The 231,653-nt window shown below is 42.7% G+C and overlaps 1 protein-coding gene across 14 annotated transcripts; it reads right to left on the bottom strand.

The window, feature by feature from the left end:
• Nucleotides 1-52,587: 52,587 nt before the first annotated feature.
• Nucleotides 52,588-227,900, bottom strand: ADRB2 (adrenoceptor beta 2). 14 transcript variants are annotated; one of them, XR_007516140.1, is made up of 4 exons: nt 226,484-227,900; nt 60,551-60,726; nt 56,776-57,479; nt 52,730-55,681 (listed from the first exon to the last, which is right to left on the bottom strand). XR_007516140.1 is itself a non-coding variant. In XM_049874023.1 (2 exons), exons 1-2 carry the CDS (start codon nt 227,670-227,672, stop codon nt 57,442-57,444), a joined length of 1,227 nt encoding a protein of 408 aa, XP_049729980.1. In that variant the 5' UTR covers nt 227,673-227,900; the 3' UTR covers nt 52,718-57,441. The 14 variants fall into 14 exon arrangements, 4 of the variants coding, with proteins under 4 accessions (XP_049729980.1, XP_049729978.1, XP_049729977.1 ...); XR_007516139.1 differs by having other exon boundaries at nt 52,588-57,479; XR_007516146.1 differs by lacking the exons at nt 52,730-55,681; nt 56,776-57,479 and adding an exon at nt 79,315-79,870 and having other exon boundaries at nt 60,679-60,726; nt 225,803-227,900.
• Nucleotides 227,901-231,653: the final 3,753 nt, after the last annotated feature.

The following is a 231,653-nucleotide window of genomic DNA, read 5'->3' as shown; positions in this document are numbered from 1 at the left end:
AGCAAATTGAAGCAAAAAAAGTCATTTTCTTCAGTCACACAATTAGTGGCTAAGGCAGTGGTACCCTGTGTCTCATGACTCAAGGACTTAGATGTTCCAGTGACAAGGTTTCTGTCATTCAGGGGCTACCTTCAGCATTGTATTATGTGTGTATGTATGCACGTATGCATGTATGTATCAAATACTGTGTGCACCACCTGTACAGTCATTTACCGAACTGTTTTTCTAAGTTGGTTTCCTTCCTTTACTCATTTAAGTTTATTTTATGAAAGGTGACTGGTCTATGTATGAGAAAACTTGTATCACTTTCCATCAGTTGAGTTCCATAAATATTAACAAATACAATGAAAACCAGTGCACTAAATTCAAGCTAGATCCTGTTGCTGACTGAAAGCACCCAGCCTGGGCCTGGTTTCTTATTGTTTGATTAATAAGCAGTAGGAGTGTGAAGATAGACCAGCACCAAACACTATCTGCTTGAGCAACTGGAGACGTGGAGAGAGCAGTCAGAAGGACTGGCCTGCTCACAATGAGTCAGTCATGTTCAATGCCCCCTCCGGGCATGGGCCTCTCACTTCAGGGAAGTGGGGCTCAGTTCTGGGAGAGAAAAAGGGAAAACAATCGAATATGTAATATAATTCAGGGTAAGAAGCGTTGTAATGGGAATTAATTACAGGATGTTATGGGGATGCAGGGTTTGGGGCCTTAACCCAGACATGTGAGGAAGTGACGTCTAAGTTGAGTCCTCAAAGAGAGATTCACTGAGTTCTAACTGCAGCCCAGTGGGTGTGGTGTTGATGGACAGCGCATGTGTTCAGCTAAGGGCCACAGGTTGGAGAGCGCATGACATTGCTGGGAACTGTAGCAAGTTCATCAAGGCTGGAGCAGAGCTGGGGAGGTAGGGAGATGTGACGATAGAAGAGTCTGGAGCGGGGTGCTCAAGACAGACCCTGAAGGGGTTTGGAGCCACGGGAGGGCTATAAGCAGGAAGGAACGTTAGATTTGTGCTCGGAAAGATGATTCTGGGAGCAGCATGTGAATAGATTGCAGGCCAGCAAGAGAGATGGCTAGTGCAACAATACCGGGAGAGATGGTATGAAGGCATGGTTGAGGACAAGGGGCCCAGTGGAAGCAACATTTTGAAGGGAGGTCCTATAATCAGGCCTTGGATGTGGAGGCCAGAGGGAAAGAAAGGTATCAAGGAAAACATCATGTTTTGTTTTTCTATTTTTCCAGCTTGCAGTTTACCACATTTCCTTTTTTTTTTTTCCCGTTAGTAACCTTTTTATTTTGGAGTAATTTTAGGTTTATAGAAAAGTTGCAAAGGCAGTACAGATAATTCCCATATACCCCTCACCCATTTTCTACTATTGTTAATATCTTACATCACTGAAAGTGGTACATTTGTCAAGAGTAAGAAACCATTATTGGCTCATTTCCGCTAACTAAACTTCACACTTCACTTGGATTTCACCAGTTCTCCGCTAATGTCCTTTTTCTTTTCCAGGATCCAGTCCAGGTTACCACATTGCATTTTGTTGTCATGTCTCCTTAGTCAGCTCTGCTCTGTGACAGTGTCTCAGTCTTTCTTTGTTTCTCATGACCTTGACAGCTTTGACCTCCTTTCCTTGTGATAGTTCCTCCCACTGAGAGGTATGGACAAGGAGTAAGGAAGAGAGAAGAAATGTAAAGGTGTCAATAGAACAGAGCTGATGGCCTGGAATGGACCATGTAGTCACCCAGGGTTTCAGTTCCAGGTAGGGTAAGCGTTTGGGGTTTAGAGTCAGGCATACCTGCATTAGAATCTGCTTTTATCACTTACTAGCTCTGTGACCTTCAGAAAATTAATTAACTTTCTGAACCCAGTGTTGTCAGAATTATATCAGATAGCACGTGTAAAGTACTGAGCACGCACAGTACCTAGCACATAGCATAAATGCTTGTTCATTTGATAGAGACTTGTTTACCTTCTGTACTTCATAGACAAGGAAATGGCCAAAGCAAATATATCTCTAGGGACAGGACTTTACCCAAGAAAGAGAGAAGTCTAACTCAAAACAAACGAAAATATTTTTGAATGGAATTAATAAAATGGTTTGTGCTCTGAAAAAAAAAAAAAAAAAAAAAACCCATTAGTTTATTTATTTTAAAGTCAAGATTTAAATTTTTTTCATACCAGGTTTTGTCTGCCACTTTGCAATTCAATTGCGTTTTGTTTGTTTCTGGATATGAGCCTTGAAGTTATGCAGTGCAAGTCCAGAGCAATGGCTGGGACTCTGGCCCTGTGCTCAGGGACTCATGTGCCTGAATCTGACCTTTGTCTCTCCCTCACTCAGTTACTTTTCCTCCAGAAACCTCTGAATTCCCTTCTGCTTGGGATTTTAATTGAGATAGCAATGTAACTGTACGTGGTACAAGCACTCACTTCGTGATAGCTGTCGTAATGAAGAATAAGTAGATACTTAGTAAGCACGTCTGGTTCTGGGCTTCAGATCTACAGATGGGTGTATGTGTGTTTGCTTTTGTTGTTGTTGGGTGCCGTCGAGTCAATTCCGACTCATAGTGACCCCATGTGACAGAGTGGAACTGCCCTATAGAGGTAGCGAGTGGTTAAAGCCACCAACTGCTAACCAAAACGGTGGTTCGAAACCACCACGAGTCTGAGGGAGAAAAATGTGGCAGTCTGCTTCCGTAGAGATTTACGGCCTTGGAAACCCTATGGGGTTGCTATGAGCTGGAATCCAGTGGATGGCAGTAGGTGGCTTTGGAATCTTTACCAGACCAGGTTTTTCTCCTATGGAGCTGCTGGGTAGGTTCCAACTGCCAGCCTTTAAATTAGTGCTTAACGGTTAGGCCAGCAGAGTGTGTGTGTTAAGGATGCTGTTTTCTCTGGGGCCCTCCCCTCAGGTAGTTTTACTGCTTAGGTGGAATAGCCTCTCTTTCCTGGCGTGAACCTCCCTGCCCCAGCCTTAGTTAGTTATTTCAGAATTCAAGGGATTAGAGGATGGAAGCTGCCAGAGGTCCTGGCTCTGAGAACAAGCAGTTGGTTCACATTCCTTGGAGGGGTGTATTCTCCCCAGAGAAGACAGGTGGCTGCTGAGGGGGCAGGGAGACCCTGCCCAGCTGTGATGGGGTAGGGTGGGACCAAGAATAACATGTGTGGCTGAGATTCAGTAAGCCGGCAGCTCAGCTGGTTTCCCAGGAGAGGCTGTGGGAGGCAGTTGGGAGGGAGACCAATGTGCTTTCAAAATTATTTTAGAGGTGGGAGCTCCAGCTCTCTCTTCTAGTTCTGCCTTTGACTCATCGTCCAGGGCATCGGATTAGCTCAAAGTATGATTCCCCACTACATGGGCTTCCCAACAGGGTACGGGGAGGATGACTGAGGTCACATGGGTAATGAGAAGAAAAAAATCCCCAAACCAAACCCATTGCTGTGGCATTGATTCCGACTTATGGAGACGCCCTTGCTGCAGAGTAGATCTGCTCCATAGCGTTTTCTTAGCTGTAATCTTTGCGGAAACTAATGTCCTGGCCTTTATTCTGAGGGGCTGCTGGGCGGGTTCCAATGGCCAATGTTTCAGTTAGGAGCCGAGAGCAAACCATTTGCACCACCCAGGGATGGGTAATGAGGAGAAAGGCTTCTGCGAATCTTTACTTGGACGCTGGGTTGTCACCCTCGGCAAGAAAACGAGATGTCCAGTAGGGGGCAGTAACATCTTTCCAAAATAGTACATCATCCTCAAGGAAAGTATTTTGTAGTTTAGGGAAACCCTGGTGGCATAGTGGTTAAGTGCTACAGCGCTAACCAAAAGGTTCAGCAGTTCAAATCCGCCAGGTGCTCCTTGGAAACTCTATGGGGCAGTTCCACTCTGTCCTATAGGGTCGCTATGAGTCGGAATCGACTTGACGGCAGTGGGTGGGTATCAGTTTAGAGCTGTGGCTTTCAAACCTTTTTTTTTTTAAATTTTTGCTGTGACCCGCAGTATCCCAGTGAGCATATGCATAAACACATGTATAAATTTATGTCTGAGAAAACACCATCTTATTTCTTGGAACATGGGATGTACTTGTACTCTGATACATTCTATTTTCTTTTTTCATATTATATTATACTTAAGAAAAAATGCAGCCCATGACCCACTAAATTGATTTCCTAATTCGGTAACCCGCAGTTTGAAAAGCAATGGCCTGGAGGGAGGTCTCTATAAAAGAGTGTAGGAGGGTTCTGGCCTTTGTTTCTTCCTTTGTATCATTTTACAGACAACTTTGTTGAGACCAGAGAACAGCTAACACATTCATATCAAAATAAAAGTCACCGTTGACATTGCTGAATGTGTACTATGTCCTAGCCCTATACAAAGACTTTATGAGGATGATCTCATGCAATTCAACAACAGTTTGAGGAAGAGACTATTAAGTCCACAGTTAATAAGTGGTTGAAGTGAGATTTGAGCCCATGTTTCCATGATGTTGGAGCTGGAGTGCTAAACCATCACATTATACTGTAATCTACGTCAGGTGGCACAACTCTGGGAGCAACACTATCACGAATGTGATCATGAATAGACGCAAGGTTAAAACTTGGTTCATCAGGCTGGGATATTGGGCTGAAATCAACATAGTAATTCTGGTGAGTCCCAACATTGATTACTCAAGTACAGGGTTGGGGAGGTCTGATTTTCCAGGAGATCTTGAAAAAGGAAACCGGAAGGGATTGTAGTTAACCATAGTCAGGTACCTTTGCCTAGAAGAAATAATAGAGCATCTTTCTCAAATGGAAAATGGGAGGAGGAACAGAAAGGTACAGTGACACTGGGGCTTTAGGTCAAAAACAAATTATAAATTAGCCAGATTTTAAAGACGATGCCAGGTGGAGAATGGGGTTGGTGAGGGTAACTTGCAAGAGACGCCACAGCCAATAATAGATAACTACAGACACCTGAGCCAAGGAGGCAGCCAAGTGGAGCCTTGAATGGTGGTGGCAGAAAGGAGATCACAGGTATGAGACAATTACCTACTTTTGTTGTGGGAAAGTTGTTAAGGACACCCTCTCCTTTAAACTTGTCTTATGAAACAAATAGCCTGGAAGAAGCTGACACTCATGTTCCTTCAGAACACTGATCACAGTTTATAGATAAACCTTCTGTGTGACTGGTTTCACAATAATCCCTGTGCACCATCTAGATTGGAAGCTCTGTGAGAGCAAGACTGGGTCACTCACCTCTTTATTTCCAGATACTTTACTTCTTATGCATAAACAGTGGTAGCAAGATGTTTTCACTTATTCATAGTCTGGGAATCTTAATTATTGCTTCTCTTAACCTTCCATTTTATTTTTATTTGGGGTTGCATATTTTTACCATGCAAAATATCTGTGGGCAAGATTTTTAAAATAGGTGATCTCTACTGTTTTTGGTTTTAACCTTTTAGATTTAGAGTACGATATTTAAATATGATTTATAGGACTCTCAACTGTTTTACCTTTCTTGTGTGGGCCGAATATTATGTACAAAGGTGTCTTAGTCATCTAGTGCTGCTATAACAGAAATACCACAAGTGGATGGCTTTAACAAAGAGAAGTTTATTTCCTCACAGAGAAGTTTATTTCCTCACTGTAAAGTAGGTTAAAAGTCCTAATTCAGGGTGTCAGCTCCAGGGGAAGGCTTTCTCTGTGTGTCGGCCTTCTCATCAATCTTCCCCCAGACTAGAAGCTTCTCTGAGCAGGGACCCTTGGGTCCAAAGGGAGTGCTCTGCTCCTGGCACTGCTTTCTTGGTGGTATGAGGTCCCCCTGTCTCTCTGCTCACTTCTGTCTTTTGTATCTCAAGAGATTGCCTCAAAACACAATCCAACCTTGTAGATTGAGTCCTGCCTCACTAACACAGCTGCCGCCCATCCTCCCTCATTAACATCATAGAGGCAGGATTTACAACATATAGGAAAATCACACAATACTGGGAATCATGGCCCAGCCAAATTGATGCACACATATTTTGGGGGACATAATTCAATCCATGACAAAAAGTGCCTTTTTTGTTCTTGATCTTTCTTGTAAATTGAGAACTTCTGCTGTTCTTTCATCTGGGCCTACATTGGACATCTGCTCCACAGAGGTTCTCGTAGGCATTCGGCTGAATGCTCTGAACATTGTACCAGATGGCAGCAACACTAGCTACATCTGCTTTCCTCCCCCCAGGGAACTGGCACGGGCCAGGCTGGAGTAACAGCTGCATGGTAATCCTGGTGACCACTCAGCTACATATTCATGAAACAAAACAAAACTGACTTTTGTCTGTCCTAGACCATGTAGCTTTGGGACCCTAGCGGGTGGAGAAAAGGATGCGTGGACAGAGAGGTGACTAGGGGGATTTACATTTCAGTTGTTTTAAAGTTCTAAGAGTTTATATGGAATGATAATCTCACCCTCTTCTAAGTCCTGTGGTATTCCTTTCTTTCCTTTCTAGTTATATAGTCTTTCTCTCTCTGCTCATGTCCTTAGATTAGGTTCTTTCCTGTTGTATGCACTCACAGATGCTCATACTTCAGAATACGTGTCACAGTTTATAGTTATACCTGTTACATAACTTTTCTTTTTCTTTCCCCCCAGTGGTAGCTAAGATATATTTTGCAGTGGCTGGAAAGGAACTGGTATTCTTAGAGGAATACAGGAAATTATCTTGGAGCTTTGAAGGCACATAGAAAGCTAATGATACTTCAGAGGAATAGCATTCGCAGGTTTTAGATGCCATAGATGCCTAGATGCCAGTGACACTAGAGCCAGGATATAAAACCTTTCTTTCTTTTTTTTTTTTTTTAAATTGTGCTTTAGGTGAAAGTTTACTGAGCAAATTAGTTTCTCATCAAACAATTAATATACGTATTGTTTTGTGACATTAGTTGCCAACTCCACGATGTGTCAACACTCTCCCCTTCTCGACGTTGGGGTCCCCATTTCCATTCATCCAGCTTTCCTGTCCCCTCCTGCCTTCTCATTCTTGCCCCTGGGCTGGTGTGCCCATTTAGTCTTGTATACATGTGTCATAGATTGAATTGTGTCCCTCCCCAAAATATATGTCAACTTGGTTAGGCCATGATTTCCGGTATTGTGTGGTTGTCCTCCCATTTTGTGATTGTAAATTTACGTTAAACAGGATTAAAGTGGGATTGCCTTACCTGGGTCACATCCCTGATCCAGTGTAAAGGGGGTTTCCATGGGGTGTGGCCTGCACCACCTTTTATCTATCAAGAGATAAAAAGGAAAGGGAAGCCAGCAGAGGGGGGACCTCATACCACCAAGAAAGCAATACCAGGAGCAGTGAGAGTCCTTTGGTCCCAAGGTTCCTATGCAGAGAAGCTCCTAGTCCAGGGAAAGATTGATGAGAAGGTTAACAGAGGGAGAAAGGCCTCCTCCAGAGCTGATGCCCTGAATTTGGACTTTTAGCTTACTTTACTATGAAGAAACACGTTTCTCTCTGTTAGAGCCCTCCACCGTGGTATTTCTGTGACAGCAGCTCTAGGTAACTAAGACAACATGGCTGAACTATGTGTGTTATTGTTTGCCTTATAGGCCTGTATGTCTTGTTTTTAAATAATCTCTGTGCAGCCACCTAGATGGGAAGCTTCATGAGAACAAGACTTTTTCTGGGTCACTCATCTCTGTATTTCCAGAGCCTAGCCCCGTGTCTGACACATGGATAGACTTTCAATAAAGATGGTTGAATGGGTAAATTAAAAAAAAAAAAAATGAATGAGTGAAATTTGCATTCAGGTGTGACCTCTTCTTAGTGTGTGTGAGAGGAAGAAAGTATTAAAACCATAATCTACCTGCTTATTGATTACTGGGGATCGGTTGGGAGGGCGGCTTATATCCACAGCAGATGTTCAATAAAAGTTTATTGAGAATAACAAGCATAATTTTTATTTGTTCAGGATGAGTGGCTATAAATCACTGCTCCCTTTTCCTAATTTTACAAAATAGGCAGCCGTTATGAGCAGGGTTGATCACTGTCTTTTACTGAGGACCTGCCCTGTATCAGGCACTGTGCTAAGTAATTCGCCTACATTAGAGGGTTGAAACTCCAAATGACTCTACATAGTAGGTTTTATTATTCCCACTTTCTAGTTGAAAAAAAATCGAGGCTCAAAGTGGCTAAGACACTCACAGACCTGCAAAACACATTTCTGCTGAAGGAAACACCGGCGCTTTCTATTACTTTGTAACCTGGTTACGTATTTTCTGTTTTAGAACTTAAGGTCCTGAAGAGAAATATTTCTCATGTCAACACTTGATATATTTCCTCTTTGTCTTTGGATGGAGGGATGACCAGAAAACTTAGAGGTAGGAATCTTGGTTTGTAGAAGCATTATTGCACAGGAAATCCTTCAGTGCCAAAGGCTCCATGGAATAAAGGGATCAGGGGACAGGTGACACCTTTAGGTTATTTTGGGGTCTAAGTGGTCAGAATATTGTTTCTGAATCCCAAGGCTCCTTCCTTGGGGAAGCACAAGTTAGTTTGTGTATGGGCGGTGGTGGTGTGCAACCCAGGACAAAAGATCTGGTACTGCCCTTAGTACCCATCAGTCTGCTTGGAGGAGATTAGATGCTCATGTGAGAAGCAGGGGGAGGAAGAGATTGAATCATGGGTAGTTCTTGCAGGACAGAGGAGCCAGAGCCAACCCTCTTCCCTCCCTCCATTCGTTCATTTATTCATTCAATCAACCAATATCCAACACCTCTAATGGGCCAGCCTCACACTGCAGTAAGCAAGATAATCATGGTCCTTGACCTCATAGAGTTTATGGTCTCCTGGGTAGGCCAGGGTCTTCTGGTGAGCTTCCTCATCATTCTTACCATCACAGCTAAGATTTGAGCACTTAAACTCCAGACTCTGTGTCAAGTGCTGCACTTGAATTCTGTCATTGGCTTTTCATAATAGCTCCCCCCATGAAGTAATTATCTAGTATAATTGTTTGTTATGGATTGAATTATGTCCCCCCAAAATATGTGTTGTAAATCCTAACCTCCATGCCTGTGATTATAATCCCATTTGGGAATGAGTTGTCTTTGTTATATTAATGAGGCAGGATTAGTGTAGGGTATATATTTTGAGATATAAAAAGAAAGTCAATGACTGAACAGAAATGGAAGATAGATACCCAGACACATGGAGATCTCCAAGGTTCCAGGAAGGAGAAGCTGAAGAGACAAAGACCTTCCTCCAGAGCTGACAGAGAGACAAAAACTTCCCCTAGAGCTGGTGCTCTGAATTCCGACTTCTAGCCTCCTGCAGTGTGAGGCTATACCACCCACTTGTGGTATTTCTGTTACAGCAGCACTAGACAACTAAGACATTGTTCATATTGTACATAAGAAGAAACAAACTCAGAGAGGTTAAGGAAGGAATTAATCCTCAGGTAGTCCCATAGGTAGAAAGTGGCAGAGTTGGGATACCAATCCAGGCCTTGTCCGTATTTCAAGTATTTCATATAACTTGAACTAGACTTCTGCTACATTTCATGAAAGAACAGCTAGATGGGCCTTGTTCACCTGAACATCCTGCCTAAGAAAGCCAAGAAAATGGTGGGACCACTGGCTGACTCCACTGCTTACCTGATCGATGTGTGACCTTAGACAAATTATTTAAGCTCTTGATGCCTTACTTTCAGCATCAGTAAGGTGAGGATGATACTTATCTCATGAGGTAGTTATGAGGAGTACAGTATTTTCATGAAAATAATGTACACGTTATATCTTTTTTTGCAAACCACGCAACACCCTCTGGTGTTGGTTTCCTATGTGTGTTATATGTGAAAAAACACGGTAAATGAGTTAAAATACATGAAGTGCTTAGGCATATGTTTAGTAGCCCTGGTGGTGTAGTGGTTAAGAGCTCGGCTGCTACCCAAAATGTTGGCAGTTCAAATCCACCAGCCACTCCTTAGAAACCCTATAGGGCAGTTCTACTCTGTCCTATAGGGTCACCATGAGTCGGAATGGACTCGACAGCAACAGGTTTGGTTTTCTTTGGTGTAGGCATATAAGTGGTAGCTATTATTGTTATTTTTGTTGTTAATGTGTTGGAAGACATTTCAGAAGAGTTCTGGGGAAAAAGATGATGAATTCAGCTGGGAACACAAGTAGGCATTTATGGTTTACATTTAAATGGATGTGAAAGCAGATTAATGTCCATATTGTCCACTCAACTTTGTATGCCATGAGATCAGAGATTGTCTGTCTTATCACTGCATCCAGAGCACTTAGAACAGCATCTGACCAATCCATCACACCAGTACCCAGTTGCTGTCAAGTCGACTCCGACGCATGGCGAGCCCATGTATATTAGAGTAGAACTGTGCTCTATAGGGTTTTCAATGGCTGTGATATTTTCAGAAGTAGATTGCCAGGCCTTTCTTTGGAGGCACCTCTGGGTAGACTAAAACTTCTGACCTTTTGTGTAGCAGCCAAATGCTTTCACTCTTTGTACCACCCAGGGACCCCTGACCTATTGTAGGAGTTAAATATTTATTTCTTGGATTAAATGACTAAACAAAAAATGAATGGACAATAGACATTATTGGCATTTAGGGTATAAATTATACATGGTTCAAAACATTAAATAAATAAGCGCTTTGTAGGACATCAGCACGACCTAAAATAAAGAGGTGCATGCGTGAGTATGGGCTTTCTGCAGAAACTCGGCAGGACGCGGGGCTTTCGGGAAGAAGTTGGAGATCTTCCCCTTTCTAGTCTGTTTCCAACATGACCTGCCATCCAGGGCTCCAGGCTGTCCCAGGCCAGCCTTCACGGTATCCTGAAGTTCTCCTCCAGCCAAACTATGTGGCCAATCCCCATGTAAGAAAAAGACCTTTCATCCTGTTCTTTGACTTCAAAATGGGGTCAAAGGCCTTAGGTTAGTATGAAAATAAATAAAGACCCTAAACAGACAAAGGCCATTTTGGAGCCAGCCCTCACTGTAAACACAGGCCTTCCTCTCTTCTGGCCCAAGGCTTCCAGGCGCTTTTCTGGGATCACCATGACCTCGTTTAGCCTAGATACCTGGTGGCTGTGGAAGGTCTTGGTAGTCTTGTGGGAAGAGACCAAGAGGCTTCTGAGGGAAGTCAGAGGTAATCAGTGTTTAACAACTGGGTCTCTGAAAAGATATGTGTGCATATACGTGTGTAAAACTTAAGTTTATTATACATTTTACTTTTATAAAGAGCATGTAACACACAATTTACAAATAACAATAAAGGATAAATACTCTTTAGTGTTGATTCCACACAGCCAATTGATTCTTGGACGTTGCTTTCATTGATTTATGCTGAACTCTAGTTCAGCATAAGCATAAAGGTGTCATCTGTCCCCTGGTCCTTTTATTCCATGGAGACTTTGGCACTGAGGGATTTCCTCTGTAATAATGCTTCTATTAATGCTGAACTCTAGCTATTGAAGATGTCAAGGATTTCATTTTACCTGAATCCACAATCAACGACCATGAAATCAAAGAAGTCAAGAAATCAAAACAACGTGTTGCATTGGGCAAATCTGCTGCAAAAGACCTCTTTCAAGTGTTAAAAAGCAAAGAAGTTGGTTGAGGACTGAGGTGCACCTGACCCCAGCTATGCTATTTCCAATCACCTCATATGCCAAAGGTGGAGAATGAATAGGGAAGACCAAAGAAGAATTGATGCCTTTGATTTATGGTGTTGGCGAAGAAAATTGAATATACCATGGACTGCCAGAAGACCAATCAAATCTGTCTTGGAAGAAGTGCAGCCAGAGTGCTCTTTATAAGTGAGGACATGTTAACAGCATGGACCAGTCCCCGGAGAAGGACATCCACTTGGTCAAGTAGAGGATCAGCAAAAAAGAGGAAGACTCTCAGTGTGATGGATTGACACAGTGGCTATAACAATAGGCTCAAACATAGCAATGATTGTGAAGATGGTGCAGGACAGAGCAGTGTTTCGTACTATTGTGTATGGAGTTGCTATGAGTAAGAACTGACTCAATGGCATGTAACAACTAACTTGTCTCCATAGTCAAGTATGTTTGCAGTTGAATAACAAGTATAGTTTTGACATGAATTTTGGTTGATGTTTTTGTTAACAAGATGAAAGTAAAACAAAGATGTTAGAAAATCATCTCTCAATGACATGAGTGATTTTTTTCTGAATCAGAAAGAATATTGCCTCAGTTTTTTGTGCCAGCCACAGTGCAACAGCTACAGATTTGGCATGCTTTTGAGTATAATTTGCATTGCTACCGTCACTTTCTCAAGTCTAGACAATCAACAAAACCATAATCAAGCCATGATGTGTAGTGTTTGCCGATTTCTGTGGTGTAAATATTCCAGCCATGGTTATTGCAAGCTGCCAATGTGATGTCACTGAACGTGGAGTTGGGAAAAACGCACAGGAGCACCCCATTATAGAGTATTCCCACCATACAGATCGAATAGGTATAAATAACCTCAAGAGCATAGATAACTGCAAAATGTAGTAAAATAATTAAGAAGGGATGAGTTTTTAATATTTATTACCTATTTTAAAAACATAACTTATCTAATTATAAGTTTATACTATTTATATAGTTTAATTTTAAATAAAGACTATGTTTAACATCCAGCTTGCAAAATTCCTGAGAATTTAATAATTGGTTCCCAGGAGTGGGTACAAACTGGTTCCAGCACACCACTGGCCCCAGCCCAGTTGGCGAAGATGAGGTTGGGAGAATGAGTGGGCATGAGGCCGAGAGGCCTGGTGGATGAGCCAGTGCCTTATGCTGATGATAACATAGGGCAAAGTCATTCCTGGGACCCACCAAAAATGGAAGGTGAAAGGAGACCATCGCTGTTCAGGAAGAAAAGGAAATTCTCCAGGAACCCTTCTGGAGGTTCGGGACATTCTTCACTCACTACCCATAACATTTACTTTTTGGTGTTTCACTTCATTGAACTTGTAGGGTTTAGGAAGCCTAGAAGAACATAGTCAGGGCTAGTTGCTTGGCTGTTCAAGTGAGCTTTGCAAGGACAGTGATGATTTCAGTTTGCTTCCCTTGTCAGAAGATCGTTTGCAAATGTTTGTTGTTGTGTGCTGTAGAGTTGATTCTGATTCATAGCCAACCTATACGACAGTAGAAACGCCCCATAAGGTTTCCTAGGGAATTATCTTTATGGAAGCAGATCACCAGGTCCTTTCTTCCACGGAGTGGCTAGGCAGGTTTGAACTGCTGGCCTTTTGGTTAACAGTTGAATGCTTAACCATTGTGTCAGCAGGACTCCTTGTTGCAAATGATTGTATCCATCTCTTTCCAAGCACAGGTAGAGGAAATTTTGACCACCTTAATTTGGTGATAAGATCCCTAGGTGGTGCATATGGTCTGCTCTTGACTGCTAACTAAAAAGTTGGTGATTCAAATCTATCTGGTGGTACCAAGGAAGAAAAGGCCTGGCGATCTGCTTCCATTAAGATTGCAGCCAAGAAAACCCTATGGAGCAGTTCTACTCTGTAACACATGGGGTCGCCATGAGTTGAAATCAATTTGAAGGCAACTACTAATTTGGTGCTGTCATTTTGACCCCACTATTTGATCTGGAGACATTTTGACCACCCTGATTTGATCTTAAAGATGGCTTGGTTCCATGCTCATAACTTTAAAGAGTTACAGGACCAACATGGCTGCATTTTTTTGAAGAAAGTATTTTTCTTAATTTATCCTCATTCAGCCGTTTTAAAGAGTCCCTGGCTCGCACAAATGGTGAAGTGCTCCATTACTAGCCAAAAGATATGAGGTTTAAATCCTCCCAGAGGCGCCTCAGAAAACAGGCTTGGCCATCTGCTCCTGAAAGGTCACAGCCTTGAAAACTCTGGAGCAGTTGTGCACTATAACAAGCGGGGGTCACCATGAGGCAAAGTCAACTTGACAACAATAATAATAACAACAACAACAAGCCATTTTAATGCCAAGGTTAATGTTCAAAATTGTGCAGTTAAGCCAGTTTTACTTTTTGCCATTTTCCTTTTTGTTTCATCAAGATTATTTTTATAGAGATTAATTCCTTTGTATGTGAATTAAAAAATTTTTTTCATTGTGCTTTAAGTGAAGTTTACAAATCAAGTCAGTCTCTCACACAAAAATTTATATACACCTTGATATATACTCCTAATTGCTCTCCCCCTAATGAGACAGCACACTCCTTCCCTCCACTCTCTATTTTCGTGTCCATTTCACCAGCTTCTGACCCCCTCTGCTCTCTCATCTCCCCTCCAGACAGGAGATGCCAACATAGTCTCATGTGTCTAGTTGATCCAAGAAGCTCATTCTTCACCAGTATCATTTTCTATCCCATAGTCCAATCCAATCTCCGTCTGAAGAGTTGGCTTTGGGAATGGTTCTTGTCCTGGGCTAACAGAAGGTCTGGGGACCATGACCTCCAGGGTCCTTCTAGCCTCAGTCAGACCATTAAGTCTGGTCTTTTTACAAGAATTTGGGGTCTGCATCCCACTGCTCTCCTGCTCCCTCAAGGGTTCTCTGTTGTGTTCCCTGTCAGGGCAGTCATTGGTTGTAGCCAGGCACCATCTAGTTCTTCTGGTCTCGGGCTGATGTGGTCTCTGGTTTATGTGGTCCTTTCTGTCTCTCGGGCTCATAATTACCCTGTGTCTTTGGCGTTCTTCATTCTCCTTTGCTCCAGGTGGGTTGAGACCAATTGATGCATCTTAGATGGCCGCTTGCTAGCGTTTAAGACCCCAGATGCCACTCTCCAAAGTGGGATGCAGAATGTTTTCTTAATAGATTTTATTACGCCAATTGACTTATATGTCCCCTGAAACCATGGTCCCCAAACCCCCTCCTCTGCTACGCTAGCTTTCAAAGCATTCAGCTTATTCAGGAAACTTCTTTGGTTTTCGTTTACACCAGTTGTGCTGACCTCTCCTGTATTGTGTGTTCTCTTTCCATTCACCTAAGATAATTCTTATCTACTATCTAATTAGTGAGAACCCATCTCTCTCCCTTCCTCCCTTGCTCCCCCCTCTCGTAACCATCAAAGAATATTTTCTTCTCTGTTTAAACTATTTCTCCAAATATTGTAATAATATTATAATTGATTCCGACTCATAGCGACCCTATAGGACAGGGTAGAACTGCCCCACAGAGTTTCCAAGGAATGCCTGGTGGATTCGAACTGCCGACCCTCTGGTTAGCAGCCGTAGCACTTAACCACTACGCCACCAGGGTTTCCAGTTATCATAATAGTGGTTTTATATTTGTCCTTTTGCAACTGACTAATTTCACTCAGCATAATGCCTTCCAGATTCCTCCATGTTATGAAATGTTTCACAGATTCATCATTGTTCTTTATTGATGCGTAGTATTCCATTATGTGAATACGCTGTAATTTATTTATCCATTCATCCATTGATGGGCAGCTCAGTTGCTTCCATCTTTTTGCTATTGTAAACAGTGCTGCAATGAACATGGGTGTGCATATATCTGTTCGTGTAAAGGCTCTTAATTCTCTAGGATATATTCCAATGAGTGGGATTGCTGGATCATATGGTAATTCTATTTCTAGTTTTCTAAGGAAGTGCCAAATTGATTTCCAAAGTGGTTGTACCATTTCATATTCCCATCAACAGTGTATAACTGTTCTAGTCTCTCCACAACCTCTCCAACATTTATTATTTTGTGTCTTTTGAATTAATGCCAGCCTTGTTGGAATGAGATGGAATCTCATTGTAGTTTTGATTTGCATTTCTCTAATGGCTAATGATCCTGAACACTTCCTCATCTATCTGTTAGCTACCTGCATGTCTTCTTTAATGAAGTGCCTGTTCATATCCTTTGCCCATTTTTTAATTGGGTTATTTGACTTTTTGTTGTTGAGTTTTTACAGTATCATGTTGATTTTAGAGATCAGATGCTAATTGGAAATGTCATAGCTGAAAACTTTTTCCCAGTCCATAGGTAATGTTTTTACTCTTTTGGTGAAGTTTTTGGATGAGCATAAGTGTTTAATTTTTAGGAGATCCCAGTTATCTAGTTTTTCTTCTGCGTTGTTAGTAATGTTATGTATACTGTTTATGCCATGTATTAGGGCTCCTAGCATTGTCCCTATTTTTTCTCCTGTGATCCTTATTGTTTTAGATTTTATATTTAGGTCTTTGATTCATTTTGAGTTAATTTTTGTGCATGGTATGAAGTATGGGTCTTATTTCATTTTTTTTTTTGCAGATGGATATACAGTTATGCCAGCACCATTTGTTAAACAGATGGTCTTTTCCCCATTTAACTGACTTTGGGCCTTTGTGAAATATCAGCTGCTCATATGTGGATGGATTTGTGTCTGGAATCTCAATTCTGTTCCATTGGTCTATGTATCTGTTGTACCAGTACCAGGCTGTTTTGACTACTGTGGCGGTATAATAAGTTCTGAAATCAGGTAGAGTGAAGCTTCCAACTTTGTTCTTCTTTTTCCAGCTTTATTTATCTGGGGCCTCTTTCCTTTCCATATGAATGAAGTTGGTGATTTGTTTCTCCATCTCATTAAAAAATGTCATTGGAATTTGAATATGAATTGCATTGTATCTATAGATGGCTTTTGGTAGGATAGACATTTTTACAACGTTAAGTCTTCCTACCCATGAGCAAGGAAAGTTTTTCCACTTATGTAGATCTCTTTTGGTTTCTTGCAGTAGTGTCTTGTAGTTTTCTTCGTATAGGCTTTTTACATCTCTGGTAAGATTTATTCTTAAGTATTTTATCTTCTTGGGGACTACTGTAAATTGTATTGATTTGGTGATTTCCTCCTGGATGTTCTTTTTGTTGGTGTAGAGGAGTCCAACTGATTTTTGTGTGTTTATCTTGTATCCTGATACTCTGCTAAACTCTTAGTTTCAGTAGTTTTCTTGAGGATTCTTTAGGGTTTTCTGTGTGTAAGACCATGTCATCTGCAAATAGAGATACTTTTACTTCTTCCTTACTGATCTGGACGCCCTTTATTTCTTTATCTAGCCTGATTGCTCTGGCTAGAACCTCCAGCACAATGCTGAATAACAGTGGTGATAAAGGGCATCTTTGTCTGGTTTCGGATCTCAAGGGGAAGGCTTTCAGGCTCTCTCCATTTAGGATGACGTTGGCTGTTGGCTTTCCAAAAATGCCCTTTATTATGTTGAGGAATTTTCCTTCTATTCCTATTTTGCTTAGAGTTTTTATCATGAATGGGTGTTGAACGTCATCAAATGCCTTTCTGCATGAATTGATAAAATCATGTGGTTCTTGTCTTTTGTTTTATTTTTTATGATGGATTACATTAATTGTTTTTCTAATGTTGAACCATCCCTGCATACCTGGTATGAATCCCACTTGATCATGGTGAATTTTTTTTTTTTTTGATACGTTGTTGAATTCTATTGGCTAGAATTTCGTTGAGAATTTTTGCATCTGTGTTCATGAGGGAGATAGGTCTGTAATTTTCTTTTTTTAATGGAGCCTGTACCTGGTTTTTGTATCAGGGATATGCTGGCTTTATAGAATGAGTTTGGGAGCATTCTGACCTTTTCTATGCTCTGAAATACCGTTAGTGGTAGTGGTGTTAGCTCTTCTCTGAAAGCTTGGTAGAACTCTGTAGTGAAGCTGTGTGGGCCAGGGCTTTTTTTGTTGTTGTTGTTGGGAGTTTTTAAATTACCTTTTCAACCTCTTCTTTTGTTATGGGCCTATTTAGTTGTTTTACCTCTGTTTGTGTTAATTTAGGTAGGTAGTATGTTTCTAGGAAACCCTGGTGGCGTAGTAGCTAAATGCTATGGTTGTTAATCAAAGGGTCGGCAGTTCGAATCTGCCAGGCGCTCCTTGGAAACTTTATGGGCCAGTTCTACTCTGTCCTATAGTGTTGCTATGAGTCGGAATCAACTCGACGGCAACGGGTTTAGTGTGTTTCTAGGAATTCATCCATTTCTTCTAGGTTTTCAAATTTGTTACAGTACCATTATTCTTTGTAGTAATCTGATATGATTCTTTCAATTTCAGTTCAGTCTGTTGTAATATCGTCCATCTCATTCCTTATTCGGGTTGTTTCCTCTCCTGTTTTTCTTTTGTCAGTTTGGCCAATGGTTTATCAATTTCGTTAATTTTTTTCAAGGAACCAGGCTTTGGTCTTGTTAACTCTTTCAATTGTTTTTCTGTTTTCTATTTCATTTAGTTCTGCTCTAATTTTTATTATTTGCTTTCTTCTGGTGGCTGAGGGTTTCTTTTGCTCCTCTCTTTCTGTCTGTTCAAGTTGTAGGGATAATTGTTTGATTTTATTCTTCTTTCTGTATGTATGCATTTATTGATATAAACTGACCTCTGAGCACTGTTTTTGCTCTGTCCCAAAGGTTCTGATAGGAAGTGTTTTCATTCTCATTGGATTCTGTGAATTTCTTTATTCCCTCCTTAACGTCTTCTATAACCCAGTCTTTGTTGAGCATGGTATTGTTCAGTTTCCAAGTGTTTGATTTATTTTCCCTGCTTTTTCTGTTATTGATTTCTACTTCTATGGCATTATAGTCAGAGAAGATGCTTTGTAATATTTTGATGTTTCGGATTCTGCTAAGGCTTGCTTTATAACCTAATATGTGGTCTATTCTAGAGAATGTTCCATGTGCATTGGAAAAGAAAGTATACTTGGCTGCTGTTGGGTGGAGTGTTCTGTATATGTCTATGAGGTCAAATTGGTGGATTGTGGCATTTAGATCATCCTTGCCTTTATTGAGCTTCTTTCTGGATGTCCTGCCCTTCACTGAAAGTGGTGTGTTGAAGTCTCTTACTATTATTGTGGAGCTGTCTATCTCACTTTTCAATGCTGATAGAGTTTGTTTTATGTATCTTGCAGCCCTGTCATTGGGTGCATAAATATTTAATATGGTTATATCTTCTTGGTATATTGTCCCTTTAATCATTATATAGTATCCTTCCTTGTCCTTTGTGGTGGATTTAACTTTAAAGTCTATTTTGTCGCAAATTAATACTGCTACTCCTGCTCTTTTTTGATTGCTGTTTGCTTGATATATTTTTTTCCATCCTATGAGTTCTAGTTTGTTTGTGTCTCTAAGTCTAAGGTGTGTCTCTTGTAGGCAGCATATAGATGGATCTTTTTTTTTTTTTTAATCCATTCTGGCACTTTCTGTCTCTTTATTTGTGCATTTAGTCCATTTACATTCAGCATAATTATAGACAGGTATGAGTTTAGTGCTGTCATTTTGATGTCTTTTTTTTGTGTGTTGTTGACTGTTTCTTTTTCCCACTTAATTTTTTGTGCTGAGTAGTTTATATATTGTCTTTTCCTCTTATCTGTTGTTGTTGATTTTGTTTCTGCTGAGTCTCTATTTTTTTCTTGTATTGTATTTTGATGAGTAGGATAGTTAGTCTCCTTTGTGGGTACCTTAATATCTAATCCGTTTTTTCTAAGGTTAAACCTAACTTTTATTTCTTTATATCGCCTTGTCTTCCTTTCCATATGAAAGATCTATGGCTACATTTCTTAGTCCCTCTTTATTGTTTTATGTGGTCTTTCATAACATCTCTGTTTCCCTGTTTTGAGAGTTTTTTTATCTTGACTTATTTTTGCAACTTCCCTGTCTGGATTGACATCTGATTGCTCTGTCCAGTGTTCTAGTCTTGGGTTGATACCTGATATTATTGATCTTCTCACCAGAGTACTCCCTTTAGTATTTCTTGTAGTTTTGGTTTGGTTTTTACAAATTCCTTCAACTTCCGTTTATCTGGAAATGTCCTAATTTCACCTTCATAATTGAGAGTTTTGCTGGATATATGATTCTTGGCTGGCATTTTTTTTCCTTCAATGCTTTAAATAGTCATCCCATTGCCTTCTTGCCTGAATGGTTTCTGCCGAGTAGTCTGAGCTTATTCTTATTGACTCTCCTTTGTAGGTGACTTTTTGTTTATCCCTAAAAAAAAAACAAAAAAAACCCTAGCTGCTCTTAAAAGCCTCTCTTTATCTTTGGTTTTGGCAAGTTTGATTATAATATGTCTTGGTAACTTTCTTTTAACATGTACCTTATGTGGAGTTCGATGTGCATCTTGGGTAGATATCTTCTCATCTTTCATGGTATCAGGGATGTTTTCTGCCAACAAATCTTCAACAATTCGCTCTGTATTTTCTGTTATCCCTCCCTGTTCTAGTATTCCAATCACTCATAGGTTATTTCTCTTGATAGAGTCCCACATGATTCTTAAGGTTTCTTCATTTTTTTTAATTCTTTTATCTGATTTTTTTTTCAAATATATTGGTGCCAACTGCTTTATCTTCAGGGTCACCAATTCTGCCTTTCAATTGCTCAATTCTGCTCCTCTGACTTTCTATTGTCTACTTCTGTAATTTTATTGTTAATCTTCTGAATTTCTGATTGCTGTTTCTCTATGGATTCTTGCAGTTTATTAAATTTTTCGTTATGTTCTTGAATAACCTTTTTAATTTCTTCAATTACTTTACCTGTGTGTTCCTTGGCTTGTTCTTCATATTGCCTGATCTTCCTAATCTTGTTCCTGATGTCTTGAAGAGTTCTGTATATTAATCTTGTAAATTCTGCCCCCGGAAATTCCAGGAAGGCACCTTCATCCAGAAGATCCACTGATTCTTTGTTTTGAGAGCTTGTTGAGTTGATCATGGTCTGTTTCTTTATGTGACTTGATATTGACTGTTGTCTCCGAGTCATCTATAAGTTATTGTATTAATTTATTTTATGTTCGCTTACTCTATCCTAACTTATTGCTTTGTTTTCTTTTGATATGCCCAAATGGGTTGCTCAAGTGAGCTAGCTTGATTATTTTTGCCTTTGAAGCTCTGATGCCCTGTCACCAGTTTGCTAGAGAGCTGTTATCAGGTATATTAGTCTAGGTGTCCGTTCACTCTTCTTGCATGAATTCAGGTCAGTTTTACAGGTAGCTGATCACCAAGTGTGTGGTATAGGCTCTGTCCTACAGTCTTAAAGGGGCAGGGGTGATTGCTGTAAATAAAGTATCTGGTTGCAGCAGGGGGGTCATGCTCTGAACAAGGCAGTGGGCTGAGAACCATCCCCTGAGTGTCTGTGAGGAAAGCACATCCCTGTTCCCCAGAGCATACAGGTCAGTGGGTTTGGCAGATGGAACATGGGCACTGAATGCTTTTGGTTGTAAGGACTGGGAGGTACCATTTATCCTTGGACCCCTGTCGTGGGTGGCTGGGTGACCTGAGTGGAGCCACCAGTCCTTATGCCCCTGATGTGGGTTGGTGAGGACCCTGATTAATAGGCAAAGCTGTGTCAAATATCAAACACCCACCTCTTCACCGCAGAGCTGAATTGGTTGCAGTCTGCCAAGAAGGGCCTGTTCTTCTGAAATAGGCCCACACAGGTCCATGCAGCAGGGGGAAAGGTATTCAAAGTCCAGAGACCATTTATGCCTGGATAGGGGCTGCTTCTGTCCCGAGCTCCCCTGGTTAGTGGAGCTGGTTAGTTATCTTTTCCCTCAATTTTGAATTTATTCCTATTCCATGGCCCAGAGGATGGGTTAGGGTACTCAACAGGGCCTATCTCAGGCCCAGGGAAATCAACAGCCACTGAAGCTGGCTTGGGGGCTGGGGAAACAGTAAAATATACGCAAGTACTTAGCTTTTCCTAAGAATGCTGTTCTTCTCTGGTTCCAGAGGTGTGAGTAGGCTATGCAGCTGGATGCTTCTCCCTGAGGAAACTGCTGCCAAACGCTACTACCAGCCCACCACAGCCACTCCCGGGAATGGTGGCTGAGGGTTCCCGGGATTCAGGTCCAGTAACTCCTCTCCATTTCTGAAACATGTCTCCCTCCCCCTGCTGCTCAGTCCGTTTTCTAACTCTGCCTATGATGTTCAGGACTCCTAGCTTGTCATCGATATAATTGTTTTGCATGTTTCTTCGGGTCTTTGTTGTAAGAGGGATTGCAGGAAGCATCTGGGTATTCCGCCACCTTGGCCCCACCTAGTATGTGAATTTTTATAAGGATGGCGTGATAGTCAAGGTGTATGTCAACTTGGCTAGGCCTTGATTCTCAGTGGTTTGGCAGTTATGTAGTTTGGCAGCTATGTAATGATGTAATCACTTCCATAATGAGATCCGATAAAATGTTATCACCTCTAAGACGAGATCTGCTATGAGCAGCCAATTAATTCAAAGGGAACTTCCTTGGGGGTGTGGCCTACATCCAGTATATGTGGACTTTCTGGCAAAACTTGCTAACTCTTGCTCGTTCTGGATCCAAAGCTGGCTCCTATTCATCTGATCTCCAGTTTTTGGGACTTGAGCTAGCAGCTTACTTGCTGATCTTGGGATTCATTGACCTCCACAGCCATGAGCTAGAGGTCTGCTCTCTGACCTGCCTATATTGGGTTCACCAGCCCTTGCAGCTACGTGAATCAGTAGAAGTCTCCAGCCTGACCCACGGACTTGGGACTTTCCAGCCTCTACAACCATGTGAGCCATTTTCTGGATCTCTCTCTCTATTTCTCCCTCTCTCTCTCTGCTTCACTGGTTTTGCTTCTCTAGAGAACCAAGCCTAAGACAAATGGGGTTTAATTTATTGATTGTGATTTATCTGTATCAAATTTTAGCTTCTAGCATTGTAAAATTTCTATTGTGGCTTTCTTTTTATTAAGTCCAGTTTTTCTGGTTTGAATTTGGTTGATCTATACAGAGAGGTTTATTTCAAGGAAATGGCTCACACAGTTATGGAGGCTGGCAAGTTCCAAATCCATGGGGCAGGTGTTGGGCTGGAGGGTTCTCCTGACTCACATGGTCGTAGGGGCTAACAAACCCAAAATTGGCAGGTCAGATGGTAGACTGCTGGCTGACGGGGCTGTGGGAGGTGGTGATTTTGAAAATCTGCAGGTCAATTGGTAGGCTGCTGGTTAAAGTCCAAGAACTGGAGGTCAGATGATGACAAGTCTGATGCAGGATCAAGATAACTTTGCCAGAATACCCACATTACAGGATGTAGGCCACACACCCAAGGAGACTCCCCTTATATCAGATTACAAAATGGAGGATAATCATGTAATACTCAGAATCGTGGCCTAGCCAAGTTGACACATAACATTAACCACCACAAACCCTTTAAAGCACACCCAAGGATGACGAGTTAAGAACACACAGCCTAGGTGATCTGTCAGGACCTGTCCTGGAATGACATGCTAGGACTTAAAAAAAATGACTTAGGTAGGTGATATATGCATATATCCTCCAGGTGATGCCTGAGAGCTGACACACATACCGTTAATGGGTAAAAACAGAGATATCCAGAAAAGAAGGATCTGGAACCTTACATTATAGGGTTGGTTCATTAATGTTATTAGTGGTTAAGCCCAAAGACCTTGGGGTCACCCTATTGTTGGTAGCTGCTATCAAGCCAAACCTCAACTCATGACGGCCCCATGCAGTGGGATTGGACTGCGTGATCCATAGGGTTTTCATTGACTGATTTTCAGAAGTAGATTTCCAGGCTTTTCTTCCTAGTTTATCAACTCCACTGAAACACGTTCAGTATCAGAGCAACACACAAGCCTCCACTGACGGATGAGCGGTGGCTGCACTTGAGGTGCATTGGCTGGGAATCAGCTTGGGTTTCTACATAGAAGATGAGAATTCTGCTGCTGAGCCAACACTGAACCTGTTGCCATTGAGTCTATTCTGACATGGGTTAAAACCCTAGCTCTGCACATGATCTTAGGCAAAACCTTTAACCTTTCTGAGCCTCAATTTATGCATCTCTGCAATAGAAATATTAATAATACCAATTTCATAGGGCTGTTTCATGAAGATGGCTAAATATTCCGTACAGTTACCTCTCTTACTATTTGTTAAAATGAACAAATGCTCAGAGAATTTTATATCATAAAGAGTGGTAACTGTTACAGGCAGGGGGCTTTAGAGACCATCTAGTTCAGCCCTTTTATTTTACAAAGGGAGAATCAGAAAAGGGAAGAAAGAGACTTACCCAAGACCACTCCACTCTTGTATGTCAGGGTTACTCTCTGACACTCGCCTTAGACACCAAGAAAATTTGGTAACAGATATGATGTCATTGGCATACCACTTTCCAATGCAAGAGGCAGCCTGCTTCCATGTACCAGGTCACATGAGATTATTTGCCTTATTTGTAGAGTTCTCTGACACCAGCTGTTTCTGCTTGTGAGTACAGAGTGATTCAGGTTAGGTTGGACAACAGTGGGTATGATTTCTACAAAAACAACTTGCAAGAGCCTCTGAATACACCTAGATATTAGTCACCCTAATTCCAACTACAAGGCTGTTATGACCCTGGCTGACTGGCAGCTCCTCTCAGAGTAGGCTTTGCAATTATCCAGCTGCAATGTCTGGGGACTGCTTAATGTCACACCTCTAAATGAGTTGGAGCCTCTGGGGAAGGCTTTTGGATATAATACCTTATCGTCTGACTCAAAGAAGAAGCTAAAGTGGAAGCTGCTTGAGAAACTTCTGAAGACTCCAAGGCCCTGGGAAATATCAGATGATGGCATACAGCTGGAATTCGCTCTGTTGTTGAGCTGTCTGTGGATTTCGTAACTGATGACATATTTATGTTGCCACTATTTAAAAATAAATGGACTCCCATCCCCAGAGCCTAGTAGGGGGTGCACAGTACCCACCTGTAAGCACCTTCACTGCCCTGCTGGTTCCAGCTGCAGACACGTGGTCATGGAAAGAACACTGGGCCCACGGCCAGCCCTGTGGGGCCCTGAGCAAGTCTCCCAGCCTCCCTGAGCTTTGGTATTCTTGTGTCTGTGATATAACTATTTTGAGAATTGAATATTAAAAATAATTACAGATAATATTATTTGAATACTTAGTAATTTCCATATTGTTAATATCAGTATTTATTGTGGGCATTCTATGTGTCTTACACTGTGCCCTGAACTTCACAGGGATGACTTCATTTAATCCTCAGAACAACTTTGGAGGAAGTGTCTTACTCAAGGTTTTCTAAAGAAACGGAAACAGATATATCTATATCCGTATCTATGGTCCCTGGGTGGCTCAAGTGGTTTGTACTCGACTACTAACCAAAAGGTTTGTAGTTCGAAACGACCCAGGAGCACTGTGAGAGAAAGGCCTGACAATCTGCTTTCATAAATATTATAGCTAAGAAAATTCTATGGAGCTCAATTCCACTCTGTAACTCATAGGATTTCCATGAGTTGGAATTGACTTGATAGCAACAGGTTTGATTTTTGGTATATCCATACCTATATCCATCTATCTATTCATCTTTCTCACTCTCTCTCTCTATCTACCGAGAGATTTACTTCAAGGAATTGGCTGATGCAATTACGGGGAGTTGGCAAGTCCAAAAATTCGCAACCCAGATGATAGGTAGAGCAAAGAGTGAGGGAGTTCTGGAAAAATGTCTATAGTCTGGAGGCAGACTATACCACAGAAAAACTCCCTTTTTGCTCTTAAGTTCTTCAACTGATTGGTTCAAGTCCCCCTACAGTATGGAAGCTAATCTGCTTTACTTGAGGCTAATCACATGTAACTGCTTTATAAGAGCAAGTAGACTAGTGTTTGACCAAACAACTGGGCACCATAGCCTAGCCATGCTGACACATAAAAGTAACATCAGAGGAAAGATGTGCCTTATTCCCAATATAGATGAGGAAGAGAGGTTAAATAACATTTCCACAGCTAATGACGGGCAGACATGGGGCTTGAGAACAGAATTGTTTGTCTACAAAATTTGAGCATATGATCATCATACTCTCCTATTGGCTTCCTTACACTCTGCTTTGTTCACTCTGCATTAGATCTTGTTAGCATCTTATAAGCACTTACAATATGTTCATCCTCACATCAATTGTAGTGGTATATGTAAAAAGCTCATGGAGAAGAAAATCCCCCTACATATGTGATTTTTACTCCCTGTGGAATTACTGGTCTTTTACAGGGGATGCTACAGGTATTTTATAGGGCTAAATTAAAGATTTTGGAGGCTCAGAGGGTTTGGGGGCCTGGAAGACCTGTGGAAAGCATCTATAGATATTCAATAAGTAACTAATCCTGAGTTTGGGGAAATTAAGCACAGTCATGTACTGCATAAAGTCCACTCAGGCAACATCCAACTGCATATACATCTATGGTCCCAGTCCCCATAAAGCCTATTATATTAAAAATTCTAGGTACGTACAGTTGTTCATAATAAAAAATGGGTGCTACTTTGCAACGTGCATCAAAACATTATTATTATTACTGTATTATTATGTTAAAGATGGTTTAGTGTATCTGGAAGTATTTAATATTTTTTATGCATAGAAAGGTACACTGTATACTAAGACAAACATTTGACTAACTGACGATAGATGTGAACCATAACTAACTGTTCTGACTTATGTACAAATTTGACTTAAAGACAGATTTAGGAACGGCACTTGTTCATAATCCAGGGACTGCCTGTATGTAACGTGGTGTTCACACAAGTCCAAATCACATAACGTCCTATTTCACAGAATGTATTGTGGACATTAAACAATGCATAACTATTTGTGTGAGGAGTTGGTTAGTACTCCAGGTCTTGGAGTGAGGCCGACTTAATGCTGACCAGCTTTGGGACCTACAGGACATGAATTAACCTCTCTAGGCCTCAGTTTTCTCACCTATGAAAATCGGATATTGTAGTATGCACTTTATATGGTTACTCTGAAGATTACCCCACATACTCTATAATAAATAAAAACAGCTAATATTTACTGAGTGCTTGATGTGTGTCAGGCTTTGGGTTAAGCACTTTGCATGCATGCCCTTATTTCATGCTTTCAGCAACCCTAGGGGTAGGTACTATTAACATGCCCATTTTATAGATAGAGAAATTGGGGCTAAATCTTGCAGCTTGTGAGCAACAGGGGCAGGGTTTCGGCTCAGGTGGTCTGGCTTGAGGGCCTCCTCACCACCTAGCTGATCTCCTTTTGCTGCTGCCTTGGCTTCTTCCATCTATTGTCTCCAAGTGAACCTGACCATTTACTCAAATCCCCGCTAGTCAACAGCATAACCTTGTATGCGTGTGCGTGTGTGTGTTGACAAAGGAAATCCACTTATGAGAAATATTTTGGCCTACATATTTACGTTTCCAAAAAGGAACTGTCGATCACCTCAATGTGAATAATTTTAAATGGTGAGTGTCCTAGAGGGAGAAAGGGATGGCAGAGGCAACCAGAGACAGGCATAAGTCAGAGAAAGAATAAACAGAACAACCGACCCCATCCAAGAGCATACCACCATGAAATCCCCTTTTGAGGCTTTCAGCTTGCCCAGAATGGTTCTCCAATGACAGAATGCAGGGAAAATTGGCTTGAGGAGGAAATAGATTTAGCGAGAGAAAAGGTTATTTGAAAACGGTGAGTGGAGAAGTAGCCCCTACCGTATCCAATACACGCATGCATGTACACACACACACACACACACACCCCTCTCAAGAGCCCATTCTTTTCTGTTATGCATCTCATACTCTTCTCGGTGCACATGGATCAATCCGTAGTGACTTTCCTAAATGCCCCCGGTTGCTACTTAGTTCTTTCATCCCAGCCCATTCCAGCTGCCTCTGAGTTCTCGGTTGTTGAGGATTTTGGGACTCTGTGACTCTCCTCTGGGCCCCTTGAGTGGATAATACCAGCATTCATGCACTAGAAGGATGGCACAGAATCTTATCAGACAGGGGAAACCACCAGTGGAATCTGGGCAAGACAGAGTTGTGCCAACGACTGCACCAATGTCGACAATCAGTCTGAATATGTCAGCACTTTCCAGTTTCCAAAACTCAGATCAAGTACCCCAAGGATGCTCAGTTCTGCTGGCCGAGCTATGGCTCCTGCCCAATGATTAGCAAACGTAGCGTGATTTCTGGATGTGTATGAGTTCAGAGACATTCCTTAGCTATGTCAATGCTGCTTGAGAGTTAGATCTTGGTTCAGATCTCAATTCCAGGAACTTGGTATCCGTGAGGTGTTAACAAATCTTTTCATCATTCTGAGCAATGATTCTTTCAATGATAAAATAAGGTAATAAATATCTACTTTGCCAGGCTGTTGTAAAATTAATGAGTGAATGTGTCTAAAGCATTTAGCACAGTGTTTGGAGTATTTTTTTGTTAGGTGCCATCGAGTGTATTTCGACTCATAGCGACCCCGTGTGGCAGAGTAGAATTTCCCCATAGAGTTTTCTAGGCTGTAATCTTTACGGGAGTAGATTGTCAGGTCTTTCTCCTGTGGAGCCTCTGGGTGGGTTTGAACCGCCAACCTTTTGGTTAGCAGCCGAGTCCTTAACTGTTTTGCCACCAAGGCTCCTTGCTTAGAATATAAACCAAAACCAAACTGTTGCCACTGAGTTGATTCAGACTCATAGTGACCCTTTAGGACAGAGCAGAACTGCCCGCACGGGGTTTCCAAGGAGCAGCTGGTGGATTCAAACTTCCAACCTTTTGTTTAGCAGCTGAGCTCTTAACTACTGTGCCACCAGCTGCTCGCTGGAAACTCAATGTGCAGTTCCACTCTGTCCTATAGGGTCGCTATGAGTCAAAATCGACTCAATGGCAATGGGTTTGGTTTCTACTTAGAATATACCAAAAAACAAACCCAGTGCGGTCGAGTCGATTCAGACTCATAGCGACCCTATAGAACAGAGTAGAACTGCCTCATAGGGTTTCCAAGGAGCGCTGGCGGATTTGAACTGCCAACCCTTTGGTTAGCAGCTGTAGCACTTAACCACTGCACCACCAGGGTTTCCACTTGGAATATAGTAGGTATTTAATACATCATGGTTATTTTTAAGCCTGGGACTTTATCTGGAACAAAGATTGACATAAGGAAATATTCAATAACTTCCAAAGGAACCCAGAGGAATACGAAGACAAAATAAGCTATAAAACAACAATAAAAAGCAAATTTTTCCACAACCTGAAGACATTGTTTTGTGTGCCCTGTGTGTGTTTATATGAGTGTGTGCTTAGTTGTCGTTTTCATTTTCCTCATTTTGGGCTAAGTAGGGCACAGCTAGACCAGATAAATCAGCATCGTGAATAAAAAAAACAAAGCAAAATCGTGACCCTTGAACATTAGAGCTATGGGGATCATATTTTTTGAACCATAAGATGAAAGAAGTGACCTGACCTAAGATTTTTTGTGTTCTTCATTGATATCAGAAGCAGCCTGGGAGATGCAGTTTGGATGCACAAATGTAACTTTCAAAAAAATCCCGTGGTTTATAGGAAAGTTTATTTGAAATTGGGATAATTTTGCAAAACATAAGAAACATGATCACAAGAGCTATAGATCAATGGCCAGGGGTATGTATTTAGAGCCCACAACTAGTTTTTATAACATATTTTTACAAACTCAACTTCATTGTTTCCCACCCAGTACAAATCTTTCCAAATTCAATAGGAAAAATTTCTAACTTCAAAATTTAAGTCTGAGGTGTTTAAAACAAAAACAGCTATTTGTGAGTCTTTTGCTAAGAAAGGACAATGTCTTACATAAGTGGGTATAAATGACTTGTGAGAGTCACTCAGGGTCATAGAAACATATAAGGAGTTTGAGGCAGTGTTCCAGTTGTTTGTTGGTGCATTACAAACCACCCTAAAACTTCCTGGCTTAAAATAGCAACTATCTATTGTTTCTCGTGGTTCTGTGGGTTGACTGGACTCATCTGGGCAGTTCTTGCTTGGGGTATCTCGTACGGTTACAGTCAGATGGTGACTGGGGCTGGAGTTATGTGGGGGTTCGACTGGAATGGGCATCCAAGATGGCTTCCTCATGGGGCTGGCAGTTGATGCTGGCTATTGGCTGGGAGCTCAGCTGGGGCTGTTGTCTACTAGAATGCTGAGACATGACTATTTCATGTAGTTTGGGCTTCTTATAACATCATGGGTGGGATTACTCCAAGAATAAATATTTGAAGAGACTAAGGTAGACCCTGTAAGACTTCTTATGACCTAGCCTGAGAAGTCACACAATTTCACTGGTTGACAGGGCCATCTTTGGAGACTAGATACCCAAGGGGTTTTAAAAGACCAGATAGCACTCCTATCCAAATCTGGGGTAGAAGTTTTGAAAATGTCCATTTCCATATGAAAAAGAGTGAAGTTGCTTCACTGTGTACTTTTCATAAAATCCAGCTTGTTCTCTTGAACCATAGAACTCCTAGCATGCATGCACAGAATTTTTATTACCCAGTGAGGCCAGAAGAACCAGCGTTGTCCTTAAGAGATGCAGAAAGGACATTAGGCAGTTCATCTCTCTCTGTCTCCAAGAGGACAGGCATGATTCTCTGTCTTTGGCCAGAGGCAGGTGCAACAGCATTTCAGTCCTTTCTTGTGGGCATCCAGAAGAGTGGTGGAAGTGAAGATGGGCTCACGTTTGGGCACATTCTGGGCCATAGAGTTGAGAATTTTAAATGAGAAAACCTGTGACCTAAAGAACTCCCTCAGGTTTTGAAGGAGGCCTAGAATGAGGGTGTGACTTGGGGAGGCTTACGCAGGTAGGCTAGTGGTGTGGGAGTGATCAGAACTTTGTTCTTAATCTCCATGTGATGATTCTCACCGAATTACGCTACCTCCCTCATTATAAGATTTCCTCTTGTTTCTCTAGTGGTTCCTGGCACCTAGTTTTTTCAGTGCTTTACATAATGAAACTCTTAAAAAGCACTTTTGCCTGTGTAGGAAACCTAGTCAAATACATGGGATCACATGGAATGTGCCTGAGACCATGGATGTGAAGGTCGCATAGATCTGCTATGGGACTGCACTGTGAACTGGAGGTCCAGCCTGATCTCTCCATGATGGGAAGTCATGGAAAAGCTTCAACCCCTTATTTCCCTAAGTTTATTTATATACTCAGCAAATAGTTATTGGGTTCCTTTTATCTGTCTTACACTGCCCCAGGCTTTAGAAATAGGGCAGTGAACAAAACTCCTGAAGTCCCTGCCCTCCTGGAGTGTACAACCCAGTGAAAATATTCTTGAGCATTCCTAATGGTGGCAAATGGAATCAATAGTTATTCAAACCAAAGTGATTGGTAATTATGTGCTTCTTCTTCCACATAGATGGATTACAATGGTTAAAACTTAATTTAAATTAAATTTAGAAACTTTTGCTTTTATACACTCCTTCTAAAAAGTGACTAATGAGATGGATGTGGAATGGATCTAAAACAAAGAATTCCAAATTAGAAAATCAAGCACAATGAATTACCATGAAAGAGATTAGTTACTGAGTTAATTCACTTTTCAAAAATCATTTCAGAAACAATAGGTCCCTGGCATTGAACTAGAGTCTTTGAAAACTTGGCCTCTCCTTGGAATTCCTGATATGACCTCATATTATTGCATTGTTAAATAATCTCAACCCTTTTGGGTGTAACTGATTTAACAAGTTAACACTTGATGCTGTTTTTACAACATGTCCCTTAGAGGAGCAAGACAGAGCAAGACTGGGAGATTACAGCATGGGAATGGGGTTTAGGCTCCTTGCATTCGGTTGCCTGAGCAATTCTAGTGCTTCTATTTCGCCTGTTACGCTTGCGAGTCACCCTAAACAAGTAGCTTAAAAAGTTTCCATAGAAGCTATTTGTCATTAGCCAAGCCTGCTGTAAGCATGCATATAATTTGATTAATGTCTATTTTTCTAATCATCAGTCAATATTTATTGAGGAGCTATTATGTGCCAGGTAATAGAGACAAGAGAGGTCCATCCCTACCCTGGCAGAGCTTAACTGCTAATAGGGCAGAGAGATAGTGAAGGTGGTGCTAGTACTCTAAAGAAAGGAAGATGGGAATGTGATAGGGAGTGATTGGGGGCTACTTTAAATGGCTGTGTAGTTATTACATTGTGGTGGGGAATGGCCCGGTGTAATTATTTAAAATTGGTTGTGTCTTATGGCTGGGCAGAGTATTAGAATTTCTGATTTTTGTCATTAGCTTTGTAGATAGTAACTTTGTGTGACCTTGGTCTTTCTCAGACAACCATTACCATACTATGTCTTGACTATGGTAGTGGTTATGCAAATGAATGTATTGGTCAAAACTCATAGAACTGTGAGACTAAAAACGATGGATTTTACTGTATATGAATTATGTCTCCATAACATGCATTACCACCCCCAAGTAGTAATGTATGTGTGTATTCTGATTTTAAAATGTTTTGAGCGAATAGCTTTTTGTCAAAAAAGCATCCTATTCTTATTCAGCATCTATTTTCTGAGGGTGTAAAATAGGGTCAGAGCCAATAAATTTCCTTCAAGAAGAATGAAGGTCTCAGTTAATCAAATTGGCTTCCCCAAGTCAGGGGAACTATGAAAACCAGGTAAGAAGTAACCAATGAGTAGCCTTCCGTTACTTCAGTCCCTATAATTCACTTCCCATCCTTTGTTTTGTAAAATTTTAAAATTGTACCTCTATAATTCTTTATGTTTTCAGCATCATCACGATTTTGTCGGTCCACAGCTTGCAAACTGAAGTCAGAAAAGTAGAGCACCAAGCACACAGTCACTCAGAAATCAGACGTTTCCTTCAGAGTGTAAGTTCTTTAAGGACAGGCACTAGGAGCAAATTTACTATGGCACCAAGCACAGCTCTATGAGGGCAGGATCACCAATTAAACCTCTAAACAAGTGTGGACATTTTCCCTGCTAGAAGAAGGGTGAGTGCTGATAAATTCCTTCCCATATCCCAACCACAAAGACCCACCCTTGGAAAAACATGAAACACCGCCTAGTCCAAAGTGAGGCAGGAGACTGAATCAGGAGTTTCATCTTTGCCAAAGGGGTGCACTATTTTATACATATTCTCCTTTGTTCTCTCCTGGCACCCTTCTCATGAGTCATGAACTCAGGTAAGACCCCAGATTTTTTGTCAATACAGTTCTCCAGGCAGCTGCTATCAGTCAACTGGAGTTGGTATTTATGTTCAGGTCTTTTTTTTTTGTTGTTGTTCCTTCCAAAATTAGTTCCATTGGAATATACATATATAGATCATCCTTTTAATCAAATACATAGATATTTGCTTTTATCCAGGGTACAAAATCTAAGATGCAAAACTTAACTTCTACATCCATTTTTTTCGAGGACAACAGCCACAACAAAAAGCACAGTTGCCTAACCATAGACTAGAATATGGAATGTCAGAGCAACAGAGGACCTATGAACTCCTCTTCATTCACCTTCATAATCCTATAGATGGGGACACTCAGACCCAGGGAAGGGAATGACTTCCCCAAAGTCAATATCAGCACAATATCCAAGTTGAAGGTGGGTCTAGGATGCACATTTTTCTGATTCCTGGTCTAGTCTGTTTCCAAATGTGATGCTGCTGCTGCTTCAGCCTCCTATAATTTTTTTTCACAGGTCCCCATAGGTCCAAATTGTTTACTTTCATTTTAAAAAGTAGTTTTTAGCGGTCTATAAACCAAACCCGACCCATTGCCATCAAGTCAATATGAACAGATAATGCATTTACATGGTTCCCAAGTTAAAACAGGGAGTGGCATGAAAAGCCTCCCTCCCTTCTCTGCCCCCATTTCCCTTCTCTGTAGGCAATACTTCTTATTAGTTTCTTGTCTAGTCTTCCAGGAGTATCTTTATATACAGACACTTCAATCATATATTCTTTTCTGATTTAAAAAAAAAAATTAAGACTTTATTTTTTAGAAAAGTTTTTAATTTACAGAAAAAATGACCAGAAAGCCCAGAGAGTTCCCATATACTGTTCCCCTCTCCCAGTTTCCCCTGTTATTAACATCTTGCATTGGTGTGGTACACTCATATAGTCAACAAACCAAAATATGGTTTAGCCAATCCATATATTGGTTTAAGAAGGGAAACCCTCATGAGGTGGATTAACACAATAGCCACCAATCGTGGACTCAAACATGAAGATGGTATAAGACCAAGCAACATTTGGTTCTGTTATATATAAGGTCACCAAGAGTTAGATCCTACTCAATGGCAACTAACAACTGTTAAAACAAAAACAATATTAAGCCAATTATAGACATTGATTGAAGTTTATTTAACATACAATTTTTAAATCAGGGTAACATTTCTCACTAGAAGTAAATGACTGTATAGTAAGATTATGTTTCACTTTGTAAAAAGCTGCCATACTGTCTTCCAAAGTGACTGTACCACTGGACATTCCCACGAGCATTAAATGGCAGTCCCTGTTGCTCCATATCTTCATCGGCATTTGGCTTTTCTGATAGGTACGTAGGGGCACTTCAGTATTGTTCTAATGTGCAAGTCCCTAATGACATCTGATGCTGAGCATCTTCCAATATGCTTGTTTTCATCTGTATATCTTCTTTGGTGAAGTTCCACATCTTTTGCCACTTTGTAATTGGGTTGTTTGTTTTCTTATTGTTGAGTTTTAAGAGTTCTTTGTATATTTTGGATCATATATGTGTTTTATAAATATTTTATCACAGTCTGTGGCTTGTCTTCTCATTCTCTTAACTCCCCCCAATTTTTGAGCACAAATTAAAGCATGCTACACACTTTGCTTTGTACATTTTTTTCCCCCACTCAGATATTTATCTTGGAAAACTTTCTGTATGAACATATAAAGAGTATCCTCATTCATTGTTACAGTTCCAAAATTTTCCATTGTATGATTAGAACAAAATTTACTTAGTGGGTCCTCTAGTGGAGCCCTGGTGGCAAAGCGGTTAAGAGCTTGGCTGTTAACCAAAAAGTTGGCAGTTCGAATCCATCAGCTGCTCCTTGGAAACTCTATGGGGCAGTTCTACTCCGTTCTATAGGGTCCTTATGAGCCAGAGTTGAGTCGACGGCAACAGGCTTGGTTTTTGGGTTTGGTCCTCTAGTGATGGCGATTTAGATGGCTTTCACAGTTTTGCTATTATCAACAATACTTCAATAAATAACTTTATACTTATGTCATTTCAAGTGTTTTCTATTATATGTGTAGAATAAATTCCACACAAGGGAAACAGCAGAACCGTAAGGGCATGTGCAATAAAAAAAAAAAAACCCATTGACATTAAGTTGATTCCGACTCATAGTGACCCTATAGGACAGAGCAGAACTGGCCCATAGAGTTTCCAAGGAGTGCCTGGTGGATTCGAACTGCTGACTTTTTGGTTAGCAGCCATAGCTTTTAACCACTACACCACCAGGGTTTCAATAAACCCTGTGCTGTCAAGTCAATTCCGACCCATAGCAACTGTATAGGACAGAGTAGAACTGCCCCATAGAGTTTCCAAGGGGCACCTGGCAGATTCAAACTGCTGACCCTTTGGTTAGCAGCCATAGCACTTAACCACTATGCCACCAGGGTTTTGCTAAATTTCCCTCCACGACAGTTTTACCGATCAGTATTCCTACAATATTTGAGGGTACCTATTTCTCCATGTCCTTCCCAATACAGTCTCTTATCAAATTGTGTCTTTCCATATTTGATAGAAAACTGATACCTCAATGTATTTTTTTTACTTTAAACTTCATTAAAAAAAAAAATTAATCATTAATATCCCTTCCTCATCTTCTGAATCCAGTTTCCAGGATAACTTCTATTATCACTTTGATAATAGTGATATCATCAGGTATATTTGCATCCTTTTTTTCACTCAAAATACATCGTTGAGAACATACACATCTGCCTCATTCATTCATTTAACAGATGTTTCCTAACATTTATCAGGTTTTAAGCCTTGGAGATAAAACAGTAAACAAGACAATTTCCCTGTTCATGGGCCTTATGTTCTAGTTGGGATGATGGTTAAAGGTACATAAACAAATGTCATTGTTGTTTTTATGTGCTGTCAAGTCAATTCAGACCCATAGAGACCCTTCATGACAGAGTAGGACCGCCCCATCGGGTATCCTAGGCTCTATTCTTTACGGCAACAGGCCGCCAGGTCTTTTCTCCCTCAGAGCCACTGGCTGGGTTCCAACCACCAGCCTTTTGGTTAGCAGCCAAACACTTTAACCATTGCGTCTCCAGAGCTCCTTATAAACAAACGCTATCATTTCAGAAAGTTTTAAGGGCCTTGAAGAATAACTCAGGGTGACTTGGCGGAGGGGACTGAAGTGGGGGAAATTGATCTGCTCCTCCTCCCTCCTCCACAAGATCCTAAGGAGCAAATAAGACTACGTGTAAAAACAGCACAGCGCTCACACAAGCTTACTATTAATAGGAGTAATTTTTTAGTTATTATTTTTGGACTGAGCTGACCTGTTCCTTTGGTATTATGTAGATGGAACTTTAAGATCACTGCTAAGACTCCTCAGGAGCTGCTCAGTGAGCTACAGAAAAGGCCATTCCAGTTCCCCTAATGGGCTGGTACTAAAAACACAAATGTCAGCCTAATTCCTGAGAACATGAGCCAGAATTCAGTTAAGGGGAAATTATCTACTCCCTTTCACCAAGCACTCAATAAACAACTCATTGTCTGCTGCAAGTTTTGAATTTCCCCTTTTGGATTTGGCATGTAGCCCAGTTTGCATCACATGGATTAGGTAGTGGAAAGATCACTGCTCAGAGAATCAGGTAAAGGGAGTTCTGTTTTCTGATTCTGCCTCTTGCTGTCTGTGTGGCTTTGGACAAGTCTCAGTGGGAGACTTCAAGACTTCTGGATGGGCAGCTTGATTAGAAGAATAAGTCAGTTAGCTGCAGTTCTGACTCTGACCTTGACCGTGGGTCATGGTTCCCTTTCCAGGAACCAACCAGGCCCCTACTTTAGACCTCAGTTTTGATATAAGTCTTGTCTCTTTGTGTTTAAGTCCCAGCTTCTCCAAGACTGGGACCTCATTTCACTCCCACGTATCTCTTTCCAGAGCTTGGGTCTCTAAACCCTTGCTAGTATCTGCTGGTCCTGTTACCTGCTCCCAGATCTCCTAGAAACTTCCTCCTGCCTACCTGGGACTCTGCCTACTGCCAGGCACCAGACATGCAGTTCCCAAGTTCTATCATCCATGTCCCCAAGACGTGGGGATTGCCTTTCTCCGTCTCATCTTGCTCTCTCTCTGGCTAACATCTATTTCTGCACTTCCTCCAGCACCACTGTCTGTCTCTGACAGTGTCCTTCCACCACATACAGCTGGCCAGCTTGGAGGCACGCCTAGTTTCTATCTTTCCCTCATGTGGACCACACCATGGCTGGAGTGAGGGTGGACTAGGCCAGTGGCTTCCAACTCTTTCTTAGCAGGGGACCTTAGTTTACACATAAATTTTTAATTGAAACTCCAAAAAAAAAAAAAAAAGTCTACTTAGGCTGTTTAACTCTTCCTTAAGAGAAATGCACCAGTGTTTGCTGAACCCATGAAATACCACAGAACCCTAGATTTCTTCAAAATTTGGTTCAAAGCTATGAGCTAGTTTACCTGGTCTACCTCTTCTGTTTTCTAGGCAGCAAGAGAAGTTAAATGGTTTGCAGTGATCTAGTGGCATTTTTTTTTTTAGTGGCAGAATCCAGTATCTAGAATGTTTTGCCCCCAAATAGAACATAACTCCTTGAGAAGATAGGGACCTTCCCTGTCATGTGTCACTTCTGTATCCTCATGCATAGTGTACCTCCCAGCACATAGTAGGTGCTTGAACAATAGTGGTGAATGAATAAATGTCTTCTGAACCTAATAAAAAACTGAAAAACCAAACCCATTGCCGTCAGGTAAATTCTGACTCATAGTGACCCTATAGGATAGGGTAGAACTGCCCCACAGAGTTTCCAAGGGGCGTGTGGTGGATTTGAGCTGCTGACCTTTTGGTTAGCAACTGTAGCACTTACCACTATGCCACCTGGGTTTCCTTCGGAACCTAATAACAGTCAGCAAATGTTTGTTGAGAAACTGCTGTGTCAGGCTCCCTGTCCTAGGCTCTGGGATTGAGCAGAGAATAAGGCTGACTGACATATTTCCATTCCTTGTGAAGCTTAGAGATAAATGGGGAAGCTGACCTAAAACAAATGATCACAGAAGATTAATGAGCTAATTCCAATGTGCAAAGCCCCGTTAAGTGGGAATGTAGGAGCACCTAGGAGGGCCCGAAAGGTTTTCTTGACAATGTGACTGTTAAATGAGGCAATGAGTCCGAGTTACCCAGCATTAGTTACCATGGCACCAACTGGAAAGGAGGGAGTGGCTTTTCAGAGGGCAGGAAGCAGGAAGCACAGGTGTGAAGTACCATAGGTGAGAGACAGAGTACCACACACTTGAAGAAGCTTAAAGCCGCTAGAGTGCCTAAGGTGGAAACAATCAAGAGGACAGTGAGATGAGGTTGGAGAGGTGAGAAGGGCCCAGGCCATGTCTCAGAAGTGGCAGGAGTCCAATAGACTAAACCAGGGCAAACTCTGGCCCACAGGCCAAATCTGTCCTACCACCTGTTTTTGTAAATAGATATTTATTGGAACATCTATTTGCTTATGTGTTGTCTATGGCTGCTTTGGAGCCCTGGTGGCATAGTGGTTAAGAGCTCGGCTGCTCATCAAAAGGTTGGCAGTTTGAATCCACCAGCCGCTCCTTGGAAACCATTATGGGCAGCTCATCTCTGTCCTAAAGGGTCACTGTGAGTTGGAATCCACTCGATGGCAAAGGGTTTTATGGCTGCTTGTGTGATACAATGGCAGAGTTGAGTCATTGCAACAGAGACCCTCTGGCCAACAAGGCTAAGATATATATTATCTGGCCTTTTACAAAAAAAGTTTTATGACCCCTGGACTAAAAGAATCATGGTGATTCTCTGAGCCACCCATTTGGGTGAGGCAGGAAGTGGAGTGGAGGTGGGTCCTGACCCCGCAGGCCCACCTGTCTCCTAATGTCTTGCCTCCTCAGAGGGCTGGGCTCCTCATTTTGGCTAAGGGTGTGACTGAGGCCTGCCTGAGGGAAGGCAGTGACCTCAGCTGCTCAGCTGCAGGAGCTGCCAGGCTCTGTCACACCTACAGAGAGAGCTGTCTCTGCCTGGAGCCATGGGTAGGGCAGGGCGGGCCTGGTACTGAGTCCCCACCCGTCAGCTGCCTCTGTTCAGTTTCCTAAGTGCTCCCCACACTTACCAGCCTCTGCACCTCTGCTCAAGCTGTTCTTTCTGCCTGGAGTGGAGCTTCCACCTTTAAAGGTGAAGCTTAAATACCACCTCCTTCAAGGAGAGTGCCTTGATTTCCACCCCCATCTCCTCATCCAGGAGAGAGTAATTGCTCCCTCTTCAGGCCTCAGAGAGTGCTTGGTCTCTCTTGTTGCAGCTACAGAAGCAAATTATGGGTTCCTTGGGTGGGGGTGTTAGCTCTCTGGGTGGCACAAACTGAGCTTACTACTAACATAAAGGTTGGAACCTACCCAGTGGCACCGCAAAAGAAAGGCCTAGTGGTCTGCTTCTGTAATGATCACGGCCAAGAAAACCCTACGAAGCATTTCTACTCTGTAACACACGTGGTCATCGTGAGTTGGAATTGACTCAATGACAATGGGTTTGGTTTTTAGTTTTTTGGGTGTGTCATCCATCCATTCATCTCACAAATTTTTATTGACTACCTACTATGCACCAGGGATTATAGACAAGGTCCTTGCTTTCATATGTTTATATTCTGAAAGAAGGATTGAAAAACAAACAAAAAAAACCAGGCAAATATATAAATGAAATATTTTTAGGTCAATAAGGGGTAAGGAAAAAATAAGATGCATGATAGTTTTGGGGTGGGGTATGGATCTACCGGCTTGGACAGGCCAGTCAGGGATGGCCTTGCTGAGGAGTTGAAATTGGAGCTGAGTTATGAATGACAAGAAGGAGCCAGCTAAGGGAAGAGCTGGAGGAAGGGCATTCCAGGTCAAGGGAAGAGCAGGTGCCAAGACCCTGAGGCAGGAAAAAGTTTGGTGTGTGTGAGAATCAGGAAGAAGACCAGCACAGTGGGAATGCATTGGGTGAGGGCGTGGTAATGAGGGGTATGGAAGGCAGGTAGGGCAAGTCAGATAGGCTTGGCGGGCCCAGGTGAGCAGTGCAGGGTTGCGTATAGGATAGGATAGCAGTGTTGAACAGGGTCTGATGAGAATAGATGGACATTCTTTTATTCACTTAATGATGGCACTCACCTCTGTTGTGCGAGACACTGAAATGGGTGCTGAGAACATGAGGAGCAGAGATGGCTGTTGCTCTCTGGACATTTGTGCACTAGCCCAGGCCTTCCCTCGAATGACTTAAGGCATCCCAAATGCAAGGTTCTGTTCGCTACTTTGCAGATTCAGATATTTGATCCTTCAGTTTCCTTTTGCCTCTTGTTACTGAGAGTGTGGGCCAGGGACCCTGGCAGCACCACCTGGGAGCGTGTTTGAAATGCAGACTCCCAGAGCCCACCCCAGATCTACTGAGTCAGAATCTGCATTTTAACAAAATCTCCAACTGATTTTATTTATATTGAAGTTTTAGAAAGACTGGCCTAAACCACTAGAAGTAGTCAAATGCCAGAGAAAAAGACTCACCGACCAAACTGAGAAGATAGCAATGAGGCAGGGACCAACCCAATTTATTCTTGTTGCCATCGAGTCATTTCTAACTCATGGCGACCCCATGTATGTCAGAGGAGAGCTGTGCTCTCAGTGACTGATATATACATATTTTATATTTTAATTTATAGTACTTTAGATGAAGGTTTACAGAACAAACTAGCTTCTCATTAAACAGTTAGTACACGTATTGTTTTATGACATTGGTTAAAAACCTCATGACATCTCAGCACTCTCCCTTCTCGACCTTGGGTTTCCTGTTACCAGCTTTCCAGTCCCCTCCTGCCTTCTAGTCCTTGCCCCTGGGCTTGTGTGCCCCTTTATTCTTGTTTTATTTTATGGGCCTCTCTGATCTTTGGATGAGGAGTGAACAGCAAGAGTGACTTGACTTCATTACTGAGCTAAAAGTGTGTCCAGGGGCCATACTCTTGGGGTTTCTCCAGTCTCCATCAGGCCAGTAAGTCTGGTCTTTTTTTGTGAGTTAGAATTTTGTTTTACATTTCTCTCTAGCTCTGTCCAGGACCCTCTATTATGATGCCCGTCAGATCAATGGCTGATATTTTTCAGAAATAAATCACCAGACCTTTGTTCTGAGATGCCTCTGGATGGACTCGAACCTCCAACCTTTCAGTTAACAGCCCAGTGTGTTAACCTTTTGCATTACCCAAGGACTCCCAACAATTTATGTTGTTATTGTTGTTCCCAAAAAACCAAACTCACTGCCGTCAAGTCGATTCTGACTCATAGCGACCCTATAGGACAGAGTAGAACTGCCCCACAGGGTTCCCAAGGAGCAGCTGATAGAGATAAACTGCTGACCATTTAGTTAGCAGCTGATGCTTAGCCACTGCACCGCCAGGGCCCCTTCACATCAGTGTCCCTACAAACTTCAAAGTGAATACACATCAGGTGGGGATGCCAATTCTGATTCAATAGGTTTGCAGTGGGGCCCCAAATTCTGCATTTCTAACATGATTCAAGGTAATGTTGATGCAACTGGTCCTGGGAGCAAAGCCTTACATGACGTTCACCTGCATTAGCCCACTTGATTTGCGTGAAAACCCCGTTGTGAGATGTTCACATTGTGTGGGTCAGGACACTGAGACTTAGAGGTTAAAACTTGAGCTGCGTTACCTTGGTCAGGCATCTAGACTCATTTTGCTCATCTGTAAAATGAGGGTGGTGATACCACTACTGCCTGCATTAGAGGACTGCTCGGGAGAGCAAATGGAACAAAGCATGTCACGTACTTGGCTTAGTGCCTGGCACACTGCAAAGACTCTGATAGCATTTTAATTTTCTGGAACTCCAGGCCAGGTTTTCTGACTCCAAAGCTGGGACTCTATCCATCAGGCTAGGGGAAATCAGGAGTCTGCTCAGCTAGAAGATGAGGCTAGGAATGAAAATATTTAGCAATCATCAAATATGGGCAGAGTCGGCTGGTGGCATTCCCATGAGGATATTTATACACTTGGTCCCAGTTATCCATCAGAGCCTCCCCTTCATCAGACCATGCAAGTGACACATGGATACGGCTTTTGGTCACCCTTTTCCCCTCTAGGCCACATGCTCACATAACTCGTCCTGACAACAGCCATGATCTCTGACCTGTGATCTTGGCAGTTCAATCATAAAGATCATAGCACCCTGTCCATTCCGGGCATGGTGTCTAGAGGAGATGCCCTGATCCCCAGTTGGTCTCGGGTGCCACATTGGTGGTGACTGAATTTGGAAGTCTCTGTGGCCATCTGCATTGAACAAACAGGCCATCTCTGAGTGCAGGTCATGCCAGCATTTCCCCACCCCTTGACTTCAGTTTTAGGTACTGATCTTTCCGAACGTGCTCCAGATTCTGGGGATATACGTCAGTCGGTTGCTACTTAATAAAAATAGTCTGTACAGCACTTAATCATTTATAAAGCACTTAATTTTATTTCCCGGCCTTGAAAAGGAAATAGGAACAGATGTTATCCAGTTTGCAAATGAGGAAATTAAAGAGGTTAAACAACACACCCTCTATCACTCATTTAGTAACTGCTTGTCAAGTTTTTTTTTTTTGTCAAGTTTAAGTTCATTTATTCGAGTAGTATTTATTGAGCCACTGGTAAAAACAGGCACGGTGCTGGGCCCTGGGAATACCATACTGAGCAAAAGTAGATAGTCATGCCTTCATGGAACTCACATTCTGGCGAGGAAGGCTGATATTAAACAATTGTACAGATAGAAGCAACTCTGCCACTGTAATAAGAGCTATGAAAGAGAGGTACGTCTTGCTGCAAGAGCCTAGTAGAGGGGGATGTGACATAAAAGGGAAGGCTTCCCTGGAGATGTGACCACTAAGCTGAGATTTGAAGCATGACTAGGCAGGCACCTGAGTAGGACCTTTGTCTTTACCCTAAGACTATTGTCTAGCCACTGAAGGGATTAAGGAGGAGGTGTCTCCATCAGAAGTGTGTTTTGTATTGAAGCTCCCTTGGCACTAATCCTGTTGTTGTTGTGTGCTGTTGAGTTGACTCCAGCTCATAGAGATCCTATATGACAGAGTAGGACTATGTACCCCATAGGGCTTCCTAGGCTGTAATCTTTGTGGGAGTAGACTGCCAGGTCTTTTCTCTTGTGGAGTGGCTGGTGGGTTCAAACCGCCAAGCTTTTGGCTAGCAGCCAAGGACTTAACTGTTATACCACCAGAGCTCCTTGCTCTCCCTTTTTGTCCTTGTCTTTCTCTCCTACTTCCCTGGGATAGCCTGGAAAATAGACATCAGATATTTCATGGAGTGAGAGCCAAAGAGATTAAATTTAAACTGGAAGACTAGTCAAGATCATGGCCACCCATGCCATCCTAGTGAATGCCTGCAGAATGTAGACAGAGGGGAACTCAGAGCAAAATGCCAACCTTCTGAACAGGCAGGATAGTGGATGACTTCTATTCTGGAAAACTGAGCCTAAGCTTGAAAATGAGGACAGCAAAGAATCTGGAACTCTCAGTCTTGACCCCTCTTTAGTGCAAAGCCAGGAAGAAAGTCCTCTCCAGTGTCAGGGAATGGAAGGCAGTATGGCACAGGCTCTGACATCAGACTGCCTGGGTTCAAAACACAGGTCTGCCACTTAGCACGCTCTAGGCACATCACTTCTCCTTTTTCGTCTAGATTTCTTCATCTGCAAAGTGGGGAAGATAAAATCTCTCCTAAGGTTATTGTGAGGATTAAACAAGATGGTACCTGTGAAGTGCTTAGCCTGGTGTCTGACACATGGTTAGTATTTAGTATGTGGCAGTATTATTAAGAAGGGTGCTGGCATAAAGCCTGGGCAACTTCACAGCATGAACTGAACCCCAATTCCCTGACTTGCTGCCTTCTTCAGGTTTAGTTGATGAGTGACGTTGTCATTGCTGTAGAAGATATATAAAAAAAAGAACTCCTGGAGCTTGGTAGCCAAAGATTATCACCATGGGGGCCTTGTCTATTTTTTAAGCCTCCATTTAGATCTCACCAACCTGAGCTTCACTACCCGCTCACATTCATTCCTCTAACACTGTGCACCTTTGTATGGGACATGCTCACCTGTATAACTGTTCACTCGGGAACCCCCTAAGGTCATATCCTCCTGAAGCCTTTTCTGACTTCCCCTTGTAGAATATTCATTCATTCAATCATCAAGTATTTATTGTTGGCACATCTAATATGTGCCAAGCCTGTCCTGGGCACTGAGGATGCAGTGATGAAACGTAATATGTAACACGCAAATAAATAAACAGGATCATGTCAAATGGGTCCCTGGGTAGCGCAGACGGGTAAGCACTTGACCATTAACCAAAAGGTTGGTGGTTCAAACCCACTGGCAATCATTTCAGAAGACAGGTCTGTCTATCTGCTTCTGAAAAGTCACAGCCTAAAAAACCCTACGAAGCAATTCTACTCCGTACATATGGAGTCACCATGAGTTGGAATTGACTTGATGGTGACTAATAACAACAACAATGTCAAACAGTGGGCAATGTTTCCAGGGATAAAAAAGGAATGTGCTAGAGATGTTGGGGTGTATTGGGGTGTGTTGGGGAGGCTACAGGAGGTAATAGGGTGGTCAAAGAAGACCTTGCTGAGGAAGGCGTACAAGCAGAAGGCTGGCTGATGAGAAGGAGCTTGTCAAGTGAAGAGACCAGGAAAGGTCATTCCAAGCAGAGGGAATAGAAGAGCAAACAGGGACAGTGAAGGGCAGTGAAGCCAAAGCAGAGTGGAGAGAAAAGAATGTTGTGAGCCCAGCTGGAGATGCAAGTTGGGGGTAGAGAGTGGGGAGGAGGGAGGTGGGCTAGACATGCCTGCCTCTCTCTGTGGTTCTCACAGGGCTTTGATAATAACTCTGTTGAACTCCCTTCCATGTTAGATTGCAACTGGGGGATCAGGAATTGGTCGTTTTTGTGTCTGTGGCCCCAGTATAGTGCCTGGTTCATAGTTAGGACTCAGTAAACAGTGGTTGAATGGGGACAAATTTGAGATAAGGATAGAGTTTGGGGATGGAGTCTGGGTGATGCAACACGTCTCAGGCAGTCTTTGCTGAGTCAGCACCCTCAATATACTTCTCTCCAACTAATTCTGGTTGTTACTGGGCATATGCCCAAAATTTCAAAAACAGTCTCAGAAGAATCCCTTCCTCTGGTGGAGATAAACATAAATCACCATTTCTCCCAGATGGAGGCCAGGCCAGACAGGAGGTGTTCTGGAAACGAGCATGAGAGGCTGATCAAGACCTGATCAATTTCAAAATAGAAATTGGAGCTGAGGGCAAATAACTTAAGAGGAAGGACAGAGGTGTGGCCTCCTCAGAAATGGAATTGGTTGGCAGGACAATAAATATTGGTAAAGAGGGCCCTGGAAGAGAGAATCTGACAGCTAAGCATGATAACTGGAAAAAAGTCAGATCCATCAGGATGAGTGAGCGTCCAGGAGTGAGGGTCTGAGTCACCACTAATGACACATCAAGCCACACTCAGCTTTTCCTGCCTGCCTAGTGAAAACAGTTTGCTCAAATTCTGTTCTATTTTGGGAAACGCCAGCTGTATCATAGGAAGTCCTGCTCTTTCCACATTAGGGACAAGAGTCATTTCTCTTTGCTTTTGGGTGCTCACACAGCACTAACCCTGGAAGGCACACGGTTATTTTGGGGCTCAAATAAAGTCGATTGGTACAGTGTAACCTGGGGGGTTTGGGCTTCCTTCCCTCAGGAGAGGAAGAAGCTGAGTTTGAGAATTGTCTCTATAGAGCATGCCTTTCAGTCCCTCTGGAGTCCCTGGGTGGTGCGAACGGCTGACGTGCTTGGCTGCTAACTGAAAGGCTGGAAGTTCGAGTTCACACAGAGGTGCCTCAGAAGAAAGTCTTGCGATCTACTTCTGAAAAATCAGACACTGAAAATCCCGTGAAGCACAATTCTACTGTGACACACGTGGGTCACCATGAGTCAGGATTGACTCTGCGCAACTGTTTATTTATTTTTTTGTTTTTTAGTCTCTGTGAGGAGCCTTAAAATGTTCCCTTGGTAGCTCCAAAGGAAAGGGGAAGAATGGGCCAGATTTCATTGACTGTCACATCCCCTTTCCCTCCCTCCTGTCCTTGGAGAGGAACAGTGAAGCCCTGGCCTCACCTTCCCAGAGAAGCAGCATGAGCAAGGATGCGGGAATGTGCCCTCCTTTAAAGCCTGACGGCTCCTGTGTGCTCTGACATCCAGTTCTTGCCCTGAACCACTGTTGAGAGGTGCTCTCTCTCGTAATTGGGGGCCCAAATTGCAGGTGCTCTTCTCTGTGGGTGAGAGATTTCCCTTAGCCCATCTCCTGGGCCTGATTTAAAGTGTTACAGGCAATATGTAGTGAGGGTCCCAAAGTATAGGATGCGCAAGCTGAGGATTTTATAGGACAAAGAGCTCTTATGGGGGGAGGATGGGTGTTTTTGCTCCCTGAAGTCCATACACAGCAGGTTATATAACGATCCTGTTTAACCTTTGGGATGTTCCAACAGTCTCCACAAGCGTTCTAGTTTTATTTGGAAACTCTGAATATTTCTGTTATTTGACCTTCTATACTAGAGGGAAAGTGAGTGGATAGAGAAAGCAAGAGAAAAAAAAAATTCCATCTTGGCTAATGAGAGGGAACTCCACATGTAGTTTGAGATAGATTTTGGTTTCTTCCCATCCAAAAGTAAAGTGGATCAAACTAGTTTTCAGTAGTGGTAAAGAGCGAATAAAAGAACCTGCTTAGAAGTTAATTTGGTGATCTGCAGTCCACTACAGTAGAACATGCTGGCCTGGGTAGAGCCCAGAGACATGGGCTTTGGTATTGGTTCTGCCGTTCACTTGCCATGTGCCTGTCTTAGTTTTTTAGTGCTGCCGTAACAAGTGGGTGGCTTTAATGAACAGAAATTTATTTTCTCAGTTTAGGAGGCTGGAAGTCTGAATTCAGGGCACTGGCTACAGGGGAAGGCTTTTTGCCTCTGTTGGCTCTGGGGGAAGGTCCTTGCCTCTTTTCAGCTTCTGTTCCTTGGTGATCTTCATGTGGCCTGGTATCCATCTTCCCCCATCTGTGCTTTCTTGCTTCTGTGCCTAATCTGACCCTTTTATATCTCAAGACACACCCTACACTGATATGGCCTCATTGACAAATCACTGAGTACTCTATTCCCAAATGGGATTACATTCATAGGTACAGGGGTTAGGATTTATAACACGTATTTTTTGGGGACACAATTCAATCCATAACAGTGTCCTTGGTCCAGTCACATCCTCCTCCAGAAATGAGAAGGTTGGATTAGGCCCTGATTTCCTGAATCCCTTGACTGGTTATCACAACATTAAAAACAATTAAATCACATTGTAGAAAGTTGTGCGTATTTTAATTCTCCTTTAGTCTCTCTTATTAAGGAAAGGAGAAAGTCTCAGTCAAGTGGTAATGTATCTTTAACATCTTTCTAACATCTGCTGATCTCACTTTTTAACAAAGTAAGAGCAGGCTTCAGGCTCAAAGTCCTCCTTGGATGACAACTACCTACCTAGATGAGAATTTAATCTCATTGTTTTGTTCTTGTAGTTATTTTTATGGTTACTTTTTATTTTATGATAAATAATACTGGCTTTCCATTTAAGGCAGTTAGGTAGAGTCTTCTTTTAAAATAATTGTGTTTATGGAGATGAGAACATTTAAACAAATATATACATGTGGTATTAGCACATGACAAAAACTGGGAAGTCGGTACATGAATGGCCAGACTTTGGACAGCCCTGACCTAGATGGCCTCTACGTGCCTTTCTGGCTCTGAGGGCCTGTGACTGGGAACGCCCTGGTTTTAGCAGAGATCACAGGTTGCTGGGCCCCCAGCTGTCTTCAATATAAGCTTCATGTACAAAGCCGCTGTATGTGGCTTTTTGGTCACTCTTTCTGCCACACCTGGTTCAGCCTGTGACACACGATTAGACTTCAGTAAATGATTTTGAAGGAATGGATGTATGGCTGAGGTTAAAATAGTACGTGACACCCTTTTCTGTTTGTGAACAAAAGAGAAGGATACCCCTAAATTTTAGACCCTGTGGAGTAATGCCTAAACAGGCATAGGTGGACACACACACACACACACACACACACACACACACACACACACACCCCAAGTAGAAAAGGACTCAGGGTAGTCCTTGTGCTTCCGCCATTAATATGTGTGACCTTTGGAAATGACATCCTTTCTGAGCTTCAGCTGCCCTCTGTGTTAAATCGGAGGGCTCGGATTGTACTGTTCATTTGGTTCATTCCAGCACTAACACACTATGATTACACATACACACCTCACATACACATAAACACACTTTGTGTTTGAATGTTAACCCAAGCTGCATTTTTGTGATGTCATTGAAATTTACAGAACATATGTAATACTGTTTTTTAAAAATAATAATTTGGCTCTGGACTCCTTTGATCATCTCTGGAAAAAGGCAAGGTTTAAATAAATGAATGATTGAATAAATAAATATATTTACCTTTCATTTTCAGTTTTCCTTGTTTTTTTAAATTTCATTGGCTCTCTGCTTGGTGTATTTTTAAATTGACTGGCTGTTTGGTTCAAATTATGTTTTTAAAAGCTGTTGGTGCTGCCTCCAGAGCTGGTGTCTTTGCTGGTTTGGAGTTTGGGCGTGCCACCAAACTGTCTTGGCTGGGTGACGGTTTACACACAGCCAAACAGCTGGCTCTGCCGGGAGGGTCACTGGTGGGAAGATCCCACAGAAACAGTGCTCTGTCCCAAGCACCCCTGCCCCTGAGGGGAGACCTGGGGGACCAGATGGTCTCCTCAGGTCCAAGGGAGATATCTGGATTCAGGAGAGCCATTGCCGCCTCCTCCGGATCTCCTTTTTTCTATTTCCCTCTCCCTGGGGCTGTAGTTGGCTCTGACTTCCAGCAGTAGTTGGCAACTGCGGCTTCCAGCACAGAAGTTGGTGGAACAAAGAGACAGAGATTGGCCTTTCTCATTAGCCTCACCTCCTATTTCAGGATGAAGGCTTGTCCCTGGACTGGGGAAGGAGAGGGGGTTTGAGGCCATCTTTCAGACAGGGCCATTCCTGTCTCTTCTCCCAACTCTAGCCATTTGGATTCATTTATTATTCTGTTCTCAGGGCAAGGAAATGTCAAGGGCAAGTTAAATGGATGCAGAATTTATGCCATGTAAGGAAAAACTTTCCAGTTATTTGGGTGATATAATTATTTTAAAAAGGGAATATTCTTCCCAGGGCTCTTGTGATGACTTGGGGCAGGGTGGATAAAGTCTATAGGCACAGTGTCCAACCCATAGGGGGCACTCCATACATAATAACCCACCTGTCAAGTCAATTCTGATTCATAGCCACCCTATGGGGTTTCCAAGGCTGTAAATCTCTATGGAAGCAGACTGCCACATCTTTCTTCCATGGAGCCACTGATGGTTTTGAACTGCCAACCGAAAGGTTGGCAGTTATTATTATTACCACTACCTGTCTGTCAGTTTGTTGTACTGTGATGGCTTGTGTGTTGCTGTGATGTTGGAAGCTATGCCACCGATTTTTCAAATACCAGTAAGGTCACCCATTGTGATCAAGTTTCAGTAGAGCTTTCAGATTAAGATAGACTAGAGAAAAAGCCTGATGATCTACTTCTGAAAATTAGCCAATGAAAACCTTGTGAATCACAAACGAACATTGTCTGATATAGTGCTGGAAGAAGAGCCCTCTAGGTTGGAAGGCACTCAAAATACACAGTGGTTGCAACAATGGGCTCAAGCATAGCAACAATTGTGAGAATGATGCAGGACCAGACAATGTTTCATTCTGTTGTATATGGGGTTACCATGAGCTAGAGCCAACTCAGTGGCAGCTAACAACAAAAACAACTATTATTTAACTCCTTCAGTGACTGGAGCCCTGGTGGCACAGTGGTTAAGAGCTTGGCTGGTAACCAAAGGGTCAGCAGTTTGAATCCACCAGCCTCTCCTTGGAAACCCTCTGGGGCAGTTCTACTCTGTCCTATAGGGTTTCTATGAGTTGGACTCTACTCGACAGCAACAGGCAGGCTTGGATTTGTAGTGACTGGCTGCTAGCAGGTTCTCAGTATATGTTTGTTGAATGAACAAACAATGGACCTGGCTGCCTTAGACGGAGAAAGCTAGATGTATCCAAGCTGAAGATGAATGTTATTGAGTTACAGTACTAGCATTTACATCAAAATGGAAAGACGAAAGAACTTAAAGACAAAACTTAAAATGTGCTACCCATCAGCCCAGCTGTCCTGTCCTTCAAGGCAGGGTGATTTTGACTAGTCAGACGATTGCAGAATGACTTTCCTCGGACACTTCCCTTTCTGAATAATTAATTTGAAGTTAGAATATGCCTCGCATTAAGCAAACATACCTTCCCTCAGACCCCAGATTCTTGCCACAGCCCCTTAATAGGGCAGTTGGTGGGAGCAGTACAGCAGGGGGCATCCTCCCATCCGGCATGAGGGTCCAAGAAGCCTGTTTCTGACCTAGTGGAGTATTAAGGGTGAGATAAGGTCTCAAAGGCTGCATCTTCTGACAAGGTTTTCCCTTTCTTTTCCTCTGACTTAAATATCTGGGTGAAGCTAAGCTGCCAGAACCCAAACTTTACCTAGAGTGATTGGATTAGGTGAGGGACAGCACTTAGGACATTATTGGAATAGTGAAGAAAATAGAATCCATGTGAAAGTCTCTTTCTGGATCAGACTTGGTCTCAGATGTTGTTTGACTACCAATGGCATGGGCTGTACATATGGCTAGTAAAATCTCCTCAAGTTCTCTAGCCACATGGTCTCTGTCTTCATTTAAGTTACCCTAAGGGTCAGTATTACAAAATGAAACAGGGTTCAGTTAGAGGTCATTCCTCTGACAGGCATGCTGTAGAGGGATCTAGCTCTAGACAGGGAGTTCTGTTGTAATTGAAGGCACTGATGTTTATGGAGGACTTACTATGTGCCAAGTACTGTTAACGCACTAAGCTGCTAACCAAAAGGTTGGTGATTTGAGTCTACCCAGAGGTGCCTAGAAGAAAGGCATGGTGATCTACTGCTGAAAAATCAGCCATTGAAAATCCAGTGTGGCCCAGTTTTCTTCCAACACACATGGGGTCACCATGAGTTGGAACTGACTCATTGGCAACTGGTTAGCTGATTACTCTGTCCCGGGCCCTGTGCTCACTAAGACCTTTCTATGGACTGTCTCTGTTAGTTTCTGTATAACCTTGCGATTATTCTTGGGACATGTTGATTTCAGCCTGTTTCCCAAGCTTAATGGCCTGGGAAACTCCTGCTGCCTGGAAGTTGGTTCTAAGCCTTTCCTTCCCTCTCACGAGTTCCCCATGCTCTTCAATAAATTGCCTTTCATTCAGAGTCTTTGAGTGGTCCTGAGTTCTGGTTTGTATGACTCCAAAGCTTATGAACTTAATTATTATGCAATATTAGAGCCTCTCTGTTCCCTCCTTGGCCAGAGGTTCTGAGAGGCTATGATTCTGAAAGTCTGAGAATGTATGATTCTAAAATGATATGATTAATTTCTCTTCTATTCTTTCAGAGCTGGTCAGTTTTCATACCTGAAAATCGCCCTCCCAAATTAGCTGTCTGCTTGAGCTGTCGGCTGAGTCAGAGGCAGGGTGAGCCAGGGCTTTTAGACTTGAGCTAATAGGATACAGCACACACCTTTACTCATGCCCGGCCTCTCCCCTGCAGGCTCTGCCTCGTACAGCCCTAGCCAGCGCAGTCTGCTCGCTTGCCCATAAGCCTGTCGGGGATTCTGATACCACAGGAGAAATCTGCAGACACCAGGGCTCCGTTAGAGGGCATGAGCTTGAGCAGTGAAGTGAAGAAAGCAAGAACTGGGACGCCTTCCTATGGGGTTTTCCCCTGTTGACAATCCTCTGGGTGGCCCTTGAGGAGCTACCAACTGGGCACGTGTTGAGCAGAGCCTCATGATAGTTTTGAGAAACACTTTACACTCTAATTTCAGAATGAAAGATTATAAATATTCCTTCATATAGCCACTTGGTAAATATTTGTTGTTGTTAGTTGCCATCAGGTTAGCTCAGGGCAGCCTCGCATACAACAGGATAAAATGTTGCCCGGTCCTGCGCCATCTTCTTGATTGTTGGTATGGTAGGTTCATTGTTGCGGCCACTGGTATTTTGAGTGCCTTCCAACCTAGGAGGCTTATCTTTCATCACTCTTTCAGACAAGATTCTGTTGCGATCCACAGGGTTTTTACTGGCTGATTTTTGGAAGTAGATTGCCAGCCTTTTTTCCAAGTCTTAGTCCGAAAGCTCTACTGAAATCTGTCCACTCTGGGTGACCCTTCTGGTATTTGAAATACTGGTGGCATAGCTTCCAGCATCATAGCCACACACAAGCCACCACAGTACAACAAACTGACAGGTGGGTAGTGGGATAAATATTAACAGATATTAACAGTGGCTGAAAAGTTTTACTTATTTCTTCTGTCATTCTTCTATTCAACAAAGTAGATAATTTATACCGTGTGAACATTTTTTTCTCATATGCAAAAATAGAGCTCTTTTTACTTTGAACAAAGTAAATTTAGCCCATTTTTTCCTGAATTCCCCCTTTTGCCAAAAATACTGCTATCTTAAGCTATCCTATTGGCTTCTTCAGCGAAGCTGGCCTTCCTTGGACTTTACCTAGTCACAACAACTAGCACAGTAGTTTTCAAACTTTTTTTTATTTTTAGCAACAAAATCATTAAAAAAAATAGTTTTATGAGGTGTCATATACACAAAACAAATAAAAGTGGATCTTCTCTGTTGAAGTCTCCTCTAGCCTGTGGCATTTCCCTTAATCCTCCTAGTTGAGTACCTGAAGTAGCCCTGAAGAATCACAGCATCTGAGGAACCATAGGAAAAATATTGGCCCAGAGCCTGGTAGAACTGATAAATGCCTTTTGAACTAATTTGAAACTGAATTGGATTCAGTGGATATGAGGATGAAAAACACCTGAGCTAGAAAGTTTACATTGTTCTCTCTCTTTGTCCCTTTCTCGACTTTATCCCCACTACCTCCCAAGATCTGGTGGAAGGAATCAAGAAGATGGTTTACAGTGATTTTCAGGGGCTAGGTGAGCAGTACTCTATGAGCAAATTAGGTGGTACCTAGGTGTCTTCACCAGCCAGTTTTAGATGTGGGCTTAGGGTCTTTGATGGGAGGAGCAGGAGCCAATCTAGGTAGTGAACATGAAGCCATGCATGGGGAGGTCCTGATAGAGCCAGAGGTCTGAAAGTGGAGCATATCCAGAGAGACCAGATAAGGCAGGTCAGTAAAGCTGAGGCTCTGGGCAGTAGCAGGGCAGAAGGCGGAAAGTTGGAGAGCTGAGCGGAGCATGGTGAGCTCTAGGCAAACAGTCAAGGCCTGGAGGGCAGGACGGAAGTCAGCGCACAGGTGAGGACATCAGCTAAAAGACTGCCAAGGACAGGGTGTCACAGGCTGAGCAGTTGGCAGCCTGGGGCATTTAGGTGGTTCCTGGGTCTCTTCAGAGCAGCACAGCTTGTGGGTCTTTGTACCAGGAAGACATCTGGTGACTTGTCATTTTGTTTTGTGTCTGTCCTGCTTGCCATGTTGCTGAGGTTTCTTGACCCTGCCCTTAAGAATATACTCATTATTGGAGCCTCCAAGTTAGTGTTTGGGGCTAGGGAAGCCAGGGATCACTCAAGCTGATGTATACATGGTTTTATGGTTTGCAAAATACCTTTACACACATGATCTCATTGCCCCTCTGAGGTATGTCAGGAAGGTCTGCATGATGAATATTGCACAGCTCCTGATGTCAGAGAAAACAGATGATACCCCATTGTTTATAGAAAGCAGTGCATTGATAAGGATGGAAGAGAAATACAGAACAGGCTTGGTGTGGCTGTGTACATTTGATACTAATTGCAGCCTCTCCACCACTGGCCACCGGGCAGGACGGTAGCCGTTATGCATTCCATTAGCAATAGGTCAGACTGGCTTTGTGCTAAGTTTCCTGGATCGTGCCATCCAAATGTGTCATGTGTACTTGGTTGTCATAGCATGTTGCTCAGGAAGGATGATTACTCTCGGTCAGAGGTCATAAACTGGCTGCCCCCAGGTTGTGCTGATCTCCAGATGCTTTTTATTTAGTGTAAAAATTTTGAATTGGATGTCTATATTTATAATTTAGGAAATGTCACATAAATCATTGCATTTCTGGGTTTTCTTGAAAAATTGGAGAATATGTCTATTGGGTGTTTGTGTTCCGGGGCCGGGTGGCGACTACCCCCGTCTATGAATCATGTGTTCTCTACATTGCCAGATCCCCACCCAGCCTGCTTCAGTCCTTTACATTACCTGTCTAACCTCATGGGCATTTGAATTTGAGAACCCTTGACCTAGATTCTTGTCTTATGTAACTTGCTGTCTCAGTTATCTAGTGCTGCTATAACAGAAATATCACAATGAATGGCTTTAACAAAAAGAAATTTATTCTCTTAGTCCAGGATGCTAGAAGTCCAAATTCAGGATGCCAGCTCCACGGGAGGTCTTTCTTTCTCAGTCAGTTCTGGGAGAAGGTCCTTGTCATCAATCTTTCCCTGATCTAAGAACTTCTCAGCACTGGGACCCCGGGTCCAAAGAACATGCTCCACTCCTGATGCTTCTTCATGAGGTCCCTCTCCTCTCTGCTCAATTCTGCCTTTTATATCTCAAAAGAGATTGACTCAAGATACAACGTAATCCTGTAGATTGAGTCCTGCCTCATTAACATAACTGCCTCTAATCCTGCCTCATTAACATCATCCCTGTTCCCCATTGCTGTTGGGTCGATTCGGACTCATAGAGACCCTATAGGACAGAGGAGAACTGCCCCACAGGGTTTCTAAGGAGGAGCTGGTGAATTCGAACTGCTGACCTCATGGTAGCAGCCAAGTTTACAACAAATAGAAAAATCACATCAGATCACAGAATAGTGGATAACCACACAATACTGGGAATCATGGCCTAGCCAAGTTGACACACATTTTTGGGGGGCATGATTCACTCCACGACACTTGCCATCTAGACCAGGGGTTGGCAAACTATGGCCCATGTTGTTGTTGTTGTTGTTGTTAGGTGCCATCAAGTTGGCTCCGACTCATAGCAACCTTATGCACAACAGAACGAAACACCTTCCGGTCCTGCGCCATCCTTACAATCATTGTTATGCTTGAGCCCATTGCTGCAGCCACAGTGTCAATCCATCTCGTTGAGGGTCTTCCTCTTTTCCGCTGACTCTGTACTTTGCCAAGCATAATGTCCTTCTCCAGAGACTGATCCCTCCTGACAACACGTCCAAAATATGTAAGACGCAGTCTCGCCATCCTTGCTTCTAAGGAGCATTCTGGTTGTACTTCTTCCAAGACAGATTTATTTGTTCTTCTGGCAGTCCATGGTATATTCAATATTCTTCGCCAACACCACAATTCGAAGGCAGAAATTCTTCTTCGGACTTCCTTATTCATTGTCCAGCTTTCACATGCATATGATGCGATTGAAAATACCGTGGTCAGGCACACCTTCGTCTTCAGGGTGACATCTTTGCTCTTCAACACTTTAAAGAGGTCCTTTGCAGCAGAATTGATGAAGTACAAGAACTGAACAGAAGATTTCAAAGGGTGTCTGAAGAAGACAAAGTAAAGTATCATAATGACACGTGCAAAGAGCTGGAGATGGGAAACCAAAAGGGAAGAACATGCTCGGTGTTTCTCAAGCAGAAAGAACTGAAGAAAAAATTGAAGCCTCGAGTTGAAATAGTGAAGGATTCTACGGGGAAAATATTAAATGATGCAGGAAGCATCAAAAGAAGATGGAAGGAATACACAGAGTCATTATACCAAAAAGAATTAGTCAATGTTCAACCATTTCAAGAGGTAGCGTATGATCAGGAACCAATGGTACTGAAGGAAGAAGTCCCAAGCTGCTCTGAAGGTACTGGCGAAAAACAAGGCTCCAGGAATTGATGGAATATCAATTGACATGTTTCAACAAATGGGTGCAGTGCTGGAGGTGCTCACTCGTCTATGCCAAGAAATATGGCAGACAGCTTCCTGGCCAACTGACTGGAAGAGATCCATTTTTATGCCTATTCCCAAGAAAGGTGATCCAACCAAATGTGGAAATTATATGGCCCATGGAACAAATACAACCCTCTGTCTGTTGTATAAATAAAGTTTTATTGGAACACAACCACACCCATTTGTTGACATATTAACTATGGCTGCTTTCCCACTATTAAAGTAGTTGTGACAGAGATCATATTCTCTGTAATGCCTAATATATTTACTACATGGCACCTTACAAAAAAAGTTTGCTGTACCCTGATTTAGATCATGGCCAGAGAGCTGACATTTAACTACAAAATAACCCATCAAGGGATTTTCTAAACAAAAGTTTTCTCTTCTCAGAGGAATCCTACCACTGTTTTTAAGCTAATTTTTTCCTTCTCCAGGCTTTATAATCTACCAAACTGATAGGGGAAGTTGGTGACCAATTGTTCTCAGGCCTGGGTTATTTGAGGTCACACATGTCAGTGTTAGTGGCCAGGGCCTTTAAGCATTCTGCTTCTGTTCATTTTTTCCTTGCCTTCCATATCCATGGGGAAAGAACACAGCTGCCTAGAATTATTGGCAATCTACATTTCTGCAGAATTTGCCTCTACCTTACAAGGATTAGCCTTAGTATTGTTATTATTATTCATGAGAACAATATCTTACCTGGTTAACTCCTTCTACCTTCTCTCTTATTTCCTTCTCAAGACTATCCTGCAAGGCAAGTTGATTGCCCACCCAATAGCCATTCTTCCTCGCCACAGAACCAAGCTCTAGTTGTTGTTGTTATTGTTAGATGCTGTCGAGTCAGTTCCAACTTATAATGGCCCTGTGTACAACAGAATAAAACATTGCCAGGCCCTGCACCATCTTCACAATCATTGCTATGTTTGAGCCCATTGTTGCAGCCATTGTGTTAATCCATCTCATTGAAGGTCTTCCTCTTTTTTATTAACCCCCTACTTTACCAAGCATAATATTCTTCTCTAGGGACTGGTTTCTCCTGATAATATTCCCAAAGTAAGGGAGACAAAGTCTCGCCATCCTTGTTTCTAAGGAGCATTCTGGTCGTACTTCTTCCAAAACAGATTTGTTCATTCTTCTGGCAGTCCATGGTATATTCAATATTCTTTGTCAACACCATAATTCAAATTCATTGATGCTTCTGTCTTCTTTGGTCTGTCAGTTTTGGTCTGAGTAATCACCATTTGTCTGTCAGCTTGTTGTACTGTGGCGGTTTACGTGTTGCTGTGATGCTGGAAGCTATGCCATTGGTATTTCAAATACCAGCAGGGGCACATATGGTGGGGAGGCTTTGGCGCAGCTTCCAGACTAAGACAGACTAGGAAGAAGGACCTGGTAATCTAATTCTGAAAAAAGAAAAAAAAAAAAAAGAAAATTAGCTGTTGAAAACCTTATGGATAACAGCAGAACAGCTTTAGGTAATGACTGATAATGCCAAGAACAGTGTTTTTCTTGCTTTCTGCAGGAGCTGGTGGTAGTCACATGAACCTTTTCTAGCCAATGATAGATAAGGAAAGTGTTTTGGGAGGCTTCTGGGAAATATTTTCCTCCCTAACAAGACAGCAATATATGTAAGAGAAGGAACCTTGGTGGTGCAATGGTTAAGCACTCAGCTACTAACTGAAAGGTTGGTGGTTCTGACCCACCCAGTGGCTTCATGGGAGAAAAACCTGGTGATCTGCTCCCATAAGGATGACAGCCTAGAATATCCTATAAAGCAGCTCTACTGAGGTCACATTATATTGTTATCAGTCAAAAATAGACTCAATGGCACCCAACAACAACAACATATGTAAGAGAAACTCCCCCGCCCCTTCCCTTCTGCTTTTGGGTATCATCTAGTGAGGGTGAGATGCCACTATTTTATGACATGATAGGAGACATCAGTGATGCACTGGGGATGGTGAGAGCAAGGACATAGGGATATCCTTGAGCCTGGAAGCATCTCTGTTCACACAGTTCTCTTTATGGGAGACAAGAAAGCCTTCTTTTTGAAGCCACTCTGGGTCACACATTCTGTTACTTCATAGCCATAAGCACCTAAGCTTTTAGTTTACATACTTTTTAAAAATATTAGGCTAAAGTGTATATAGTTTTTAATGTATGTTAGATCAAGAAATAAAACAGTGTATTGCACTGGGCAAATCTGTGGCAAAAGACCTCTTTAAAGTCTTAAAAAACCAAAAGATCACTTTGATGACCGATGTGCACCTGATCCAAGCCATGGTATTTTCAGTCACCTCTTATGTACATAAATCTGTGTGCCTGTACATAGACCAAGAGGCAGTCATTCGAACAGAACAAGGGGATACTGATTGGTTTAAAGTCAGGAAAGGTGTGCATCAGTGTTGTATCCTTCCCCCTTCCTATTCCATATGTATGCTGAGCAAATAATCAGAGAAGCTGGACTATATGAAGAAGAACGGGGCATCATGATTGGAGGAAGACTCATTAACACCCTGCGTTATGCAGATGAAACAACCTTGCTTGCTGAAAGTGAAGAAGACTTGAAGCACTTACTGATAGAGATCAAAGACCACAGTCTTCAGTATGGATTACACCTCAAAGAAAACAAAAAATCATCACAAATGGCCCAATAAACAACATCACGATAAACAGGGAAAAGGTTGAAGTTGTCCAGGGTTTCATTTTACTCGGATCCACAACCAACAGCCATGGAAGCAGCAGTCAAGAAATCAAAAATTCGCATTGGGCAAATCTGCTGCAAAAGACCTCTTTAAAGTGTTGAAAAGCAAAGATGTCACCTTGAAGACTAAGGTGCACCTGACCCAAGCCATGGTGTTTTCAATAGCATCATATGCATGTGAAAGCTGGATGATGAATAAGGAAGACCGAAGAAGAATTGACATCTTTGAATTGTGATGTTGGAGAAGAATATTGAATATACCACAGTCTGCCAAAAGAATGAACAAATCTGTCTTGAAAGAAGTACAACCAGAATGCTCCTTAGAAGGAAGAATGGTGAGACCACGTCTCACATACTTTGGACATGTTGTCAGGAGGGATCAATCTCTGGGGAAGGACATCATGCTTGGTAAACTAGAGGGTCAGAGAAAAAGAGGAAGACCCTCAATGAGATGGATTGATACAGTGGCTGCAGCAATGGCCTTAAGCATAGCAATGATTGTGAGGATGGCATAGAACCAGGCAGTGTTTTGTTCTGTTGTACCTAGTGTCTCTATGAGTCAGAACCTGCTTGATGGCATCTAACAACAGCAACAGCAACAGCAACAGCAACAGCAACAGCAACAGCATACGTTTGTGAAATTTGCGCAATGAAAAAAGAACACCAAAGAAGAATTGATGCATTCGAATTGTGGTATTGGTGAAGAATATTGAATATACCATGGACTGCCAGAATAACAAACAAATCAGAAGAAATGCTCATTAGAAGAGAACATGGTGAGACTTTGTCTCACTTACTTTGGATGTGCCATCAGGAGGGACCAATTGCTAAAGAGGGGCTCATGCTTGGTAAAAGAGATGGTCAGTGACAAAGAGGGAGACTTTCAATGAGATGGATTGACACAGTACCTGCAACAAGGGCCTTAAATATAGCAATGATTGTGAGAATGGCACAGGACTGGCAACATTTTGTTCTGTTTTACCTAAGGAGCCAAACCAATGGCACCGAAAAACAACAACAACCTGTTAGGTACTGTTCTGAGTGCTTTTCAAATATTAACTCATTTAGTTCTCATAATGACACAATGAAACAGTATTATCCCCGTTTTACAGATGTGGAAACTAACACCCAATAGATGCTAGATACTGCAGAAGGTCACATACCTGGTTAGAGGCAGAGCTAGGATTTAACCCCAGGCAGTCTGGCTCCAGAGGCCTTGGCTTAATTACTATACCTTGCTACCTCTGTGAACAAATGAACAACAACAAAAAACCCCCAAATCCATTGCCATTGATTGGATTTGATTCAGACTCATAGTGACCCTGTAGGACAGAGTAGAACTGTGCCATAGGGTTTCCAAGGCCATAAATCTTTATGCAAGCAGACTGCCACATCTTTCTCCCACAGAGTGTCTGGTGGGTTTGAACCACTGAACTTTCAGTTAGCAGCTGGGCAATTAACCACTGCACCACAGAGCCCCTGGTGGCAAATGATTTGCCTCCTATCACATGACACAATGTGCTTTTGCAGCACCTGGTACTACCCTTACCTGGGATGGGCACTGGGACTGTCTGTATGCTTGACCATCTCCTCACCAGACAGCGAGCTATCCATCACCATTCATCCTCATCACCCCTGAGCTTGCTGCAGTCCCGGCTGAGGGACTGTGAGTGGGTGTTCAATCCTGGGACTAGATATGAAGCCTCTTTCTTGCCCACTTGCTGCTCTTTCTTCCCCCATCCCAGCTGCTGCCATCAAACCGTTGCCTACCTGGGTGAGCTCAGGAGGAGGACGTGGGAGGACTGGTCTCCTGTGTCCTATATCCGGCTAAGGAGGAGATTGCATGGTGACCACATGTACTGAGTTTGGAGTCAGATAGACAGCTGTGTTACACAGAAAATCCTCTTCCTTTCTCTGAGCCTCAGTGTCTTCTCCTGTAAAATGGGCTAATAAACACCTTATTTTCAGCATTAAATGCAATAATGCATATAAAGTGCTTGATGTAGACCTGGCACTGAGTAATCATCCAATAAATGAAAGATCGTGTTATTAGTGGTGGTGTTTTCTTTATTGCATTTGAAGTGGTTTGTGGGCTGAAATGTCTTAAGAAACCACTGCTCTGTCTGAGATGGACCTGAAACCTCGGGGCATTTACGAAGGCTCACTGTGAGAAGTGCTGACCTAGGAATCAGGAGAGAAGTGTCTCACTCTGGCTTTAAGACCTTAATTCTCTTTCTCTCTCTGAGCTTCTGCTTCCCCATCTGCAAAATGCATGTGTCGGCTGTGAAGGGCCTTTCCCAGCTGGGATAGGCCATGCTGTGAGACGCACCAAGCATCTGGGCTCTGCACAGCCCAGGAATACTTACCATCCTTGGAGGCCTTGATTTGGTTGTCTCTCCCAAATCTGCCAAGGCTGTCCATGGGTATCCATGCCTTCAGCCACCAGCATGCCCAGTGCCTGGCCCATGGTGGACAGTCAATAATTCCGAGTGAAATGAATGAAAGAGCTCCATTGAGTGAGTGGCACCCGTGACCTCTGAAGGTTGGGCAGGTTTAGTTTCTTGTAGTATAAATATTTAGAATATGACCACGATTATAGTTTTTGGCAAGGGTGAATCACTTACTCATGATCGTGGCCTTGAACCTAACCAAACCGTGAGCCAGCACCAGAATAAACTGCACTGAACTGCCGGCTGCGAAGCCAAAAGGAAACTGACTTTCCATTGACCCATGAGCCAGGTCTGGTGTTCTTTTTCACTTTTTTTTTTAAATTTTGAAAACAATCCAATGTCTAGTAAACCTGGTCAAACCAGATGCTTCCTTACAGACTTTTCTAACAACCCAAACTGGAACAAAATTGGACTCTAAACATTATGTTGGGAATCAAAATAACCCTTGCTTATAATATTGCACACTATATACAAATAGTAATAGCATTAGCTAACGTTTGCGGGGCCACACTTGGTTCTAAGTGCGTTATCTTGTTTATTCCTCAAACAAACCTGTGAAGTAGGTATTATTATTCTTATTTTAGTTGGAAGTAAAGGTAGACATGGTTCCTGGGTGGCACGAATGGTTTGTACTTGACTACTAACCTAAGCTTGGTGATTTGAACCTACCCCATGGTGCTGCAGAAGAAAGGCCTGGTGGTCTGCTGTCATGATTACAGCCAAGAAAACCTATGGGGTAGTTACACTCTGTAACACATAGGGTTGTCATGAGTCAAAATCAACTTGACAGCAATGGGCTTTTTTTTTTTTGGTTAAAGAGACATAGTGACTTATTAAGTCACTTTGGCCAAAGTCACAGCCATTAGGAGGCAGTGTGGGTGTTTGAACCCCGGTCCGTCTGATTCCCAAGCTGGTGCTTTTTAACTCCCCGCTCCTCTGTGTTCTCTGCATTAATGACTGCAACGATTTATGGAGCACTTGATTTGAGGCGGTCACTGGGCTGAGCCTTTTACACGCATGATCTCATTTAATCCCCAGGACAGCCAGACCAGGAGTGCACTATGATTAGCTCCATTTTAGAGATAAGGAAAGAGAGCTTTAGAGAGATTATGTAAGCTACCGGCAGTTGTGAGAAGGAGCCAAGCTATTCACGTGGAATGACGGACCTCAGGAAGCTCTAGAGGGCAACAAAGCAGGGGGGCTTTGCCAAGGTCACCCGTTGAACAGGAGCTGAACTGGGACAGGGCTTCATTGAAGATTTCTGTTTACTGCTGGGAGGTGTTGTTGCAGTAACAGTGGGAGGGGGACCTGCCACATGGCCAAGCTACTGTGTCCCTTGCCCCAGTGATAAGAAAGAAAGCTCAGTGGATTTGCGCATGTGCTGTGAATCGGAAATGACTCAAGGGCAATTGGTTTGGAGTCAAATAGAGCTATATTCAAATAACAGCTCCGGAATTAACTTGCTAGGTGAACTCAGGAAAATCCATTCCTCTTCCTGAGCCTCTGTTTCCTCATCTGCAAAATGGAACAACAATCATGCCTACCCCCGGGCTTGCTGGAGAAGTAAATGAGACAGCACACATAAAATGTCTGGCACAATGACTGCCACACAGTAAACACTGAGTGGCTGTTGTTACTATTATTATTATTGAAATGATCCATGAACCAAAAGTGGTTTGAGAGGCCCTGATACCTGCTTCACAATGACTGACTTATTATGGTGCGAAGGAGACCAAGTGGCTCCAGAGTTTGTGGTTCTATAAGACACGCACGTGCACTTAGGACATGTACACATACACACGTGCACTTGCACATTCTCACATACACACTCACAGTATCTATGTCTGCACATGCAAACGTGCACATGCGCCCATGCATACATACACACAGGCACACAGATATAAGAGCACATGCAATACACATGTGAGGATATGCGTGCTCACATACGTGCACCCACACATACTCCCACAAGTCTTTGCACTTACTGAGTGTGCTCCCTCCCCTTCTTATCTAGTTACCACCTACTTATCCTTCAGTTCTCAGCCCCAAAATCATTGCCTCAGGGCAGCCACCTTGGCTTCCCAGGTGAGGCCCAGCCACCCAGGCTGTGCCCTCTCAGCACCTTGAACTTTTTCCTCCTCAGGTTTCACCTGAGTCGTCATTGAAAAATTGTATGATCAGTTGCTTCATTCTGCATTTCCTGCTAGAATGTCAGCACTGTGCAGGCAGGGACAGTGGCTGAGTATTCTCTGCTGTATCAAAAGCACCTAACACCACCTGACACACAGAGACCCTCAATAGATATGTCACTGGTGGAATAGGAGGAAACGAGACAGAAATAATCCTCCACCTCCGAGGACTCAACTCTAGTTGGAGAGACAGACCAGGAAATAGCACAGTGTCATCTGTGCTCCTGTGGGCAAATTCAGACAAGGGACACCTGGGGAGCATCGCAATGGCTTTTTAGAGGACAGGATTCTAAGTTGAGGCCTGAAGGATGAGTTGGAGTTAGCCAGGTATGGAGAAGGGCAAAACAGTTGTCTGAGGGAAGAGAACAATTTATGGGCAGGTCCCAAAGGGAGCTAAGAGACATGGCAGGAATTCAATATGGCAGCAGTGGGATTGGAGGCAGGTGGAGGACAGAGTCTAATGGAAACCTGAAGCCCCCCGGGGTGGTGGCAGATGGATTCTGGGACTGATGTACTCGTAGTCTGTTGAGCTGGGGCTCTGTATGAAGCTGGGGGAGCTGGATGAGAGCATTCCTGGGAGAAGTGAGGAGGACCTAACTCCTCCAGACCCTGGAAGATGTGGAATGGTGGAGAAGGAGCTTTGCCACTCACTGGATACATGACCTTCCCTTCTCGGGTCCTCAGTTTTCTCATCTGTTGAAGGGACAGGGAGGCCTAGGTGACCTTACAAGTATCTTCCAGCAGTCGCCCTCTGCATTCTTGTCAGGCAGAATTAGCTGTGTACTTCCCCCTCTCCCCCAGGCCACTCTGCAGCTCCTCCCCTCCCCTCGGCCCCTTCTTTCCTGCAGTATACACTCTGGCCACCCTGGGCCTCGTTTTCTCTATCACCACCCAGAAGCTTCGTCACTATGAACAACTTATGTCACATCTCTGAGCCTCACCTTCCACATCAATGGGCAACTGATGGAGAAATAATATCACTGACTTTTTCAGCCTTATCGTGTACTTCTCTCTGCCGCAGACACTGCAGCCACTCTGGCTGCTCTCACTTCCTCAAGCTCACAGATCTCTCTGGCCTAGAGTTCTCTGCCTCTTCCTTCCTCCTCACCCTACTCCCCAATTTTGCCTTGTTCATTCTTCCTTATCTTTCAAACCAAACTTAAGCACCATTTCTTCAGAGAAGACTTACTGATGAGGTTTTGTCGCTTGTTATGTTCTGGATTCACGGTGGTAATGAGTTGTGAACTATGGTTGTATGATTACTGAGTGGCTCACTCCCTCTTCAGGATGTAAGCATCATGGGGTTGGGGGTGGGGTACATAGCTGACACACTCATTGCCGTATTCATTCACCTGACGGTATTCTTGGGCACATACTAGGTACTGGGTGGATGTTAAGGATCCTTGGTGGCATAGTGGCTCAGTAATTGACTGCTAATCGAAAGTTTGGTTGTTTGAACTCACCCAGTGGCTCCATAGGAGAGAGACCTGGAGATCTGCTTCCATAAAGATTACAGTACAGGAAGTGCTATGGGGGAGTTCTACTCTGCCACACAGGGTGACTACAAGTTGGAATTGACTTGATGGCACACAACAACAACAAGGTAAATATTGTTAAATGAATAGATTAATGATCTTAATACACTTCATACATATGCAAGTTATTAATTATACTAAAGCCAGGCTGATAAACTTATTTAAATTTAGTTTTTCCAAGAACATCACCAACTATAGCGACACATCCTGGCCACTAGAGGGTGATCTGAAACCATAAAGGTGGGTGGCCTCAGCGACCCCCCCCCCCACTCCAGCCCCTTTTTGAGAGGTGAAAGTCTAATATTCAGTCACTTACTATTATTCTATTCATACCCTACACTTATCAAATAAAATTTGGAACTATAGATGGGTACAAATTAGAAGGCCTGCAAGTGTTCTTTTAGCCAGTCCTGGACACTGAGGCCAGAGGGGGAGGGCCTTTTGCCTTCACTGCCTTCATGGCAGACTAGTTCCTAAACAAAACAAACAAACAAAAAGACTAGTTCCTGGCTTTGGCAGATTCCTCTCATTTTCAATATTCCTATTATCTGTTATGAGTTGGAATGGACTCGACGGCAGTGGGTGTTTTTTTTTTGGTATTATCTGTTACGCAAGTGAGACCATTGTGATCTCTGTCTGTCCTTCCTATCCGTCCATCTATTCAATAAATATTTATAGACTTTCTACTCTGTGCCAGGCACTGTGTTAGGTACTAGGAATTCAGGTATACAAAGCAGATCCATGTCTCATTGAGTCCATTGTCTAGCTGGGAAGAACATCAAAAAATAATGTACAGTTACCAACTGTGATTAGTGCAACTGTGATTAGTGCAAAGGGGAAAGGCAGAGCCTGGTGAAAGGATCGAATGGGCACCTGATTCATTCTTCAGCTTATTCTCAGCGGAAGGGCTATTTAGCAAAGACCTAGAGGTTGAGAAGCAATTGGCAGAGGGATCAGAAGACCCTTCTGCCCCAAGCGTGCATCTGCTTGCCACGTGCTTTTGGACAGGTCCTTTCCCCTCTTGTACACACATTTCAAGACTGAGTTTTTGAACAGAATGGCTTGTACGTTAGGTATCTGAGGCTGCTGTTGCACGGGGTGTGCAGTTTGTGTCACAGGAGCCTGGGGTCCAACTCTTGGCTGAAAAGTTTCTCCCAGGCTGATGGCCTTGCATGAACAATGGAACAGGTGCTAAACCTCCAAGATTTCCGAAGCTGTGGGGAAGCTTTGTTCCAGTAGGAACGCTCCAGGTTTAAAACCTAGCACAGGGCTTTCCAATGTGTGGCTCACGAACTGCCTACATCCAATCACCTGGTGCTTTTGTTAAATATACAGGTTACTGGGCCCCCCTCCAGAAGTAATAATAAGGTAGATCTGGAGGAAAAGCCCAGGAGTCTGCATTTTTAACGAGCTCTCTAGGAAATTCTGATGCACATTAAGACCTGGAAACCATTGCCCTGGGTCTTTCTCTAGAAAGGATTTACCACTCTCAAGTTTAGAATTGGCCTTCATTTATGCTTTATGTATATTTTGGAAAGGTGGAGGCCAAGCTGTTTTTTTGTAATTCCAATCATATCCTAATTACACTTAGGGATTCACTTTTAAGAGTTCCCATTTGTAATATGAGTTCCCACAGGGCGTGCCTAATTACTTGTCCTTAAAAACACTGAGAATCCAGCTTTGTGGAAGATCTGCAGCCTTAATTTCCAGGGGGTGGGGAGATTGTGAAGTATCGCAGCATGGGGCACAAAGAATTAAATTTCAAATCCCAGAGTTAAGCTCCTCCAGGTTAAAGCATTTATTTATTGTCAGATTTATAATCTCTACCCACCTGGGACAGGTGAGCCCTGCCTGGCCCAGTGTCCCCTGAATGCAGCTAAAAATCCAAACCATACTGATGCCCTTGAGTTTGCTATTGCCTCACTCAGCCTAGGCAACGATAATCATCCATCAAGTTAAATAATAAGCCCATGATAATCACTTCTGGGCTAGAAAACACTCCAATCCCCCTCATTCTGAGCTGAAATGAGGGGGCTCTTTTCAGATGATGCAGGCAGAGATGGCTTGCATCATGGAAATGTCTTGGCTTTAACAAAGAATATTTCATTCAGAACTCTTATCTCCATTCTTCTGGCCTGTCATGGGGCAGTCACAGCAGGTGGCCAGGCTGGCCGGAAGCAGACCTGAGGGCAGTCGTCTTCAGAGCTGTGGCCATCTTCAAGTGGCAGTCCTGTTAGAGAGCTTATGAGCAGAGAGTACTAAAAATGTAAATGCTGACACATTCAGCTTCCACCTATCCCAGGATGGCCAGAGATCAGAGATGGGGAAGAGACAGGGTTAAGAGGTTAAGAAGACCATCTCTTAAGATAAGACAAAGTAAATAAGCACAAAGGAGACAGGTTTCTTTCCCACTGGTGGCTACTCTAAGTAATGCCAAATCAGTGTCCAAGCCGTTGGATCAGGAAGGATGATGGACTTAATCTAGGTCCTAAAGGCTTCCTATAACTTGTGTTGGTAGAGAGGGAGAAGGTGGCATTTGAAGGGGAAGGGCTGAGAAGAAAATGAAAAAGGTAAGGACAGGAGGTAAGCGTTAATAGGAGTGAGGACTTGTGGAAGGGAAGAGGGGAGAGGAGGTTATATGTGCTAGAGAGAGGCACTGCTTTTAATAACCTTTCATATGTTCACATGAGGCTTCTCTTCTTACTGTGTATATATGTAACAAAACATTTGCCATTTTAACCATTTTCAAGTGTGCAATGTAGTGACATTGCTTACATTCATCATATTGGTGCACATTGGTTTTGTTGACCTGTGCACCTCATGTACAGGTCATATGTGTTCATGAGTATTTTTCACTGTGTCTCCTTTGAACCTACCAACAAAACTGTAAGGCAGGGAGTTATCATTTCCTTATTACCAATGAGGAGGCTGAAGCCCAGAGACAGCTATGTAGTAGCATGATCAAGAGAAAGCTTGAGTCTCTGGACTTTATGTCAAATGCTATTGCGTTAGAAAATTTTAAAAATTTAGCCCTTGTCAAATGAAATCTTATGCAGGAAACAATTATATAATAAACATGAAAACAGACCCACCTTCTCAGCATTGCTCTTTCCTTGAGGTGAAACAATAGAACTCATTTTAAAAATCAGTATGTTTGCATTTATGAAAAGCCCACAATTAACGTCATACTCACTCAAGAAAGACTGAAAGCTTTCTGTCTAAGATCAGGAACAAGACAAGGATGCCTGCTTTTACCACTGCTATTCAACACTGTATTGAAGGTTCTAGCCAGGGAAATTAAGTAAGAAAAAGAAATAAAAGGCATCCAAATTAGAAAGGAGGTAGTAAAACTATCTATTCACAGATGACATAATCCTAAATATAGAAAATCCCAAAGGATCCACACATTAAAACAAACAAACAAAAACTAGAGCTAATTAAATGAATTTCAGCAAAGTTGCAAGGTACATGATCAACACAAAAATATCAGTTGGGTTTCTATATACCAGCAATGAACAATCAAAAAGGAAATTAAGAAAAAAATTCCATTTACAACAGCATTTAAAAGAATAAAATACTTAAGAACAAATTTAACCAAAAAGGTGAAAATGTGAAAGACGTGTAAACTGAAAGCTACAAAATATTGCTGAAAGAAATTAACAGCCTAAAAAATGGAAAGATACCCTGTTTATGAATTGGAAGACTTAATATTATTAAGATGGAAATACTACCCAAGTTATCTTTGGGTAGTATTTATAATGCAATTTTTATCAAAATTCCAACATTCCCTTTTGCAGAAATGAATAAACTGATCATTACATTCATATGGAATACCCAAACCAATCTTGATAAAGAAAAACAAAGTCAGAGGACTCACACTTCCCAATTTGAAAAGTGTGGTATTAGCATAAACTCAGGAATATACATGGATGGAATAAAATTGAGAGTCCAGACATAAACCCATATTTCTATGGTCAACTGATTTTCACAAGGGTGCTGTCATGGATTGAATTGTGTCCCCCAAAATATGTGTCTACTTGGCTAGGCCATAATTCCCAGTATTGTGTGGTTGTCCTCCATTTTGTGGCCTGATGTAATTATCCTCCATTTTGTGATGTGCTGTAAATCCTAACCTCTATATGTTAATTGAGACAGGATTAGTATGAGGTATATCTTGAGTCACAGCCTTACAAGATGGTGTGATTCAGGTCACACCCTTACTTAAGTCAGAACCATGCTCAAGTCACACTTTTGCTTGAGTCACACCTTTTATCTTAAACCACTGGCCCACTGCTGTCGAGTCGATTCTGACTTATAGTGACCCTATAGGACCGAGTAGAACTGTCTGGTAGAATTTCCAAGGAGCGCCTGGAGGATTCAAACTGCCGACCTTTGGTTACCAGTGGTAGCACTTAACCACTACGACACCAGGGCTTCCCAAAAGGAGAGAGAAGTGAGCAGAGAGGGAAGGGACCTCACTACCACCAAGAAAGAGGCAGAAATGGTGTTCTTTGGACCTGGGGTCCCTGTGCTAAGAACCTCCTCGTCCACAAAGAAGATTGATGCCAAGACACATGGAGATCTCAAAGGAATGCCTGGTCCATAGATGCTGACAGGAGACAAGGATCTTCCTCCAGAGCCAACAGAGAGAGAAAGCCTTCCCCAGAGCTGGTTCCCTGAGTTTGGACTTCCAGCCTCCAAAACTGTGAGCAAATAAGTTTCTGTTTGTTAAAGCCATCCACTTGTTGTATTTCTGTTATAAAAGGACTAGATAACCACGACTGGTGTCAAGACCATTCAAATGGAGAAAGGATAGTCTCTTTACCAAGAGGTGTGGGACAACTAGATATCCACATACAAAAGTATGAAGTTGGACCCCTACCTCACATTGCATTAAAAAATTAACTCAAAATGGATCAACAACCTAAATAGAAGAGCTAAAACTATAACAGTCTTAGAAGAAAACATAGGGATAAATTTTCATAATCCTGAGTTAGGCAATGTATTCTTAGATATGATGCCAAAAGCAAGAGTGACAAAAGAAAAAATAGATAAATTGGACTTCGTCAAAATTAAAAGCTTTTGTGCATCGAAAAACATTATCGTGAAAGTGAAAAGACAAACTACCGAACGGGAGAAAATATTTGCAAATCAAACATCTGATAAGGGTCTAATATCCAGAATATATAAAGAACTCTTACAACTCAACAACAAAAAGGCAACCTAATTGAAAAATGGGCAAAGAACTTCAGTAGACATTTCTTCAAAGAAGATAGGCAAACAGCCAACAAGCACAGGAAAAGATGCTGAACATCATTAGTTATTAGGCAAATGCAAATCAAAATGACCACAAGATACGATTTGACACCCACTAGGATGGAAATAACTGAAATGCCCATCAGTAGATAAATGGATAAACAAAACGTGGTGTATATTGAAATATTACTCAGCCATAAGAAAGCATGAAGTACTGATACATGCTACAACATAGATGAACTTGAAAACATCATGCTAAATGAAAGAGATCAGACACAAAAAGCCACATACTGTATAATTGCATTTATATAAAATATCCAGGATAGCTAAATTCATAGAAAGAGAAAGCAGATTGGTGGTTGCCAGGGGGTAGGGGGAGGAGGGAATGGGAAGTGATTGCTTAATGGATATGAGATTTTCTTTTGGGATGATAGAAATGTATTAGAACTAGGTAGAGGTGACGGTTGCATGACAAGTTGAATGTACTAAGATGTCACTGGATGGTACATTTCAAAACGGTTACTTTTATGTTAAATAAATTTATCTCAATAATAATAATACTAATAAATTAAGTAAAAAAAAAAAAGCTACGAAGTTTGCTGGTGCTTTATAACAGGTCACACAGTTTGCTGGTGCTGTGTGACCTGTTATAAAGCACCAGCAAACTTGGTAGCTTTTTTTTCACACAGAACCACTACCACTCCTTGGCAGGGGAAGGGGTACTGGCTTCTTACAACACGGTAAAGGCTGTGCTCTGGGTACATTAATCTGATGATGAGGCAGGAAGGATGGGAAAGTAAAAGACGGGAGGAGGAAGACTCAAAATGAGTTGGTGGTTGCAAAAGAGATAAGGCCTGTGCTACAAATATCTTATCAGGAATCATATTCAGTTGGTCATGGGACAAGCAACAGAAACGACGGAGGAGACTAATGGGCGGTCAGGTCTGGCCTGGAGGAGTAGTGATCTCAGCTACTGTAGCCATGTTACCTTGTCCAGGAACGCCCTGCCGTTGGGGATAAAAGTGTGGGTCCTGGAGTCAGACAGACTTGAGTCCAAGTCCCTGCTGTGCCGCTTTCTAGTTGTGTCCTTGGCTGAAACATGTAATCTCATTGAACCTTAATTTCTTTCTTTGTAAGGTGGGGATAATAATGATTGTGAAGATGAAATGAAATCATGCCTATAGAGCACTTAACACAATGAAACCAAACCAAACCCACTGCTGTCGAGTCAATTCTGACTCATAGTGGCCCTGTAGGACAAAGTAGAATTGCCGCATGTGGAAAAAAAAAAAAAAAAAATTTTTTTTTTTTTTTTTTAATCTTTATGGAAGCAGACTGCCACATCTTTCTACCTTGAAGTGGCTCGTGGATTTGAACTGCTGACCTTTAGGTTAGCAGCTGAGCACTTAACCACTGTGCCACCAGGGCTCCATACTTAACACAATACCAAAAATAAATATTAAGTATCACTTGTGGTGATTATAATTATATTGAATACCATGAGTGGAATGGCTTTCCTTTTGCTTTTAAACATGCTTCTATCTCTTCCAATTGAAAAATTCTTCCTTTGAACCCATCTGGGCCACCATTTTGTGTCTCTTTAGCCTTTCCCACCAGAAATACTTTTTGACTTTTTTTTTCAGATTCTATTCACTAGAAAAGTTAACTCCATTTTGTGACTAAAGAAATTGTCTCAGAGATATGAAATAACTTTTTAAAGTAATTTCACCAAGCTTATACTCCTAGCCTATGCCAGTTTTGGAACCTCGATGGTCTGAAACATGAGCCAATACTCTCAGCCACTGCTTTCTAGCAGGGAAGATAGACTGTACTATGATTACACAGTAGCATAGTAAATGCCTCAATAGGGGATATTGGGAAAGAACCAGTCTAATGTAACCAACCAGTTGCCATCTCATTGATTCTGACTCAAGGTGACCCCATTTGTGTCAGAGTAGAACTATGCTCCATAGGGTTTTTGATGGCTGATTTTTCAGAAGTAGATCCTCAGGCACCTCTGGGAAGACTTGAACCGCCAACCTTTAGGTCAACAGCCGAATGTGTTAACTGTTTGCACCACCTACAACTCCCAGTCTAATGTAGGGAATCAGAAAGGCTTCCTCAAGAGTTAGCTATGAGGGATCAGGCTTTTTCATGGCAGAATGCCAGAGTTAGGGATCATCTAGGCCGGTGTTTCCCAAAGATAGTATGAGAAATGATCTTAGGAGCCAGTATGTGAGAATTTTTTTATCTTAATAATTATGTATTTGTTATATATTTTGAATGCAAGAGGCTCTGTTTCTACATTTATGGAGTGATAAAGAACTTCCTTTCTCAATGCATTTATTTTCACAAAAAATAAATACACATAAAGAACAACATTAGGCAAACAATAGTAGCAGTGGTGCTTACGTATGGCAAAAATCATGGCTGCAGAAGCCCAATGGCTGAAGTTGGGGAAACTCTGATATCACACAACACCATGATTTTTATAGAAGAGAAAACTGAACCTGGAGGTATTAAATGACTTGCTATTGCCACAGAATGAGTTAGTGGCGGAGTTGAGTCATATGAAAATATATTTCATTTCCCCTGAATTCTATAATGGGAAAAGCGATACATCAAGATGGAGTAGCAGACATTTGATAAATGACTTGTTGTTCTGCTGGCAGCCCAATTCTCTGATTAGAATCTTGCTGACGCTTTCCCTATTCATCCAAATTCATTTCTCTTTCCAGTCTTCTGTCTCCCAGATCTCCCAACCTAGTGAAGGGACCTGGCTCGTTGGGAAGATTGGTGACTGATGTCATTTTGCTCTTCTGGCCCTGGAGGTGGGAAAAGACAGATGCTGGATTTTAAGTCCATATGGGGTTTGAGCCCAGCTCTGCCTTTTCCTTGTTATGTGACTATAAGTAACCCCTTCCTCCCTGTGCTGCCTGCCTCACAAGGCCACTGTTATTGTTGTTGTCAGCTGCCATTGAGTCAGCTCCCGACTCATGCTGACTCCATGCACAACGGAACAAAACACTGCCCGATCCTGTGCCATCCCATGGTCAGTTGTGGATCAGACCACTGTGATCTATAGGGTTTTCATTGGCTGATTTTCAGAAGTAGATTCCCAAGCCTTTCTCCATAGCCGTCTTAGACTGGAAACTCTGCTGAAACTTGTTCAGCATCATAGCAACATATAAGCCTCCAGTGACAGACAGGTGGCGGCTATACAGGAGGTGCATTGGCTGAAGATAGAACCAGGGTCTCCAGCATGGAAGGTGGGAATTCTACCATTGAACCACGAATTCTTAGCACACGTCCTTAGGAAGTTACAATGAGACCTAGTGCTTTAGATGCTGGAAAGACTCTGTCACTGAAAAAAAAAAGTCACTGAAGTGCTTGTTATTCTCAGATTAATGTCCTTGTGGTCAGTAGTGACGAGGCATGTGAACAGTGACCACACACCATCCTGACCTAGTCCAGGGGGCTACCCAGGCTGCCCTCCTCTGACACTGAGCTCAGAAATCGGGTATACTTAACTCAAGAGCCTGGACAGCTCATTCTCAGGGTAAAAAGCTGCCACTCATAAAGTAATATCCCACATGGGACTTCATTTTGATCTTTACAATAACCCCTGGAGTAATTATCATAATTACTATTTTAGTAAGGAGGAACCAAAGTCCAGACTAGTGAAAGGGAATTGCCCAGGTCACCCAGCTGGTAAGTGGGGATGCTGGGACTATCTTGTGGGATTTCAGGTTCCCACAGAAGTGCTCTTTTTCTCAGCACCTTCACTGCCGTCTCTCACCACGTGCTAAGCTAAGTAGACGGTAAAGAGGAAGTCGGCGCACTTCCTCATTCATTTCTCTTGTCCGGTGGTTCTCATTTTATGTATAGGGAAACATACCTGGAAGGAGAAGAGAATGAACAGAACTAGGACTAGAACTTGAGTCTTCTAACCAAATTCGGAAAATCATCTCTTTTTATAAATGTAGAGATGTTTAGGACAGTCACTGGCTGTATCCTTCAGTGGAAGCTGGATTTCTAGAATTCAGGAAGTTTGCATTCTTTTCCTCTAGTATAGATTTCTGTCTGCTTTTATCTGCTCTTGCGATTACAGTTATTATTATTATAAATATATATTTAGGAGTCTCTGAGTGATGCAAATGGTTAGCGCACTCAACTGCTAAATGAAAGGTTAGGGCTTTGAGTTCACCTACAGGGGCCTTAGAAGTCTGGGGATCTGCTTCTGAAAAATCAGCCTGAAAACCCTATGGAGCACAGTCCTACTCCGACACACATGGGGTCACCACGAACTGATTTTCATCATTTGTCTGTCAGTAGTACTGTGGGGGCTTGTGTGGTCCTATGATGCTGGAAGCTATGCCACTGATATTTCAAATACCAGCAGGGTCACCATAGTGGACAGGTTTCAGCGGAGCTTCCAGACTAAGACAGGCAAAAAAGAAAGGGCCAGCAAACTACTTCTCCAAATCAGCCAGTGAGAACCTTATAGATCACAACAAAACATTGTCCGATATAGTGGGACGTGGGACCAGGTAACATTTTGTTGTTGTATATAAAGTCATCAGGAGCTGGAGCCAACGCTACAGCAACGAACAACAACAGTTATGTATATATATGTGTGTACATGTATATATGTATGTATATATGTTTTATATATGTATAACATAATACGTAGAACAAGAAAACCACTATTTACTGAGCATTCATTATGGGCCAGGCATCATTACCTCATTGAATAATTCCTCACAATGATTATAGTGCAAGAGCTGACACAAAGAAAACATGTAGAAATACTTTGTGGTGTTAAATTTAGACGGCAATTCAGGGTAGAGGTAAAGAAGTTGGGGGGGTGGGGGTTGACATTAAGTACATCTGAGTTTAAGTCCTGAGGTTTGTCAATTTCTTACCTGGACGTAGGTCTCTTTTCCCCTATCTGTAAAATGGAGTTGAAAGTAGTATTTACCTCATCAACATAGTGGGGGCTGGGTAAATATTTATTGACCAAAAGTATGTTGAAGGAAACTTAAGGGTTGCTATGAGAACTGAAGGGGAGAATTGATCTAATGTTTCCCGGTACATGGTAAGGACATGATGAATGTTAAAACTAAACAAACCAACAACAAAAACAAACAAACCAACAACAACAACAACAAACAAACAAAGAACAAACAAACAAAAACACAAACCCACTGTCCTAAAGTTGATTCCAACTTATGGTGACCCCATGTGTTACAGGGTAGAACTGAACTCCTTAGGGTTTTCTTGGCTGTAATCTTTATGGAAGCAGGTTGCCAGGTCTTCCTTCTGTGGTGCTGCTAGGTCAGTTCGAACTACCAACCTTCAGGTTAGTAGTTTAGAGCACATTGCTTGTACCATCCGGGGACCTTGATGAATGTTCACTATCTTTAATTATATTACGGTTATTTTCCCTCCTGACATTTGCATACCCAGAATTACAACTCCCCAGCTTTGGGATTCACCTAACAGGGATTCAGGGTAAGGTGTGGTTTCCAGGAAGGTCTTGCCTCTAAAGGCCTGGACTGATCAGAAATCTCCTTTCCTGACCCAGGGAATGTTTTCTCTGACTTCCTTGGCAGCATCCTCGGGCCAGCCAATTCTTTGCTGCTCCCAGAATTCCATTCTCAGAGCTGTGGCTGTGACTGGGCTTGGCAGGGAGTGTTCTCTCAAGAACCAGATAATGTTGTCTGGAGCTGGGGTGAGTTTCCCACATCTCTGCCAGCATACTCTGCCCCTCATTTGCAACCCTGCCATCAGTCCAATTGCACAAAACCTGATTTACTGCCTCTCAGTAGAAAATAGCTGCCTTCTCCTCCTAACGGCTATGACCTCTTCACAGATACTCTGTCAATTAGGCTAATTGTTCTCATGCCTTCTAAAACAAAATGCACTGTTTGTGGGATTGCTTGAAGTGTGAGGACATCAGGAATGCCACACAAACCAGCATTGTGTTAATTCCTCATTCAATAACTAGAGCCCTCGTGGCACAGCGGTTAAGAGCTCGGCTGCTAACTAAAAGGTTGGCAGTTCAGATTCACCAGCCTCTCCTTGAAAACCCCATGGGGCAGTTCTACTCTGTCCTGTATGGTTGCTATGAGTAGGAATCGACTTGGCAACAATAGTTTTTTTTTTTTTAGTTTTTTTGTGGGCGATGGGTTGAGTTCCAGCTTTGATACTAGCTAAATGACCTTGGTCAAGTTTCTTAATCTCTCTTATGCCTTAGTTTCTTCATCTCTCTTATGCCTTAGTTTCTTCATCTGTAAAATGAGGATAATATTAATGCCCACCTGAAAGGGTTATTCTACCACGTCTGTCAGTTTGTCGTACTGTGATGACTTGCACGTTGCTCTGATGCTGGAAGACGCGCCACTAATATTTAGATACCAGTAGAGTCAATCATGGTAGACAGGTTTCAGTGGAGCTTCCAGGCTAAGACAGACTAGGAAGAAATGCCTGAGCTCTACTTCTAAAAATTAGCCAATGAAAACCCTATGGATCACAAAAGAATATTGTCTGATATAGTGCTGAAAGATTAATTCCCTAGGCTGGAAGACACTCAAAATACATAGTGGCCTTAACAATGGACTCGAGCATATCAACAATCATGAAGACGTAGCAGGACCAGGCAATGTTTTTCCTTTATTGTGTATGGAATCACCATGAGTTGGAGATGACTCAATGACCACTAACAACAAAAACAACAACAAAATTGTTATTAAGAAGCTTCAATGAATTAATAGATGTAAAGGGCTTAAAAACATTCCTGAGAGGGCTGTGGGGAACATGGTCTTAGGGAACATCTATCTCAATCAGCATAACATAGTTTATAAATGTTTATACATTCTACTTTGATGAGTAGTGTCTGGGATCTTAAAAGTCTGTGAACGGCCACCTAAAATACTCCACTGGTCTCATCGCGTCGGGAGCAAGGAAGAATGAAGAAAACTAAAGACACAAGAGAAAGATTAGTCCAAAGGACTAATAGACTACAACCACTACGGCCTCCACCAGACGGAGCCCAGTACAACTAGATGGTGGCCAGCTACCACCACTGACTGCTCTGACAGGTATCACAATAGAGGATCCCAGACAGAGCTGGAGAAAAATGTAGAACAAAATTCTCACTCATGAAAAAAAGACCAAACTTACTAGCCTGACAGAGACTGGAGAAACCTCAAGAGTATGGCCCCCAGACACCCTTTTGGCTCAGTAATGAAGTCACTCTTGAGGTTTATCCCTCATCCAAAGAGTAGACAGTCCCGTAAAACAAAATGAGACTAAAGGGACACACCAACTCAGGGGCAAGGACTAGAAGGCAGGAGGGGACAGGAAAACTGGTAATAGGAAACCCAACGTTGAGAAGGGGAGAGTGTTGGCATGTCATGGGATTGTTAACCAATGTTATAAAACAATATGTCTACTAAATGTTTAATGAGAAGCTAGTTTGTTCTGTAAACGTGCATCTAAAGTAAAATAAAATGGATTAATTAAAAAAATTCCTGGCACCTAGTAAGTGCTCAATAAATACTAGTGTCTACTGGTATTATTACAAGACTGCTACTCCTACCTCTGCTTTTTGCCACGAACTCCATTGGGCATTGGGGAGTAGCGAACCCAAACAAATTCTGTCTGTGGAAATTACCTACTTGAGGGCAGGAAAGACAAATAATGAACAGGTAAATCGATTTCAAATTGTGACAAGTGTTCTGAAGAAAGCCAACAATATGCTTTGACAGAGAAACACACAGTGGGCCAGGAGCTACTTAGAGTGGGTGGGGAGGGGGTGCTCAGGGAAGGCCTCCCTGAGCTGGTCATATTAAGTTAAATTCTGAAGGATGAGAGAGGGAAGAAAGGCATAATAGGGATAGGGAATAGCACATATAAAAACATCCAGGCCCAAAAGAGCTTGCCATGTTCGTGGGACTGGCAAAAGGTCGGTATGATTACAGTGGAGTGAGTGAGGGCAATCACAGCAGTTGCTAAACCTTACAAAGTACTCGCTCTGTGCTAGACACTTCTGGGCATTTAGTAATGTTTACTTACCCAGTTATCACACAACACCCTAGGAGGAGGCATGATCACAGCCTAGACTGGGTCACATCATGACTATTGACACATCTTCATTGACTCCTTGCTGTGTAGGGAATTAAGCACAAACTTTTCTTTTCTTAAATTATTGTGGTAAAAATGCATATAACAAAATAGTCTTCATTTTAACATTTTTTTACATGTACAATTCCGAAGCACAAACTCTTAGCTTGGCATTTCAGATGCTTCAAAATATAGTTCTAACATAACTTTCCAATTCTATTTTTTTTTGTTTTGTTTTGCTGTCCACTTTAAAAATTAATGTTTACTTACACAAGTAATACATAAATATATTTTTCTTGTAAAAATTTGAAACGATACAGATAAATTGAAGTTCTTTTTTACCACGCCCTCCTATTGCCCCACCGCCATCTCAGGTGCTTCCTCAGAAGTCGATTTTCTGTGACTCCTTCTAGACATTTCTATATATTTGTAAATTATATAAAACTATAGAAAATATATAGAATTACTTGTGTTGCTTAAAAAAAAAAAATCAAACCCTACGGTATATATTGTTCTATGACTTCATTTTTCCATCAACAATATGTCTTCCTTGTTGATATGCATAGATTCCTATCTTTTTTTAAAACTATTGCTTAGTATTCTGTTCTATATCCCTAATGATGAACATTTAAGATATTTCTAATTTTTTGCTGTCACAAATAACGTTGTAACAAACACTGTTTTCAGTGAGGGTCCAGTCAGGGAAATGGAAAACTCTGGGTATTTCAAACAGAGAAGACTCAATCCAGGGAATTGGTCACACAGCTGATGGGAGACCTGAGATGCCGAGCAGGAAGGTGAGGCAAACCCGAGACAGAACAGCAGGAAGATGCTACCATCCCAGTTCTGGGGGACACAAGAGGAGGTGGCATTATCAGACCATGGAAGCTGGGTCCTGGGCTGGGAGCTAAAACTATGGTGGGGGAGCTCCGATAGCAACTGGAAGAGAAGGGGAGAAACACCTTGGCTTTTCCTACCTTCTTGTGCTTCGATTTCCCACCAGTGCCTCCTATTGGCCAGATGTTCCCAGAAGTCAGCTGGTAAGGTACTCTAGAAAGTGTTGTCTTAGTAGTTGCTGTTGAGTTGGCTCTGACTCATGGTGACCCCATGTATAACAAACAGAAAGAAACATTGCCCTCTTCTGTGACATCTTCGTGGTCATTGCTCTGTTTGAGTCCATTTGCAGCCATTGTGTCAATGCATCTTACTGAAGTTTTCCCTCATTTTTGCTGGCCCTTCACTTTACCAAATATAATATCTTTCTCCAGCAATCAGTCCCTCCTGGTGATGCGTCCAAAGTGAGTTGAAGTCTCAGACAATATTCTGTGACCCATAGGGCTTTCACTGGCTAATTTTCAGAAGCAGATGACATGGCTTTTTTCCTAGTCTGTCTTAGTCTGGAAGCTTCCCTGAAACCTGTCCACCATGGTGACTGTGCTGATATTTGAAATACATATGATGCTTTCAGCATCATAGCAACATGCAAGCCACCACAGTACAACAAATTGACAGACGGGTAGGAAGTATAGTCTCCTGCAAGAGAGCAGAGCAGGGAATTCATTTGAGAGCAAACCGGCAGTAGATAACCATTGTGAGTGCCTCCACGTAAAATTGTTTGTATTTCTTTTTAGCACAGATATCAAGAAGTGGGATTGCTGAATCATCAGGTTCACACACACACACACACACACACACACACACAGACATTTAATAGATGCTACCAAATTTCTCTTCGAAGGGATTGTACAAATGTATATTCCCATACCATTATATGAGTGAACCCATTTGCAACACCCTTGCCAAAACTCAATATTAATAAATGCTTTCATTCTGCCAATATGAGTGGCAACTACATCTCCATTTATTTCACCATAGCCAATAATCTAGGCAGGCCAAGGCCCTGGGGGTGCTCACACTTCTCTATTTGCAGTCCCAGGAAAGTAGCTAAAACAGGACTTTAGAAGCTTCCCTTTAAAAACCCAACTCTGGGGGGCTCAGGAACTTCCTCCCAACCCTCTGGCTCAGGCTGTCTTTGTCCTCAGAGGATTTGTGAATTAAGAAATCTGTTTATTTTCGTTATGGCCTGAGGCCCTTGGAGGAGGTGAGTACCATGTATTGTTGGTGCTTCTCATGACTTGAGCCACTTTCTCCTAAGTCCTCCTTGTTATGTGGCATTTCTCCCTTCTAGGACCTGATCACAACAGATTTTCAGTCGCTTCCACAGGGTCTGGGGTTCCAGAGGGTAGAGGAAGGTATAAAGAGGGCAAAGGTGGTCATTATAGTCAGAAATTTTCAGCCAAAAAATGTGGGCTGTCCTCCAGCTTTTGTTATTAGCTCACTACATGACTTTTGGCGGCCCCTTGTCTTGGGTTATATGTGCTCCTTAGGGGCATGGAGAGGGCCTCCTACTACCTAGGGAACTTTTTCTGCCAGAGTTGTAATCTTTTGGACCAACTCTCTCATTTTACAAAAGGGAAACCTGAGGCCCAGAGAGGGTAATGGACCTGCCCGTGAGCTCAGCCAGAGTGGGTGATAGAGTTTGAACTAGAATCTCTATGGTGGGCTGAAAAATGCACCTTCCCCCCAAGATATCTGTATCTTAATCCCTAGAAGTTATAAATGTTACCTTATTCAGAAGAAAGGATCTTTGCAGATACCATTAAGTCAAAGATTTTGAGATGAGGAAATTTTCCCAGATTATCTGGGTGCCTTAAATTATTTTAAGCCACCAAATTTGTGGTAATTTGTTACAGCAACCACAGGAAATGAATAGTCTCTCTGTCTCCTGGTTCCTCATTCACCATACTAGCTTCGTCTTCATGTTTTCCTTAGCTCCCACTGGCCTCTGCACAAAGGGAGTCAGAGTGGGCCTTGAAGTTCATTCATTTGCTATTGGCTCCCCTCACCTCAGGCTCCAGGCAAGACCCTTCTTCTCAGCCACACACCGCATTTCACACCCATCGTCCAGGTCTGTACAGGAAGATCAGGAGCTGAATTGGGGATGTATCTTCTCTGGCTATTGAAGGGTCGAAGGTTGTTGGGTGCTGTGAAGAGGAGTGGCAGGACTAGGGATTGTAGGAGGCTGGGGTTCTAGTCTCAGCTCTGTGTCTAACTTGCTGTGTGACCTTGGGCAAGGACATTCACATTCCTGGGCCACAGCCTTCCACATGTACAAAACAAAGTTGATTAGATCAGTGTCTCCCAAAGGGGGATCGCATACCACCTGCAGTATCTGAGGTGATTGCTTGTAGTGAAATAGCAAATCATTAAAAAGCACTGAATTGTACAGGGAGAATGTTACTCTCTTTTCAATTCTGAGTCAGTTCTTCCTCAAGAGAAAAGTCCCAGTTTGACGCTAATATATTTTTTAAATCTCTCTTTAAAACTTACTAACCTCTCCTTTTCAAAATTAACTCTGTGGCAACTAATAACAACGACAACACCCACATCCCTTTTTAACAGACTTGTAGCAGACCTCAGGCTAAAAGCCTTTAGCAGGTAATAACACTTCACCAAAATTTAATAAGATTTTTTTCTTACATTTATGTTTTACAGTTATTTTCTATTTTTGGCAAGGGGCATTTATTTTCCATTTATGGTAGCTTATCAGTCAGGATAAGGTAGGTTATGTTGTGGTTACAAACACCCCAAATATTTCAATGACAATACAACAAGTTTATTTCCTGCTCGTGCAAAGTCAACTGTGGGTCTAGGTGACTCTATGGGCTCTAGAGAGTTTAGGTCAATGATTTTCAAACATTAGCACTCATCAGAATCCTCTGGAGGTCTTGTCCAAACTCAGGTTGCTGGACCCCACCAGCAAATTTTTTTGATTCAGTAGGTGGGGCGTGGGGAGGGGAGAGAATGTGCATTTTTAACAACTTCTCCGATGATGCCGATGTTGCTAGTCTGGGAACCACACTCTGAGAAACACAGTTCTATGCCAACTGTTCTCATCTGGTGACTTAGCTATCCAGGCTGACTGTATCCTTGAGCATCTCTACCTGGAACAGAGAGCCTCCATGTTAGAGGAAGAAGCATTGGAAAGACTCCCAGGAGTGATTAATGCTCTGGCCCAAGGTGGCACATCACACAGTCCATTGGCCAGAACCACTCATGTTGCTCCAGCCCACTGCAAGGCAGTGTGTGTGGTGGGGAGTGGGAGGCCAGGGAATTATAATTCCCTCATGTGCCTGGAAAGAGAGGAGGACTGAAAAAGGTGAGCACTAGAAGTCTCTAGCACAGGTAGGGATAAAAAATGTTCTTTAAAAAAGGAATTTCTTCAAGGAACCAGTAGACTCATTTCATTAATGGAAAGAATGAATATGACAAAAATAGAGAAGGTGGTATAAGGATGGACTTTCTAGCTTGAAAGGCCTGTCATCCTGTGCTCCTAATGAGTGGCCAGGTTGAGGGACAAAAGCTATAGGACTTTTGCTGCTGAGCTACTGCTGCTGCTGCTAGGCTCTCCCACCCTAGGTTTCCAGGAGGTCCAGCCTGGAAGGATGCTCACCTCATGTCCCCTCAATTTCTCTACTCAGAAACCTCAGTTGTCATCCCTCTTTGTAGCCCTCTTCTAGCTGTCCGTCTTAAAATTTTGGAGAAAGAACAAAGGATGAGTAAATACTCCTTGTTCTCCCCCCACCAGGAAACGCCTGGAGACCTTGACCCCAGGTAATGCCCTCAAACTAGTCACCAGCAGCTTCCACACCTGGTTGACTCCTTGCCACCTGTCTCCTGTAGCTCCTGAAAATATGCCACGGGACGTTGCTTTGGACTGAAGAGACTCATGTGTTGATTTGGCGGGGTTCTGTTTCAAGAAGTTTTGGAATGCAGCCAGAATGTGAAGCAGCTACAGGAGGAGAGATAGACAGATAGGTAGGTAGAGAAAGAAACCCTGTCTCTTGCTCTCAGTCCTTCATGTTTCTTCCCATTTTGCATATTTTAAAATAAATGGCTAATTTGAATCAATGTCTGACCAGCAACACGAACAAGGCAGTTTTGCAAGGACTGAAGTTATCAGGCTCCAAGTTCTACCAGCCTGGCTCTGGCTCCAGACTCACTGAGCCTCCCTCAGTCTGAGGAGAGGAATCTGCAGAAGGTGTCTGCTTGCTGGGGAGTGGAGGATATCGGAGGAGGCAGTTTTGTTTGGTGAGGGTAAGCGTGATTCTGGCTTTGGGCTGGTTCCCTATTTATATTCCAGGGACAAGTGACTTCTTGTCATTTATTTATACATTCCTTCCCATGCTTTAGAAGGAGCTATTTATTAGTCCAGAGTACAGATTCAAAGGATATCATAGGTGGAAAAGACCTTGGAAATCAGCTTTAGGCCCAACCCATCTATTTTACAAACATGGGCACGGTGTATTAGCTTTCTATTGTTGCTGTAACAAATTACCACAAACTTAATGGGTTGAAAGAAACAAACAAAAAATTTGTTATCTTATAGCTCTGGGCCTTAGAAGGCCAACGCACACCTCATTGGCCTAAAATCAAGAAGCAAGCTGTGTTCCTTTCTAGAGGCTGTCCATATTCCTTGGCTCACGGCTCTTTTTCACCTTCAAAGTCAGCAAAGGCAGGTTGACTTCTCACATTGTATCACTCTGACTTTCTGCTCCCATCTTCCACTTTTAAGAACTCTTGTGATTACATTGGGGCCACCCAGATAACCCAGGACAATCTCCCTATTTTAAGGTCAGCTAATTGGTAAACATAATAGTCTCTGCAACCTTAATTCCCCCTTTGCCATGTATGGTACCAGATTAATAGATTCTGGGGATTAGGATGTGGACATCTTTGGGAGCCATTATGCTGTTTACTACACATGGGGTCCCAAAAAGAGTCAATGACTCATAAGGCAGAAGTTGGAATCCATCTAACGCTTTGTTTTCTTTCCATTCTACCACACTGTTTTCAGTATATATGAGACACACAGCAGAGTGGTGAAAAGCATTGAATCAGATAGATCTGGGATCCGGGTTCAAGGTCTAGCTCTGCCCTTACTAGCTGTATGAATCTAGGAAAATTACTTAAACTCTCTGTACCTCAATTTCCTCATCTGTTAAATGGGGATGGTTAATAATAGTATCAAACCCATAGGTAAAAAATTAAGGGTTAAAATACATGAGCAGTGTTTGATATTACTTCTAGCACATACCCACCGCTGTCTAGTCTATTTCAACTCATAGCAAACCTGTAGGACAGAGTAGAAGAGTAGAACTTTCCCATCGCATTTCCAAGGAGTGGCTGATGGACTTGAACTGCTGAACTTTTGGTTAACCACTAATAATATCCATTGCTATATTTTATAATAAAGCACACTACTTGATTTTCATAAGATCCCTTGTGAGGACAGTAAATCAGATATTATCGTAGCCATTTTATTAGATATTATCAGCATATCAGATATTATCATAGCACATTTCTACTGGTGGAAACTGAAGCTGAGAGAGTTAAAATAACTGGAATGGGGTCATTTAGCCAGTCAATGGTGGTGAATATGATCAGAAACCAGGTCTGTGGACTTCCATTCCAATGTTCTTCAAGCCTGACTCCTCATCACTTTAACTGCCAGTAAATAGCCAAGAAAGATGCCCATCTGATTTTTTTTTTTAACCTACATGAGAGGAAGAGACTCTTTAATCTCTTTAAAAGGTGCTTCAGTATCCTGCAGTGCTCAAACTCAAAACATTCAGCTAAATTCTTAAAGCAAAATACTCTGAGGTTAAGTTTATTGTCTTCTTCCTAATTTAAATATGCTTGTGGTTCACCACCAAGGCAGTATTCTTTCATGGAGTTTAAGGCAGTTGTTATATCACTCTGAGGCTTCTGTCCATCATTCCTGTTGAGCGTGAGTGGAGGCTTCCACAGAATTATATAGCCATAATTCCTGTTGGCAGGAGTACATCTTTTGGATAGAGCAATGTGCATTTATTTCACCATTTATTTATTTGACAAGAGTTACTAGTATTCTTTGAGTACTGAAAGATGAAAGCATCAGGTGATTTTAAGTTGCTGGACTGTAAATATTGGGATTTTTACAGGGCTCAAAAATAATATCCCTCTTCCCTGCCCAAATTCAAAACTAGTTGAGAGTCAGAGAGAAGTCAGATAGATGAAGGTCAAAATTTCAGCATTATTATTGATTAAAGCTAGATTGGAGGCTGTTGCTTAGCTATGAAGCTAACTGAACTTGCAGTCACTTCTCACCCAGTCCCTGGAAGGGCAGACCCACCACAGGCTCCCCCGCACCAAGCTTCCTGCTTGCCCCGAGCACAGAGCAGACAGTGGCCTCCCATGAGGAGGGTTGTCAGAAGAAAGATGCTAGGAGAATTTTCTAGATGAAGTTCTTCCATATGGAAACATAAACAAGTTCAGTTGCCGTCGAACTGACTCTGACTCATGGTGGCCCCTATGTGTCAGAGTAGAACTGTGCTCCATAGGGCTTTCAATGGCTGATTTTTTTTTTTTTTTTTAAGTAGATCTCTAGGCCTTTCTTCTGAGATGCCTCAGGGTGGACTTGAACCACCAACCTTTTTTGCACTACCAGGAACTCCACGTGGAAATATGGAGGAGGAGAGATAAGATTTTTCCTCTAACAGTGAGAAAGGAGTGAATGAATAGATTACTCTTTACAGTCAGCTTTCTGGGAATTGTTCACAGTCCCTGGGCTAGGTAGCTTATATATATGAGATACGTTAGAATTTGGGTGAACCAACATCTGGGAATCTCTGCGTGACAAAGGAAAAATGATTGAACGCTGCCTCTAGTTTGGCATCCAAGGCAGTCTCAGGTTAGGTTCTCTGGACACAGATGCTAAGATGGAGTTTGTAGTGTAAGACATTTATAAGGGACCAATGGGAAGACCAATCACTAGAAAAGGACATCATGTTTTATAAGGAGCCAACAAAAGCGAGGGATAGCCTCCATGGGATGGATTGACATAATAGCTGAAACAGCGGACTGAAACATACCAAGAATCATGAAGATGGCACAGGACCGGGCAATGTTTTCCTCTGTTATACATAAGGTCTCCATGAGTAGGAAGTAACTTGATGACAACTCAACAACAATAACAATAAGGAATTAACATGTTATGGGAGGGGAGGATGCAGGATTGGGAAAGGAAGAAGTAGAAAAGGGTCTGACAAAACCTCAGACTAATCTGTGGGGAGCTCTGGAGCAAGTATTGCCCATTGCCTCATTCCACAGTAGGCCAAGTGGTCCTGACTTCAAAAGCCTACCTCCCTCAGCCACTGGAGGCAACTTAAGCCAGTGGCTCTCTGCAGCTGCAGCAGACCCTGAAGGAGTGGCAACTGGGTAGCTCATCTCGATGTCTGCGACTTAGGCCTTTCATGACCCAGCCCCTGACTACATCTGCTGTCTCATCATTGCCTCTTCCTACCTTTTCCTTTACATTTTAGTCCTGTTGAATGAATTGCCTGTAGCTCCCAGCACATCTCATGCCTTTTCATGATTCTAGTCATTGCCTAGAATGTCCTTTCTGCTAACTTAAGCTCATTTTTCATGACTCAGCTCAGGTATCATCTCCTGTTAGAGGGTGTCCCTGAACCCCAGGCTGGGCTAAATACTTCCCCTTTGTACACAGAACAGTCTCTTCCACTTACCAAATGGTACTAAATTTTCTGTGAACAGACCTGTCTCCACTATGTCCAAGCCTGTCTACAGGATTGTATTTTGTTCATCTTTGTACCTAGAGTGCCTAACATGATCCTGGCATATGGTAGGTGTTCAATAGATGTCTGTCCTCTCACGTCCTCGGTTAGAGCTACGTCCTTATTCAACAAACATTTCTGGAGTACTTTAGTGCAGGTACCACCATGAACTGAGAGAAGTGGACCTTGTTTGTGTTTGCATTCACTACAGCACCCACAACAGAATGTTATACACTATAGTTTCTTGGGAAATGCTGTTTTTAATCAGGCCCTTTCTTCTCATGCCAAAGTTGCTTCAATCTTGGACCTGGAAGCAGTGAGGGACTTGAGCAGGTATCTGCTGAGATAACATGTTTGCCAGGCACAAGGTCTTGGAGGGTATTTGAAATAACTTCTTAGGAGGAAACTGCTAAGGTAGATGCCCTTTTGATTTACTTTTATTTGTCCTATGGAGGAGTTACTCCAGGTTCTAGAAAGATAAAGGAATCATAGGCTATTAGCTCTGTAAGGAGTTTTGGGGGGGTGGGCAGAGGGTGCCCAGGATCACACATTCCCAAGAGGCACAAAGGAGCTGGAGACCATTTGGCACTCACTCTTCTGTAGCCCAGATCTGTGTGATGGGCACTAGTCCCGTGAAATGCTTGGAAGAACCAAAGAGGCAAACAATGCTCACTTGCTCACCCCAGAAATCTGAAAGCAAACTCCTCCACTGCTGGCTGAGCCACCAAGGCCGCATAGAGGTGAGATCTGACGCGCGTAAAAGAGTATCAGGGGCTTCAAATAAGCCAAACGGGAAAAGGAAAGGCCCCTTCAATTGTTTAAGGGAGAAGAGGAAGACCAAAGGCAATATTATCTTTCATCAGCCACTCCCTGTGGGGGAATGAGTTTTCAGAAAAGTACGGCCTTCTCTTAGCCAGCAGGGGAAGAGCCTCCTTTTTCTTCAGTAAAAACGCCTAATTCTAATCAGATGTGGAATCAAGGAGGGACTGGGGCTACCTGGGTTCAAATCAAAGCCACAGCCACTAACTTGCACTAATTGCCTTCTCCATCCTGTCTGTGCGTGGGGCCTTCTTGGGTTTGTGCTGCAGAGATTCACCAGGGTTGTAATGAGTCCTGGCTTCTTTGCTGTGAACTGGGGATAAAGCTGTGCTTATAAGCCAATTCCTATCCCCAAAAGAACAGAGGTCACTTGGAGAGACAAAACAGGTAATAATAATGGTATCAGCAATCATCACTATGTTATTGAGGGCTGACTATATGGCCCAGCTGTTGCACTAAGCACTTCAGCTATCTTAGCTCATATATCCCTGATAACAACAATATGGAATGGTACTGATAATGTCCCATTTGATCCAGGAGGAAACTGACATTCAGGGAGGATAGTTACCTACTCAAAGTCACAGAGCAAGTAAATATAGAGGTGAGACTGAAACCCAGATCTGTGCAACCACAAAGCTCGTATTCTAAGCCAGCAGTTCGCAGTCAAGGGTGGTCTTACTCTCCCCCTCACCCCAGGACTCATTTGGCCATGTCTTGGTGACATTTTTTTTTTAATTGTGTAAGGTATATATATTACGAAAGTTGCCATTTTAGCCATTTTTAAGTGTACAGTTCAGTGGCATTAATTACTTTCACAACGTGGTGCAACCATCAACACTATTTCCGAAATGTTTTATCACCCCAAATGGAAACTTCATACCTCCAGAGTAATCATTAAGCATTAACTTCCCATATTCCTCTTCGCTCAGCCCTTGGTAACCATTAACCTATTTTTGTCTCTATGCGTTTGCCCTATTCTAAATATTTCATGTAAGAGGGATCATACAGTATTTGTACTTTTGTGTCTGGCTTATTTCACTTACCACAATGCTTTCAAGGTTCATCCATGTAGTAGAATGTATCTGAACTTCATTTTTCTTTATGGCTGAATATTGTATGTATATACCACATTTTATTTATCCATTTATCTGTTGATAAACACTTGGATTGTTTCCTCTTTTTGGCTATTGTGAATAGTGCTGCAATGAACATTGGTATATAAGTATCTGTTTGAGCCCTTGCTTTCCGTTATTTTGGGTATATACCTGGGAGTGGAATTGCTGGGTCATAATGTTTTTTTTTTTAATGGTAGTTACTAGTTTAACTTTTTGAGAAGCTGCAAGTTGTTTTTCCACAGCAGCTGCAACATTGTGCATTCCCATCAGCAATGCATGAGGGTTCCAGTTTCTCCACAACCTCCCTTGGTGACATTTTTGATAGTTAACAACTGAGGAAGAGGCACTACCGATGTCTGGTAGGTAGAGACCAGGGATACTCCTAAACATCATGCAATACACAGGGCATCCGGTTCCCCCACAAAAAAGGAAATAGACGGCCTGAAATGTCAGTGGTGCTGAGGTTGAGAAATCCTGCTCTAAGTCATTTCTGTTGACTATGTTAGAATAGTTCTCCCTACCTTCCTCTGGAAACCCTGGTGGCATAGTAGTTAAGTGCTACAGCTGCTAACCAAAAAGTTGACAGTTCAAATCCACCAGGTGCTCTTTGGAAACTCTATGGGGCAGTTCTACTCTGTCCTATAGGGTCCCTATGAGTCGGAATCGCCTCGACGGCAACGGATTGTTGTAACAGGTTACCTTCCCTTACTCTGTTATTGTTTAGTTTAGCTCCTTAATGCTTCATTCATAGCACGCATCAAAATTTATTATTTTTCATTTTTTGCTATGATTTCTAAATCACTCGAGGACACATGATTCCAAATTCCAACTAGGAAAGACATAAAGGACTGAAGGAGGAGGATGGGAAGAACCTCAGGGCCCAGCTGAGAGTCCTGGAGCTTGCAGATTGAGAGACGACTTAGTGGAGAGTTTCCCAGATATTAAAAGAACAACTTAAAATGGTCGGAATCAATCTTTCCCCCCTTTTAGCAAAGAAGGACAATACATTTATCTTCTCCCAGTCCCTAGGAATTTTGGGCCTCTTCTAGTTCCAAAAATAATGGCTAGTTGCTGTACAGATGCATATTCAAGTCCTAGAAGTACCCTAAAGTCAAGTCCCAGGTTGGCTCCTTTTGGCAAACCCTGGGCCTGGCAGCAGTTGAGTCCTGCCCTGGGCCTACGTCTGCCTTTGCAGTCTGCCAACGGGAGCTTTTGGGAGCCAGCGTAGAGTGAACTCCCATGACTCATGCCTGGGAGCTGTCAGGGTGAGGGGAGGTAGGGGCCAAGGCAGATGAGGGCAAGGGCAGAGAAAGAGTTGAAGGCAGAAGGAAAGGGGGAATGAGAGAGAAGGAGGAGAGGAAGGTTAGTGAGAGAATAGATAAGAAGGAAACAAGAGAGGGAGGGAATGGAAAGGAAAGAAGAAAGAAAGGGAGGGAGGGAGGAATGAAAGAAGGCAGGCAGGAAGGAAGGAAGGAAGAAGGAACAAAGAAAGGAAGGAAGGAAAGAAGGATGCAAGAAAGGAAATATGGGGTAATGGTAACAATACTGAATACTTTCTGAGCATTTACAAGTGCCTCAAATTGTACAAAGTTCTTAAAATGCGTTATTGTTGCTAGTTGCCGTCAAGTTGATTCCAGCTCGGGGAGACCCCACGTGTGCAGAGTAGAATTGCACGCCATAGGGTTTTCAATGCTGTGACTTTTCAGAAGCAGAATACCAGGCCTATCTTCCAAGGCACCTTTGGGTGGATTCGAACCACCAGCCTTTCAGCTAATAGTCAAGTGCTTAACTCTTTGCACCACCCAGGGACTTCTTAAAAACACAGAATTACCTTTAATCCTGAAAACAATCCTATGGGATAGGGACTTTTATTATGGCCCTTTTTATCGATGAAACTGAGGCACAGAAATCTTAACCAACCTGAGGATACACAGGAAATAAGTGATAGACCCAGATGTGAAAAAAGGGAGAAAAGAGCTGGCATGGTACGTATGTGTGGTAGGGGAAGGTGAAGAAGGAGGGAACAATGGGCAGAAAGACAGAGCTGGGGTCTAAAGGAATAAATCCAAAAATACCCAGGTTTGTGGGGACAGACAGTAGGGTTCTGGAGGCTGGACTCTGCCTCAGAGTGACTCTCTTTAAGAAGGGGCATTTTGAGAAGGCTCTTTGTTTAAATGGACTTCACTGACACATTGTATTGGGGATTCGCTGCTGACCACTGAGAGCCCCAAGAGAACTGTAAAGACGTTGTTAGGTATCTATCCTTCCTTCTTAAAACAAAACAAACGATAATAATAATAAAAAAAAGCCTATCATTTCATTATGCTTTTGGGGCAAGGAAAACACAGAAACAAAGAGGGAAGTTGTTAAATACAAATGGCTTCTGTATGCTTCAATGTCACTTTCATATCCATTATCTCATGAGATAGTCCCGTTTTGTGATAGATGACACTCTCTCCATTTTACCAGAGAGGAAACGGGTTCACAGAGAGGAAGCTCACGCATTCAGTACGCACCTAGGATTAAACTCAAGACTTCTGATTGCAAAATGTCTAGCTCTTTGCTGTACATCATTGAAGGTCATGCTCAACCTCCCCTAAATGAAATTAATTTTCTTTAAATAACTTGCCAGAATGGAAAGTTCTGTGAAACAAGACTCAGACCTATTAATCATGAAGAGAAGATTAATGCCAGGATCAGTTTAAAATCATATTGCTTATGTCATATGTCCCTTCAATAATTGTTTATAAAAGAGCTTATTAAAAAAAAAAAAAAAGTTGGTTCCCTAAAAAGTAGTATGTGTCCTCCTAGGAGCAAATTAATAGAAGCAAACAGCAGTGTCCTTGGAAATCCCTTGGATAAATAATTTTGTACACACTGTTCCCTTTAGAGCCTCCTCACCTGGGGTTACACCTTTGTTCTCTTGAATCCAATTCTGTGGAAGTCTTATATTCTCTGTGCTGTGGTCATCCTTCCTTCCCACACTCCTAGCTCCCATGGATTTTTCTTTCCGCGTAATTCCAGTAGCCCTTCCTATTAACATCCCTTAGAAGGCAAACACCATAGGACTAACCCATTGCCGTAGATTCTATTCCAACACATAAAACACAAAAAACCAAACCTGTTGCCGGTGAGTCAATTCCAACTCATAGTGACGCTACACGACAGAGTAGAACTGCCCCATTGGGTTTCCTAGGAGCACCTGGTAGATTCAAACTGCTGAACCTTTTAGTTAGCAGCTGTAGCTCTTAACCACTACACCACCTGGGTTTCTTCTGACTCATAGGGCCTAGTTTTTCTTGATTGCTGCTGCATCCTCAGCATACTGCCTGGCTCATAGTAGGTGCACATTCAGTGTCTGTTAGATAATGACAATATAGGTCGCCAGCCAGTAAACATAGACCAGCTGGCATTGCTACTGTGAGTCCTCTCTTCCTACTTGTGAATCTTCATTTTCTTTTTTATGCCCAGCACCAACCCTGGCACACAGAATGGAAACTCTGTAAATGTTTGTCAAATGAAGCAAGGAATGAAAGAAATATCAAAATACTATTTTTTACAAAACATGTGTTTTCAGTAGAAACAGAACTTACCCATCTTGTGAAATAGCATCTCATCTCTGACTGTGTCCACCAAGACAAGGAGGTGGGATGGTGGGCGGTAGAGGTAATTTACAATCTCTACACATCTGCTCACTTTTACCCTGCCTCTGCCATGGCTGTGGATTCATAATGCTTCCGGTACGGTGATGACAGTAATGTCCAACAGTTACTGAGCACGTACTTCAGGCCAGACACTGTGACGTTGCTGTTGTTGTTAGGTGCTGTAGAGTAGATTTCAACTCACAGCCACCCCATGTGATAAAGTAGAACTGCCACAAAGGGTTTTCTAGGCTATAGTCTTTATGGGAGCAGATCATCAGGTCTTCTTCCTCAGAGCCTCTAAAAAAACTAGGTGGGCTCAAACTGTCAACCTTTTGGTTAACAGCTGAGTGCTTAAACATTAACTCATTTGATTCTTGTAACCAATCTTGTGAGGTAGGAATAGCTATTATCCTCACTCAACAGATGAAGAAACTGAAGCAGAGATAGATTAAGTAAGCAGAATTCTGCAAAGCCTTATGGGTATGTGTGGTGCTTCTCGATTGCTCTGGGGGTGAGGGGAAGGTGGAGGGCCAAATGAAGGTGAGGAAGGCTGAGCAGGCAAGAGTCTGTCCTCCCTCTCCAATATACGGACTAGTTATTCTGTTAAATATTTTATATATTGGGCTTCTGCAAAAGATTTCTTAGAGGGAAAAGGTTTTATTTAGTTATAAGAAAAACTTGCAAATAAAATATAGATGTTTTTGTTTTATAGCTAGAAAGACCAAGATTTCAGGAATGTTAAATCCTTTGGCAATTGTTATCATCAGCAAAAACGGGCCTAAAAATCCAGACTCCAAATAGCCCCAGCATCTATTTTTTATGCCACACTGCCCAGATGCCCGGGTGTCTGCACAATGGCCTTTGGATTCGGTGCGCTCATTGACCAAGGAACTTCTTGGCCCAGAACTCTTGTTTCCAGAGGTATGATCTGAACAAGACAAAATAAGGTATAAGATAAATTTAGAAATATTGTCTCACAGAGTGTTAAGAGAGGGAGAAACATGAAGAATCAGGCAAAGGTTAGAAAAGATAGGAAGTGGAAAGAACTCAGAGAATTTGGAGAGGACCAGTGTGTGTGTGTGTGTGTGGTGTGTGTGGTGTGTGTGGTGTGTGTGTGTGTGGTGTGTATGTGTGTGTGTGTGTGTGTGTTGGAGAAGGGGCTATGCCAAGGTAGGCAGGCTTCTGGTCCTGGAATAATAATGACAATAACAACACACTATCGTTTATAGAATGCTTAACATGTGATACGTACATAATGCTTCATGTGCATCATCACTTTTAACATCGAGGTCGGTCATGCACTCCTGTTTTCTAGAAGAGGAAACAGGCTTACAGAGCTAGTAAATGGAAATGGCAGAAAGAAGCTCAGCTGAAGCCTGTCTGCCATCGAAGTGCATGCTCTGTACCCCTTAGCAACACTAGAACTTGAAAGTCCCAGGGCCCACAGGGAGCCAGGCTTGCTTTCACCCAGCAGCAGCTCTTGGACAAGGTCTGGCTGAGATCCGTCTTTACTGAAGCTGAGCCAGTCAAGGCGATTTAACCGCCTGCTTCTCTGATGCCTGAGATTCCTTTATTTGCATATCAAGCCTTCCATTCCTCAGTTACACATAAAATGCTGATTCTCTAGGTGGCTACCTGAGTAACCCTTGTTGTTGCGTCGAGTTGGTTCTGACTTATAGCAACCCTACAGAACAGAGTAGAACTACCCTATGGGGTTTCCATGGAGCAGTTGGTGAATTTGAACTGCCGAGCTCTTAACCACTATACCACCAGGGCTCCGTGAGGGGTGAGTTTTAGTCAGTGAACAAGTCAGAAACAATGGCCAAAAATAATTCTTACATTTGTATGGTCCTTTATAGTCTTCAAAATGTTTCTCCCTCTGGGTCTTAAAAACCTGTGAGCGGCTATCTAGGATACTCCACTGGTCTCACCCCTTCGGGAGCAAGAAGAGTAAAGAAAACTAAAGATACAAGGGAAAGATTAGTCTAAAGGACTAAAGGACCACATCTACCACAGTCTCCACCAGACTGAGCCCAGTACAACCAGATAGTGCCCAGCTACCACCACTGACTACTCTGACAGAGGTCACAATAGAGGGTCCCAGAAAGAGCTGGAGAAAAATATAGGACAAAATTCTAACTCAAAAAGAAAGACCAGACTTGCTGGTCTCACGGAGTCTGGAGAAACCCTGAGAGTATGGCCCCCAGACACCCTTTCAGCTCAGTAATGAAGTCACTCCTGAGGCTCAACCTTCAGCCCAAGAGTGGACAGGCCCATAAAACTAAACCAGACTAAGGGGGCACACCAGCCCTGGGACAAGGACTAGAAGGCAGGAGGGGACAGGAAAGCTGGTAATAGGGAACCCAAGGTTGAGAATGGAGAGTTTTGACATGTTGTGGGTTGTTAACCAATGTCATAAAACAATACGTGTACTAACTGTTTAGTGAGAAATTAGTTTGTTCTATAAACCTTCATCTAAAGTACAATTAAAAAAAGAAAAAAAATGTTTCCCCTTCTGTGTTTTTTTAAAGAGTATTAAACCATTTGTTGTGGAGTTGATTCCAACTCATGGAGACCCTGTGTGTACAGAGTAGAACTGTACACCATAGAGTTTTCGTGGCTGTGACCTTTCGGAAGTAGATTGACAGGCTTTTCTTCCTAGGCACCTCTGGGTGGGTTTGAACCACCAACCTTTCGGTTAGTAGCTGAGTGCTTAACAATTTGTGCCATCTAGGGACTCTCAAAGACATTAGAGCAGATATCATAAGCTTAATGTGATGTAGTCAAAAACTCAGGCTCAGAAGGAAGGACAAATTAGTGAAGGGTTATACATATCTCAGGAGTGGCTATTTAGCACAAGTGGTTAAGTGCTTGACAATAAGCTGACAAATTGGTGGTTTAAATCCATCCAGAGTTGCTTCAGGCAGGCCTAACAAACAATTTGCTTCTAAAAGGTCTCAGCCTTGAAAACCCTACGGAGCAGTTCTACTCTGCACACATGGGGTCACCACGAGTCAGAATCAATTCGACGGCACCAGTCTTAGTCACCTAATACTGCCATAACAGAATACCACAATTAGATGGCTTTAACATGGAGAAGTTTATTCTCTCACAGTCCAGCAGGCTAGAAGTTCTAATTCAGGGTGCCAGCTCCAGAGGAACACTTTCTCTCTGTGTCAGCTCTGGAGGAATGTCCTTGTGATGCATCAGTCTTCCCTTGGTCTGGGAGCATCTCAGCACAGGAACCTCAGGTCCAAAGGACACGCTCTGCTCCCGGCACTGCTTTCTTGGTGATATGAGGTCCCCCATCTCTCTGCTCGCTTCTCTCTTTTATATCTTAAAAGAGATTAGTTTAAGGCACTATCTAATTTCTAGACCTCATCAATATAACTGCTGCTGATCATGTCGTTAACATCATAATGATAGGATTTACCACACAGCGAAATCACATCAGATGACAAAATGGTAGACAATCATACGATACTGGGAATCAGGACCTAGCCAAGCTGACATATTTTTGGGGGACACAATTCAATCCATGACAGCAACTAACACCACCACACACAACTCAAAAGTAGCTGAACTAGAACTCAATCTTTTGTCTTTTCAGGTGATTTCTTCTGTTTAAGGCACTAGATTGAGTTCTAGATTAGCCCTGGTGGTGCGGTGGTTAAGTGCTCGGATGCTAACTGAAAGGTCGGTGGTTTGAACGCAACAGCTCCTCCATGGGAGAAAGGTGTGGCAGTCTGCTTCTGTAAAGATTTACAGCTTTGAAACCCTGTGGGGCAGTTATACTCTGTTCTACAGGGTTGCTTTGAGTTGCAATCCACTCGATAGCAATGAGAGGGCACTAGGTTATAGCCTAGGGGCAGAACCCAGGGGCCGTTCTACTCCATCACATTGGGTCGCTAAGAGTTGGAATCTACTCGATGACACTAACAACAACAACAGACACTAGAAAACTAGAAGGGACTAGTTGTTGTTGAATGCGTCAGGTCAATTTTGACTGACAGAGAACTCACATAACAGAGTAGAAACTGCCCTATAGGCTTTTTTTTTTTTTTGGTCTGTGATCTTTATGGAAACAGATCTCCAGGTCTTTCTCCTGTGAAACTTCTGGGTGGGTTGGAGCTGCCAACCCAAGAGAAATTTGGCAACTGACTCCTCCGAGGTCACCGTGTGCTCAGCTGGGTGCTGGCTGGCCCTGGTTCTCTAAGGTTGGGTAAGGGCCCAGATGAGCTGTGCCTGGGGATATTTTTGTCTTGTTGCTTCAACCCAGGTGGCTCCACTCAGAATGATTTATGATGATTTCTTGGGTTTGTTTGTAAGCATAGCTCATATCATGGGAGAGAGTTACATTCCCAGGGTCTTCCTTAATGGAGGTATTGCACTTCAGGCTGAAGCTACAGACCAAGTTTTTCAAGATGTTGAACCTAGAACATTAAAAATGGTGAGAGACCTGGATGGTTATTCAGCTGTTCTGGTTTATTTTATAGTTGGTGAAATTGAGGTCTAGAGTTTGGGAGGGAGTTGCCTGAGACCCACAGCTAACGAGAGACGGAACCTAGGCTAGACCACCTACATCATCCTCAGAGATTTCTTCCATCATTACTCTAGCTCTGGGTAGAGAATGGTAAGGATGGCTGACGCTCTGTTCCTGGAGCTTAGACTCTGGCAGAGAAGATTGACTTTAGACAAATAATTAAAATTGTGCAATGAAGGAGTAGAGGTGCTTTGACAGCTTTTAACAAGGGGGTGTAACTGGGCGAAGACTGAGGGATGGCTTCCTTGGGAGTGTGAGGTTTAGGCAGAGGCTTGATGGAGGAGTAAGAGTTGGACCATGGGATAGTAAGAGAGAGTGTGTTCTAGTCAGAGGGACCAGCTGCACCTGAGGCAGCCTTGGGGGCCGAGGGGGTTGAGGCTCTGAAATTTGGTCAGTGTAGGGACCAGGGGACAAGAGAGGCTGGACAAAAAGGTGAGCAGGAACCAGGTCTGCAGGGCGTGGTGGAAGTTTAGGTGTATTCTAAACACAGGAAAGAGCCCGGAGAGTTTCAAGCAGAATTGGATAGTGGTGACATTCTACTTGCTTTTTAAATAAGATGGCTCCAGCTGCACTGAAGAGAGTCTGGAAAACACAGGTGTCCTGAATATAGAGACTGCCTCTTTACCCTAGCCAATGTGACCTCCATGACTGAGTGTCCCCTGTTAGCATATAACACTTGAAATATTGGATTCTAGCTTTGATTTCTTTTAGGGTAGGGGTCAAACAGAAAGCTGGGCACAAGACACATACCCTGTAAAGCCCTTGTGGCCAGAATTGGAGCATAAGCTAGACAATGGTGTCCTTGCTAGTGTTTAAGGGACACAGTGGTAGCTGACAGGGCCTGGAAAAGATGTCTGGGTTGGAGGTCGAGATGCCAAGGAGCCAGGATACCACCTGATGGACTTTGTGACTGGGTCTCTTGACTTGGATGGGGCAAAACTGGGCTTGCCAAACTGAAGTAGAGAAAGAGGTGAGTATCTTCATGTGCCTGTGAAGGCACAGAGCATCCACGTTATGAAAACTCAACCCCAAATCAGTCTCTGCACACCAAGTGACACCAAGTGACATCAGCATCTGGACTTTTACCCCGAGTCCTGGTTTAGAAGGCCTGGGCATGGCTGGTCTGGAGAGGGCCCTTCTTCCCCACGGGGCACAATATTCCTTTAACAGAAGGCCTTACAGTTCACAGAGTTATTTTACATGCTCTCTTTCCTGTCTTCTTGTCTGTCTTTTGCTCTGCCTCCCTGTCTGTCTTTTCTTTTTTTTCCTTGGGAGGTAGTATGACACAGTTAAAAGCATGGGGCTTTAGAGATAGGCAGGTCTGGGTTTGAATCATGGCTATTCCACTTTGGGCACATTTCCTAACTTTGGATTCTCAGCTTTCTCATCTGTAAAATGGGCATATTAATACTTTAATCATGGAGTTGTAAGGATTGAATAATATGTGTAATGCACTTAGCTTCCTGAGTGGTGCAAACAGTTACATGGTTGGCTGTAAACTGAAAGGTTGGTGGATGAAGTTGACCCAGAGCTGCCTCCGAAGAAAGGCCTGAGCATCTACTTTAAAAAAAAAAAACAAATCAGCCACGGAAACTCTATAGAACATAGTCCTACTTGGACACACAAGGGGCCTCCGTTAGTCAGAATCCACCTGATAGCAACCAATTTGGTATTACGGTTTTGGCAATGCGCTTAAGAAGCTGGGACATAGTAGGTACACAATGAGCTACTATTGTTCATTTATTTATTCAATGTTTATCTTGTAACTACAGTGGGCCAGGCCCTGGACGAGGCACTGTGTCATAATGGTGATCCCAAGACATTCATTTCAAGACTTGGGTAGAGATCAGAGTTCCCACACCCCAGCTGTAGTATGTGGGGACAATGGGTCTTCCCAACAGATCCAAAGCCTCATCTAAGCCATGCCGTCAAGGGCCAAGGCTCTCACCTTTTGCCATATTTTCCTCTTGCAATTTCCTTATTCAGTTTAATTCAAATAATCATGCTATGCCAACACTGTACTGGAAGTGATGTGTCAGGCCGAGGGTGAGTAACTTGGGGGACTTGCCCAGTCTGATAATGCTGATAGGACAGTGACCAAGATGGCATTGGGACAAAACCTGCCCTGTGAGCAATGTCTGCAGGAGCCAGTCTATTCAGCTTGGAGGTAACACATTCAGTGAGTCTTCTAATTTCTGGAGGCTTGGCATAGTGGTTAAGAGCTTGGCTGCTAACCAAAAGGTCGGCAGTTTGAATCTACCAGCTGCTCCTTAGAAACTCATTGGGGCAGTTCTAGCCTGTCCTATAGGGTTGCAATGAGTCGGAATCAAATCAGTGGGTTACAGGTCATAGGGAAGAAGCTGGAATCAGAACCAGGATTTACGGTAGAAATCACCCCAAGGCATATTTTGTCTTCTTAAAGGAACAAAGCTTTCTAATCTGCTTGGGTGTCCAGCAATAGAACAGTATGTCTGAGAAGCAAAGGAAGCTTCTTCTTTGGGCATGCTCAGGCCAAGGCTGGATAAACACCCACCAGGGTGTTATAGAGGGAGTGCCTGCTTTTGGTGGTAAACTTGATGGGATGACCTCTAGATTTTCTAGTAACTTGGAGTCTCTAGGATTCTAAGTTTCCATTGTTCGGCTCACACCACCTTTCCCTGGATGCCTGCCAGCTTCCTCCCTCTGGGGCTCACCCTGCAGCTTACCTCACTCCTTCCTGAACCCAGCTCTGGATCCTTGACGTGGCAGCTTACCAGCCCTGGACCAGCATGTCAGGTGGCTAGGGCATGCGTGAAATAGATTCCAGTTCTCCTCCTGGCTGGACAATTTAGTTTTCTTATTGCATCAGCCCCTTTTAGAAATCTTCCCTCTTTAGGGATTTGTATTTTCTGTCTTAGATTTGTATTTCATGTACATTTCATATCTTCAAATGGTACACATGCCAGCATCTGGTACTAAACTTTTAAGGTTGGTATTTTGGAAAACTAACAGCATAGTGGCTTTGGAGTCAGACTACAGGATGCAAATCCCAGTCCCACCACTTACTATAAATGTTGCCCTGGACAAGCCACTTAATCTCTCTAAACTGCAGTATCTTTATTTATAAAACAAGATAATAATAACAACTACCTCATAGGGCTGTTGTTAAGACTAAATGAGATAATGCATGTAAAGAGCATAGAACAATGGCACATTATTATGTTTCTAATAAATGTTAATAATTATTTTGTCCACAATCCTTCATTTAATTTTTGTATTATTAATTTTTATTTAGAACTATTTCTTGCATTCTTTTGAAATCAGAAAAATATTGGCATCGAAAGCGTTCTAGAAACAAACCCTTTGACATCAAGTCAATTCTGACTCATGGTGAACCCATGTGTTACAGGGTAGAATTGCTCCCTAGGGTTCTCTTGGCTATAATCTTTACAGAAGTAGATCACCAGGTCTTTCTTCTGTGGTGTCATCGGGTAGGTTCAAACTACCAACTTTTGGGTTAGTAGTTGAGTGCAAACCATTTGCGTCACGCAGGGACCTCAAAGATTCTGTCATTGTTAGGTGCTGTTGAGTTGATGTTGACTCATAGCAACACCATGTTTGCAGAGTAGAACCGCCCCATAGGGTTGTCTAGGCTGAAGTCTTTACAGGTGCAGGTTGCCAAGTCTTTCTCCCATGGAACTGCTGGGTGGGTTCCAGCAGTTAGCAGCTGAAAATTTAACCATTGCACCATCAGGGTTCTAAACCAAAAACCAAACCTGTTGCCATCAAGTCAATTCTAAGTCTTAGAGATCCTATAGGACAGAACAGAACTGCTCTGTAGGGTTTCCAAGGCTGTAAATCTTTATGGAGGCAGACTGCCGCATCTTTCTCCTGAGGAGCAGCTGGCGGGTTTGAACTGTCAGCCTTTCAGTTAGCAGCCAAGCAATTAACCACTGTGCCACCAGGGATCCTTACCAGGGCTCTAAAAAATCACACAAAACTCGTTGCCATCAAGTTGATTTCAACTCATAGCATCTGCCCCATAGAGTTTCCAAGGAGCAGTTCATGGATTCGAACTGTTGACCTTTTGGTTAGCAGCCTTAGCTCTTAACCACTGTACCACCAGGGATCCTTACCAGGGTTCTAGAGGTTACCACACCCAACTCATATTTCTACTGCTAAGGAAAGTGAGGCTCAGAGAGGTGAGGTGCCTTAGTCATCTATTAGTAGAGCTGAGAGGAAGATCCAGGAGCCTTTTTTCTTGCCTGATGCCCTTTCATTCATCAGGATTTTCCTGATGAGTATTAAGAGTTACCTTATTTTTCCTGGTAAGTTGCTTTAAAAAAAAAAAAAAACAACAACAGATTATAAGCATGCAATTAAATACAATTTATCCTCTTTCAATGACATTTATTGTTAAAATAATGGAAAACTGGAAAACGGGATTTTCTAATCTCTGTGTTGTGGAGGACTTTGGTTATTGGGTCTAGGGGTCCAGTAGCTCCATATCCCTCCCCACTCGGACCTCTATCCTTCTTGAGAATCAAGGGTGATTCTGAGATGATCTCATAGTAATACCTCTTCTCAACTGGCCTCCTAGTTGACTTCCTGAAGTACCAATTCCAGGGCCAGTGCTCTCAACCTGTGTGGTTTAAATCATTTACAGATGTGCTGCCAATGGGTGAAAAATTTATTTTTGCTTCCACTGCAGATAACACAATTGCAATCAATGATGCCTATTGGACAGAACTCTGACCTGAGTGGATTGTATGACATTGTGCAGGGTGGGATCAACTTACAGCAAAGAAGAGCTGTGTAACATTGAGGCATGATCAAGGAAGAGGAGATTTTTTCTGAAATATGTGGCTACTTGGTTTGGGGAGTTTATAAAAATGTATGTTCAGGGCAGAGCTAAGTTCAATTCAACATTCAACTCAGGACTGCAGGGCACTGAGTAAATTCTGCAGTTCTGATTGTCCCATTGAGTGACCTGGTTAAAAAGCAGTAGACCCAAGTGCACTGTATGTACTGCTGGATCTAATCACACTGCACATAGTGCTGATTTCAAGTGTGCTGCCCAGATTCCAGAATTTTAAAGTATACTGTGAACCAAAACATCTGAGAGCCATTGTGCTAAATGTTACATGGAACTAAGTGTTCCTTGGTGACATAATTTTGTGAAATACTGAGTTAAACAAAGTTCAACCTGTCTCCTCACTGCAGAATTTCTCAGGGCCTTTAAGGTGCTAACATATGTGGTGACTCCCCCACAAGGGGTTTAGAATGTACACTTACCTATCTTTCTTGGCCACAAAGCTCTTTTTTTTCATTCCAAAAACATACCTGGGGGCTAGTGTTCTGAAGAAATGCTTTGGCAAATACTATTCTACAAGAATTTTGCCACATCTTTCTTTGTCTGAGGAAAGTTCTGAGGCTGTTAGAAAAAAAAAAAAATTTTTTTTTTTTTTTTTTTTTTAATTCAAGGTTCACCATTCCTTGTCCCTGATACACAGCTCAGCTATTCAGTCTGACACCTAACCTTATTTAAGGTGCTTTCTGAACAGGTCTGAGAAGACTCAAAGGGCCATTTACTCCCCTTGGGGAAACAATGAGAGCACTTTTCAGTGCAAAAAGGAAAGATAGTAATCATATATTCTACTTTGGGAGTAGAGCATCTTTTGGGGACTTGGCTTCCTTAGCTTACAAGAGTATTTCCCAATGTAGCTGGCAGGCTGCCCCTGCACAGGAAACGCCGCATATTAGAACTGATTTCTCTCCTTTTCACAGTGAACTATGGAAAGTCTTCATGTTTTGGCCTGAAGACTGCAGGCTCGAGCTAAACCTTTGGGCAGTGTATTGTAAGCCTCAACAGTTTAGTAGCTTGGGATGTCTCTTCCCATCTTTGGACTCATTTTTTTCTCTTTGGTGAAATGAGGGGTCAAACTTGACTCAACAAACATAAAAACATTTACTGAACCTTCCCTGCGGTAGATGCTGTGCTCAGCATTGGCAATTCAACAATGGATAAAATGTGTTTTTTTTGTGATAGATGCCTGACAATAAATTATAACACAGCATGCTAAGTACAAAAGGTACTACATAGACAGGGAGGAGGGAGTGATGAATTCCACCCAGACCATCTGTAAGATTCTTCCAGCTATGTCATTCTTAAATATTAAGCTCTCAATGCTTTCTTCTTGTTGTGGTTGTCCAGAGCCCTCTGATTCTCAGACCAGCAATAGACAGAGTCCAGCATTGCTGTCATTGGGTGCTAGATGACTGTCAGCTAATGTCCTCTTGACTGGCCTTCATCTGTCGTAGGACTCCTCTTTGTCCAGCCCAGCAGGGTTATCCTGTCCTAACCCCCCAATAGGAGTAGATGCTCCTCCTAAATACAAACCTACCTTAGAAGTTCCAACTAGAGTGGCATAGAAGTGTGTATATGTCAGTCAGCTTCCTGAGCCATGCCCCAAGGATGAAAGGAAGCAAATAGGTGCCTCCGGCAATAGAAGTCTTGGACTCCTACCACTTCTCATAGCCCTTCAGAGTCTAAAGAAAATAATTGAAGTTCTTCATTTAGTGTCCCAAGTTTTCCACTTTGGCTCCAGGGAGCACATTCTGCTTCCTCACCTACTCCCTTCACCTCCTAAGATTCAGACACTAGTACCGTCTCCTTTCCTGTTCTCATTTACTCTCCCCCTCTTCTTCCTCCTCCTTCTTCCTTCCAAGTACCATTTGTTGAGGATGATTTCAGTAGCAATGAAATCATCATTACTAATGAGTTGCTGGAGCCCTGGTGGCACAGTGGTTAAGAGCTCAGCTGCTAACCAAAAGTTCAGGAGTTGGAATCCAGCAGCTGTACCTTGAAAACTCTATGGGGCAGTTCTACTCTGTCCTGTAGGGTTGCTGTGAGTTGGCAGCAACTGGACAGTAATTTTTTTTTTTTTAAATGAGTTCCTGGTTATAATTTCAGACAGAAAAATCAAGACACATGGTCTGATAATCTCCAGCTAACCCAGGATGTGAGGAAAGACTTTGGCTCTAAGGACAGTCAGGTTCTCCAGAGAACCTTGCCCATTGTCCCACCCTTAAAAAAAAAAAAAAAAAAATCCTATTCCACCAGGGACAAAATGCACGGAAGTAGCATTGTGAGTAGCTGCAACAACAGACCATCCACCCTCACACCCTTCCTCACCTTCACATCCCCAGGGGTGCTATAGAAAACAAAGGATTATGGTTGGAGACAGCCAAGTGTGGGCTGGTACAAGGAAGCCTGGAAACCTGGAGTGGGAAGTATAGGAATGGGAGGGCCTGCTTGCTCTGCAAGCTGGAAGAGCCTTAGCTGGGGGTTAATAAATTGGAGGAACTCCTCCCAGCCTTTCTGAGTACAATCAGAAATCAGGCTTTCTAATCTCCTCTAGCCTCCAACCCAAGCTCACCACCACCCACTCCACCTTACTTAATCTCAGGAATCCACCTCCTGCCTACTTTCCTAAGTCTGAGGCCACCCACCGTTTTCTCAGAGCTCTCAGGATTGTCAGCCACGCAGGATCTTCCCTCCCTCCCTCCTTCCTTCCTTCCTTATTTCCTCCTTCCCTCCCTCCCTCTCTCCTTCCTTCCTTATTTCCTTCCTCCTTCCCTCCTTCATTATTTCCTTCCCTGCTTCATTATTTCCTTTCTTCCTTCCCCCTTCCCCCTCCCTCCCTCCCTCCCTCCCTCCCTCCCTCCCTTCCTCCCTTCCTCCCTTCCTCCCTTCCTTCCTTCCTTCCTTCCTTCCTTCATTTTCCTTCTTTTCCCCACCAAATGTGTCTCTTCTACTGGACCAATCCTATTCTTCCCTTATCCCTGCCTGGATCTTCCTTTAGGGTATCCCTGGAACCCCCAGTCTTCTCTGGCTCCTTCTCCTCCAAGGAACAAGCAGGCAAAGGAAAGCTTCCCCTTGCTGACTGCTCTTTTCACTTCACCCCTTTGCTTATTTTCTCTGAGCCACCCAAACCGCTTCCATATAGGTAACCAAGGCCTCCTAATAGCCTCCTCGTTTTTCATCCTATTCAACTTCTTCAGGGCATTAACATTTAGTAAAAATGTTACTATAAAAATAATACCAAAAAATACTTCTTCTTATAAATAAGGAAACCCTGGTGGAGTAGAGGTTAAGAGTTACATCTACTAGCCAAAAGGTCAGCAGTTTGAATCTACCAGGTGCTCGTTGGAAACCCTGTGAGGCAGTTCTACTCTATCCTATAGAATCACTATGAGTTGGAATTGACTTGATGCAATGGGTTTTTTTTCTTTTTTTTAATTATAAGTAATTCATACATCAAGGAAGTATATAGAGTAAAAAGTGAAACATGCCCCTGTCCCAAATCCACTCCCTAGAGGTAACTTTTATAAACATTTTGGTGAAAATTCCTCTATACTGTTGCTTTGAATTTACAAATCTAGAATAATTTTAACATACCCTTTTGCAATTGACTTTTTTATTGTTGCAGATGTCTTTTCATGTAAGTGCATATAGATCTGCTTCGTTATTTAAAAAATGTTCAAACCCTATTCCATAGTTTATTTAGCCAGTCTCCTTTGGATAAATACTGAGGTTGTTTCTATTATTTATTTATTTACTCAATTGTTCGTTGGTTCTTTTGTTCATTTATCCATTCATTTCCACTACAAACAATGCTGCAGTGAATTCATTGTATGTATGTTTTTGCATACCTCTGCTCAGGACTACTAGACTCTATTAATCACTCTTCTTTTTGACACTTCTTTCATCTCCAGCTTCTGCAATCCGGCCTGTCTTGGTTCTTCTCTGCCATAGCAATGCACACTTGTTCCTGACCACAGATGCAATGAACTTTCACCCCTTCTTGCTTCTGTCCAAAGTCTCTCCTCCTGAAATGCCCTCTCAGCCTCCCCACGCAAGTCTTGTGTAAAGCCATCCCTGACTCCCCAGACAGGTCTTCCCTAATGGTTTCCATTTGCTATGTTCTAGATCAGGAACCCTGGTGACGTAACAGTTAAGTGCCTGGCTATTAACCAAAAAGTTAGTAGTTCGAACATACCCAGTGGCTCCGCAGAAGAAAGAACTGTCAATCTGCTCCTATAAAGATTACAACCTAGAAAACTCTATGGGGCAGTTCTACTCTATCACATGAGGTCGCTATGAGTCAGAATTGACTTGGTGGCACCATGTGCTAGTCCAGGTACTGCAGCTCCCCTGGAAATATCCTTCTGAGAGTGGAGTGGGGTGTGGACTATATTGCTATCAGCACTGATAAAAACTGAAGCTCAGAAAGTTACCCATCTAGTTAAATGGAGGAGCCAGGATTCAGTCTCAGGCCTCTCTTACCATATAATAATGAACATAAATAACCACCCTGTAACACTGTCCCTTCTGCTTCAGTTCTTATAGGACCTTGAACATGCCTCTACTGTGGCACCTGTTAAGTAGAACATTGTGTTCTTGTTGCTGTGTGCTGTCCAGTCAATTCAGACTCAGCAGAAAGTCCCTGCAGGACAGAGTAGAACTGCCCTATAAGGTTCTAAGCTGTAATTGCTGCTGGAGCTGATTGCCACGTCTTTTCTCCTGTGGAGCACTGGTGGGTTTGAACCAACAACCTTTCAGTTAGCTGCTGAACACTTAACCACTGCGCCACCACGGCTATAGTGGTGACACGTTAACAAGTCTGTTTCCCTCTGCTATGGACAGACCCTGTGTCTTTTCTTTCCACATCCCCTATATTTAGCCAAGATTCTGGCATATTGTAGGTGCCAATATGGATTTGAATAAATGAATCTATGTTAAATGAAGAATCCAACACTCCCTGAACTAGATCAAGAGCCAGACCTCTCATCACTCAGTAACACATGCTGGGCTCATAGTTTATTTCCTGCTAATTCTTGAAAAAACAAAACAAAAACAAAAAACCTTCTCCCAGGGTCCTAATTAACTAAATTACAAGAGACTGTTTAGATTGCCAGGCAGTAGAACAAACATAATGGCTGAAGAAACACAGGCTCACAAGTCAGATGGCCTAAATTCTGATCCCAGCTCTGCCACTTATTGGGCAAGTCATTCAATTTCCATAATCCTTAGTTACCCCACCAGTAAAAAGATGCTAATGACAGTTACTAGCTCATAGGGTTATTGTGAGAATTCAACGAGGTAGTCATTATGAAGTACCTAGCATAGTGCCTGGCACAAAGAAGGCACTCCGTCAATAACTGTTAGTTGAATCATTATCGGTAGGGTCAGTATTAGCCACTTTGTTCCAAGCAAATTTAGATTAGGCATTCATTTCCCTTACTGCTCTCCAAAACTTTGACTAGAATGATTTTTTAGTTCCAATGTCCACAAAAAGTTCTCTTTAACGGTCTTATTTATAAGACAAACATTTATTGAATGCCTTCTGTGTACCAGGCCCTTTCCTGTCAGTACCCGGCTGGTCTCTCACCTGTGAGGAAGAGTCTACAAGAGGGAGAACAGCATTGCCAGGCTAGCAGCCCAGGGGAGGATAAAATTTTCTTACCTTTTGCAATTTAGAACATTACTTGATTCTGTGGGAAAATGTACCTCTCTTTTTCTTTTTAAACTTCAAGGATTTCTTTTAAAACATTTTCCCATGAGAGTCTGGAGGTTTTGCCTGAAGGAACAGCTGGGTAGATTCTAGAGTCTGATTCATAGAAGTGCCTGTCAGATTGCACTATCTTTGTCCTTTGAGACAAAAAGCTTTCCTCTATCAGTAGCTCCTGGAGGTTATGGGAGGAAATAACATTTGTTTTGTTATTCGGTGCATGGGTCTTACCCACATCTAACTTGGTGGTGTTTCTTGTTGTCTTGTGGAGTCCCTGGATGGTGCAAGTGGTTAAGTGCTTGGCTGCTAAACAAAAGGTTGGAGGTTCAAGTCCACCCAGAGGCACCTTGGAGGAAAGGCTTGGAGATCTACTTCCAAAAAATCAATCATTGAAAACCCTGTGGAGCATAGCTCTACCCTGACACATGCGGGGTTGCCTTGAGTCAGAATTGATTGGAAGGCAACTGGTTTTATTGTTGCTATTTTGTTTTTGCTGAACAGGTTCCTTCCAAGGACTATAGTAGGGTAGGACCCTACCCCTGAGAGCCAAAAGCAAAACAAACAAGTAAAAAAAAATCCCCCAACCCCAAACTCAAATCCTCACAAAAGTAAATCACTTAGTACAAGCAAGCTTTCAGGACTGAATCTATAGATTATTCAATTCCTGCTCTCAGAGAAGGAGCCCTGGTGGCACAGCAGTAAAGCACTCAGCTGCCAACTGAAAGGTTGGAGGTTTGAACCCACCTAGCAGTTCCACAGGAGGAAGACCTGGTGATCTTCTTCCATAAAGATTTTAGCCTAGAAAACCCTTTGGAGCACTTCTACTCTGTCATACAAGGTCGCTATGAATCATAATCAACTTGACAGGACCCAACAACAAAACAACAACGTGTTCTCAGAAAGAACTATGCTTACCTCAGAGAACTGTGTCTACCATTTTTATTGTTGTTGTTGTTAGGTAACCGCCCAGTTGGTCCAGACTCATAGAGACCCTATGTACAAGAGATCGAAACACTGCCCAGTCTTGTACCGTCCTCACAATTGTTGTTATGCTTAAGCCCATTGTTGCAGCCACTGTGTCAATCCATCTCGTTGAGATTCTTCCCATTTTTCGCTGACCCTCTACTTTACCAAGCATGATGTCCTTCTCCAGGGACTGATCCATCCTGATAACACATCCAAACTTTGTGAGACCAAGTCTCGCCGTTCTTGCTTCTAAGGAGCATTCTGGCTATACTTCTTCCAAGACAGACTTGTTTGTTCTTCTGGAGTCCATGGTATATTCGATATTCTTTGCCAACGCCATAATTTAAAGGCATCAATTCTTTTTCAGTCTTCCTTATTCATCGCCTAGCTTTCACATGCGTATGAGGCGATTGAAAACACCATGGCTTGGGTCAGGTGTTTTTATTAAATTACCTCAAAAGAGGAAGTTCTTTAGTATGCCTCTCAGCTGTAAACTTTGGGATTGTCTTTTCTTGCATCTGACTTATGTCTGTTATTGCAGTTTAAGCTGTTCTTTCTTCAGCTGTCATACTTGTTCAGGAAATCTAGCTTCAGGGATGTTGGGCGATATGAGGGAGAGAAAGGCTCGTGTTTCCTTTTGTTAAGTGTGCCTCTGAAATAGGCATGGCTTCATGTTGTACAAATACCTGGCTACATGCTCTAGGGTTGTTGATGTTAGCTGCTGTTGAGTTAGCCTCCGATTCTTGGTGAACCCAAGAATCAAATAAAATAAAATGCTGCCCAGCCCTGTGCCATATTCTGATTGGTTGTGGAATGGACTGTAGTGATCCATAGGGTTTTCACTGGCTGATTTTTGGAAGTAGACGTTCAGGTATTTCTTCCTAGTCTCTCTTAGTCTGGACACACTGCTGAAACCTGCTCAGCACCAAAGCAACATGAAAACCTCCGCTGACAGATGGGTGGTGGCTATGTATGAGGTCATTGACTAGAAATTGAACCTGGGTCTCCTGCATGGAAGACAAGAATTCTACCACTGAACCACCATTGCATATGCACCAACATGAGGCAATGGAGGCTTCTGGGTTGCCAAGTGCTCCTAGAAGCTCGGTCACGAGGTGTCTGCTGAGTGCTGCTACTTCTCTCTCCTGGCTGCCCTAGAACCCTGGCTTCTTTGTTAGATGCTCTGTTGTCTGAACTGTTCAGGCCATAGCTCTAAAATCAAAGGAAGTTGAGAGCAAAACAGTCAAAAGTCTCGCCCTGAGCCTACACTATGATGCTGGACAAGTCCCTTCCCTTCCCGGGACTCAGGCTCCTCAGCAGAGAAATGAGAAGTTTCACAAGAGCATTCCTGAGCCACCACCCAGTTCTCACATTTTGGGGTTACAGAATCCATTGCTCAGCCAGGTCAGTGACCCAGTTGTGAAGGACAGTGAGAACAGAGTCATTTGGAACCCATGGGTGGGATACCACCTAATAAGCTTGATTGAGAATTGGAGCAACCTGTTTCTCCAAACCTCTGCTGAGGGCTGATTGAGGCCTGCCACCCCCTTGGCATTGCCGAAGAGGCATTTGAAATGCACTTATCAGGGAGAATCAGGCTCATAAGCTTGACATTTCCACCATCTGAATACCAAAAAAGATAAAAGTTGCACAAGAGGTGGAGCCTGGTTTATCAGCTCATCAAGTCAGGCTTTCAACTCTGTTGCTCTTAGAAGCTCCTGTTTGAGGGAACACCCTCCTCTGCCATTTCAAAAGACTTTTTAATACATTTTTTCTCCGTGAGTGATATTTGTCCTCAAGAGGAACTGTGGGAGGGACACAGGCAGATTATAAAAGCTTAGTGCTGGACTAATTCTGTCAAAATCACCTTGACTGCAGTGGGTTTGGTTTGGTTTTAATGATTTTGAAAGCCTGTAATTAGTGAGGTGGTGGCAGAGAGCCTGGCCTAGAAACCTGGAGACTTGGGTTCCAGTCCTGGCTTGGCCACTGTCTAGCTGTGCTGCCTTGAGCATGTTGCTTCATCTCTCTGGGCCTCAGTGTTCTCATAAGGCAGCATTTCTCTAAGGTCTCTTCCTGCCCTGGCACTCCATGACTTTAAGCCCTGAAGATAGAAATGTTCCATCTAGTTGTAGAATGGGTCAGATCCACCCACATTTTTTTTTTGTTGTTGTTAGTCCACTTCCTTCCTCATGTGGAGGCATGACTCTGGTATGGTGGTTACGTTCCTTTCCTGAGTTCCTCCTCTTTGAAGGCCTTTGTGGTATATCCAAGAAAGAAGGTGAGTGCGTTGCCATGGGTTGAATTATGTCCCCCCAAAAGATACGTTGAAGTCCTAACCCCAATATCTGTGACCGTAACCTTGTTTGGAAACAGAGTTTTTCTCTCATCAGTTAAGTTAAAAAAGGTCATACCAGTGTAGGCTGGGTCCTAATCCTAATCCCTTCTGAGTGGCAGTTTTGTAAAGGGGAGGACAGACATGGAAACAGTCACACACAGGGGTTAAAAAACAACAACAACAAAAAACCCAAACCAGTTGCCATCTAGTCAATTCCAACTCATAGTAACCCTATCGGACAGAGTAGAACTGCCCCATAGAGTTTCCAAGGAGTGCCTGGTGGATTTGAACAGCTGACCTTTAGGTTAGCAGGTGTAGCACTTAACCATTACGCCACCAGGGTTTCCCACGGGGGTAAGGTGCCATGTAAAAATGTATCTACAAGCAACAATGGAATGCCAAGGAGTGCCGGCAACCAGTAGAAGTCAGGAGAAAGCATGGAGTAGTTCCTCCCTCGGAACCCTTAGAAGGAATTGACATGGACAATACCCTTACTCGGACTTCTAGGCTCCAGGCCTGGGAAACAATAAATGCATTTCTGGTCTTTAAAGCCACCTACATTGGGTATTTTGCAATGGCAGCCCTCGGAGACTAAGACAGGCATAAATACTTGGGGCTTGGAATGAACTCTGAGGAGAGCCATCCAGGTATTTCAAGAGCCTCTTATCTCATTCGTCTAATGGGAGTGTTAGGCATGTCTGGGAGCCAATATTTTACAAATAGGTAAGAGCTCTGGCTTTGGAGTTAGTCAGATATTCATTTATATTCCAGCACCAACAGTCATTTCATTGATTTATTCAGCAAATATTTATCAAGTGTCTATTTCGTACCAGGCCCTGAAGTAAGCCTTTACATACATTGTCATATTGAATCCTTACAGTCCTATGAAGCGGGTACTAATTTTGTCCCCATTTCACAGATGAGAAAACTGAAACTCAAGGAGGTGATGTGACTTATCCAAGACCACATAACCACATAAGTGACAAACCTGGGGCTTGAATTCAGGTCTACCTGACTCCAAAGCTTCTGTTCTCAGCTACTACACTCTACCACCTCCTGTCTCCTCATTCAAATACCGGCAATGCAGGCATTAGTATCCTTATTTTATAAGTAGACACTGAGGCTCTGAGAGTTTATGCAGTATCTGTTGATGAAGGTCATCGATGGTAAAGCTAGATTTCAAACCGTTTGCCCAGCCTGGACGTCTGTGTCACTGACAACTCTATCGCAATGCCTCCATCTTGGCTTCTCAGAAAATCTGAGTATTTGTCAGGCCATGTTATGAGTGAACGAGCATATCCACTTCTGAAGGAGAAATGGAATAGACAGACATTGTATGGTATCGTGGGAAAAGCACTGAAGTATGCTTCCAACAATTTGGCATCTAGTCCTCCCTGTCCCTCACCAGTCACATGACCTCGGGTATTTCTACTCTGAATATTATTAGCCTTGCTTTCCTCAAAAGGATTTTGTAAGAATCAGTTGAGAGTATGGCCATAAAAGGACTTTATATATTACAAAGTGGTGAAAGGAGGATGATTATTACTGGGTTCTTGTACTAGTTGCCGTCAACTCCATTCTGAGTCATGGTGACTCCATATGTGTCTGAGAAGCACTATGCTCCTTTGGGTTTTCCTTGGCTGATTTTTTCACATGCAAATCTCCAGGCCTTTCTTCTGAGGTGCCTCTGGGTGGACTGGAACTTCCAAACTTTGGTTAGCAAACCAGCACTTAAATATTTGCAGCACCCAGGGACTCCATTGCAGTCCTACTTCTCTGTTTTTGTCATTGACTAAACTGGGCATTAAATTGCATGTTGCTTTCAAGGATCTTGAAATATACCACCTAATGTTCCGAGTCCTATGATCCAATGATGAAGCAGTATGAGGCTGGTTTGGCTATTTAATACCCAGCTCTCCTACCTGACTTGTCCTGAGATGTCACCTTCCTAGATGTGCGATATTACAACGGCTGCCACCCTGACATGTGGTGGTCCCATAGAGGCTGGAACGTGACATTCCTAAACAGATTCAGACATGAGAAGAGAAAAACAGAACATGTGCAAACAGCTAACCTAGGCCTTAGGAGAGGCGGGAAAAGGTGTTGCTCATTTTCTGTAAGGAGATGTAGCTATCTGTTTATCACCCCTATCTTATCGTCCCTCAGGAGGCTCACATTTCCACATGCGTGCAGACTACCTCACTCACTTGGTCCTCTAAGGAATAAGAAGATATAAAAAGCTAAGGTGCCAACTTCAGGGGGATGGAGGCGCTCTGTATGATTTGTCACTGAATTTCCCCACTTGAGCATTTGTCCTCTCCCCTCTTGCCCAGTCCTTCTAAGGATACACAGGAAGGCGATTTATTCCTCATGTGACTTTGTTTGGAGTCATTGAGTGGTGTAAACAGTTGGCTGCTAACTGAAAACCTGGAGGGTTGAGTCCATCCAGAGGCATCTCAGAAGAAAGGCCTGGCAATTTGTTTCTGAAAAATCAGTCATTGAAAATTCCATGGAGTACAGTTCTACTCTGACATGCATGGGGTCACCATGAGTTGGAGTTGACTTGATGGCAACTGGTGGTGGATGATGGTGATGATGGAACTTTTTGGGGGCTCAATGGGAAGAGAAAGGAGTAAACCCATAGGCCCAGGTTTGGGATGGGAGTACACCCACTCCTCACTTATCAACTGTCTTGTTATCCATCATTTTGGATTTATGACAATAGTAAAAAATCTACTATCCGACTATTTTGCTCATTGACAATGTATGTCTGGCAGTAACGAATGCGAGGTATGAGGTGAGAGTAATATTGGTTGTGATAGTTAAGTTTATGTGTCAACTTGGCTGGACCATGATTCTTAGCTGTTTGGAAGTCATGTAATAATGTAATTTGGCAGTTATGTAATGACGTAGTCATCCTCCATTTTGCAATCTGATGTAAGCAGCCAGTCAATTGAAAAGGGAGTTTCCTCAGGGGTGTGGCTTGCACCTTAATTTTCATGTAACTCTGATTTTTGCATAATGACCTTGTCTTTGGAACCTAACCATGTCGGTAAATGAGGACTGGGTGTATTTCTTTACCTAAACAGACCACAAAGGCTGCTAAAGAGCAAATCAAAATGAGTTTCCAGAGGCACTGGAGGCACTGAGTCTTGGGCTGGGCAGAAGGGACCATTGTGCAAATTAAGGCTCCCTTAGAGGTCTCCTCACCTTGACTCTTCTCCCGCCCATGCAAACCCAACTGTGTGGACATTGACATCTTACATATCTAACAACTAGCAGTTAATTACTGTTGGAGAATCCCCTGTTTAGAGTGGTACCAAATAAGTAGCCATAGTCATAGAAAGGAGCCCCTGGGTGGTACAAACAATTAATGCACTCTATTGCTAACTTCACAAAAGATTGGAGGTTTGAATCCACCCAGAGCTACCTTGGAAGACAGGTCTGATGATCTACTTATGAAAAATCAGCCATTGAAAACCCTATGGAGGACAGTTCTACTCAGACACACCTGGGGTTGCCATGAGTTGGGTCAACGTGATGGCAACAGGTACTGGTACTAGTAGTCATAGAAACTAGGGCGGCACAGGTCCAGCGGACATGGAAAGAAAAGGCCATCAGGAGAAGCTCCACTCTGCAACACATGGGGCTGTGTCTTGGCCATCTAGTGCTGCTATAACAGAAATACCACAAGTGGATGGCTTTAACAAAGAGAAGTTTATTCTCTCACAGTCAAGTAGGCTACAAGTCGGAATTCAGGCACCAGCTCCAGGGGAAGGCTTTCTCTGTAGGCTCTGGAGGAAGGTCCTTGTCATCAGTCTTCCCTTGGTCTGGGAGCACCTCACACAGGAACCTCAGGTCCAAAAGACATATTCTGCTTCCAGCGCTGCTTTCTTGGTGGTGTGAAGTTCCCAACTCTCTGCTTACTTCCCTTTCCTTTTATCTCTTGAGAGATAAAAAGTGGTGCAGGCCACACACCAGGGAAACTCCCTTTATATCAGATTAGGGATATGACCTGGTAAGGGTATTACAATCCTACCCTAATCCTCTTCAACATAAAATTACAATTGCAAAATGGAGGACAACCACGGAATACTGGAAATCATGGCCTGACCAAGTTAATATACGCATTTTTTGGGGGGATATAATTCAGTCCATGACAGGCTGCCATGAGTCAGAATTATTTCATTTTAGTATGGCAAGGGACCAACCCGTCAGAACAGACAGGACCATACACCTAAGACTGGGCAGGCTGACTACCCCCCATCCCAGGTGTGCAGAACCCCATATCAGAACTGGGCTTTTAGTCTCCAGGTGTCTGATTGTTCCACTTTTGTCTGTAGTAAGGCCAGTGACTTAATAAGCACCAGTAGATCTGAAGGATTATCTAGTATTATGGGTTGAATTGAGTCCCCCCAAAAGTTTTATGAAACTCCTAACCCCTATACCTGTGAACGTGACCCTATTTGGAAATAGGAGTTTTCTTTTATACAAGGCCATACCAGTGTAGGGTGGGTGCTAAATCTAATCACTCCTGAGTGGTGTCTTGTGAAAAGAGCAAAATAGACACAGACTCACACATCACATGAGGATCCATCTACAAGCAAAAGAATGCCAAGAATTGTCGGCAAACATCAGAATTTAGGAGAGAGGCCCACAAAAGGAATTGGCATGGCCTAAACCCTTAATGGGGCCCTGGTGTTGCAGTGGTTAAGTATTGCTTGCTAACCAAAAGGTTGGCGGTTTGAATCCACTAGCGTCTCCTTGGAAACCCTATGGGCCAGATCTACTCTGTCCTGTAGGGTTGCTATGAGTCAGAATCGACTCGACAGCAGCTAAAGACTCTTACTGGAGTCCTGGTGGTGCAGTGGTTAAGAGCTATGGCTGCTAACCAAAAGGTCAGCAGTTCTGATTTGTACTTTTAGCCTCCAAAACAGTAAGAAAATAAATTTCTATTCTTTAAGGACACCCACTTGTGGTATTTTTTTGTTACAACTGTACTAGGTTACTAAGACATCCAGCTTTTCCTCTGATTCGTGTTCTCACACCAAAGATGGTAACTCCTCAGTTCACTGGTCAGATCCAGCCTCCATCCAGCTTCCTACAGCCTTTAAGGTGTGACTGCTCTGTGCCCTGGTGATTAAACTGGGAGAATAATTTCTGCCATATAGGCTACCAATTATTATTATTATTTTGCATTCAGAGATAGAAAGAAAAATAGATAGATAGCTGCTGTTGAGTTGATTCTGACTCATGGCAACCATATGTACAACAGAACAAAATGTTGCCCAGTCCTGTATCATCTTCATGATCACCAGCATTTTCCAGTCCATCATTGTGCATATTGTAGCAATCCATCTCACCGAGGGTCTCCATTGTCCTCACTGGCCCACTACTTTACCACACATGCTCTCCTCTACCAACTGATCCCTCCTGATGACTGCAAAAGCAAGCTAGATGGATGATGTTCTGTTGAGATCTGTAAGGTTTTCATTCTCTAATTTTCAGCAGAAGATCACCAGACCTTTCTTCTCAGTCTGTGTTAGTCTGGAAGCTCCGATGAAACCTGTCCACCTTGGGTGATACTGCAGACATTTGAAATATTCACAGAAGGGCCCCTAAAATGCTTGGAATTGAAGGTATTTAAAAGTTTCAAATAATGATTAACCAATACATGTATCAAAGGGCAGAGGAAAGCAAAGCTCCTATGACCTCTGGGTCTCCTTTACTTCAACACCTGTCAAGCCCATTTCACATGAATTCTCTGCCTATCTCTGTTCCTCCAGCATGCTCTCTCCTAGTTTGTTTATGTTGCTTCCTGAGCACGGTGACCTGCATCAGGTTGGTGAAATAGAAATTGGGTACACCTGTACAGGACCCTGCAGTGTGGCAGGGCAGACCAACAAAAGCACGGCTGTCCTAGGATGGGCCTTGTGTGCTGTGACACATTTGGAGTGCCATGGCTGCATAAAGCAGTGGTGAATCATTCTGCCTGGGGTGACTTCTGGGCTGGGCTAGAAGGTGAGGAGGAGCTGCAGGTGGAGTATAGGTGGGAGGAAGCAAGTGTGCCAGGCACGGGAAATGGCACATACAAAGGCATGTGCTTTCTCCCGCCCCCTCTCTTTGTCTCCCTCCGTCACCTACTATGGGAGGTGCTGTGGGTGGCAGTGGGTCAGAGATTGCTGGGCAAGATCCAGGGCAGGTACAGTCAGCCCTCAGGAGGCTGCCAGGTGGAGGTACACGGACACACCCAAGAGCCTGCTTCCTACCTCCCAGAGCAGTTGGAGGCCCCAGACAGGAGCTTCCTCCCCATTCCTCCTGTTGCTCAGGCTACCTGTACCTCCCATCTCAAAGGATCAACTCTCACCTGTCCTCCTCCTTCAGTCCTCCCCTCCAATCCATCAGCAGTCATTGTTGAGCCTTCCCTTTCTGTCCTCTGGCCTCCACTGCCTCTTTTCCATTTCCACAGCTACTGCCATTGTTCAAATCCCTGTTATCTCTCCCACCTGTTTGGTTGCAACAGCCTCCTCACCCATCTGCGTGATACGGGTCTCTTCGTTCCTCACCATCCTGTGCATGCTGCCAGGTGAATCTTTCCAAAACAGTGTCCTGATGACTTTGTGCAACTGTTCAGAAATCTTTATGAGCGCATTTCCTCAGACCTTACTGTTCACTGTATACAAACGGGGCCACATTTGTAGTCATAACCACATGTCTTTGCCTCTATCTGCTTACACAAGACAGGACCTCAGTTTCTTCCAAAGTGCAACCCCAAGTAGTTCCGGGAATCCTTTAGGTCAGTGCTGCTCAAAGTGTGCTATGTGCACCAGTGCCAACCCATAAGCATTTGCTAACAGTCTGCAATGAGGCAGTCTCCACCAGTTGTGTTTGAGTTGACCCCGTGTATGTCAGAATAAAAATGTGCTCCATAGAGTTTTCAGTGTCTGATTTTTTTTGAAAATAGATCTCCAGGTCTTTCTTCCAAGGCTCCTCTGTGTGGACTCAAACCTCCAACCTTTTGGTTAGCAGCGGACTGTGTTAACCCTTTGCACCACCCAGGGACCCCCCTGTGACTTCTAGCATGTGTGATTTTTTTTTTTAAAGAAAACAATCACAGCCACAACAGCAAGCACCCGGTCCTTCACCAATATCATTTGAGAACCACTGCCCTGGGGGATCTCTCATGCAAAGTCACAACTAAGTCTGGCCCCTCCATGCACAGCCTACTGGCTTCCTGGTCTCTACTGGCTGCCCTTGGGTTGGTTTTCCAGGAAATCAAGCCCTGCTGCTTCTCATCCTGGAGCACAGCTACCTAGAGTGCCCTTGTTAGAAGCCGCTATCTTTAAAAACTTTCCTGAAGTTCATAACACCTGCCCTTTGACATCAAATTTGGCACTTATTATTTGAAATTACTATTTGTGTTCTTTCTCTAAATTATTTTTTACTTCCTGTTTTGCATGGTAATTTCTTTTAACTCTTAAAATCCACTTTATTGAAGTGTAAATGAGATTGTTTTTTAAATGAGATTTTTTTTTTTAATGAGATAACACATAAATGCACTCATTTTCAGTGTATAGGTCGATGAATTTGAGCATTTGCTAAATCACGACCACAGCTAAGATATAGAACAACTCTATCACCCTAGAGTGTTTCTTTGTGCCCCTTTGTAGTCAATCCCCACCTCTATCTGCAGCCTCAGGCAAAAACTGCTCTGTGTTCTGTTACCATACATTAGTTGGTAACAGATATAAATATGATATAAACGGGATCATCCAATATGTAGTATGTACTCTTTTGTGCCTGGCTACTTTTACTCACCATAATGTTTTTGAGATTCATCAATGATGTATGTATTAATAGTTGAATCTTTTTAATTGCTAAGAAGCACTCCACTGTATTGTTAAAAAAAAAAAAAAAGACATCTTACATTGATTTCAAAGGTTTCCTTTTACCCACAGGCCTAAAATTAAGAGTAAAAGCCTGACCCAAACCGCAAAACTATTGGCTTGTTTCCTTTTTAACCAGGAAATGATAACTACTCAAGCAACATTATCAATTTGCCTTTTTCAGTTCAAAAAGGGTAGTCAATAACAAACCTATTACTTCGTGATTTAATGAGAAAGACTGTGTGTTTTCATAATTTTAATTTCTAGAGGGCTCATAGCTTCAAATATTTAAAAGGCCAAATTTTCAAAAAAAAGTCTTTTTTAATGCTAACTCAATAACCATGAAATACTTTGTCACCATGGAAACTTAAATACTATTCTTTAAGCTTCTGTGAAATCTCCAATCCTCAAGAGTACTTTTTCTTCCTTCAGGGAAACACGCAACCCCCAAACTGCAAATTATTTAGTCAATCAGAGCAATAAAATACTGTTATTGTTTTGAGCTAATACAAAGGTTTTTTTTTTTTTTTGGACAATTGTAACTAGCCTACTCCGAGCCACTTGTTTTTAGAAACAAAAGGATCTTGCTTATAGATTAACTGATCAATATAAACCCTAGGTTTTAATTTCTTTGTGTTTTAATTAATTTTAACAGCATGTACCACGATTTAGTTATCTGTTCTCCTGTTGATAGGCCTCTAGGCTGTTTCTAGTTTGGGGGGCTGCTTGATTAAAGCTTCTCTGCATGTTCAGGTACAAGTCTACACAAACATTCTCATTTTCTGTGAGCAGATATCTAGGAGTGGAATTGCTGGGTCATATGGTGAAGATTATGCTTAACTTTATAAGAATCTGACATTAATCCACAGACCTTGTCTCATTTTGATGGGAATCACATAATTTCTAACTGGACCCCACTTCTGGCTGCTCTGGAGAATGACAGTTTGCCCCAGCTCCAGGGACGGACCAAAGTGAACTTCATGTGGAGAGAGGTGTAGTGAGGAGGGTCTTAGAGGGGAGCATTTACCTCTGGATGAGAGTCCAAGGGGGTTTCAGATGAGGCTGGCCGGTGAATAACACACTCCTCCTCATCTACAAGCCAGTGGGGGAGGAACAAACTTAGAGACAGCCTCTGGGTGCTCGCTACCCTTCCCACACCTCTCGTGAAGTTTTCTACCTTAATGTCATAACACAAATAATGTGTTATATTCTGTTGTGAGTTGTGTTACAAGTAACCTGTGATAATTAATATTTAAAAGTACTGATGTTTGTGAATAGAACATTTATTTTTGCCTTAACTTTTGTATGTATAGTCTCTGGGTGATACAAATTGTTCATGCGCTTGGCTGCTAACTGAAAGATCGGGGGGTTGAGTCCATCTAGAGGCACCTCAGAAGAAAGTCCTAGTGACCTACTTTTGATAACTCAGCCATTGAAAAATGACTAAACAGCAACTCTCACCTGCATACAAATGGGTTCAAGGTTATCTTTATAATATGCACATTCTCCTTCGCTTGCATTTTGATAGGCTTATCTTATCTATTGCCACAGCGTGTAGTAAATGTCTGTATTAGTTAGCATCTAGCTTTTACTGAACTGACCAAGGGGACCCAAGTAAAAGTAGTAAATACTGAACGATGCAGGAAGCATCAAAAGGAGATGGAAAGAATACACAAAGTCACTATACCAAAAAGAATTGGTTAATGTTCAATCATTTCAGGAGGTAGCATACGATCAAGAACCGATGGTGTTGAAGGAAGAAGTCCAAGCTGCGCTGAAGGGAATGGTGAAAAACAAGATTCCAGGAATTGATGGAATACCAGTTGAGATACTTCAACAAACAGATTCAGTGCTGGAAGTACTCAGTCGTCTATGTCAAGAAATTTGAAAGCTACCTGGGCAACTGACTAGGAGAAATCTATATTTAGGCCTATTCCAAAGACAGGTGATTCAACTGAATGTGGAAATTATCCAACAATATCATTAATATCACAGACAAGTAAAATTTTGCTGAAGATCATTCAAAAGAACTACCAGAAATTTAAGCCGAATTCAAAAGAGGACATGGAACAAGGGATGTTACGATGTCAGATGGATCGTGGCTGAAAGCAGAGAATAACAGAAAGATGTTTACCTGTGTTTTATTGACTATGTAAAGGCATTTGACTGTGTGGATCATGACAAATTATAGAAAATATTGTGAAGAATGAGAACTCCAGAACACTTAATTGTGCTCACGAAGAACCTGTACATAGATCAAAAGGCAGTTGTTCAAACAGAACAAGCAGATACTGCATGGTTTAAGACAGGAAAGGTGTGCATCAGGGTTGTATCCTTTCACCATACTTATTCAATCTGTATACTGAGCAAATAATCCGAGATCCTGGACTATAGAAGAACATGGCATCATTATTGGAGGAAGACTCATTAACAACCTGCGTTATGCAGATGACACAACCTGAAAGTGAAGAGGACTTGGAACACTTACTGAAAAAGATAAAGACTATAGCCCTCAGTATAGATCACACCTCATAGTAAAGAAAAGGGAAATCCTTACAATTGAACCAATAAGTAACAGCATGATAAATGAAAAAAAGATTGAGGTTGTCAAGGATTTTATCTCACTTGGATCCACAATCAATGCCCGTGGAAGCAGCAGTCAAGAAATCAAAAGACACATTCCACTGGGCAAATGTGCTGTAAGACCTCTTCAAAGTGTTAAAAAGCAAAGATGTCACTTTAAGGACTAAGGTGCACCTGACCCATGCCATGGTATTCCCAGTTACCTCATATGCATGCGAAAGCTGGACAATGAATAAGGAAGACTGAAGAATTGATGCCTTTGAATTATGGTCTTGGCAAAGAATGTTGAATATACCATGAATTATCAGAAGAATGAACAAATTCATCTTGGAAGAAGTACAGCCAGGGTGCCCCTTAGAAGCCAGGTTGGTGAGACTTCATCTCACATACTTTGTACATATTATCAGGTGGGATCAGTCCCTGAAGAACATCGTGCTTGGCAAAGTACAGGGTCAGAGAAAAAGAGGAAGACCCTCAATGAGATGGATTGACACAATGACTGCAACAATGGGTTCAAGCATAACAAGGATCATGAGGATGGCACAGGACTGGGCAGCGTTTTGTTCTGTTGTACGTAGGGTTGCTGAGTTGGAACTGACTTGACCTAACAACAACACCACCTAACAACAACACTTTACTGTGTATAACAAAGACTCAAAAAAAGAGTGGTTTAAACAAGAGAGAAGTCTATTTCTCCATCATAGGGGCAGTTTATGGTTGGTGTAGAGCCGTCATGGTCATCTGGGACCCAGGCTTCTTCCAGGATTTTGCCCATCATCCCTAAGAGTTGTCCCTATCTTCACAATCCCAGATGATCGACCATCATATCCAAAATCTAGACAGCGTGGTGGAGGGAGAGGGGAAGAAAGGACACACTCTCTCCCTTTAAGGACCCATCCCAGAACTTGACTTTACTACTTTTACTTAGATCCCATTGGCCCGTATCTAGCTATAAGGAATCCTGGAAAAAGATGTCATGTTCCTACCTAAAATGTAGCAATCTGATTACAGAGAAAGAAGTGGAGAATGGGTCTTGGGGAACGGAAGTGATTTCTGTCATATTAGCTATGATTGAATTGCTATCAATAGTTGTCTTGTTCACAATTATTGTAGTTTCTTACCCCTTACAACATTTTGGTAAGTAATAGTGAAAGCCTGGGTGTGCCAGGAGGAGTGTGTCGTGCATGGACACAGTCTTACATGTAGCAGTGAAAATATGTTGGAAAATAGTCTCAACTCCTTACTCTGACATTCACGGTCCTCTACAATGTGGCCACAGCCTAAGTTTTCGAACATTTCACCCTCTGCTTCCATACTTGAGGAGTCTATTTAGGCCAAAGGATGCCTTAAACAAACCTGGACTCTCTCCCCTCCACATCTTGCTTATGTTTCTCTTCTCCCTTAGGATACTTTTGTTAGGCTCCTTGGACATGCAGCTTCCTCTCTCTGGGATGCACTTTTACCAGGCAACTTTTCATGCAGCCCTGTCCTTTCTATCATTCAGATCTCAGAGAGGCCTTCCCTGATCTTTTCCAGTACTCCCTCTTCCTCACCTCCCTACGCCTTTTTCTATTCCATTACCTTGTTTTATTTTCTTTGTAGCATTGCTTACTATCTGAAGTTACCTCATGCCTTGTTTATGTGTCTTCCATGCCTTCCCAGTATAACGTTCTAGGGAAGCTGAGATGCTGTTGGTTCGCTGTTGCAGCCCTAACTCCATAGCTCGTGGTTAAATGCTCAGTACCGTCCTGATTAAATTAATCAGTGACTGACCACCCTTCTCTCTGTCTCTAAACACCTGCTCATACTTTAACGCCCAACCCAGACTTGCCACTTGGAGTATGTCTGACCCTTTCCCTCTATTCACACCATTCTGCCCTCTTATCTTTCAAGTTGAAGCTTAAGTGCCCCTTCCCTGGAAAAGCCTCCCTGCTCACTCCAGCTCTAGCAGTTGCCCCAATACTTTAGAGAAAATCCAGTTCGTTCCCTTCAGGGTGCTTCTCACACCTTATAATTCTGTGTGTACTTATATGCACACTTACTTGTTGTCTTTCTCTTCCTACTAGAAGTTAAGCTCTGGGACTGTAGGGGTTATGCCTGGCTTGCTTACCAATTTGCCCCCAGGGCCCAGCATGGTGTCTGGCATGCTGTGTGCACTTAGAAACTTGTGGATAAACAGTGAGCATCCTACACGTTCTGTCTCTACCACTTACCTGGAGAGTAATGATCCTCTTCCATTACCTTCCAACTGTTTTTAAATCTTGTATCTAAGATTTATTCTTAAATGCTTACTTAAGAATAAATTTATTTATTCTTCTATCTTTATTAAGCAAAAATACTGCATGTAGGCAAGGTTTACCCCCCTAGTTTGTAAGCTCCTTGACAATAGGGACCACTTACCCCTTTATGCTCTCCACCCAACAGGGTGTGTTTCTTTAAGTTAGTTTTTCTCTAACTCTCTAATGAACCTCGTGGAGCCCTGGTGGCACAGTGGTTAAGAACTGAGATGCTAACCAAAATGTCAGCCATTCAAATCCACCAGCCACTCCTTGGAAACCATATAGGGCAGTTCTACACTGTCCTACAGGGTCACTACGAGTTGAAATTGTCTTGATGGCAGCATGTCTGTTTTTTAATGCACCTCCTATGCAGCCACTGCCCACCTGTCAGTAGAGGCTTGTGACTTTACTTAGATCCCGTTGGTCAGTATGTAATCACATGACGAAGCCTAGCTATAAGGAATCCTGGAAAATGATGTCATGTTCCTACCTAAAATGTAGCAATCTGATTATAGAGAAAGAAGTGGAGAATGGGTCTTGGGGAACAGAAGTGATTTCTGTCATATTAGCTATGATTGAATTGCTATCAATAGTTGTCTTGTTCACAATTATTGTAGTTTCTTACCTCCTACAACATTTTGGTGAGTAATAGTGAAAGTCTGGGTGTGCCAAATAGGCTTCAGCAGAGCTTCGAGACTAAGGCAGACTAGGAAGAAAGGTCTGGCAATCTACCTCTGAAAATCAGCCCACGAAAACCCTATGGATCACAAGGATCTGATCTGCACCCAATCATGGGGATGGCATGGAACTGGGAAGTATTTTGTTCCATTGTGCACATGATCACCATGAGTCAGGGGCTGACTCAACAGCAGCTAACAAGAAGTGTATTCTATGGATGTTAATAAATATCGTGAGAAAACTGGATTACATGATCAAAAAGTTTGGATAGGACTAGGTTAAACGAATAGTTTTTTAAATTACAAAACTTTACAAGGAATTTACTATGTTATTGTAGACTATAAATCTCCCAGAGGAAAGATGAAGTAGTCAACGTTGCTCAAATTTGTTTGGGCATCGAACCTTCTATTCTTCCTATTCAAGGACTCATTTTGTGTAGGCAGCATTCCATGGTGCATGCTCTCTTGCCCTTTAGTTTTTCCTTTCTCACTCTTCTACCTCCATACTTCCTTGCCTCCATTTTCTCCATCAGTCTCCCTTCTTTACAATTCCCCTGTAAGTGGCCTGGATGCCGCACCCTCATTTGCAGAGCTCAGAGCTCAGAAGCCATCACTCAGCCTCACTCGTCAGGAGTGTGCGGCTCAGGCCTGTGAACTTCAGACTCTGGCGGGCTCAACCTCACAGAAGCCCACCTGCCTCTGGGGTCTACTCGTATGGTTTAGGAAGCTGAACAATAAACAGTGACCTTCCTGATGAGGATTTGAGGGAATGCCATTGAAATCTCAGACTATCTGAGGTAGATGGAAGGAAGCATCTCGTTTGGAAGATGAAACTCACAACTAGTCAGGAGGCCCAAGCAGAATGTTAAACCTGCTCTCTGACCTCAGGGTAGAACGATGGGCTCATATCACTCTGTGAGCCTTCCTCAGCATTGGGCTTATGGTGGCTTATTGTCTGCATGTAGTATTGAGTGCAATGGTGGTCGCAGGATAAGCAAACAAAACAAAACAAACAAACAAGCAAACAAAAACCCCTCAAATCTACCAGCGAAAGCCCCACACAGCTTTGGGAAGACCTGCTCTACATAACAGAATTGCAGAATAGCACAGCCCGTAAGAACTTAGAGACTCCATTGTGCAGATGGCAAAACTGAGGTCACGTTGAGGAGCGGCCTACCCCAGGCCACGTGATTGAGACTGTGACAGAGCAGGGACCGGGGTCAGGCTTCCTGATTTTTAAATTGGTGCCCTTTGCAAGTCACCAAGCTGCCTCAATAAAGGATATTTTTAGTATGTTATAGTTATTAAATAAAGCTTTATGTTCTCTGACCATGTTTCAAAAGCTTGCCAGCCGAATATTTTATATTCCTGTAAAAAAACCCCATTGCTGTAGAGTCTATTCCGACTCACAGTGACACGTTAGGACACAGTAGAACTGCTCCGTAGGGTTTCCAAGAAGCAGCTGGTGAATTCAAACTGCCAACCCTCAGGCTTTGTTTTGAGCCTATAGCAGGGACCACCTTCAAAGCTCTCAGAGAATCCTAGAATGTTAGAGTCGGAGGGTTAATGGAGAACAACCTCATTTCGTAGATAAGGAAACTGAGGCCCAGAAACGGGCAGGACATTCTCAGGTCTCATTATGAGTTAGTTGCAGAGGCAGGTATAAAACTAGGGTTTTGTGTCTTCCAGAGGGTTGCCCTACCCAAAACCAAAAAACCAAACCCATTGCCATCGAGTCGACTCCAACTCATAGCGACCCTACATCCACCATTTTAAAGTTTTGGGCCTGGAAGCATGGAGTTTATTCTAAATTTCTTTTGGCCACTATGGGACCAAACACAGATGAAATAAAATCCTGTAGTGGTTAAGGAATGTCGTGCTTGGAGCCAGTGGTTGTGCTTTGAAGTCATTAGGCCTCTCCCTAGCAAAGACGGGGTCCATAGGCCCAGAGAACTGAGGCCTTATTTATTTGGGACTTGGCTCCAGGCGTCACCCCAAACCTCCTTCTCGCAAGCTCCCTGTGGCTGGAGAGTGAAGTTTGCATTTCTTCAGAATATTCTTGCAAGTTACCAGCAAGTCTTATAGCTGTTGCTGACAGCAGACCCACAGAGAGAGGCTGGCAACCGGCAGCTGGGTTTGCCCATGCTGCCAACACAGCATAGTGGCACAGGGTACTGGGTTTTCTCATCCTTGCTTCAAGGGCCTAGCTGATACCTGTGCAGGAGCACAGAAAGGAAAGCTGCAAGGGCCTTTCAGCAGCTAGCCCAATGCCCTCTCTTTACAGACACGAGAAACTGACCCAGGAAAGGGAGGTGACACTCTTGTTGGCGGTTATCCCAGGGGTGATGACAGAACTGGGAGTAGTCCCAGGGCTCTGTACTCCTAGTTCTGTGCTCAAATAAAAAAAAAAAAATCTATGAGTGCCTACTCTGCACCACCAGTCTGTAGGTGGAGGCTTGCATGTTGCTCTGATGCTGAACAGGTTTCAGCAGAGCTTGCAGACTAAGACAGACTAGGAAGAAAGGCCTGGCAATCTACTTCCAAAAATCAGCCAATGAAAGCCCTATGGATCACAATGATCTGATCTGCAACTGGTCATGGGAGTGATGCAGGACTGAACAGCACTTCATTCCCTTGTGCAAGGTATCACCATGAGTTGGGGCTGGTTTGACAGCAGCTAACAGCAACAATGACGTGACAAATGCTGTGCTAAGTGCTTCAAATTTCATTCATTCACGTTTATTAAGGACCCTGTCAGGCTCTATGCCTACGATGAACAATACAGGCGGTGATTCCTGCCTACACATATAGACCAACAGGCGATTGGACAGTTACAACCCAGAGTGGTAATTGTCAGGATGGGGGAGATAAAGGGTGCTGTTGAAAACATAGGAGAAGCATTTAATCTAAATTGGGGTCAAGGGAATCACAAAAAGCTTGCCCCCAAAAATAGCATTCAAGCCAGGACCAAAGATGAAACAGGAATTATGAGAGGCAGCGATGTGTGGGAAAGCAGAGTTCTGGATGGAAACATGGCATGCACAAGGACTTGGAGACAAGAAAGAACCTGGCACAACAAGGACCTGGATGAGATTTTGTTTTAGCTGGAATGAGGAGTCTGAGGAGTCTAAGGAGTGAGGAGAGATGAGGCTGGAGAGATAGGCAGGACCAGATGAGGAACAGCCACAGGAGCTGTGGAAGGGGTTTGGACACTCGAGGACAAGTCTTCTGGAAAGGTGTTAAGCAAGGGCATCTCCTCTAATTTAGGAGGCACTTACTTGCCCTAGAAGCCCTGGTGTCACAGTGGTTAAGAGCTCAGGCTGTTAATCCAATGGTGAGTAGTTTGAATCCACCAGCCACTCAGAGATTCTATGGGGCAGTTCTACTCTGCCCTATAGGGCTGCTATGAGTCGGAATCTACCGGCAGCAAAGGGTTTGGTTTTGGTACTTGCCCTATAATCCCTGGGTGGTGCAAACAGATAAGAGCTGGGCTGCTAACTGAAAGGCTGGCAGTTCGAGTCTACCCAGAGGTGCCTCAGAAGAAATGCCTGGTGATCTACTTCCAAAAAATCAGCCATTGAAAACCCTATGGAGCACAGTTCTATTCTGACACACATGGGGTCGCTATGAGTGAGAATTGACTCCATGACAACTAGTTTTTGGTTTTACTTGTCTTCTAACTAGTAGGTGGCATCTAGGAAAAAGAAAAATGGGCTGCCTCATATATTGGTGAGCTGTCTAGCCCAAGGGTACTCCAGGCAAGGCTGTATGATCACTTCTTGAATGAGTTATAAAGATTTGAATGTCGGGTGTAAATGAACTAGAAGAAATTACGGCAGGGCAGCTCATGTCAGCCAGGTAGGAGGAAGTAAGCCCTCAAAGCTCTTGTCTCCCTCAGTGGCTCCTGGTTCATGTCCATGAAGTCCTAAGATTCTCTTTTTGAACACTAATTTGAGAACCACTGCTCAAGGTAACTCATGGCCTGATGACCAGGGCTCCAATCCAATACTGGAGGGCAGAGGAGAAAACTGGGATTTGGAGCCTTTTGGGAACCTGGGCTAAGTTTTCTTTTTCTCCTACCAGGAGCGGATATCCTTGCCAAAGCAGAGATATTGATGGGATGTATTTACGGGACAGAGAGAGTCCTTTCTGTTATTGAACTTTTCAATTCTAGAATATACTTTTGATTTCATTTTGTAGATCCCATTTCACCAGTGAAATTTATCTTGTCTTCTATTTTTTTGAGCATATTAATTACAGATATGTGAATGTCTGTGTCTGATAACTCCAAATATCTGGCTCACCTGTGGGTTGGTTTCTGTTTTGTGTGTATATATATATATTTTTTTTTTTAGTAATATTTTACTATGTTTTTGGTGAAAGCTTACAGAGCAAATTAGGTTCCTGTTTAACAATTGCTACACAAATTGAAGAGGAATGGCAGTGCATTCATTGTCAAAAAGAACATTTCAAGATCTGTCCTGAAGCATGCCACTGTCAGTGATAGATAATATCCATACACCTATGAGGAAGACCAGTTAATATAAATATTATTCAAATTTACACACCAACCACTGATGTCGAAGATGAAGAAACTGCAGATTTTTACCAAGTTCTGCAGTCTGAAATCGATCAAACATGCAATCAAGATGCATTGATAATTAATGACGATTGGAATGCAAAAGCTGGAAACAAAGAAGGATCAGTAGTTGGAAAATATGACTTTGGTGATAGAAATGGCGCCAGAGATCGTATGACAGAATTTTGCAAGATCAATGACCTATTCATTGGAAATACCTTTTTTAAACAGCATAAATGGCAACTATACACATGAACCTTGCCAGATGGAACACACAGGAATAAAATCGACTACATTTGTGGAAAGTTACAATGGAGAAGCTTAATATCATCAATCAGAAAAAGGCCAGTGGCTGACTTCGGAAAAGACCATCAATTACTCATATGCAAGTTCAAATTGAAGCAGAAGAAAATTAAACTGAGCCAAAGTACCACCTTGAGTATATGCTAGCTGAATTTAGAGACCACCTGAAGAATAGATTTGACACAATGAACACTAATGACTGAAGACCAGAGGAGTTGTGGGATGACATCAAGGGCATTATACATGAAGAAAGAAAAAGATCATTAAAAAGACAGGAAAGAAAGAAAACACCAAAATGGATGTGAGAAGAGACTGTGAAACTTTCTCTTGAACATAGAGTAGCTAAAGAAAACAGGAGAAATGATGAAGTAAAAGAACTGAATGCAAGATTTCAAAGAGCAGCTCAAGAAGACAAAATTAAGTATTATAATGAAATGTGCAAATAACTGGAATTAGAAAACCAAAAAGGGAGACCACACTTGGCATTTTTCAAGCTGAAAGAACTGAAGGAAAAATTCAAGCTTCAAGTTGCAATATTGAAGCATTCTACAGGGAAAATATTAAACGAGTTAAGGAGCATCAAAAGAAGATGGAAGGAATGCACAGAGTCACTGTACCAAAAATAATTGGTCAATATTCAGCCATTTAAGGAGGTCACATATGGTCAGGAACCAATGGTACTGATGGAAGAGGTCCAAACAGCACTGAAGGCATTGATGGAAAAACAAGGCTACAGGAGTCGATGGAATACCAACATAGATGTTTCAATAAATGGATCCAATGCTGGAAGTGCTCACTCATTTATGCCAAGAAATTTGGAAAAGTGGTACGTGACTAACTGACTGGAAGAGATCCATATTTGTGCCCATTCCAAAGAAAGGTGATCCAACAGAGTGCAGAAATTGTTGAACAGTATCATTAATATCATACACAAGTAAAATTTTGCTGAAGATCATTCAAAAGCAGCTGCAGCAGTACATCAACTGGGAACTGCCAGAAATTTAAGCCAGATTCAGAAGAGGAACCAGGAATATGGTTGCTGATATCAGATGGATCTTGGCCGAAAGCAGAGAATACCAGAAAGATGTTTACCTGTGTTTTATTGACTATGAAAAGGCATTCGACTGTGTGGATCATAACAAACTATGGATAACATTGTGAAGAATGGGAATTCCAGTACACTTAATTGTGCTCATGGGGAACCTGTACTTAGACCAAGAAGCAGTTGTTTGAACAGCATAAGGGGATACTGCATGGTTTACAGTCAGGAAAGGTGTGTGTCAGGGTTGTATCTTTTCACCATACATAATCAATCTGTATGCTGAGCAAATAATCTGAGATGCTGGTCTTTATGAAGAAGAACATGGCATCAGGACTGGAGGAAGGCTCATTAACAACCTCCGATATGCAGGTGACACAACCTTGTTTGCTGAAAGTGAAGAGGATTTGAAGCACTTACTGATGAAGATCAAAGACCACACAGCCTTCAGTATGGATTACACCTCAGCATAAAGAAAATAAAAATCCTCACAACTAGACCAGTAAGCAGCATCATGATAAATGGAGACAATATTAAAGTTGTCAAAGATTTTGTTTTTCTTGAATCTACAATCAATGCCCATGGAAGCAGCAATCAAGAAATCAAATGATGTATCACATTGAACAAATCTGCTGCAAAAGACCTCTTTAAGGTGTTGAGAAGCAAAGAGGTCACTTTGAGCACTAAGCTGCACCTGACCCAAACCATGGTATTTTCAGTCACCTCATATGCATGCGAAAGCTGGACAATGAATAAGGAAGTCCAGAGTAGAATTGATGCCTTTGAATGATGGTGTTGGCAAAGAACACTGAATATACCATGGACTGCCAGAAGAATGAACAAATTTATCTTGGAAGAGGTACAGCCAGAGGTCTTGGGGAACATCCAGTTCAGTTGCCATAACATAGTTTATAAAGAAAATGTTTTACCTCATACTTTGGTGAGTAGCATCTGGCGTCTTAAAAGCTTGTGAGTGGCCATCTAAGATACTCCACTGATCCTATCCCTTTGGGGGCAAGGGAGATTGGAGAAAACCAAAGACACAAGGAAAAGATTAGTCCAAAGGACTAATGGACCACAAGCACCACAGCCTTCACCATGCTGAGTCCAGCACACCTAGATGGTGCCTGGCTACTATCACAGACTGCTCTGACAGGGATCAAAATAGAGGGTCCCAGACAGAGCTAGAGAAAAACATAGAACAAAATTCAAACTCAGGAAAAAAAAAAAAAACAGACTTACTGGTCTGATAGGGGCTTGGGAAACCCCAAGAATATGGGCCCCAGATGCCCTTTTAACTCAGTACTAAGTCACTCCTGAGGTTCACCCTTCAGCCAAAGATTAGACAGGCCTATAAACAAAACGAGACTAAATGGGCATACCAGCCTTGGGGCAAGGACAAAGACAGGAAGGCAGGAGGAGACAGGAAAGATGTTAATAGGCAGCCCAAGGTTTAGAAAGGGGGAGTGTTGACATGTTGTGGGGTTGGCAACCAATGTCACAAAACAATATGTGTATTAATTGTTTAATGAGAAGATAATTTGCTCTGTAAACCTTCATCTAAGAGTACAATTAAAAAAAAAAAAAAAAAGAGATACAGCCAGAAAGCACCTTAGAAAAAAGCAACAACAGTACTCACGGGTGATACTCTTTATTTTATGAGCCAGTTTCTTATTTAGCTAAAAGGTGACCTCAGGGGATAGTTTTGGTGGATTTATTTCTTTTGTTTGTTTTTCCTCTTGATCCCGTTTCTTTATATACAGGTCACTGTGCATGAAATATTATAGATTCACTCTATTTTCTGGCAGTCAGCGTGAGGAAGAGTAGATGAACTCAATCCAGTTAGGGACTCAGCTGACTCGAGTCTGGATTTCAGCCCTTGTTAGGTCTGCTTTACCTCTGCCTCACCTCTGTTCCTGGGACATGGCCTTCCAGGTGGTCTACCTGAGGGCTCGAGATGTTCATCAGGACCATTTCTGTCTTGGCTGCTCCTGGACTCCAATTTTTGTTTTCCTAGCACCTTGAAACTGCTGAAGTATCTGTTCAGCTTTTCAAACACTTCCTGTTTGGCTTTTTATCCTATTTCTCTAACAATTTAAGACTCAGCAAATGTCTTAAGGCATAAAAAAGAAGGTGGTTATCTGTTCTTTCTAGGATCTTGGCTTCTCAATTCCTAGGTGTCTATTAACTCTTTGATGCCTTCAGACAGATTTTTTTTTTTGTATTTTTTTTTTTTTAGATCTGTAGTTGTTCTCGTAGAAGCTATGAGCTACTCCATCATAGACAGAAGCAGAGCAATGGCCCTTAAAATCGTAAAAACTGGTGGCAGTGGGAGAAGGCTGTGGCTACTCCAACTGGAAAGTTCTAACAGTTCTCAGGTAGCCTTCAGAGTAGTTTAACTACCGAGCTTTGCTGGCTGCTGGTTCTAATGCTAAGTTCCCCAAGCCTTGCTGCATCACCCTCCCCCAGACTCCTTGGTTCCTTCCTCAGTTTAAGAGCCTTATATTTTACCCTGAGACTTGGATCCTTAGTGTCAGGGATGAGCAGGGAAGAGACATCAGGCCGGAAATCGTTAGTTGGTTCTCAATGGAGAGTTATTGTGACCCACCACAGGGTGTTTGAAAATGTGGAACGATTTTTTAATTTTTTTTAATTGCCACAATGACTAGGGAAACTACCAGGGCCATGGATGCTTGGGACAGTCTGGTGTAATGTAAAGTTTTCTTACCCAAAACTTTATTTTTCCATTGAGGAAAACTGAGCCCCTTCTACTTTCACTCTGGATTCCAAGGAGGTGGTTCTCAAAATTATCCTCTCTCCCTTCTGCATCTCCATTTTTTTCTGCTTAAGTGGCTCAATCTCATAAGTATAAAAGGAAGCTCAAGTGTCTGCAATTAAAAACAATACAAAACAGAAATACAAACTTCCTTGATTTTACGTCTTCCTCTAGCTAAACACCTGATTGCTCTCTTCCAAAGAAAAATCTCTTGAAAGGGTCATCTGTAGTCTCTCTGTAATTTCCCATCTCACATTCTTTCTTCCACCCATGCAGTAAAGCTTCTGTCCCCACGTTCCACTGACCGTGCTCTTGCCAAGGTCACCAATGCCTTCCAAATCACTTCTCTCTTCTCATCTTACTGGACTCAGTATTTCTTATGGTTCATTAAGCCCATCTTCTGGAGAACCTTTCTTCTCTTAGTTGCTATGAAATCATGCTCTACTTGTTCCCTTCTCTTTCTCAGGCCATTCCTTCTTAGGCTCCTCTCCTGGCTCCTTACCTATTTTTTTTCTCTCCATGTTTGAATGCCACACATCTCTGCCCAGCCCCCCTTCTCTTTTCTATCGCCTCCCTTAGTCCAGGTGGCCTCATCTGTTCCCATAACTTTAATGCTCATCCATATGTTCACAATTCCTAAAATTAATCCCAGCCTAACCTCTCCCCTGAATGCCAGACACTTATATTAAATTGAACCCTTGGGACTTCTCCTCCTGGATGTTCAATGGTCATCATACATTGGACCTGCTATTTCCCCACCCCAAACGTGCTTCTTCCTAGTGTTCCAAATACCCTAGTTGTTCAGGTCAAAATCTTGGAATCATCATGGGATTCCCTTTCTCTTATCCTTCCATATCTGATCTACAAGAAAATCCTGTCAATTCTTGCTCCTTCCAAGTTATATTTTGAGTATGCCCAGTTTTTCCACATCTACCACTGCTACCATGGTTTGCGCCACTGTTATCTCTTGCCTGAATTTAGGCAATAGTTTTTTAACAGGTCTTTTTGCTTCGATGCTTGCTCTGCTATCTGGGATGGATTACCCAATAAGCAAGATGTGCACAGGCTTACTTGTGCTTATTTACTAATCTGCAGTGCACTATTTCACCTGTTTTTCACCACTGTCAAAGATGTGATGAAACCCATGTGAAATTGTTCACTACAGATGCACATGTTTACAGTAAGTAAGTACAATTTAAGCTTGTGTGTGCCTTGCTTACAGGTTAATCCACCCCTGTCTGCTATAATCCGTTCTCTTCAATAGCCACCAGGGTGATCTCAAAACATAATCAGGTCATGTCACCATTTGTCTTAGTCCTCTAGTGCTGCTATAACAGAAATACCACAAGTGGATGGCTTTAACAAAGAGAAATTTATTTCTTCACAGTAAAGTAGGCTAAAAGTGCAAATTCAGGGTGTCAGCTCCAGAGGAAGGCTTTCTCTCTCTGTTGGTCTTCTCATCAGTCTTCCCCTGGGACCAGGAGTATCTCTAAGCAGGGACCCTGGGTCCAAAGGATGCACTCTGCTCCCGGCACTGCTTTCTTGGTGGTATGAGGTCCCCATGTTTCTCTGCTAGCTTCTCTCTTTTATATCTCAAAAAAGATTGGCTTAAGACACTATCTAATCTTGTAGACCTCATCAATATAACTGCCACTAATCCATCTTATTAAACCATAGTGATAGGATTTACAACACACAGGGAAATCACAATCATACAAGGGAATCATGACCTAGCCACTTGACAGATATTTTTGGGGACACAATTCAATCCATGACACCATTCCACCTGCTTAAAATCCTCTAATGGCTTTCCTACTCATATTAGAAGAAAAAATCCATGCTTCTTCCCCCAGCTTAGAAAGCTGTACATGTTCTGACTCATGTCTACCACTATGACTTCAATACATACCAATCTGCCGCCTAGCCCACTCTGCTCCACTCCATTGACCACATGCTGTTCCTCAAACGTAACAAGTTCTTCTCACCTTAGGACCTTGGAGCTTCTTTCCTTCTGCCTGGAATACCTCCTATATTTTACATGGCTGGCCACTTCTTGTGTCAGCTTAAAGGTCATCTGTACAGAGAAGCCTTTTCTGACTACCCAACCTGAAATAGCCACCCAGTCATGCATTATCCATCAACCTATCTAAATTCTCTACATATCTCTTATCACTGATACTTTTTTCATCCATTCATTCATGAATGAATGTTTGTCCATTTAATGTCAGTGTCTTCTAATTAGAATATAGGCATAGGACTTATCTGTGTGGCCTGCTGTTGTATCCTTAGTGTCTAGAAGAGCGCCTGGCAATAGTAGGTTTTCAATAAATACTTCTTGAGTAAATTAGATATTTGTAAAAATGCTCTAAGAGATGAAAGTTTTGAATTCCACTTGGCTATAAATCAGATGCCAAGTCATTTCCTTTATCTAGACCTTAACTTTCTTACTTTTAAAATGAGTAGTGGTCCCAAAGCTAACCTCTCTTATGTCCTCTATCACCATAGATTGATTTTGTCTGTTTCTGATTGCTGTAAATGAAAACAAACGTTAGCTACTCTTCTATATTTAGCTTTTTTACTCAATGTTACGTCTGTGAAGTTTATATCATTTCGTGTAGCAATAGTACATTTTATTTTTTTATGTACTACTATTGTTGGAATCTGTCAAAATAATCAGAGAAATTGGACTATATGAAGAAGAATGGGGAATCAGGGTTGGAGGAAGACTCATTAACAACACTTGATATGCATATGTCGCAACCTTGCTTGCCAAAAGTGAAGAGGACTTGAAGCATTTACTGATGAAGATCAAAGACTACAGCCTTCAGTATGGGTTACACCTCAACATAAAGAAGACAAAAATCCTTACAACTGAACCAATAAGTAACATCACGATAAGTGGAGAAAAGATTGATGTAAAAGATTTCATTTTACTTGGATCCACAATCAATGCCCATAGAAGGCAGCAGTCAAGAGATCAAACAATACATTGCATTGGGCAAATCTGCTGCAAAAGATCTCTTTAAAGTGTTAAAAAGCAAATATATCACTTTAAGGACTGAGGTGCACCTGACCCAAGCCATGGTGTCTTCAGTTGCCTCATATGCATGTAAAACCTGGACAATGACTAAGGAAGACTGAAGGATAATTGATGCCTTTGAATAATGATGTTGGCAAAAAATATTGAATATGCCATAGACTGCCAGAAGAATGAACAAATCTGTCTTGGAAGAAGTACAGCCAGAATGCTCCTTAGAAGCAAGGATGATGAGACTACATCTCATATACCTTGGACATGTTACCAGGAGGGAACAGTCCCTGGGGAAGGACATCGTGCTTGGTAAAATAGAGGGTCGGTGAAAAAGAGGAAGACCCTAATGAGATGGATTGACACAGTGACTGCAACAATGGGCTGAAGCACAGCAATGGTTGTCAGGATGGCCCAGGATGGGACAGTTTTTCGTTCTGTTATACATAGGGTCACTATGAGTCAGAACCAACTCAATAGCACCTAACAACAATAACGACATTTTCAAAAAAATAAATAGATCATGAGGGGTGGTAGTGGTGATAGGCCAGTGGCTTACAAACTATGTTCCGTAGAAGCATCCCCTGACCAGAGGGTAGCCTGGATGAGGGGCCAGGAGAGTGAGGCTTTAGTCACCTTTCCTCTTGCCATCCCCCTCCACCCAGACTAGATTCTGGTTTTGTCTGTTTTCATAGGCTGGCATCTAGGCATCCAGGTACTGGGTCAGACCGCAATTGGAAAAAATGTTTCTGCTGTTTAAAAAAATATTCTTAAACCCAATTTTGATTTCAGATGTCAGTTTTGAGCTCCACTATCTTTCAGCTATGTGACTTAGGTTAAGTGATTAATCATCTGTCCCTCTATTTCCTCAGGTATATAAATGTGATAAAAATAATATTAGGTTAGGTTATGTGAGCTAATGAATGTAAATAGTTATCACAGTGCCTAGCATGCAGTCAAGATTCCATAAGCATTGTAGCTACTGCTACTATTATTTTCTTTGTCATCATCTTAACTTCATCGTCCTTGCTGAGAGTTCATTCAGCTCTGATGACCTATGTTTGCTCTAGGCTCTGTTCCAGTCACTCCGCCTGAGCTCAGTGGGAGCCTGAACACTTCCTAATTCTACTCTTAGCAGCAGGATATGGCATCCTCCTAGTTGGGTGTTCTGCTCTGTCCCATCCTCAGCACCAGAAATAAATCAGCCCAAGCCTGAATGCCTGGTGCTCCAACCCTAGCCAGGCCACATTCCTCAAAGACAGGAGGGAAGGAAAAGAGAAGACTCTGTCTCTGCTAAACTCCTCAAGCACTTCATGAATCTGATGCCCCTGAGGCTTCCAAGTCATGTTCTGAACTCATTGGGGTCCTCCCGACATGCCAGTAGACAGACAGCAAGCTTGAGTTCCATTTTGAGTTCTATCACTGGGTGACCTTGGCCAAGCTCCTGTTCCATCATCACAGGAACTCTGGACTCACTAAAGTCCTCTTCCCCTCTTAAGAATTTCCTGGGTAGAGTAATGCATATTTGCCAATAGGCATTTGGGACATGGGGAAGCTGTGTCTTGTTTTGTGTAGCTCCTGGGGGACTGGGAGCCCAGCGGGTCTAAGGGCACAGAAAAAAAAAAAAAAAAAAAAAGTGCGTTAGGACATGGAGAGTGATGACCCAGGACCTGCTGCGGGGCCACTGGAGAAGCAGGTTGACAGAGCCCACTTTCAGCTGCCCTGGTGCTTGGTTGGCTGCCAGCCTTGGAAGATCTCTTCCCCCTCCCTGTCTTCTTTCATTTGCTGGCTTCAAATAAACAGTTCGGTGAGGAGGTGCCATCAGAAGGCAAGGCTCCCTGGTTTCCTGTGCTTTTCGTTTGAGACTTTTAAACAGTGATGTGCTGGCTGTCTGATGACTTTGGGCCCCTTGCCATGATGGAAGTGGTGGCGGGGGCAGCGGCGGTGAAGCATTGTGCTTTGTTTATAAGAACACTTTCTCGTTGGTACTGGGAGGCATGAACATCCTTCAGAAATGCAGGATCCCAGAGGCATCATGTTTCATTTGCCCCAGGCTGGGAGGGCTATTACAGGGTTTGGACTAGACAGTAGAACAATGTGTCACTTGTCTCTAAGTGGAGAACAATACTGTTGTATAGCCCTCCTAATAAACTACAAAGTTTACATTGAATTCAGACCTACCTTTGACTTCACCCTGCTTATTCTGGGAGACCGTGCATGGGTTACGATTGAATCCCAGCTCCATCACTTGGAGCTCTGTGACTGTGAGGAAATTGTTTCACCTTAGTTTCCTTATTATAAATCAGGGATAATAGTACCTATCTCCTAGAGTTGTTATGCGTACTAAGTGAGATAACGCAGTAAAATGCTTAGCACAGTGCCTGACACAGAGCATGCACTCAGTGAGGGTGAACTATTACTGCTGCCTCTACTAGTAATTGGGAAACAGGAATAGGAAAAATGGGGAGGGGGGAATTGACTGTGGCATGAAATCCAGTCAGAGAAATGTCACTAAACTATAAAACATGCACCCTGCCATTTGGCTGGCAGACCACACTGCCTTCCTTGCTCAAGTGCTGGAATACACACACACATGTAGACATATGTTTATATATCATTTTGGAGTCCTGGTGGTGCAGTGGTTAAAAGCTTGGCTGCTAACCAAAAGGTCAGCATTTCGAATCTACCAGCCACTCCTTGGAAACCCTGTGGGGCAGTTCTATTCTCTCCTATAGGATCATGAGTTATGAGTTGAAATTGACTCAATGGCAACGAGTTTGTTTTATATATATAGGTATACACACACACACACACACACAGTAGTATACTATTAAACCTGTTGGTATTGAGTCAGTTCCCACTCGTGGCAACCCCATGTATTACAGAGTAGAACTGCTTTATGGGGTTTTCTTGGCTATAATCTTTACAGATGTAGATTGCCAGGCCTTTCTTCTGTGGTAGAGCTGGATGGGTTCAAACTGCCAACTTTTACGTTATTAGTCGAGTGCAAACTCTTAGTGCCGTCCAGTGACCTGTTGTTATTAGTTGCTGTTGAGTTGATTCTGACGCCTGGTGACCTCATATTGTCAGAGCTGAACAGTACTCCAGAGGGTTTTCAAGGCTATGGTCTTTTGGATGCAGCTCACCAGACCTGTCTTTCAAGGAGCCTTTGTGTGGCTTTGAACTGCCAACCTTTTGGCTAGTAGTTGAGCGCTTAACCGTTTGTGCCACCCGGGGACTCCTACTATACTGTATAAAACATAAAATACAAATTTTAAAAAGCTGAGACAAGAATAAGAGTACTCTAATATCTCCTCCTTATTTTAAAGACTTCTATGCTGCTTTGTGGATAGGGCTGGGGCTTGACAGAGTCCATTTTACCAGAATCCATGGTTGCAAGGATTAAATGAGATAGCAACCTTCATAGACCAGTTATAGGATTTGAGTCATACTTATCATTGCTGTTGGTTTTATCATGTATACACATAAAGGATAATAATGATAAGAAAGTCTCCTGAAAGTTATGGTTCAATGATAATACATGGGGCTCTATTTTGAAGGTTCTATTCATCAAAACTTTATTGAGAACCTACCAAATGCCATGGTTAAAAATTGGGGATAGAGATGAATAAGGTACAATCGCAGTTCACTGAACAACAGAACTTTTAATTGGGAAGGCACAAATATGTGAAAAAGTTTAGAACCATGCAACATACACAATGAAAGAAAGTACAAAATCAGAACAAAAAGAAGGAATGTGGGGCTCTCAGGGAAGGCTTCCCAGGAGAAGTGATGCCTGGGTAAGGTTTTAGAAGAGAAATAGGCATTCAACAGCTGGACAAGGAAGGAAGGGTGTTTGGGTAAAAAGGCACAGAGGGTGAACAGGCATCGACGTGCAGCCCCTACAAGTTGTCAGGGATGTTTGGCATGGCTGGTATGGCTGAAATGTGAGGAGGGCTAGGAGACTAGAGATAAGATTGGGCAAGGCGGTCAGGTGCCAGGGGCACTGCGGCCTCATGCTCCTTAATGAAGTTTGGACTAAAACTCAAGACAGGGACCAATGTACAGGAATGTTCATAGCAGCTCTATTTGTAATAGCCACCATCTGGAGATTACCGAAATCCCCTTTAACCATAGTCAAGGTAATAAGCAGGTGAGAAAGTCCTTAGATGGCACAAATGGTTTACAGTCAGCTAGTAACTGAAAGATTGGCAGTTCAAACCCACCCAGCAGTACCGTGGAAGAAAAGGCCTGATGGTCTGCTTCTATAAAGATTACAGCCAAGAAAATGCTATGGAACCGTTTTACTCTGTAACACATGGGGTTGCCATGAATCAGATCGACTCGATGGCAGAAGACAACAACAGGCAGGAGAATGACATGGTCAGGTTTACACATTAGAAAGATCCCTCTGACTGCTCTGTGGAAAGAAAGGTGTTATGCATGAGGCTGGGAGGCTGGTTGGGAACTATCGTGGGACTGTAGGAGAGAGCTGAAGTGAGCTTGAACTGACACTAGAAGGGCTGAAAAGGATCCTAAGAAATTGGATCTTTGAAATCCATCCTTGGAATATGAATGGCCCTCTCAGTTTACCTCAGTCTATTCAATTCTATGGGAGATTAAGGGAATTTCCTTGCTCTTGAGAGGCACTGGGTTTTTTCTGGGACAGGCAGTGAGAACATGACTCGAAAGCTTCCAACCCCCAGGTCTGAAGGCTGTAATGCCTCTCTGTCTTTTTCCCAGTAAGACTCTTCTAAGTTCACTGAAGAAATCAGCAAAAGGCAATCTCAAATCCTAACAGGGTTCCTAGCCTATCAGATCATCAAGGATGAAGTGACATCACAGGTGCTCCTAAATTTCCCAACTATACGATAAAGTTCTGACCTCAGAGATGGCAGAGGGCAGCTCCTTTGGATTGGTCTTGCTTTACCTAATCAAGGAAAACTCAGCTTTGAGCTCCCAACTCCCAGGACTGGTAGCTCTTGATAAGTGAAGGCCATCCCTTTGTAGGTCAGTTTGGACCTTCCACTTTCTGGGATTCTAAGATTTGGCTTGGGTCAGGCGCACCTTAGTCCTTAAAGTGACATCTTTGCTTTTTGACACTTTAAAGAGGTCTTTTGCAGCAGGTTTGCCCAAGGCAGTGCGTCATTTGATTTCTTGACTGCTGCTTCCATGGGTGTTGATTGTGGATCCAAGTTAAAAGGAATCCTTGACAACTTCAATCTTTTCTCTATTTATCATGATATTGCTTATTGGTCCAGTTGAGAGGATTTTTGTTTTCTTTATGTTGAGGTATAATCCATACTGAAGGCTGTGGTCTTTGATCTTCATCAGTAAGTGCTTCAAGCCCTCTTTGCTTTCAGCAAGCAAAGTTGTGTCATTTGCATATGGCAGGTTGTTAATGAGTCTTCCTCCAATCCTGATGCCACATTCTTCTTCATATAGTCCAGCTTCTTGGATTATTTGCTCAGCATACAGATTAAATAAGTGTGGTGAAGGGATACAACCCTGAGGCATACCTTTCTTGACTTTAAACCACACAGTATCCACTTGTTCCATTGGAATCACTGACTCTTGGTCTATGTATAGGTTTCTCATTAGCACAACTAAGTGTTCTGGAATTCTTATTCTTTGCAGTTTCATCCGTAATTTATTATGATTCACACAGTTGAATGCCTTTGCATAGTCAATAAAACACAGGTAAACATCCTTCTGGTGTTCTCTGCTTTCAGCCAGGATCCATCTGGCATCAGCAATGATATCCCTTGTTCCATGTCCTCTTCTGAATCTGCCTTGAATTTCTGGAAATTCCCTGTCAACGTACTGCTGCTACCACTTTTGAATGATCTTTGGCAAAATTTTACTTGCATGATATTAATGGTTTTTGTTCAATAATTTCCACATTCTGTTGGATTGCCTTTCTTAGGAATGGGTACAAATATGGATCTCTTCTAGTTGGTTTACCAGGCTGCTGTCTTCCAAATTTCTTGGCATAGATGAGTGAGCACTTCCAACATTGCATCCATTTGTTGAAACAGCTCAACTGGTTTTCTGTAAATTCCTGGAGCATTATTTTTCGCCAAAGCCTTCAATGCAGCTTGCAGTTCTTCCTTCAATTCCACTGGTTCTTGATCATATGCTACCTCCTGAAATGGTTGAATGTCGACCACTTCTTTTTGGAATAATGACTCTATGTATTCCTTCCATTTTCTTTTGATGCTTCCTGCTTCATTCAGTATTTTGCCCATGAAATCCTTCAATATTGCAACTCGAGTCACGAATTTTCTGTTCAGCTCTTTCAGCTTAAGAAATGCCAAGCATGTTCTTCACTTTAGTTTTTTTTTTTTTTATTGTGTCATTTTTTTTTTTCCACCAATGCCTTCAGTGCAGCTTGGGCCTCTTCATGTCTGTCAGTTTGTTGTACTGTGGTGGCTTGAGTGTTGCTGTGATACTGGAAACTTTGCCACAGGTATTTCAAATACCAACAGGGTCCCCCTTGGTGGACAGATTTCAGCGGATCTTTCAGATTAAGACAGTTTACTTCTGAAAAAACTGGCCAGTGAAAACCTTATGAATAGCAGTGGAATTTCTTCTATTACCCAGTTTTTTTTTTTCAGCAAAGTATTATTCAGCCTCCATGTATTTGATTTTTTCACTGCTGTTCTTCCTCTTATTGATTTCTAGTTTTATAGCATTGTGATCAGAGAAGATGGTTTTTATTATTTTGATCTTTTTGGATTTATTGAGGCTTGCTTTGTGGCCTAAAATATGGTCTGTTCTGGAGAATGATCCATGTACGTTGGAGAAGAATGTGTACTGTGCTACTGTTGGGTGGAATGTTTGGTATATGTCTACGTGGTCAAGTTTGTTTCTTGTGTTATTTAGGTCTTCTATGTCTTTGTTTAGTTTCTTTCTATTTATTGTGTTATTTAGGTCTTCTATGTCTTTGTTTAGTTTCTTTCTATTTCTTGTGTTATTTAGGTCTTCTATGTCTTTGTTTAGTTTCTTTCTACTTGTTCTGTCCTTCACCAAAAGTGGTGGTTAAAACCTCCTACTATTATTATGGAACTGTGAATTTCTCTTTTTAATACCGTTAGAGTTTATTTTAGGTATTTTGGAGCTCTGTCATTGTATGCATAGGTATTTGTTATGGTTATGTCTTCTTGGTGAATTGTCCCTTTAATCATTGTACAGTGCCCCTCCTTGTCCCTTAAGATGGACTTTGATTTAAAGTCTGTTTTATCAGAGATTAATATTGCCACTCCTGCTCTTTTTTGTTACTGTTTGCATGATATGTATTTTTTCCATCCTTTTGTGTTTAACCTATTTATGTCTTTGTGTCTAAGGTGTGTCTTTTGTAGGCAACATATTGATGGATCATGTTTTTTTAATCCATTGTGCCACTTTCTGTCTCTTGACTGGTACATTGAAACCATTTACGTTCAGTGTGATTATTGATAGGTATGATTTACTGTTGTCATTTTATTATGCTTTTTGTTGTGATATTGCTCTTTTCTTCATTCCACTTAACTTTCTGTGCTGAGTTCCTTTTGTTTATGTATTTTCTTTACTGTAGTTGATTTTGTGTTCACTGAGTCTTCATGGTTTTCTTCTTCTTTATTTTGGTGAGTAGGTTTAACTTTCTTTGTAGTTAGTCCAACGTTTACCTTCATCTTCCTAAGTCTTGATATCACAATGACTTCTTCTCCAAATGAAAATTCTATGTCTATACCGTTTATTCTTCAAGACTTTTTGTTTTAAAGTTGTCATTGCTTACAGATTAACAACTGGTTCCCTGTTTTCTATTCTGTAGCTGTATTTTACTTTTGAGATTTCTCTATCTGGGTTGGCATTGTGGTGATGCCATTGTGTGACTTACTTTCAGGTTGTTGTCTGATATCATTGGTTCTCTACCAGAAGGACTCCGTTTAATATTTCTTGTAAGGATGATCTGGTTTTTAAAATTCCCTTGATTTCTGTTTATCTGAAAATGTCTTAATTTTGCCATTATACTTGAGAGATAGTTTTTCTTGGTATATGATTCTTGGTTGGCAATTCTTTACTTCCAGGGTTTTATATATGTCATACCATTGCCTTCTCTCTTGCATGGTTTCTGTTGATAAATTAGAGCTTAGTCTTATTGGAGTCACTTTGTAGGTTATGGAAACTCTGGTGGCGTAGTGGTTAAGTGCTACGGCTGCTAACCAAAGGGTCGGCAGTTCAAATCTGCCAGGCGCTCCTTGGAAACTCTATGGAGCAGTTCTACTCTGTCTTATAGGGTCGCTATGAGTCAGAATTGACTCGATGACACTGGGTTTGGTTTGGTTTTTTGGTTGTAGGTTATATTTAGTTTTTTTTCTGAGCTGCTCTCAGAATTCTCACTTTATCTTTGGGTTTGGAAAGTTTGATTATATGTGTTGGTAACTTTCTTTTGGGGTCTATCCTGTATGGGTTCACTGAACTTCTTGGGTGGAAATCTTGTTTTTCATGATATTGGGTTTTTTTTTTTTTTTTTTTCCAGCAGATCTTAAAAAAATTGTCCATTTGCTTTTTTTTGTCTCCTCCTGTTCTGGGATTCCAATCACACATAAGTTATTCCTCTTCATACTGTCCCACATAACTCTTAAGCTTTTTTCATTATTATTATTTTTTTAATTCTTTTCTCTGATTGTTCCTCGAATAAATCGGTATCAAGGGATTCGTCCTTTATTTCGCTAACTCTTTCTTTCTTTGTTTCAATTCTACTTTTAGGCCTTTGATTGAGTTATCTATTTCTGATATTTTATCGTTAATCTTCTGAATTTCTAGTTGCTGTTTTTTGTACGACTTCTAATTGTCTATTTAATTTGTCGTTTCGTTTTTGTATTCTTTTTCTGAATTCTTCTAGGGTGTTGTCTTTGTTTTCCCTGATCTCTTTGAGGACCGTGTATATAAGCTTTTTGAATTCCTTATCAGGCAGTTCCATTATCATATCTTCCTCAGGAAAGTTTTCTGCCCCTTTATTTTGGTCGCTTTGTTGAACCATCTTGTCTTGTTTCTTTACATGATTTGATATTGTCTGCTGTCTCTGAGGCACGAGGTAGTCATTTAATTAATTAATTAATTTTGTTATTTTGTTTTGTTTTCATGTATTAGAGTAGGCCCTCCCTCCAGCAGGGCAGGGGCCAGGTGGGAGGCTGGGAGGCACACAGATGCTCTCTCCAGTGAGGTAGGGGTGGTGCAGGTGGCCGGGGAGGTGGGGAGAGAAAAAAAAGAAAGAAAAGGGTGGGCTCGTCTATAGCTTCATGTTTACCACCTGCCCTACCAATCAGGTACTGCCATGGAAAGTCTTCATGTCTCTGGGTTCTGATTTCTTCTCTGCCCTGTGTACCCTGGGATCCCTGAAGCTCTAGTCCTATTTCCTGTACTTTCCCTCCTTAGCTCCAGTTCATGTCCTGCTCACATTGCTTCACCCCAGGTATGTCTTTGCAGTTTCTCTGTCTCCTATTGGGAGTTCCATCTTAACTTGTCCACAAATATTGCTTTCTCTAAAGTCACCAGTGTTCCAGTTACCTGTGGTACAACACTTGTCCTCTTCCAGTGTTCTTTAGCATCAATAATACAACAGTTTGGGCACCTTCAGATAAAACTGTCTATAAACCCAAATCAAAATGACTTCTGTGAAGCAAACAAGCAAACAAACAAAAACGATTTTATGGCTCACAGAACTGAAAGGTTTTGTGGTATGTCACAGGTATAACTTGACTCAGAGCTCAAACATTGCTTTCTGGTTTCTCTCTTTCCAGTTCCTGGCTCTGCCACACCCTGTGTTAGCTCCATGTTCAGATGCAAGATGGCTGCAATGGTTCCAGTCCTATATACTTATAGGTTCAGTTTCCAAAGTAAAGGGAAAGACCCCTTTTACAAACTCAAACTCAAATGCTGGGCCTAAAATTGAGTCTTCTTGGCTCTGGTTGGCCTGTGTGGGTTATGAATCAATCCTGGAACTACTCACCTGGGAAATGGCAGTGATTGGCTTAGGCCTAGGTAATATGTCTAACCTGGAGCAGGAGGTGGGATGGGCCAGTCCTGTTCAAACCAAATAAATTAAGAATGGAGGTAGCTGACAGACCGAATTGCTGGGCTGTGGGAACCATGGTCTTGGGGAACATCTAGCTCAATTGGCATAACATCGTTTATAAAGAAAATGTTCTACATTCTACTTTGGTGAGTGGCATCTGGGGTTTTAAAAGCCTGAGAGCAGCCATCTGAGATACTCCACTGGTCTCACCCCTTTAGGAGCAAGAAAGAATGAAGAAAACTAAAAATACAAGGGAAAGATTAGTCCAGAAGACTAATGGACCATATCTACCATGGCCTCCACTAGACTGAGTCCAGTGCAGCTAGATGGTGCCTGCCTACCACCACTGATTGCTCTGACAAAGATAGCAATAGAGGGTCCTGAATGGAAGTGGAGAAAAATGTAGAACAAAATTCTAATTTACAAAAAAGACCAGACTTACTGCCCTGACAGAGACTGAAGAAACCCTGAGAGTATGGCCCCGGACACCCTTTCAGCTCAATAACGGAGTCACTCTTGATGTTTACCCCTCAGCCAAAGACTAGACAGGCTAATAAAACAAAACGAGACTAAAGGGGCACACCAGCCCAGGGGTAAGAACTAGATGGCAGGAGGGGACAGGAAAGCTGGTAAAAGGGAACCCAAGTTTGAGAAGGGAGAATGTTGACATCTCATGGGGTTGTTAGCCAGTGTCATAAAATAATATGTGTACTAACTGTTTAAGGAGAAACTGCTTTGTTCTGTAAACCTTCATCTAAAGTACAACTGAAAAAAACAAACAAACAAACAAACAAAATGGCTGTAGGTTGATTCCTGAAAGAGAAATTGGAGTAAAATTATCTGGGTAGTGAAAAGATGCTGGAAAAAAAATTCCACACTTGTCTGCCACACTGTTGACTTAGTTTCCCAGGCCAGAAACCTTGGAGTTGTTCTTGACTTTTTCTTCCCCCTCATCCTCCATCCGTCAATCTTGACTGCCCATAAATTCTATATCCTAAATAGCTCCCCAATTTATCTATTTGATGACTACTGCACCATTCTAGTCCAAGTGATCGTTAACTCATCTTTTTGACTCCTGAAATAGTTTTCTTACATTCTCTTCCTCCTCTCTAAACTCTAAAAACAATAACAATAACTAATATTTTGAAGGGTTTATTAAATACCCAACGCTGTGCAAAGTACTTTACTGTCATGATCTCATTCAGTTCTCAGATATTCCCCATTATACAGATAACTATGATTAGAAGCAAAACTTCTTAATACTCAAAATTCTTCAACAACTTTCCATTTACCTGCATTCCTGATAGCTGCTTCTGTATAACAAACTACTCCAAATTGTATTGGCTCGAAAAAAAAAATAACAATAATTTATTTGCATTGCTAATCTTCAATTTGGGCACGGTTCAGCTTGAAAGGCTCATCTCTGCTCCTTGTAGTGACTCAACTAGGAGATGAGAAGCCCACTTCCCAAATGGCTCACTCATGTGGTTGACAAGTTAATGTTAGCTATTAGTCCATTTTTTTTTTTTTCTTTTTATTAGTCTGCAAGCTCAGCTGGAACTGAGAGCCAGGGACCTGAATTCCTATCCATGTGGTCCTATCCATGGTCTGCTTGGGCTTCCTCACAGTATGGTGGCTGTGGTTCAAAAGTATCTCAAAAGACAAGAAGTAGAAACTGCCATTTCTTAAGACCTGGGTATAGAATCTGGCACAGCATCACAGAACTGAGATTCAAGGGGAGTGACATAGAGTTCTTAATGGGAGGTTTGTCAAAGAAATTTTGGGTTATATTTTAAAACGGGAATGCCCTAACTATATAAATTTTAAAGATTTAAAACCTAAAAGGCTTTCCGTAATTTAACACCTGTTAATTAATCCAGTGTCATTTCATGATTAAACCTTCCTATTACAATGGCCTTCTTTCAGTTCCTCCATTGTACTCTGCTTTTTCTCGCCTCAGAGCCTTTGCAACTACTATTTGCATCTGCCTGGAATGTTCTCCCTGTCTTTACTCAATCTCCTAGCTTCATATCTCAGTAGAAAAGTCCTTTCCCAACACCAGTTTAAGTTAAGCTCTTTCATTTTAGCTCTCAAGCAATGCCTGACTCACAGTTGTTGTGCCATACATATGTTTTAAAAGAAGAAGTGATTGAATGAATAATAAAATTCACTGCCTCTTCAGTCTGAAATCCCCTTCCTAACTTCATGTCTTCTCATGCCCCAACCAGCTTCCAGTTTCTGTGTGGATGGGCTTCATCTATTGCAGCATTTAAGTTTCTCTTGAAATTTCATCTCCTCTAGGAAGGTGATAATTCTCCCTAGAATCCAAAGAAGATACACATGCAGCTTTCAGGACTAGGTGGCTCCACCGTGTGTATGAATGGAAAGTCTTCAGTGCTTGTTTTCACAGAATCTTTGTCTAGCAGTCAGTTTTGTCCTGGAAGGTAGGCATGATGTCTCTCTGACTCACCTTTCTCTATATTCTTAGAAAACAGGAAACAGATGGTTTCAGGAGCAGGAGAATGAAGTTGAATTTTAATAGGCAGAGAGTACAGTATTAGCAAAGACTGAGTGAGCGGGAGTGCTCCCTGATACCTAGTGGGGGTGCTTGGCTGTCACACCAAGGTCTAGGGTCAATTTATGGTCAAGGAAAGAGACAGATCTTAAAATGGAAAGCACAATAAATAGCAAGCAAGAGTCCTGAGTTACCACCACCACCGGAGGCTGTCACTTTGCCTCCCTGAGCATTGCTTTCTTTGTCCATTAAATGAAGGCACTAATGAGATGTAAATAGTTCCAGCAATTGGTGATTCTGACTAGCATAGTGATTACTTGCTCCAGCACTGGAGGCAGACAGATCAGGGTTAGGGTCCCAGTTTTGCATCTTTTTAACTGTGTGACCTAGAGTGGGTTACTTGACCTCTTTGAATCTCATTTTTATCTTCTGTTATCTGGAAATAACTACAGTTCTTTCCTCATAATGCTGCTTTGAGAATTCAAATGAGGTAAGTTATATAAAATATTAGGCTACAGGAAGCACCTAATTAATTCATTCATTTAATAAACAGTTATTAAGAACCTCTTACAGGAGGATGTGGTACAGTGGAGTAGTATAAGCTTTGACTCTGCAGTTGGATAAGACATATTTAAATACTGGTTTCATCATTACTAGCTATGTGACCACAGTGACTTACCCTTTCTGAACTTCATTTTTGTCACCTCCAAAATGAGGGTAAGAGACGAAGTACCTCGTAAGTTTTTTGTGATAACTCGATAAGATGAAATTTATAAAATAAGATGAAGTTTATAAAATAAGCTTATAAAACCACTGTGTCTAGCAGATAATATATGCTCAATAAATAAGAACTATTTTTTGAAAGTATTATTACTAATAATTACTCTTCTTCACAGACTAATTTGGTTGAAGTGTATGGGATACATGTAGAGGAATATTGGCAGACATTTAGAAAATGTAGGCTGGGAGTATATGTAGTGGTTCTTGAATACTCAGATGAGGATTCTGGATTTTATCCCACTGGCAGTGACAAGCTGCTGAAGAAGTTCGGGCTTTCAGAAAGATAATCTCAATGTAGAATATAGAATAAGTTGGATCGAGGCTTATTATTTGCTCATTCATTCATCTAATAATTATTGAGCTCCTGTGTTTTATGTACCACGCTCTAGTTGGTGAGGATGGAGAGGAAGGCAGATAATTAAATAATACAGAAGTTGTAATAAATGCTAGAATAGAAAAGCACACCAGTAAGACACCTAAATCAGATTTTTGGAGAGATCCTAAATTCTTCCAGGAGAAAGTGATGTTTAAACTGAAATATAAAGGAAGGGAAGAGCATTCCAGGCAGAAGAAATGGCAAGTGCAAAGGATGCATAGGCCAGAAAGAGCAAAGTGAGTGGTGGACCTGAAGATGTTCAGTTTTCAAGACAGCAGTAAGGGGAACCTAAACTAGGGTGAAGACCATGGAGATAGAGAGGAAGGGATAAATGAGAGCATCATTGTGGAGAGAAAAGCTATAAAATTTGATGACAAACTGGGGATATGGGTGGTATAAGAAGAGTCAAAGGCAACTCTAATTTGCCACCCCTTCCCATGCCACCCCTTCTCAACATTTACTTTAGTTCATCTTTTACTTTTCAAGGGCATGTACTGGATTGTGCTGTGCCAGTTGTATTACTTGGGAAGTACATGTGGTTCCTTTTATGGTCCTGGGTCAGAGTTAGCCAAAAGAGAAATTTGCACAAGATCTGGAAGGCAGAAGTCCAGCAGACCATACATGGTGACAGACGCAGAGGTACTTGTTAAGTTCTAGCTCATCCAGCTCTTCCTCTTGACTATAGCAGCTTCAGGCCCACCATCTTGTCTGTGAACCCCAGAGGCAGTAACCTCTGAGAAGTGACAACTTCTCACACATCTGTCCATGCACTCACCCTTTGTGAGCCCCGTTTGATGGCTGGATTTGCTTGGTTTTTCACATTGACCGTGACTCCTTTTCTGATCCTTCACATATTCCTTCTAGACTTTCACTTACCAACCTTCTTCCATAATTGTGTAACATCTAATTCTTACAATAATTCTTTTATTCCATAACACACAGAATTAATCTTTGTTTCCCACTCCCTCAGCCCTAAACTTAACCTTGATTGATACAAGGCTCATAAACTTCTAAGTAGCATGGATTTCTCTTAACTTTGAATATTTCCGGTTACCCAGGCAGTCAAGGATGGGCCAATATTGTTGTTTCTTCCCCTCTAAATACAGAGGTAGATCATCATCTCATTTATTCCAGAGCTGAATAAAAATATTTATTGGAGACTCTGACCGCTCTCCTCCTCTTTAACCCAGTAGACCGAAACACAGGAAATGATAAGACGACTAAGCAATAACATAAGAAAAAGGGAGAGGAGGGGAATGTTCCAAGAAGAAATAACAGGATGTAAAATGAGGCAACAATTACTTCTTGCCCACCTCAGGCTTGTCGTGGAGATTAAATTAGATGATGTATATGAAGGCACTTAGCAAATGGTATAAAGCTCTGCAAGTATAGAATCAAATTGGCAGGGTCGTTTATAAGAAAGATGTTTTTGCTTTCTGCTTTTCAGTAGTTCCCTGGGATCTTAACAGTTTACTTCTGTACTCCAGCCTTCAGACAACTGGAATTTCAAAGAACATATTTATGTGGTTGGTGCCAGTAGTGCTTAGAGCATTTGGCTCAGGGTATGCCATTGTCTGCTCCTGACCTACTAGGGAAAAGGAACTGAGAGTACCTTACAGACCAGTTTGTTCTCCTTACATGCCAGGACATTTCTAAAACGAAAGTGTCCTGGCAATCTCAGAATTACCTCACCCTTCCTGCCCCAGACCCTTTCAACTTGCTTTTTATCCTCAGCCTCTGGGATAAGTCAGGGAGAGACACCAATAAGAATCCTGACTCCAACTTGCTGTATGACTGTGGACAAGTTAGTTCAACTCACTGAATCTCGGTTTCTATACATGTAAAATGGTCATAAGGATTTATCTTGTGGGGTTATTGTAAGTATTAAATGAGTTATACGTGAAAATTCTTTAGAATGGTGCATGACACATAGTGAGTGATCAGCAAATATTAACTGATATTATTTTCAAAATAATAATAGTATTTATTATTACTATGGAATAAAAAAGTCTATTGCAACCACCTTAGAGTCTAAGTCAAATGTACTGCGGTTATCAGTAATGTTTATTTCTGAGCTTCTTAGAGAAATCAGATGACTTTTTTAGAAGCTCTGTATTTCTCGATTAACAGTAACGTCACTTACTGATACTAGTCAATGTGAGGAGAAATTGGTCTAGTTCAGCTCTTCAAAATGCAATAACTGTGATATAGGAGGGAACTAGTATATGGTCGCAGTTATCCACCAGCTACCACTCCAACTTTCTCCTTGCCTTACAGCCACCGGTCCATGTGTCTCTACTTCTTCCCCTTGTACTCATCTGTCGACCAAACCAAAAAAACCAAACCCAGTGCCGTCAAGTCGATTCCAACTCATAACAACCCTACAGGACAGAGTAGAACTGCCCCATAGAGCAAGAAGCACCTGGCAGATTCGAACTGCTGACCCTTTGGTTAGCAGCTGTACCACTTAACCACCACACCACCAGGGTTTCTATCTGTTGACCAGCTACCCTATAATCTGGCTCCTGACCCCATCTTAACACTGAAGCTGGCTTCCAAAAAGTAACCAACAGCTTCCTTGTTTCTAAATTCAGTTAATACTTCTTTGCCTATTACCCCACTTCCACCTTCTGGAATCATTATCTTTGTGGCTTCTGTGACACCATGCTTCCCCTCTGTAGGCATTTTTTCTTCTATGTTTTTAACTATTGTTCATTCCCCAATCTTTTTTTTTTTCTTTTTCTTCCAATCTTCTTTTGCCCAACTTCTACCTGTTGGTATTTTTCAGATTCTGTCCTGAGCCCTCTTGTCTTTTTGATACGCACCTCTTCCAAGAGAATCTCATCCTTTCCTAAGCCTTAATCATCAGATCTGTTGACCCCCAACCCCACTCCTCCTGAGATTTAGATTCTTTCAACTACCTTCTTGTTGGTCATTGTCACCTGACTGTCGCATAAGCACTTCAAACCAAGCTTGTCCTAACTGTTGTTTAAGGATGTCTCGACGGCACTGGTTAATGCGACTATCTCTCCCCACAAAATGACACCCCTCCCATGTTCCCTCTTTCAATGGCTGATACTTCAATGGGCACAATATTTGAGAATTGTTGTAGCATCCTACTTCTGCCTCTGCCTTACCTCTTCATATTCAATCTCCACATCTGTCAACTTTACTTCTGAAATATTTTTTTTCTACCTGTTGCTTCTATCCTGGTTCTGGCCACATCATCTTTCCACTGATCGACTTCTATGGCCTCGTAATTGGCCTCTCTGGTTCCAGTCTTTACTCATCCAAATACAATTCTTGCCAGAACTGTATTTCGTAAATGGTAAACTGACCCTAATGCTTTCCTATTTAAAATACTTCAGTGATCCCCAATATTTTTCAGGATAAAGCTGAAATTTCTTAACCTAGCTTTCAAGACTATGTACTATCAGTTCCCTGCTTACCCTTCTGACCTTATTTCTACCTCCTTCCCACCCCGTGCAGTATTACACATGCCAATCTTACTAATCTTTCTATTTCCAGAATGTGTCCCCAAGCCCTTGTCTGGAACATTCTTCTCAGATAACCACTGCTTATCCTTTAGGTCTCAGATTAGAGGTCACTTCTTTCAAGGAGGTTTCCCTTATACTCAGGTCTGGTCTAGGCCCTCACCCTGGTAGAGCCTTAGGTGATTCCTCTCATAGCTAAGTCCTTTCCTGGTGGTTTATTTAGAGCTTCAACTTTGAAGTCAGGCCGTGGGGGTTTGAATTGCAGCTCTTCCACTTACTTGCTGTTACTTAACCTCAGTGAGCCTCAGTTTCCTCATTTGTAAAATGGGGCTAATTGCAGAATTTATTTTACATATATTTACAGTGAAGAATAAATGAGATGATGCACATGAAGTATGTGCTTAACTCGATGCCTAGTACCTGTTGCCCTGTTTAACTATCTGTACCTATCACCAAACTTTAAGCTCCATGAGAACAGGAACAGTCAGTCTTGTAGCCTGTTGCATATCTGGCACCTCAAATTTTCTCTGTTCAGCATTATTTGTAGGAAGGACTCTTCTTATTTTATTCTTCTTAGGTAGGTCATAGACTCAGAAGGCATCACTGGTGTTTAATAATGGAAAGGAGAAAGGAAGGAATGGTAAGAGTTAGAAATTAACAACTTTTGGTCTCTACTCATCTGAAGCAAAAGAGAAAGAAGGAAACCAAAGACTCAGAGAAGAAACTAGTCTACAGGACTAACAGTCTATGTGATCCATGGCCTCATCTACCCTGAGACCAGAAGAACTAGATGGTACCTGGCTACCACTACTGACCATTATGATCAGGGCTCCAATAGATGCATCCTGATAGAGCAGGAGAAAAATGTGGAACAGAACTTAAAAAGTCTAGACTTACTGGATCAGTTGAGACTGGAATACTCCCTGAGAGTATTGCCCTGAGATATACTTTAAAACTTGAACCAAAACTATTCCCAGAGATTTCCTTTTAGCTAAATAACAGAGTGGTTCATAAAATAAAGAACAGAACATGTGAGTACCGTGCTCCTTTAAAAAACAATTTATTTGAGACCAAATGGTCAACAATTATCCACAAAAAAAGATGGTGGGACCAGGCAATGTTTCGTTCTATTGTACATAGGGCTGCTGTGAGTTGGAATTGACTCGATGACACCTAACGACAACAACAACAAAAATGAATAGATAAGAGGGCAGGGAAACTAGATTGCTGGAAATGGAACAACCAGAACGGAATTAATGAGAATGTTGACAAAAACCCAAAAACCAAACCCACAGCCTTCGAGTCGATTCTGACTCATAGCTACCCTATAGGACAGAGTAGACCCTATAGGAACCCCATAGGGTTTCCAAGGAGCACCTGGTGGATTCCAACTGCGAACCTTTTTTTTAGCAGCTGTAGCTCTTAACCACTACCCAACCAGGGTTTCCAGAATGTTGACATATTGTGTAAAATGTAACTAGTGTCACTAAATAATTTGTGTAGAAATTGTTAAATGGAAACCTAATTTTCTGTGAAACTCTTACCAAAAACACAATAAAATATTATTATTATTTAATTTTTTTATTGTGCTTTAAGTGAAAGTTTACAAATCAAGTCAGTCTCTCATACAAAAATTTATATACACCTTGCTATATACTCCTAATTGCTCTCCCCCTAATGAGACAGCACACTTCTTCCCTCCAGTCTCTCTTTTTGTGTCCATTTCACCAGCTTCTGGCCCCCTCTGCCCCCTCATCTCCCCACCAGACAGGAGATGCCGCCATAGTCTCATGTGTCTACTTGATCCAAGAAGCTTATTCTTCACTAGTATCATTTTCTATCCCATTGTCCAGTCCAATCCCTGTCTGAAGAGTTGGCTTTGGGAATGGTTCCTGTCTTGGGCTAACAGAAGGTCTGGGGACCATGACTACCAGGGTGCTTCTAGGCTCAGTCAGACCATTAAGTCCGGTTTTTTAATGAGAATTTGGGGTCTGCATCCCACTGTTCTCCTGCTGCCTCAGGGGTTCTCCATTGAAAAACACAATAAAATATTATTTTAAAAAAAGAGTTCAAAATTAATTAGAAGAGTGGGTTCCCTAGAAATGTTTTTTTCTCAAATGTTTGTCATAAAAATTGTTTTTAAGAGTAATATATTCTTATTCTAGAAAAATTGGAAAATACAAAAATTTTAAAGAATATAGAAATCACCCACAGTTTTATCATCACTGAATAACAGTCATTAATATTTTATATTCCCTTCTAGCCTTTTGTAACCTTATGTTTCTTTCTCTACATATGGATTAAACTGCATGTAATTGATTATTTGTATAATTAATTGTTTACTATCTCTCTCATTTAAACGTAAGCTGTTTAAGGGCAGGGACTATGTCCGCTACTGACTGGTCAGCGTCTGCTATAATGTAGGGAGCAGTTCAACAAAAAGATACTGAACAAATTATTAAACATGATTTGGTATTGTGATTACTTTTTACTTTAACACTATATTTCCCCATGCCAATTAAATATTTCCCAGTTAATAGTTTTTATTGGTTGCTTAATAGTGTATTGCATAAATGTCCCAGAATTGATTTAATTATTCATTTATTGTTGGACATTTAAGATATTTAAATTCTTCATTATTTTAAATACTATTTTAACAAACATCCTTGTGCGTATTTTTTATGCCTGTATCTCTGATTACGTCCTTGAAGTCCTTTCCTAGAAGAGGAATGTACTTGTTACAAGCCTTTTTAAAAAAATGTTCCAGAACTCTCTGTCCTATTTCCCTGGCATTGCCTGCAAAACATTTATACTTTCTGTTTTTTGACTTGTTCTTTCTCTCTGATGGCCTTGGAGGGTAAATAATAAATAGAGCCTATGGCTTGGCCTTACTCACCCCTCCTGTTTACTACACTTGGAGTAGGTGCTCTTACTCCTATGCTGGGAGCCACCAACATCTAAACCTTTATCTTATTAAATACACCAGGTTACAAAGGGAGAATAAAAACATTATTATTTCTTCCTCTTCTTCCTTCTTTCCCCCTTCCTCCCTTCTTCCTCTTCTTCTTCACACACTTAACTTTTTAAGGAAGAAAAGTTTTTCAAACATAAAACTATTTGAAATAAATGACAAAAGTACATTTGTTACATACTTTGGATAATTAAGAGAAAATAATGAAAGGGAGAGAGAGAAACAGGGAGAGTGAGAGAAAGAAAAAAACTAGAAAGAGAAAAACAGAAGAGAAGGATACATAGCCAAAACATTTTCAGATATAAAGAATAATTAGAGAATGAGAGAACAGAAAATAGAAAAAAAAAAAAAAATCTGATGTAGCAAAATGCACATTAGGTCTCATTCTTATACATCCTGTGGGTTTAAATGTTATCTGATAACCCTGCAGCAAGCTGAAGAAGCCATTGTAATTTCCAAAGATTTTGTTTTTATTTTCAGTTTTGCTTCTCTCCAGGGTAAATTTGTCTCATTATTTCTACTGCCCCTCTAGGGACATAGTTTTCATATTCCTCAATAGTCCTTTTTTGTGTAGTGTTCAGTTTGTCAGTATCCCTATTAAAGTGTGGTGCTCAGAGTTGGACAGCATATTCCAGAGTGTTCCTGGTCTGGGCTGACAAGCAGAAAGCCCAACAGGACTGGTACTTCCTGTGCTTGGCACATGGCACTTCTCTTCACTCTTTTTTTGCTCCCTGTCTGTCTCTGTCTTAAACATTTACAAAAGTGGTTCTTAAACATTTTGGTCTCAGACCTTTTACTCTATTAAAAAATACGACTGAGGACTACAATTAGATTGATTATACAGATTATGTCTACTAATATTTACCGTATAGAAAGTAAAAGAGAAAAGTTAAAAATATTAATTCATTTAAAAAATAACCCATACAAATCCATTAAATGTTATCATAATTAACACATTTTTATTTAGAAATTCTAAAACAAAAAATAATAGTGAGAAGTGTGGGAATACTTTACATTTTTGCACATCTCTTTAGTGTCTGCGTTAATAGAAGACAGCTTCTCATTCCAATTCTGCATTTAATCTGTTGCAATGTGTTGTTCTCTTGAAGTACATAAAGAAAACCCAACCTCGCTTAGAGATATAGTTGGAAAAGGGAGGAATATTTTAATGGGCTTTTGAGATAATTGTGGGTATGCTTTTTTACCACGTTAAAACTTGATAAGTAGAAGTTTCTGAAAGGTTAGTTGCAATGTGGAATCTGAAACCATGGCAATGCACATTTGATACTTTATCACATATAATCCTTTGGTCTATCTTACACTTTGAATGTATCTTTTATCAATGCATGATTTGGTAACATCTTGCCTTAGTCATTTGAAAAATACTGGTTCACTGAGTTATGCAGATTTTCCAAATATTGACAAATTTCCTTCTACTCTCTCTCTCTCTATATGTAAATCACTTTTACTAATATTACCACTAATATTATTCAAAGAATCTTTAAGTATTGGGAAGCTGTCAAGCTCATGGGTGAAGATTTGTTTCCAAAATTTGCTTGAAAGCTTGAATCTTATCATTTGCCACAAGCATTGGTAGTTACTTTCCTTGAAGTGATAGGCTCACTTCATTCACTTGTGAGAAGATGTATGCCAAATGCCCACACCTGAATAGCTATAGTGTGTCAGTCAGCCATTCTTCCAAGTAAAAAAATTTTTCATGACAATGCTACTAATTTATATTGCCAATCGAACATGCATGAGTTGCTTTCCCATGGGACAAATACCCTCCCACAGGGTCCAGCAGAAGTTCTTTGTGCCCACCTCCCGTTTATTACATGGAATAGTAACAAGAAGTACACTCTTGTTAACATTCCTTGTGAGGCTGGCACTAAAGATCTTCTGTTGGGCCCTGTGAGAGGTAGTTGTCCTAATGAAAAGCAACTCATGCAGTTGCTTGACTTGCAATATAAATTAGCAGCTTTGTTATGAAAACAAACAAAACAAAACAAAAACAGTCAGTAATAGGATAATTAGACACCTACAAGGAAGAGCAGTTAATACGACTATTATTCAAATTTACACACCAAACACTAATGACAAAGATGAAGAAATTAAAGATTTTTACTAACTTCTGCAGTCTGAAATTGATTAAGCGTGCAATCAAGATGCATTGATAATTACTGGTGATTGGAATGTGAATGTTGGAAACAAAGAAGGATCTGTTGTTGGAAAACATGGCCTTAGTGGTAGAGAGAAAGCCAGATATCATATGACAGAATTTTGCAAGACAAATGACTTATTCATTGGAAATACCTTTTTCCAACAACATAAACGATGACTACTCACGTGAGACTCAGTGAACGGAATACACAAGAATCAAATCCACTGCATCTGTTTGAAGAGACGATGGAAAAGCTCAATATTATCAGTCAGAAAAAGACCAGGGGCCAACTGTGGAAAAGACCATCAATTGCTCATATGCAAGCACAAGTTGCAGATGAAGAAAATTAAACCAAGTCCACAAAACCCAAAGCACCAACTTGTGTTTATACCATCTGAATTTAGAGACCATCTCAAGAATAGATTGATTCATTAAACACTAATGAACAGATGAGTTGTGGAATGACACCAAGAACATCATACATGAAGAAAGCAAAAAGTCATTAAGAAGACAGGAAAGAAAGAAAAGACCAAAATGGAGGTCAGAAGAGACTCTGAAACTTGCTCTTGAACGTTGAGTAGCTAAAGTGAATGTAAGAAATGATGAAGTGAAAGAGTTGAACAGAAGACTTCAAAGGGCAGCTCGAGAAGACAAAATAAAGTACTATAATGAAATGTGCAAAGACGTGGAGTGTGAAAACCAAAAGGGAAGATTATGCTCAGCATTTTTCAAGCTGAAAGAACTGAACAAAAAAAAAAACCAAGCCTCGAGTTGCAATATTGAAGGATTCTGTGGCTAAAATATTGAATGACGCAGGAAAGAAGAAAAGAAGATGGAAGAAATTACACAGTCATTATACCAAAAAGAATTGATTGATGTGCAACCATTTCAGGAGGTAGCATATGATCAGGAACCAATGGTACTGAAGAAAGAAGTCCAAACTGCATTGAAGGCATTGGCAAAAAACAAGGCTCCAGGAACTGGTGAAATATCAACTGGGATGTTTCAACAAGCAGATATAACAATGGAAGAGTTTATTCATCTGTGCCAAGAAACTTGGTAGATAGTACCTGGCCAACTGACTGGAAGAGATCCGTATTGGTGCCCATTCCAAAGAAACGTGATCCAAAAAATACGGAAATTATCAAACGATATTATTAATATCACACACAAGTACAATTTTGCTGAAGATCATTTGAAAGTGGTTGCAGCAGTACATTGACAGGGAACTGCCAGAAATTCAAGCTGAATTCAGAAGAGGACGTGGAATGAGGTGGAATGAGGGATACCATTGCTGATGTCAGATGTATCATGGCTGAAAGCAGAGAATACCAGAAAGATGTTTACCTGTGTTTTATTGACTATGCAAAGGCATTTGACTGTGTGGGTCATAACAAATTATAGATAACATTATGAAGAATGGGAATTCCAGAATAATTAATTGTCCTCAAGAGGAACCTGTACATAGATCAAGAGGCAGTTGTTTGAAAAGAACAAGGAAATACTACATGGTATAAAGTCAGGAAAGGTGTGTGTCAGGGTTGTATTCTTTCATCATGCTCAATCTGTATGCTGGGCAAATAATCAGAGAAGCTGGACTATATGAAGAAGAATGCAGCATCAGGATTGGAGGAAGACTCATTAACAACCTGCCATATGCAAATGACACAACCTTGCTTGCTGAAAGTGAAAAGGGATTAAAGCACTTACTGATGAAGATCAGAGTACAGCCTTCAGTATGGATTACACCTCAATGTAAAGAAAACAAAAATCCTCATAACTACACCAATAAGCAACATCATGACAAATAAAGAAAATACTGAAGTTGTCAAGGATTTCATTTTACTTGGATCCGCAATCAACATCCATGGAAGCTGCCGTTGTTGGTGTTAGGTGCTGTCGAGTCAGTTCCGGCTCATAGCGACCCTATGCACAACAGAACGAAACACTGCCCGGTCCTGAACCATCCTTACAATCATTGTTGTGCTTCAGCTCGTTGTTGCGGCCACTGTGTCAATCCACCTCGTTGAGGGTCTTTCTCTTTCCTGCTAACCCTGTACATTGCCAAGCATGATGTCCTTCTCCAGGGACTGATCCCTCCTGACGACATATCCTAAGTATGTAAGACGCAGTCTCGCCATCCTTGCTTCTAAGGAACATTCTGGTTTTACTTCTTCTAAGACAGATTTGTTCATTCTTCTGGCAGTCCATAGTATATTCAATATTCTTCGCCAACACCACAATTCAAAGGCGTCAATTCCTCTTTGGTCTTCCTTATTCATTGTCCAGCTTTCACATTCATATGATGCGATTGAAAATACCATGGCTTGGGTCAGGTGCACCTTAGTCTTCAAGTGCATCTTTGCTCTTCAACACTTTAAAGAGGTCCTTTGCAGCAGATTTGCCCAATGCAATGTGTCTTTTGATTTCTCGACTGCTGCTTCCATGGCTGTTGATTGTGTATCCAAGTAAAATGAAATCCTTGACAAGTTCAATCTTTTCTCCATTTATCATAACGTTCCTCATTAGTCCCGTTGTGAGGACTTTTGTTTTCTTTATGTTGAGGTGCAATCCATACTGAAGGCTGTGGTCTTTGATCTTCGTTAGTAAGTGTTTCAAGTCCTCTTCACTTTCAGCCAGCAAGGTTGTGTTATCTGTATTATACCGGTTGTTAATGAGTCTTCCTCCAATCCTGATGTCCCGTTCTTCTTCATATAGTCCAGCTTCTCATATTATTTGCTCAGCATATAGATTGAACAGGTATGGTGAAAGAATACAACCCCGACACACACCTTTCCTGACTTTAAACCAATCAGTATCCCCTTGTTCTGTCCGAACAACTGCCTCTTGAGCTATGTAAAGGTTCCTCATGAGCACAATTAAGTGTTCTGGAATTCCCATTCTTTACAATGTTATCTTTACAATGTTTGTTATGATCCACACAGTCGAATGCCTTTGCATAGTTAATAAAACACAGGTAAACATCCTTCTGATATTCTCTGCGTTCAGCCAGGATCCATCTGACATCAGCGGTGATATCCCTGGTTCCATGTCCTCTTCTGGAACTGGCCTGAATTTCTGGCAGTTCCCTGTCAATATATTGCTGCAGCCATTTTTGAATGATTTTCAGCAAAATTTTACTTGTGTGTGATATTAATGATATTGTTCTATAATTTCCACATTCAGTTGGATCACCTTTCTTGGGAATAGGCATAAATATGGATTTCTTCCAGTCACTTGGCCAGGAAGCCATCTTCCATATTTCTTGGCATAGATGAGTGAACACCTCCAGCACTGCATCTGTTTGTTGAAACATCTCAGTTGATATTCCATCAATTCCTGGAGCTTTGTTTTTCGCCAACGCCTTCAGAGCAGCTTGGGCTTCTTCCTTTAGTACTATCGATTCCTGATCATATGCCACCTCTTGAAATGGTAGGACATCAACTAATTTTTTCTGATATAATGACTCTTTGTATTCTTTCCATCTTCTTTTGATGCTTCTTGCATCGTTTAATATTTTCACCATAGAATCCTTCACTAATGCAACTCAAGGCTTGAATTTTTTTCTTCAGTTCTTTCAGCTTGAGAAATGCCAAGCGTGTTCTTGCCTTTTGGTTTTCCATCTCCAGCTCTTGGCACATGTCAGCATAATACTTTACGTTTTCTCGAGATGCCCTTTGAAATCTTCTGTTCAGTTCTTTTACTTCATCTTCCTTTTGCTTTAGCTGCTCGACGTTCGAAAGCAAGTTTCAGAGTATCCTCTGACATCTATCTTGGTCTTTTCTTTCTTTGCTGTCTTTTCAATGACCTCTTGCTTTCTTCATGTATAATATCCTTCATGTCATTCCACAACTCGTCTGGTCTTCGGTCACTAGTGTTCAATGTGTCAAATCTGTTCTTCATTTGGTCTCTAAATTCAGGTGGGATGTACTCAAGGTCATATTTTGGCTCTCATGGACTTGCTCTGATTTTCTTCAGTTTCAGCTTGAACTTACTTATGAGCAATTGATGGTCTGTTCCACAGTTGGCCCCTGGCCTTGTTCTGACTGATGATATTGAGGTTCTCCATCATCTCTTTCTGCAGATGTATTCAGTATGATTTCTCTGTGTTCCATCTGGCGAGGTCTGTGTGTATAGTCGCCATTTATGTTGGTGAAAGAAGGTATTTGCAATGAAGAAGTCGTTGGTCTTGCAAAATTCTATCATTTGATCTCTGGCATCGTTTCTATCACCAAGGTCATAGTTTCCAACTACTGGTCCTTCTTCTTTGTTTCCAACTTTCTCATTCCAATCGCTAGTAATTATCAATGCATCTTGATTGCATTTTGATCAATTTCAGACTGCAGTAGCTGATAAAAATCTTCTGTTCCTTCATCTTTGGCCCTAGTGGTTAGTACTTAAATTTGAATAATAGTTGTATTAACTGGTCTTTCCTTGTAGGCATATGCATATTATCTTATTACTGACAGCTTTGTACTTCAGGATAGATCTTGAAACGTTCTTTTTGACGATGAATGCAACACCATTCCTCTTCAAATTGTCATTCCCAGCATAGTAGACTATATGATTGTCCAATTCAAAATGGCCAATACCAGTCCATTTCAGCTCACTAATGCCTAGGATATCGATGTTTATGTGTTCCATTTCATTTTTGACGATTTCCAATATTCCTAGATTCATACTTCGTACATTCCAGGGTCTGGTTATTAATGGATGTTTGCAGCTGTTTCTTCTCATTTTGAGTCGTGGCACATCAGCAAATGAAGGTCCCGAAAGCTTTACTCCACCCATGTCATTAAGGTCGACTCTAAGGAAGCAGCAGTCAAGAAATCAAATGACACATTGCATTGGGCAAATCTGCTGCAAAAGACCTATTTAAAGCGTTAAAAAGCAAAGAGGTCACTTTGAGGACTAAGGTGTGCCTGACCCAAGCCATGATATTTTCTGTCACCTCATACGCATGTGACAGCTTGACAATGAAAAAGTGAAACCAAAAAGAATTGATACCTTTGAGTTATGGTGTTGGTGAAGTATACTGAATACACTATGGACTTCCAGAAGAATGAACAAATCTATCTTGGAAGAAGAAAAGCCAGAAAGCTCCTTAGAAGGGAGGATGGTGAGAATTTGTCTCATGTACTTTGGAAATGTTATCAGGAGGGACCAGTCTCTGGAAAAGGATATCATGCTTAGTAAAGTAAAGGGTCAGTGAAAAAGAGGAAGACCCTCAAGGAGAAGGATTTATACAGTGCCTGCAACAACGAGTGCAAATAGCAAAGATTGTGAGGATGGTACAGGATAGGGCAGTGTTTCAATGTTATGTTCTGTTGTACATAGGGTCACTATGAGTCAGAACCAACTCAATGGCACCTAACAACAATATACTCAAGGGGCAAGATTCAATAAAATTAACAATATTCACTGCTTAATAAAAGAAATTCTTAAGTAAAACTGGCTGTTTTTTCCTACAAATGTGTTGCAGTGAGGAATATAATGACAACTTGAGCAGTTGGGTGGTACTGTCTTCGTTGACGCTAAGGTACCAGCAATTTTACCAGCCATTGATTTTGCACAATTAGTGTAAATGTCAGTACAGTGAAAATGACAAGACAGTAATTTTCTAAAAATAATTTTGACTTTGAGAACCCTTTGAAAGAATCTCAGGGACCCCCAAAGTTCTGTGGATCACACCTTGAGAACTGTGTTTTTAGAGTGTCTACTAGTTACACCGAGTCTTCTACTGATCCTATCAGTGATGGCTGAACTGCCACCAGAAGGTTGTGGGTCTTGAAAGGAGATAACATTAACAGCAACATGAGTTGTTGTTGCTGTTGGGTGCCGTTGATTCTGACTCACAGTGACCCCATGTTACAGTGTAGAATTGCCCTGTAGCGTTTCCTAGGCTGTAATCTTTATGGGAGCAGATTGCAAGGTCTTTCTCCCATGGAGCTGCTGGGTGGTTCGAACCACCAATCTTTTGGCTAGTAGCTGAGCGCTTAACCATTGCACCACCAATGTGCCTCAAATGATTGCCAGGTGCTCTTCATATATTATCTCACAGCAACCCATGATGTAGGTTTTGTTTTATACCTACTTTATAGATGAGGAAACTGAGGATCAGAGAGGTGAGTTAACTTGCTCAAGAACACACAGCTGGTGAGTAGCAGAGCCAGTATGAAACCCCAGGCAGTGAAATTCCAGATTCCATGCTCTCAACTGCTCTGTTTTTGCTGGCAAGGCTAACAAGATGAGTGAAGTGAAGAAACAGCTTGTCAGAGGGGCAGCAGATCAAAGCTGTGGTTGAGTCTTGGACCCAAGGGTGTAAGTAGCAAATCAAAGACTTCCCCCAAATCTATTTTCCTGTCTTGTTCATCCAAAGGACCTCTTAGATGACTGGTCAGAGATCTTATTTCCATTTCATAGATAAGGAAATTAAGGCTACTTAGCAGAGAAGAATCCCCATGTAGCCTCAGAGGCAGACACTCGGAGAGCTCCACCTTCTCACCCAGCACCCAGGACTCAGGGCTCTTGTTGGCAGCTTTTCCCCCTTGGGGTGTCACCCTGTCACAAGCCACAGAAGGGAACTTGGCAAAACAAGCAGTGGTGCTGAGAGAGGAGAGGAAGGGCGGGTCCATCAGCCCTGTGGCCATGGACAGAAAGCAACCAGAGAGCCCGGCACTGGTTCAACCTGTAGTAAGAGTCCTCCTTACCCTGGTGTCTGTGACTGAGACTCAGAGCTGTTCCCCATTTTGGAGGTGCAATTCCACACCAAGCCAGAAACAGTTTATCTGCCAACAGAAGGAGGGGGGTGGGTAGAGAACAGGGCCAGAAAAGTAGACTGAAGCCTTCGAGGCTGATAACAATGAGGTTTGAAAGATCAGAGAAAAGGGAACTCAAATGAAAAGCAAATTTCTCTCCCTACAGAGGGAGAAACTGAGTTCTGGAGAGGGGAAGGAAGTTACCAAAGTGATACAGCCAGTAAGGTAGAGATGAGGGGCCAGGCCCCAGGTCCCCTGGTGCTAGGTTCACATTTCTTTTTAGCTCAGCACTCTCAGCAAAGAGGCCATATTTAGATAAACAGACATGTGCTTGCCTGGAGCTTCCCTTCTGCTCACTCTTAGAGCAGACAAAAGGCGCCACTGGCAGCGAAAGCCACTTCACAAGGAGAAGCTCAAAGCTCTGAAGAAACATGTCTTCTTCCATGAAATTCTTGTGAACATGGACTGAGAACCAGGATGGAATTTCCTTGTTTACTAGGACCCCTTCCCCAGGTTTGTAGTCATGTTCCTTCTCCATATGGCTCCAGGTGTTTCAATTCTAAGTGGATTTTACGTTCAGCTCAATCTGAGATTCTTTCCCTTCCAATTAGTAGATTTTGCCTTTGTTCTTTTGTTTCCATTCCCTAGACAATTGACTGTTCCTGAACATTATAGGCCTTTCGGATGCAGAAGGGGGAAAATTTTAGGACAGTTCCTGAATGCTCAAGCCTTCAAAGCCTAATGCAAGGCCAGCAACCAGGCTCCAGAATCAAGCAGGAAATCCTTCACAAGTCAAGGTCTGCTCCAGACAAAGTGCCTTTCCTCAGCTCAGCATCCTCACATGGCCTCCGTCCCCAGGGCAGTGCCCTCACTGGCTGTTCACGTGGGGCACTGTCCAGGGAACATTTTCAGGAATAAGGGGAAGGATCGTCTGCTTGCCTAGTCCTTTCCTCATCAGTAGCCTGAGTTCTGAATTTCAACAGTGAGGAATAAATTCCTTAACTTAAGGCTTTGCTCACCAGGACAAAAAGGCAGAAGTATATCATAGGATTGTCTTTTTTTTCTGGGCATAAATATTATGAGTTATGTTCACATAAAGGCAATGGTGATTTAATGGTAGAATTCTCACCTTCCATGTGGGACACCCAGGTTTTATTCCTGGCCAATACACCTCATGTGCAGCCACCACCCATCTGTCATTGGTAAATCGCATGTTGGTATGATGCTGAATGGAGCCCCTGGGTGGTGCAAATGGTTATGCACTTAACTATTAGCCAAAAGGTTAGTGGTTGGAACCCACCCAGAGGTGCCTAGGAAGACAGGCCTGGCGATCTTCTTCTGAAAAATCACAGCCTTGAAAACCCCATGGAGCAGTTTTAGTCTGCGCACATGGGTTCACCATGCGTCAGAATCTACTCCACGACAACTAACAACATGACACTGAATAGGTTCAGAGCTTCCAGACTAAGACTAGGAAGAAAGTCTTGGTAGTCTGCTTCTGAAAATCAGCCAGTGGAAATCCTCTGGATCACAACGGAACATTGTCAGATCTGCAACTGATTGTGTGGCTAGCACGGGACCAGGCAGTGTTTCCTTCCACTGTGCGTGGAGCTGGCTCAACAGCAGCTAACAATAACGCCAGCAGCTATGTTCAAGGCCCTGTTTTAAGAGCTGGGGATCTGGCAGTGAGTAAAGCAAACCAATTTCCTGCCCTCATGGAGCTGACGTGATGTTCTTGTAGGGGACTCAGACAATATATTATGTGGTGTCAGGTTTTGTGTGAAGTGAAGGACAAGGTAAAGTTCTTCTTAAACAGTGACAGGAGTGGATTCCAACTACACCTTCTTCTCCCAGCAAACCTGACTGTTATTTCAGACTAAAGATACCTTTCAGGGAAGCTTTACATTAAAAACAACAATAACAAAATAGTCCTTCTAGAATCTGGGATCAGTTGGCTAAGTCTTTGTTTCTTCTTCGTTTGCCATTCCTGATACTCAAAAGATCCCAGAGCTTCAGAGTTGGAAGTGCCCTCTGAGATCAGTTGGCCCAACCCCCATGTTTCAAAAATGTCATAAGCCAAGATCAGGCATAGGAAGGGCCTAGTTTCTGGCTGGTCACAAGTCGAGTTACAAAAAGGGCAGAGTGGGAACTTGTATCCAGGTGTCCTCACTACTGATTCAGTGCTCTTTCTGCTTGCACCCCCACCCATACCACATGCTACTTTTAGTCCACGTGTCTTTTATACACTTGGAGAATAACACTAATAGGTCATGTTTCCCCAGAACTTCGGTTTCCTCTTGCAATGTTGTTCTGTTCTTCAGTGAGGACGTTTTCTGAGAAGGGAAAGTCTCTGTAGGTTTCTTAAGTTAACTAAATATTGTCTTTTGCTTTAGGCCAGGCTCTGTGCTAAAGGCTTAACACACAGTATTTTATTTAACCCTCACAAGCCCTTTGTGAAGTTATTATTAAAGTCATTTGTATTGAAAGACTGGGAAGTGCAAATGAAGAGGGGTCAAGTAACTTGCCCAAGGCCACACACAGTGGTAGAGCTGGGATAAGAACACAAGTGGTGTGACTCCAGAGCCTGTATCCTTACCTACTATGCTACTCTGCTCTCTGCATCTAGCTTCTGTCACCAGGCAGGCTAGGGTGTTCCCGTTGGAGCACCTGTCCCTTCAGACTTATGGAGCTTTTATCCTTTTGGTCATTTTGGTTATCTTTCCTTATCTCCCATTCTTTCCTCACTTACTATAAGGAGCCCTGGTGGCACAGTGGTTAAAGTGCTCAGCTGCTAACTGAAAGGTTGGTAATTCGAACCCACCAGCCACTCTGTGGGAGAAAGATGTGGCAGTCTATTTCCATAAAGATTTATAGCCTTGGAAGCCCTATAAGTTTGCTACGAGTTGGAATCGACTCAGTGGCAGTGGGTTTGGTGTTTTGGATTACCATGTCCATAGCCTTTCTCTGGGAGGTTCCTGACACACAGGTTGGCATGCTTAGCATCACTTGACCATGGCAGCCTAGCCACAGGTGGTATGACATGGAATGGTGGCTTGACCCAAAGACCACTAGCTATTGCCTGGCCAGCAGCCCACGGTGGCTGTGGGAACACTCTGTCTAATGGGAGCACTGTGCCCTGGCTGGTAGAAGTGGAACCAATCAGACCTTTTCCCTTGGGGAGCAATGAGATAGGGTCTGAGCATAGAGCACAGAAGAATGCTCATAATTAGAGAAGCAGCAACAGATGCCCACTCTTTATGGGAGGATGAGATAATCCAGTCACTTAGAGTGAAAAACATTGCTGAACAATATTCTGCCCTCCATGGGGTTTGGCTGTGCAGTTCAGATCATCTCTTATCTTCCTTACTTCTCTATGAATTCTTAAAATAAACCACTAGTAACTGAGTAACATGAGTGGGTCTCTGTTCCATGCTCCCTGGAATAGACCAATCAACTCCCCTCAGTCTGTGTCTCCTGAGGTACACCAATTGGCTCAGCTAATCACCCTCCAGTGCTCAACAGGCTCGTTGGCAGAACTTCCATAGCAGTCCATTTTGCTGACCCCTGGCTAGACCTGAGCTCAGTTTCCCAAAGGGAGGCCTAGGAACCATCTGGGGTGCTTATGAAAGGGCAGGTTCCTGATGCCCAAATTAGACCAGCTGAATCAAAATTTCTGTGGGTAGGGCCTGGCGGGGGCGGGGGGAAGAATCTTGCTCAAACTCCTCAAGTGATTTTAATCCCAAGTAATTTTTATCAGCCCTGAAGTTTGAAACTAACGGCCACGAAACGCTGCTTTTGGTCCTATTAAACATGTACAATGTGGAGAGTGAAGAGCCAGTGTTCTTTGTGGTCTTAGGGCTCCTATGGTGAATCCTCCTTTATTGGGAGGTAGAGATGGGGACAGCCGACACCTGCTGATATATTTGAGGAACTGGTTACACCTGAATTGTAAAATCCCCTCAGTGAGCTTTCTCTGACTTGGAGAAGTGTTGTTTTTTAAAAAAGATTTTGAATTATTTGCCAACTCATAAAGGTCAGAAAATTCCACACATACGCATGCCTACAAAATCTGGATTTCCAACTTTTAATAACCTGGAAGATCTAGAAGCACTGGGCCTTTTATTCTGCTTGGCAACAATACACCATTGCTGGCTAGTGGATGTCCCTGTTAGATGCGTTTGAGGGCTCCACATACTTCAGGGCCCCTGTTATGGATTGAATTGTGTACCCCCCAAATATGTGTTGTAATCCTAATCTCTATGCCTGTGGTTATAATCCCATTTGGGAATGAGTTGTCTTTGTTATGTTAATGAGGCAGGATTAGTGTAAGGTGTACCTTGAGTCAATCTTTCACATAAAATATAAAAGTGGCAGATTAAGCAAGCAGAGATGGGGGAAGACAGATGCCAATCCACATGGAGATCTCCAGGGAACCAGGAAACAGAAGCTGAAGAGACAAGGACCTTCCTCCAGAGCCGACAGTGAGAAAGGCTTCCCCTAGAGCCAGCATCTTGAATTCAGACTTCTGGCCTCTTAAACTATGAGAAACTAGATTTCTGTTTGTTAAAACCATCCACTTGTGGTATTTCTATTGTTGCAGCACTAGATAGCTGGATAACCCACTAGTCTTTCCAAATTTGAAGCTGTCTGTGGTTCAATAAAAATCAGAGCACATTTCCCTGTGGATATAAAGATTATTCCTTCATGTTTAATAGGTTGATTTTGTGACTGTCTTGAAAAAATACAACTCAAGATGGCTCACTTTACTCGCCTGATGAGTTTGATCCTAAAGGCATTTGGGTTGGGATATTGAACAACCCAGGTCCCCCTATAAGGCTGATTTGAAACCAGAGAATATTAGAATCCAATTACACAAAGTGTAATATCTTCCTTGTTCAGACAGAAAGAACTGTGGTGCAGAAAGAGGAAAAGTCTTTCTGGAGAGCACCCAGGAAGTGGGCACAGCTGGGTGCCAGCCTGATCTTGACTCTGGCCTAGCTCTTCCCAGTAGCTCATACAACCATCCTCACTCATCACCTACAACTGGCACGATTTCCCCCGAAGGCATTTCCTTACACTTGCCCACATCACTTTTTTCAGGATGTTGACAATATTGCAAGTATTGCTTTACAAACATTATCTGACTTCATCAATATCCCTACTTGACAAATGAAAACACTGAGGTTTGTAGAGTCACTTTCCTTTTTACTGGAAGAGAGTGAATTTGAATCTAGGTCTGGGTGCTTCCCCACTGTGCTGATTAATACTGACTAACCCAGCAATACTGAGAGGGAGGTACTAGGCTATTCCCATTGTACAGATGGGAAAACAAGATGGTGAGAGGCTTGCCCAGGCTCACTCAGTCAGTAATTGATACAGCCAGGATGGAAATGTAGGTCTGGCTCCAGGGCCAGCACTTGTAAGGATGGCCTCATATGCCGCTCTTCTGCACTTCATGGAGTCAACTGAGCCCTTCCAACAGTTCATTTCCATTGCTTGGTACGTAATCACCCTATAGAACTTAGTACCAATGTGCAAATTTGGGTGCAGAGGGGGCTAGGTGTCACTTTATGAACACAGAGTATACCTGGACTGTTCTTGAGATAGTGCAGCCTTCCATGCTAAACCCACTGACAGCAGCAGATCCCAGACTCTTGGATGAAGGGACCTTCACAAATGGGGACTCAGTCTGCAGACAGGAATGGACTTCTCCAGTGTCACACAGTGAGTGCTAACTCTAAAGCCTAGAGCCAAAACCCAATTGCAGGGCCCTGATTTTTGCAGCACCATGCTTTATCTTTCTAACACATGACACTAGCTACCTCCTATTCAAATTCAGTGAGTGAAACGCTGTGATTCCCTTCTGTTATCTTCTTCTTACTTTGTGAGAGATGATGGCAGTGACTTTGTGCCTTTATCTCACTTTGTGATAGACAGTGTAGTGGCCTCTTACCACTCAGAACCCCAACACCCCAGAACGGGAGGACTCTGTCACTGGTTTGCACACCATGCTCCAAAGAATCCCAAAATGTCCTGTAGACACTGCTGAGATTTAGAAAATATCAGTTGTTACCACGAAAGAATAAATAATTTAAATTGCCTAAGGAACATGCTAGTCACTCATTTGAAAATACATTTTATATGTTGGGGTTCAGTGCAAGATTTTTTTTTTCATTTTTCTAATTGTGGTATGTATCTATATGTATATACATAAAAGGTTAAAATGACATTTTTGTTGTATATTATATATAACAAAAAATTGTTATTTTAACATCTTTTAGCGTGTACAATTCAGTGACGTTAATTACTTTCATCATGTCACGCAACCATCACTGCTCCCATTTCCAAATTTTTCCATCACCCTTAACAGAAGCTCCTTGCTCCCCAAGGAGTGAGTCCCTCTTTCCCCCTCCCTCTCACCCCTACTAACCTCTAATAGATTTTGGTCTCTAGGCAAATGTATAATGATATCATTTTAAAGAAAGTTCTGCTGCTAAAAATATTTGAAAACCTCTAAGGTCTCTTTTTCTAAAATGTCACAAAGCTACAGGATACATCCATCTGCTCAGAGGTAGAAACTCACCATGAATTGAAAGTTGAATAACCCAGGAATGGAGGAAACCCAATCTCCTCCTTGGGCTCACCAAGTTCCTTGCAGAAAGGTGATCTTGCCTTCCCAGCAACCCCACCTCAATCAGCTGGGACAACAGCAGCGTTTCTTCTGTTCCTGCTGGGCGTACATTGACCTGCCCTGTCTTTGAGATGCAGGTGGTGGAATGCCCAGCTATTCCTCGGCAGGTGGGTTTGAGCTCGCTGGCAGCTCTAACATACACGCTTGCCTGTAGGATCCTCTACATGTCCACTCTGGGTTCTAGAACCCCGGGGGCCTGTCTGCAAATCTTGAGCCCTGGGATCTGGGGCCAATGATTTGCTGAGTTGGGGGGTATGTTGTGAAAGTTTTTGGAAACAGAACCACAGCTGAAAATTCCTTTTCTGTGAGCACAAGGATTAGAAAGGCCCTTTCATATAGGAACAAACCTGAGAGAAGCAAACAGACGAAGCAGATATACAGCCAGGCTTGTTCTGTCTCTCTGACTCCCTTCCTCGGGTGAGGGCACACACCCACCCACCCACACACACACACAAACACAGATTCAGACTTGGTTCAGTTCAGCTAGAGTTCTTAGTAAAGTAGTTTAACTAGTCAGGTCAGTTATCCTGATTCTCTGCCTGTCTAGCCAGCCTTGCCACCTCTCTTGCTTTTTTTTTTTTCTAAAATCAAAAAGAAAAAACTAAACCAATTGCTAATGAGTCAATTCCTACTCATGGAGACTCCATGCCTGATAGAGTAAAACTGAGATCCATAGAGTTTTCTTGGCTATAATCTTTATGGAAGAGGACTACCAGGCCTTTTTTCCACAGAGCCACTAGGTGGGTTTGAACTGCCAACCTTTAGGTTAGTAACCTATTGCAAACTGCTCGCACCACCCAGGGACCTCTTGTCTTTCTTCACCACAGGCCGAATAACCATGGGTTTCTCCCCACTGCAGCTCAGCAGTCAGGCCTGGCCTCCCTGGCCAACTCCTCCAGCCCTGGGTCTCACTGGGTTCACCTCCTCAATGCCAGCAGTCAGACATTAGAGATCATGGAACTTCAGCCCAGAACGAGATCAGGCCATCCTGGGCAAGCCCCTTTTCTTACACATGGGAGAACTTACAGCCTAACATCTCAGGAGGAGGACGTGGCAGCTCAGTGTTCCAAAAGGGCACCCAGGATCTCTGCATCATTGCTGGGAACCTCATGTCTCAACAAATGGCTGTGTGAGCTAAACATGCTCTGTGTAGCTCACACATGGTTGGCAGACATAATATTGTTTTGTAATTTAAATTTAGAGTCAACATTATAAAGTAGACAGTTTTATCCCCAAAAAGTTTAGATTCTTGGCTTCTCTTGAAAAATTTCAAGGTCTGGCAATCCAGACCCTCCTTTCCATGTGGCGGTAATCAGCTGAAGGCGAACAGCGGCTGTTCCTTTTAGATGGACACTTGGCTTAATTCATTCCTGTCTCTAGTTGGGTGCCTGTAGGCATTTATATTTGCAACTTCTGTCTTAAATAAAAGTACAAAAATAACGTTAATAATTGTGGATGTATATTGAGGGCTCACTCCACACCAATAGTAGCCACCGTGCTAAGGACTTCACATGCGTGTTGTTGGAATTAGGTGCCGTCTAGTCAGTTCCGACTCATAGCGACCCTATGTACAACAGAACAAAACACTGCCCGGTCCTGTGGCATCCTCACAATCATTGCTATGTGTGAACCCATTGTTGCAGCCACTTTGTCAATTCATCTTATTAATGGTCTTTCTCTTTTTCGCTGACCATCTACTAAGCATGATGTCCTTCTTCAGGGACTGGTCCCTCCTGATGACATGTCCACAGTATGTGAGACAAATTCTTTCCATTCTTGCTTTTAAGGAGCATTCTGGTTGTACTTCTTCTGAGACAGATTTGTTTGTTCTTCTGGCAGTCCATGGTATATTCAATATTTTTCACCAACACCATAATTCAAAGGTGTCGATTCTTCTTCGGTCTTCCTTATTCGTTGTCCACCTTTCGCGTGCATATGAAGCAATTGCGTACATGCATAAAATTGGAGCCCTATGAGGGAGATTTATTATCATTACCATTTTATAGATGGAAAAGCAGAGGCTTAGATGAGTTAAGAAATTTGCGCAAGGTTACATTTATAAGAAAAGGCAGAGCCAGGATTAAGCTAGATTTGGTAGACTCTAGAAACTATGCTGTAACCCCAAGGCTGTCATGGGTTTATGCCCCCTGCCCTCACCCCCGCAAATGTATGTATCGACTTGGTTAGGCCATGATTCCCAGTATTGTGTGGTTGTCCTCTATTTTGTGACTGTAATTTTATGTTAAAGAGGATTGGGGTGGGATTGTAACACCCTTACCAGGTCACATGCCTGATCCAATGTAAAGGAATTTTTCCGTGGGTTGTGGCCTGCACCACCTTTTACCTCTCAAGTGGTAAAAGGAAAGGGAAGCAAGCAGACAGCTGGCGACCTATACCACCAAGAAAGCAGCACCAGATGTAGAGTGTGTCCTTTGGACCTGGAGTCCCTGCTCCTGAGAAGCTCCTCGACCAGGGGAAGATTGAAGACAAGGACCTTCTTCCAGAGCCAACAGAGAGAAAAAGCCTTCCCCTGGAGCTGACGCCTTGAGTTTGGACTCGTAGCCTACTTTACTGTGAGGAAATAAATTTCTCTTTGTTAAAGCCATCCACTTGTGGTATTTCTGTTACAGCAGCACTAGATGACTAAGACAGAATTTGGTAACTGGTAATGAGAGGGTGGGGTGCTGTTCTAAGAGATTCCTAAAATGTGGAAGCAGTTTTGAAACTGAACAGATAGAGTTTTGACAGCAGCAGAGGACCAGGGCAGCAGAGAACCTGCAGCCACAGAAAAGTGGCAACAGTAGAGAACCAGCTGCAGTAGAACCAGGAGGCCAGCAAGAGACAGCACTGGAGCCGACCCACAGAGTGAGAAAGCTGAGTGCCTGTGTGCAGGAGGCTTCCTGGCAGAGTGGGCTGCCTCCTGGCACTTACTGGTAGAGCTACAGAGTTTTGGAACACTTGCCCCAGCAGGGCAGATGCGGGCATGAGGCCTGAGGAGCCCAGAAGCCAAGAAACCAGGAAACAGAAGCTGAAGAGACAGCACAAGAAGCTGAGCTGCCTCAGTCTCAAAAGCTATGGCCATGACTTCAGGAGTTTCAAAGGGTGGAGCCATGGCCTCTGGTGTTTCTAAGGGTGGAGCTGCCACTCAGATGGTCTAGGAGAATGGTGCATCTAAAGCTGAGGGAGCAGAGTGCTGTCCCAGTGGGCCTGGAAGGCAGAGTTCAAGCCCAGGGCCAAGGGGCCTCCACTCAGAATCTGGACTGTGTGGCCAATGCCCAGAGGCTGGAGGGCTGGGTTATTGTGTAAATTGTCTCAGAGAACAGAGGATTATTTTGAAGGCTTTGAGGGCTAATGTAATATGTTCTGCTGACTTGCTTGGTGCCTGTTATGCCTTCTTTCCCTCCAGTTTCTCCCATTTGTAATGGAAATGTCTGGCTTGTACCTGTTCTGCCACTGTGCCTTTAGAAGCAAATAACTTGTGTTATAGATTTCACAGATGAAGAGGAATTTTTGGATTTTGGACTTGGAGTTAAGACTTCTGTTATGATATGATGGGATAAATATGTTTGGCATTTTGCAAGGATGTGATTTTGGTGGGGTGGGGGACAAAGGGTAGAATGTCATAGATTATGTCCTCCCCAAAAATGTATGTATCAACTTGGTTAGGTCATGATTCTCAGTATTGTGTGGTTGTCCTCCATTTTGTGATTGTAATTTTATGTTAAAGGGGATTAGGGTGGGATTGTAACACCCTTACCAGGTCCCATTCCTGATCCAAAGGGAATTTTCCCTAGGGTATGGCCTGCACCACATTTTATCTCTCAACAGGTAAAAGGAAAGAGAAGCAAGCAGACAATTGGAGTCATACCATCAAGAAAGCAGCACCAGGAGCAGAGGATGTCCTTTGGACCCAGGGTCCCTGCACCTGAGAAGCTCCTTGACCTTGGGAAGATTGAGGACAAGGACCTTCTTTCAGAGCAGACAGAGAGAGAAAGCCTTCCCGTGGAGCTGATACCCTAAATTTGGACTTGTAGCCAACCTTACTGTAAGGAAATAAATTTCTCTTGGTTAAAGCCATCCACTTGTGGTATTTCTGTTATGACAGCATTTGATGACTAAGACAAAGGCCTCAGTAGACTCTGTCCATGGAGGAGGCTTCCATGAAGGTGACTCAGATTTTTCAAGCCTTATCTACATTTGAAGTTTCAGTTTCTGTTTCCACAGCCAGTGGGACTTTGCTGTGTGTGTGTCCCACAAGTGTCCTGATTCATCAAATGGGGAATCTGAGACCAGACTGCCTTATTCTCCTTTCCATACTCCCAAATCCTACTGCTCCCCCTTCTGACCTCTTTGGTTGTACTGCAATGTCATTATCCCTCTTTCAATCACCCATGTAGGCACTTGAACCTCATCTTTGACTCCACCTTCCCTACTTAGTGTTTTAAATCAACTTCCAATGAGACACTGATCCCTGTGAATCCTTCCCCAAGTTTTTCCGCTTCATATCTTTGTAATCTGTCTCCCTCCCACCTCAGATCTACTCTGCAAGGCATTGCCATAATAATCTTCTTAAAGCAAGGTCACATCACATTACTCCCTCTTTAAAGACCATCATGGATGGTGGCATGCTTTTTGGCCTGGTATTCATGGCCCTTTCTAACACTGGGGAAACTTTCTCAGGCATCCCAGTTGCCATCGAGTCAATTCTGATTCATGGAAACCCCACACATGTCAGGGTAGAACTGTGGTCCACAGGGTTTTCAATGGCTAATTTATCTAACGTAGATCAGCAGACCTTTCTCTGGAGGTGCCTCTAGGTGGACTCAAACCTTCAATCTTTTGGTTAGCAATTTAAGTTTTTACCATCCAGGGACTCCTCTTCAGGCATAACTTCCTGTGATTTCTCTTTACATTTCCAGCCCATCAGCCAAACCAAACTATTCCTAATTTCTCAAACATTCCCAATACTTTCCACGTCTAAACACTTGTCCTTTCTGTTTGAAATGCTCTGCTGCTCAACCTTCCTCGTGGAATTTCACTCCATCTTTCAAGGTCTAGCCTAAATACCACCTCCATAAAGCCTTCTCTGAACAAAATCCTCCTTCTCCCATTCTGCTCTTATCCTTGTTCTCTGGCCAGGGAGGCAGGCTCTCACCATTCAACAACTATTTACAGAACATCTACTATGTGCCAGGCACTGTGGGTACTCATTCACTTATTCTTCCAACTTCCAGCAAGTACTTATTGAGTGCTTACTAAGAGCCTGGCAAGATACAACAATCACTGCTATCATGTATCAGGTAGTGATAAGTGTAATAAAAAAATAAAACAGCTGAGTCTGACTCACAGAGGGTGATAATAAAAACGGGAGCAATGAACAGAGCCCACCAGGACCTATCCTGCTCCAGAGATGTGGAAGGCTACTTGGACCTGCCCAGGAGCAGAAGTTCAGCAACAGCCTCTGACAACTCTGTAGCTGCTCCTGCATCCTGACTCCTTCTTTCACGTCGATTGACACCCTGGCCTGCAGGCTGCTCTCAGATGTTAACCAAAAGGTTGACGGTTCGAATCCACCTAGCAGCAATGTGGGAGAAATGCCCGATGATCTGCTTCCATTGAGTTGATTCCAACACACAATGACCCATTCATTAGGAGAGAGTAGAACTTCCCCATAGTGTTTCCAAGGCTGTAATCTTTAATGGAGTACACTGCCACATCTTTCTCCCATGGAGCGGCTGGTGAGTTTGAATCGCTCATTTTTGGGTTAGCAGCCTAGTGCATAAGCACTGCACCACCGTTGCTCCTTCCATAAAGATTAAAGCCAAGAAAATGCTATGGAGCAGTTCTACTCTGTAACACGTGGGGTCCATATGAGTCAGAATTGACTCTAAGGCACCTAACAACAACAACAACAAAGGGAAATGCAACCTGAGAAGGATCTGCTTGCAGGTCCTACAGATGCAGGAGCTCCACGTAGCTGGACCCTGAGCCTCATTCTGGTGCCAAGTCCACCCACCTTCGGACGAGGAAACGCAGAGCATTTCTGCTGTGCAGTCTGCAGTTGAGGGCCAGAGGGGAGAACTTCCCTTCCACAACACCACTCTGAAGTCTGTTAGCAGGATGGGAACCTTTAGCTGAGAACAGCTCAGGTCAGGGATCATTTGGTGGAAGTCATAGACAAACCAGGCGGCTGGGTACTAGCCAGCCTCTGTGCTTCCAGTCACTCAGGCTCCTCCCTGTGACATGTCCTACCACTTTCCTTGATGATGATAATGACGACTAACTGCTTTATGTTTTTGTTTTTTTCTCATTTAATTTTCACAAGCAGTCCTTGAGGTAGGTGTGATCATTATCCCTGATCTGTAGGTGAGAACTCTTAGGCTTAGAAAAAAAAAAAAAAATTTTTTTTTTTTTTTTTTTTGCTTAGAGGGGTTTAGAAATGTGTGCAAGGGCAGACTTAGCAAATGCAAGTGTCAGGTTTCAAACCTGATCAGATGCCAGACTCCAGAGCCCCTGTGTTTAACCACATCATAACTATAGCCTATTATACTAACCACATCACAGCTCTGCTTTTAAAATTATACCCAACTCCAAGGCTTAGTGCAAACAGCAGTTCTACTACGGCACTCTTCTCGATTGCCTTTTTTATTCCCTGTTTGTGGCAGTCATAAGGACCCTGGGTAGCACAAGCAGGTTGGCAGTTCGAACCCACTCAGCGGCTCTGAAGAAGAAAGGCCTGGCAATTGGCTTCCATAAAGAGTACAGCCAAGAAACTCATATAGAGCAGTTCTACTCTGTCTTGTAGGGTCCCTATTAGTCGGAATCAACTCCACAGCAATGGGTTTAGTTTTTTTTTTTTTTTTTTTTGTATCGACCTGAGCTGTAGTTGTCATCCATTCATTCATTCGTTCATTCATTCAGCAAACATTTATTGTGTGTCGGCTATTTGCTATTCGAGCCCTTCCCTGGGCTGAGCTCTGAGAAGAATAAAACTCTGCCCCTCCTTTCAGGAAGCTCACTATCTGACTATAAGAGGGTAAGATCAAGGGTGCTATGTGGTCTGTCAAGTGCATTCACAATCGTGTCTGCTTGAAGCAGTAGCCACACCATCACTTCTGGGGACAGAGAAAGTCCTATCATCAGACCATCCAAGCCACTTAACAATTCAGGTCAAACATATGGAAATTCAGCAAGCTACACAACAAACAGGTGGAGAAATAGCAGGGAGTTCCTCCAGGCAAAGCAGTGCTGGAGGGAGATAGGAGGACATTCTTGCTCTCCTCCCTGACCACTCCCGCAGAGCCCAACTTCTGAGCCTTCAGAAGAGAAAGGAACGGATCTGCATAAATGCATGCTCAGATCTGATTCTAGGGTGCGAGGCCTTTGCCAAGTGTTTACAAAGTCACTTTAAGTCAAATCCTGCTCCTTTCCCCTGGGCACTGGCATTCTAGACCTCTGAGACCAACCTGCTCAGGAGATTAGGCTGTGCCCTGTCCAATTCCCAGGCTCAGGTACAAGAGAAGCCCTCCCCACTCCCACATTCCTTAGTCAATTAGAAGACTTTTAAAAGGGGCTGGGAGAAGACTTGCCAAGAAGAGCCTGGGCAGGCTATATGGACTCCAGTCCTTTTGTTCTGTTCCATTCCCAGAAAAGTCTGATATTCTTAAAGATCCCGCTGGAGGCAAGGGGTCTCAGCTCCCTTACGGAAGAGACAGACCTTTGAGAATAGCAGGAAAGTTATAAAATCTCTCCCCACAAAAATGCACATACACAATTTTAAGGCATACAATGACCTCCTGAAGTCCATCATGAACCCAGTTTGGTGTTTCCAAAGTGTGTGTGCAAGCAAGATAATTTTAGGTGGTACGTGGTGCCTCAGAAGAGAGGCTTGGCAATCTACTTCTGAAAAATCAGGCATCGAAAACCTTATGGAGCACAGTTCTACTCTGATACACATGGGGTCGCCATGAGTTGGGGTCGACTCAACAGCAACTTGTATATATAATATAACCTAACCTAACATGACACAGTGGTTAAGAGCTACGGCATGCTACAGCTGCTAACCAAAAGGTCGGCAGTTTGAATCCACCAGCTGCTCCTTTGAAACCCTGTGGAGCAGTTTTACTCCATCCTATAGGGTCGCTATGGGTCGGAATTGACTTACCAGCAACAGGTTTTTTTTTTTTTTTTTGGTTTAACCTAACCTGACCTGACCTGACCTAACTTAACCTAACCTAAAATAATATAATGTTGTTGTTTGTTGTTAGGTGTTGTCGAGTCGGTTCCGACTCATAGCGACTCTCTGCAGAACAGAACAAAACACTGCCCGGTCCCGAGCCATCCTTACAATCATTGTTATGCTTGAGCTCATTGTCACAGTCACTGTGTCAATCCACCTCATTGAGGGTCTTCGTCTTTTCCGGTGACCCTGTACTCCCCCAAGCATGATATCCTTCTCCAGGGACTGATCCCTCCTGACATCATGTCCAAAGTATGTGAGATGCAGCCTTACCATCCTTGCTTCTAAGGAGCATTCTGGTTGTACTTCTTCCAAGACAGGTTTGTTCGTTCTTTTGGCAGTCCACCGTGTATTCAATATTCTTCGCCAACACCACAATTCAAAGGTGTCAATTCTTCAGTCTTCCTTATTCATTGTCCAGCTCTCACATGCATATGATGAGACTGAAAATACCATGGCTTGGGTCAGGAGCACCTTAGACTTCAGGGTGACATCTTTGCTCTTCAACACTTTAAAGAGGTCCTTTGCAACAGATTTACCTAATGTAATGCATCTTTTGATTTCTCGACTGCTGCTTCCATGGCTGTTGATTGTGGATCCAAGCAAAATGAAATCCTTGACAATTTCAATCTTTTCTCCGTTTATCATGATGTTGCTCGTTGGTCCAGTCATGAGGATTTTTGTTCTCTTTATGTTGAGGTGTAATCCATACTGAAGGCTGTGGTCTTTGATCTTCATTAGTAAGTGCTTCAAGTCCTCTTCACTTTCAGCAAGCAAGGTTGTGTCATCTGCATTATACAGGTTGTTAATGAGTCTTCCTCCAATTTCTTCTTCATATAGTCCAGCTTCTCGGATTATTTGTTCAGCATACAGATTAAACTGGTATGGTGAAAGAATACAACCCTGACACACACCTTTCCTGACTTTAAACCAATCAGTATCCCCTTGTTCTGTCCGAACAACTGCCTCTTGATCTATGTAAAGGTTCCTTATGAGCACAATTAAGCGTTCTGGAATTCCCATTCTTAGCAATGTTATCCATAATTTATTATGATCCACAAAGTCAAATGCCTTTGCATAGTCAATAAAACACAGGTAAACATCCTTCTGATATTCTCTGCTTTCAGCCAGGATCCATCTGACATCAGCAGTGATATCGCTGGCTCCACGTCATCTTCTGAAACCAGCCTGAAGTTCTGGCAGTTCCCTGTCAATCTACTGCTGCAGCCATTTTTGAATGATCTTCAGCAAAATTTTGCTTGTGTGTGATATTAATGATATTGTTCTGTAATTTCCACATTCGGTTGGATCACCTTTCTTGGGAATAGGCATAAATATGGATCTCTTCCAGTCACTTGGCCAGGAAGCTGTCTTCCATATTTCTTGGCATAGATGAGTGAGCACCTCCAGCACTGCATGTGTTTGTTGAAACATCTCAATTGATATTCCATCAGTTCCTGGAGCCTTGTTTTTCGCCAATGCCTTCAGTGCCATCGGTTCCTGATCATATGCCACCTCTTGAAATGGTTGAACATCGACTAATTCTTTTTGGTATAATGACTCTGTGTATTCCTTCCATCTTCTTTTGATGCTTCCTGCGTCGTTTAATATTTTCCCCATAGAATCCTTCACTATTGCAACTTGAGGCTTCAATTTTTTCTTCAGTTCTTTCTGCTTGAGAAACACCAAGCGTGTTCTTCCCTTTTGGTTTTCCATCTCCAGCTCTTTGCACATGTCATCATAATACTTTACTTTGTCTTCTCGAGACCCCCTTTGAAATCTTCTGTTCCGTTCTTTTACTTCATCAATTCTTGTTAGCTGCCATCTATTCTGACTCATGGTGACCCCATGCGTGCAGAGTAGAACTGCTCCACAGGATTTTCAAGGCTGTGCAATTTGTGGCGCAGTCATTAAGGGCTATGGAGGCAAACCAAAAGGTTAGCAGTTCAAATCCACCAGCCTGGAAACCCTATGGGGCAGTTCTACTCTGTCCTATAGAGTCTCTATGAGTTGGAATTGACTCAATGGCAACGAGTTTGTTTGTTGTTATTGGTTTTTGACCTTTCAGAAGAAAATCACCAGGCCTTACTCCTGTGGTGCCTCTGGGTGGGTTTGAACTACGAAACTTTCCATTAGGAAGTCCAGTGCTTAGCCATTTCTACTACCTAGGAACTTTCATATAATATAAATACCAATAAAATCCATAATGCACATATCGAATTTGTGATACACAGATGTTTTTGTTGGAGATGAGGCTGAACTATACAGTTATCACTGGAGCTGAGGTCGACTTTAAGGAACGCAGTAAGTAAAGGACAACAGGCCAGGGGATCTGTGGCTATAGAGAAGATTGGCAGAGGGCACACAGTGATGGAGGCTTCGCATGCACTGCTAGTTTGTGGAATCTCTAGTCTGATTCAGCAATCCCTTTGCACAAATGAGGAAACTGCGGCCCGGAATGTTACATGACCTACCTAAGAGCTCCCAATACACAGTGGCAGATTGGGGAAAAAAGTCCCCAGGGTACTAAATTTTCAGGCCAGGGTTTTTTTTTTTTTTTTTTCATTATAGCTCTCTTGCTTTCTACCTTTGCACTTTTAACCTCAGAGAGCCAAAAAAAAATCAAGAGTCCACCTGGGTTCATTTTGGGAGCAGAGAGAACCAGCAGCACTTTCACATGGCCAGTTAAATCTCTGTCATTTTACAAGGGCTTTTACGAGTATTTTCCTTAGGCTTCTCTTCCTGCTTGCACTTAAAAACAAAAAAATTTTCCAAGATGCTTGTCATTCCTCCTATATTGAAGAGGTCTGCCTGTGTGTAGGCTCAGGAAATGATTTTATGTTGTTCCCCGCAGGGGTTTATTCTATTTAGCTAGAATCACAAGAGGGAATCAACTTTGCATGTTAGGAGACTTATTTCAAATGAAGCTGATAACAAGCTCTGGCTGGTCTGGTCACCAGACCAGGTAGAAGACATGTGGCAGAGTCTAAGGAATTTCTTTAAATCCCCTGCATGGGCAGCCCACTCGGGAGTGGGAGCATCGTACTCAGCTTACTGAGCCCTTTAAGAGGGACACAGACCAAGAGGACTGTGGCTAGAAAAAAGGTGACAGAACAGGGAGGAGACGGCAGGCCAAAACAGAGGAGAAACAGCTGAAGGAACTGGTATTGGCCAGCCTGGAGCCCAAAGACTCAAAGGGCCATTCCAAGGTCACTGTCTGCAAATCTTTGAAAGGCTCTTGTGGGGCCGGGCAGAGCAGGGCGGCTGTGTGCACACTGCAGAGCCCCAGGCTGTGGACGCTACCTCTGGGCTGGAGGACAGAGTGGGTGGGATGGGGACCTGGAGAAAGTGAGCAGATGAAGGCAATGGCCATGCAGGGATCCAGGCTAGAGCACTGAATTTTTATATGAAATCTTCTGATTTTTAAAAGGTGGTAATACATTTCAAAAACATTTAAAAACACTGTGTGACCAGGCCAAACCCATCTACAGGTCAGTTCTGGCTTGCAATGATCATTCTTAACTTTGGCTTCCATTGGGCAGGAGTGTTCTCAGTTGCTGATCCCGTTCTGAAGTCCAACCATGGATTCCCCTTTTTCCTGGGGGGCAGCTCCTGGGGCATAGTCCTCTGCTCAGGACTCCAGGTATACATGGGCTTACAGAGCATTTTCCACTACTCTGAAGTGGGGGAAGTGTGAGACTCAGGGCAAGAACTCTGATGCTCCAAGGGTTGGGGACTTCTTCTAGATGAAGAGAAGGCAATACCAGGGCACAGAGAGGATGTCCTCTAATGACGGGGGTGGTGTGATGCCTGGAATTAGCACTGATACAAAGGCAGAGATCTGAGGTATCACGTCATCTCTGAGACTCCCTAGCTAGGTGCTGAACAAGTAACTTCTCTGGGCCTGTTTCCTCCTCTATAGAAGCAATAGGCTGGATGGGGTTCTGTGATTTATTACAGTTACCCCTCCACCCCAACTCTTCAAAGCTGCCAAGTCCATATATCCAGTGTTCCCTTCTGTAACGAGTTTCCACTAACCGTGAGAGCTCACTCTGCAGAGCCAGTCTGGCTCAAGTTGCTACCCTTCTCGCCATCACAGGACTCCCTGTGCTTGGAATTCCTTTCTATTTTCTCCACCTCTTAACCCCTTACCCATCCACTCCTTCAGCAAGCCTCTCCTGACACCAGGCCAGGTCTCTTCCCCCAGTAATATACACTTTTTCATCAGAGTAGTTGCACTACTCATTTATTTGTATGATTATCAAATTAATGTTCTGGGTTAGATTACCCTAATGGTATTTGGTGATTCTGGGATAGCCAAGGAGAGGCAATGCTTCTCAAACTTTTTTTCTGCCCCACACACCCAAACGATTACAACATATGCCCAGCATGAGCTGAACCCAAGCCTGGGCTTGACATTGCCTCCTGCATCTTCCTAGCTGTGGAAGTCTTTGGGTGAGCCACATGGAACCTCAGTTTTCACATCAGCAACATGGGAACAATACTACTACCCCACAGGGTTCTTGCGAAGAATAAGTTAAATCACATAGCTATTGCCAGGAACATAGAAACCTGCACTACATGGAAACCATAAGAATGTTTTCAAATCTAAGCTTGGAGCTTCCTTAGGGTATAGACCCTAGCTTGGGTTCTGGATATTTGCGCTCCCACCAATTAATATCCCTCCACCAAGTAATATGCCCCTCTGCACCGATGCACTGAGGGAGACAGTAGACTGAATCAATAGTTCTCAACCAGAGGTGATTTCCCTCCCCCGTACCACCCCAGGGGAAATTTAGAAGTATCTGGTGGCACAGTGGTTAAGAGCTCAGGCACTAACCAAAAGGTTGGCAGTTTAAATCCACCAGTCACTCCTTGAAAACCCTATGGGTCAGTTCTACTCTGTCCTATAAGGGTCGCTGTGAACCGGAATTGACTCGAAGGCAATGGGCTTGGTTTTTTTTGGTTCGGGAGACTTTTTGGTTGTCACAACTGGGAGGGGAGTGCTATTGATATCTAGTAGGTAGCAGGCAGAGATGTTGTTAAACATCTTTCAATGCATGGGGTAGCCCTCACAACAGAGAATTACCTGATTGCAAATGTCAAACGTGGGCTAAACAGTAACCAAAGGACAGAGAGTACAATTAAAGAAAGTGATTTAATGAGAATATATACACACACATGCGTGCATATACACACCTGTATGTATATTATATACATCAGAATACTTACATGTACATATATGTGTAGTTTATGTAAGTATACACATATATGCACACACATATGTATATATAATATGTTGCTGTGTGCCATCGAGTCAATTTTGACTCATAGCGACCCTATATGATGGTAAAACTGCCCCACAGGATTTCCTAGGCTGTAATCTTTACGGAAGCAGATCACCAGGTCTTTTCTCACACGGACCACCTGGTGGGTTTGAACCACCAACATTTCAGTTAGCAGCTGAGCACTTAACCACTGTGCCACCAGGGCTTCTTATACTTATATATACATAGAGATAAATGTAATATACGTGTGTGTGGTGTGTGCATGTGTATATACACAATTATACCAAATCCCATTGCTGTCGAGTCAGTTCCAACTCATAGCCACCCTATAGGACAGAGTAGAGCTGCCCCATAGGGTTTCCCAGGAGCGGCTAGTAGATTTGAACTGCCGACCTTTTGGTTATCAGTGGAGCTCTTTAACTCCTATGCCACCAGGGCCCCCTAAGGATATTATATATGTATGTATATATGTACACACACGCACACATTACACTTATCTCTATATAAAATCTCATATGCATACAATCACACAACCAACACAAAGACAAATTCATGACACAGATGCCCAGCCATGAGCCAAACTGACTTACTGGAATAGGAAAGCAAACGTTTGATCTACGCAAAACATTTCAGGAAAGTAATGCTTCAGGAAAGCTGGGGTGTCCCTGGTGTCCTATACAGTGTGGCTATGGAACATGATATACCTTTGTGCCCACACCCTCTTCCTGCCTGAGCTTTCCAACACCAAGCAATGCCTATTCTGAGGAAACACTGTAGGAAAGTGAGAGGCTGAAGGCAGCCAGGACAATAGCATGGGGCTGGGTGTTATGCTGTACCACCAACCTGTCAGGGAGCCTAGGTTGATTCACTTTCTCCTTTTGGCTTTAGTTTCTTCAATGTTGAAATGGGAGAGAGGGATGAAATGACCTTGTAAATGTTCTTTCTGCTCAGAAGGAGCTAAATATTAGTAAGGCAAGACAGGAATTCCTTATGGAGGACCTATTGTCCCAGGCACTGTGCTAGGCAGGATATCACAGATGTCGGGAGAACCCTTGCGGAAATTAGGAACTCGGATAAACCTGGGTGGAAATCTGAGGCTCAGAGAGGCTGAGACTTGTCCAGGGTTACACAGCCAACAGTCACAAAGTTGGGATTCAACACCATCTCTATCACTCACCAGAGGTCATGGTAGAAAAGTAGTGTAGAAATTCTTGCCCCCTGAAAATGATGACCATTCTCATTGTTCTGCAAGACACTTAGAGTTACTTAAATTGGACTAGTAAATAGTTTGAATATAACTTACTTCAAAAGGCTGATGAAAGATTGAATATATTGCTTGAACAGTTTCTGACATGTGGTGAACATTTAATAAATAAAAGCTGCTATTATTATTGGTCCTTGGGTGGCCAAGGAACCCTGGTTGCCTAATAGTTAAGACCTTGGCTGGTAACCAAAATGTTGGCAGTTTGAATCCACCAGCTTCTCCTTGGAAACCCTATGAGGCAGTTCTACGCCGTCCTCTAGGGTAGCTATGAGTCAGAATTGACTTGATGACAGTGGTTTTGGGTGGGTGGCCCAAACAGTTTGCATTTAACTACTAACCTAAAGGTTGGCAGTTCGAATACACACAGTGGCACCAAAGAAGATAGGTCTGGCAATCTGCTTCTGTAAAGATTACAGCCAAGAAAAACCCATAGAGCAGTTCTACTCTGTGACACATGACTCCATGAGTTGGAATTGACTTGATGGCAATGGGCTTGAGTTTTTTTTTTTTTTGGTTATTAGTATTAGATATGAGTTGGTGGGATTAAGAGATGGTCTTTACAATCTACCAAGAAAGCCAGGTCAGTGACACAGAGAATGATGAAGTGCTCAATAGCAGATGACCACTGAGGTGCATTTAGGAAGGAGAAATTGATTCCAACTGGAGAGACCAGAGAAGACTTTCATTGGTGGAAAAGGTGAGGGTGTATTCCAGGATATCCTGGGAAATAATCTCCCCTAAAATATTTTCTGGATTCTAAATGTCTCACTCTCTACTTTCCCAACTGAAAGATAAATGGGATAAGCAAGTTCTCTCTGTGGTCCACATTGAGTCTAGACTTCGGTCGAACTGATGGATTCTTCAAATACTCTGTGTTCTACCTGACCCTTCTGGTGAAACAACTGGAAAGAAACAACACCCAATAATACATTTGCGCCCAAAAGTACTACTTGGTGGCAGTACACAAGTGCACAGAGAAAGGCAAAAAAACAAAGCAAAACAAAACAGAGAAGACAGGAAAATTCAGACGCCTTTTCTAACCGGGAATTCAAAGGGGGAGTTTAAAGACTGGATGCCTTCTAATTAATCCTTCAGTTTGTCTGTGAAACTCACACATGACCTGTGTACAGCCTGAGTCACCCAAGAACTCTCAGGGGGCAAAGCTACTTCCAGAGAGTGAGGGAGAGGAGTGAGGACAAGCAGCCCAAGGGAACAAAACAGGTTGTACACTGCAAAACAGAACCAAGGACTTCATGCTACAACCCAGCCTCCTCATTTCAATGAAACAGACAGCTAACGGGTAGGGCAAACTGAGACCTGGACTTGGAGCTAGCAGACCTGGGCTGTAGTTCTGGCTCTGCAGTTTACCTGTGTGGAATCCCCTGCTTCGTGGCTGCAATGGGAACTAAAAAGGAAGTCACAGGTAAAGGGACTATTGTAAAATGTGAAGTGTTCCTCATGAGACAAAGGTGCTATTATTGTTGTTATTTTCCAAGATGAAGCTGAGGTGCCAAAGAGAGGCTTTCCCTGGGACCCACATGTGAATTAATGGAAGAGTTGGGAGGCAGGTTGTGTCTCCTCAGGCCAGTTGGGCAGGTAGCTCTCAGGGATGGGGTGGAGGCAGGCTGGGGCCACCTGAACAGCAGCCTCAGCCCATTGCTTCAGTCACAGGAACCTAGGCTGGGGCTGATAAACACAGCCAAAGGCATATCCGGTGTGTATTTCAGCAGCCCCCTGCCTGCTCGAACACCAAAGCACACAGGTTTGTCGTGGGAAGCCCTGGGGAGCCCAGAGGAAGAGCTTGGAAGAACACGTGGGAAATGGCGTCCGCCAAGAGAAATGAAAAACACCTGAGCTGGTGTGAAGGGAACAAGATGCAGAGGCACAATCCATAGCTTTAAGTGTTTCCGTCATCAGCAGCAGAAAGGTGAAAGCTACCTTCTGCGGGGCAAGCCCAGGTTGCTTAAGCAGCCTGTGGACTTCTTTTGTCAAAACTTTTTCACAGACAGTGACTGCGACAAAGTCCCTCTGATCCGAGCACGCAGGATTTGCACAGCTCGGCTTCTAGGCTGGCTGCGGAAACCGACTTGCATGCTCTTTGGGGGAATGAGGCAGCTGTGATCTAGTGACGCCAAGTGTCTGCGGTTCCCAGACCAAACTAACAGCACTCCCCTGAGACCTGGAGTCCCCAGCCAGACAGCCAGGTGGGAAGAGCTTCGAGGTGCTTTCTAGGTCTAAAATCTGAGACCCAGAAAGGTTGAGACTTGCCCAAGGTCACACAGCCAGTAGTCACAAAGTTGGGATTCAATGTCATGTCTATCACTCTCCAAAGATCATGGTACAAAAGCAGTGTTGATATTCTTGCCCCCAATAAGGATGCTGTTATAAAACATGCACTCCCTGTTTGCCTCCTAAGTCTGTCCTGTGTCACAACTCTGGATGTTTTAGGGAAAAGAGCCCCAACGTTTAAAATGTAACACAAAAATGTGTGCTGGAGCTGGTTTATAAAATCTCTCAAGATTCCATCATGCAAATCTCTTCTCAACTTCACATTCAGTGATATCACGTTGGTAGCTTGAAATCACCATGGCAGCAGTATTTACACTGTGAAAATAGACCAAAACCAAAAAAACAACCATTGCTATCAAGCTGGTTCTGACTCACAGTAACCCTATTGGACAGACTGCACCAGAGGGTTCCCAAGGGTGTAACCTTTATGAAAGCAGACATCTTTCTACTTGGCCACCTTTCAGTTAGCAGCCGAGCACTTAACCACCATGCAATCAGGCCCCTTATGGAAATAGGCAAACACTCCAAATCAGGGCTTCCCCCTCCCCTAACTGAGAGCTTGCTTACCAGCACACCACTGCATGTTGTATTTTCTCCATCATTGCCTGAGAGAATAACCTGTTGCCATCAAGTTGATTCCGACTCATAGCAACCCTATAGGACAGAGTAGAACTGCCCCATAGGGTTTCCAAGGAGTGGCTGATGGATTAGAACTACTGACCTTTTAATTAGCAGCTGAGCTCTTAACCACTATGCCACCAGGGCTCCCCTGAAGGAATGGGCATTTAGAAATGTATGTGGTAATTTGACATTGCCACCACACCCGAGCACAGAGAAAAGTGGGCTTGTCTTGTTGACCAGTGTTAGACCAGTTGGGATGTTGGTAGGTATCAGAATCGCCTGGACTGTGCATAGAGAGCGCTGAGACCCAGCTACCTTGTAGCAGGAAAGGGCCTGGGCCTTTGTATTTTTATCAAGTTCCCCAGGTCATTTTGATACCCAGCAAAGCTTAAGGACCTCTGGCCTAAACTACAACTTGAGGAAAGGACTCCTTCCCTTGAACTTCTTCCTGAGGATGAGCAAAGTAAGCAGAAAAAAAACAAAATCAGATCTTGAAAATACAAAAAAGATGCCACAAAAACAACTTCGCTGAAGCCTTGTTTTTTTTGCCTATAAAATCAGGACAATTCTGCTTTTGCCTATCGGTTATTTGAGGTCATTAAGAGGGTGACTTTGTGGTAAGGCCTTTGTAAGCCGTCAAATTATACAATGTGTGGCATTGTGATGACAAAAATAGGAGAATAATCCCTCCGTTGGCTCTATTTTCCTTGGAGTGCTGGGGAACACCCTCCTTTTACCTTCTGCCCCCACATCCTATTTTTGAGCCTGGCATATCTCGGCCCAGGGATTAAATGACCAACAGGGGCCAAGGAAACTGCAACTGCCCTGACTTCAGCATTTCCCAGCACCTCTGCTCCTTCTAGTGGTGCATCTGGCTCCTCCCAGTACCAATCAGCGGCCCCCCACACCAGGCCGGAGAGACTCCACAGCCCCCATCTCCTTACCCAGAGTTGCTTCTCACAAAAAACACGTAGCTTTTTATGTACTGTCTACCCCATCTCAGGATATTATTTAGCTTCAATTTTAAAATATCCCTTTTGCCCCTGTGTTTTGGAGCAGTGCCAGCCCAGCCCTGGCCAGCGGCCTCTCCTTACAGGTACAGATGGAAGCCTCCAAGCCTGTGGGACAGAGGCCGAAGTTCTAGTGTATACTTCCTGTGAGGCTGCCGGCTGATATCCCCTCTCTGGTTTTCCGACTTCTCACCTGGTGTTTCCCAGTGAGAGGTATTGACATTTTCGGTGGAATGAGTATTATATGGGAGTGTTCTGGACATTGCAGGAAGTTTAGGATTCTTGACCTCCAGCCACTAAATGGCAATAGTGCCCCTCTGTCACTGTGACAACTTCAAATATCCCCACACATTTCCAAATGGCCCTGTGGGGTGCGTTCTTCTCGTGAGCTGTGTTCTGAAGAGCTTTGCTTTCCTCATCTGTTCAATGGACCATGGAGGTTCTTTAGAACCAGAGGGGCCTTAGGAGCAGTCTTAAGAACTGGCTTCTGGGTAGAAAAAAATGCTGAGTGTGTATCTGCCCTGTCCCCACCAAAGCTCTGTTTAACCAACCAACCAGTTGCTGTCGAGTTGGCTCTGACTCATGGCAACCCCATGTGTGTCAGAGTAGGACTGTGCTCCGTAGGATTTTCAGTGGCTGATTTCTCAGAAGTAGATTGACGAGCCTTTCTTCTGAGGTGCCTCTGTGTACTCGAACTCCCAGCCTTTAGGTCAGCAGCCTGGTATGTTAACTGTTTGCGGCAGCCAGGGACTACAAGTTCCGCTTAGATTTACTTATTCTCCAATTCTGTAGTGATTCCACAAAATAACGTGTTTGGAGGAAACCTCCTGTGGCTGAAAAAAAGTGTGAAAACCACTGGACTGGATCAGAGATTGCTAGATGACAGCCCAAGGGCCAAATGCGTGCTGAAGACATGTTTTGTTTGGCATGGGATTTTAAAGTATTTGGAGCTAGCTTTCAAAATCTGGATTTTAGGCTTCTCTTGAAAAAATAAAAACAAAAAACAGAAGATCTGGCTACACTGAGCCCAGATTTCTACCAGGCAACAGTGGGCTACAGGCGATCAGAGGCTGCCCATGTCAGGTGGGGCTACCTGTCATTTACAGGGTCTGGCCCCTCAGGGAGGCCCTGGTGGTGCAGTGGTTAAAGAGCTTGGCTGCTAACAAAAAGGTCGGCAGTTCGAATCCATCGGCTGCTCCTTGGAAGCCGTGTGGGGCAGTTCTACTCTGTCCTGTAGGGTCGCTATGAGTCAAAGGGTTTTGTTTTGGTTTGCGGGCCCCTTAGGTCAGCAAAAAAGAGAAAGACCTCAATGAGATGGATCGATACAGTGGCTCCAACTATGGGCTGAAGCATAGCAACAATCATGGGGATGGCGCAGGACTGGGCAGGGTTTTGTTGTGTTGTATACAGGGTTGCTGTGAGTTGGAACTGACTCGACGGCACCTAACAACAACAACAGGCAACTGAGTGTGTAACCACAGGATTAGATAAGTGGTTCTCAACCCAGAATACCTGGGGAGTTTTTGTAATTCCAGTGTCGTTAGTTGCCGTTGAGTCAGTTTTGACTTATGGTGACCCCATGTGTGTACGGTGACTCTACTCCAGAGAGTTTTCAAAGCTGTGACCTTTCTGAAGCAGATCGCCAGGCCCATCTTCCAAGGTGACTCCGGCCAACCTTTTGGCTAGTAGTCTAGCACTTAACCATTCGAGCCATCCAGGGACTCATTGCTGGGGCCCTAAACCAGAATAATTTAATCTCTGTCTCATCTCTGAGGGTGGACCTAGATATTAGTAGTTTTAAAATCTCCCCAGGTGATTTTACTGTGTTAACAAGGTGAGAACCCGCAGACTGTAGATGAATGCTAGCTTGGAAACTTGCTCCAGGAGGCCCAGGTCTGTAGCGGGGTTCTTGCTCCCTCCCTCCATGCCCCTCAGGCCCCCCAGGCTCCTTCTCTCCCTCCGAAACCCATGACTCTCCCCAGACTTATCCCTATCAATCCTCTTCTTCAGTTAGTGAGTTTACTCTGTGGCAGTGCATACACCTGGCCTCCCACTGGGCTCAACAGTTTCTAATTGGATCCATTCAGCGTTCTATTCTCACCAAGGCCCCACAGAGCTCAGGCCCCTCTTCTTGGGTCCTGCCCCACCCACGGGAACACTCTGCAAGCCTCATACTTGCCAGCTTCTCTGCCACAGGGGAACGGCCAGGTTCCTTCCTCTCTAAAGCACCACCAGCAGTGACATCTTCCAGGACCCTCCTCTGTGGGCTCTCATTTGCATAAACACCTAAAAGCAACCTGTAATACAGGGTTTCTCAATCACTTTGACATTTTCGGCTGGACGCTTCCTGGTTGTAAGGGGCTGTTCTGTGACTTGAAGAATGTCTGGCAGCATCCCTGGCCTCTACCCCCTCAATGGCAGTAGTCATCTAGTGCCAGTACCCACTAGATTACCCTGTCCCAAGTCATAACAACCAAAAACGTCTCCAGATATTCCCAAATGAAGAACCACTGGCAAAATTGCTTTCATTGAGAACCACTGCAATAAAGTAATTCAAAGTCTCACCTTCTTTTAAGGCATAAAGGACATTTGCTAATAATTCAATTCTTATGACTTTTACATACTTGTGTGCCCTCAACTTATGTACCCTGGGGTCCCATTTCCCTATTTTTCTAATCTCACCTCTGATGTTTATTACCACATCAATAATGGCACATCCATCCAGCCAGTTGCTCAAAAGCCTAACAGTCTTCCTCAATTCCTCTGGTTCTCAGTTTATATATCCAAGCAGTTGGTAAGTCTCATAGGCTGTCCCTCTTCAACACATCCCAAAGCCCTCCATCTCTTTCCATCTCCACTGCTACCAGTTTTTCATCTTTTGTCTGGACTTTTGCAATAGCCTCATTGTCCCTTCTACAATCTATTCTCCTTACTGCAGTCAGAGGGATCTTAAATAAATATAAATAGTTCGTGTCATTTATCTGCTTAAGAGCCTTTAAAGATTTCCCATTCTTAAAATAAAGCCTGAGCTCCTTACTAGGGCCCATGAGGCTGATCTGGCCCCAGCCCACCCTTCCAGCTACCCCTCATATTTCTTTTCTCTTGTCACATTCCAGCGAAACGGGCTTCCTTTCCAGTCTTTAAACATACTGAACAGTTTCTTGCCTCAGGGCCTTTGGACATACTATTCCTTCTGCCTATAATTTTTCACATCTGATTTCCACAATTGGCTTTTTCTCAAGCTTTAGATCTCAAACGCTACTTCTGCAGACAGTCACCCTCCACGTTGGTCAATATTCATTGAATAAAGTGAATGAGTCCATTACATTATTTATTTCCTTCTATCTTCGTTTCCTAGTGCTGCTACAACAGAAATACCACAAGTGGATGGCTTTAACAAACAGAAATTTATTTTCTCACAGTCTAGGAGGTTAGAAGTTTAAATTCAGGGCACCAGCTCCAGGGGAAGACTTTCTCTCTTTATTGGCTCTAGAGGAAGGTCCTTGTCCTCAATCTTCCCTGAGTCTAGGAGCTTCTCAGCACAGGGACACTGAGTCTAAAAGATGTGCCCCATTCCTGGCTCTTCTTGCTTGATGGTAATGAGATCCTTCTCGTCTCTGCTCGATTCTCTCTTTTATATCTCAATAGAGACTTGACTCAAGATACAACCTGATCCTGTAGATTGAGTCCTGCCTCATTAACATAACTGCTTCTAATCTTGCCTCATTAACATCATAGAGATTAGGATTTACAACACATAGGATAATCACACTAGATCATAAAATGGTGGACAACCACACACTACTGGGAATCATGGCCTAGTCAAGTAGATACACATTTTGGGGGGACACAATTCAATCCATAACGCCTTCCAAGCAATTATTACAAGGCGTCATCACCTTGTTTATTTATCAGTTTACTTCATACCTTGCATCTTGCTCTACTAGTATATGTAAAGGCAGGTACCTGATCTGTCTTAGTCACTACTCTATCCCCAGGACCCAGTGCAGTGCTTGGTCCATGGCAAAAGCACAATAAATATCTGTTGATGGAATCAGTAAATGGATATCCCTAAGCTTCAGATCCCAGACCCCTCAATGAACTCTCTGCAGATGATGGCTGATGCCTTTCCAGCTCTGACATTTTAAGATGCCACAGTCTCCACACCAAAATGTCAATTCCCAGTGGGACACTGGAATTCCATGAGTCACTTGGGGGATTATTACTATCTTAATTCTTCTTTGACCATAATATGCCTTCTTTAGTGCAATGGTACTGAGCTCTTGAATGTCAGAGCTAGAAGGGAACTTACAGGCAATCAAAGTATGATCTTTCCATTTGCGAATGAGGAATATATCCTTTTAAGTTTGTAATTCACTTTTGCATTGCTGCCGAAACACCTTAAAAGTTAGGCATGGTAGGACCACTCTTGCCAAGTAGATCAAACTACCTTGTGTCGTTAATAAAAATACTGCCAACCCTTATGGGCCAGGTTTGAGCATGCTCATGCTTAGTCAAAACTTCTGGCCATGGCTGGACTTTCTGCTGATAGAAAGGAAGGGGTGGTTCATACCATACCTTATGATTTTCACCATAAGCTCTGAAGTTGTCAGAAAAGCCAGTTTCAAAGAGTTTGTGATGATATTTTCTTATACCTGACATCAAAGTGGAATTGGATTATCTGGAAAATCTCTACACCCTCTCAACTTAAAACAGCACATGGTTGAATGCTAAGCTCTCATTGTCCATTGCATAGAATAGAGGGAAATCAGTTAAAAACTAGTTGCCACTGAGTTGGTTCCAACTCATGGCTACTCTGTGTATGTCAGAGTACAACTGTGCTTCTTAGGGTTTTCAATGGCTGACTTATCAGAAGTAGGTCTCCAGGCCTTTCTCCCGAGGTGCCTCTGGGTAGACTTGAACCTCCGACATTTTGGTTAGCAGCCAAGGGTGTTAACTGTTTGTACCCTCCAGGGACTCAAGTGTGGAGGAAAGAGTTTGTAAAATTGAGTTGCCAGTTATTAGAAAAAGGAGATAAAACTAAAAGAGAAGGAAGGAGTCATAAAGATGAATGAAAAAGGAGCAAGGAAAAACTGAAAGTACAAACTGTTACATGAGACTGAGTTCAAGCCCCAAGGTCCAAGGAAAAGAGGACTGGTCAAGGAGTAAACTTCTCCTAGGTTCTATGTCCCTCTCTGCCAAGAATTTGACATATGACCTCTTGCAATCCCTTCCCCTCTTTTGTTCTCTGTTAACTATAAACTGAAAAAGGTGAAATAAGCTGTCTTAAAGCAAGTTCTAGAATCCTATTTTCTTGTTACTTTTTGATTCAAAACCACAGACACAGCCCAAAATAGAACCCAGAGCACGTGCTGACATCCTTTCAGTTAGGTGCTGAGTCATTCAAAATCAGTCAGAGATTTTCAAAGCCTGATGGACCAGAGAGACAGAATGAACACACAGTGAAACTGGAAGACACTTCCCTTCACCTAGGTGCATAACTAGTGAAGCATTAGAAAATTCCCAACGACACCTGAACGCTACCCTGCGTTTTTCTCTAGAACAAGAAGTCCAAAACATGTTGGATAAAAACCAATAATAAAAGGCCCTTACATGTGTATGGAAACCCCGGTGGGGAAGTGGTTAAAAGCTACGGCTGCTAACCAAAAGGTCGGCAGTTCAAATCCACCAGATGCTCCTTGGAAACCCTAAGGGGCAGTTCTACTCTGTCCTTTAGGGTCGCTATGAGTTGGAATCAACTCGATGGCAACGGGTTTTTTTTTTTTTTTTTTTTTTTGGTACATTTGTATACGTGCTTTAGGAAGCTTACAAAGTGCTTTCACATTCTTTATTTTATGTAAGTTTCACAACAAAACCTGAGAGGTCTTATTCTTCTCAAATTACCAACAAGGAAACTAAGACTCTGAGAGGCAAAGTGATTTCCCCGAGATCACCCAGGTGCCAGTCAACTGCCAGTTTCCTCTCTGCTGCTCTGCTCACGCTCACCATGCTTGGCTCAGTATCATAGGGACCTGCGTGCTCAGGCTCCCTTATTCTGTTGCTTCAAAGCAGGTTTGGCTAATGGGAGACAATGACAGAAGACTGGAGGAGAAGTGATGAAAAGCCAGAATGTCTCTCCCCTTCTCCCTCTGCCTCCAGTGGCAGCTCCAGCAGTGACTTCATCTCTTTGGTGGCTCCAGCTTCTGCCAAAAGGCCCTAGCTTCTGAGCTCACTACGTTCTCCTGTGTCTCTCCAGGCCCAGAGGCAGTAGCAGCTCTCTTCTGTTACTAATCTCCATGGTACCTCACCATCCCCTTTTGGCTTGTCAGGTCTTCCATCTCACCTGTGTATCCAATTTCACATATTAAATGTTTTATGTTGAAAGACCCAGAGTAGTTTCTGTTTTCCTGGTTGGGCCCACTCTAAATCACCTGGCTGGGGGAGAAACTATTATGAGGAGCCATAACATGGCAGAAACTGACTGAGACAACAAGCGACAAGTGTATGTGCACGTATGTACATTTCTCTATTAAATGATGAGTGCCTCTTCACTGGGAATGGAGCTTATGTATCTCTGGATCTCTAGGCTGTAGTACAGTACCTACTTGGCATACAGCAAGTACCGGTAGATGTTTGCTGATCTATTATATTTGTTTGTTAAAACAAACCCAGCTAAAGTAGCTGTTTAGTTTATATCTCTAAGCGTCTCTAAGACTTAGACATAAGAAATACAGGTCCTTCTAGTCTATAAAATGTACCAGTGAGCTTTTCTGCCACATTCCACAGAGCCACAGAGGGAAACTGCATCATTAGTGTCTTCTATAAGATCATTCTGGCTTGGAAACATAGTAGTTATTTTAATAGGAAGCCAGTAATTAGTTGAAACTTGGGAGAAAGAAGAAATCCTTAAAAAAAAAAAAAAAAAAAGTGGGAGAAAAGACATGGGAAAACACTGATAGAAGCATTCTTTCCAAATGCTTATGCAGGTGAAGTTTAATAGTAGAAAGAATCCTGGACTGGGTTTGAGAACGTTGGAGGCAGTCTCAACTCTGCCACCAGCTTGCTGTGTGGTCTTGGGCAAGTCACTTCTCCTCTCTAGGCCTCAGTTACCTCACTGGGGAAATGGAGAGGTGAGATTAAATGAACTCTCGCTAAAATATCAAATAGTTCGCCACTGTCTGGAGAATCAAGCTCAACTTTCTTATTTTAGATCCTCATTTGTTCTGATCCCACCTTACCCTTGTAGCTCACCTTATTCATCAGTCCTCTAGGCTTCCTGCTCAGCCAGGTCCTTCCAACCTGGGTCTTTGCAATCCTGTTTTTTCTATTGGTAATTCTCTTCTCTGTTCTGTTCGCCTCACTTCATGGCTGAGCTTAAATTTCCCTCCTCTCTGAAGTGGTCTCAGATTCCCCCTCTTGTTGCACTGAAAGCAATAAGAAGCCTTGTCATGCAGAGGCATTAGGTGGTACTGGTTAAGGGTGTGGGCTTTGGAGCCAGAATGAGTCGGTTCAAGCCCTGGGCTTGCAATTTATTAGCAGTGTGACACAGGGCAAATGATTTACTGGCTTTTCCTCAGCTTTTTCATCCACAAAGTATTAATAGTACCTACATTAAATTCCTTATGTTGAAAGACCTAGAGTAATTTCCATTTTCCTGATTAACTCAGACCGGGGAATAACTATTACGAGAGTCATAAGATAAACATGGCACAAACTAACTGAGACAGCATGCCCGAAATGTACGTGTATGTGTATGTGTGTGTGTTTATTTGCATTTTCCTAGTCAATGGTGAGTGTCTTTCCACCTGAGCTCTAGCTTATATATTTTTGGATCTGTAGGTTCTAGTACAGTGATTGACATGGCAGGCAGTGGTAGATGCTTGCTGAAATTTAATCATTGCTATTTTGTGCAAGGATACATTCTGTGCCTGGAAAAATACATGGCCCATGGAGATGCTCAGTGTGTACCTGTTATGGTTATTAACCATTATCTGTGTTCCACAAGGCTTTGTACTTTCCTACATTACAGCTGTTATTACATTATGTTACCATTATAATTTTGTGTATATACCACTTTCATTAGACTTTGAGCTACTCACAGGTAAGAGACTATGTTTTTATTTATTCATTCATTGGACAAATATTTATTAAGGATATGTTATGTGCCAGGCACTGATTTGTGTGATAGGGTATTGTTATGAATTGAATTGTATACACAAAAATATATGTGGAAGTCCTAAACTCTGTACCTGTGAAAGTGATCCTGTTTGGAAATAGGGATTTTCTTTTGTTATGTTAACAAGGTCATTCCAGAGTAGGGTGGGTCCAAAACCTAATCACTTCTGAGTGTTGTTTTATAAAAGAATAGAATATACACAGAAACACATACACAAAGGGGAAAGACATGCTATATAAGGAGAAGCCTACAAGTAAAGGAACACTAAGGATTTCTGGCAGATACCAGAAACTAGGAGAGATGATTCCAGAAGAAATTGACACGGCTAACACTCTGATTTGTTCTTTAGCCTCCAGAACTGTGAGAAAATAAATTCCTATTCTTTAAAGCCACCTACTTTTGGTGTTTTTTGTTACAGCAGCACTAGGTAACTAAGACAGGTACTGTTGTTGTTGTTGGGTGCCATTGAATTTATTCTGGCTCGTAGCATCCTCATGTGACAGAGAAGAACTGCCCCATAGTTTTTTCGTGGCTGGAACCTTTATGGAAACAGTTTGCCAGCTCCTTCTCCTGTGGAGCCACTGGGTGGGTTTGAACCACCAACCTTTCAGTTAGCTGCCAAATACCATAAAGTGCTGAAAAAAACAAAGGAAATTAAAAGGGCCTCTGCTCTTAGGAAGCATGCAGTCTATTGGAAGACAGACAATAAATCACACAAGTCTCTGTGGCGAGAGTTAGGACAGAGAAGTACATGTGCTGTGAGGGTGCATGGTACAGGATGGGGGTTGGATAAGGAAGGGATGTTTCGTTGTATGCATCGTTTTATACCAGCACTATCACAATGCTTTGCTCTTGGTCATTACTCTGGAAATAAGAGGTGACAATGCTCTTCATGGAATCAAATGACTTCTTAGCACCCAAGGAAAGAGAGCCAAAGGGCAGACTCTGATAAGCATCAACTGTTTATAGAGCTCCTCAAAGCTGGGGCAGTAGAAACACTGAAGGACGAGAAGGAAAAGGAAGTGGGCTCTCACTTCATATCTGCCGCTATCTGGTGCTGGGGTGACCTGGTAAAACGCCCTTCCTCTGTCTGGACCTCTATTTCCTTGTCTTCAGAAATGAAGACATTGGAGTAATTCGTCTTTAAGATTCCTTCCAACTCTGGGAAATCGTTTCTGAAATCTAGTTCACGAAAGACTAATACCAAAAGGGGGAAGGAAGGAACAGAGGGACTAAGAGAGGAGAAAGAGATAGGTGCAAAGAGGAAAGCTGGCACACACAAAAAAAATAAAGAAGGAGGAGTGAGTTAACTAACTTGACTGACAGACAGGACCCGATTGTGGACTTAGACCTTCCTCAGTTCACCTTTTCATTTACTTGAACAGCAATTCTCATGTGGTGGTTTAGTGGTGGCCTGTGTGATCAGATTGCTTACATTCTGTCTTCACTAAGCTACAAAAAATAGGCAAGTTTCTTAACCTGTCTATGCCCCAGATCACCAGCATAATGAAGATAATGCTATCTGTATCACAGGGATGTTGTGTGGATTAAATGAGATAATGGCTGAAAAGGTTTTAGCACAGAGCCCGGTACAAACATGTTTGCTAGTGTTATTGTCAGTAGCAGTGCAGTGGAGGTGCTGGATGAATTGGATCTCCAAGAGCTCTTCCAATATTCTCTATGATTCTTGATAGATTATGATTTCCTTGTAGCCCAGAGCTGGATCAGGAATCTCAGCATGAAAATGGGATGTGCGTGTGGGAGTGGGAGGCAATGTCTGGGAGAGGACTTGGGGAGCCAAAGGGTGTGCTTCTAGGCCTCTCTCCTAATTCCTTATCAGGCCATGCTGAGTAGGTTAGAGAAGACAATGATTTTCTTTAGTGCATGGAGTTCTTTCAAGGGATGAGAAGACCCTGGGGAGCTCATAGAAAAGGCAACATTGCAGAGGGCAGCTGAAAGGGAGGGAGGATGGATTTGAAAATGTTGCTCTAGATTCTGGTCATGGGGATTCAGAGCAAAGTATGGAAATATCTGCCAGTTTGGATGAAGTTCAGGGTCTGCAAAGGGTAGTGGGAGAGGTTTGGGCTAGAAAGTTGGTTAGGATCCATACTAGAGGGTCTCAGGCTCAAGACCAAGGAGTCTGAGCTCCATCTTGCAGACAATAGGGAGCCATAGAGGGTTTTTGAACACAGAGCAGATTATTGTTTCACTTTAGATGAATAAAGGTTAGCCATGTTGGTGACAGCCAAGCATTTTGAAGATGGCTGGTAAGGTTAGAGATTATGGAGGTAGTATGGGAATGGTTCACACAAACATCAAACTGCTGAGTAGTATGGATGAATATTTTACAACCACCCAGCATATCACCTCCTCATCCAAATCACACGAACACTCATTGACACAAATAATAGGAAAAGCGCTCCAGTGAACAGTAGTTACCTTTATTGCCTGCAACTACTGTGTTATTTTCTATCTCTTATAAAATATTTCATTTAAAATATGGTATCTGTAACCTACTAATTTGATGTCATACCCGATTGTTGAGTCATAACCCTTCTTGTAAAAAATAATGATCTTGGGTAATGGCTTCTCGAATGGGTTGCAGGCACCCCAGGGAATGCAAAAGATGGTTTACTGGAGGAAAGGAAGAAAATAATAGAATGACTATTTGTACTGTCTTTATCTCATTCTTTTTTTTTCTCTTTAATACTTTAAAAAAATTTTTTTGTTGCGCTTTAAGTGGAAGTTAACAAATCAGGTCAGTCTCTCAAACAAAAATTTATATACACCTTGCTATATAGTCCTAATTGCTCTCCTAATTAGACAGCACATTCCTTCCCTCCACTATTTTCATGTCCATTTGGCCAGCTTCTGACCCCCTCTGCCCTCTCATCTCCCCTCCAGACAGGAGATGCCAATATAGTCTCATGTGTCTACTTGATCCAAGAAGTTCATTCTTCACCAGTATCATTTGCAATCCCTGTCCGAAGAGTTGGCTTTGGGAATGGTTCCTGTCTTGGGCTAACAGAAGGTCTGGGGACCATGACCTCTGAGGTCTTTCTAGTCTCAGTCGGACCATTAAGTTTGGTCTTTTTACAAGAATTTGGGGTCTGCATGAGGGATATAGGTCTGTAATTTTCTTTTTTTGTGGCGTCTGTACCTGGTTTTGGTGTCAGGGATATACTGGCTTCATAAAATGAGTTTGGGAGTATTCCATCCTTTTCTACGCTCTGAAATACCTTTAGTAGTAATGGTGTTAACTCTTTTCTCAATGTTTGGTAGAACTCTGCAGTGAAGCCGTCCAGGCCAGGGCATTTTTTTGGTTGGGAGTTTTTTGATTATCTTTCCAATCTCTTCTTTTGTAATGGGTCTATTTAGTTGTTCTACCTCTGTTTGTGTTAGTTTAGATAGGTAGTGTGTTTCTAGGAATTCATCCATTTCTTCTAGGTTTTCAAATTTGTTACAGTACAATTTTTCATAGTAAGCTGACATAATTCTTTTAATTTCAGTTGGGTCTGTTGTAATATTGCCATCTCATTTCTTATTTGGGTTATTTGCTTCCTCTCCTATTTTTCTTTTGTCAGTTTGGCCAGTGGCTTGTCAATTTTTTCAAAGAACAAGCTTTTGGTCTTGTTAATTCTTCCAATTGTTTTTCTGTTTTCTGTTTCACTTAATTCTCCTCTAATTTTTTATTATTTGCTTTCTTCTGGTGCCTAAGGATTTCTTTTGTTGCTCTCTATTTGTTCAAGTTGTAGGGATAATTCTTTGATTTTGGACCTTTCTTGTTTTTGTATATGTGCATTTATTGATGTAAATTGACCTCTGAGTACTGCTTTCGCTGTGTCCCAAAGGTTCTGATAGGAAGTGTTTTCATTGTCATTGGATTCTATGAATTTCTTTATTCCATCCTTAATGTCTTCTATAATCCAGTCTTTTTTGAGAAGGATATTGTTCAGTTTCCAAGTGTTTGATTTCTTTTCCCTGCTTTTTTTTTGTTATTCATTTCTACTTTTATAGCCTTAGGGTCAGTGAAGGTGCTTTGTAATATTTCGATATTTTGGATTTTGCTAAGGCTTGCTTTATGACCTAATATGTGGTCTATTCTAGACAATGTTCCATGTGCACTAGAAAAGAAAGTATACTTGGCTGCTGTTGGGTGGAGTGTTCTGTATATGTCTATGAGGTCAAGTTGGTAGATTTTGACATTTAGATCTGCCGTGTCTTTATTGAGCTTCCTTCTGGATGCCGCATCCTTCACTGAAAGTGGTGCGTTGAAGTCTCCTACTATTATTGTAGAGCTGCCTATCTCACTTTTCAGTGCTGTTAGAGTTTGTTTTATGTATCTTGCAGCTCTGTCATTGGGTGCATAAATATTTAATATGGTTATATCCTCCTGGTATATTGTCCCTTTAATATATATTTAATATATTTAAATATATATATATATATAATATATTTAATATAGTGTCCTTCCTTATCCTTTGTGGTGGGTTTAACTTTAAAGTCTATTTTGTCAGACTATATTTTATTTATATTTAATTTGTCAGACTAATATTGCTTCTCCTGCTCTTTTTTGATTGTTGTTTGCTTGGTATATATTTTTCCATCCTTTGAGTTTTAGTTTGTTTGTGTCTCTAAGTCTAAGGTGTGTCTCTTGTAGGCAGCATATAGATGGATCTTTTTTTTTTATCCATTCTGCCACTCTCTGTCTCTTTATTAGTGCATTTAGTCCATCTACATTCAGTGTAATTATGGGCCCACCCACTAACCCACTGCTGTCGAGTTCATTCCGACTCATAGCGACCCTATAGAACAGAGTATGGATAGGTATTTTGATGTCTTTTTTGTGTGTGTTGACAGTTTCTTTTTCCCACTTAATTTTTCGTGCTGAGTAGTTTATATATTGTCTTTTTCTCTTATTCGTTGTTGTTGATTTTGTTTCTGCTGAGTCTCTGCTTTTTTCTTGTATTTTATTTTGATGAGTAGGATAGTTTTTCTCCTTTATGGTTGCCTTAATTTTTACCCCTGTTTTTCTACGTGTAAACCTAACTTTCATTTCTTTATATCGCTTTGTCTTCCTCTCCATATGAAAGATCTGTGACTATATTACTTAGCCCCTCTTTATTGTTTTAATGTTGTCTTCTTTTACATAACGACATTGCTGTTTCCCTGTTTTGAGCGTTTTTTTTTAAAATCTTGATTTATTTTTGTGATTTCCCTGTGTGGATTGATATCTGATGGCTCTGCCCAGTGATCTAGTCTTGGGCTGATACCTGATATTATTGATTTTCTAACCAAAGAACTCCCTTTAGTATTTCTTGTAGTTTTGGTTTGGTTTTTACAAATTCCTTAAACTTCTGTTTATCCGGAAATGTCCTAATTTCACCTTCATTTTTGAGAGACAGTTTTGCTGGATATATGATTCTTGGCTTGCAATTTTTTTCTTTCAATGCTTCATATAAATCATCTCACTGCCATCTGGCCTGCATGGTTTCTGCTGAGTAGTCCAAGTTTATTCTTGTTGACTCTTCTTTGTAGGTGACTTTTTGTTTATCCCTAGCTGCTCTTAAAATCCTCTCTTTATCTTTGCTTTTGGCAAGTTTGATTACATATCTTGGTGACTTTCTTTTAAAATCTGCCTTATGTGGAGCTCGATGAACATTTTAGAGAGATATCTTCTCATCTTCCATGGTATTGGGGGATTTTTCTGTCGACAAATCTTCAACAATTCTCTCTGTAGTTCCCGTTATCCCTCCCTGTTTTGGTACTTCAATCACTCGTAGAGTATTTCTTTTGATAGAGTCCCACATGATTCTTAAGATTTCTTCATTTTTTAAAAAATTCTTTTATCTAATTTTTCTTCAAATATATTGCTGCCAAGTGCTTTATCTTCAAGCTCACCAGTTCTGCCTTCCACTTGCTCAATTCTGCTCCTCTGACTTTCTATTGAGTTGTCTAATTCTGTAACTTTATTGTTAATCTTCTGAATTTCTTATTGCTGTCTCTCTGTGGATTCTTGCAGTTTATTAAATTTTTCATTATGTTCTTGAATAACCTTTTTAATTTCTTCAACTGCTTTATCTGTGTGTTCCTTGGCTTGTTCTGTGTATTGCCTGATCTCTTTCCTGATGCCTTGAAGACTTCTGTATCTTAATCTTTTTACTTCTCCATCTGGTAATTCCAGGAAGGCACCTTCATCCAGAAGATTCCTGGATTCTTTGTTTTGAGAGCTTGTTGAAGCGATCACGGTCTGCTTCTTTATGTGATTTGATATTGACTATTGTCTCCGTGCCATCTATAAGTTATTGTATTAGTTTATGTTTTTTTTACTATATCCTAGCTTCTTGCTTTGTTTTGTTTTGATATGTCCAAATAGGTTGCTTGAGTGAGCTAACTTTATTTTTTTTGCCTTTGAAGCTCTAATGCCTTGTCACCTGATGGCTACAGCTGTTACCAGGTATATGAGCCTAGTGATCCATTCACTTTTCTTGTATGGATTCAGCTCAGGTGTCCAGGTAGTTGGTCATCATGTGTGTGTTACAGGTTCTGTCCTACAGTCTTAGAGGGGCAGGAGCAATTGGCGTAGGTACCAGTATCTTGTTGTAGCAGGGGGTCATGCTCTGAACAAGGCAGGGGCTGACAACCGTCCCCCGAGTGTCTGTGAGGAAAGCGTGTCCCTGTTTCCTAGAGCACACAGGTGGGTGAGTTCTGCAGATGGACCTTGGGCACCCAATGCTTTTGTTTGTAAGGACTGGGAGGTACCAGTTAGTCTTGTATCTCTGTCATGGGTGGATGGGTGACCTGAGTGGAGCCAGCAGTCCTTAGTTCCCTGATGTGGGTAGGTGAGGGCCCTGTTTAATAAGCAAAGTGGTGTCAAACATCAAACACCCACCTCTCCACTGCACAGCTGAAACAGTTGCAGTCTGCCAACAAGGACCTATTCTCCTGAAATAGGCCCACACAGGTCCATACAGAGGGGAAATGTATTCAAAGTCCATGGGCCATTTATGTCTATACAGGAGCCACTTCTGTCCAGAGCTCCCCAGGTTAGTGGAGCTGGCAGATTATCTTTTTCCCAATTGTGAATTTATTCCTTCCCAAGGCCGAGACAGTGGCTCAGGGCATGGCCCAGGGAAATTGACAGCCACTGAAGCTGGCTTCAGCGCTGGGAGTGTGGTAAAATATACTCAAGCTTTTGCCAAGTGTGTGGTTCTTCTCTGTTTCCAGAGGTGTGAGTAGACTGTGCAGCTGACTGTTTCTCCCTCAAGAAACTGCGGCCGAACAGTACTACCAGCTGCTGCAACTGCTCCCAGGAGAGGTGCCTGAGGAATTCCAACAATTCAGGCCAGGTAACTCCTCTCTGTTTCTGACCAGTCTCTCCCTCCCCCTGCCACTCAGTCCATTTTCTAACTTTGCCTTTGATGTTCAGGGCTTCTAGCTTGTCAGATATGTAATCGTTTCACTTGTTTTTTCAGGTCTTTGTTGTAAGAGGGTTCGCTGGAAGTGTCTGACTACTTTGCTGTCTTGGCCCTGCATCTTTACCTCATTCTTGTAAAATTTTTTTTGTATGTATGTTTTATAATTTACAGTGTATACTTTTGTAGTGATACATGCACATATTGGGAAAAATAAATAAGCACATCTTAAGGGTTTGCTTACAAATTTTTCCTGATAAAGGTGGCTCTTCAAACTGTTTGAAGGCCAGGATCTGGGGGACTCCAACCAAGTGTGCTTACTAATCGGGCAATCAACCATAAAGTTTCCTTATTGGATTTCTTTAAAATATCATAATTCAAATCTCTTTTAACTTGGTCACCACTAGCCTGAAAGTCATCATGCTACAGGATCTCATTTGATCTGCGTGGAAACTGCCCTGGTCAGAGGTGAGAAGAGCTGTGTTTTTTTTTGTGTGTGTGTGCTGGCGCCACCGTTATTTGCTATTCGATCCTGAGTGAGACAGTGCCCCTCACTATGTTCCAATTTCCTGCTCTTAACGTGCCGGAGTTAGTTATCTCTACTATTCTTTTCAGCTTGCTAAGATTTTATGAGGTGATGAGCATTTGGAAACTCTTCAATCTTCCGTCCCTGAGTATTAATGAATTTCAACAGGAAAACACCCCTGGGTTAAGTGTCTGCATTAGCAGGAAACACAGACCTGCCTCTGTTTCCCCATTTGCTCATGAATACTTTTATTGGTTTATTTTGAAGTCAGGAATTTTTAAAAACACAGCTCTTTACAAACCACAAATTTTTAACTTAATAAACTAGATGATCAACTAAGTCACTACCTACAGACAAAATTAAGGATGGGTCTGTTGACATTTCTTGGAAAGAAAATCATGCCTTTTACCCAACTAGTCACAGATATAAACAGCACGGATATTTTAAAAGTCAAGCCCTGTTAGAAGAGGTTGGACAGAGGACAGGTCAATTAGAAAAAATATTATCAGAGCTCAAGAATAGTAGAATGCTAAAATTAATTTTGATACATTCATGTGAAATATTATGCAGCTCTTAAAATAGCATTTGAAAAGATTTTATCACCTGTGAAAATATAATATAATGACAAATGAACAAAGAGCAGGATGCAAGCCATAATTCAGCATATCCTCAATTTTATTAAGTGTATACTATACATCATATAGGTCCCTGGGTGGCGCAAATGGTTTGCTCTCAGCTACTAACAGTTGGCAATTCGAATAGCCCAGCAGCACCACGGAAGAAAGGCCTGGAGATCTACTTTTGTAAGATGGCTGTTGTTATGTGCCATCGAGTCAATTCCGACTCATAGTGACCCTATGCACAACAGAACAAAACACTGCCCAGTCCTGTGCAATCCTCACAATTGTTGCTATTTTTGAGCCCACTGTTGTAGCCATTGTGTCAGTCCATCTCATTGAGGATGACCCTCGACTTTACCAAGCGTGATATCCTTCTCTAGGGATGGGCCTCTCCTGATGACATGTCCAAAGTACATGAGACAAAGTCTTGCCATTTTTGCTTCTAAGGAGCACTCTGGCTGTACTTCTTCCAAGAGAGATTTATTTGTTCTTTGTAAGATTACAGCCATTAAAAACCCTATGGAGCATATTTCCACTCTGAAACACGTGGGGTTGCCATGTGTTGGAATTGACTCGACTGCAATGGGTTTTTTTTTTTTTTTATATTATGTATATGTAAATATTTAAAAGAAATACTCTAACATGTTAGCAGTAGTACTCTCTGGTAGGAGGAACTATGGGTGATTTTTATTTAGCCATGCTACTACTCACAGATACAAACAGCACAAATATCTTAAAAGCCAAGTCCTATTAGAATGGTTTGGACAAAGGAAGATTAATTAAAAATATATATATATTATCAGAGTCCAATAATAGAAGAATGCTTAAATTAATTTTGATACATTCATATGAAATATTACGCAGCTCTTAACAGCATTTTAAAAGGCTTTTATCACATGTGGAAACACAATATATCCATGCTTCAATTTATTTACAAATGCTCTAATACCTTAATTTAGCTTATCCTGCATTTTCAAATCTCCTCCAATTCTGTATTAATTTATTTGTTCAGTCATTCAGCAAATATTTCTCATGTACCAACCAGGAGCCAACTGTGGGATAGAGTAGGCACTGGGCATAGCAGCAAATCCCATGCAACTTACCCCCTAGTGAGTGGACACCACAATAAACGAGAAAAACGAGTAAACAAGCTGGATGATGTAGATGGCAGCTCGTGCTATGAAAGCATCCAAGCAGGGCAAAGGGAAAGAGTGATCGGGGCTGTGCCTCCCTGTCAGATCTGTGGTCAGGGAGGATGGCCCTGAGGAGGTGCTGTTGCAGTTGATACAGACTGACACGAAGCAGCCTGAAGATCTAGGGGAAGAGCATCGATGGCAGAGGGAACCAAGGCTGAGAGCTTATGAGCTCCTGGAGCAGAGGGGCCAGGAGAGCTAAAGCACAGCGAGTGGGGGATACTAGCCCAGGGGTCTGAGCTGAGGTTGCAGAGACCTGACCGCAGGGGGGCATTTCAGGCCTGTGAAGAAGTCTGTTTCTATTTTGAGTGCAGTGAGGTGTGGGTGGGGGCATAGAAATGTTTTCCTCAGGGAGTGACAAGGTTGCATGTCTCTCAGGAAGATAACTGGCTACAGGGCAGAGAGAGGCTCAGGTAGAGGAGCAGGGTAGAATCAGGGAGACCAGTTAGGAGACATGTTTTCTTTATAATTTGTTGTCTGTACAATGCTGGGACCTCAGAGTCCACAACTATAAAATGAGGCATTTGGGTAAGGTCAGTGATTTCTAAGGACACTTCTAGTTCTTTTTTTTTTTAAGTTATTATTTTTGTGCACTTGTTTACCTCTTCTGAAAGCATGTAAGCTTCTTAAATACAGGGGCCAAGTTTTATTCCTCTCTTTGTACCCAGTACACTGCCTTACACCCTAAAGATCTGAATAAATGAGTGAATAAAAAGATAGAAAGTGGAATACATTCTTGTAGCTGTCTGTATGCAAACACATATTTAGGCTCTCAGAGTGAGTTAGAACTCTGCTGCCTTGCAAACTAGCCTGCTGAGGACTTTATCTTGAAGATAATAGGGAGTCAGTGAAGGCTTTTTTAGTAAAGGGTGACTTCTGAGTTTTAGAACACTCCTTCTGACAGTAATTAAGGGGTTCTGGAGAGGGCTGAGACTGGAAGCAAGAAGACAGAGAGATGGATTGTTTTATCAGAGAATTCCTGGGCCATGATATTCCAGACAGCCCACCTATAGAAGCAGAGATTTGCCAGCGAGGAAAGAAATACTCCGTCTGCACAAAACCAGCTCCATGAAACCAAACCAAACCAAATCCATTGCCCTTGAGTAGATGCAAACTCATTGCAACTCTATAGGACAGAGTAGAACTGCCCCATAGGGTTTCCAAGGCTGTAAATCTTTATGGAAGCAGACTGCCATACCTTTCTCCCATGGAGTGGCTGGTGGGTTTGAACTGCTGACCTTTTGGTCAGCAACCAAGTGCTTTAATGACTGAGCTACCATTGCTCCTCCCAGCTCCATGAGGGGTCCACAGACACTGGGAGCCGAGAAAGTACAAGACTCCGCCTATTTATAGTTGGGGGAAATGAGGCACAAAGAGACAAAGTGATTCATGTGCCAAGGATTTCTGACTCCAGGGCCTCCTCTCGGCTAATGTGAAAAGCAGACTCCACTCAGCGTGTCATCTAGGGACGGGGAGAGCTTTTTGCCTGTGCCAGAATGGAAAGGAGCGCCAGGGGGTGGGGCAGAGTGGGGAGGGGAAGAGGCAAGTATCCTCTGCAGAAACCGTGACGAATGCTCCAATACCTTAATTTTGACACTCCCAAAATCCAGGAAGGTCTAAAATTGGCTTTAGAGCTTGTGTTATGAAACCAGAGCAGATAAAACAAAAGAAATAAACAAAACTTGAGTCAGCCAGATGATAATCTGTATGGAGTGCGTGCATATTCAGGCGAAAATAGATCAGAGACACTTTCCCAAGAGACACAGAGCTTGGTCCTGTTGAGATCCTGGAACCAAACTCCTCGTGTGAAAGATGGAAAGACAGAGGCAGGAGGGAGGTGAGTGCCACACCCTGGAGACACCACATGCTTTGCCAGCAGAGTAAGGAATGAGACTTTAACCTGGCTTTCCCAATTCCAAGGCTGGCACTCAATTTACAACTCATTCTAACTCTTGCTGAACCTACAGATAGACACAAGAATGGGGGGCAAAGTGACTTCAAAGCACATTGTGTGTGCTTCGTGTTGCCATGCGTGTACACACACACACACTCACATTTGTGTGCATATTATGCATTGTTTTAGGTTTGACAAAGTCTTTCATTAAATACCCTGAACCAATAAAAAACCAAGCTTGTTGCCATAAAGTCTATTCTGACTCATGGCAACCCCATGTGTGACAGAGTAGAACTGCTCCACAGGGTTTTCTTGGCTGTGATCTTTATAGATAGGGTTTCTATGAGTCTAAATCGACTCGACAGTACACAACAGTCTTTATGGAAGGCCTTTGTTCAGGGAACCACTGGGTGGATTCGAACCACCAAACTTTAGGTTAGTAGTCTAGTGCAAACGATTAAATATCTGTATTCGCTGCCCCAATTCAAAGGCACAACTCATTGAAGCTGGAAGCATTAGTCCAACCCTTTTATTTTACAGATGAGGACTGGAGTCCAGGAAGGACAAGTTTGCAGAGGTAGTTAAGCCAAGGACCCAGGCAACCTGTCCTCAAGTCCAGTGCTCTATCTAGACTACAGGAAGGAAAACTGTGTTCTTTAATACTCGAGTGTTAGTTTCTGTTTTCAAGTACGGTATTCCCAAAAGAAAGATATTAGAGATCTAGACAATTTCCAACTTCCAGTCTATTTCATTGTAGGAGGCTTGGAATCTTGGCACAACGATCAGTGAATTTCTAAAGAAGTCTTTTAACTTCTTTGGAAGTTTGCTACAATAACAGTAATAATCACAAACAGTTATCCATTAAATAAACATTAACTAAATGTGCACTGTGGACCAGGCACTCTTTTGGGCCCTTTTTATACTTTTAATCTTCACAATCCTATAGTGCAGGCATCATCATCCTCGTTTTTTCATCAGAGGGAAATAAAACTCAGAGAATCTAAGCAACTTTCTCCAGATCACAGACTCAGGGACTAGTCCCCAGCTGTCAGTTTGTGCTGAAAACTGTGTTGGATCCTGTTACGCCATGCACCTCAGACACATGGTGGTATGAACTATCACATTGGCTCTGTGTGGGGAGGTCTTACAGTCCTAGGGGAGTGTGGGGCCCGAGTCTCTCTGGATCCAGTCCTCTCTGCGGGCTGTAGGTGGTATCTGAGATTCATAAGCCCCTCCCAGAGGTTGAGGGTGTGGTCACTGACAGGCAAGACCAAAGGTAGCGGGGGTAGGCTATGAAGAGACCCAGATAAGCCTAGAAATCATTTACTTGTGAGGACTAATCTCTTGGGGGAATTTAAAAGACATGTGATTGGCCCATAGATGTGAAGAGAACTATATTAAGAGTGGACCCAGGAGAGATGGACTTAGACTTCTGAAAGGATATAGAACATGAGACAAGGTTTTAAAGAAAGTTTGCGGGTGGAGGCCGCTTCCATGTTTCTTGTGAACAGGCCTTACATGGCAGACCCTGAGAACTTCCTACACAGAGCAAGAACTTCCTCCAGTGTCCCCGGTGACATTCTATTTCTGCTTTAACATCTCCTTTCAGACTATTCTAATTGTTGGAAACTTCTATTTTTCAGGCTGGACCAAAATTGCCCCCCAATGTGTCCATGCCTTGGTCTCAGATCTGCCCTTAGGTTTACAAAGACTGGCTTGGTAGACTTCCTCTGTACACAGCAGTGCTTTGAATATCCGAAGATGTGATTTTCATTTTTTATACCTGTGTTCCCCAAAGTGTGCTGAGCAGAATGCTAAGTTTGCATAATGTTAATAGGTGTCCTGTGTAAAGCAAACATACCAAAACAAACAGACAAATCCCATAAATAGTAAACGAGAGTTATGTGGGCATGCGAGGTTAAAGCAGGTCAACCAGGTTCATTTTCCACAGGATTTCTCAGAACTTTTCCTATGCTACTTCAGAGTGTAAGCTCCCAAAAGGAAACATCTTATGCAATGGTTTCCAAATTTTGACCTTCCCAAACTTTTGACCTCAAATCGTCTTTTTTTTTCCTCCCAGAGTATCTTTTACACTTTTCCATGTATACTATTAGAAACACAGTTTGGAAAATTCTTCCCTACACAAATCTAAATTCTTAACCATCATTGTCTGCAAACTAAAAAGCCAGGCTCCTCAAACTCTTCCTTTTGAGACATAGTGCTGAGGTTTCTCATTATCTTAGCTCTTACTCTCTGCTAGGGTTGCTATACTAAAATACAGGATGCGCAGTAAAATTTGAATTTCAGAGATAAGCAGTGAATATTTTTTTTCATATAAGTATGTCCCAAATGTTGCATGGGATATATTTTTACTAAAAAATTATTCATGGTGTATTGGAAGCTCAAATTTAACCAGCTGTTCTATATTTCTATTTGTTCCTTGGTGGCACAGCGGTTAAGCTTGCAGCTGCTAACCAAAAGATTGGCAGTTCGAATCTACCAGCCGCTTCTTGGAAACCTTATGGGGCAGTTCTGCTCTGTCCAGTTGGGTCACTATGAGTAGGGAATCAACTCAACGGCAATAGGTTTGGTTTGGTTTTGGTTGGTAACACAAGTGGGAACCCCAAGTGCCCCCCTTCGCTTGAAAAATGTGGCCCTCAAAACAGGACACAATATTGCAGGGGCAGACCGAGACTGAGGCAGTTTATCACCTCCGAAGCCACCTTCAACACTGCTTTTCCCTGAGACGTTTTGAAAGGTAACAATCATTTTATATGGATGATTAGAGGCCAGTGTAAGATTGGCAGATACGAGATCACTTTCTGAATCTACTGGCAAAATCCAGAAGTCCATATACTGACCTTCACTGCTACTCATAAGTATATTTCAGTTTCCTTGAGTATTAGTGAACTAGATCCAAATATCATTTATAATTCCCTTTTCACTGTTTGTCTTTCCCATTAGGATGAAAGAAACGGAAAGGCAGGGACCACGTCTGTCCTGGTCACTGCTGTATCCCTGGTAGTTAGCACAGGTGCTGGCATATACAGGTGTTCAATTTTTGAACAAACGAATGAATCACAGCATTGCTTGGAAAGCTAAGTAAGCCTGATAAACTGACACTCGGAGAGGAGAGGCTGCTGGAAAATGAATGGGCAAAACAAGAACACTAATTGCGATGACTGAAATAAAACATTTCAACCAAACACAAGCTGTTTTCAAGAAGTTGAAGTACTTCCTGGAGCCTGCTGAGGTGTGGAACTTGGCCCGTAAAAGTAGGCTGGGCTGTCTCCAGTGGGTACACGGTTAGGGCTAATCATAGCGGGTTTTCATGTGGAAATATCCTGATCCAGGAGGAAATTAGGCAAAGTGAACAGAACAGCCTCAGAGGAGACCCAAGCTGTCAGAAGGTCAGGTGTGGGAAGAAGGACACATGATTCCATAGCTCTGGAGTGGTTAGTGTCTGTGCTCTAAGTCATAGTTGATAGAGCTCCCATTGACCTCCCCCCGCCCCCAATCCTGGCCAACATCATTTGACCCAAGTTTGGGGCTTGTCAACATATAAAGCATCCTGAGGACTGCCCCTGGGGCAGGCAATCACTTACCAACTGCATGGCAGCTGTGATTTTAGTCCTGGGGAGTGTTAACCTTAACTTTAGAAGATGCAACACAGCAGAAAGACAGAAATACAGTGAGATGAGCCCCAAGTCCCAGGAGGGTAGCCAAACCAAAACCAAACTCATAGCGACCCTGTAGGACAGAGTAGAACCTCCCCATAGAGTTTCCAAAGAGCTGCAGGTAGATTCCAACTCCCAACCTTTTGGTTAGCAGCCAAACGCTTAACCACTATGACACCAGGGCTCCAAGAAGGGTAGCAGGGCGTAGTAAAACCTGTGTTGTTTTCCAAGTATGAAAAGCTGAGTTCAAGTTCTGAACCTACCATGTGTTAGCTCCCTGCCCATGGGCAAGTCATTTAGCCTCAGTCTTTTTATCTGTCAAATGGGAACAATCATGCTGACCTCAGGGTTGTTGGGAAGATTAAATAAGATGGCAGCTCTAAAAGCCCTTTGTAACCTGCCAAATGCTGGTCAGTATGAGAAACTGTTATTACACACAGGGTCTCCTTGAGCACATGTTTTGGTCTTCAGCAGCTTGAAGGATCTGGTAGCTTACTGCAGGATAGCATAGAAGAGCTACCATTGGGAGAAAAGAAAGATGTATTCTACAAAACCTGAAGCCAAAAGGAAAGAACTTGGAATTACATCATACGTTGTTGTTGTGTGCCGTTGAATCCATTCCAACTCATAGTGACCCACAGGACAGAGTAGAACTGCCCCCTAGGGTTTTCTAGGCTGAAATCCTTATTGGGAGCAGATTGTCAGATCTTTTCTCCTGAGGAGTGGCTGGTGGGTTCAAACCACTGACCTTGTGGTTACCAGCCAAGCGCACTTAACCATTGCACCACCAAGGAGCCCTGGTAGCTCAGTGGTTAAATCCTTGGCTGCTAACCAGAAGGTCAGTGGTTTGAACCCACCAGCCACTCTGCAGGAGAAAGAAAGATGTCGCAGACTGTTTCTGTAAAGATTACAGTCTTGGAAACCCTATGGAGCAATTCTACTCTGTCCTATAGGGTCGCTATGAGTCAGAATCGACTCGACACAATGGGTATATCATATAACCCCTTTTAATTATGGAGAAAACATTTTCCAAGCTCACATTTGAAAACATGAAATCTCAATCCCTGGGTGGCACAAACGATGTGTGCTTGGCTGCTGACCTAAATGTTGGTAGTTTGAATCCACCCAGTGGCACCAAAGAAGAAAAGCCTAGAGATCTGCTCCCATATAGATCACAGCCAAGAAAACCCTATGGAGTAGTTCTATTCTGTGGAGTCATCCAGAGCCAGAAGCGACTCAGTGGCAACTAACGACAACAACAACGGGGTCTTTAGAATACGAAAAATCAGTTAGGAACATCTTCATGACCATAAGACTGAAAGCTCCGGGTAAGCCTGTAATTTTGCATGAATGTTTCTATCGAATACCCTGGAACCTGTTGACTGGCTCTGGCCAAGGTGCTTGCTGGCTTTGCTGGTAACAGAAACAAAATGTGCACACGTGTAATTCTCTTTCACTGGAGGGAAAATAATGCAGGGTGTTGTGGCTGATAAATTACTTGATACTTCCTCTGCTGTGAGATGCTACACCCAGTCCAGGAAAATTTGTTAATGTGTAAATATGTTTGTACACGTACTTACTGTGCCAAAGCAATGAGGAACACAGATGGACCGCGTGCCTTGAAAGGGTTTTCCTACCGGGCTTCATCTGTTTCTTCCTCCAGTGTCATATTTCGTGCAGCGGTTGCTTACGGGACACAATAACTACTTCTAGTCTCACTGCAGTTCCCATCAGGATCTGCCGTCTTCTGGTTTCCCTATATTTACCTGTGTTTATTTCTCTGCATTGCTGACTCTACGCAAAGCATACTTCAGGCTTGGAGCTGGGCAGAGGCTCTGCTTACAACTCTGGGAGGGCACAAGGCAATCTTTATGCAACCTGACCTGCCCATCCTGCCCTCCTTGCCTGGGCCAAGAATCGTCAATGATTGCGTTCTGGAAGAAACCCCACCTCGTCACTGGATCCCCTGAGCCAACAGGAGGGGGAACAGAGCCTCTCTGGCTGAACGCACATGCATGAGGTCAACCAGCATAACCCGAGGAAGCTCCAAAGACAGAAGGCTCGGGTCTGATACACCCCTTCCCTTGTCCCCAGCCCCAAGGACCAGCTGAAGCCGGATGGTACCCAGTGAGTAGGGTATTTCCCAGCCTTCCAGCACCCAGTGGATTTATATATATTTCTCACATAAATACATAGGGATGTGTGCCGAGAGGGAGAGTTTGTAAGTGAATACTTACATGTAAATTTGCACTTATAAGAAGACACACACAAGTGCACATATGAACTCATATGCTTGCATTTATCTATGTGAGAATGCTCTTACATGAATAGGTGTAAAGTTCAGAAAGATTCCTTCAAAATACACTTGTGATCTCTGCTGCAAACACATCGATGGTTTCTAAACGCTCTTAGGATAAAGGCCAAATCCTTAATGTGGCTGAAAATGCTCTTCATGTTGTGGTCCTTGCCTGCCTCTTCTAGGCTCATCCTGCACCCCACTACTTGCCCCCACCTTCTCTGCACACCAGCCACATTGGACTTCACTCGGTGTTTCTCAGGTACTGGGTTTCCTTTCGCCACAGGGCATTTGCACCTGCTGTTCTCTCTGAGTGGTGTGTTCTTCCCTTTTCTCTTTTTCTAGAAATTATCTAGTAATCCATCAGCTGTCAGCTGAAGCCTTACTGCCTTGGAGGAGCTGTTGGTAACCTCTCAGAATTAGTCAAATTCCCTCACAATACTTTATCTCTCCTTCATAGCATCTGCCACAGTGGCAATTTTTCATACCTTTGTAAGAAATTGTCTCCCCTATTACAGACAAACCCAATAAGGGCAAAGATAAATTCTTTTTTGTTCACTCCTCTTATCTTCAGCCCTAACAGTTCCTAGCACATAATAAGAAAGAACTCACTAAGCATGTATTAATCAAATGTGTGTATTCTTACATAGAAAGAGGGCTCAGCATATGGAACTGTGTGCTCCTAGTTGTCAGTGTGACCATGATTACATGACAAGGTATGTTTGCTAATTTGAAGCACATAAAAGTGTGCTTAGAAATTTAGGTCTGAATATGCCTTGAATAATGTATACATACAGTCATATGGGAGAACCTAAGGAAAAAAAGAACCTAAAAATAATAACCATTGCCATCGAGTTGATTCTGACTCATAGTGACCCTATAGGACAGAGCAGAACTGCCCCATAGGGTTTCCAAGGAATACCTGGTGGATTTGAACTGCTCACCTTTTGGTTAGCAGCCAAGCTCTTAGCCACTGTGCTACCAGGGGCTCCACAAAAGAATGTAGACCTGTATACATATCTACTGAGAATGCACGTGTGTGTGTTTGTGTCAGTGTGGGTATAGGCATCAATACAAAAGTCTCTCTCTGTGTGTGTATTTACTTGGGTATGTGCATCTCTGAAGGTGTATATGTGTGTATATGTATATGAATCATACCATTTTCTACAGCTGGGTGGGTCTGCCATTCAGATTTCTAAGTGGGAGTGTTTATGTACATTAGGCAAATTGATTCATACAGACCTTAGCATGACTTGACTTAACCCAAGGCAGGGTGGTATGGAGGAAGGAGCACTGGACTAGGAGTCTGTCACTAGAGCAAAATCCCTTTTTCTTCCCATGCTGCTAACTCCCCATCTGTATGCAGAGGGTGTGGGATTAGGCAGCAGTGATGCTATTGGGCAGTATAACGGTGTAGGTGCGTGTTGTCACAAAACGCATTTTTAATTAAATGCCTAATTGACTACTTAAGGCACTATACTATCGCCTTCCTCTTTTGTAGTCATGTTTATCATTGATAAATTGTTTTCACTTACATGGTTTGATTTGATAACGAGGTAAATTAGGGTTCCATTTATCTGACAACATCGTTGTTTTTGTGAATGCATGCAGCTGTACAGGGTCATTCTTACATGCCTGCATTTTGAACTCTCGAGTGCGAAGGGTGAGGAGGAAAGACAGTGTGATCTCTGGGTCCCCAGACTGTGATCCTCAGACCACCTGCTTCACAGTCCTCTGGGGAAGTTGTGGCAAATGCAGATTTCTGGGCCCCAAACACAGACCTGTTAGATCAGAGCTTTGGGAATGGGGGTCAGGTGTGTTCATTTTTCTCAGAAGATGCCCAAATCATGTGTGTCCTCTGTAAACTTTGGGACATACTGCAATAAAATAAAATTGTTACAAGAAACTCAGACCTAAATGGATGCCAATAAGCTTTCCACTAGCCCATAAGAAGAGATTTCTAAGGCTGGCAACCTTGTGTCCTTGAGGTTGACCCTTAGCTCGTTTGGGCTGAGAGTGCTAGGTGAGCATGGATTACAGAGAAATGTAGCAGGAGAATGAAACAAGAAAAAAAAAGAAAAGGCTGCAGGTTTGAGAACAAAACAAGCATACTTGTCCCGTAATATATCATGAGAATGTTGTACACCCGATAAAATAAGTAAACATATAAATAAAACCCACCCACAGGAGTCTCAGGATTGTATTTGCAATATTTAGAAACACCTACTGGGTTTTCATAAAAAGAGAAAATAGGCATTAGAATGAGACAGAACTGGGATAACGAAGGACAATCCCCAGACAAAGGCAGTTGTGGCTTGTGGGCACAATGCCTTAGGCTGCCAAACCAACATGGCGTGGCTGAAAAGAAAGCAGGGCTCTGATGGACTCCACTTTTGCTTTGTCATGGGCGTTGCTACTGTGATTTTAAAAATGGTTTTCCTTTCCTAGATAAATTAACACAGTCAGAAACCCCAGCCTTCCCCCAATAGTACAGGAAAACACAATAATAAAACGGGCCAGGGGAGATTGTAATCTCTCGGGCTCAGGACTACTTTGCTTGGTAACCCCAGCCTCTTTGAACCTGGTTTCCCGGTCAGTGCTATAAGACAGCTATGGGTTGTTTCAGCACCCGTCCTGCCCTGGTATTCTGAGATGTGAAACCTCTGGTCTGATACAGACCCGGTCAGAATAAAAAAGGACTTCCTGCCCCAAAGTGCTGATTTGACTCAGTGTAAACCAATGTACTCTTACTGGGCACCTCCCTCTGCCTTCCTTGAGCAGGGCCAGCTCACTCAAACCGTGCCTGCAACATGACGAAAAACAGCGTGCTGCCTACACTAAGTACAGCCTGGCTTTCTAGTTTATACTTAGTCACAAGCTACCTAGGTAGCATGGGCTTGCCCCTACTTCTAAGGGTCAGAAATGAATCGGGCTGCTCCGAACACACTCCTTGGAGAATTAAATGAAATGTATGCACCAAAAAATTCCTCTCATAACCTTCTCCCTCCTTCTCTCTTACCTGGTCGCAAACAGGGGAAAGATGAGTAGCCTATCCTAGTGGTGAAGCACATGGGCTCTGGTTCAGACTTCTGGGTTCTATTCCAACGAGTTGGGTGTCCTTGGGCAACTTAGTTGACCCCTTTGAGCCTCCATTTCCTTAGTTATAAAACAGGGACAAATAGACCTATCTCGTAGGGTTGCTGTGAGTAATAAATGAGATTGTGCACGTAAATGGCCCAGTCCAGGGCCTGGCTCATAGCATGTACCTCGGTGCTATTAGCTTTCTATTATCACAAGAAGTGCTCTGTCGGAATAGAAATCTACTGTTGTGCTTTTCAAATAGCAGGTATTGGCCATTACATGGCTTGAATCTACTTATTTTAATACAAATCAACAGGCTGGGTCAGAAGCATTTAATAATGTAGAAAGAACCCTGTCTTGAGTGTTCAGTGGTTAGTTTCCAATGCTCTGAAAGCGGAAAAGCCCAGGTGCAGAAGCATGCATTCAGAAAAACAGGTAAAGGAAGCGTTTTGTTTTTTTTTTTCCATCCACTAACAAAAGGGGCCCATTCTGTTTAACTTGCAGTGTGTGTACCTCTATAGCTGTATTTCTCAGAATGTGGGCCACGGACCACCTGAGTGGGAAACACTTTGGAATTTGCTAAAATGCAGATTCCTGGGCCCCAGCTTAGACTTCCTGATTCAGACTCTGGGGGTGCTGTTCCTTTTGCACCCTCAAATATGAGGACAACTGAACACTCTGTATTGCTCGGCCAATAAACCAGAAGGAATGACAATATCTGGATCATATGATGCATAAAATGTATTCAAGGGGCCTAAAAGTATTATCAGCAGATCTTAAATAACATGATTAATCCAAGTGTATTTTTATTTAAAATTAGATTTATACAAATCGACATAGACATGCTTAGAGCATAGGCTGGAAACATATAAATCAAGCCGATCCATAGTCATCTCCAGCTGGTAACATTATGTATGATTTATCTCTTTTTGTCATTTTACATATTTTAAATGTTTTATAATGAGAACCTACAATCTTTTTAATAATAATAAAAAAAATGTGCTTTAAAATAAAAGTAATGAAGCCAGACATGTAGCACTGAAGACTTCCTGAAATCTTACAAAATTTTGGAGAAAGAAGGAAACACAGGACTCATGCAAACCAAATGGTTTTTTTTTAGAGATGATGAAATGGAGGTCCAGAGAAGGGAAGTGACCCGCTCAGTGTTACCTAGCCCATTGGTGGCTGAGCTAAGAGAGATCCCAGGTCTCCAGGCTCTTGGGCCAGGGGGCTTTGAGGTGCTCTGTGCTGGCCAGGGACCCGCCTCCCTTCCTTCCCATCCTGTGAGGGTGACGGAAAGACCACAGGAAGTGCTATGAATCCGAGGGTGGAGAAGGACTTTGCAGCTGTCATTATTCTCTCTCTGGGAGTTAGTAGGTCATTTGCAAAAGGCATGGGAAGAGCAGCTGATAAAAAGGTCTAATGGTTTGGAAAACTGCTTAACCTTATTGCTCTATTTCTGGATTTCCCTCCACAGCCATGGTCTGTTGAGATCCTGATTTCCCCGGGAGGTTTCCAGTTTGGGAATGCAATGAAACCTCTGCAATCCAGAGGAATTGGGGGGAAGGCCAGCCGAATCAGGCAACGGTCTGAATACCTTTTAAGAACATTCAAGTCTATTGTTTGCAAGGACATAGAGTCACAGATTTAGAAGGAGCTTAGTCCAGCCTTCTCCTCCATGCAGGAAATTCCTGGGCTTCAGCCCTCGCAGACCTTCATTTTGGCTTCTGTCGAATGCTTCCAATGACAAGAGGCTTACTATTCTGAAAGACAACCAATCCCATTCTTAGACAAGTCTTCCCTTGCCTGAGCTGGACTCAACCTCCCTGTAAGGGTCAGTTTGCCCTCCAATATTCATATAGAATTCCTGTGCTCCTTTTCCCTGGTGGTCCTCAAAATATTTGAAGGCAGTTATCATGCATCAAGGAGCCCTGGTGGTTCGAACGGTTAAACACTCAGTTGCTAACTGACAGGTTGGCAGTTCAAACCTACCCAGGAGAAAGATCTGGTTATCTGCTTCCAAAAGATTACAGCCATGAAGACCCCATGGGGGCTAATCTGCTCTATCACATGGGATTGCTGTGAGTCGGAATCGGCTCGACGGCACCTAACAACAACAGTCATGCACCAAATAGTCCTTCTTCCCAACGTCCTCTTCTGCAGGCTGAGCACCCCCACCATATTCAGTCATTACATGTGCAACAAATGTCACCAACTCAAGTCAGAAATACAAACTGCTGTCTCTAATTAGCCTCCAAATTCATAGCCAGATCCAGAGGTAAGGAAAGCTTAGAGACCACCAGAACTGGCCTCATCATTTTACAGATGAGCTAACTGAGGTCCACAGAGGAAAACTGCCTTATCTAACTTCATAGAGAGAGAGAGAGAGTGGCCAAGGTGAGATCTGAACCCTAGTCGCATGAACCCCAGTCTAGTGTTCATTTCACCTTAGCCTGCCTTCTGTTATTCATAAGACACCAGTATCTCTCAATTTCTTGAAAGTCCTTGGGAAGTTTATTCTCTTAGTTATTTAAAAAATTCCACCTCCAAATTATATTTGCCCCATCAGTGAAGTAGGGATTAACACAGAGCTGAATTTAGTAGAGGTTATATTGTCAAGGAAAAGTGTCATTCAAAGCATGTTAACCCTCCTTGCTCTCTGCTGTCAGAAAATCATCTCCCTTGCCCTAGAAGGCTGCCTCAAAGCACAGAGCACACCCACAGAACCACCAAGGGCGGCCAAATTTCCCATAAGGTCCAGTTACCTGCTCAATTTAGGAGACCCTTCCAACTTTGGAACCCAGAATGGGTTTGTCAGGGCGTAAGGCCGCCTGTGTTCCTGCTCTGCTTGTTTTAGAGTTTCATATCCTCTTTTTTTAAGTTAGCCTGACTCTCTGATAAAAAGACAAAGCAGAGACTCAGAGAAGCAAAGGAGGCACTTCAGTGCCTGGTTTCCTGTCCCAGTCCCCGGCAACCCTACAGTCACATGCTCTGGCAGGAACATTCCAGCCTGCCCCGACCCATAGCAATCTCCCTCTTCTCTCAACAAGGTATTGTGTTTCCAGATCTTACACTTGTCCTGGCACAAACTGTCAGTGGCCCCATGCTGCTTCCTGGTCTGTGTATGTGCTAGGCTCCATGGGCACTGGTGTCACACAGACCTGGGTTCCAGTTCTGACTCTGCAGCTAGCTTGTGTTCAGCAACTTAACCTTCCTGAACCTCAGTTTCCTCATTTGTTAAATGGGGCTCCTTTTGCTACCAGCATCATAAGGTTGCCAAGACGATGTAATGCCTAAAACGTGCCTAGCACAGTCCCTAACGTTTTGTAAGCATTTTATAAAAGGTATCTGTTTGTTATTATTAATGTCACGCTCCAAAAGACAGACTGAAGCCTACACCTTTCTTATTCTGTGCACAGTAGGTTCTCCAAAAATACCCCCTGACTGACCCTGGTCCAGGTTCCATCCGGCAGTAGGTTTATCACCAGAAACATCCTACGTGTTGTGCAAGGACGGCCCCTACTCCCAGGCTCCCTTTCCACCAGATCCCTCCTCACCAACAATGCTCTCCACCACCAGGAGACCCACCCTGTGCCACCTACTGCACACACCTGTCAGCTTGCATCTCAGGATATGTTCTTGTTTGACAGACTCTGAGAACTTGCTGTCCAGGCAAAGAAAACTTCGTGATGACGAATCCAACACTAATCTTATGTAACCAACCAGTCAGCAAACAGAGGGACAGATGGACACAGACAATAGTCCCCCAGAGAAACATAGCAAAACTAAAAAAGGTAGAAACCGAGGGATTGACGTATGCCTACAATGCCCTGGCTGGACGAGACCTTTAGAGTTGATCGAAGTTCTTACATTGAAAGTATTTTTAAAGGGACCAGAATATGGCTAAAATCCCCTTTTAGCTGGGATTCTGAACTAATATTTATAGTTGAATTTTTTAACTGAAATTATACTAGATGCTCCTCTGTAAAAAATGAAGGCCTCTCGTAACTAAGAGTATTTATACAATATTGTCATTGTTTATTAATAACATTTAATGTGCATGGAACTTACAAATACTGACAGAAAAATTCCCAACTCTTTTTGAATCAAGACAATGGGAAATTTCTACCTGGAGTGTCTTGAAATTCCTGGCAGGTCATAAAGAGTTAAGAATCTCCCAGCTTCCCTAAATGGAGAAGACGTCCTAGTGGATTCTTGCAAGTAAAATGAACAATTCTTTTACTTGTCCCTATTTCAGGTTATTTGTTTATTCCCTGAATTTTGTGTTAAGGACCCCAAAGAAGTAAAAACATCCTCTGAAATGAATATGTTCTGTTACAGCCCCAGGGAAAAGCTTCCACAATGGAGGGTGAGGGCAGATCTCAATGAAAATTTGGTCAAGAGAATACACAGGCTTCTGGAACGGCAGATGGGCTCCCTGGCTTTAGCCCTGACCCTGACACCCTTGGCTTTTTACCTTGGACAGGTCATTCCCCCTCTCTGGCTTTTGTTCTCTTCAGATGTCAAATGCTTTCTACCACCTCTTCCCAGTCTGAGATCTTGTGAGGCTACTGGGTATGTGAAGATTAGCTGAAGAAGCTGCCCACACCTCTGAAGGTGGGGCTCAAGGCAGAAGAAGGAGAACATGGTAATAGGTGTGAAAGCCCTCTGGGGGGAAAAAAAAAGTGCTAAATGGCACCCTCTGTAATTTGTCGTGGCACATTTCAAAACCACGGGCGCCTAACATTTTCCTGAAAGCTCAGAGTTCACTCACCCAGACATCTCATCACCAAGCTGAGAGGAAGCAGGGAAGCCCAATGCTTTTCTGGTTGGGGACCTTGGCTGGGACAGAAGGGAACACAGAAGTGGAGTCAGCTTTATGGGTGAGTGAAATGACAATGAACCCTGCAGGCTGATCCTCTCCAACCTGGCATTGCCAAGGAGGATGATCCACTCCATCAAACCTGGGCCAAGCTTTGGCTCAGACACACAGGCAAAAATAGAAGAGAGGTGGTGGCGAGGTGAGGGGGGAGGGCGAATGTGTTTACTTTTGTGATTTTTCCTCCTTTGCCTTTTAACCGTAGTACTATAATCTCTCCACAAACAGGTGGTAAGGGCCCACAGCCCTCTCCTCCCTTGATAAACCCTCCCAAACAATCCTGTACAGACCTAAGCCTTCTGAACGTCTCCTGGTCAGTATCCAGGCTGCTGGAAAGTTCAGAAGTCAGCATGATAGAGTGGAAAGAACTCTGGCCTATGGTCTGTCACTGACTGGGTAAACTGAAAAATGCCTTTCTCAGGCTCTGTAAAATAAAGTCATTGCACTAGACAGAACCTAAAAATCTGTTTAGATTTTAAAAGTTTATACCAGTGGTTCTCAACTAGGAGCAATATCGCCATAGCTCTCAGAGGCTCTGCAAGGTAAAACTGTTGCATTAGACAGAATCTAAAATCTCTTTAGATTTTAAAAGTTTGTACCAGAGATTTTCAACCAAGGGCAATTTCACCCCTAGGAGGCATTTGACAGTGTCTGGAGACATTTTTCATTGTCACAACTGGGTGGGTGGTGTTACTGGCATCTAGTGGGTAGAAGCCAGAGATGCTGTTAAGCATTCAACAATGCACAGGGCAGTCCCCCACAACAAAGAGTTATTTGGTCCAAAATGCTAATAATGCTGACACTGAGAAACGCTGGTTTATATTGAAGTGAGACGGGTCAAAAGAAAAGGAAAAAGGCGACAGAAGGAAGAAGGGCTAAAACCCTGTTTCACGGTCTTGAGGTGTTCATAGCTACATGTTTCCCAGCTTTTCTCTCGGTGACCAGTGCCCTGTTTGCCCTCCCTTGGAATGCTGGGCTCTGTTTGAATAGATTTTTCATAAGAACATCTTCCTTATTTCCTGAAAATGTCAAGCCCTGATGCAGTACAAGGCTCTCCACTATAAGACATGGCAAAGACATAAATATAAGCAGTTCTCAAACAAGCAGAACTGAAAGGGGGGGGGGGGTGGGGGGGTGTGGAGGGACAAAACATATGCCCACAGCTCCATTTCTATGAGTCAGTGTTTCTGATGTAACAACACAGAATCATAACTGGAGGCTGAGCTGAGCTATGCTGAGAGCAGGTAGAACGGATTTGGAACACAAGTGTTAGGAGAGATACAGGTTTGTAGCAGCCGATTTCAAGGCAGGCGAAAGCGTTAAGCAATCAGCACATGTCATTCCTGGATCATTCAGCATTAAGTCACTGAGCAGTTATTACAAATAGTTACCTGTGGTTTCCAGTGGGGGAGGCAACAACACTCCAATCAAGGGGTTTTGGAGAAACAGGTGCAATGAAGTCATGGTCAAACAATTTATTTACTGTAAACTTTAGACTTTGCTCAGGAAAACAACTGAAGCTGCCCCTCAAATCCCTGCCTACAACACCCTGTTTGAGCAAATAAGAGGAGCAGGGAGAGTCCATGTTCACAGCTGAAAGGTCCGAGATACACAAGATCCTCAAGTCCAAGGGTGCAGGAAGGAACATCTCCTTCAGACGTAAATTACCAGCAGCAAAACGCTACCCCTAACACTTGACCAGTGAGGTAGATACACGGAGGAGTCATCAAAACAGCAGACCCAGGTCCTCTGGGACAAAAGCCCTTCAGACATAAACTTAAAAGTTCCATGCAAAGAGGAACTGAACTGTACAAGAAACAAATAATCACTCAAATACGCTTTCTCTTTTTTTTACAGCTTAAAAAAATAAAAAAAAGGGGCAGAAGGATTTCCTTCCTCCTGCACATCTCTATACAATTTTATTCTAAATTTATTACACTCAAGTTAACAAGTCTGTTTAGTGTTCCTTGGGGAGGGAGAAGTCTTAAAAAGTAGAAATACTGCTTACAGCAGTGAGTCATTTGTACTACAATTCCTCCCTTGGGAATCAATGCTATCGTTATGCACAGTACCTTGACAGTTCACAAAGCCTTGAGTGCCTGGAGGGTCCTCACACAGCAGTTCACTTTCTTTCTCCTGCCCCAGGTGATATTCACTCTGCTCCCCTGTGCAGTCACTTTTGGTGTGGCCGTTGTTGGAGCAGCCGTTCCCATAGGCCTTCAGAGAAGACCTACGCAGGCACAGAAGTTCCTGGAAGGCAATCCTAAAATCCGGGCTCCTGCAGTAGATAAGGGGATTGAAAGCAGAATTGGCATAGCCCACCCAGTTAAGGAGGGTGTAAACTTGCTTGGAGATGAGGTTGTCCTGGATCACATGCACAATGTTGACAATGAAGAAGGGCAGCCAGCAGAGGGTGAACGTGCCCATGATGATGCCTAAAGTCTTGAGGGCTTTGTGTTCCTTCAAGCAGAACTTGGACGACCTGCGATGTCCATGCCCACTCCGCCCATCCTGCTCCACCTGGCTGAGGTTTTGAGCATGGAAGCGGCCCTCACATTTGTCAATCTTCTGGAGCTGCCTTTTGGCTACTTGGAAGACCCTGGAGTAGACAAAGACCATGACCACCAGGGGCAAGTAGAAGGACACAACAGAGGAGGCAATGGCATAGGCTTGGTTCGTGAAGAAGTCACAGCAGGTCTCTTCGGCATAGCAGTTGATAGCTTCCGCATGGGTGGCCCGGTACCAGTGCATTTGGATGGGCAAGAAGGAGGTAAGGCCTGACACGATCCACACCATCAAAATGACCACCCGGGCTTTATTCTTGGTCAGCAGGCTCTGGTACTTGAAGGGTGATGTGATGGCAAAATAACGATCCACTGCGATCACACACAGGGTCTCGATGCTGGCAGTGACGCACAACACGTCAATGGAAGTCCAAAACTCGCACCAGAAATTGCCAAAACTCCACATTTTCATGAGGATGTGGCTGGCCCCAAAGGGCACCACCGCCAGGCCCATGACCAAGTCCGCACAGGCCAGCGAGGTGATAAAGTAGTTGGTGACCGTCTGCAGACGCTCAAACTTGGCGATGGCCGTGATGACCAGCACGTTACCAAACACAATGGCCAGGACGATAAGCGACATGACGATGCCCATGCCCACCACCCACGCCTCGTCCCGTTCTTGCGTGACGTTGTGGTGCGGCTCGTGGCTTCCGTTGGGCGCAGGCAAAAAGACGCTGCTGTTCCCGGGTTGCCCCATGGCGCGTAGGCTGGCAGGTGAGCGCACTTGCTGCAGGCGCACTGGTCGCGCCTCAGCTGGCGGACCCCCGGCGGGGCGCTGCGGGCCGCGAGCGGACGCCTGGAAGCCTCATTCAGCGGCCGTGGGGTGGATGCAGTGGGGTGCGTCCCTCACATTCAGCTTTGCGGGGTGCCCTGGGCTCGCTGTGCCCGTCAGTCGCAGCCAGCGCCCTGCAGGAGCCGCCTCTGAGTCCGCCCAGCCCGTTATGTGCACAGGACTTTAGGGGAACTGCCCTCTCCGTGACGTGCGTCAACTTTCCGCCAATGGCGCGCGGGCAGCCCCGAAAGGGCGAGGCCCCCCTCCCTTCCCGCCCCTAGCTCTCCCCCTCCTGGCCTGGCTCGGGCGGGGCTCAGCTGCTACCCTTTAGGCGGGCGGGCCACCACTCCCTGCCGGCTACTCCGGGCTGCACCCAGAATGCTAAAGCTGGGTCCGGCGTGCTTAACAGCCAACCTAGGAGCTTTGGGCTCTCATATGGCTGCTACCTCTCTGTCCCGGGAGCCTGAACGCAATGAGGTCTTAGCGCAGCGGGCAGCACACCGGCAGTCCCCGACGTGCGGAAAAAGAGACTAGAGTGCCCACCGAGACACGCACGTACAGGCACAAATGCACCCCGACAGGCATGCTCAGACTTATACGGAATCACAGCCACAGACACGGAGACACACCCGTCTAGCGCACCAACATGCACACGCGCGCGCGCACACACACAGAAGCAGACAGGCACAATGTCACCTCTGTCCAACACAGAGGCGAGGCCAAAAGCAAACACAGAAGTGCAAAAGCGTGGTCGCACACAGAAAGAAATGAACCCACAGGAACACGCAGAGACATGGAGAGCGACCCAGACACGGTCGTCCCTGTCCCTACTCACAAACCCCCCCACTCAGGCATTTATAAATGCAGCCCCCACCCCTACTTCCACGCTCCCCGCACACAGACACCCAGCATATTCCTTTTTCAAACATTTGGCAAGACCACAGGAGGTGACTTCAGCAGCTGCCGATTTCCTCAGTACACTCGCTGTCAAGTACTTTTGGTGCCCTCCTTGGGAATTTTGTGGGTATTGAGACATAATTTTACTCTTTGGATTTCATTCAAACTGGGGTCTTCACGTATGTACTTGGGGGTGGAAGGAGAAAGTTGTATGCTTTTGTTTTTAATTCTTGGGAATGTGGCATTATTCCCTCATTATCTGTTGGAATGAAAATGTATTGAAAATGGGACCATTTGCATTTCAACATGGACTACTTCAGTAACCTATTGCGAAGAAAAAAAAATCTTTCATTTGCTCTATAATTTATTTGTTTGAACCATATGAAATTGCCAATATTTGGATGTGTTTGACCCACAAAATGGCAATTTCGTATGGCTCAATCTATTTAGAATGTGCTGACATTAAGAACATTTTGAAAGTACAGAAAGCAAAAGATAATTCTTCCTTGTTACAAAAATAAAAATAAAAAGCAGACCAGTCTTAGAACCAAAGTCTTTGTCCACAAAATACTTTGCTTTGGCATCTGGCATATGACTTTACTGTTATGAAAAAATTAATGCCCAGTGTTTGATTTCATACGTATCAGTATGTCTTTAAAAAATGGAAAGTATTTCATGCAATGTAGTCAAACATACTTTGCAGATTACATAATAAAATAACAATGGATAACATTTATGGAACATTTCCTATGAACTATTCATACATTATTCCATTTAATCCTTCCTACAATCCGGGGTACTATTTTTAACTTAATTCACACATGGGCCTTAAAGAGCGAAATAGCTTGCCTAGAGGCACATGGCCAGAGGCAGGATTTTAACCCCGCTTTGTCTGGCTCTAAAGCCATCTTTTATCTTTTCTGCATACCGTATCATTACAGGAACCCTGGTGGCATAGTGGTTAAGAGCTGGGCTGCTAACCAAAAGGTCAGCAGTTCAAATCCACCACCCACTCCTTGGAACCCCTGTGGGGCAGTTGTACCCTGTCCTATAGGGTCACTATGAGTCGGAATCAACTCGATGGCAACAGATTTGGTATCATTACGTGCAGAAAGGAGTGCAAGATAGGGAAGAAGCATTGCAACTAGTATTAGAATACACAGATTCCAGGTCTACCTGTCTTGGAACTTTCTAGCTCAACTTTCCTTTGGATCTCAGCTGCTACCAAAGAGGTCAATAGTTTGAATCCACCAGTTGCCCCTTGGAAACCCTATAGGGCAGTTCTACTCTGTCCTATGGGGTCTCTATGAGTTGGAATCGACTCAACTGCAATGGGTTTGATTTTGATTTGGTTTTCCTTCGGCACATTACAAAGATGAAGCCTAATTTCATCTGCCTCTACAGAGGGAATAAAGTAACTTTTTTCTGTTGTTATTGGATTCAGTGAGAATCAAATGGGTTATAAGTAATATTTATATAAATTATTTCGTTTAGCATATACTGTTAGTCTCCTCTACCAGACAATAATTCAGGACGAAAGTAAGTTGAGTGTTTACTGTAGAAGCAAAGCTCAGAGACAGTATTCAACTTACAAGTTCCCTTTAACTTCTTTCAATAGCAGAAGCTGTTTCTCTAAGACAGATGCCTTAAAAAAAAAAAGCACATTTCCCATATAAGCCACAGATATTAATTAAGGATCTATTATGTTCCTATGGTTTTCAAAACATACCCACCTCATATTTATGTTTTCCACAATTGGCTCTGGTCTGATGCATTTTAGGAAGAGGCAGTGTCTGTTATGTAACAAAGTTTCCTTAAATATACATCTACTCCAAATTGTGGAACTAAACCATTTAAAACCTCCTTCCTGTTTGTGAAACTATGGAATAAATAAGCATATTGTTTAACTTTCACATACAAGAAAAGGAACAAAGAAAACCCTTTTAGAACAAACACTAATCGATCACTTAGATATACACGTAAGTCACTTAAAAATTTAACTGAGTATTTTGGGAAATACGTTTTAAAAACACCACAAACGCTAAATCGAGAAGGGGAAATTGCTTATGTCTACTAAGAAGTTCCAAGCCCTTGCCCACCAGCCTTGCCAACTGGATTATTTCTCTCTCTCTCTGCTGCATCACCAAGCTGGTAGGAATTTCGAGCTGTTGTCTTCTTGCCAAGAGTCTTTTCTCCTGACCTCCTTTTCAAATCATAGGATTAGAAGAAGGTTAGAATTAAAAAAGGGTTTAATAGATCATTTAGCTTATTGCCTTCAGTTTGCAAATAAGGAAACTGAAGGGCAGAAAAGTGAAGTGTCTGGTTCAAAGTGGCAGGGCAAATTAGGAGTCTAGGTCTGCCTCCTGGCCTGGTATGCAGTTACTGCCCGGCGCTACTGTTCCATTTCCCAGCAGAGGAGTCTGACAAGCACTGCTTATTGTTTGTGCTCATGGCCTTAGAGAGTTAATGCTGCAGTTGAGCTGGGAAGTTCTTAGTAGATTAAATGCACCTTTATCTGCTATAAGAAAAAGCAGGCTTTTTTATGGTGATTGATAGTGTCTAATTACATATTTTGTCAATCCCTTAAGAGACTGATTTGTAGCTTCCTGCCTGCCAAACAGGCAAACACATGAACACAGACACACATTTTGACTGACTTAATGAATTATTTAAGAGTAAGGCTCTGTGGTGCCTAGTAGCTTTCCTTAATTGGGCTTCTGCTAGAGAATCAAACCTTAAAGAAAATTATTAGAGTGACTACATTTCTCAATTCTCCCAAGGATGATACATAGCTTCGTTGGAACAATGACCATCTAGGGACATGAGAGAAGTTAAATCATTACACGTAATGGGTATCTTAGGCCATAGTGCTTAATTATCTTGTTGAGAATGTCCTCCCACGAAAGGCTGAATGGATTAGGAAAACTTATCCTGTGTCTTGGTTTAGACAAGGTCCCTCCCATCTTTATGATTCTTTGAGCAGAGAGACGTCTGTAGATTTCTTTCTAA

The sequence above is a fragment of the Elephas maximus genome, chromosome 2 (genome assembly GCF_024166365.1).
Source record: "Elephas maximus indicus isolate mEleMax1 chromosome 2, mEleMax1 primary haplotype, whole genome shotgun sequence".
NCBI classification, from domain to species: Eukaryota; Metazoa; Chordata; class Mammalia; order Proboscidea; family Elephantidae; genus Elephas; species Elephas maximus.
Note: the sequence above shows the minus strand (reverse complement) of the source record. Positions and strands in the feature narration are given on the sequence as shown.

Excerpts from the sequence above, each read along its gene's own strand:
- ADRB2 (XM_049874021.1), bottom strand. The coding sequence starts at position 227,672 with ATGGGGCAACCCGGGAACAGCAGCGTCTTTTTGCCTGCGCCCAACGGA. Across the intron at positions 60,727-226,483 it reads AGGCTTTGTGAACTGTCAAG|CCCATTTTACAGGAGAAGAC; the intron begins GTACTGTGCATA and ends GGTGTTTATTAG.